Here is a 288358-nt window from a genome sequence, read left to right as displayed (position 1 = left end):
TTGCAAGTTAAAAGAATTTTTTTAATAAGAATAATAAATAAATAAATAAATAATAATCTATACTTATTGAAAATCATCAATAACTATAGAGAATAATATTCTCTATAGTTATTGATGATTCTCTATAATAACTAAGAGACAATTTATAAGAAGAATCATCAAATCTTCAACTTTCGTTTTTGCTAAATTTGTTGCAGTGCAATTAAAAGAATTTTTTTTAATAAGAATAATCTATAGTTATTATTATTTTATATGAAGATGCAATCTTAGAAAAATACAACTTAAGAAAAACCGTTGAATCAATCGTTAAATTGTCAGTCCGGCGTCTCGCCCATTTATTTCGAACACGTATCTTTGCGAAGAATGTTGAAGATACCGTTCACTTTTTTATTGCCGAATGTTACTATATTCGTACCGTTTAACATTTGTGCGTAACCCACATATAATTGCGGTGTAATTTCTTACGCGGCTGGAAGCAGTGTGTGTTTATCGACGCCGTGGTTTACGAGACGTCGTTAAAAACGCTGTTGAAATCCACTTCCTAGTCTCACGTAAGTGTGCCCTAAAATGTACACGTGCTGAAGAGCGGTCTCTCCTTGCAAAAAAAAAAAAATGGACCCGCGAAATATGTAAATACGTCCTCGCAAACAATTGCTGAGAATAAACTCGTCGTGAAATCGATGCGACGACGCATTTACAGAAATTAACCGCAAGAGAGCAAAACCGGCGATATTCAGAATAAAAGCTATGCTCGCGAAAAATCATTATGCGTGTATAAATAATTACAAATTCGCGAAAAATATTCCACAATTGATTTACAGTTAATTTTTCCCCCCCGCGACAAAGGTAGTCGCAATTTATTAAATTCTAATTAAAGAGGAATAAACGGTTCCACTGTAAACTCCACTTATATAAAAACAGTTTTTAATATTCGTCGCCGATTGAGAATGCCGATATATTTAATAGCAGAACGACGGCGAACGACGGCGATGCGAACGAAAGGAGTTCAAATGTTCTTCGATAGAGAATAGCTCTGTGAAATTGAACTCGGGGCCATTAACTCGAGGATCGTTACCGCGCGATGCGTATTTGTCGTCGTTGTACGTAGCTCGGTGAAAAGTTGATGTTCGTGCAAACACGCCGGGCTCGTAACGAACGCGCGTACAAGCACGACCGAAGTATTTTCATCTCCGACAGAACCGTATAATTTCAAGTCCGTTAACCAAATCGTATCCGTGAGCCAAACAACTGCACAGGTGTGTTATCCGTTTCATTTTACTACTTCGCTGCTACTTGACGCGGCGGCCATCGGTAGCAAGGTAAATATGTTTTCTCTCTCTCTCCCTCCCTCCCTCCCTCCCTCCCTCCCTCTCTCTCTCTCTCTCTCTCTCTCTCTCTCTCTCTCTCTCTCTCTCTCTCTCTCTCTCTCTCTCTCTCTCTCTCTCTCTCTCTCTCTCTCTCTCTCTCTCACACTAAAAAAAAAGACAAAAAGGAGGAAAAAAATAACGGAGCGCGCGTTTCTGACTTTTACGTCATCTCGGAACAGCCGGTGCATTCCGGATAATCGTGATAATTCGTCGTTTTCACATCGTTAGGAGTCGCACGTTCGGCCGAGCTGCTCCGCTCCGCGCGTAATCCCAGCTAATTATGAATAATATAATTAGGCGGGGGGGGATTCCCATGGTTTCCCTTTTGTGAGATCGACGATGAAGCGGATGAGCGAGCGACCGACGAAACGACCGACTCACCGCAGCCGCGAGGGGAATCGAGTGTCGGCCAAGAGCGATTGAAATAATGGCCTGTGTGAAATTTCGAATCATGTCAGCCAGGGACATGTAATCGTGATGTAATTCTTAAGTGTGATACCGCATGATTGTTACTGTAGACACCTATTCAGAGCATTGACGTGCAATCGTCGCTTTGCTCTAGAATTTTAATGTGGACGTCCGGAAGTTACAGGCCGATTTCTCTTCTTTCATGCATTCGCGACAATGAAAAAAATAATTTCTTTTTTTAAATTATGAGAATATCTTAATACAGAAATTTTATCTCGGTGTAATAATTTTATTTAATTATGTTTTAGCAAAATCTCAATAATAATTTCTCGACTGTATGTAATATTTGCTTATGCTGTGTGTAATATTTGTTTTCTCTGCAAATATAGCCTTTTCTTGAATTAACGATTTTAAAACCTAGAGTTTTTCGCTCGTTTGAAAAAATTAAAACTTATTATTTAAAAAGAACAAAAAAATAAACTGATTAATTAATACTTATATTAGATTTGTTGATCAATAGTAGCAAATAATTATGAAAGATATTTTTAAATATATTAAAATATTTTTGCTGCATATATTTCATAATATAATTAGAATTTTCTTGATTATTTCTTTGCCAAAAGAAGTCTGATTACTTTTATGCAATTTCGATAATAACAATATATTTTGATGATATTAAATAAATTCTCAAAGTTTCTATTTTCTTCAAATTTAATATAGCATAAAATTCACGAGTATAATATAGAATTAAGTCGCAATAATGTTCAGAAAGAAAGTTTTGTATCTAGAGAAAAAGATCTTTTCCTCGCAATCTGAATTTTTCGCAACGCAAATCGCTTTTATCGCTCAGCTCCGAAGCTATCTGAGAATCGCTCGTAAATTCATTCTTTGATAATAGCGTTATCCAGGATCTTAAAATATCAACGAACGCGGCGCGTACTCGCGCACTCGTGGAAAAAGGAATTCTCGCGCGACGATGATGGTGATCGTACGGATTCCTTTCGCCGGTCTCACCTGATAGCCGATGATCCGACGTACCGATCTATTCAATCCGCAGGAATCCGCTGAATCATTATCGTCGATTTCCCTCCCCGATGGATATCTCTTACTCCGTCTCCCTTGGAGGACGCGACGTCGCGACGTCGCGATATTCAGTGACGTACGATCCTTCTTTTCTTCTCCTTCTTTTTTTCCAGTCGAGGGTACGATCGCGAGAGCGCGACGGCAACGAGTGCCAGCGGATCTCGCCCGATCCCACTCGATCGAACGATCACGGAGAACTGAACTGAACGCCGTACGCGAGCTCCTCGACGCTTCTCTCGTCGCCACGCAGAACCGTGACAAGCCCGATCGGCGCCCTCGACCGAGCCCCTTCGTCTTGATTTTTGATCTCGATTCTTTTTTTTAATTTTCCTCTTGCGCCAGAGATCCGCTTGGATACCTTGGTCCTGCCTTCGCCTGCCATATCACGTAAAAATACGATAATTATAATTCATAATAATAATAAATATTAAGGGAAACCGATTTATTCCCAGCGTGGCAAATTATTGGAACAAAATTTATAAAAAACCCGAAAATCGATCTCTATTGCTGAGTTTGATCCTCGCAAATAAAAACCTTTGCGAAAAGATCGGAAGTGTCTGTTATGAATGTTTTTTTTTTTAAATATATGATAAGCACGTTGCTTGCGTGAAAGAGATAAGGCTTTTAAATACTTGGAAGTTTTCACAGATGATTTCCATTGCAAAGGCACGTTCGTTGTAAACATGATGGAACAAAACTGTACATATTACATAAAACATAGAAGAAGCAAATGATATTTGTATTTGGAGAGAAATTAGACACTGGAAAAGTGATTTCTTGATTGGAAATCATGATATGAAGCATGATATCATTAGCTCATTTACCAAACTGTTTTATATTAAAAGAAATAATTTCAAATTTTTATAACAGAAAATTATTTTATTAAATAATTAATATGTAAAAATAAAAAAAAATAATTAAGAATTCTATAGTTTCAGTCAAAGTAATAATTTTTACAACACTTAAAACAATATCTCTGATTTAATTTAAATCATTTTATAAAAAAAATAAAAATATAAAATATTCTATGAAATCTACGTGCAAATAAAAGTTAAATGGACAAATAATAAGAATAATAAATATATCATAGATGCTACAAGAACATTTTCAAGAGATCTGAGAAATTGATATTGAGGCGTGATTTATAATTATAAAATAAATAATCGATTAATAGGATAAGCGATAGGTAGCAGATTCAACCTGCGTTTAGATCGCGAAATCACAAATAATAGGAACTACTTCCTATTATTTGTGAAAATAATTATGGAAAAGCAGAATGCTGATTGGCTGTACGTCACTTTTTAGCACAGTCACGTGCTGCACGCAAGAGCCAATAATAAGATTTGTTCACATTGCTCGTACTCCCTAGATTTCTTACCTAAGGCGAGACATATGCGAATGTTGGAGAAAGAAAGAACGAGGAGCGCGAGTGCAGAAAGTGCAAGTAACACAACAAACTTACGGCTTGTTCTTTTTAGCTGAACTTCTCGCACGGTTCATCTTTTCTCTTCTTTTCTACAACACAGAAAGGAAAAAGAGGAAAGATAGACTATGTAAGAGTTCAGCTAAAAAGAAACAGACTTCTGGCCGTTCGGTGCAGCTCGGTGACGATCTAGTAAATAGATCGCATCATTCGATTGGTACACACATATCAACACCAGAGAACTCTTCCGTGCCCTGCTCCCCGCAATGCAGAAATGCCGCAATATGAATCCTGCATTATTACTTAATTTTTGTGTGCCATAGGCTGCGTTTCGATATTCACTGCCAGTACTGAAAATCTACAGTTCATGTTACGTATACTGTAGATTTTCAGTACTGGCAATATATATCGAAGCTACATCAAACGTACCGAGTGAGTTATGTTATTGGCTGCGTTCCGATATTCATTGCCAAACTATATAATCCATGTAACATATATTATAGATTTACTAGCAGTAAATATCGGAACGCAGCCTTTAGGCCTGTTCTACAATGCGTCGTGTGTCGGTGTCGTGAGAACGGACCAATCATAGACGAATGTGGAGAATACTTGATTGTGATTGGCCCATTCTTACGGCCACGCACTGACACACGACGCATCGTAGAACAGGCCTCATACATACTGTCAGCGATAGTCATCCGAATCACATGTCTTCGAAGGAAGTTACCTTATTTGTTCTACATAGACCACGTGTTTATACAAGTTAGAAACAACTCAAAGGAACGGATATTTGTAGCAGTAAATATCGGAAATATCGGAAATATCGGAACGCAGCTGGTACTACTGAAAATCTATAACCTTTGTTAACGGTTAATATCTATAAGAGAGTAGAAGAAATCGTGTGTGAGATTTTTCGGAATTTTGTAATTAATGTGGGTACACAGTATATGAAATGTAATAAGAACCGCACATCTTCGCTATGTCTCGAATAACCGATGCAAAAGAAGTGATCCTGACCAGCGACACCACCGGAGAGAATTGGAGTGCCGCTGTATGGGATCCTCGGAACGGTTCTCTGTTGTCCGTGTATAAAAATGCGACGGCACTTGGGCATCGCAGCCTTCAGCTTTTGAGCGACGGTTACGTGCTAGGCGCGAGTGCTACGAGACCCTTTATACACATCTGGCCGTTGAACAATCCGTCACCCTTGCCTCATGTTCGATTGACCACACCGGGTAAAGTAAGCGCTTTAACTTGTACACCGAATGGCTCGTACATAATTGTTTCTGCGAGCGAAAAACTGTTTATCTGGCAGACATGCAATGGGAGATTAATGGCCAATCTGACAAAACATTATCAAACTGTCAATTGCCTAGCCGTCACAAAGGACGGTTCACTGTTTGCCAGTGCTGGCGAAGATGGCCTGGTATTGGTATGGTCACTTTACAGTGCGTTGAATGATAACAATTGTTCTCCCGTTCACACCTTCAACAATCACAATCTACCAGTCAAAGATTTATATTTTAGTCACGGTGGCGCTCGTGCGAGATTATATACGGCCTCGTTGGATCGAACCGCAAACGTCTACGAGCTTGGTAGTGGAGACCTTCTGCTGTCATTAGTGTTCAACGTACCGCTTACGGCGATCGCCGTCAGTATCCGCGAGAGCGATCTTTTTGTGGGCTGTACGACCGGTGAGATATTTCAATGTAACCTACACGAGCCGCCACGTGGGATTGAAAGGCACGTAACTATGGGGAAAAATGCGGACGAGGACAGCGCCATATTCCGAGCACACAAATCGAACGTGACCGCTTTGTCGGTATCCATGGATTGCCATAGACTGCTGTCCGGCTCTACCGATAATATGGTTCATATTTGGGACATTATTAGCCGACAAGTGCTGAAAACACTTGAGCATAAGGGACCGATCACCGCAGCGTTCTTTGCGAGAGGATTTGAGAATTTTCGTGCTCCTGTTCTCAAACCACGCTTACGAGTACATAATCTACAGACGATATCGGAAAAGGATGGCGAAAAGGGCGTTGTTGAAGTCGTTTCTAGAGGACGAAATGCGACAGATATTTTGAACTTTGAATACTACGTAAAAAATAATAGCGAATCTGATGGATTATGTGAGGTACCGAGAGAGTTGGAGAATACGCAAAGAGAGATTATGAAATTAAAAAAGATCAATGCTGCCATGTATCAATACCATGTTACACACTTGTTAAATGATATAATTGATGACGAATAAATTACATTACATATATAATATATTGCTTTTATTATTCGGTAAAATAAGATGTGTTTTTACAGTAAATAGTCTTGTTCACAGAGAAAAGAAAGAAAGAAAGATTGAAATTTTAAAATTTATATATGTTATCTAGAGAATATAGGTAATGTGCAGGATGTTCATAAAATGTTCTGAGATAGTTCGATATTTCGTAAGTATATATTTTGGAGAAAAATGTTTTAAATAAAAATAGTAGCGTTTCAAGACACTTGCTGATGATTATGATTGATTCATTTACAAATAATGTCATCATTGTCCATATTTTTTTATATATATTTATATAATATATTAATTAGTAATATAGCCTTCTCGAAACTCAACCTTTGAAACATTTTTTTCAAAAAGGTATACTTGGAAATATCCAGCTGTCTAGGAATATTACAGGCACTCCGTATATTGACATATCAAAAAATACAATAATAATAACTGCGTTTATTATTCGGTAAAATAAGATGTGTTTTTACAGTGTTTGATTCCGTAACACTATTTCAAAATGAAGACTAATATAAATAATAACATGCTCTATGAGCTTAGCATTCTAAGGAATTATCTTAGATATTATTATTCTAATTCTTTATGTTCTGTATTAAATAAAGGATTTATTGATATGATGAAGTAATTTTGTTTTTCGATATTCTTTTTAACGCTAAATTATTTTTTTTCTATTTTTGTTGTAATATAAGAAGTTATCAGCTAGTGAAAAATGGCTGGTATATTCTTATCTTATGTATGTACATTAATAGAAATCTTGGAGAAGTTCAATATCTGTACCACTTTCTTTACTCAAAATAAATTCATTAAATATATAATTTTTATGTCTGTATTTGTACCTTCTATTCATATTCGTATACAGGAGATACACGTGTATAATTAATTAAATGGTAAACTGACGCTAAACGTTAGATACGATCTTTATCGACGCTCCTTTATATTTAAATGAACCGTTATGTGCATACAAATGAAACACTCACTAACAGTATATTGTGTTTGTCCGCGAATAAATTAAACTACGAGGCAGAAATATTTATTTGCACATTGTCTCTTTAGACGAAACGATAAGGCACTGGTTTATTTAATTTTCATCTCTTTACATCCGGCCATTTATAAATTTGAATCAATTGCGCCACGCTTTTATTAATTCTTTTAAAGAAGATATTTATTGGGAAAATAAAACCTATGAACGACACTAACAATCATGTGAAACTGTAGTTAAGATTCTTCAGAGTAATATTGAAATCGTGACATCATAGGCGAGAAATGACACGGAAAAATTTATTGCACTAATTTTGCAAAATAAAGAGATATTTGAACAAAATAACACCTGATATGGCTTTAAGACATTTGTGAAGATGGGCGGCTGCTATTCTTTCTCTTCCTAATAATAAATAAATATTTGTAAAAAGCACGTGCAATGTAGCCTATGTCGAGTTCTTACTCTTTTGGGTTTTGTGTGTGTGTGTGTGTGTGTGTGTGTGTGTGTGTGTGTGTGTGTGCGCGCGCGCGCGCGCGCGCGCGTGCACGTATATGTAACGAAACAAATTTAATTATTCATGATTTGTTTAAAATTATGGAATCTTCTTTTTTGGAAAGGATAAATTGACTTTGCTATCGTTGAAATATTTTCATTCATTTTTAAAGAACTGTCTTCCTGATTCCTTCGAGAGTTAGATATATCCGCCGATCGGACGAAAACGATGTGCAGGAATAACAAAAAAAAAAAAAAAAAAACCTTGCGAGAACATTCACACACGTTAGAGAGATTATCCTCAATGGAGGCTCGCACTTCGTTGTTTGGGAAAACGTGCCGAGAAAATGTCACGCACAGTAATGCATCATAATCTGTCGCACCATAATCACATCACGTGTATATAAATCTATTTATTATCCTACATCATCTCGTAATGCGTCCTCCTTTTACACTTACCTCGGTATCAACCGAATTATTACAATATCCGATAATTGAAGCCGCACGCGGCATTCTAGCTGGAACATTCAAAATTACACCCAATAACCAATATTTTTTTTTTTTTTTATAAATAGGGTTTTCTAACCCTAAGGGTCATGTGATATATATCGAAATCGAAACCGTGTCGTGAAAATTAATAATATATGTTTTCATACTACCACGCATTAAATAGTAACTGCTATGTGTAGGACATATAGGGAAAGTTTTCAAAGATTAGAAATGTTGAAAATACTATACGATAAGACAAAGAAAGAGATTTTACTTTAAGAAATTAATTCTTATGAAAAAAATAACTTAGTTTCTCGCATGAAAATGTCCTTGCAATGGAATATATTTTAATTTAATCTATCGCGTATGAAACTAATCGAGATGATTATTGTAATAGATAAATGTCATAATGAATAATAACATAATTTTTCAAATAAAATTAGGATTTATATGTGATAAGATTGAAGTTATATTATAATTACTAGAAAGATTTTGCCGATATTACTTTGCTAATACTATCTTTAATTGACATCAATAATATTATGTAGATAAACAATTCATTAATATAAGAATTTCTTGACTTTAATCAGTTCATTATTTATCATTAACAATCTAACTATCATCTATCATTAATCAATATCTTTGTAACATATTTGTAATACCTTGTAATTGTATAAGTATAATAATAAATATTAGAATAATAAGTATAGTTAGCGCGCTGTCGGTAAAGAAAAAATTTTTTCCGTCTTATAAAAATTTGGCTCAAATAAAAAAAAAAAATTACTAACTTTTCTCACTTTGAAATTAAGTTGTAAAATTGATGAGATTGGAGATAATATTGATTCTTACTTTGAGAAAAACTAATAGTGCGTTATGCAGATCGCAAAGAATAAATTTGTTTCGCAAGTAGGGATGAGGCATGAGTCGGGGGAGGGTGGAACTGTGGGGCGGCAAATGGGAGTAGCGCAAGGTATAAATCGGACGTCACGACTAACAGGAGACATTCAGTCTCGGTGCGATTCTAAGCGTCACATCTATCTTAGAATTTTGATTATTAACATCATAGAAATGCAGGACAACCGATTTTTCATCTTCGTGGTCTTTCTGGCATTTTCTACATCTCTCAATCGTAAGTTAATATCGCTTTTAATTTTTAATTCATTGTAAAATGTATTCTTTCTTGCTCTTTAATCGTAAACGGCTGATTTCGCTAATCTGCTTTAACCTTAATCAAACCTAATCTACAGAAATTGGATTTGTTATATAAAAATTTTCAAGTCTTATTTGCTATTATCAAAAATATTGAGAGGTATTTTCATATAATTTTTCAGTAAATTAATAATTAATTATTAATCGGTTATTTTCGTGTGTTCAATTATATATAATTAAAAACTAGAATGGTTTTATTAAATTAAAGGTCGGGTTATAATTAAACCATAAAATTAATTTATTTGTGTGCTCTGAACGTTATATATCTATCATAATTTAAATCGTAATTCAAAGTATACATAGAATCGCGACATTAAAGCGTCAGATTATTCATTAAAAATAGTCAATGTCATAGAAATTATTAATGAAATGAATGACAACATGAAAATTCAAATCTAATATTAAAAATTATATTTGTTATCCTCTTGCGACTACTACGTTAGTTAATTCATTCTTACTGAGGTCAAACAATAACTTGGATGCGACAGTTCTTAACGAGAACGAACTAAAAATGAAATGGGACAGGGAATTAAAGTGCAAAAAAGCAACAGTGAAAGAAAAAGTATTATACTGAATTCCCACAGGAAATCGTTGCGCGTCTTCTGTGTATTAACGAATAAAATTGTTAGAGATTATGATGTTCGACTTTTCATGGAAAAACGTCGACATTGTTGTTGTATTTATTTTGCAGTTGCCAGATGCTCGGTCGGCAAACACTACGAATCTACAAGAGGCAAGAAATTCGCATGAATTTCGCAAATTTTCATAACTTTTGTGTTTTATATAACTAATTTTTCATTATTTCATTCATGTTTTATAAGTATCATATAAATACATACACAAATAATCCAATTTCTTAATCAAAATGATAATTTTTGCTCCTTTACGTTTTGTTTAATTTTTAAATTCTTATGGCACTTGAGCGCGTTGCCGAATGCATATTTGATTTTTTTTTTTTAACTTTCACGAACGCTCAATTATATTTTTATTTAAATAAATTAATATAAATTTCTGCTTTTAAATTTTTAATAAAGCATGTAGATATTTATTTTTTAAATATTGTTGTATGTCATTTATGCATCCAAAAATTTTAAAATTTTTAATAATTTTTTTAAATGTAAAATTTTATAGTCAGTATAAATAATTATATTTATTATTAAATATTTTATAAGGCATAGATGTGTGTAATACACAAACACACAAAATATTTGACTTTATTTTTATACATTAACTATGAATCTATTTAACAAAATAATCATTACATATATAATCTGTCAAACATAATAATTTGTATATATAATTTGCATTTTTAAATATATAGATTAAAATATATAGCTTAAAAAAGAAATTATTATAAATAGATTATAAAGACTAAAATTCTGCCTATTTATTACATTCCATAATAATAATTTGCATTACAAAGTTATCTTTTTATTTTTTACACATTATTGTATTTGTATTTGTATAATTATATTTAATTGAATGTTGTACATTAGACAAGCACTTGGATATCTAATCACACAAGTTAATGCAACACAAAGCAATAACAAAATATTATTTCGCAACTATTTCGAAGAGAATATAGTATGAAATAATTTTTAAATGTGACGTTCTAATAAATCATTGTCTCACTTCACGTTACAGAGGGCCAAAAATTGAAGATCAATGATAGACGATCTGCTGGATTGGTGCCGTATCCAAGAATCGGTCGAAATTCGGAAATAGCAGGTTTCCCTAGATCAGAACGTACTTTTGGAATAGTAAACACGCCCCGAGTCGGACGATCCGATGTGACAAATCTGGGCAATTTAAATCGTTTTCACGATTCACCAACTGACGCCGATATTGATTTCTATACTATACACGATACGATGGAGCGTGATATTCTCTCAGATCTTGATTACGAAGGTGTGGGAAGCTTTATAAAAATAATCTCGCTTGTCTTGTAAAACATATTAAATTTTAAAGCATCATAAGTATAAGTATTCTTTAATAGCTAGAAATATATAAACAAACATGATAAAAATTTATAAGAATAATAACTTTAATAATATTATTAACGGAAAATGTTTTTGAGTAATTGGAAATTTGACAACACAGTTGTTGTAAAATATCTGTAATTTGTAAACGTTAGATAGAGCCCAGATGTTAGCGTGCAATAAATGTTTAATGCATTTAAGATCGATATGCGATGCTCTGTTGTTATAATTAAAGTAGCTTTTATCACATTGAATAAAATTTATTGAGGAGACACGAGCGTGAATGTTTCGTGTGCATTTGTGTGGAACAGTGCAACATTATGTGGCACGCAAATTTTAATCGATCTGGACAACCCCGGGATCTCGTTTGTTGTTTTTAAATAAATACAACACGATAGAACTTGTATAGACATTTATCATGCGCTTTTATCACGTATGAGTATTCGTTTGTTAATTATACTCTTTTATACAGAGTACGCGGATGCGGATAGACCTATAGCATTTAAGTATGCTGACAAAATTCAAAAAGATAATTCTTGGTTGATGCCCGATCATGTACACGGATACAAGGATCTTCGTTTGCCGCAAAAAATCGACTCCCGTCGATCGTATTACTCTATTTTACGAGGTACGAATGAAAAGTTATATCCTTTTTATTTCATCAGAAATTGTTAGATACTGGTTACCAAGAACATTAATTAATTAGAGATTGCGATTTATTAATGTAATTAAAATTTAAAATATAATTCGAAATTTATAAAAATAATCTATTCTTTTTTGTTAAAAGTAAAGTATTGAAAATATTGTGATTATTTGAATTCTATATGATATTGAGAATGCATATTGTTCGGTGAAGAGTGCTAACGAAGAGTTGCTACATTTGCGACAGTGAACATCGACATCTTTAAATGTTGCAGAAGTATCGATTATGTTATTTTCGCTATATATTAAATATTCTCTCGGAATACTTGTCGCGAATGTTGAACAGATATCGACTGTCATCCACGACGTCATATTCATTCTTTGACATTATGTAAATCGCTTTCTTATGAAAAAAAAAAAAAAAACGTGTCGTATGAGCGTCACTGCTTCATTAATCCTTAAATGCGAATAATTTAAGATAATCCACGTGCGACTTTCTCCCCAGTAATATGATTGATCTCTTTCCAGGTTCTCGAAATACTCAAGGTCAAGGAGGATACACTCCAAGATTAGGTCGTGAGAATGAACATGATACTGCGAATTTTCTGTAACTTCTGTAACTCCATCTTTAAACATACATCTCGCGAAATTGTATGTTGATTCAAGACAAAGAAGAAATTTACTGTCAAAATCATCATCGAAAACATGATGTGTGGTGCTTTCAATCGTTTTCCCTATTTGAATAGGCGACTTACCCTATTCTTGCACTTTGTACGCAAGTTATGCAATACAATACATAATCTGCACTTAAATACTTCAGTTTATAACCTTATACATAATCCTCTTGTCTTTTATTATTATGAACTGGCATTTCGAGCTGATGAAGCAACCCGAAATTTCAAACTGATTTAATATCTTAATCTCTATCTTATCTAGATTCAAAATACTCGATTTAATTTGGATGTTTGTTTTTATATGAAAATAATGGAGAGTAGAAATAAAAGTTCAATTTACATCATGCCAAACTAAGTGGTGATCTGTTTTATATATATATATATTCAATATATATATATATATATATATATATATATATATATTGAAAAACTAAATAAAGAAGATATATTCTGCTTCCTTATTAAATTAATTATTTGATTTGACACATAACGATATACAAATAGGCTTTGTCGCTAATAATAATTAAAATTTCATACAAGATTTTTAACAAATAATACAGAAAACTGTGGCCAATTTGTAGGTAAAATCTTACAGGAAAAGAACAATCCTCGTAGCTTACGTTTTATTGTTAGCGTATAAATTGGATACAGAGAAACAATGCCATATTATTCCAATTTTCATCAATCAATCTCCGTTGATTTCTTCGGAAACATGCGATTTATATATCGATGAATATTACAATCGAATTCGACTGAACATAACATGATATTATCGTACATCATTTTCTCATAAAGTGTGCGCAACGAATGTAATAAGACAATACACAAACAGTGACTCGATGTATGTAAAATTCAATGATTTTATTAATTGACAAAGTGTTTATAATGAATATTTTCGTGATTATAACGCATCAGCGTGCGCACTATTCACACCAGTCCAAGTCGCGAGTATACACAAATGTGTGGTGTAGTAACAAATATGTACACATGTAGAGCATACGTAACAAACTAGTGATACACTTTGGAGAATGGAAGGGAAGATAATGAGTTGCGTTTCGTTCACTCGCACTAGTTAAAGGTCCGTTTTGTTTTGAAGAAATGTCAAGTATGTACAAACCATCTCACCTCTGATTAATCTTTTAGCAGAAGAGACTAGAGGAGACTTACGTAAAATCAAAAAGGTTTCTCACACGCACACGTCGATCATTTACATGCACGCATTGTGGGCGCGAGCGGCCGCGGGCAGCTGGCCGAACAAGCGGACAAGGTAAACAGACAAGCATAGACAGACAGATATTCGATAGGTCAGACAATCGTGGCCGATATCAATCCCTCGATCGAATGCTCCGTACATTACTCTCGGTGACACGCTGGTGTCGATATGACAAGAAAACGATTTTCTCTCTGGGTCCTGTCTCCACGTTCGTCGAATATGCTGAATAACAAAGGGAAGAACCACGTTGATTTTTTTGAACTGTATCCACGTGAGATGTGTCTAATTGTGATTACGTTTTTCTCGTCGTTTCCCAAGGAATATCCGGCTGTTTATTCACCGATAACTATTTATTTATGCGATTTGCAAAGTGACCTCCAGAAATGGGTGCTTTCCATTTAATATTAAGCTTAACATTGTTAGTAATGAGTTGAAAGATGAAAAAGATAGACATACGTTACAAAAATAAAACATTTTTCTATCTTTCGTGATATAAACCTTTGTAAACAATCACAAAACGAGAATGAAAGCAAAGAATCTGAGAACGATAATGTTATCTTTGTTATTATCATCATGGCTATTGTTATTAACAATTTGCCAATAATTGCAGTAACAAATTATCTTTATTTATCTATTAAAAAAATTCTATTTATTAATTTATAAATTATATACAAAATAAATATCAGGTGTAGAGTATAGTTTGAATATAATTGCAAGTAGAAATATATTAAAATAAAATTGATAGATAAATTAATTCACTTCTATTTATATTAATTAATTTACATTAATTATATCGTTATTACAAAAGTTAATTACTTTTTCTGGTTTTTAAATTATTCGAGACATTTTACTTCGTAAAAAATATTATAATAATTTCCATTGTGCATGATATTGCACTTTCTATTTATTGTATTAAATTTAATTCAAATCGAAATAAATATCATTACAAATTATCGAAACAGAAAGCACTCATTGTACATCAACACTGATCATTTTTTGCAAATTGTTTACATAATTCTTCTCAATGTATAATAAAATCATATAGATATATGTTACATTCATATTCATTATATCTTTCTAAAAACAATACAAAAGTTAAAACAATACAGAAGATAATTTAAAAAATACTAAAAACGTTTCTATGAAACATATTTACATATTTTAAACAATACATATTTTAAACATTCAAATTATATGTATTTGATTATTGATCAAATCAATAATTAAACTAAAGGTAATATAAAGTTACATTACCTTTTATATGACAAATAGGTTTGTGCGAATCGAATCTATTCATCATATACGATATATAATACAATGCGACATTTTATAAAACTTTTAATTGCTGAAAGATTATGTAACTTATCGTTACAAACAAATAATATTTAAAAAATTTTTATTTCATGTCAATCTAAAGTTGTGATCAATATTTTGAGTTGAAATTGTAAAATTTTTCATGTCCACGATGACTCATGCATTAATGTTGGAATAAAAAAGTTCAACCAATGCACGATTCTAATTTGACATTACTGTCGCAATTGACATCATACTGTCACATCGCGACAGTTGTCGATACGCGATACGGAAAGATGATTCGACAAGTCCTTGAAAGTCCACCGAGGTGCGTATACGGATCATTTATTCAAAATAAGTGCATGCGTTCTCGAAAAGTCGATCTGTGAGTGATTAACGACACGGTCAATATTACTGCGATCTAATTGTTATCATCAATGATAACAGCCGCCGACCGATAACGGACGCTCCGTAGTACAACTGGGGTACAAACGTTATTAGCGGAATATTATCTCGATCGCGTGACAATACGCGTGGAATCACATGGAAGAGGACCGCGCGTAAAAATTGTTTTAGAGGGAAACAAACTCGTGTGGCGGTTGAATGATCCGTGGCGGTGGCGGAGGTGATAGTCGCAAGTCCATATCCGTCAATGAAAACGCGGAACTGCCGTTTGCCGTAATGCGCGGTCCCATATTGTCGTAAGGTGAGCCGGCGGCGACATCGGCGGAGCGTAACGCTCGACGTGGTAGCGTGGCGAAACTAGAAACGCTGATCGGCGTCGCCGATGGCAAAGCCGCAGTCTTACTATTGGCTGACACGACGGCCGCGGCGCCGCTGACCGCGTGGACGGGGATGTCGAGGAGGTCCGGATAGCAACGCTCCGATGATGTGTCCTGCGGCAGCGACACGGAGATGAAAATGTTGCCGAAAATTCCAGCCGGCAGCACACCGCTGGTAAATTCTGGTGGTGGGGGCGGAAATATGCTGGCAGCAGTCGCGACGGTACACGGAATCGTGCGAATGGCGTTCACCGAACTATCCGCAGGTCGTAGTCGCTCGACGGTGACCGCAGCTGCAGCCATAGGATCGCAAATCGAGCTGCGCTCGGCTAATTCGAGATCACCGGTGCTACACGCCTCGCCGAGGCTGCCATGACCGCTACCACGATCATTGCTGTTACCAGGCGTCGTGGTGGTAGTCACAGATAAATCTAATAGTTTTTTTTCCTGATCGCCGAAGCTACCACTGCTCTGTAGCTTTACCTTCTCGCGTTTACCATGCCGTCGGCTTCCGCCGCATAAACAGAGAATCAGCAGTACAGCCGAAATGGAAGCACACGCGGCGGCCGCGCCGCCGCCAGCCAGGCTCACCCAGAGTAACCAATTATCGCTTTGCGAGAGAGTTGGAGCCGTGTAGACGCGAGGTATCGCCACGCTGACTGTGTCTCGCGCGAGACCGGCAATGTTCTTAGCAAAACAAGCGTATTCGCCAGTGTCGCTGTCGCTGGCATTATAAACGGTCAAGTTGCTCCATCGATCCGCGACGGTTCTGGATGACACAGATTTACCATTGGAAGATATATCGACTTCGGACGTTGCATAAACGACGAGAGTTCCCATGTAGGGTTCGGTTGATTTAGTAGCGTTAATCGGGCCGCCATTCAGCTGCCACCAAACTTCCGGTTCGGGATCGCCGCTCGCTCGACATGCTAAACTGAGATTGCCATTACTCTCTTCCTGTATACTGCTCGCTAGAACAAACACTTCCGGCTCGCAGGCGAATTCTATGGGTTTCACTTCTTCCCATCTACGGCCTTCCAGTCTCGGTGGACCCGAACAAATTTGTGGTACGGAATACAGCTTGCTGGGCACATCAGGGATAAGCCACGTGCGAAACTCTCGCAATCTGCAGTCACATTTCCATCGATTGCCATCCAATGTTAAAGTTTTCAATCGAGATAAACCGGAAATCACCGAGGCCTCCAGATATTCCAATTGATTAGAGTCCAGTTTTAGGAATTCCAAGCCGGTCAATCGAGCGAAAGCTTGTCCGTGTACCTCGGTCAAGGAACAACGCTGCAGCTCTAAATTCCGCAGATGTTGCAACACAGGAAACTGTAGATTACGCAAAATACCCAGCGGATTCCCACTGAGTATCAAAATGCGCAACCGCTCGTTCCCGAAAAACGTGTCTGGTTCCAAGGTTGTCACGTGATTGTCCGACAAATCGATTTCAATAAGTATTCTCATATCTTTGAAAGAATCCGCATGGATCTTATAGATGCCGGCGTTACGCAGAAAGACCCGCTGCAAATTTACTAAGCCAGCCAGTTTGAATATTTCCGCCTGCAGAGCGGGTATCTTGTTGCCGGACAGGTCGAGCACTTGCATATCCGGATCGAGAGAAGCTGGCAGTGACGTCAGACCGGCATCCGGACATAGAGCGGATTTCTTGCCAGAAGTCCATTTGCATCGGCACATCGCGGGACAGTCGGTCCAGTCTGGAAAGGCGGCCGCCCGTGATAGCAAGGCGAAACACCCTGTCAAAAGGAAGAGGGCGAGTAATATGCGCCCTCCTAGAGGGTGAGGCCTTGTCACTAACATAACACTGTCCTTTTATCGATGTCTACCCGATGTCTGCTCGTCCCCGATCCTCTTCTCGCCTCAAGGCGAGAACAGGCAGTTGGCTCCACCGTAACAGAGTGATGGCGACGATCACGATGATACTTCTCCTTTTCACTGATGAGCTGTGAAACAAAGGCCTCGCGTTAGCATATCGCTTTGTGATCGGTTGTTTGTATAGTCGATATTTCGCAATTGTCACAACATCCCATCGATGATTCGCGCTCGCATCGCGATAAATTTATCGTCGTTGGCTCACATTGCTTCAGACAAATTGAAACATAAAAAAGAGAGATGAGTACGATCTACTGTTATACCGGGTTAAAATAGGAATTTAATATAGAAGAATAGGACGTCAGCAATACAAAAGATATCACATATGAAAGAAGAAATATTACATTGTTGTAATAACAAATAGCTCACGGCAGATTAGAGAAGAATCTTTTCGAGTTGGGAAAAAAATTAATACGAAACGATCCTTGATTTCTACATACAAAGATTATGTATGTATGAAAAGTTCGTGACTAATAATTAAACATGGATAACATGATGGAACGTGTGGAAACGTTATCGTGGAAACATTGCAAATAGATCAAAAGAGAGAAAATAGAATCATAAATGATTAATTTCTGTCTTACTCGAGCGTCTTGTTTCTGGTCGTCTAAGCGTGCCGTCTGCGACACCGAATGAGACCGTCATGTTCGCGTGGATCTTTTCATCGTTTCTTTCAGGAATATTCATTTTGCAGAACAATTCTTCAGATTCTGTCGCACCAGCAGCATTGTCAGCGAATTCTTTTTTTCTTCTCGATCAAGCTGATCTCAATTAAGTTAACGCTATAAACGCACAGAGTTCAAGCGCTAGCCAATTTCTTTTATAACTGCTGCCTCAGCTTAATCTAGAAAAGGATCATAAAACTTATATAAATTACTTATAATAATTCTTACTGTTTAATCGGCGTTACTGGAACACGTACTTACTTATGCGCAAAGTATTACAACTTCGTTTGAATTCGTAATGACGACTGCCCGACGTTGTACAATATATACTTCATATAAGTAGAATCTAAATAAAAAAGAGAGCGTATGACAAACTATCGATCAATATGAGTCTTGAATCCCGCTTCAATGCTCCTGTAATCGGCATATTAATCAACAGCAGTATATGCCTGTCTCGCCATATTAATTGCTGAATCCGCTAATGGTGCTACTAACAATTCCCTCTCCCTGTCCTCGTGTCGGCGTGCGACGTAATCCACACCAGGCGGCTTACTACACTTATCATAAATTAATCGCAAAGAAGCTTGATGGTATCACGATTAGCTCTTTCAACACGAGCTTGCGAGTTGCGGCGAGGAATAGGTCGGTGTCACACCTTCCTGGTTTTTGCAGGCGCAGAATATAACACGGCGGTCGCGGCGTAATTGAGTTGAGCGAAAGTTACTCCTCGAATTGGCGGCGGGCAGCAGCGGCACTTCCAGTTTACCAAAGTCTGCCTAGCTTGTAATCATCATCACAGTGCTGTGCCGCGAGAATTAGCAACGTTGATCAGCGATGTCAAAGTTTGCTATTCAACTGGTATCTTTTCAATTACTCTTTCGTCTTCTATCTTTTTCTTTTCTCTTTCGATGTTGGTCGATCTTGGACTGGGCTGACTACGATATTGGTCGGCCATCAACCATAAGCTTTTCATCAATTTATCTCATATATATATATACGTAAACTGATCTCGTGAGCTCGAATTAGTGCTGAATTATAATTCAGCGGGAAAAAGATTCCCGCGAATGCATTTAACCAATCGCGGGATCGCTTGCAGTCTCTCATCGACCTTAAAGACGAGCGTATACCGTTTCACGCTTTCGGAATTCCATCGACTCCATGTCGCGCAGTCGTTTTGCCTACATCTTTCCGTTCCTCGACCCAAGCAATTCCTCGCAAACTTTCGCCGACTGCGACTCTCACGATCACGTATGTAAGAGATTAAATTGAAACAAAACTAACTTTCGTGAATGCGATTGTTTTCAGCGTTGAAATTTTTCTGAGAATAACAAAAGAAAACGCTTGATTGTTTCTTTTTTTCTTCGAGACAAATTACGATGCGTTCCTCCTGTCGTTATATGCACTTCCGAGTTTCACCTGAGCTTCACCACGCGTTCTCTCTGTCCTGTGAATTCTACGTGTTCTCTCTCTCTCTCTCTCTCTCTCTCTCTCACAAGAAGACACCCCCTACCTGCACCTGCACGAGGTTGTCGATTAACATCGATGTCCTCCAATGTTTTTTTTTTCCTCCTCGCCGATCAATCAATCTCCATATCAACGGAACCTCGATGACGACGAGCATTCCCACAAATCGCTTTGGTCAAATTCGATCTTTGCCACACTGCCGAAGGACCGAGATTGCGCGGAAATTGTTCCATCATCGAAGTAACTCATTCCTCGCATCTGGCCGCGAGTGAACAGCCTTGAATCTGCTGTGGAGGGAGGACACACACACTCCGGACGACGGATCGGATGACCACAAACGGCGCGTCGGCACCCAAATCCAGGCCGGGTGCTTTGACACCGCGTCACTCTCCTTTCGTCGTTCGACGATCGGCCGCGGAGAGCCGCAGATTTGCCGCAGCGGTCACCGACACACAACGGATCTGTATCCGCGTACCTGTCTTTCTCTCGCGCACGCGGCGCCCTCTTCTCTGCGCTCTCTGTTCTCCGCCCCCGCGTTAATCCTTTTCTCTCCACAAAAACCTTCCCACTTCGCGTTTTCTCTTTCTCTTTCCTTTTCTCTTTCTTAATCTCTTTCTTTTCCCCTCTTGCCCCCTCGGTACACCCCACTGTGTCCCGTTCACCCTTTCCGGTTTCCTAGTCGCATAATCGTCGTCTGCGAGCAGCACCGTCGAATTCTGGATAACAATTCAATGATAATAATATATCTCCACTCGTACACTCAACTTTCTTTCCACTTGCTTCTTTAAACATTTCTTTGAGTTTCCCTTTCTGTTTTCTTTCTTTGGTAGACTTTGGTTTTTCCCGCGAGAAAAGGATTCACTTGAGAGGATTATGCCGCATATCCCAGCGAGGGTCGATCACAGCAAGGATACGAGGCGATAGAGGCGCAACAACGCGGAGTCCGCTAGAAGCTAATAATGGTCTGAGTGGTCTATGGGCGCAGCTACTTCGTTCAAGGGAGATCGATTTTCTCTTTGAACACTCGTGATGTTAAGGCTATATCGTTTGATCGTTGAGCTGGGATTAACCGGGTTCCGCCTGCGGATTCTGCGTTATCAACAAGACACACTCGCAATACTCACCAGTTCAAGTTTTTGCAGCAAACTTTGACTTTAATCTAATCTATCTCAGTAGCATCGCTACTTTGTGCGACTTTGTTTAGATAACAAAATCCGTAAGAGGAATAAGGAGAATCGATAACCGGACAGGACGGAAACTGGTTCTAATCGACGAGGGAACTCGATCATTTTCACAATTTGTTCTGCGCTTCCGAGCTTTTTATCACAAAACTGCCGGGATGTCACGATGGATAGTCGTAGTTTAGATGATAGATCTTGTATTGAGAATAAAAAGAATCGATTCCTTCACAAAACGAGGATTGCTAATAGGTGGAGAAAGAATCGTACGAAGCGGTCGGGAAATATCTCATTTTTTACGTTTTTTTAAGCTTTTATTACAAGAATATAGTATAAACTTTTGCTCGCAATAGCGCTCTCCGTTGCGCGTGAATTTTTATACATATAATTGTATCTCTCAAACCCTCGCGCGCACACAGGCCACGATAGTCATAGCTTTTTTCGATAGTTTACCGATATATATATATATATGTATATATATATAATAATAGATCTTACGATTAGCTTATCTTGTCTAACTTGTGATCTATAGGTATATTTGGTTTTTTCTTCTGGTTTAATTGGAAACATACTTGGCAATTCACGTCTAATAAGTACAACGAAGCATTTTTTTTTTAAATCTTGATTTCAACGTGGGCATCGTCGGTCGTTTTCTTCGCGCATTCTAATTTGCCGTAATTTTTTTGTGACCCGGCGTCACCCGCCTGTAATTGATATGTCAATTTTTTCTTACAGCGAAATTCCAGCTCATTCCGGGAAAAAGCGTAGTTACTGCGAATATCGACCTCATGGTAGTGCTAGGTATTATTTCCAGCTATTGGCTGAAAAATCAGACAATAAAATTAAATTTTAATCTAATCAGAGAAAATTATACTTTCATACGCATAAGTCATAATAATTTCATAAGATTACAATGACAATCTAATAAAGAGTTATCGCAAGTCCAAAATAAATGTGAGATAATTTTCAAAATTTTACAATTATCAGTATTTACAATTAAAATACGTTCGTTAATTATCAGAATCATTTTATCAGAATGTCAGAACTTCCGATTGATTTTTTCTTACCTTTGTAATATATGTCCCTGTTCATCGTCGGACAATTTTTCGGACCCTAAACATATATGAAAATTAGCGTGGTTATTTTTGTAATGGAGAAAATACACTTTGAGAAATACACTGCTTTCAAAGTGTACCTGAACGTTAAAATCAATGTTAGTCCGAACAGGACGATGATGTAAAGGTTGCGGTGGTCTAAAGTTATTCGCAAGTGGCGCATTTGGTTGCTTTTCGTCTCCTTGCATCAATTGTCTCAGGGCATGTAGCTGCAAAAATTATAAAAATAAAAATTACAAAATGTAATTTTTATGTAACATCAAGTTTAATGCTTGATGTTATTTTTTTATAAGGTACTGGTTTATGTTATAAGGTAAATAAAATAATTACTAGATAATTTAGATTTAAAAGGCTAACATAATCTTTTAATTATTCATATAAAGAAGTATAAAATGTTAAAAAATATTTAAATTTATGATCTTGAATGAGCTCAATCAGCATACAAATATTATGCTAAAATGAAAATCATCATCAATTTGAGTCAACTTTTGTTATTAAATAATGTGATATAAAGTTTAAATGATTTTATCGCCTCGTTGAATGCGATCGATATCATTAATAATTCCATTTACAATTCTGATGAGACAGCTAATTTAAATACGTGATCGATTATCATAAATATTATTATATGAGTATGAGGTTGCTTTATACATCAAAAAAACAAATATTTGCTGCCTATTAAAGTTATCATAAGAAAATTATTATAAGATTTCACAATAAAACTTCAATCAAACTCAATTCTCAACTCGATTAATAAAGTCAGCTATCTTATTATGTTGAGAAAAACCAGATAGCTACTTAAATTATGAATTATATTTGCTAATAAATATATTTCGCTAATAAATATATACATAAGAACCAAATTGCGTAAAGCATTACATTTTAAACATTTCCATTTTATTATCCCATAGAGAATTTATCTTTTAAATCGAGATGTTTGTTTTCTTTTTTATTTTATATTTAAAAGAAACAAACGAGTAGATATAAGATAGTTTTTACGCGGATAAAAATGTAAAACTTGTTAAGCATGATTTATAATAGAATTCTCTTCAAAATACGAGCTCAGCAAGTATCTCATTTCTACCCTTATTTCGCAATATTTTTATTATACGAAGCTACTCGCAAAGCACGGTTGACGTTCCTTGATGGTTCAAAGATTCCGTTTCCTCCTCTTAATGATCAGAATCGTATAATTGAGTGGGGCCTCTGTACTTGACGCGCGTGAACGCTCGAGTGCAAACGCATGTGTATGCATTTCATAAAATGCGGCAGCGGCGATACTTGCCTGCTGCTTGGTAATGTATATAGGCTTGTTGAGGATGATCCATGTGGTGGTCTCGTGACACGCCGGCATCGTAGTGGAGCCGTCGTACGTCATGTAGTGCTTCGTGTCCGGCAGAAGTTCGCGCACCCCGAAACGTTTAATTTCCATGGCCTGCCCTGTACAATTCATATGATCGATAACGTCAACTTGATTCACGTATACGTATGCATACTTGGTGTACGCGTGCTACTCGATTGCTACGGATTGCATCGTGATATACATAGTTGATATATACATTTATTGTTACGTATCGCTAAAGTTATCACGCATATTGCTCGATTATATTTACATACGTCACTCGCGTTCCCTTAAAGAATGACGATAATGATCGAGTTATCTTCTTCCTAGCAAAAAGCTGGCGACAATACCCTGCGCTAAGTTTTTAAAAGTTACAACATACACCACCGTCAAACTTTACAAGATAGATCAATCTTGCAACTTTTTCATTCAAATTTAATTCAAACAGTATTCTTATCTAGATATAAATTCATTAAAAAAATAAATATGTTTTGCTATAAATTTCATCAATTTTCATCAATTTTTACAGTAATTATTAATTTGTGAGCAAAAATTCTTAATGCATCTTATCAAAATGTTATTTGGATTATGTACACCGCAGCACAGCATTGCTGTAAAAAGTGATTATTTTTTCCTCCGTTGTAGTTGTGAAGAAGAGAAAATAAAATATAGTATTATAATTCATTCGATATGTTAATCATGACTAATATAGACACTCTCCGAGAATTTTTAAACTCGCACGACTAAAATTCATCAGGTAAACTCAAATTATTACTCATATTTTCGCCGAATTGATCGTTACTCTATCACATCGTACCGTTATCCTGAATTTGGATTTACGTTGGAATTTCTCACCTCCATATTTGATTTTATCCAGCTGCTGCGTGAATGTTCTCAGCTCTGGGTTTGAGAGATCGCCCACCTAGAAAAGGAGACCAAGAGAGTCTATGACGTCTTTCTTATTTCAATCTTTATATTTGATGTGTGATAAATATCGTTGACGAGGGAAAGTAATTGGGCATGTACCTGCAAAAGAAGTGATACTGCCACGATCCCCTGCGCTCTATGCAGGGCATCCGAAAAGTTGTTGTACAGCTGCGAGTTGAAGCCAAATATCTGGAGCTATACGAGAACAAAAAGAATGCTTTGAATGCATGTTTAAGATTAAATATTTTTTTTTCTTCCTTTTTTAATAAAATCCGATCTCTATACCTAACCGCATCAACGAGAATTTAATTTAAAACATAATTGCCACAAAGCTTCAAAGCGAAAAGTTGAAAAATTGAAAAGACCGCGAAGAAAATGGTCGGAATGGTTGAAATATTTTGTTTTTACGTTTGCCTTTATTGTTTCTCATACCTCGGCAGGGAATGCATGCCCGTCGACGGTGTGCTCGCTGCCGATACGATCGTCCGCGCCGAAGTGCAGATGAATCTCGTGAAACTGATAACGATAACTGAGCGGACCACCGGAAATGTTGACGGGATGACGAGTATCATTCTCCACGGCGAACACAACGCTATGGCCAGTATTTGCCAATACACCGTTGATTCTGTGCTTGTCTAGATGAAGTGGTTGTAAATTTGGGTCGAAAAGCAGTTGAGTAGGCTCGAGATTAACCGGTGATTGTCTTCGACCTTTGTTACAGAGCCACCATTCTGGGTTAATAAGACCCCAGAAGGCAGGACCTTGGAATACGATTGAGAGATATTTTTACGAGCCACTAGACGTTAGTAGTGTTATTATAAGAAGGATCATAACGATAAGATCGATTGTAAAACGATCGATTCGAATTGCTTACCAGAAATACCATCGTACGTCCACCATTCTTCCCAACTAACGGGTGTCGATTCTGCAAATGTTTTGTTATTAACGAGCGATGTAATCTCAATGGAAAATCCGATAATTTAGTATAACTTTATGAAGACTGAATAAATGCAATTGTTTCTTGCCGAGAAAAGACAAAGGGCTTCTTGTAATAAATCGAATCACATTAGATAAATATATCGGAATTGGTAATCGCGTCTAATAATATATTATTACCCATCCATTGGATAATTAATTATGATCCTGGAGTGCAAAATAATTTTATTATGCTGAATTTCTTATAGAAAAATTTAATAACTTAACAATTTAAATATATAAATTTGATGAAACTCATCGAAATTAACATACCTTGTCAAATAAATTGTGTTAAAATAAATATTTTCTACATTAAAAATATTTTTTTTTAATTTATATAATACCGTTTAACAAAGAAAAAAAATTATTTTTTCGTATGAAATCATAAGAGACCAATATAACATATAAATTTTGTATATTTTGCATATTTGGAAGATTATGTAAAAAAAATATAAATAATGTTCGCAATAGGTATGTATGGATATGCAAACCTTTTATCAAAATGACAACAAATACTCCCCAGATACCCAGGAAGACGGAACTGAAAGGGGCCATTCCTAGCGCTGCACAGTCTTCGTCAATTGAACATCATTCGATTCGTTTCTACAAACATAGAAAAAAAGAAGAACCGATTGATTCTCGGGCTGAGTTCGAAAGTGTTCGCATGTCGCGTATGCTCTCACGTGCCTCTCCGAGGTCCGTAGAGCTCGCGACTTTTGCCCTCTCGAATAATTTTAACAGCCTGAATCATCCACGAGAGACTCGCCGAGGCCGTTAACTTTCGAACGAGAGAAACTTGGCGATTCCACGATAACATAATTGATCTGTCACCTGCACCGCCCTTCCAGAAAAAGAAAATCCGCAAACTGCCGTCGTCGTCGAGTTTTAATCTAATCGCTTGGCGTCACGCGACGCGACGACTTCGACGCCGGCGAACATCAACATTGAATTTGCATCCCCGACACTCGTTCCGAGTAAGAGAGAGTTATCACGTTGCATGATAACGCTCTCAAGTAACTTTTAGTTCGCGCAAATTTTCACATATTATAACGTGCCGTTACAATAAATGATCGAAACCAAATCAGTCATTTGCCGTTTTTTTTTCGAAAAGAAAAAGCTCTCTCTCTCTCTCTCTCTCTCTCTCTCTCCCTCTCTCTCTCCTTTTCCTTCCTTCATGCGGAATCCAAGTGCAACAAAAGAAGTGCAAGTGAGATGCAAGTCCGAGAAAATACAGGCAAAAAAGAAACAAAATCCGCAGTCATTGTTGTCCGGCGTCGCTTAAACGGGGGCGGGGTCCTCTCCTCACTCGATCCCCACTCTGGTCCACTCTGGAGTCCACTTCACCCCCGGGTTCCTCCGCGGCACTCGAGCCGGTGTATTCTTAGGTCAGGAAAAACTTGAGAGTGCGGCTTGCTTCGATCGATCGATCGGATCTCCACACGTCCACGTAGAAAAGAAAAGGAAGAGTGCGGAGTCTCACCAGATAGAAATGGGGGAGAGGGGAAGGGCAGAGAGGAGAGAGAGGAAGGGGGAGAGAGAGAGAGAGAGAGAGAGAGAGAAAATGTACATACTCTCCATATATTGTGAATTTCAAAGGGTGGTCACTCTTCATCGTTGCCGCGTCAGCCGTGCGTTTTTTTTCTCTTCTTCTTCTCTCTTTCTCTGTCTGTCTGTCTTTCTCTCTCTCTCTCTCTCTCGCTTGAACTCCGTCGATGTCTTTTCAAAATAGATACTTTTATCGCGCATTGAAGCTTGCATCAAATATCTCGAGTTTTCGCGCTTATCGATCGATTTTACACATAGCCCTTCATCCTGCTTTAGTTGCCTATCAACCGATCCAAACGGACTTTCTCCCAAAACGTCAGAAGTTTCTTCACTAAATTTTCACGAAAATCTTATGAAAAACGCGGAAAACATAAATACAATAAAAAAAAGTAACGATTATTCATTCAAATTATATTAATAAAACCTAAACCGGCGTTAGTAATAAATTGATTTTTTTCATAAATTAAACAAATAATATTCTATTACATTATCATCATATGCATAATATAAATAAAGAGAATTAAATTAATTTAGGTTAAAGATAACTTTTGCGTCAATAAAATCAATTCTCTCTAATCACGATTGCATCGCTATTATTTAACACTTCTTTAAATCAGTGGCAAGTTGTTCAAATTTTTAAACTAAACTAAAATTAAACTGAAATACTTCCAAATTGACGAAGAAAAATTTAATACTATGTTTTAAATTTAGCTTATTTGTGTCAAATAAATAACTCAGTATTTAGAGAAACGTCAGCGACATTAAAAAAAATAAGTTACAGATATAATTTTGCTCTAATTTAAAACAGTCATATAATTGTCGTAATTGTCAATTGATATTAATGTTAAAATTAATAGAAAAGTAATTTAAGTTTTGATAAAAATGTTTAATACTTATTATTATTACTTTTATTATTTTAATTATTTTATTATTTTCTGCAATACATATCTAAAGGACATTGACAATTACATTTAGTATATCATATTAACATATTTTTTTATGCAGCTTTAAGCTTGAAATATCTTTGTTTAATCTAATAATTAATTATTTATTCTAAAGAATATTTTATGTATTGTTTTATCGCTTAAAAATAAAATGTATGTATGGATTTGTACATGTGAGTGAGTGAGAGAATGTGTGTGTGTGTGTGTGTGTGTGTGTGTGTGTGTGTGTGTGTGTGTGTGTGTGTGTGTATGTATGTTTTTAGATTAAATATTGTTTAATGATTAAACATGATTGAGTGAATTTGTGGATTCCGTTGGAAAATATGCGTATAAAAATTGCGTATAAAAATTTTAGTCAATTTATTACATTACGAAAATGCAAACGTTCATCTCTAATTACTTCGTTCTAAGTCAGTGGCCAAATTCAAATTCGTATCATCGTCAATCGTGTCAAACGATATGCTATCGTCGATGAGCTTCTCCAATATTGTAAGGAACAAATATACATATCTTATTTACACAGAAGTAAAATATGAATTATTGTCTTCCTTTTCTTACCGCAATCAATCGTCTTCTTCATATCATTCGCTTTTATTCATCTTTTGCTCTTTCGATCTTTTTCTTCGATTGTCTGCTTCTGGTAAATCACGATTCTTTTATACTTTAATCGATTTACACTTATTTTCGCGTTTACATCGCGTTTCCTTCACATATCTGTTTCCCGCTTCCTCATATTCCGTTTCTATTTCATAATCGCTTCTCCTTACGCTTCAATCGTTTGCCACCTCATACCATAGATTGTTTTCCTTCTTATATCGTCTGCGACGTCGCGCACAGTCACGCGACAAAGACACATCTTGACATTATCCTGTTAAAAGTAACTAAACCAATGCCGAGTCTACCGTTTGATACGGAGGCGAACTATGGCGCTACTGATTGAGGATGATTGAGAATTAGAGAGAGACAGAGAAGGAAGAGAGGGCGAGAGGAGGAAGAGATAAAGGAGAAGAAAAGAGAAGAGAAAAAAGAGGAAGGAAGGAAAAGGGGGAGAGAGAGAGAGAGAGAGAGAGAGAGAGAGAGAGAGAGAAAGAGAGACTACGAGTACACGCAGGTGCGACAGGGGCAGAAGCGCGCGCGAATCGATCGCAGGCCCGCGACGCGAAACGCCGCGACGCGGCGACGAACGGACGGAACGGCCGAAAATTCGCGTGACGAGAACGCGAAATGGAGCGTTCGCGCGCGGCGTCTCCCCTGCGGAAATCAATAAGCGACGATCGCGGGGAGAGCGTGCTCCTCCGCGACGATTTCCCGGTCGCGTCGACGAGTCGACTCGGCGAGCGCGAGCCGGCGAATTCTATCACATTCCGGGAGCAAAAAGAGAGAAGACCCCCCCCCCCTCCCCCCTCCCCGACCCCCGCGATGTCTCACTCTTAAGGGGATCATTAAGGGGATACTGACCGTGGACGACGAAAAGGACGACGTCTTTTTTTTCCTCCTCCTCCTCCTTCCCCGCCGGCGCACCACCTCTTCGACGAGCGATTTTGCCGTCGACCGCGGCCACGATAACGCGCGCCACGCAGCCGGTGCTCCCTTCGAGGATGATACCGCCGGAGGACGATGCCGCCGAGCGCGTCGCAGCAGGTTCGCGGCTGTCTCCCCCCCCCCCCCCCGGCGACGACCGAGAAGCTTTCCGCGGGGGATGCTCCTTTTATATTTAATACTTGATGCTCTTCTTCACTCGCTCTTGTATTCCTTCTCTTCCTCTTCTTATCTACCGCGATTTTTCTCGTTTTCCCGAATCACAAAATAATTTCGTTAAAAAGCGCACGGCGGCGAAGGAACGATGAAGGAGGAACGACTGCCCTACGAGGCGACTGTATACGTCTCTCCTCGCACGTCCTCACACCCCCTTACACCCCTTACACCCCCTCTCTCGTTTAATCCTTTTCTCTTTCCCTCGCACACCAGATACCCCGGGCGTCTTTCTTTCACCCTCGACGATATCGTGGCGCACGCGCCAGGTGTGTCCTTTCTCTCTGCCCTCCGCGTGCGCGCGCTCGCTTCTCTTCGTTCTCTCTCTCTCTCTCTCTCTCTCTCTCTCTCTCTCTCTCTCTCTCTCTCTGTCCGCCCTCTCCTCTGTCTTCTCTCTTCTCTTTCCCTGCTTCTTCACTCTCTCGCGCGCGCGCGCGCGCGATCTATTTCGTATTCGTTGCGCCTCCTGCGCATCCCGCTGAGCTCGCTCGCTACGTTCGCGTTTGTTCGGCCGCTGCATCAACGCGTCCGGACATGGAGGACGAAACTCTCGCAGGCTCGCGAGCTCGCACGCTCGTTCCCGCACGCTCATCCCGGTTCAGCTGTCGTCGTCACTGTCGAAACGTCTGCGCACTCGAGCGTCGTTGACGCGAGTTATGACAAGAGGAAGTACACTACGGGAAGTACAAGGGGAAAAAGGAACATCCGGAGATGACTCTTCTCCATCCTCCTCCCTCCCCCTCTCTCTCGTTACGAAAGGAATCCCACGCGAGCCCATGCTCGAATTACGACGAATTGACCTATTTGTCTCAAAGGGATGGGTCGTGCTCCCTTCGGTTAGAAGGCGAACCTACCTTCCGCGAGAAGCATCCGGAATTGTAAGCCGGATAAGGGCGCAATGTCGTAGAGTGCGATCTCGAAGCCGCTCTCCGCAATTTCCCTTCCTTTTGTATGCAAGCGACGGCGCTCGGTCGCTTGAGGGTAGAGGGATCGAGGGTCGGAAAATCTTGGAGAGCATATCCCTCTCTCTCTCTCTCTCTCCTGCCTTCACCCTTCGTTCCTTCCTCGTCATCGGATTCGCGTTTCTTTTCTTCTCAGGACTTGCCGCGCGTAACCAGAGCGCGCTATTATATCGGGCGTTCGGTCGGTCGATCCCGGGGTTGTTCCCGCTTTCCGGAGAAGTATGCCAGGAATTTATAGAATCCATCGGAGATATCGGCAAACTGATCTCTGGTCCCGTCTGGATATTTTTTGAAACCACCACAAACGCAGATGTACGATTTTGAATGGCTATTTAAATTATAATTATCGCGCTGCAGAAATTGTATTAATCAGCATAGCTTTATTAATAATGGTTCTATGTATTAACATGTTATATTGTACAATTGTATCTGTATGGCCAGTATATATATATATATATATATATATATATATATATATATATATATATGAAGGAAAAACATTAAGATGTACGTAAATGTGCATTATATATTATTACTGTAAAAATGAATATATATTTGACAATATATCGATAAGCCAGCATAAATGATAAAGTTCGTTTTTAATAAATTTCTAATACAATCGCCGGAATCTAATTTTTGTTTCTGTAAATTTTGTACCGCTTCCAGAATAAGACTCTTATATTTAATTTCACGTTCCAAGAATACTCACTGGGAATCTCATTGAAGCGCTTCTATTTCTGTAAATTTCCTTGCATCTTCCCGATCAAGAGGAGCCTCCTGCTTGGCGGAAGCGTAGGTGGCATTGCCTAGGATTAATCCTGTCATCGACATTGGGTCCGCGAAACTTTACGGCGGCGACTTCCGGCTTCGCCGTGAGTGTATCGATAGACACATCGGGGCAAAATTACGCTCGGGGATCCTCTGGCGTTGGCATTTCGAGGTCATTGGGCGCCCCCGCTAGGATCTCTGGCGCGCGGATACACCGAAAAGCCCCTGACTGGTCGACTCTACGCAGAGGCGCTTATCGATTTTCAAAGCGACGTTGCCCCCCCCCCCCCCCGCAAACGCCGCTCTCCGGCAGATCGTCGACGACGTCGACGACGTCGTCGTCGTCGTCGTCGTCGTCGTCGTCGTCATCGTCGTCAACAATGTTCTTCATGGTCTTATTGTTGTATGAGAAATGGAAGGGCCTTTGGACAATCGTACCGAATCAATGAGACGCACATTCGAACGTTATGATGCACTTTTGCGATTGCATTTGATTGTACGCTTGTTTTATTAGATTCGCTATGAGACTTGTGTCCAAGTCTCGCATCGACACAACGGCGACGGAGGCGGCTGTGATGAATGACGACGATTATGGGTTACCGATATTGCAGACTTTGCTCGTTGCGCGCGAACCGGGATGCTCATGGATATGCAAAAATGTAAAAAAAAAAAACGCTTCTCCAAACAACGTCGGCGAGGCTGTTTAATCGGCGGTCGTGTCATCCTGGTATGAGTAAACTAGTTTTCCCCTTTCGGGAACTCGTTCAAGAGACGCCATCAGATTCGAAAGCCTATGGTCATCGGACAAATTCAGGGCGGTGTTTTTTGGTCGATGTCTGATAGTCTAACGGCGAGAGGTGGTGTAAAAAAGGAGACTGCGCAGGAAAGGTGTGTCGAGAAAAAAAAATTTATAAAACTATTACAAAGCGGAAATGAATGTTGGAACAGAAAAAAATTATGCGAGCGTTTGGTGTGTGTGTGTGTGTGTGTGTGTGTGTGTGTGTGGGGGGGGGAGGTGGGGGGGGGTGTAAAAAAAGATTGTATCTCATATCTTTTCAAATAAAATTTTTTAAATGAAATAATTAATTAAAGAAATGTGAAATGAAAAATGAATGCTTGCCTTGAAAACTATAGGCATTTATATATACAGATACAAGTATATGTTTTAAAGTTTCTTAGTATTTATTACAGCCGGTGCCTTAGCTTGGTCCGACTAACGCGAGAGTGTTCTACTTACACGAGAGATAACGGTTCATCATTGCGAAAACGTATAGAGGCAATTAGCCGTGTCACATGACATTATGTTCTGTCAAAACTTTGGGTAGCTTTAGAAGCGTTATTAACGTCTACAACGTTTTCATATCGTACATTTCACGAGCATTCTAAAATGCCATTATATGATTACTCAATCCGAAAATACGTGAGTTTAAATTGGTGATTACCTCGCAAATTTCGTAAGTAAAATTAGGCAATTTATGCATCCACACAAAGAGGACGGTAAATATCTCGGAGCTTTCAACTCTTTAAATGATCGTTTGAGCGCGTAATTGCTGTAACTGGATGCTACAAGCATGACGCTGGCGCGCTTATGAATAGTAATTCGTGCATTATTATTAGCTTTGACTGCGACGATCTAATTATTATCAATTTCCGATATCGTACTTATTAGTAGTCACCCAGCGCAGCACTCCAAATATGAATTTCATAGATGAATGAAACAAAAAGCGGATAAAGGGAAGGTGACAACCTCAGCGTGAAAATAATTCATTATACTTCTTCTTAAACCAGAATTATATAGACAATCTTTCATGATATAAATCTTTCAAATCATGTAAAATTAAATGTATCTTTATTTCGCTGATTGTTATAAAAAATTATTTCTACTTACACTTTGAAAATTTTATAAAAAATTTCGTAAAAAAAAAATGAAATTAAAATATATTACTATAATCAAAATAATAGATTAATGAAAAATATATTTATTTTTTTCTGAAGCTTTCATATCTTTTCTACTTTAGTATTAAAATTATACTTTATAGTTTTAATATTATTATATAAATAATATATTTTCGGACTAATGTGACTAAATTAAGACAAAACGATAATAACACACATATTCTTTTGTAAAATAGAAAGATTAATATTTTATGTTGTATAAGCATTATATTTTCTTTCTTCTGCTATTAAATTAGAAATTGATGTTTTTTTTTTCTATTCTCTACTCGGATACTTGGATAGCTCGTCTCGTTAATCGAAATAATGTCCGGAAAATTAAGTATCCAAAATTTTAAATATCTTGATATTTGCCAGTAGACAATATGACTTCAAAAAATATTTACAAAGAAAATTTCATAACAACTATAAATAAGTAAAAAATTATTATCTGTTTTAACAATAATCAAGCCAATATATGTTTTCAAAACAATCAAATCATAGATTAATCGGCGAACATGGTTTATTAGTGTCGAATAATTTTTTTTCGTTGAATATATAAATTCAAGGCAAATTATATTATTTATTATATATTATCTGTTTTAAGTCACATACACTTTTACAAAATGTGATAAAAAATTTGTGATATTTATCGCAGAAAATTAAAATATCAAACAAATCTGACAAATTATAACGTATCTCGAAATTTTTCTAATATATTTGCTAAAAAGTCCATCGTCAAAATTGAGCAGATTTTGAGATATTTTGAAGTAATTTACAAAGATGTAGTATATATATATATATATATATATATATATATATATATATAATAATTTGCATTTTAAATTTAGTTAAGTCCAGTTATTATAAAAGATATGTGCTAAATTTACATGTAGACATGTCAAACATTCAACACAAAAATTTGAACCAATAGATTTAACACTATTTCAGATATCTGTTTGTACATAAATCTGTTTGTGTAGACATTTTATGTTTACAAAAAGAAATCAAACCCAGATTTTGATTTAAAGTAATCGGAAGTGAATTACTTTACTTTGAGTTACCTCGTTGAATCCTGTTTTCTGATCTTATTTATTTTAACTTTGAAGAGAACATCCGTGATACATACGGCATATCGTATGATGCAATGTCCCTTTATAATTTTCTCTTCAATTATATAAATCTACTCTTCTAGGAGGGTCGCTTGAAAAGACTTACGCGGTTGCCCGTTTTACGGATGATGCGCGCCGAAGTAGAGACACGAGCCTAACTTGCGAAAGAATGCAAGTGTCGGAAGCGAAATGCGGCACGATATAATGGTGCACCAGACAAATGTCGATGTGGGAGCAACAAGTGCCGAGAGGGCCGTCTACTTCTGACAATGAACAGGAAATCTGGCTCTGTACGGATACGTGTGCGAGTAGGAGGTTCTAGAATCGTGCGCTGGTCACAAGGAGGCATTGCAGCCACAATTAGCGATCACGCAAATATATTATTATTCAGAATCTCGTTTCATTCAGCGACAGCTCTGCTCTATATGGCGTCCTCAACACCGACATATATTGCCCAGTGACGAAACCGTCACGGAGCACGAGAACGCTTTGTTGTACAAGAAATGTAATAGTAGAGCAGTAATAGAATTAAATCAATTATCCCGGACAAGCCTTCGCGGAACAAGTCTTCACAGACATACGCTTTGAAAGTGGGGAGAGAAGAGAAAACTGATATAAAAATGAATGATGAAATAACGCGATTCAGTAATGTAACACGAAGGAGGATCCGAAAGATATCCAATGTTTGAAAAATAATCGGATAGGTTTTTCGTGAAATGTGCTTGTTTATGAAAAATGTGTTTATCGATTTCGAGAAGAAAATAAATAAAAGTATAAATTAGAAATATTTATGATCCTGCAAAAATATAAATCAATTCAAGGAACAATTAAACAAATGCAATTAAAAGATTAATTTTTCACCTCGAGTGATGATGTTAACTTACAATTATATCGATCGATTTTTATTTATTAATAAATAAAAACAAACAAATGATATATTAATGGTTTAATACATGTATATTTATATTACTTTTAACTTGTAATTGATGTTTTATATGTATATACATACATATATGTATATATAAATTAAGAATAATTATCAATAGTTTATGAGATATTTTATATTTTTTCCTGGCATATAATATTTCTGACATAGAATATAAAATATCTCGTAAACTTTTTATTTTTTATATCCATTTTTTATAACCATATCTTAACTTTTAGCAAAAAAGCAAAAAAATAAGACAAATCAATAAGTACAGAGAAGGAATATAGTTGTTTTTAAAGAAAAACATACGAGTATACTTGTCGATTGTTAATATAATAAAATATAACCTTTTTTCAATCAACTATGTATCTTCTTTATTTCACTTGATTTATTTTATTATTCTGTCCATAAAAGTACGATTATTAGCAAATAAATCGTTTATGAGATATTTTATATTTTACATATCAGAATATGCCAGAATATATAAAATATTTTGTAACTATCGAGTATTTGATAATCGTACCGCACTCTTATATTTAAAATGACTAAAGGTATCGTATTACGTAACAAAAATATATGATCCCACTTAAAAAAATAAAAAAACCTCAACAATTCATTTGCAAATAAAACCACCTTAATCATATAATTCTCTCGAAAGCTTACATCTTTGTTTTGAAACATTTTTCCGAAAATGTTTTACTTTCAGGATGCTCGATTCTTTATTCATTTTAAAATACACTGAAACAGTCTTGTATATAAATATATAAGCATCAATTAAATGTATGAGCTTTCGTGCGATGGCGAAATATTATAAACTGTGTAACGTAACATAATAATTGATAATTGATAATTGATAATTGAAAAAATAAGTGGCGGATAAGGGTAGTATTAACGACGCGACACGTCACGCAGCGGGAAAATAAACGATATATTAATCCTACAAATCTATACGCTTATCTACTTCTTTGATCATCTTTTTACAGTTCACACGCGATATAGTCATTAAAATAGAATTCGATATATATCGCTGTGTCATTATTATACTGCTCGGATATATCGCATACCTCTTAACTCGTTTTATATTCGTGACAATGTAATTTAAAAATCGAACAGGTACTCTATGTGGGCCGTGGATGCGAGATATCGTTCAGAAATCGTAAGAGAAAATGTTAAACAACAAAGCAACAAGATTTTGTTCAAATTTATACGCTGGTTACATAGATGTGAGCGGCAAGCGGAAAAACGTATAAACGTATAAAAAACGTATAAGCAATAAACGTTTGTTTATGGAAATAACTTTTAATTAATTAGTGACGGCAATAAATATATTTAAAAATAAATTAAGTCCTGAGACTTAAGTATACAATAGCACATTAAACAGTAGGTATCATTTTATTCCATTAATAGTTGAAAAGAATCAATTATATTTTTGTTAAAGTGTATCAGTGAATAATATTTTTTATCTCGCGTTTATAAAATATATAATTATAAACATTATATTATTATTCTAGTCCAATGTCAACATGATAATTTTCTTGATATAACAGTGATATGGATATAATGATTTCTTGATATTATGAAATGTTAACGAAACCGTTAATGAAATTGTGCATTACAAGTTTGGCAACAGATATGTGATTATTTTATAAAGAACACATATTTACTTGAGCATGTTAATTGATATTGATGTTATCATCAAATGTATGTATCAAATTATGTTATTATGTACAATTTTGACATGCCATAATAAGGATATCATAAAATAATATAATACGAATGATATAGTCATACTTTATTCTATTATATGTACTAACTTTAGCGTATTTATACGCTACAAAGGTCTTAATAATTGATTGCCAAAAGTTATAACTTCAAAATAATATTAAAAATAATTAAATTTTCCTTAGGTAGGTCCAGTTGTTAGTTATAATGATAACACTGTAATGAAATCATAACTGCGTGAAAAAAATAATATATTTATGATAAATCTTAGTTTCATAGAAATAGTTATCTACAAACTTTAAAGAACTTCATAAAATTTTAAGATTTAAGAATAATTGGCCGATGTATTGAAAATGTGGATGTTATCTAATATTTTTTGAAAATTCGAAAATAGAATTTGGTCGTTAACGAACTTTCAATCGGCATCGATTTTTAACTAATTCATGATTAGGCGGGCATCTGATAGGAGCAGTTATGATTTGCCGAGATTCCGTTCCATTCCACTCCGGTTCCAAGGTCAGTGACAAAATCCTCTCAGGTTTGGTGGTCGAATGTTGGTGGAATAGGGAGTCAATTCCGGGCTTCACGATATCCTTGATTGTCTGCCCGATGTTGTTCAATGTGTTTCCGATATCATTCAAGACAGAACGCTTCGCTCGAAGGCTGCTGGCTTCTGTGGCGCACGTCAAAGCGACGAGCGGCAAAAGCACGTACAGAAAATGTTGGAAGAAATAAAATCTCATTTCTGTATGTCTTTCCCTGAAGGTGTGGAAAACTGCCACCTTAAACAACGACACGTTCAATATGTTATTGTGAAATATTTCCAATACGGTATTACGTTGGAAAAATCTGTTGTCTAATATCATGTTATTTATTCACGCTTTTTAAACTCTTGCAAATATTTTATATATTATTGTAATTAAGGACTGCTAAAGACTTTCGACGTTCCAGCGACGTTAAAACAATAATCATCTTTCTTTCAGATTACTTTCGAGTTTTTACAATCAAGAAAAGTAACACGATAGTTTTTTTTATCTCTATGTTATATAAGTATCTATGCACATAAATGTTCTTATAGCAGTAGATAAAATTAAATAACTGTAATATGATTAATTGTAACGTTTCGTAACGTCAATTTATTTATTTCAAATATCTTAATGTTCGTATAGAATAATAAGATTTAATAACTAATAACTCACGTGAATATACGAAAATAGAAGATAATACGATATATATCGCAAAAGTAATAAGATTAATATAATATATTATGTTACATTAATAAAACATGTAAAATATAAATAAATATAAGTAAAATATATAATAACGTATTCAAATAAAATATATTAAATTTGACAATTAAATTTTCTACATTGTAAAAATTTATTATCGAAATTTTAGAGAAGTATACACTAATAAAACAACTAATGGAATAACTCGTAATATCTATAAATGATCTAAAGTTGCAAAATTGGAAAATTTTTTATTTTACTTGGAGAAGATTTCAGACGAAATAAAACAAAATATATAAATAGAAAATGTGTAGTGTGCTGTTTTCTTTTGTCTTTCGTTTCGCCAGTTGCGTTTGAAAGTGATGCGCAATCGCGAGTAGAAGGTTACGTGTCGCGGAAAACGATGAATGGGTTGTCAGAAATGAGTTGTTCGGATCACGCTGGTGTGGAAGGTTCTTATCGTGAGAAATGAAGTAAAATACGAGCCTGTTCAGAAACATTTATGTGCACGTGCTCAATAATGCTTTCTCGCTCCTGTCTACGTCTAGTAGTCACGCGATTGCTTTCATCTCGTTTCGTTTCGCCACGGGTATGCATACGTAATGCATACTATATATTTTTTTCTACACGGTAATCGAATGCATACTGTAATGAATTGTAATGAATTTACAATCTCAAATCATATTAAGTTTTTCAAATTATTACAGCATCATCATCATCTAAAGCACGCGAATCATCCTTTCGTCTTTTCGTAAACAGATTTCAAGTCGTTTCGAAAAAGCCTCAAAGCCTTGATGAATGAATCGATAAATATGATGCTGATGAAATTTTATTATACTTTTTAAACACATCTTTTAATTATAAATACTTTTTAGTTTCTCTCAGGCATTACAAAGTTCTAAAATCAAATAATAAAATTTGAATGATAAAGTGTATTATTCGTACACAAATATTTGGTCAAACAATTTGGTAAAATCGAATTTGCACATAAACATGTTGAACAATATATAGAACACGAAATATTAATAAAAAAGCGCAATATCAATCTTATCAATCTTATATTATGCAGAAAAACAAATATGAAACTTGGCTGGAATATCATTAAATTATCCGCTTCAAATTTATCCGCATGGTTTGTAGAAAGTTATGAAATGTAATCGATACTTTTGCATTTTCTGAAAGACTTTATGATTATTCATTTATTTCCTGTCTTTGTTACTCGATATCGACAAGTAATCTAAAAGCAATGAGTATTACCATGAAAAATTTTTCACTTTGTTCCGACCAATTTACTTTTTCAATCATGTTACAGCGATAGTAATTACAGCATAGCAAGATGTCGATCAAGCTTTACGTGCCGAGTATTTCAGGGAAAAAGATTGTCATCGAAACCATTCTTTGACAAATCTGTAGTTAACTCATTCTTGATCTTCTATAATTTTAATTGACTATAATTTAGCAGATAATCTTTAAAACAAATTTTATAAATTTGTTTTATAATTTTATAATTTTATAAATTTTATAAGCTTCAAAAATAATAATGGTAAACTTGAATTTTAAAATAAACTAGCATATAAGTATAATTCAATCTTTTGGTGAGATCCAAAATTTATCATTAGCTTGAATTGATGGAGAAAAAAATAAATAAATAGATCGATAGATCTTTCTTGCAAATGGAAATAATTAATTAAATTTACGCTAAGAAAAATTGATTAATCAAAAAATATAACAAAAAATGCCCATTCTTATTCCCATTTCTTCAGAAGTCGGTAGTCTCAGATACACGAAAGCGTTAGATAAAATGAAGATAAGAAAGTTGAAAGAGAAAATGTACGCGAAAAAGGGATTCCCTACCTGGTTTATGTTTTTGCACTTTGTATGCCAAGGATGTTTTATATCTTGATGATACCTAGCTGTAAAATCTTGTAGTGCCCGCTCACAATATAATAAACTCACTTCCAGAACGAATAACGAACGTTATTCACAGGGGACACAGTCGTGGCGAAGGCTTTCTTTGAGCAACGACGAGACATAAATGCAAGAGCTTTCCCATCCAAGTCTCATTCCTCCTCTCGTTCCTCTCCCTTGCCGAGGAGAGAATGTATCGTTTTTTTTAACAGGCGGGTCAAAGGGGCGTCATTTTATCTAAGCGCATACGAATCTGTGACGCGATAGACGCTATCACACTTTTGCTCTCGTTTTCACGTTTTAACGTTTTCATTATCGTTCTGAATTCCTCGTTATTAATTTGCCTGGTAAATCCATTTTGCTATTTTGTTCTTGATTCTCCACGATAGATATGAGTTTATTACGTTATGTAAATAAAGCTTGGGAAGTCCCCACGAGTGCTCTTTCCATACATAGATTCCTTAATCGATTTGAAGTCAATATTGCAAACAGAAATGCTGACTAATCAAAACTCTCTTACGCTAATCTCTCTTACTTGATAGAATAAACAAGAAGAAAATGTTATTGCATAAATTTTATTATTTTTTTATACATTATCTTTTTTTTTTATTCTCACACAAATTCACAATTGCCAATTAACTCTGATGAAAATTATTAAAATAAATTTTACATTAAAAAAATCGTTTGTAAATTGATTGAAAGATCTATCTAAACGAAGCAAAAATCGAACATTTTTAAAAAATGTTATTTTTTTCCTGGGTGGTTATATTTCATATTAAAACACACTTTTCTTAAAAAAAAATCTACGTATAAAAAAATTTAAGTTATTGACTGTATTGGTCAAAGAATTTAGGCCGCTCGTTAAACTGGGTTACTTAAGCGACGTATACTCAGACACTCAGTTTTTATTGTTGGATATCTCTCTCGTTTTTTGCCTATAGTCGTGTAATCTGACACGACTACAGATCTCACGAGTATTACAAAATCCATGTACACGAACAACTTGTACCCGCATATTGAAAAGCAACTAAAGCCGTGCAGATAACTACACGTCGGTAATAACCATGTTACACTAACCATAGTGTAACACGCGTATCGGGTTTTTTGTAAATGTATATTTACAAAACTTCCGATATCATACATCAAAATCCGTATGAACTTTCGTAAAAAAGTATTTTGTTGTAGAGCGATAAAGACCATTTGTGATAACGACAATCAAGTGCTATTTATGTAAAATATTATAGCATTGTAAATAACTTACGTGATACATGTCACTTACACACACACACACACACACACACACACACACACACACACACACACACACACACACACACACACACACTCGAATTGATCATAAAAGTAGCAGTACTTGATTGACGTAACGATTGAGTTTTAAATATAATTGTGGGACATAAGAATATAACGGAAAAAGTACCGACAACGTTTCGAGTTGTCTTAGAATTGACACAATGGGCTTATTAATAAAATGTTGTTCAAATATTGTTTATGTTAAAGCAATAACACAGTAAAGTCATTTGTATTCGTCATCAAAAGAAGGACTCGCATCGATGAATATTGCGTCGCAAAATTCCGCGCTACGAACGAAGATCCGATAAATAATTCGAGTTCAGTCTTCCGTGGAAATTTCTTAAAATGTTTTCGTAAACGTTTTGACGCGCAAAATATATTTGTGCAAAATATATTATTTTTTTCTGCAGATGACTCATCATGCGCGGAATAAATAACAAGTTACTTCGCTCTAACTCGCGATTACTTATGTGTGCTAATAATTGTAAAAGAATTGTACATAAAATATTTCGAGATGGCTTCTCCATCGTCAAAGCGGAAACGGAAATCTTGCGCTTGCAGCACCGTTAGAGATTGCGTTTCCCCGCAAAATTAAAATTTGCAGTTTTGCTACAACAAATATTGCTTCGAAACTGCAAGTATGCTAGGAGAGTCTGGTCTTTATGGTCGTCCAACCGCAAGATAATTTCTTATAGCGCGCTCGAGAGCGAGAAATTTAATTGCTCAAGTTTGCTGCTTCATAACTTTTGTATCTTGGTACGTTTCAAGCATTGCATGAAAATATTTCGTCGCGCTCAAAATTTACAGGTTGCAGTTGCGACAAGTTCCGCACCGATTCTTTTCACACAGAGTAGTGAAGTACTTGGAATTTTTGAGTCATTAATGAAAACTCTATTAATGTGTACGCTTTATTTTTTATTTCTACTAATATTGAGTATCAACCTGTCGCGCTTTACACTTCCAAGTAATCTAAATACAATTACATTTTAAATAATACATTATAAGTTTATATAATAAGATCTTCTGAGACAAAAACTTATTATTTATAAAAATTTAACTGCTTATGGCAAATGATTTCATCAGCAATTTTACTTAGGTATTAGAGTAAACAATCGTAAATAATCTAATTTGTTTTCTGAAAGTTTACAGTGAGATTAAGTCATCAAGAGATTAAGTTGCCGTGATGATAGATGAACTTAATTAACGTTAATCTTAATTTAATCGGCCACGTTTCCGCCGTGTTTCATAATTATGTATACGTGATAATGGCCTTAAATTACGAGACAACAAATCAGATTGTTTAAGCATGCAATTTTCATATTCAATATTTGCACATATCGATCCGCGCACTTGGCGGTCATTTATATCGTTCGCATGCACGCCAATGCAACTTCCGAAAAAAGGAAGGAAATTGCATTCACCGAATGACAACGTGGAAAGTTTAATTCTTCGCTTGGTGCTTTCATTAAGTTCTCAAATAATTTACATTCACGCGCTCGTAAGTCGTTAGTATAATTTATGCACTTTTTATGCCGTAACGGTCACCGTAGCAAATATTTCATCCATGTTGATCGTTGCTCAGAAACAGTTGCTAAAAACTGTACGGTGCGAACGTGACTTTTTTAATTTAGAAGAGAGCAGACATTATTACTGATTATAATTTTTGCATTGTGCTTTTTACATTGGCGCTACGCTAATTCTTCCGATTATATATTTCATTTACAAGGTGTAAAAATAAATATATTTAGTTAAATTTCTGAAATATTTTTATCAACGGAATTTTGCAGAACAGAAATGTATACGTTGTACAATTCTTTCTCTTCCTGTCCTATTACACGAGTTAGTTTTAACATCGCGAAATTATGACAGCGTCAAGCGAGAAATTTGCGCCTGTAGTTGCACGCGAAAAATTTGCCGAGGCAATTATCGTCGAGGTTTTATTTCCGTTAACAAAGTTTTTTATCATCGTCGACGATCGCGCATCTACACGCAGTGGGATTTAACGCTTTTAATATATTCACGCGTGACTCTGATTCATCTTTACGCAGTGGGAATACAGAGAGTGATTTATAAAACGAACGATATAACGCGTGCGATAAATTTGATTTTCTTCTCGGTAAAATCCGCATGAAAAAAAAAATTCCAGACAGTTAATCAGCGCCAGAGTTAATTAGCGCGTGATTAATTAATCGTATCTCAAGGTATCGAATCGACCAATCTCTTAGGAGTTTGCCGAGTTCCTTGGTTTGGAACTTTGGATTAATTAACCTTTTGAAGATGTAACGGGCAAATTACGAAAATGATCTCAGTGGGCTTAAATGCTTACGCGCGAACAACCGCAACAATCACAATCGGCTCTTTAACTCATTGTTAGACGCACTCGCGAGATCGGTGAACTATCAATTAATCGTACTCATACAATATATTTTTGACGTGTAGAATGTGTCGAACCTATGTTCCCATTTTCAACTTGTCACTTCATTTTAATTAACGCAGGAAGGATTCGATCGATTATGACATAGAGAAACATGTGCGTTTTCCAACACGTGGAAATTGCAGGTGCGCGTTTATCGATAGCGAAACTATGCGAGATAAATTCGAATATTTTATTTATACAAATTTATCCACTATCGTCATATTTCCGACTGATAGTAATACCTGTTACTTGTTTAGACCACAGAAAGTATGGATAAACAATCTTGAAATGAAATGTATGTTTAAAAAAAAATATTATTTATCAATCTTGCAATTTTTTAGATTTTAGTTTTCATTATTTGGCTTTACAACAAATATATAAATATTTTTATATAAATGTATTACTATTTATATCTCCGTTTTTTTTTTTTTTCAAAATTTACCAATAGAGTTTCTCAACTGTTTGATCCACTGAGCTATATCTAAATTAGAATATGGTAGATGTCATTTAAAGTGTCTTAAATCATTTGACCATAATAAATAATCTTTTCTCATCATCATTATATGATTTGATGTGTACAAAATTATTTCTTCAGAAGAACTGAAATGACATCAAGATTAACGTTCCTAATTAGTTTTGGTACGAAAGTTTACTTTATTCGGTTTAAAAAATGATCTATTTTATATAAGTACACTTTTCCTATCAGTGAACAAATCATTTAATATATATGTCTTTTGATTATTTGTATATTCAAAAAATGTCAAATGAAATATCAAAATAAAAAAGATATACTAACAAAAAGAAAATAAAAGAAAGAAAAACATAAATTAACATGTTTTACAAAATAATTGTAGCCTTCGACTTTTTTCAAGTATTTGAGGATATTATATGTTCAAACTAGATTAATAATTTAACAACTCTTGCAATGTCGATAGGTTAAAAGAATATCCGTACATTAATTGCTTGGCATCTGCTTTACTGCGATAATGTAACCATTTTGCGTAAAATTATTTTACAACCGCGTATATTTACGTATAAAAGCTGATCAAAATTGTCATATTACGACGTATATTATCATAGAAAATCTTAATTAACTATCTCACAAACATTATTGAATTTTTTCCTACTTGTCTGAAGTTTGTAACGACAGTAAAAACTATTAAGCAAAATTTGTTTCAACAATGTCTTATTTATTTTAAAAAAGCGAAAACATTTTTAGAAGAAGAAGAGATTTTTTTTTTAAGATAACAATCAAATATAACGTCTGTGTACGGGTTTACTTTACGCAAAAATTTTAATTTTATTTTAGTCTATCGCCGACACGATCGATACGACGTTGCATGCGATTAGGAAATTTTCGTGAAATTAAATTTCCGCGAGAATGAACGTAGTTTAGGGGCGCTTCGATATAGGTATACACAGGTAATGTATCGCGCGAGAAGAGGGATAATAATCTCGCTATGCGTGTCGTGTTCAGGATTGCAAGTATATATATATATATATATATATATATATATATATATATATATTATATATGTATATAATAAATGCACGTATGCGTGCGCGTAGGTAGATGAGTAAACAATCAATTGAGCGAACTTAAGCGAACAACGTATCTATAATTGTAAACTGAAAGCAACGACGCAAATTGGGACTAAGATAATGTCACGAATGCGATGTCATTGTCTGATGAGACTTCCTCTTGCGTATTCGCGCATTCGCGTGTGTGTCACTTTGGACATAACCACAGGCGTGTATGTATGTATGTATGTATGTATGTATGTATGTATATATATATACACATATATATATATATATATATACACATACATACATACACGCTCACGCACACACACACACACACAAACGCAGGCCGCACACGTGGCACGATGGTACATATATATGCGGTATACGTATGATTTGCCGGAATCGGCTTTGCGGTCGACCAGCGAATATATCACTGCAGCTTTTGTAGCTTTGATTCTGATCGCCGCGACGAGAGAATTGAGGGTCAGCGGTGCACCACCCGACTATTTTTGTACCGTAGATATCTATCCGAAATGAAGCCTCTGCATTGGCTTTCGCGCTGTTCCGCTTGCGACCACTGCTAACGGCACCCTCTTTCGAAAATTGGCACTTGGAGCGAAAATATATCAAGGAGGATTTGAAGCTTTTAATGGCATGGATTTTTATAGCGCGCCCTCCTGACATATAAATCGTTGCTTCTTATTATTTTTATGAATAGAAATAAAAAGAATTAAAGGAGCTTAAGGATTATTACGCAGTCTATCAATTTTAAATATGTTAATTGAGAGAACAATTTAAAAAGTAATATATGTATAATAATAATAATAATAATAATAATACTAATATGAATCTAATGTTGCATCGAGGAATAAGTGGAGTAGCCTGAATAAGCAGAGAATCATCAACCTAACCTGTAGCAAGAAAAGTGAAATGACATAATCCGTTATTCTTGGAAATTGCAGAAAAACTGTGAACTACCTGATGGACTTCTCTCGTTCCCATTTTAAAGCCACGTGGATTTGCATTTAAGTCAGTTGATACGGCCGCACGTATCGAAACCTCGGAAATCCTCGTTAAGCTATTAAGCGAGACGCGATCTTTTCCTTATTCATTGGCAGAGGCAAGCAATGAAAAATAAAGTTTGCCTCCCAATTATATTAGCGCCAAACGTAAAAGTGTTTTGCGTTTTAATACACGTAAACGTTTTAGTTTCTCGAGAGAGAGAGAGATTTCAAGCCGATCTCTCAAGTAACTTTACCGCATTATCAAATCTAATTGCAGTGATTGAATTAACAGAGTTAAATTAACGAGAAATTAAACAACGAGAAGCCTTATCTCCAGCCCCGCGCGTTATAAACAGAGACGTAAACATGTCTCATGATCGTCTTCTTTGGACGGGTGAGAGTCATTGATCCATCTTATCTCTGCGCGATCCCATTGTGTCTGACGCTTTAACGAGTGCCGATGGGACCCGTAAGCAGCCGAGAGCGCAAGAAAGAAGGGTTGAAAGAAGCAACGGCGCCGGCATCGGTTGGGGGGGAGGGGAGGGGGGGGAGAGAGGGTTGGAGATAGAAGGCTAACACGTAAGGTGGAACGGTCGTCGGGTAAAGGGGGGGGGGGCTCTCTCTTTTCACGGCCGGTATTAAAGCCATCCCCGCGTAACTGGCACCGAAGAGTCCCCCGGGGAACGCCACGGCATTCGCCGCGGCTCCCGGAGGATTTAAAGAATGGAAAAGCTTGCGTACCTTCGCGTAGACGCCAGACGCCCTCCCTATCGCGAGAGCATGAGCGGGACGAGTTAAGGAGAACAGAGCTCTTGGTGCGCGCGAGCGACGAAGTAGCGTGTAGTCGTGCGAATAAATAAAAATAACGTCGCTCCCTGCGAGAGACGGGTGGTAAATGAGCCGTTCCTCCGTGGATCATTTGTCACCGCGCCCTAAGAGCGCCGGGCGCGCTGATATTACTGTTGCGAGCCGAGGGTGTCATTATGCGACGATGGTCGGTCGATCATCAGGCATGCGGCGTTTATGCGGACGTTAATTGTCGCTATTATTTCCCGTTGCTGTACTACACACCGCGCAATTACGCCGCGCGACCCTCCGAAAACGCCAGGTTTCACGTGAAATGAAAAACTCAATGCTCAAAAACCTCGAAGCTTCTTACGATGGCACCTTGCACACATTTGTATGCGATATCTTGCATATTATATGTTGCGACGACAAATTTATTTGCATTCAGTTTAACATTTCTAGAGATACATCACGCGCGCATCCGCAAATTCAGAATTGTCATCCGTCATAATAATTCCTGATTATCGTAATTACATTGTAATTGACGTTCATGACTGGAACGCTCTGATGGACAATTTATCAATTCAACCCATTAGTGGTAATTTTAGTTCACGGACATTATAGTTTTATCCATTTCTCGAAAATGTTATTGACAGGTGGTAAACCGAATAATAACTATACAGCGACATTTATTGATTATAAATCATACTTATCAGACGATAGAGGTACGCATAATTTATGAAATAACATAAATGTGATATAACTCTTTAATGAAAAATACAACTTGCACCTGCACAAAAAATTTTAAACTTGGCACTTTGAAATTAAAATATTTTCTGCATTTTAGAGGAACCCGAGAGTATTTTTGTGTGTATAATTATTATACAATACATATTTCATGATATTCATCTTAGATTTTTAAATCTTTAAAATCGCAAAACACAAATTTGACCAAATATGCATTTGCATATCGTAGATTTGATTATCGCGATTTTATTTTGCAAAGGCGAATTAAAAGTTTACGCGGTATAACGGTATGGTTTATGATGCGCCATGCGGCGGAAAACAAGGCGAGATATATTAGCGTTGCGGAGTTTTTTCCCATATGACTTGTAACTTTAACGCGAGAGCGACTTGGAATTTTCGAGATACAGCGGAATACAGGCAAACTGCATGAAATATATGACGGAATGCCATTAAAAGAGCTAATGAGTATATACGCCGTATTACGCATTTCTGTTTTAAGCGGACGTACTGCCGGGATTTGACGTTTCGCCTTTCTCGTTTACCACGAGATTCGTGCTGTAGTTGTCTTTGCGTTTCGCCCCATGAATACCCACCCGTGAATACGGTGAGCCACTTTCGTGATTCTGCACAGTAGGAAAAAGTATCCTTTTCTACAGCATCCTTTTTCGTGAAAAATTCAAGTACGCGTGTTGTATGAATTTTTTAAATCTAGTAGAAATGTAGTATTATTTTTACTTCTTATCAGCAACGTACAGCTCAATACAAGTCAAAAACTTTGGTGCCATACTCGAGACTATACAACAATATATGAAGGATAAAATTTTGACGTTTTATTATATCTTTATTAAATGGGGCGATTCTTTTTTTCAATTGAATGTTATAAATAAAGTAAAGAAAGAAATACTCTTATCTTCCGAATCTTTTGGGAAAAGGAAACATTGGAGGAAATTGAAGGAACAATGGAAATAAATAAGGATTATTTCACGTAATGCATTAACACTGATAATAAGGTGAATCGGAAAATTAATAAGATTGAAAAATCGACGTAGTAATGTCGCGTCGACGATTATCGACCTCTCATATATTGGAGAGAAAAAAAAAAACCAGGATTCCTCCAAATCGAGTGTCCGATACGCGGTCCATCTCCGAAAGAGCGTTACGAGAAGGCTTACGGAATGACAAAGAAGGGGAGACGTTATCGTTCACAGGCACGCTTGCCTTTTTCGCGCCCCTCGTCCCGGTGAGTACTTTCATTTTTGCGCCTTTGGCAAAGTCTCTCGACGCAAAAGCGGCTGTAGCGGCCTCTCGTCTCTCTCTCTCTCTCTCTCTCTCTCTCTTTGTGAATGCGTGTCGAAGAAAGGAGTCGAGAATGGTCGGTAAGTGGCAAAGAGATCGGAAGGAGAAAGAAAGTTGTGGGCTAAAGCGAAAAAGAGGGCAAAGAAAGCGACGTTGAAAGGGGTGATTGTTCGAGGGGTGTGACTCAGGGTCCGACCAACATCGGAGAAAACGGTTCAGTGGAAATAGTAAGCGAGCTGCCCGTCAGATAGACGTATGTACAGATAAATCGACAAGGGTAACACGATGACGGCAACTTGATATATACCGCGATGTCACATCACGATAACGGTATTTCAAAGATATTCATATATTTTTAATTATAATTAACGTATCGTGTTTATATATCGCACAAGCGGCACTTTATTCTTATTGTCACGTCGACATTCACATAATTAATTTTTAATTTATTATCTTTTGCATGTTACAACATGTATTTTATATATAAAATGGAATTACGAGCAACGGATATTTGCAGATGTGTACAAATCTACCGAAAAGATTTTAATCGACTCGAGGTGAATTTTTCCATACTAATTGAGTAATAAAAGTATTAACGAATAAAATTGATTTCGCATTTCCGTCAAATTTTTTTTTCTTTTGCGCGTTACGAAAAAATAGCGTGGATATTTTACGCCGGTATCGAGAAGCTTTTGACGGAAAGGGCAGAAACGAGAGGAGTCGAATGAGCGGGAACGCTCTCTTGCAAAGAGACGCAATATCCTTTGGAGAGGAAGGGTCATTCGAATCGGGGGGAGGGGGGGGAGTGGACAAATAGAAGGAAAGAAATGCGGGAGAAGAAACGAGAGAGATCACGCGAGCTTGGCGCGTTCGCGATCGTTACGCCCCGAAAGCACGTCTCGCGCACAAAACTCTCTCCTCGCACCGGTAATACAGATGCCGCTTAATAATTTCTGCGAAAGTTAACCCGCGCGCTGTGTTTTTTTTAAATTCCCACAAGTATTTCAACGGCGGCGAGTTATTGCCGCGACAAGAGCAAATGGCACGCGGACGTGCCGCGCCGACGCTCGACTCGTTTGTGGCGAGACGTTAAGACTTAACGCGGAAAATTCCCCCCGGAGAGAGACGGCGACGGTACTAAAGTGGAACATGATCGCGCTTAGGGATATCGGGTTTCCGTGGACGTTGCGAGAATAATGAACGATTCATCGAGAATTACACATGTACGTATCTGCGTTAAAAACTTTATTCAGCCTCCCGTTTATAGATACTCCGATTCAACTATCATCTTTCGTTTGGCTAATAAAATTGGATACGTTTAGAATAATTCCCGACAATTCTTTAGTCAAAAATTTTTTTTAAGTTTTGTTTTAAGTTTTTTACGTAGATTCGTGAATTCGACGAAAATTCGACGAAAGAACCAGAAATCTTATTTATATAGATAAATCTATATAAATAAAATTCCAAAGATAGGATACTAATATCATAGAGAGATGTTTGCGTTTATAAATTCGTAGACTGACTTGAGACATTGATATTTCTCATGCTCTTTGAAACTCTTGATTCTCAGATGTTTCGTTTTTTATGTGCGCGCGCGCGCGCGCGTGTGTGTGTGTGTGTGTGTGTGTGTGTGTGTGTGTGTGCGCGCGATGTCATGATATGATATTGTCCCAAATCCTATTATTTAATTTCGAGTGTATAATAAATTTTTGGATTTAGAGATTCCAGAATTTCCCATGTCTCTATACATTCTACTTTCTGAATTTACAAATTTAGAAACTTGGTTCACAGTTCACGGATTTTAAAATTCGTAATAATCTTTGAATCCATCGAATTTATGGAATTTATGGAACAGTTACATAGATATATGTTATCTCTCAATGTACAGTGTCATTACATATATGAAACGTCTCTCTCAAAGTTTTGTATCCCTAAATTTATAACTGTCCCATTCAGAGACGAAACGAATTTGCAAGCATTTAAAACTAGAGATTCTTTGATTCACAGAAGTTGCAAAGTCTACTTACGCTTAAATTTACAAATCCGAAAATTTATTATGCGCTCGCGCATCCCTTGTGGTCGTTGATCCTCTGATATATCGAGGTTAGACACATTGTTTCGCAAAGCGATCTTTACACGGATTATGTTTAATACTTGGCGATATGTGCTCATAGTGCGCGCGTTTACTATCAAATATCGCTCGCAAATATCGTCATCGTAGACAAAACGAGTTCTAGAACTTTCTAGATAGTGTCATTACCAACGAGTTTTAAGAGGAATATCAGGAATTTCCATCGTCGTTTCTGCCAATTGTATCGAGTTATCCTCTAATCCTCATGATTGTGTTGCCAAACGACGGAACGCATGTGTTATTCAGTGATCGCCTAAGCAATTAAGCTCGGGCACGGACGTTTCCAAATTGAGTTCGTGTTCAGTCGTTCGTGTTATAACGCTCAGCCTGGACATTAGTTATATCCTCGAAAAGGGTTTCGCGCGATTCGCGAATATCAATTATTCCTCAAGCTTTAAAGGGAATACATTTTGCCGACCTGTAAATGCGCGGCTCGCTTTTTACGTTTCTCATTTTTCCCATTATATTTTATGAAAATAATTCTACGCACACTTTGAGAAACGCGCTTTTTTATTAAATATTCCATTTCATTTAAATTTTTATAAATATACTTTATAATATATTTATTTTTACATTTTTATCGACAAAAAGATCTAACTATCTAATCTACAAAATATTGTTGTCATAACATATTGTTCATTACATTGATAAATAAGGCAAAAAGTCAAAATCTATTGGAAAATAAATAACGTAAAAATAAACTTTAGGATTATTTGAAACTGAAATTACAAGAAAATATGAAACAAATTTTTGAAACAAATATTTATGACAACATTTGTATATAGAAATATTAAAGACGTATAAGAAATATTACACGCGTATTCCTTCGATTTGAAAGAAACGATGAGATATGCATGATAAATTACGCCTGATAAATTACAAGATACAAGACTTTGAAGCTTGCTTCTCAGACTCCACAGGGGAGTCTGCTGGTTCATAACCACTTAAGGCTAGTTGCCCTTTCGCGAAAGGGTGCGGATCAGGTTGCATTTTGCGTTTTGGCGGCAACATATCGCGCCGTGGGACGGATGTGGCAGATATCTGTGCCTTCCGCATTTCCCCTTTGACTCCGTTTCCCTCAAATCTGAAACGAGCTTTCAACTCAACATTAGCAAGTCTTATGTCCTAATGCTCGATACTCCATTCCGGATCTCGCGAAAGCAAATCGGAGAATATGCAAAATAATTAATAATTATTTAATTACTCACTCAGCGTAAATAAAATCGTCATTTGTCGTCTATTATTGTAGATCCGCGATGTACTTTTCCAAAAAAATTTCCAAAAAAAAGTAGAGAAGCTTCCAAAAATTCCGTAAATATTTTAAACAGCTCTGACAAAAATGCTATGTGCTACACAAATGTTAAAATTTGTGTTCATATAAATTTATGACATTTTTCTTAAATGTAATTTTTTGGTTGCCGAAGAAAGCGAGAGTTCATCGTTCATCGCTTGGAATAAAAGGATGTAAATTCGAAAAGAAAAGATACACATGCACATACGCACGCACGCACACACATATATATAATTTTCCTCGCGGTAATGTTTTCTTCGCGAACATCTTGAAAAGCGCTCGAGACTCTTCGCTTCGATTCCCCCTTGTCGGAAACGCGCTAACGATAAAAGGGATAGAAAATTCGTCGGATGTATCGCGAAGAATATTTAAGTAATAAGATGATCTCGTTTCCGGTGGCGTGTCGGTGGCCGCAGTGTAGTTGCCGATGTCGATCGAACACGCCCCGAATGCGAATGTAAGCGAAACGAAATTGCAGCAGCTGGGGCTGTTCTCCCTCCCTTCCACACTACCCCTCCTCCCCCCCTCTCTCTCTTTCTCTCCTCCCTCTTTCGGATAGAAAGAGGATCCAACCATCGAGGTCGTTGATTAGATAGATGAAGAGCAGCTCGACCGAACGCGGTAATGCGAGCAAAAGAGGAGGGTTGCGGAAACAAAATTTTTCGTCCGATACAGTTCGAAACAGTCGAGAAACTGTTTGTTGTATCGGTGGTCCGTGGGGGGTGTGTACGCGACTTCCTTTTCCCCGCACGTACCTCATTTTTATTTCGACTCCCTAATAAAAGCGCGGACTCGATCTAATTTCGTTTGAAGCAATTTGTTCCTCCTGGGCCACTTTATTCGTTCCGCAAAATCATGTCCGTTTTTTTTTTCTTTTTCTTTATCTACCTCTCACTCTGGTTATTATATAACCAGTCTGCGGATATATAACGGAACGCACTTCAGACAGAGTTTGTTGAAAAAGACTCAAATCCCCAAGATGGAGAAGAAGATTTTGGAGAAACGGTACTCCTCGTACAGAGGAAGGGACGATATAATTTTCAAGAAGAGAGCTGAACATCGCGGTACATCGTCGTCGCCTATTTTAGATGGACTTCCGAGTATGGTCCGAGAGATGGTATCAATGGGAAAATTCCACAAGTGCGGTGGAACTGTTGTTTCGGCGCCCGAGATCTGGCAACCGAGATTTTTGCCGAGAGTAACAGTCGTCGCGCCAGTCACGAGAGAACTCACGAGAGAAGAATAAGAAGGAGAAGAAGAAGCATAGGAACGGAGCGGGTACGTCACGGTAATGGTACCGGAAACTACACTTACCCGGGAGTTCCGGCGCGCTTTGAGCCTTCCTGAGCTCTCGGGTTTCGGCGCACTCCAGCTTCGGCTTCTTATAGTTCGCGCTAACGGCCATTCGCCGCTCCCCGCTATATCCGAAATCCATGAATCCATGAACTGTCGTGAGTCCCGGCATCGCAAAAGTCGGAAAGCGAATTCCTTACGGAAATTGGAAGGGGCGTATTTATTGCTGCTTAGCGATTGATGCCGGAACATCGCTTCCCTCGCTTGAAACTTCCGAGAACAGTCGCAAATGTGGAAATTTCAGATATTTATCGTTACCCGAGCACGATTTTAATGCGTTTCTTATTCCACTATTTTTTTTTTTTTTTTTTATCATTTACCTATATCTACCCGCGATACATAAATTGCTGTTTTTACGTCAAGTGCTTTCATCTATTTGTGATTCGAGACTACTTTCGTTTGTCTTTAATTCAATCATCTTAATGATCGTCTTTCCTCGCTTGTATTATTTCGTAGCTTGATTAAAAAACATATTAAAATAATTCGCACAATGTTTATTCTCTACAATGTTTATTTATACAAAACAGTTTGTACGGAATGTTAGTTCTTTAACGAAGTGATATATACGCTACATTCGCGCGACAGAACGTTATCTATTTCGCGTTAGGTTCGCGTTAGAAATATAACATTTCATAAACCTTTCTCATTTTAAACTTTTTTACTTTTGAAAATTGTTAATACACAAAATATAAAATGTGCATATTATTGCCTCGATTCTAAGATCTAAATTTGTGTGGGCAACTCGGCGTAAAATAATTCCGCGATAATATTGGCCCCTCGCGAGAAAGGATCACAAGTTTTGCCAAATAGTCCGTAATTGAGAGAACGAGCACGATTTCCGTTACACTCCGTATATATATCGATCGGTATTTGTGCGTGCCAGGTTTCTATCGGATTAATAGCTTCTTAATTTTCTCGCGCGCAAATCGGAAGATTTACAGCGTCGGTTCCCTATAGATACCGGGCATGCAAGCGTTGCGCGCTCTCTGCGATATTGGTTCAGCTCGGTCGCTTTAAACGAACGAACCGTTAATGCACTCTGACCTGGTATTGGACGAGCCATTGTGCAATGGGGGAGCGTGTAAATAATTTCTACCCATCTACCTCCGCGCTCGCAATACGTACGGGCCGTTTCAACGGGGAGATTTTAAGGGAGCAATTTATAAATTCTCTCCGTGGAACTTTTGTCAAGCGAAATGGTAAAATAATTAGAAACAATTGCCGGAATATAACATACGCGGAACGACGCGTATGACGTGTTGCGATGCGATCGCGTCAATGATTAATTGACAATGATTTGCGTCTAATTCACTGGCGTGGCGATTAATTTTGTCGGCACGGCAGTTTTGCAATTGCTACGTGTTGCTTACGATAATCGGGATTATCTCTTTACTCGCCTGTAAACTTTTGTAAATGTGATGTAATTCATTTTTTTTTTTTATTCGAAATTATTGTTATATTTATATTAGGGAATATCAACGATCATTCCGATTACGGATTATACATAATTCCTGATTTTGAGAGAAAAATAGAAACAATATTACAAATATTTTTAATAATTTTTAAACCAGCTGTTCTTCTGTAGATAGATTTTATATATTTTAAATAAATAAATAAATCAAGCAATATAAAAAATATATGAAATTATTATAGTTTATATTATATTCTAAATTCGCCAAAAATTAGATTGAATAGGATTTTTTGTTCAATTGTATCACAGTTTTAGTTGATGTATGATTTTAACACTTATGGAATAGGAAACAGCAATATTCAAAATCAAGATTTTCAATTTATATTATTAATTATATTATTAATTATTAATCGATTACCGTATATTACATACATACGTTTGGAATTAAAGATAATGCTGCGACTTGTGTAGTCAAGTGGATTATTATTGGCAATAATTTTAGCTTTCTTAAATGAATTATGATATCACAATTTTTAATACGAGTGTCAATTTTGTTTTAATGTTACGAGAAAATCCATTGCAAAAATAAAATAGTGCTCTTCGATAATTCTATAAATATAACTAACATTTTCCCATTTATATCTGTGTAATATATAATGTGTATATCTGTGTAGATATAACTGTGTAGATATAATACGTATATCTGTGTATATAATTTCTTATGCAAATATCTCAAAATACACTTCTAATTTCTTTCATCCTTCATTCTTTACAAAATTTTTCAATGTATAATGAATTGATAAATATTAATAAATATCAATGTTTAAAGTAAGCTAGATTTAAATAAGCTAGAAAATAATCTAGATTGGAAATAGTCAAAGTAATAAAAAATTAAAACGTGCATATTAAAACATATTCTGAATTTGATATGACTTTTATATAATAGATATCATATTAAAAATTCCATATTAAAAATTACCGAGACAGCCATGATTTGATGCCATGATCCTATGATTTAAATAACGCAAAAGCAGTAAAAATTAATTTAAGCTACTATTTTCTTACGCGATCGATTAGCTTACATGCTAAATGACAATGAGATGCACATTAAAGTCTCGAATATCCTACTTAAGCGTTGAAAGATTGAATCATTATGTTATGTCGTCTTGTTCAGAGTGCGCAAAGTCGTGTCTCAACGAAGACATGTCACGAAGTCACAGCGGAAGTCAAATTTCGTAATTTTGCACAAGGGCCGAAATTTACGTTGTCAGCGGCACGAAGCACTTGGGCTACAAATTTATGGGTCGGGTTCTTCAAACAAGACATACGTAGAGCACGATTCCTCGTCCGTTTCTAAGCGTGGGAGTAAAATTAATTAAGCAGTCAAGGACAAACTATCTGCTAGACATATCCAGGGATGTGAACCCAGCCGCCCAATTTTCAGTCGAGGCATATTGCGCTTCCCCTCCACCCCCCCCCCTCTCTCTCTCTCTCTCTCTCCTCTCCCTCTTTCTCTGTCTTCCCCATCTCGCTCTCAATTTCTCTCTACCTCTGTTCCCCGGCCTTCCATCCTTTGTCATTTTCCCTTTCTCGTCGCGGGATTATTCAAATGTCGTCTTGTCGCGTATCATCCTCGAGAATACTTTCCAAATTGTCTATTAGTGTCCCGTCAGTACTATCCTACCCTTTTACCGCATATATTTTACTTTTATTGCTCCAATTCAAGGGATTCGGTGAGTTGTGTAAAGACATTTGGTAGGGGTTAGTTATTGAGTTCTTTGAAAGTCGATTGGCCTCACCGCTGCCGTGGAATCGCGCTGTCTTCGGAACTGAGCTTTAATTGAGACATAAGTCGGGTGAAAATGTTACGATCTGCAGAAATCTTTTCGCGAGGTGATATAGGAAAATTAAGATACTCGACACAGTTATCTTGTAACAAGCAACGTCAATTCTATTAAGAAAATCGCAAATACGCTAAAACGTACAACGTAAAATAAACGTTACTACCGTTTAATAATAATTTCAATTTTGCGAATTTTATCAAAAAAGTCATCAAAACGTCATTAAGAAAAAATTCTTTTTTTTCGAGATTCCTTACTAAATTCATTTTGCAAAGTGAATCAGGGAAGCCACTCCTATGGCTTACTACTTTCCTGTTTCACCTATTCCGACGACTCTGTTGTTTGCTATGCATCCTTTCATTTGCATTAGCCTGCCTTAGGATAAAACTAGAATTTCCCTCTATTTATCATTCCGGTTGGAGATTCGCGTTGTAACGCGCTGTTGACCGTCGCTCTTCTTGTCATAATTTTGCAAAATTTCCACAGACACATCGTGATCGCACAGAGTTCTTTTACGTGAGTCTGTAATCTTATTCCATGAAATATAAAAATTTGTAATGTTTATTAATATATATTTAATATATACATATATTTGAAATTTCTATATATGTGTCTTATTATATATAACTTTAAAATAAGAAATAAATCGTACATGCATTTTAGGTTTTAAATAATATGTCAGAACGACGATCATTGTTTTGATTACTCGAAATTTTGATAAAAATAATTTACGCGTGAACGAATAATATCGGCTATGAAAAATAACGATTATAAAACTACCTGTTTTTTTATTGTTAAAAATTAACAGCGAAATAAATTTGTTGCCAGCTATATCAAATTTTTTATTCCTTTAAAGGAAAATATGTTTTTTTTTTTACAACAATCAACAAAATAAAGCAAAAAAATATTAAAACGCTTACTCATGAAATTCTATACATAACGTAAAAGTTTCATATTTCTATTTTTATAAAATATACATTTTATGTAATTATCATACTTGAAATTATTAATTATTATTGCAATATTATTAATATTACGGCAAGATATTATACTTACTATTAATAATATAAAATAACATATGATATATTTAAAAAAAATGTAACAAAGTCTATATACAGTGTATAGCTGTACGCGGCAATATTCGTGTAATCTCTCGGAGTAAATAGAATTGAAATAAATAGAGCTGATTATACTAAATGAGAAAGTACTTTATTAATTTGCAATTTTTGCAATAATTAATAAGTTATATTGATTTATAAAGATTTGTGAATAACCGTGTGAAAGGACAGTTCAGTGTTACGCACACTCACATTCGCTAAGCGCGCCGCAAGATGTTTGGAGATGTGACTTATAAATAATAAAGTATCCGTTTCTAAAGTACACACTTTTTCAAACATCTTGCCTAGAAATTTGTAAAGCTGCGCTATTGTTCACATTGCGGACTCACACACTCATTTCCGAATCGTTATAAATTAAAAACTTTATTAATTATTTCAAAGTTCGCAAAATGACACAGGACTTTTCTACTTGGATTAATCTACGTCACTTATCCACAAAAAGGTGATATGTCTATTATCTATATTATCTTTCATGGATATATACATAATGTGAATGTCTATATACATAAGGACACACTGTATACATAAGGAGTCTTACATGAACGTGCTTACATGAACGTACTTTTAACCCCAGACATTTTTTATTAACGTATTATATAACATTCACACAGCTTGATAAAATATCAATACGTACAATACAATTTGATAAAATTTATTATAAGCCTTTTTTACGAAATATGAGCAATTTGCTCTTATCAAAGACAAAATTATTAATAACGTATTTGCATGATGTCGTCTCAGCACGCATGATAGCAAGTCAAAGCACGCAACAATGGAATATCGTTTTCAGCAGTTACAAGTACAAGAGAAACTCCTCTAATAACGGCATCCTCTTCGCAACTATCGTCATTAATTGCGTTGCTTGTTGCTCTTACGTTAAACATTCCTGCGGGAGTGCATGCATTAAACCCGCTGGCGTTTCTTGTGCCATCATTAGCAGCGCCTATCATAAACGTCGCGTACCTCGCATTGTTTTCAAGATACGTACGAGAGACGTCCGGACATTAACGTATGATAATTAATAGAATGTTATGTCGCGAGATTGGACGTGCAAGAAATTTTCTCGTCTATAAGTTTCTACATACGCGCTGCGCCGTGCACTCCAGTATTATTATTCCAGCATCCGAATTTTCGATCGTTCTTATTGTTTTCGCCGCATCAATCTATACTATATTCCCTTTTGCACTGCAAAGTAAGAGGAAAGAATCCTCTTTTCTCTCTTCTCGATAAGATGTAATCAATAATATATCAGACGTTATTATATATTATAAGCGATTCTACTTGCTTCAAAGAGAACGAGGCTCTTATATTCCTTAGATGCTTCCAACTATTGTCAGCCGAAGGTTGTTGGGATCAATTTTGTATGGAATAGACAAAGTATGAAATTTATTACACGCAGTAAAAAAAAAAACAACTAAAAATCCTTTCAAGATTACAATTTAAAAATATTAAAAAATCATATAGATTAGACGTCCGGATGAGACGTACACTTGTACCTTTTTACAAAACGAGTACGAGTATATTGTTTTTTTGATATCGTCGCGATAGGACCATCCTCGATAAACCTCGATAAACGTAGCGTAGAATCGTTAGATGGAAGTACAAGAGAGACGGAGAGACAGTTTGTTCCATGATGATAACGCTCGAGAAATCCGGCGGTTCCCAATCAACCATCAGCTCGTCTACTCGAGCGTGCCGTGACCAACATTCAGCCCCCTTGTAAGTGAAAATCGAGAACACCTCGGCGATTCCCCAAGCGAGTTTCTCGAGCGACTTCCAAGTCCTCTCCCCTCGCGGCCATCTTCTTCCCCATATCTTTCTCTTCTCCGCCCTACTCTACCCATCTCTCGCAGTGCATCCCTTTACGCTCGTACTCATCCTCCGCCCCTGACGTGCAGCACCGCGACGGTACCGTCGCAGTTGCGGCGGCCTCATCTCAACCTTCTCTCCTCTTCGACTGCCAACCCTTCCCCGATCCTTTATCCCTTTCCAACTCTCTCTCTCGATGAACGGTTTCCGCAGACATCGTCCGCACGGTCTGGGGCCGTTCCTCTTCCTTTCTCCCTCTTTCCCATTTTCACTCTGTCTCTCTTGTACTTCCTTCGATCTTGGGATCTATCTATCTTTCCGCTTACCCCTGTGCTCCTCGGTGCTCCGAGGGGGTTGGCCGACTGGCTGGCTGCTCGCCTGACTGCTTGCCCGACTGCAAATCCTACGGTCTCCCCGCTTCTTCCTCTTCTCCTTATCCCTCTTTGTTCCTCTACCTTGGGGGGGGAATCTCTGTCTCTTTTATACCTCCTTAGATCTCCCTTCCTCCGCTTCTTTCTCTTTCTCGTTTTGGTTCCCTCTTGCTCCATAGTTCGTGCCTGTAGCGCGCGCACCGGATATAATACGATTCGAAATTAAACTTCCGTGGCACGCGCGGCATCCGAATAACGCGAGCGGCTGCCTAAAACAGTAAAGATATTACGTATTATTACGATGCTCGGCTACGGGTACCGTCGTGGCGGTGTTGGGTTTATGGTGGAAAACATGCGCAAAACATAGGATATCTTTAGAGTGAAACGCGTATGTTGCGCTATAGAATGACCGCGACGAACGGAAAATCTCTCCTCTCTGAAATGTCTTTTTCGACAACGCAGTAAAGGCGCGTTGAAAATCTTTAAATTTGATCTTGAAAAGTAATCGAAACAACTACAACTTAAAATTTTTCGGCCAAATTAATTTTCTACATAACGCTTTGTGTATTCAAAAGAGGATCTCTTCGATATTTCATTGAATAAATATTTTGAATTATCTACTTCAAGCACATTTCAAAGGACTGCAAGTAAAAGTTTAGAACCAGAAAGTTTAGAAACAGATAATTTCTAAAGCAAATTTTTAATAGTGTAAACTGTTAAAATTTTAATATCGATGTTATTTTCATGTGATAAACTAAAAATTAAAAATCAACTTTAATATTATTTTTCAATAAAGAAGTAAAAAATTACAATTAATAAAAGTGGGCAAAAATGAGAATTAGCACGAAAGTGGGTGTAAAGTTTAAAATTATAAAAGTCATTATTAAGTTATCATTAACAAAATACTTAATTTTGATTATTTTTTTTGAGCCATTTTTAATTGATAACAACAGCAAGTTTGTCTTCCGCTTTCATAAGTTTCGAGCGATAAGGATCAATCTGTGTTAATAAAAAAAGAATGTCGCAGAGGATCTAAAAGATGCCAATCAAAACTAGACGATTACAATCTTTTAACGTGACAACGGAAACAACTATAGGGATCTGAGGAACCGATTTTTTACAAAAAAGTCTACGCAACAATAACGTTTTACAATTTTAAACTTATTACCGCGCTAATTCTTTTATTTTCCCGCATTTTTCATTAATCATATTTTATTCCGTGAGAAAATCCTTGTTTCATTATTTATTAAAAGTAGTTTCCAACTTTGGTTTACCAAGAGTCCTAGAAATTCGCGTCGATTGGCGTTTCCCGATCCTACGCGTCAATCTACAAATGGCAGTTTGACGCGTGATCGATAATCGCGGCCGAGTAGCCCAGATTCCAAACTCATTAGCTGTAAAAAAAAAAAGAGAAGCGAATCTATACTCGAAACTCGTCGCGGCTCGTGACTTGCGCCGAACGCATCGCGCTACGAACGAACGTCAGTTATTTGTTATTTAATAGGGTCAAATCCCTCATTAATCAACGACCAACAAGCGCAACGTGCTTCGGTGCTATTAATTTGTTCCCATTCGGAACATTACCTACTGAAGCCGCGGTGATTTAAATATCCACGATACAAATGCATTCGCGACGAGGAGAAAAGGGGGTTGGAAGTTGGAACATTGACGGCCAACCGATGAATATTTTGCAAATAAAAAAGACATTTAAAAATAGACATTTCGCCTAATAATGAGTATACAAATATAATTACCAATCAACTCATAATCATGTCGAGAATGCGTGAAGAGATGTAATTGCGAGGAAGTAGATAATATTCGAAGGTTAGCATCTTAAAGCCAAAAAGAGACGTAAAATATAAGAACCTAACGATACAAGTTTGAAAATATAAACTATTAATTCGACGATGAAATTATTGACTCATTCGTCATTTTTTTTTACTTTCACTCAGGAAAAGAAAGAGAAAATTCATTTTATAAATAACGCAGGGACTTAGTTATGACTCCAAGCGATAATACACAACATGCATAGGATACATAATATTTTCAGATAAAGTGAAAACTGAATCGCTCCAAGAGTTAATTCACGGCCATTGCAGAGACAGGCGTCAAACGATTCTCATATATGGCCCTCTCGTCTTGAACCAAGGATTGCACCTTCACTTCTCTATGTATTTACAGTACATTTCAAAAGTAATAGTTCCCGAAATATTGTGCAAATTACACCGGCCATAATAACGTTTGCTATTGACTTTAGGTAATAGCTTTTTATTTCGAGAATTCAATCTTTCTGTTAACTTTTTATGGACTTGTGTGAATGTTATATCACTTTACTAATGTATTCGCAATCTTATCAAAATTTATTCACAAAAGAAACATTACATCATCTGTATAAGTTATAATTATCATTACGTATAATCTATTATCTCATCATGTTAGTATAAAGTGCAATTTATTTATACAGAATGTTTATAAAATTATACACACAATCTATTGAAATTATTACTTTTAGACATGTGTATTATTCCGTTTGGACTTTAGATATAAATAATCTTTTAAATATATATTATATCTCTTATTTAAAGATTTCTTGTAGCGGCAAATGTGTAGAGCCCTGTAGGGAGTTTCGTGCATCCCTATGAAACCGCGCGAAGCGAATCTCTCCTCCTTTTCCGACCAACATCAGCGCGGCGTTAACCTCCTCCTCCTCCTCCTCCTCCTTGGGCCGACATTATTCTGTTTTAACGGAATTACTCCAAATTGTGCGTATATATCATAGTTATGCTATTGCGGTTGGTTATATTGTGCGCTAAGCGACCTCGGGATGGTACGGGTTGGGCGGGTGCCTGCGTTAGCAGAGGTAGCAATTCGTAGGGGTAGGATAGGGTAGTGGTAAAGCCACCTCGCGTGTATACTACGGACAGTCAAACCATAGGAGTAATAGAGGGAAATGGGAGATAAGAAATCTGCGGGGGTGTGACGCTTTATAACTTTCACTTTTTCTCATTTTGCGGCCGGTAATTGTTTTAATCCGGGCCCCCTCGATCCTTCTTCCCTTCGCCAACTCGCCGACTTGCCCCTCCGACTATCCGTTGCCTCTCACAAAAGAGAAATAGAGGTCTTTCCGTGCGCGGGAAAGGATGGAGAAGAGCCTCGATAATTCCAAAAGGAAAGGTTCGGCGAAGATATTACGTGTTATTTAAACGAAAAAATAAAAAAAAAAAACCGGATTACGGGAGATGAGTTACCGACTGGCTTGGGTTAATTATATTTGTGAGCGCGCGTGTAGCAAAAATTGTCAGCGGCGGAAGCGTGCGAACGTAAGGAATGGGTCGCGGATGCGCGTAATTATGGTCGAGAATAGTTGGAAGCGCGCGAGACTAGAAGGAGAAAAGAAATAATAATACGTAATAATATTTCCCTCGATTTGCCGATGCGTTTTTTATACTATTAGAACAGTACAAAATAGCGCGCTTCGCGCGCGCCATTTATTTTTTAATATTATATATTTTATATTTTATATTAAATATTATATATTATATATTTTTATATAAAATATTTACATCACATATTATATAATCTTGCTATTAAAATCTCACATAATATTAGTTACATAACGTTACTATATCCGAATTTTCATTTCCAAAATTTAATATTTATTCCTGACATTTCCTTCGCGTGTGAAGCCCAAAAGGAAAGATGTATACCTTACATATAATTTTGTTATAAACGTTGAAATCTTTATGTTTGAGATAGCGCGATACAATAGCGCGCGGCCTTGGTACTTTGTTTACAATCGACCGGATATTGTATACGCGCGCGCAACGCGTTATCATTCAACCACCGACACTCGTGCGGGCAGGTTGGTGTTACGTATATCGCTCCGCCGCATTTTCACATTTTCTTTTCGAAACGAAATCGCGACGACGAATTCTAAATGATGTTCCGAATATCTCACGATGCATGTTATAATAAACGTTGGTACGCCCGCGCAGTTATGAGTTTGTCGGATTTATACGTACATATCATCAAAAGATGACCTGTTTTATTTGAATATTCCGGGCGGCGGGAACTGACTCGTATTCACTAATCAATAACGCTTATCTTTTGAAGCATAGTGATAATTTATTTTTGTAAAACGATATTGTAACGACGGGTATTGCCTTAACATGACGGAAGGGCTGCGTATTCTGAAGGGCTTTCTTTAATAATGATCTAATTCGAGTATCTTCGAATATAAATTCTCCTGAAATGATGCTTCTCTGCTTTGACATTCTCACCGATTTAAGTGCAATTTACATTTTGTAATATGTATAGTTAGTTTATTGTATCAATTTATTATAACAAAATATATAATATATATATATGTATCTCAAGTAAATTGTAACGAATCTATTAAAAATTCGTTGGACGCTCATGCGCCATAAATATCATTTTATTTGTACTATTCATATTCACGTCCAAGGAAACTAAAACAATGTTTCCAGCGCACAAGCGTCCAAACAAATGCATTCTAAATGAAAGAGCAAATGCAATGACAATAGAAATTTAGAAAGTAAAATATAACGATTATATTATTTAATCATTATCGAAAGATGTTATAACGCTTCGTAGAAATTAAATTTGATTTGTAATACGTATTGAATTTCGTCTCGCCAAACTGTTGTTGTTTTAGTTAAGAGTTTACGTGCCGCGGCTGGTACGTCATGTGTTTACGAGTGCTCCGTGCGTTATCAATATCTCACCGGTGTTCGTAGGGGTAGGTCGCGGTACGCATCGTATTTCTTCGCATTTTTTCAATGTTAAATGATACCAAATCGTGTTATATCTTATGAATGTAACAGTAAATGCTTTTTAACGCGCGTAATTAACGACTCGTAAGCATATCGAATGACGGATCTCTAACAAAGTATGTACATATTTAACGTGATTTATTCCTTTGATATTTATAAATTTTTATAAACGATAACCCCCCTCCAATGGGTACGGCCTTGACGTGGCAGAGGGGCTCAGTATTCCGAGGGATTCCTTTGGGTTCCCCAACGGAATCCCAAAGACGAAGAAGCTAACAGTATCCGTTGCATCATTATTAGTAACATTAATATTAACATTAGGTAATATTATTGTTATTAATAATGTACTAACACAGCATAGCCACGAAGTCGTTCAATGGCTCTTACGTGTCATCAAATTAATCGGTCAGTTGTTTTAATCGACCGTCATTTTTCCGCCGCCGATTATTCAAGTGAATGAACGAACTGCAGCCAGTTCGTCGCGCCGCATGTCTGCTTCGGGGAGTGCCGTACAAGTGACCGGACTGAAAGACTTTTATTTAAAATTAATCCGCGGGCGATTATAATAATTCGCGAGTGTTTTTCGCGAGTGTCCTGTGCTGCGAGGACATCTGGAGAGGAGGAGGAGGCCTAGGAGAGGCATCGAGCATCGGCGGAGCAACCTTGCGGTAAATATACATTTTCTTTCTCAACATAAAATTAATTAACAGTTTCACATTTATTTGGATTAATAAATTTCGATAATTTAAAATTTATAGTTTTTCTTTTTTTTTTCGGGAAAGAAAAACAGTTTAAAATATTATACGCCTTTATTTCTATAAAGATTTTTATTGAAAATTATTTTATTATTTTAATAAATATTTAATCGAAAAACAAATATGTAAATTCAATATAAAAACTATTTTGTAAAATATCTATTATTTAGAACACTGTTATAATTTGTTCTGTTTCTGTGTTACAGAATCATCGTAGCTACGTGGCAGATTCACTCCGCTGTTGCGCATCGGATCGGTGAGTGATACAATTTTTTTAATGGGGTTACAAATCTGTGAAACTTCTGAGATTATTTTATTATATATTTATATTTATAAAAGTAGTGCAGGATTGGATCTTCACAGATTCGTTGCCCTAGAAGGAATAGACTTAAACAGTTTGGATATATATATATATATATTCCAGATTTATTTTTTAAATGCATGAATAGTATTTTCGCAATAAAATAAAATTAATAATAAACTTTAATGTAGCATATTAGAAACGAAATAATGTAAATTTTACAAAATTTTATTGCTAACTTAAAGTTTATTATTAATTTTATTTTATATTTGCGAAAATACTATTCGTGGATTTAAAAATTACGAAAATGCATAGTTGGATACTTTAAAGTGACGCGTGGCACATTCGATACGATATACGCTTGGAAAAAAGTCGGCAATATATTTTCCGCTTTTCCGTTTCGAAGTAAAGGCGGGTCAGAAACATAAATCAGAAGCTCGATTGCAAGGTTGCCGGAAATCCAACAAGTGATTTTATTACGAAGACGAGTCTCTTTCTCATGTTACCTCCGGTATCACCGGAACTCTTCTTCCTTGCGATATCGACTATTCTCCCGAAATGCAAGGCGGAGAATGCCGAGCTAGAAATTTTTTTTATGCGCTTTAAGAAATGTCGCGCCTCGCTGCGATATTTGCGCAACGGCTCCAAGGGCGCTGACTCTCTTTCGAGACTTATTAGCTCGGCAAATAAGCAGCGCGTTCGTACTTTATTTGTATTATTCCGACGGTAAACTCGCGAGACGTTCAGATTATGCTCGATGCAGCAAAGGATGAAAAATGGAAGATACTTATAATTCAAAGGAAAGTCTTGTTTGCACAATTGTAAATGGAATTTGTTCGGAAATGAAGATTGCAGACACAAGCGACACCGAAACTTCCAAACCTAAATTACTTTGTGAAATATATCAAAATTATCGGCGGTGAAAGTTTGTTTTTTGTAATGTACATAATTGTGTTATGTCGTGAAAGTAAAATTAATAAAGTGTGAAAAGTATGCGTCGAATCATTCATGAATTATATTTCAAGAGATTCAATCAAATTTTATTGGGCTCCCTTTTTTTTCTCGGGGAAAAAAAAAAAAAGATATCTAAATGGTCAGATCTTGAATTTTGTTAAATTTCCGGAATCTCGAGGACGGACGATCCGAAAAGCATGCCCGAGGGTGGTATCCGAAAAGAAGGATAAAGTACGGCTTACTTACGGTATTATATAAGAAGCGGATGGAACACTCGCACAGAGACGAAAGAGGTAATAAGCCTGCCGTCAGGGACAACTGCGTTCCCGCGGCGGTCTATTAATGCAGCGCGAGTTAAGAACGGGAGTGGGGGAGGATCGATATATAAATACCGCGAAGGGACGACGAGGCCGAGAGGAGGGAGGGGGAGGGGGCGTTTAGCAAATTAAAAGTTAATGTAGTATACAAGGGATTCTGTCGCGAAATTAATTCATGAAGCAAGTTGCGCCACAACCGGCACGGTCAATCCGCCCGCCACGCCACTTCTCCGTCTTTCCTTCCGCTCGTTTTCCTCACCTTCCTTCTCCGTCCCTTGTCCTATCTCCTTTATCGGTCTTTCTACCGATCTTGCGACCGCACGCCACGCTTGTTACAAACTTAAATTGTTCCACATCGAAAGTTAACGCGCTCATTCTTCCCGTGGGACACCCGGGTCGCCGGCCGCCGACACCCGCAAAGACTTTCCAGTATCCCGCATCTCGACAGTGTATTCGCGACCTTGCTACGAAAGCTCGAGGAGCGAGCTTTTCTCGGACTCCGTTCGCCATTTGGATATTTCGGATTTTTATCAGAATTCAAACAACAGAGACCTTCGTTTCCGAACAATTCATGAAATTTGTCGTCGTTGTTAGCTGGAGATTTTCTAATTTTCTTTCAGATTGGTTTAATGTTAATCGGTTCTCGGAGGATTCATTGGATAGAAGCAACAATTAGGGCAAATTCCAAATAAATTATAAAATTAAATATACTTTCTTCAAATTCAATTGTATATTTCTCTCTCTCTCTCTCTCTCTCTTTCTAAAACAATTGCTTAATTGCTAATCTTCATTTTACATACTTTTTATCCTTTACAAATAAAGAATAGCGAGTAAGCGTATTCGATATTAGAAAATCATAAAAAAAAAAAAAAATACATTTTGAAAAGCACAGCTTAATTTGCTCGCTTAATTTATAATTATTAGTCAGATTTATAGTTTCTTTCGTACGCAGCACTTCCAAACAAAATTCTTTGATACGCATTTAGATGGACGAAATAAAGAGACGCGAGTATGTAAGCTGGTATAGATAATCTCGCATTTAACAACGTAAAGTTGAACGCGAAGTTTATTTATCGGATGAGAAACGGCCGACTATCTTTGTTGTGGGGTGCAGCAATATCTGCCACTGACAAGTTTAAATCGTAGCATCGCTCGTCGTATACGTGTACGGACATAGGCTGTGCGCACACCGTGTATATTATATGCATGATATTACAGGAAGCTGATGCGCGTATAGGGTGCTCCTAGCCAATCCACTTCAAGTTACACGTTACACGTTAAATAAGAGTGATATCCAGCGGTTTTCAATCGTTAAACATAAAATTCAATAAATTATTTGCTTTATAAACGATTTGCATTACCACATTTACACACATTTCATAATAAAATTTTAATTTTACTTTAACTTGAACGGATAAGAATAATAACAAAAAAAAAAGGTGTGCATTTTGTTTACTTATTTAATTTGAAAATAAACAAATTTGTTTTCATTAAATAAGATAAGCGATCGTGCACGTATTTGTAAGTGGAAGGAAGCATGGTTGGTCGGACACACCCAGTAGAAGAGGTATATCCGGCTCGCCGCAATATCGCGGCGGATGCTGCCAGGAAGGGAAAGCCCTCTGTTGATAATTGCGCTTTGCTTTTGACGTCTGACGACTGGTTCCCTTCTCTCGCGGATACGCGCGATCGTCCGGGGACCGCGGATTAACAAATCGATTTCGCTGCGAGTGTATTAATTATGGGCGAGGTAATAATCTCTTGCCTCCCCAGTCAAACGGTGTAACACTTGGGCGCTGTCGTTACACCGACATCGGTAAAAATACCCGTTTAAAGTCATTGATTTATTTTGATTTAAAGAAAGATCGTCGATTAGCACGCGCGCGAATTTCCCTTAATCCCGGGGGAAATTAATCTGTATCCATTGGAAAGCAACCATCATCGTTCTCGCAAATGTGCGCGTTTTTGATTCTCCACGCGAGTACACATAATCGTGGGCTGTATCTAATGCGTATTAATACGTTTGAATAAAGCGAGACTGCTTAATATACCGCGGCGGATGCGCTTTAATCGCGATGGACATATACGACCACCGGTTTTATCATGGGTGTTATCTGCACTCGACTTTACGGGCACATCGCACGGTGCTGCTCGTGATAGACTCACCGACTCAGCTTATAATTCCCCATGACGTCTGTGATATTATAGTGTGAAACGCAGCGATGCGTGATGTATAGGTCTGATGGCCGATTATACGATGTATAAAAGTTAATTCCCATAATTTATTTTGGGCATACGTTTCGAACGATACTGTTATACCGATGATAGTACCATGGAACATATCCAAAAATCTGACTCCGTCGCTCGACATTTGACACGTTAATCTCGATTCGACGATACGATAAATGTAGTTTCCACCCGATGATAAATCATGAATTTAATTTTATCCACTAGTATATTTAATAAAATTATCCATTTGACAAGATTCTATCTATACAAATCGATATATTTCATTTCATATCATTTTCCTGTCGAGAAGAATCTATTCAAAATGCTCAAATGTCAAGTATATGAATCTCGGAGGTATCTCGGAAGATCGTGTCAAGGTTTTACCACGGCGACAGCATAGCTTCATGAAGAAAAAGTACAAGTGTTGAACATAGGAGGATACGCGTTCGTTCTTCGGATCGTATAACGTCCTTCCGTGTCCGATAAGAAGAGAGGCACGGTATATCAAGCCCGGGTGGCTCCTCGATAATCCCACAGGGCGCTGTAAAGAAACGATGAGGCGAGTATCGCCCTCCCTCCCCCCCCCTCTCTCTCTCTCTCTCGAGAGAGAGAGAGAGAGTTGTGTCCCGACTCAACTTTCCCGAGAGGAGGATGGCACACGAGGAGAGGCGCTCGGTCGTTTATTAATAAACGCAAAGAGGGTAAAAGAAAAACTTGAAAAGAGCAATTGGTGGGTGAATCAAGATTGTGCAGGTTGAAAAGGAGGTTGACGCGCGCGACTACTTAAAGGGAAGTAGGTTACATATATATATATATATATGCCGCTCTCAAGAATGTCATGCTATTTTAGAATCTTTTTTAATGTTGTGTATAATATTTTACAAGTAGAATATTTTATAAGGAAATTTTACTTGGGTAAAAGAGTACAGTTTTGCGTTTTGCAAGAATATTTTGTACATATTATCCGTTTATCGTTTAGATCTTTTCTCCATTATTTAAGAGACAACAATACTTTTGCCACAAATAATTTGCGCAAAAATATTAATTACATTATCATGTCTCTCGAAAGCAAACAATAGTTTCCAATAGTTTCAATTGATCAAAATATGTTATATACTTTCTTAAAGATTAAATTACGCCTTACATTAAATTAATTAAATGAAATCAGAGTGAAATAGAGCGACAAGCATTGTGAGAGCAGTTAATGAAGCATCTTAAAAGTAAGGCTGTGCTATTAATTCTGGAAATGCGAGCTGGATGAAGTTCATTTATCGACTCGTGGAAACTTTGATTCTCGCGGTTTTCACTAGAACGCGTACTGCGCGGTGCTTTATTTGATTGATGTCGAATCTAAATAAGAATCTCATATCACTTGCATCTCCGATCTTTTATATTTTTACGAATAAATGTAATAATAAAAGTTCGATATCACAGAATACAATTAATCTAAAATGTTTTCATGGATTAGCCAGAAGACAATTAACAAGTAAAAAAATTTTTTTATTAACAAGTAACCAAATTGTTAGACCTAAAACATTGCAATGAATGCCTATTACCTATTATCTGAAAAGAATGACTAAAGTCTATTAAACATTCATATAAAGAATATTACGAGAAAAGTTGAAGCTAATTTAACTGGAGGCGGCGGCGGATGTTCTGTTGAGCGATTTAGTATTTTAAGTTCCTTTTAACTGCATTCTTCCGTGACGTCAGTTGCATCTTTTTTTGTAACATAATTATTAATAAACTTGTTAAGGCGGAAATGTGCGTGGATGACGCGACGTTCGAGTATGGCTGGTCATGACGGGAATAGCAAACTGTAATTATTTAATGGAACAATACGAACGATCGCCCCGTTTCTTCGAGGTATTATAGTCAAGCTTAAGAAGGCTTTTAAAGTCGCGTCTAAACGGCAGCAGATATACCGAATAGTAGATAATACCAAGGAAAGTATTTAGGAAGGCTTTTATATGAACAACGGTAGTTTAATTGCAGCGCATTTGCACTAAAATGTTTCTGGAAATTTCATTGATGGAGACAAGCGCAAGCGCTTGATTATTTACGCATTTAATTATTTATACTGATAAAAGCCGGAAACGTTATAATAATAATGCCAAATGTACTTCATTTAGATTTCTATAAGCGGAAATTATTAAAATAGTATACAATTTTCTATTCTCTTTTAATAAACAATTGTTTTTTATGTTGGAATTTTGTTGGAAGTTTTTATCGTAAATTAATGAATCATATTGAATCTGCTATTATTTTATATCGATGTAAATCAATTTCTCGGCCCCCCCCCCTCCTCTCTCTCTCTCCTAAATGTATCTTTTTAGATTTTTATTTGCATAATATATGCGAATTAATTACCTCAATATGCATATTATAGCATAACAGTATGTAATTATTACTGCAATAATTCATTACTGCAATTTCACTCTTATGCAAGTGGAATATTTAATATGACAATAACCGCATTTTGACTTTCACTGTTCAGATAGAATTTATATTGTTGTCGATAGAGAATTTGAAAGAATTATACACATGTATTTGTAATTTAAAATGAATAAAAAATATTGATATGGAAAATATGCACGTGAGAATAATCGAATAATGTACAAAAGATGATTTCATTTTATTTCATCCTCTTCAATAAAGACGAGTAAAAGACAGACAAGTAAAAAGTGAAACGATACGTTTCCGATATCAATATGTGTAAAAATTATTTAAACGACACATTATAACACGTGTTAATTTTAAGATGCCTTCATTTGAATTCAACCGAATTTATGTAATGCAGAAAACAGCATTGATCGCGTTGTTGCAAAAATTGACAATTAAAAATGATGCCGAAATAATCAATAATAAATAAAATGTGATAATTAAACTGTTGTAGCTTATGCCATTGTAAAATATATTTTAGAAAATCAGTATTTTTGATATACGAAAATTAAACCACGCTTAGTTTCTTGCCGTTATAACACGTTTTCCATTCTGGAATTATTTAGTTATCCATGCTTAATGCAAAAAGGAAAAATAATACTGTGATAGATACAATATAGATTCATAAATGGCAATACTTGAACTAGACTTTGAATCGAAATGTAGATCACACAAACATTGAGAATACTTATCCTTTGGATATAACTCCGAGCTAAAGGACTCTCAGAGGAAGATGCGCATACCGGGATTAATAAATGAAGCCGACGAAAAGAAGCGCGTGACGACGACTCGGCGGGATGTGACGGGTTGGAGAGGGGGGGGGGGGGGTCGGGCGGCAGTGACGAAGGGGGTGGCGCGTGACGCGCGACTCAAGGAAGTCGCTGGATATATACATGCGCCGATCGTTCGCCTCTTTAACAATTCGCGGCGCGTCCGCGTTAACAGCATTACGACAACAAGCCGGAGTTGTAGAAACTTATAACGAGAAAATAATGAACCCGGTTCACCGAGTCTGCTTGGAATGCGAGCCGGGATGCCGCTCACCTCCTCCCTCACGCAGACGGTAAAATCCCCCTTAACCCCCGCACTCGTTTCGCCCACTATCACTTTGCCTTCCTTTTCAATCCGTCTCCGTCTCTGTCTCTCCTCGATCTCGTCATCCCTCCTCGTCTCGTCTCTTTTTTTTTTTTGTGTTGCTCCGATGCCTTTGGCTTCTCTCGGCGGCTCGGTGGATCATAGCGAGCATGTTTTGCAAGACGGAAAGCCGATGATGAATAGAAAAGTGCGGTTCTGTTTTCTGTTTTTTTTCAAGTTTTTGGGAATCCGAATTTGCAAAATATCCTCCTGCATTAATGTATACTTTTATTGATGTTACGTAAGGAATAAAATTTGTATCACTTGGTATTATTTCGAAAGAGAAAAAAAATCAGGATTTTAAGTTACATAGTTGATTATATATCGTCAGGTTAACAAAATAAATACTCAAACAATATAAAATTTCAATTATAGCACTAAATTTAATAATACTAAAAAAAAGTTATGATGTGTAATATTTCGGTTTGTAAACATAGATCTATATAGACATGGTTTTGCAACTACTTTATAAATTGTTGCAAATGTTGCAATTACCGACAACAAACGTGTACAAACTATCCTCTACGTTATCTATCTATAGGGCTTTGCTCTTGTTGCACTTTCGCAAAATTCTTCCATCTTCCATCATCAAATGTTGTTTAAATTTTCTTTTTCCGAACCCTCTTTTACATTCCGCCGTTTTACGCCTTCTCTTCCTCTACTTGCGCAGCTAATTTTTCTCAGTCACACCCCTAATTTTTTTTCTCTTCCTAACCTTCGGTTGTTGCTCCTCTTAACGTTTCTTCCCCTTTGCGGCATATTTCTTTCTGTCGGTCTCGCGGAACCGACTATGCTTTTCGATCACACAAAATTACCAGTTTCAAGAGCCACTTTGCGCGACGCGTCGTTTTACCTGCGCGACATATTCACGATGTAGTTGCAGCTGGCGGAGACAACTATAATCTTTGGCCACGTCGAACAACGTACGGCCCTTCGACGTACTCGATACTCGGCAAATGTTACCTCGGCTTTTTGCTCCCCCATCACCGCTCCTCTTTCAATCCGCCATTGTTTTCCGCGAGTGTTTCGCACGTTTGCGCTTTTCGCGTGCGTGGTTATCTGGAATGCATCCCGTGTCCCGAAGCATTGCGGATCGCCGTTTGTCGTGATATTTTTGTTTACGCTGGCAAGTTGGACAATTCCATGCGTTATGCTCTTTGAAGTCTTTGTTTTTCCAAACTCTCTTCGTTTTGTAATCTTTTATCTTTGACTGTGTGAAGTTTTTATTTTTTTCCAATAGTTTCATTGTTTCACGAAGGACAAGGATTTCGTAAAATGGATATTGAAATCTGTGAATCAGTTTGTAGAACTTTTCTTATAAAAATTTTAAGTTAAATAATCAGAAATTATTCAACGGAGTGGCTCTTGGTTGAAAGTGAACGAAGCGTTGCAGGTGATGCGCTAAAAAGCAATTAATCTTCAATTTGCATGTAATGCAGTAAAATATCATTACCTTTATTAGTATTAATAAATTAATATAAATGATCGTTAATAAACATATTCTCAATATGGAAAATTTAAATTGATTGAAAATTTAAATTATACATATTGCCTTCGAGCCCTTTAAGATCAGCTGATTTTCTTTAGAAATTTTCCTTAGAAAGTGACAGAAACGCGAGATATCATTTTTTTTTTCAAATGACATTTAAAAAACTGTTATTTTCAAAAATTAACCATACCGAAGAGGATCCTTTTTAACGATGATTGGAATTCTTTTCGACGATGGCGCATCGTTGGAAACGAAACTCACCGAAAATCACCGAAAAGTCTCTCGTGTTCGCGCAGAACCGCGCAGGTTCCAAAAAGTTTACTCGGAGCAGCCAGCTGGGAAAGGACAGAATATCTCCACATCGGAAAGTTTGCTCCAAGTATCCCTCGCGCGCGATGTAGTTCCGGCCGGTTTTGTTTCCGTCCTCTCTAGCTCTCTAAGCCTTCCCTTCCATTTCCGCGTGCTTTGATCCTGGTGAAAGTTCCGCGCAAGATGCGCGCGCGAGCGCGTATCTCAGGGGACCAAGTCGATGAGATACTTAACTTTTACCGCGCCGCCGAGCAGAGAGAGGTGAGAAAAGCAATTTTGCGTCACCGTAGTGACGTCCTGCAAATTGCGGCGATTTATTTCGCGACGAGCAACACCTCATCGCGTCGTCGGGAGGAGGAGCGTGGAATTTTCCTTACGTTTCATCACGTCGATGTCCGTACCGTACATTAATCAATTAACATTAATCACTGTTTCTACAGCGATATTGCCATCGCGTTGCAACAATACCGTTTCGTTACACTATTTATTTCAACAGAGAGAAAGATTATATAAAAAGATACTCGCGCAGATATTTTCGCGTGAATTAGGCTTGACTTTTTTCGTGAAAGTCAATTGCCTGCCTTAGCATCGTATCGTATTAATTATTTCAACAATTTTTCGCTTCTCCTATTTTATTTTTACCATAATGTTTATTTATTACACTTATTTTTTTATCGACCAGTTGAGCGCGAGGTAACCGGATAAATTTAGTGAAGCGCGATTATATAAAAAGCTCAGCATTCCTTTCGTATCGTATATTACTTTGTACAGCCGGTATTATTCTTTATAATTGCGCGCGGAGCAATTTATCGCGTTTAAATAACATTACCTTAATAGCCAGCGCGCGCAAGGCCAGCTCTGTTGCGGACATTAAAGTAGATCGCGGTGCGAAATGCGTTTTCGCATTTAGTTCGGCAAGAGACGACAATGATCGATAAACGCGCCACGCAAAATATATTTATCCTGATCGCGTTCTCGTATATTTTCATACGAATGCAATCTCACGGAGAAGACATTAACGGCGGTGACGTCTCGCGAGCGTTTCTCTCTTTCGATCGTTCAATCTCCCGACACATTCTCTCGCTCTCGGTTTACTTCCTGTATCACAAATGTGTGTACGGGAATGTATCGTCATTCTTGCCGTGTTACCAATTTCTTTTTACTAATGTGAAATCGAAATTTTTACCTAACGAAATTCTTGCAACACGCGCGCGCGCGCGCGCGCGCGCGTGTGTGTGTGTGTGTGTGTGTGTGTGTGTGTGTGTGTGTGAAGAATGGCTTGGTACGCTCGGGATAGCTTGTATAATCTCGATTATTTTATGCATATACTTGTTCCAAGTATGCGTCCTGCATATTTGTATGAAGGAACATGAGAAAATTATATATCGAACATAAATTGCCATATACCATGTTAGAACGTCTTCGGATAGCTTCATAATTCCATCCTGTAGGACGGAAAATTCTTTAGATGCTTTTTTATCACTGTCCCCTGCACATTCCGAAATAATCCTCTTTTTAATATCACCGCAATATAAGCCTGTGTATGTGTGTGAGCGGTGTGTGTATATACGTGTATATGTGTGTAAGCACGCGCGCGATTTTTTGTAATCAAATCACGCCAATAAACATGGATTTTGATATAAGAAACCACTCACGAAAATCCATAAAACCATACCAAGCCATGTACTACTATACGGTGTAAAAAATATATCAAATAAATGTATATAATTAATAGACAGGCTCGCAATCTGTATCACTTTATATACGTATTTATAAACTTACAGATGTATTTATAAATGTATGACTGTTATATTACGTTTATATGAATGAGCGTTTATCAAAAATCGTTTGAAAAACATTTAGCTATTATAATTTTTTAACACGTGTACTATTATATGGTATAAAAATTATTTATTTCTTATCTTCATCACTCTGTGTGTGTGTGTGTGTGTGTGTGTGTGTGTGTGTGTGTGTTTATATATATATATATATATATATATCAGTGAGTGTTTATCGGGGCGGTACAGCATATTATAAGACACTAGAGTTATTTTATCTTCTAAACCCATCTCTTAATCGTTAGGAAAAATAGTTTTCGTACTCGTATTCAAACTACTTAAAATTCTCGCCATGTTTGAAATCTTTTGAATTTACGCATTGCTGAATCTCCCTTGTCGGCAGTATTGTAAGCGTTTGCAACTACCTGTTTTAGATGCTTGAAGCAGATTCATCCGAGAAGCGCGGAATAAATGACTCTTTCTCCCTCCCTCAATCTTGCTTTCATTCGCTCTCCTTCCCCCTTTCCTCTTTCTTTTTCTTTCAACGGAATATTTGAATTTCGCAGATTCCATGTTACCGATGCACGACGCTCTCCGGAGGAAAGGAGAGCGGACGCATGTCGAACGGGGGGACAGTATTTGTATTGGACGCGCGAGCGTGCAGGCGAATCGAGCCGAGGAATTTCTTCGGGGAATCTTCAGGGCCCGGACGTGGCGAAGACACAGGAGACTGATGTCTCGTGCCGTCGTCGCCCCCCCCCCCCTCTCTCTCTCTCTCTCTCTCTCTCGTCGCTCTCGTCTCGTGTCCTGGCGATAAGATGCCAATGGGAGGAAGGACGAAGCAGAACGATGGAGGAGGGAAGAACGCGAGGGGAACGATGTGGTCGTAGCCGGGAGCTAGGAAAGAGGAGAGAGGAGGGGGGGGGGTTACAGGATGTTAAAGGAAGTAAGGACGCTGTAGGTATCCGGAATGGATTACGGAATCAGATGGGATAGCGGTCCGGAAAGCCCTCTCTCTCTATCCGAGCACGACACCTCATCATTCCACCACGTTCGCCCGTGTGACAGAGGAAGGGCAGCACAGGGGGTTTGGTATCCTTCGACACACACACCGCGCGCGTCGATTCTCCCCCGAGGCATGCACGGTGATTTAAGTCAGTGTTTACGCTTTCGTGTTTTCCGCGTACCTACCAACCAGTACCTACACAACATCCCGGTTGCTTGGCCCCCCCCGGTCGTACAGAGTTCTCGCGTCGGAATCCCTATTCCTGGCACCGTTGATTCTGTGACGTTGTATCACCCGAATCTAGATCCAAGACATGCCCGATAAAGCTTCCGCCACCTTGCGCTCGCATTTCTTAGGAAAATGCGAATATTTAATGTTATCGATAGTGAGTAGATTCGCAAATAATTTACTAAAATAAAGGAAAAGATATACATATGTATGTATATACGTATATACGTAATGTCTTATGATTAATGATCTGTATTAAATGTTAAATAAAATAAAATTTTGCAAAAAACGACATTACTTATGGGAGCCCTAATATATATATATATATATATACATGATGTTGAATATGACAAAGGAATCTTTCTTACAATTAAGAATATATACTTTGACTTATACAAGAACATCCATTTCTATATAAAATTTCTATATACTTGTTTATTGATTCATATGTTACTTAATAATTCCATTTCGTGTCTTTTGTTCCTATCAGCAACTTTGTGTAAAACATTCTTGTACAACCGGAAAAGCATGTCAGACTGTAAAATATCAACCTACTTTATTAACTCGATTTCGATATCGGCAGCAATTGACAAACGTCAGTTCAGCGCACGTTATTTTTAAAGAAGCGATAATATCGATTAAATATTTCTGCGATGTGAATGCGGTGTATACTAATAGCAAGTTGAATGAGTTGACAATTTACATGTTATATTATATCGCATTTTCATTTTTCTTAATTTTCTTTCTAATAATCTCTCTGATAACAGTCACAATCGCAAATTTTTGTTGTAATAATAAAATTATAAGTTTCACGAATCTTTAAAAAAACGAGTTGAGCGAGTATGATAAGAATAAAACGCACTAAAAACGTAGCATGGTTACTAAATTCAAAAGTTATGATATTATGGGAAATCGATATATACAATATTTCTGTGTAAAGAAAAAAAGTTGTAATAGTGACTTTTTATAAGTATACGATAATGCTCGAGCTTGTGATATTATCGTATTGTATTTAATTATTTATAAAAATGCTCTTTTCACGCTTAATCGAGTACAGCGCCAGAGAGAGAGAGAGAGAGAGAGAGAGAGAGAGAGAGAGAGAAGCGTCGAAGACTAGCTCGTCCTCTCTCTTGGCTTTCCTCGTGTGTTGAGTGTATGTACCGATTCTTGGTAGCGTCACGTCGCGCCCCATCCCAAGAAACTTTCAAAGTTTTAATCCAAGTTGCAACATACTGGGGTGCCAATACGAGGGAATGCGAAAAGTCGCACGACGGGAAGGGAGAAGATGCATTTTATTATTAATCTTGCGACCAATTCTGTTTGCCGAAGCGAATATAAGTTCTCTCCGTTAATTAAAAAGATCGAACAGTCATTAACAATTTGCAGTCTCTAATTTTAATCTACATCTATCGATGCAGATGTCGAGAGGTAGATCTAATTATTTTTATTCCATCATGTTTATTAAACATCTCAATATTGTTCCCGTAAATATTCAATTTACGGGATTTACAATTTCCTGATGTAAATAAAAGAGAAAGAATGGCATAAGCTAACTAAATACAAATTTAAAGAACAAAAAAGAAAATAGATGTAATTATTAATCGTAGAATCGACAGATGTAATTTTATTATATTTCCGCCGTAATTTTATTATATTTTAGTATAAATCGAAAAAGTTTGCTGATACAACTTTCATATCTGACATTCTTACGAAACGTTTATCAAGTTTAAAAAAAAATCATAAAAAATGAGAAAACTGTAGAACTGTAGAGAAACAAGAAAAGTTATCGTTTAAATTAATAAAAAGATTAATTGAAAGATGAGATGACATAGAGTAAAAAAGTAGCGCGAAGAGAATGAAACGAAGAGGGAAGTGACGATTCTTCCAAGATGACAAAACACGTCTAAATATCGGATATGCGATATTTTGTTCGCTATACTACATAATGACGCTACATAATAAAATTATCACGCTGTTAATACTCGGCGCGGCCGGTGGTTAAGGTAAATTTAATGATTTTCGTTATTGGCTCCGACACCGTAAAGCTATCCTCGCACATCTGTTGCCGACATCGATTTTAATATCGTTCCGCGAGCCGCGCCGGCACGCCGGCACGCCGCCGCGTCGGCATGATCGTACCTTTGCCGACTTGGTTTCAGGCCGCCCCAGCCGCGCGAAATCGACTTTTCCGCGGCTATGCTGTCGTCTCGGTACAAAACTCTCTCGTCTTAATTTTACTCCCCTCTATTACGTATCTTACGATGAATATTTCATCAACAATTTCTTTATTAATTGTGTAAAAGAAGAGATTATATATATATATATATATATATATATATATATATATATATATATATATATATTAGAATATTTTACGCAGGATGTCGAAGAATTAATTACGTCGCTCGTATGTCGATAGAGCGGACTGCTTAACTGAGCAGAAAAGTCCTCTATAATTTTGCGATTTTCATAATATTTAAAGAGAAGTTAATGTCGAAAGATCGCCGAATGAGTATGTATGTATATGATACGCTCATCGATAAATACAAATAGGCAACGTTATGCGTGTTCGCGGTTCTTCGAGGTGTGTAAGAATGAGAAGTATGATTTACAAATGATAGAATCTGTTTGTGCAATGTATTGCATCTTTGAACATCTCAGCACCTCCGAGCAACCATAAAACCATTAGGTTATCTCTTTGCATGTAGAAAAAAAAAAATAAATTAAAAGCAAACATCACTAATCGTCTGCCTTTTAATAGTTTAAAAATTGTTATCCACGTGCAGATTTGTCCTCTACCAAATCGAGAATCGATCCAACACATTCGCACATTTTTAATATGTCTCGATAATTTTCCCGACAAATGTGGTGTCCGAGAGGTGGAAGGGCCTCTCCAGGTAATAAATATAGAGATGCAAATGTTAGGGTCCAACTTATTCGCCAGCCCATAAGCAATCATCCTCGGTAGTTTCTTTAGTCAGTCAGAGGAGGTGCTCCGCTTGTTACTATCCTCGACGAGTTTCAAGAAACGGCAAGGCCCCCCTCGGCTTGAGTTACCGAGATTGCCGAAGTTCGACCCTTCTTCGTCGTCGTGCACTCCAACCGACTTCATCGTCGCCCCGCCCCCCCCCCCCCTCAAATTCGACTTTTCAATTTGATATTCGCGAATCGCACCGATCCTCTCGCTTCCGTTCCCAAACCCCGGCCGGCGGGCTTTCTCCCAAGGTAGCGCCTAAATCACCCGGCTCGCTTGAGGAACCTGATCCCGGAGTTACGTACAAAGACGTAGGTGTTATATCAAAGTCGGAATTGACGACTACGACGCGGGAGAGTGAGGGAGAGGGGGAGGGAGAGGGAGATACGCGTACGTTAGGATGTGCATGGCAAAGGATCTAATGTGTCCTCTTTCGGAGCGGAAATGAAAAGAAAAGGTTGTAGAGGAAAGGAGGAGTGAGAAAGCGAAAGGAGAGTTCGAGATGTGAGCGAAATGTCCTTAGGGGATCGAGGGGATCTTCCTAGAATGTCTTCGGCCCCCGTTCCCCATCTCTCGACTTATGCTTTTTATGGGCTCAACTTTTTGAAGGATGTGCAAACGACGCAAATTGAACGCGCAGTTAGACGTTAACGGACGGTTTCCCGCTGAATATATATGCAGGCGGGCGTGCGCCCGATTTTTCTTGCGCGTTGTTTCGCGCCCGGGCGTGGAAGATCCGCGCGCGCGGAACGGAACGGAACGGAACGGAACGGAACGTCGCGTTGAATGTGGAATGATCTCGAGTCGCAGTTATTTATCCTGTCGAGCGCGAGGGTCATTCGTCAAATGGCCCAATTAATTATTTATTTAGGGATTTAGGTTAAGACTTTTATTGTTGCGCGTGATGTGCAAGTCAATCGGTCTAACGGTTGGTATTTTCGTTGGTATTTTTATTATTTTAATATTCATTAATGTATTGGAAACGCAACGGGATAATAGCATTACTCGGTGGACTCGGGCTCTCGGTTGTTTAATAATTTTCCTCTTCGAATCGTCATCTAAAATAATAAATTCAAGATAAATTATCGCTTATATCGCTTATACCACGTGTCGTGACAGCTCAAAGTTAAGAGATAAGATTCGATTTAATCGAAACCCGATTTAATCGAAAAAGAAAAATTATTAGACACTCAAGATTCCGTCTTCCATCCAACGAGCAGTGCTATCTATTATTCCGTTTTTTTTTTTTTTTTTTTGAAATTTATATCGAGTTATTACATTGATTACATTGTTTAAAAAGTATTTATAATACGTATAATTTCAGTAAGATTTAACGCACAAGATATTTCATAATAAAACCTTACGCGAGGGGGATATTAAGGCGAGACAAAAAGCTCGATCAGATCCGTTTCACGTTGACGATAACTTTTCAGTAAAGGATTAATGATGCGTTGTGAGCGCTTGTATCGAGATAACATGCTTGTTTGTAGACTACGCGCTATAAATTTGCGGGCTGGCAGTCAGATAAATGATACTATACCCAAGGCGGCTAGAAGGACCCCTGTGGGGGGGGAATCTTCATCGCGCCGTGAAACTTGTACGATGCAGTATCTGAGTTGCGCGCCGCGCTCTCATATCAACATCGATTTTTAACAAAAAGCAGCGGATATATCGCCGCCTGCGAAATTACAATTTAAATTGGAAACGGACGTCGCAAAATCTGCTCGTATAAGTTAATATTCGTGGGAATTGAATGACGAAGTGAGATCACATAAAAATCTGTGCGCTATTGATTAAACATTGTCCGAGAATTAAAATGAAGATTATACAGAAAAGAGAAGACATATTGAAAGAGATATTGAAAGTAAGATTGGGTAAAAACTGTATACGTAGAAGAAATGCCATATTATTACTCTTCGATATATGGCAGTGGTAAATGTTATATATTTTTTTTTTTAAAGTTAAATAGAGAATAACTCCATCCAAATCAACTTCACTTTATTTTTATAACGTCCAAAATTAAATTTCCTGCAATGTTTCTTAATAACGTTACAAGTCGTTGAAGCTAATGGGATTGAAGCTAATCGAGGAGAAAGGTCGCTCTGCTTTGTACGAGGTGAGATCATTGTCTTGCAAGCTGACATTTCTTGAACGAATTGCCGCGCGTCTAACATTTATTATCTATAACGACCGACGTCCGACGTCGTGGCTAAAGTTTGCACTTTTATTAAGCAGCCGTCTTTCACAAGAAAACTCTAATTAGCTGCTTTGCCCTGTACATTTTTCACACATTTATTCTCGTACTTTCACATATAGATGGCGTCACGTGAAATGTGAAAAAGCTGCATGTCAATGACATTGTTTCAAAGAAAAAAAATATATATTCTTTGAGTTTTATATATATATATATATATATATATATATATATATATATATATAGAGTGCAAGTTTCGAAGTAGAATGAATTATTTTGAAAGATATTTTCCATTTTATGTACTCAGTATCATTACGGCAACTGTCTTCCTTTCTGTCTCTCTCTTTAACCGATTTAATACAAATAAATAATTTACTATCATTTGTATAAATAGATTTATCATATTTCTGCAATGCGCAGGAAATATTGTGATTAAAAAGAGTACAGAGGAAAACGTAATATTACGGACCGTGTAGGTACCACGATCACTTGAGATATCTCCTATATTATTAAGTGACGAATTCTAACAATTATTTGTTTAGTAGCTTCTCCTGTACTAATCATACATCCATCAAGATATTGGTCTACTTCGATTTAAATCACACATTTGATTTTTATCACACATTGCATTTTAAAGGAATTACTTTAGACAAGCGCGTAAACGCTTGCCGCGGCCTCAGTCGTCGCCCCAACGCATGCAAAGAGTTGCGAGACATTTCTCTGAAAGTCGAAACGAGATGTGCCAGGGCCGTTATCGAACAACGTGAAATATCGGGAACAGCGTTAGCAGACTCACCGCGAAACGGCGCTTCGGCGAGTTGAAGACGTTTGTTGGCTCGTTTCTATCTCGTAACAACCGGCAAGAGTTTGAACGCGCCGTGTGTGCCGCATCCCTTCAGTTGGCAGCCAATATTGGTCTACACGTATACGTATATTCGTATGTACATTCGTATGTACCCCCCATTCGGGGATGGCACGCACACTCGGGCAGCGACCTGCGCGCGCCACACACTCTCATCGATAGACTACGCACACGACGACGACATATCGCAACCCTGCCGAAATACTGGTGTCGTGGCGCCGAACAGCAGCGGAAATGCGCGATATTCGCGCTTTGTATTGTTCTCAACGCGTTTTCATATATCGCGCGTTTTACGAGTTTACGTACCAATGATATAGAATTTCGTCATAAACGAATTCTCTCGATTGCGTTTTACGCGTCCTGTCGCGATCTTGCGAGGGGTTGAAGTTATTTTACTTAAACCTATTATTACCTTTGTTATTTCACTCGTCTTATTATTATTTTGTTGAAATATATATATATATATATATATATATATATATATATATAAAATGGTATAATTCTTTGGTTCGTTATATTCTTAAATTTTATTGTCTTGCGTTGATGTAAAACAAAGCGGATGCGCATCGGGATATCACCTACTGTCGCTGGCGCGTGTTATCAGGAAACGCACGCCGGGACGCACACATTCATCGCCTAGTAATATCGTCGTTTATCCCAACACAAACATACACCGCACGAAATGCAAAGCGCACGCTTTGTATTGTTTTGACGTGTTGTTTCGCGGGAATGCGTGCTGGGATACACCCCGTTGCAATGGAGATTCAGTTAAGCCAAGTGGATTGGGAAAAAGGGTCATTGCGACGATAATTGTATCTTTAACGGCGACACACACACACACACACACACACACACACACACGCGCGCGCGCATCATTTAATAATAATATTTGTCTTTTGATGTACATCAAGTTTTTGTATGTCAGTTTGATTTTGAGACTTTATACAATTTAAAATTTACAATAAAATTCGCGACAGAATAATGCAATTGTATAATACTATATAATATTATATACAAATATAATAACAACAATGTTACATTGTGTTTTACTGATAATTTTAAATTGGCGCCAATTTTTTGTATCAAATCTTTTGTACTAAGAATTTTCTATATGTACAACGCGTGTAATTGACATCCGTTTTTACCCCCCCCTTTTTTTTTTAAAGTTAAATTTTGATATTGTACTTATCACCCATCAGCAAAGAACAAATCAAGGGGAGTCATTGACGGACGACGTAAGATAATTTCGTTTAATAATCCTCACGAGCGAGATTGGAAGCGCATTCGAACGCAATAAATGGAACGTTTTGGTCGCAATATGCTTCGGGGAACAAGCGTAACGTATGCATGACATTCATCGAAGCCGCTTGACACCCTTCTATTGTAGATGCACCTGTATACGCCGATCGAAAAATTGCTTACACAAAACTCGATAAAGCTTAATTGCTGCCTTTTTTTCATGCGTTGTTTATGTCTGGTTAATTAATTTTAAAAATGAAAAAAATTTCAATGAGATATCCTTTGATTTATATCTTTTTCAAATTTTCAATATAATTATGTATATACAATTTAATAATTTGAAATTCTCTGCCAGAGAAAAGATAAATTATATATATTATGCAGTTTTTTTTAGCCACACATTCCACGCTTTGTTCATACGGAACAAACAAGGGATTCCTAATCGCATCTTTCTGTTCCGGTGTATTAGGTAAATCCTTATACTAGTAATCACACCACCACTCTGGTGTGTTCGCTAAATCCACCTCCAACATGGGCTGAATCCCATTTCTGAAATCTGTAGGAGATAGAAAAATTAACGGAACCGATCGGGCTCGAATTCAGGGTCTTTTATTACTCATGATATTTATTGTTGGTTTGTATGACCTTATCGATAATTATTTATATTCCCAGTCTCCTCCTAATTGACTCCCTTATGATCTTTTATCTCTTACGTAAGTTGAAGAGTTTAATAATATTTTACAAGAATGTGCATTGATACTCATGTTAACATTAATAATTAATATCTATAATAAACAAGATGCATAAATGTCCATGATTTATATTTGACTGTGTTTTCAAGTTATTATTTTAAAATTTCACTGTCAAAGAAAAGTCTTTTTTGAAGGCACCAAATATCCCTTTCTCCGTAAAGTTCTCAAGCGTTGCGGCGCGTCTTGTTATTTGCGTAGCCGCATTTACATTCCGCAACCGTAAAGGACAACTAAGAGAAGTGCGAGTTAAACAACTTGCCAAGATCTGTCGGACCACCGCGAATTTACCTAACTCATCGGTTTGCCTGTTTCGTCAAGATCTATTAATCTTGTTCGGAACAATTTTATTAGTCTCTCACGCAGAATACGAGATGGAACAGGTGACGGTGAGAGCAATGGGAGGTACTTTTTACTTCCCCCCTCCGCCCCCACCCCCACCCCTCCACCCCCCTCCTAGAGGAAGCACCTAATCGCCCATTGGAAAAATTTCAGCAGACACATCTGATGAAGACTTTCTGATGTGGTCCTCTCACCGACAATATATATACTATATATCTTCTTCCCCGTTTTTCTGCTTTTCTTCATGCCCTCCTACTACTGAATATTCCTCCGTAATCGAAATGCATATATACATGAGGTTGAATGCTGTTGATGTGAGCATGCGCCAGTTGATGAAAAAAGAAATGGCTCGCAAAGGCTCGACGTAAGGATGAGAAGGAAAGAAGAAGAGTACAGTGAATGATAAGAGAAAGGGCCAATAAAATGTCGCAATGTGAAGATAAAGGATAATTTAACGGGCCTCATTGAAATGCAGAAATATCGTAGCCAGTATATTAACTTGAATGAATATTTTACAATTTCTTTAACGTTTAAGGAAGAAAAACTAAGTTTTATGAATTGACCGATGTAGAGAATGAACGACGTACTAAATGTGTTATATCACATATGATCCGTTTATTTTATAAAAATCGTATTGAAAACTAATCTAACTATCGTGTAAGGGCGATGGATCATTTTTTTTAATTAATACCGATAATTATGCAGATTAAGTTAAAGTGAAACGTCATTTGGAATTACAAGCAGCTAAATTGTAATTTTAAGTAATCGGGAAATACATAAAATTGAATTTCTTTGGCATGCGTCTTTCTAAACCTTAAAATTAAATGACAGCTTTGGCTAAATGGTAACTTTGACTTTTTTTTCTTCTCGCGTTTTTTTTCAATTCCTCCCGACATATCTTAAACAGATGGATGATGAAATTTTCACGATATGAAACGCACACACGTATGCGTTGATGAAAAGGGGACGAGAAACTCGGAGGGAACCGACAAACGCCCCGAAAAGGTCGCGTGAAGATCCAAAAGGATAGAAACGAACGATGCGCGCATTTCCGGGGATTTCTAGGGAGGAAAGACAAGGAGAAACGATGCGGAGGAAAAGAGGATGAATGAAAAGGCGATATGTCATGCGACTCGACGTGTGTTCGGCGGGACGAACAAATTTCCATTAGCCGGTTCAACTTTCTACGGTGACCTGGGAAAACCGGGTGACCACTGCCAATCAGCACGATCCTGTTTTCAAACCGCGCAACAGGAAAAAAACATTAGCAGGCCGCCTTTAACGCCGTACATCTCTGCTGACGTTCTCCGCCGGATGTTTCCGGCGGTTTATCTGAACGTTATTACGAATTGTTACGGATGAATTGCGTTCTGCCCGCGGCTGCAGATATACTGCGCTCGGGTAATTCGAGAGATGCCGCTCGCGACGACGTTAAATAGACATTTTAGACGGAAAGTTGTTCTAAATAATAAAGACTTTGAGGGAAGTATGCGGATGTTAAGCGTCTCTCAAGATTTTCGATAATAAATATCCGGCGTATTATAGATCCAAGATCTTTTACCGCAAGGCAAGGATTCTTGATTTCAATTATATTATATCGCGTATTTTTCCTATAATGCAAAATATATGCCAGCGAGTCTTGTTTCAGTCTACGATCCGCAAAGTGGCAAGCAAGGAAATCAGCAACAAAACACATTCCGTCCCGCGGGCTTTAGAAACCGGAGCGATTCAATTTTCGGGACGTGTGTGTGCTTACGGTAAAATTGGTTTACGCTGCGGAGAATAAAACCCGCGTATGTTTTGTCCGTGAGCTTAACTGCTATTTTAGCCATCTCTAAAATCATTGTTTTTCATCAGTTCCTGACAGAAGCGAATTTTTCTACTCTGACTCTCTCTCTCTCTCTCTCTCTCTCTTTCTCTCTTTCACAATATCGTTTTTGTTATTTTATATTAACATGTACTCTTACGTGTGTAAGATTTACGTTACGATAGCTGTAATTATTGTATTGCCACATTAACAAGAGCTAATGATTGTTATTAATTAGATCGTCGAAATAACATTGTATTTTGAGTTATGAAAATCATTTTATACCTCACAATCTTTATAAATTTACCGTTCTGAAATTTGTTGTTTTAGTCGCTCATCAGAAAGTTTCCATTTTCCTCTTTCCGCATAGTAGTAATAAGCAACGAACCGCACGGATAAACCACAATGTGGCAATATAATAATTACAGCTCATCGATTACTTTACCTAACTTAACAACAAGCTGACACGTACATTATAGACTAATGATACTAATCGAACTACTCATGTAGAAATAATCGTGTTTCCCAAACACAATTGTTGACTCGAGTCTTGCAAATGTATTTATATCGTTTAAACAATATTCGTCACATTGCAAACGTATGGTTAAACAAACTTTCCTAATTAATGTTACTAAGGTATATACCGCCGCGTGTTTTACTATTAATTATCAGTTTCAGAGACGAGAAACAAAGTCAAGCGACTAATACGAATACGAAAGCGACTATACGAATAAATGATTTACACGTGCGTGCACGTGTAAATGTGTGTGCGCGTGTGCGTGTGTGAGAATATGCATGTAGTTTTAATTATTAAAAAACTATGATGAGAAATATCGATATAAATTTGTATCCCATTTAAAATTAAACAAAAATTGTCCTTTTCTTTCCTATTTTCTATTTCTATTTATATTCGCCTCTTCAAAATGATTCAATTTTTCAGTACAGAGTTTATGCTTCAAAATTAATAATAATATCCTAGTATCGGGAAAAAATAATTGGTATTTTTCCTCTTCGTATTTTCCGTCTTCGTCGCCATAACAATAACAATCGAGAGAAAACGCTATATACGCTATATGTGCGCGAGACACTCTCTCTTACGGCTTCCTCGCACGCCTTTCTGGATCGCCTCGAAACCGAGCGGTGCGATTCAATTGTGGACGCGGGCGAAATTGTTCCGCTACTGTTACGCAACAACGGGAAACATGCATATCACATGCGTATGCAGAAACGATTTATCTGCCGGGGCTTAGTCGTTATTTCAACATCGTCGCCGCCACACAAAATTACATTAACATAAACACGACCGCAGCCGTATGCATCAAAAAGTATAGCACCCCGTGGCGCCGTGCCTGTGGAGGGCACAGGGGCTGGCTTGCTTCCCTCCTAATCAATATATCCGCTCGAAATTTCGGTACTCGAATCGATAGCCCAATCGAAGCCCTTTTGTCGAGTCGAGCACGGATGCTTATGTCCAAGCTGTTTCTATGCCCATCGCTCGACATCGTCATTACTTCGTGAAAATATTGCCGAGCGGTCTTGTAAGAAATACATTTTTTTTTGTAAATAATTAAATACAATTATAGATACCTTAAGAACAATATAATCATATGCGGGTAGAGATATCGATTTTAGGTGAATAAATCAAATATACATAGATACATAGATAACTTTTGAAATGTGTTCAAATACATTTTTAAATACAAACTTTTTCAGATATTTAATTTAACGATCGTATGTTTAGGATCATCTTAAATATAGTTTTGAGATATTATTATTATTATTAGCCAATCAGATGGCTGTACCGATATCTTTAGATACTTAAGATGGATCTAAAAGAACGGATTATGAATATACGGATCATACATATAGAAATATTAGGAAGTACAATATTTTTATTCGCATATGTGTTATTAGAATAGATTTGCCAATGAAAATTCAAAACGGAAGGTTTTGAAGAAAAAAGCATCTTGAAGAAACATTCATTGAAGGAATTCTTTTAAAATTCCATGTATCTATATATCTAAAATGTTTTAATATAAATAACATACAGGTACACAAAGCATACAGATTCATAGGCTTTGTGTATCTAAAAAATATTTGAATAATATACAACTAGATATTTTATATCACCGTTGACAAGTATATTTTCCTTGCGGTAACGTCATATACGCGTAATATCTCATCTCTATCACAAATCTAATCGACAAAGATCAGAATTGTAAACTTTCTCCACGATTGTCACGTCATTTTCAGATTTTTGGGATTATCGTTTCTGAAATATAGAAGAAAGAATTTTCTATGGATTTGATCTCGATTTCTTTCCAAGTGCGCTTGAAGCGATATCTCACGGGAAAATATCAATGCCATCACTGACTGGCTGGCTGGCTGGCTGGCTGGCTGGCTGGTTGCCTTTTATCTCGGCCGATTGTCCTTTTATTTATAGCCGCGGGCTTGTCTCGTTTGTATATCCCACGACGATCAGCATCGTCACGCATGCATTCCGTCACGAGAGAGAAGCGGCGGAATATCGGAAAGTGATTTTGAAAGATTCGTTTGCGTCGAAGTGGCATAACACCCGACACCGTTTCCGAGCAAAATTGTTCAAAATAATCGTCGCGACGAATACTTTGTTTCGCCCTTTGAGAATTGTCGATTGATTGGAATTAGTAGTTATAGTCGAGAACTAACCAATTGAATCTTTTTTTTTTTTGTTAAATTTCTACTGAAATCACGCTGAAACTTTGCGTACATCTTGCAAAATACAATAAATAATTCGTACATATGAAAATGTTTGAAAATTGATTAGACACGCTGTTAACGGTATCGCGCATTATTCTTGTTAGTATAATTAGCTGTGCTAACGAAAATTAAGTAGCTTAATTAGAGAATAAGAATAATGAAATTTTAATATAATTTAGCACAAGAACCTTTTGTACCGTAAGGAGTTGCAATATTTATTTATTTATTTATTTATTTACTTATGTTACATTTGCGAAGTCGATAGTTGATGGAATAAAGAAAGATAAAGGAACAAGTGTAATATGCATGGGAGCTATTCGCGCGTTATCAAGCATATGAAACTCGAAAATGAGATTGCCTGCGAACACACATCGACTCGATGTACCAGGCTTAAACTGTTATTCAAATATTCCCAGAGCAAAGCGAGCAGTTGCGAGCGATCCGTAACTTTGATGTTGCTGAAAATGTTGCGACGAGCTCATAATTGTAACTATTAGAAACGTGGTATGTCATGGCTAACTAACACATTTGTAACTAATTTACTTACCATGCGAGAGCATTTCTGACTTGGCATGCTCAGGCATTTATTACGAATCGGGAATGCCGAATATGCTCGCGTGAGGAACTTTCGTCCGATTCGATCCGCGACGCAAACACAACATTCGCTTATAAATATTAATAAAACAAAACATGTTCAACGCGATGAAAATATATTCATATACGGAGGATGTGAACAAAATTGTATTCAACACACAGTAGAAACATAAATTGATGGGTGGTTTTTGATAAAGTATTTCGGTAAGGGACTTGAATTAATTATTATAAACTGGATATACTTTGGAGCGAGACAAGAAAGCGTGGAAAAGGGAAAAAAAAGAGAAATATTCTAATAATCAAGAACATATATCATGAATATCTCGAAATTAAATATCAAGACTCCAAGAGCGTATAAAGGATTAAAAAACTATTTTCATTTTTTATCTTGGATGCGTGTGTGTGTGTGTGTGTGTGTGTGTGTGTGTGTGTGTGTGTAATATGTATAGATAATAATTTATAACAAATTTTTAAAAAATTGAATAATTTTAGAACTGAGATATAATTTTAAAATTTATAAATCTATCAATCATACAAGAAAATTTTTACATTTCATGATCTATAAGTTTGATACTGTAATTTGGAAAAAAATATTTCAAGTTATATAACATTGATTTATAATGTAAAATCCTATTATATTACTTATACTATTATTTATTTACTATTATTTTTTTCATATCATTTGGAATTTTATTATTGCTCCTCCTGCTGCCTCCACAACATATTTTTGGATGATTTCCAAAATTCAACACATTTAAAAGATTTACTCGTTTTGCTATGAATCACATATCTTGATCTAGTAATCCCTGAGATTAACTGTCTGTAACACTTTTTACGTGTACATACACACCCACATCCATGTGCACGCCCGCCTGCACACACTCATGAAAGGGGAAGAAATGGGGAGAGGAAAATTTAGGAAAGGAAAAACGGGGGGGGGGGGAGAGAGAGAGAGAGAGAGATTTATGTGGAAGCATATCTATGTATGATGACGTAAATACTGTTAAAATCTAGAAAGATTGCGATATACATTTTTTATAGAATTGCAATAGCTAAAGTGTTGGTATTAAACAAAATTGGAAAGATTAAAGTTATTCACGGTAAGTTTAAAATCTACTGAAAGAGCTTGCTAATATTTTTAATGCAATGAGATTTGCAAAGGCAAAAGTTCGCAAAAGCGGAAATACGGCCGCGTCACGGGATGGAACACGGGGACGCTCTTAATTATTCCGTTCGGGATGACGCGTTATGCTGCATTAAGCATTCAAAATTCGGCTAGTTGCGCCTTTTTGAAACGACCCGCCTTGAAATACAACCGGTTGACAGAGAGAAATAGAAATGATCCGATTTGAAAGAGTAAAAAGGAACGCATTATGCTCGCCGGGACGTGCGGGACGTTGAGGAAAAATCCGTCCGAAAATCGGAAGCTGCTACTTTAACCACATCCCGCGGCTATTTGCATCTCATTTCGGACGTTATATCACTTTCATTAACGAAGTGGAATAGTAGATTTCTGGGCTCACGTGTTGTGAACGCAAATTTCGCACAAATGCGCAGCGCGACAAAAACTTGAGCAATGCGCGATTGTACCAAGTTTTCGGCCTGCTTTCCTTGCCATGGTGCAAAATCTACAGAAATGGAAATTGCAAACGGCGATCAAAAGAAAGGCAAAAAGATGCGTATTTCGTTCGAGGAGATTTATACCGCAAATAAAATTGAATTTTAGTTTGGATAAAAAAAAGTGAGATTTTCTTGATATCGAATATAGTCAAGTATTGTATAATCATTGATACGTTTAAAATAATCTAAATTGCTTCATTATTGATCAAGTCGAATTCGTGGCGCTTTATCATTTCCAGCAAGACTACAAACGAATGAATATTTTACTCTAATTGACAGAAAACTATTAATTATGATATTAACTTGTTAATGTGCAAGATACGACAAATGTTAGTATTTTATTTTATTCATGATTTCTTAATTTAGTCGAATATCAATTTTTTTCATATATTAAAATATGTACCTTCATGTATATAATTAATATAAAATATTAAAATTTAATTAAAATCTTCAATCCTTTAAGCTATTAAAAGTGATTAAAGAGAATCGATTTTTATTTGAAAAATTTTCTCTTTCGATTATTTATAAAAAATATTTTTGTCTCTTTACAATATGTTTAACAAAATTTTTGGGAATCGATATAGTAAAAAAAAAAAAAAATCTTTGTTCCTCTGAGAAAATTCCAAATATCGAAATGTGTCGAGTATTAAAAACTTTAAGCGACAAAATTTTTCTTAAACTTTCTATCAGTTTTTCTTTTTTTTTTTTCAATCGTGCAGACGCTTTTATTGTTTGAAACGTTCAAGATGAAAAGTCGTCTCGTGATCTCGAACACTGCAGCCTTAAAAAAAGATTGGCATGGAATTGACGGTGAGGCGTGTAATAAGGACGGTGTATCGGCACTCGCAACAAGTAATCGAATCAGAATCACAGTGGCCGATAGAAACATTATTGACGCCGTCAGCGCCAACGAGAATTAGGCTTAAGATGCCTCCAGGAGGAGAACACTTGCTTTAGCGAGAGAAACGCGAGAGGATCCTCGAGATCTTACGGTCCCCAGAGTGTGTCCCCGTTCTCAGCGGAGCTCTAGATCGAACGACGGATAACATTTGAGTTTTCGAAGACCATCAAACGCGAACGCGGGGGAGACAAGGCCGAAGGTCGTGGGTTAAGTAAGTGGTTAAGAGGATGGCGACGCGCTGCTGGGGTAATGGAATAAAAACACTTGACACGCGCACACACAGACCCACACATACACACACATACACACCGATATTACTACCTTCGACCCGAGTAAGAGGGGCAAAGAAGTGAATACTTCTTCTTCGCTCTCTTTTTCCTCGGACCGCCGAAAGGAGGAGGACGCATGCTTCGGAGTTTTGTCGGTAAACACTCATGTCTCTGGTCATGTCTTCGAGAAACGCAGTGCGAAATTATTTTGCGATCAGCAGCGTTGAAATATTCTTTATTAATATCGCCATGCTGTATGATTTGTGTGTTGTTTCACGTTTTTACTTAAATATCACTCTTCAAAATATTACTGTTGGCTGTACACTTTCTTCGGATACGTAAAAGTGAAAAGACGAAGCACCCCTCTCTCTCTCTCTCTCTCTCTCTCTCTGTCTCTTTGCTTCAGAATATATTCCAATAATATACCCAATAATATATATCCAATAATATATACCAATATTTTATGACATATTTTGTAAACATCAAATATTTTATATTGTAAAAATTTGGATTACAAATATGAAATATTTCATATAATGCTACTTTTAATAGTTTATAAAAAAATTATTGCAATAAACAATTATTAAATAATTGTTAAAAGTTCTTTTTATGCTTTGATTTTTTTTAGTATGACAGTAAAATTTTTTACATCAACAACACACGTTAATACATTTATATTACAAGGAACGTACATGACTTTCCTCAAATGTGTGTTATTTTTCTATTTTTCTTGCGGGAAAGCTTTCCTCATAGATATTTAATGATTACCTTATCATATATAAAATAATATGTTACATTTTCTCCCGGTTACAGCTTCACTTCTAGAATAAATATCATATCAATGCACTGCTGTAGATTAGACTAAAGAATTAACGTAACATATACTTGAATTCAATTACGCGTTTGAAATGGAGGAGATATGAATTTTTTTTAATATTAAAAAGGGTGTACGTCGTAATCTCTGCTCAATCAACAAAGTCGATTATGTTCGCGTTTTAATCTATATTGAACAGGTTTAGACCGGAATTTTCGTTAATGATGCCACTGATATGATATATGCGTAAAGAGTTATATGTATGCGTACGCATTCGTAGCCCCTTTTTGTACATGTGCGATTGCTTTAGACATAGTGTATATATGCCTGGGATCGCAATTAATTCGTATAGGATTGCGTGTTACTCTCGATGGATATTCATTGCTAATGTTACTAATGACGCTTGTTTTGTACGTCTAGAACACGAAATAATAATAATTGAATACACAGGTGTAGTTCGCTGAAAGTAGTATAGGTACAGTAATTTGTCTTCATAAATTATTGCGAGATTTTTTTTTTTTATATTATGTCGTTTCACACAATTGTCTTTTTCTCATGCTACATCGGTTGAAAAAAATCAGAGCGATAAAAGATCGTAATATACATTTACTAGTTACGACTGGGAGTATAAAGTCAGTCAGGATGCGAAGTTTCAATAATGCAAAACTCCAAAGGGAGAAACTAAACTACTGCAGGACATTTCTCAACTCCTTTCATTATTTTAGGGCAATCTCCTTGCAACTACGAAAATGTATTTAGCAACACGGAAAACTTTACGAGTTGATAAAAATTCATTTCAATTTCAGAAGATGAATGTATTCTCTCATTGTTTCTTGAATTATTTTTGTGTGTGGAAATACAGATTTTACATACCATATATATCGTTACGTCCGCGGCGATCACTGAACGCGTATTCACTCGCGTTCCGCTAGGAAGCCGCGTTCGGCAATAAGCAACGTCGTTTAATAAAATACGTAGGCTTTCAAACTAATCAACACCAACAATTTGGCGGACACACGCCACGAGTCACCGCGCCGTATTTTTAAACAAAACAATCGTTGCTCCGGAGAGCGCTTCACTTCTACTTCAAAAGAAGATTTGCGCGGGCATAACAATATATATATATATATATATATATATATATCATATAAAAATTAAGTAGAATTATTTTCTTACAATTTTTCAAAGATGCGTCATCAATCAGAGATGCTAAAAGTATGTTGTAATTTGAGATAAGAAGGATAAGTAAAGATATATTCTGCCTTTAAATATTTTTGAGATGTGAACTTCTTTTCATCGCTGCAAGTGAATTTGCCCGTTCACAGAAATACCAGAAGTAAAACATTGAGGAGAGCGGAATGATTTATTTTTATGGAAATACATGCATGTGCATAAAAGATTTTCGTAACATACGTTTCGCGGAAGGAATATTCATTTGTGAAACTCAGGTGTTTTACGCGTCACGTATCATCGCGAAAATTAATTGGGTGTAGATATGTATATTTGCGGGGGAGTGTGAAATTTTTATTCGTCCGCAATCAGATCGGTCATGCTATGAATATCGCATGAATTCAATTCCGTATTGCATTATCTTGTTACGCGAATAGAATTTGACCGCACGAAAAGTAGCGGCACTTTATTTCAATATTAAATGTGTTTCCGATGTCCCGTACCTTTAATTATTAAATTTATGCGAGAAACTGTAATAGCACCGGCGAGAACAAAAGGAAGGTGCGAGTGGGGAATAACAAGAGAAAGAGAGGCGCCATTAAAAATTCTGAATAAACATGAAGGCGCGGAGGAATTCTTTGCCATGGACACAATATAACTCTACATGCATTAGTGCAAATGACGCGTAATTTGCGAATAGCGTCATTTTTTTTCAACATGCTTGCAGTTTTTTAAATAAATTATGCTATATCGATCTACCTCGCTCTTGCGTATTCGTCCGATAAATTCTTTCAATTTAATATCTATATCTTTCACACAGCGGGTTTCTACATAATGAAAAAAACTAAGATTTCAGTTTTACTAAATTATTTCATATTGGAGAGAAATGAGAAGAGTTCCTTTTTATGTAAAAATAAAATTGAAACATTTAACTAAACTTTTGTTCGCCTTATTGGAAAAGTCTGACTTTGTCTGACACTGTCTGCTCTTTTCTACTTCTCCTGTCAGGGTTGCCTGGCTCTACCTGCCTTTTTCTACTTGCCCTGCTGCAACATCTGACTTTGTCTCTCTCTTATTATACTTTTAACGCTCTAGTGCGTGGCTAAAAATTAATCAAAGTTTATTCATCTTTAATCAATATTTATATAGGAGTTTTCAAATTTTTAAATAAAACGAAACCTTGAATATTTTCACCAATGAGAGATGAGCTCTCTAATAGCAGGTTTCTATTAGAAAATAAAGTCTCGCTTCAAAGTTGGCGATATTCTAACCGTGGGTCTCGGGTTCCACCTTGTTCACCAGCTCGCCTGCGACCACGACCACGGCAAGCTCTTCAGCGTCGTGGTCGACTTGAGACGACGCTGCTGGCGTCCACCGGGGATCAAACCCTTGTACACTCGCTCGCAAGGTGGGGATTCGGTATTTCACGTGGAGGCGGAGCGACGTCGCGCATCGGGATGCCGAACCGACGCGAGGGCGTCCAACCCCCGAGACGCCTGGTGGGGAGCCGTGGAGGACGCAGTCCCCGACGGATCACCGAGACGGTGCAACGCGTTCCGTCGGCTCCGCTCGGTACCCGGACGAGTCCTTTGCCACGTGACTCTTGTCAGGAGTCGCACAGATTCGCAGGCAAGTCACAGTCGGACGGCGATCCATTTCCGCGACGACGTCTCAGGGAAGCTTCACAGAATTTTCGATAAAATCTTTTCAAAATCTTCCAAATATATATATATATATATTCCTCTTTTGAAAGTCGCATTTCGGTTGATTCTCAAAATTCGAATTTTACAACAAGATCGCGGGGATCGCGGCAAGGTGAATTATGACAAGGTGAAAAAACTATTGGGTTCCGTAAGGTTTAACCATTCGGTGCCGAGATTCTCGAGTGTATTCTCTGAAGAATTTATAATTGGCATTTGCGCGATCGCAGTTGGACAAACACGTGATCCCTACGTGAGGGGTGGCACCCTCCGCGTCGTCGTGAATAGTGCTGAAAGGTGATGAACGTGTTTTCCAAGGCCGTTAAAAGCGGTCCGTGATGTTTAGCTGCTACGAGAGATTTTAGGTGTACGGATTATCGGGGATAGATTACGTCCTCTGATAAGGTAAGCCCTTCAATTTACGTTCATGACTATTGCTTTTGTTTATACTTTCTACAATACTTTTATGTTTTCGTTGTTTGTTAAGCTAGAAAATTGTTGCAAAATTGTTGCTTGTGGATCACGTAATTTTTTTACCGATAATAATATCGTTGTCACTTGTTTTTAAATATCGTTTGTTCTCCATAAGAATATTTTATAAAATATTTAGTTTAAGTTGTCAGTACTTTTCAGGCCTACATTTTTTTTAAATAAGATTGATACAAATTTTAAAGAAAAATGCATTGTTTACAATACAAAAGGTAGATACATACAGAAAGGATACAGATTACTTTTGGTTTTACAGTATCTTATATTTGATTGTACATTTGTGTGTGTGAATTTTTTATATATACTATATTCTGTCGGTTTTCCCATTACGTTCTAATCAATACTCGATCTTGCAACCTAACATTTTAAAATAATGTAATTATAAACTTACATTATCAAGTTGATAAATAATTTAATATTTCTAGCGTCCATGTCGAAAAGTAGATTTAAATTCTGACTGGTGTGTGATATTTTGCACATCTTCTTATAACAGTTTTTTTTATAAAATTATAAGATATGCTTGTGAGAAATTGAATTGTTTATCAATGTAATAATATATGATTTCAGTTTTAACTGATATTTTCCAAACCAAATATTGATCGACATGCAATTAAAAGAATATATAAAAAATTTATGTACGTATAAATAAACGTATAATCTCGTCAACTGACCAATAAAATTCTTATTCTTATATTCTGAAATTATTTTCAATTTGTATATGTGCGATATTTGGATTTTCATCATTAAATGATAAGGCTTGGATCAAAATTCTGAACTAACAAAATAAATTTCATCCAAAATAGATTAGAAAATTAAATTTTCTCGTCTTCTCTTACGTGCAGCTTTCGAATGATGAATACCTTTCGCCATTTAAGCTACGTGTTATTTTTGATCTATTTGGTCTCTGCTGATTGCTAAAGTAGAATTTAAATTGATTGAGCAACTTTGTTCAACTGAAATAATATTCAACTGATCTGATTAAAAATTTTCAATTGAGCGATAACAATTATAAAGCATGTTATATGACAAAAAGTTACCATTGTTATCGCTATTGTTAATTCATCTTATATGCTCGCTAAAAGAGATATACATTTGGAGTAGATATTTTGCATTGCAACGCGAAAATGACTTGGCAAACATCATTTGGCAATCAAAATTATCGACATTTCTATATCTTTCTAAGTAAACGCGTAAACAGATGAGATGTCACGGAGACAATAATTTTCTTCAATCCAATTTTCTTGTACAACTCTCGTGATATGAATATGTACATATCTGATATGTCTGTATCTAGAAAAAAAATGTGGTATCCAACCACGAAATTAATTCCTCACAGAATTTGCGACGGTGCTGTCTCAAAGCGCGATCCGTGAACAATTATCTGCTGCGTTTTTTTTTTTCAAACGGCAGCTGCCGCGAGTTCCTTCTTTTTCTCTCTTGTAAACGTTTTATGCTTGCGATATTCATGGCCCGCGGCGAGAGATCGTAAAATGTAACTGTTTCGCAGATATACCTGTCCTCCATCGCTACTTTCCTTCGCTTGAAAACGACGGAAATAGCGCGACGGGTTTACGCGATATCGCATTTATTTCTGCTTTCGCTTTCTGTTCTTCCGAGACACGCCCTCGTGAAAATTTCGCCGCTGCGTTCATTAAAAAAAAACGGACAGATTTCATAATATAACGTTACGTTATCATAATGTAACGTTAATTAGAGACGTGAATCCCGATTTTATACCATACTCTTTTATTAACAGATTGATTACTGTTCAATATTTAATATCTGTCTCGCTTCGTGATGTGCCTTTAGATACACAATTTTAAAATTTTACAAAAATTTGACATTATTTCATAAAAATAATAATAAGAGTGAAAATTAAAATGCCGGGACAAAAGGCGGTATCAAATTTCGGCAAACAAAAGGTTCATAATTAATATAGTAAAAATAAAGAGGTTTTTATCAAAACAATTTTTTTCAAGAGTGACAATAATTAAGATATAGATAAAGACAATAAGTAATAAAAAAGACATTTTTCAGTTATCATTAATGTAAACTGTTATCTCTTTACCGATATTATGTCAATTGATTAAATCCTATTTATTCTCTCTTCGTATAAGTTTTCGGTTAGACAAATGGGCAGATGCGAGGACGCATAAATTATAACAAAATATACTATAAATGTTTTGTATATTCTTATAAGGATATATATATATGATAGATAAATGAATAACTTTTAAATCAATTTAAAATGAGATAAGAGATAGCGAAGACTTGACAAGTTCGAATTATACGCGGCAAGTTTAATTACTTTTAAATAAGCGCGTATATTTTCCTCATATTTTCCTACGGTGTAACACGCGCGAAATAGAAAGAGGAAAGTAATCATTCGAGTTATCCCGCCGTAAGATTCGCGTTTTCCAATAATTATGAGGCAAGTCAACCTGCCACAAGCCATTTTCGTCATTTAAATATTAATTCGTTGTTTTTCACGCGGGAAAGAACGCTTCCTTTCCGCGATTGACTCTGCGGACTGACATCGTCCGAGTTATCAGCGTAGCGTCATTGAATTTTTAACGAATTTTAAACATGCTTGTTTTTCCTACTTCCTTTCTTCCGGACGAGTTGGCGATAACGGATATAATTCCCTTGCTTTTGTTACGATCTCTCATTTTTTGTATATGTATAATTTACACATGTCTATCAACATTACTTTTCAGAAGAAACTTTATTGTATTTTAAATATTACGTTAATTTTTCCGAGGATGTAAAATAATATCGTGTGTGATATAAAATTTATCATAATCCAGCTGACTTAAAATTTGTTTGTTTATCACAAAATCTTTATAATTTTCTTTCGAAATATATTTCGAAAAGGCGTATGTTTTTGACATGTAATATGTTTGCGAGCGGTAAGAGTAGTTAGCGGTGTCGCCTTAAAAGTTGCCTTAAAATTCCGACGTTTCAACAAATTTTATATTTCCGTTGTCGAAATGCAAGGTGTGAAATTATTGTTCGCGTTTAAAATTTTATTCCGCGCGATGGAAACAGTATAAGTCGCGCGCGATTTTTTCGTTCGTTTAATTCAAACTATTGGGAATACCAATCAACGTCAAGTCCGGACGGAACGGTGCGTCAGATCAGAAAGGTCTAAAGAAACGGTTGTGAGGAGCACGATATATGTCCAATTGCGTAAATCCTGCTCCGCTCTAAAAGAGGAACGAAATTAGCATTGACTAACTTAAATTACTTATGAGAAAGCGGGGGACGGGCGCGCGCCCCCCCCCCACCCCATCTACACCCTCTTATATATGGGAAACTTCATAGTTGAATTAACTTGTACGGCAAAGTAAGTTACAGCACATGACGCATCCATTTTCCTGCGAGCTTTTTTCCTCTTATCTCACTCCTCTCATCTTCGCGGTTTAAGCGCGATTCGCCAGCCAGTCACGCCGCCGTCGCTCTCGCATCAGCCACGCGCTTTATAAGATTTATGCGGAAATGACATTACACGAGAGTGTGTTACACGAGACTAAAGGGGAACTGCGCTTGTCGAGCGGTTAATAGCCGGGGCGATAGGTATTTGCGTGCGTGTACATAATTTATAAGCGTATTAATTCATCTACTTTCTCTCTCTCTCTCTCTCTCTCTCTCTCTCTCTCTCTCTCTCTCTCCCTCTCCCTCTAAATCACTGTTTCTTAATTTTCTGCCTATATATCTGGTTTACGTTTTCATTTCAACACAGTTTAACATGTACTGATCAGATTAGTTTTATATTACATCCGAATCGCACGACTTTAGAAAGGAAATTAACGTCGCATTCATTTTTGATCAACGCGTCTAGCCATCTTTTTCCTCCAATCAATTTTGTAAAACGAATCGATATTTTCGTATCATCTTTTGCGACATCATTATTTTTCTTGTGAATTGAAATCAATCACCTTCACAATTCAATTTTTTCATTTTTTTTTTTTTACGAAGGCTCACGTTGAGAAATCTATTTTTTTATGGCTCATTTGATATTTTTACGAGCCGAGGATTTTTTTCCCGATCAAAATACTCAGCAGTCAACACACGTGGTTGCTATTTCGGGTTTAAGGTCGGCAGCAATGTACTCTGTTGAAGTTGTATTGCCGGTTCAATCTTTGTACCGTAAATATAGATTAGTTTAAGCGGGACGTGGGATCGATCGCTCGTAGCTGAGCTAATAGGTTTTCAGTCGGAGGGAAGGTCTACTAAAGTCTCTGCTAGAGTCCGCTTAATTAACCGCACCAGCTATTTTCTCTTCTATCGTTTCTTCCAATCGAGTGAGAGAGTGTGCGATATAATTAAGGAAACGATGCATCTCGCCAAGATCGAAACGATTGGAAACGACGATAAAGTTTGATATTTTGATGAAATAGAAGTCTTTTAGAGGTATAAATAACCTTGTTGTTGTTGTAACTCGCATTGTTACATAAAGTATGCACTTTTAATTTATTAAAATATCAATTTAGTAATAGAAAAATAGTTTCATATAATAAAAGTAATTTCATATAATAAAAATTACGAGAGAGAGAGAGAGAGAGAGAGAGAGAGAGAGAGAGAGAGACTATGTGATTTTTATATCATTTTGCATTGTTACATTTTAATTAAAGATGAAGAATATTTGAGTAATCATAATATAATGTGAATATTGTGACATAAGATTATTACAAAATATGAACAAATATATTTTAGATATTATATTTTGGATATAGATTTTATATTTTATGAATCGAGCTACAAACATAAATTAGTAACCATTGAACACTTGTTAGCTAGAATTCGTGAATCGCACTCAAATGTAAAATATCGAATTTTCTATTCGATCACTTCGTTCATTTTACAGATTTACTTTAATCAATTTTTACATTGATTTATTTCTACAAATTCATTAATGTATAATATCATAATATTTATTTTTATTGTACAATTGTACACATGTGACAATTTTAATTTCTCATTTACTAAACTTGATGCTGCTGTATCATAACGTGATTCATTCAAGTAAAATGTAAGTAAATTTAAGCGCGCTATTTTTTTCTTTTCTTCTTTTTTATATATATATATATATATATATATATATATATATATATATTTTATCAAAGCGGGTACAATAAAAAATTCTGAACGCGTGCAAAATTGGAGCGGTGAACACACATAGATCTTTGCGGAGATCTCAAAATTCAACTATTTATGATGCACCTTATGCATGCCTCGTTCGCCCGAAATGACGGATTTGCGACTCCCGGTTTTACTTCGCCTCGCTTTCAAGTATCGCTTAACTTTCTGCTCATGTGGGTCATGTAAGTACCGAATAGAGGAAGGTATCGATACACGTATGCACACGCGTGTACGTATGAACAGGTATGTATGTGTGTGTGTGTGTGTGTGTGTGTGTGTGTGTGTGTGTGTGTGTGTGTGATATATATGCGCTTACATTTAAGGGCACCGCTTTAGCCGGAGAAGGAGCGGAATGCGACTACCGGTCGGGAAAAAGAAAGGACATGAGGGAGGAGAGAAGAAGGAGAGCAGTCGAGAGAGCGAATCGTTTTAAACTACCATCCACTTCACATTCCCGATTTCAGTTAGAGGCTTGTTTATTTCCTTTTTGGGCTTTCCGAGGACTTGCATTATACGCTCGTGCGCCACCAGAATGCAGTGCGCAACGAGAAGGGGGTGGGAAGAGATGAGGGAGGAAAGACGTGGAGAGAGGGAAAGGGGGGGAGAGAGAGAGAGAGAGAGAGAGAGAGAGAGAGAGAGAGAGGGGGAGAGAAGAGAATCGTGAGAGTGGACTATCAGTGAACTATCGAGCAACATCTCGCTGTTCGCTGCTCGCTGCCGCCTCCTCTTATTTGCTTCCTTCCCGTCCATTAAGAATCTTGACAATCGATTCGGCATTTTCGGCATTTTATCCTTCATCCCGATTTATTTGATTTTTTTTCAAGTCTTTGCCGGGAAACTGAATTATTTCTAACATTTTCTAGCTCTTTGAAGACAGACGAATAGCACAATGACATGGGCCGTGGTTTTTCTAATTTCAGCAATTCAAACTTACGATATATTATTTCTCCTTTTTCCATTGGAAACTTTAAATTAATTGCTATTACCCAAGAATAACTAGGTCAAGATAAATTTGTACCATGGAAAAAAAAGGTTTGTAAAATGTTTAACGAATTTTTTTTTTTTTTTACTTACACTTTTTTTACTTTTAATACACTGTCTTGTAGTCTTGTTTCCCTTTATGATATACGGGTGATAATAATAATAAACCGTGGTGTTAAGTAGCTAAACTTGAAATGATAAAAAAATAAACCGATGAAGAATGCATGGCCAACGATGACAACGATCGTTGACGCAGTCGACTTTCAGGCGCAATTAACGTTTTAATTCCCCTCGTCCTGCACAATAGACGTTGACGTTGTTTCACATTGCGGCAACAGTTTAATAAACGCGGCATTGTTCAGCTCACGGTTACGAGGCTGTTGAAAAATTTCGATTATTTCGCGCCGGGGCGTTGTCGGGGCGTTATGACAAAAACCGCAATTATCGATATATCGCGTGGCGACCGGCCACCGTGTCGCATCGCGTTGCATGTAAAAATTGGACGCATCAGCCATTGAAGGCGAAGGGCGTTAAAGTGATTTATGCTCTCTTCTCGGTTCATATTGTTGCTCCTATCGCCCTCGTTGCCGCGCGCGTACATGGATATCCGGAATTTATTAGCTTGACAACCGCAGCAGCTCACGCTTCAGCAACAAAGAGGGTATCGTTCACCTGCTGTAAATTTGTGACAATTACGTTACAACGAGGTCTATCCGTTCAGGTGGATCGTCAGAATATAATTTCTCGATGCACATCACGTCAATTCAAATCTTGTTAACTCGAAACTTGATCGAAAGAAACGCAAAATTGTTTTATGTTTTTCAACGTTTTTACTTCTTCTGCTTTTTTTTTTTTTTTCTTACTAAACATTATTTTCAGAGCTTTTTAATAATAACCCATAATGCTTAGACACGAAATGACGTTAAATACACTAGACTAGTGTTAGTGTGACATTTTTATAATGAAAATGAATATAATGTTCGCTCTTCAACTTAGAAACTTAAACAAAAAAAAAAAAAAAAAAAACGCTCAACTAGAAATTTAAAAAACGACCTCGTACAACCTCGAACGAAAAAAGTAATATTTCGATTTGTTGAAACATTAGCAAAGATCTGTTCTGCAAAAGCGTTATAATATAACATAAAAAGTTCAACCTTTAAAAAAAAAAAAATTCATAGTTTTACGCACATTTATTTATAACAGTTCATTAAATAGCATCAAGTAGAGAAATAATCGAATTTCTGCATGCCAAGGAAAGAGAGACGAGGGGTCGCCGTAAACTTTTTATATATCGGGGTTTATAGGGTAACTCCGAGAATACTCGACCCAATCTCGCTGGAATTAGGAAGTCCCTTACATAATGCAATATCCGCGATCTGTGGCATCTTACGCGTACACTCTACCGCTATATCGGAAGAAGAATGACGAGCCAAGAGCGGGAGAATGGAAGAACAGCGCAGCGCGAGGGCGAAATAGCAAAATCGTTTGGCACGCGATCTTCTCGTAATTCTGCACGCCAACGCTCCGAACACGCTTCTTCTTCGTCTATGTCCGACGTGTTACACGTGTTACACGCCGCTGCCACGCGAACGGAGGGTGGAGATGCACTCCTCTTCTCTACGGCCTTCAGCGCGGGCATCGCGCGCGTCACACGCGAAGCCTAATTGATCAGTGGATCGTTAACACGCGCTCGCTCTCTCCTTCTCTCTCTCTCTCTCTCTCTCTCTCTCTCTCTCTCTCTTTCTCACATCGTCTCTATCTTGATTTTCTCCTCTCTCTCATCTTCTATCTCGATTTCCTCCTTTCTCTCCCCTTCCCCTTTTCTCTGTTCCTCTGCCCCTCCCCCCCCCCTCTCTCTTTTGCCGGCATCTCGGATGGATTGATTATTTGCAAAAGCGCGATCGATGCACGCGCACGGCATGACTCAAGCGAACATTCCTAACTCCGAGTTCTCTGTGTGTCTTAGTCGTGAACGTTGTTCCATTCTAAACTGAAATTTTAGCTCATTTTTGACCAACGTGACAAAAATACTTTTATATTTTCACATAATGTCACTTTGCAAAGAAAAAGTTTAGAATAATTTAATTATTAATTTTTCTCTTGTCATTTATTTTTATATAATTAAAAATATATTTTATATAAATATACATATACAGGATATCTATGTAATTACTGGTATATAATGCGTAAAAAATAAAGCTATTGTGTAAATCTCTTTGCATATGTGTGTGTGCGTGCGTGCGTGTGCGTGTGTGTGTAATAAATTTTGTTTTTAATAATAAATTTTATTTTTGAAACCTTATTATATTTCGAAATCTAGAGCAGCATCAAGTTTTCTGCAGTTTTATTACATTTTTTGTCTTCAATTCTTTATAAATATATACATACTGAAATATTATACAGATACATCATAACTGTAACTAAATTTAGTGTGTATAATATTGTATTTAAATGTGTTAAAATGTCACATGTTTAAAAAAATTTAGTGTTTAAGAACATGGAGTTAGATTAGATAGAATCAGAAGATTTAAATAACCTATTATATTTATAGTTATATATCTTTTTATTAATTTTTCCAATCGCATTGAAATATATTTTATCATGAGTATATATACTTCATGAGTTAAAAAATTTTTTATTTTTGAGATTTTTATTATATTTCCTATTTTTACTTATCACACATATACTTTTTATATCAATTCGCGTTTTGCTTAAAATTATAATATTTCTCATGTCCTCTTTATTTTATTTAACTTGAAGTAACTTTGTAGAACAGTTCTTTATTATTTAGATAATTATTAATATTTACAATACTTTTTTCTGATTATAATATTATATAACAATTATATAACAATTTTTACTCAATTAAATACAGTTTTTCCAATAATTTATATTCTACAACATTTATTTCAATTAAATATAGTTTTTCAATTAAAATAAAATATCACGCGTGTAAAATAATTTTTTGCAACAATCAAAGTAATATTATTTTGTGAAACATATTTTTTATATTAAAATAACTTTTATATAACAATTTCTCATATATTCATTGCGCGTGCACATGAGCATTTTTCAAAATGGTACCTTTTTTTAAAAAGATAATATTTGATAATTTATAAAATACGATGATTAGAGAAAGACATCCGATTGTAGCTGACGAATCTCTATAATTATACAAAAGTCTGCGGCCAATGGAAAAGATATTACTTAACTTATGAGTCAGATGTTGCTTGTTCTCTTTCCGCAACTTTCCGCGTCTCAGCCTCAAAATCGCAAGATCTTTCATTCGATCCTTCACATTATCTTTAACCATATAAATCCATGCCGTTATATATGATTGACTGTTTCACAACTTCAAACTTTCCCGGAGTTGCTGTCTTTTGCGCTTTTGTGTCAAAGACCTCAGACGATTTATATTCGCCGTTACTACGGCTATCGATACAATTGCGAGACTATAATGTGATATTTGAGGGCATCAAATGCATCTTTCTCCATCAAAATTCACGAATGAACAAAGGAAGTGCGGAGTAAAACTTAATATATACATGATATCTATTTTTCTAGAATCGCGCGCATGATCATTTCATTTCATCAAATTAACTTTTAGAGAATGACTGCAATCGCTGAAAATATTAACGTAAAAATTCGGAATATAATAAAAAAAAAAATAACTTTAAATTTTTCCTATAAATTTTATAATCAATGTTACGTTAGTTTAAGTTTTTTAATGGACAGGTTTCCAGCAAGCTAGAATTCGAAAAGATCGCAAAACAAATAAAGATCTAAATAATGATCTAAAACATATATTTGTATTAATTTTAAAATGCGTGATTAAAATCAAGTACTTTCCTTATGTATCTCTTGTATTAAATTTTAACAAATTTTACAATTGATTAAAACTTGCTACCTCTTCTCCAATCTAATATTGAAAGAATTGGATACCTTATACTTGTTGTTGTCATGTAATAGTAATAAATAAATTATTTTAAAAGCACTTGAAAATTTTATATAAAAATTCTAGTAGTTTAACATCGCACTTTTATTTCAATTTTTGCAATATGCTTTTTGCTAAATCTCTTAAAAAATTCATATGGTGTGATTTATCCGAGATACCGAAGCGTTTTAAAGCCATGAAAATACACAAAATATATAAAATAACACATGTGTAATTTTACTTAAAATATGTAATCATTTGCTTTTGTTTATTTAAAAGACTTATTATTTAAATATTTTCTTTAGAATATACATTATTTGAGAAATTGAATTGAAGGAGAAAGCAAATCGAAAAAGAAATATATTAGACACCATGATTTTATTTTACACTTTATATATATTACGTTGTTATACTATTATAATATAATGGTATAAATTAATATGAAGTATACATACACACGCATTATATATATATATAGTGCGTGTATATGTATACTTCATACAATTATGTATATGTAGTATATTAATTTATACCATTATAATTATATATATATATATATATATATATATATATATATATACATATTATGCAAAATGAAAATAGAAATATATAAGAAATACATAAATAGAAAGGTTATTTGTGATTGATTGGATGGACGAATAAACTTGCATATGCAAACACTTACTTAGGATGGCGGCGCCTTTTTCGAACCCGGGCCACTGATTTATTTACGCGTATCGCACGATCCCGCGAAATTGAATCGCGCACGCGTCCGCTGTACCGTGATGCGATGGGATTCGGGTAATATCCCGGTATCCCGAGGTATCAGTAGAGGGGTATTGTTGTTATTCGGATGTAATTTACTCGTGTGGCCGAGCTTGAAAGTTACGGTGGTGCATTGACATTGTCACCGTATATTGCGTCGGAATGCAAATACACACGCTTTGTTTTTTTGTTATTTCACAATTTGATTTAAAAATCGCATATTATGTTAAACGCGAGTCTGTCTTATATTTGTACGTTTCGAAAATACACTTGTTATCACAGGCGATGTTGACAACATTGGCATCTAGTTTCCAATGATAGAGATAGAGTTTGGAGGGATTGCAATATAAACAGAGGTCTAAATGATACGATTTGAAATAAAACACATCATGCTTATATTAAGCATTTGAAAATTTATTAAAATGAAGGAATACTCTTCCCTTATACGTTTCCCTACCCTTCCCGTTTCTGTTTTTACACACACACACACACACACACACACACACACACACACACACACACACACACACACACACTTTATATATTGTTTAACGCGAATTATACACAACATTTGTTTAACCTTGAATGTTACGCGTTTTAATTTATTTAACTCTAAAACATGTTAGCATGAAATATATGTTTTTTTCACTTTTAAAGAAATTTTGCCCCAAAGAGCCTAATAACAATTCCATTTATTTATTTATCTCTTACAAACTTATGATATTTATAAAACAGACTTTAATTTTATATTACAAAATATTAGATTGTACCAGAGATACATTTTTTTTCGAAATTTTATAAAATTCATAATCCCTCTCTCTCTCTCTCTCTTTCTCTCTCTCTCTCTCTCTCTCCTCCTCTCTTTGAAGAAATAAATATCTTCTTCTTTTTCATATCAGAGGTTCAATTTCCACAAAACAATCATCAATAAATTCGGAAGCATCCCTAAGCATCCATAGATCTCATTAGTTTCAAACAATTGTTATTCTACTTTGAAATTTAACTTGCATGCGAATCCGAGAACGAGAATTCGTGTCTGTCTTGTCTAATCTTTGTCGTCTCAGCTTTATCTTTTCTTTCTCACCGATACCTAATTTCGCGGTAGCCGCCCCTGACGGTGAAACCAAGCAGCCTTCCCCTGTGATGGCTTCCTAAACTTTAGACATTATTCCCGAGATTATTCCCCAGCTCAATCTCTAAGCAACTGCTTACAAAGAGACACAACAGAAAACATGTACATCGCAAAGTGAACGATTTTTTAGCAGTACAAAACCCCCTTTACGACGACGAATATCTTATAATATGGAGGAAATTATCAGCAAGTATTATTTCTTTCTTATTTATATTTTTAATATTTTAATATTCAATTGTGATTTTTGTTTTTATTACATAGTTACGTCTCATTGCTAAAATTTCAATAGCAAATAAAATTACTCTCGTAAAATAATAAAAACTCTATATAGAAATAACATGACATATGTACCTGATATTTTATAACGATACGTATAACGCCAATGCCAATATCAAGATATTACATAAATATCATATAATATCGCAATGCTGTTACAAATTACTCATTTTACATATAGATTTGCATGTCCGCAACAACCGACAATAGATTCGAGAAGATACAACACTTGATAAAAGATGAAGAAATCTGAAAATTGTTCCTATTTCACAAAAGTTGAATGGATTAAATATCAGTATAAAAGAAAAATAATTAGGTAGTATTAATAAAATTAAATGCAATTTTTTATTGCAATGCAACAACAAATATAAAATCAAGGAGAATTATAATTATATAAAACAATATTAGAAGAGAAATCGATATTCTACCCTTTGTTTAATGTTAATCGGAAAGTTTAAGCCAAAGGATAAACGAAAGTAATACACACACCACAGACCACCCCTCCTCCCCCCCCCTCCACACACCTACACCCTCACTCACTCACCCACACCCTCACACACTCACCCCCCCCCACATACACACACACACACTTGCGTCCCACTTACAGACGTGTCAAATGCTCTTCCAGTTGGAAATTCATTTAAAATGCGACAGCAAATATTATAAGAACCTCATTACTATGGTACCGCCGCATAATATTGTGTGTACACACATGCACAGTCGCGTACTCGTTCATCAAACCCCGTGCCTGATGATAAATGGACGTCTAATCCGCCGCTGATAAATGGCAATGAAAGAAAAAAAAAGAAAAAAAAAAAACGAAAATTCTCCCGATCATGCGGTCAGATTTAAATTTACGATTCGACAGATTTAAATTTACCATGAGACTATTTTCTCTCGTTGCGGTAGAAAAACGTTTTCTCTCGTTGCGTCGCGTCGACGCGATTCGCGTCTCGTCGCGTTGCGTTGCGTTGCATCTCGTCACACGATGTTGCCGACTTGGCGCGGAAAATTGCTTCGAATAAATATTGTATGAATGTGCGCGAACGTGACGTAACGAAATTTTGGAAAATTGCGTACCCAATTTTACGATCAATGTCGCGGCAGGGGATCGCGAGGGATGATCGCGAGAGGGGAAAATCGTTTTTATTTTACCAACAGTTGTCCGTTTCGATTTGCACACAGAATGCATCGCGCCTCGATATTACGATATGACATTCCGTTGCATTATACTGTATGTATTTGCATTTGAAAATGTTCATTGCGAACGTGGACATTAAATATTTTTGCAAGAATTTACGCAAGAGAAACAAATAGATATATCGCTGGCTGGAAATAAACAGTTTGGGCCGCACTATAACTTCTCGTATATTGTGGCGTTTATTTAAAATTGTTATTTATTTAAAATATCAAGTGGGAATATTCTGTTAAAAAGTTTTCCCCGTTTCCACAAGTAATTTATTGTTTTATTAATACAATATAATAGGTACGCAATATTCCATTTGCATGGTTTAATAAATTTCAATACGCAATGGGAAAAAAAAAAATCTCTTAACGTACATACTGAAATTTGATACATATTTTATTCGTCATTCCATTAGTACTGTGAATTAATTAGGGGATATACGCTTTCGTGTCAAAATGCTTGTTACACTTTAATGATCATTAATAACATTAATTAATGTATGTCGATGGAAGTAGACACAACAATAGGAAGTAGAAATGTAGATTCTATCAATTCAATTTTCAGATTGTAGAATGAGAAAACGCGGAAAGAGAGGTGTGACAGAGAGACAAATATGAAACTATTATTCGGTATTGCGATAATAAAATGAAGTAAAAATACACTATACTCGATCCGCGAGATCGGTCGTCGGGAATTACCTTCGTTTGTTGCTGCAACGCAACAAACCAGCCGTCTATTTCGGTACACAGCAAGTCAGCAGTTACTTCTCCCTTTCCTCCCCTACCCTCCCTACCCAACCCGCGACCGCGCGTTAATGTATATTTATGTATTAAACAGGCATTATTTATACGACCGATGAATATGCATTGTTTGGTGGCAGTGGCGAGGTGTCGAGTGCAGACCCGTCGCTATCACTGCCTCATCAATCACATACAGTCCCACCGGCTCACCCTGTGCTCATCCCTGCTACCCCTTATCATCGTTCTGTACCCACATTCCCCGTTTCTCCGCTCTCATCACCCCTCTCTTCAAGAGGCCCCACCGTAGCTCATCCCTCGGAGCTCTTCTCTCTCCCTCATCGCGTTACCCCGTCCCCCCGCCCCCACCTCTCGCTCGACTGTGCGATCCACCCCCTGCTATTTTCCCTCTCGCCAGCCGGCAATTGACATTAATTCACGTAATTTTTTTCCCGGGCGTCCACATGTCGCAGCGTTACAACGGTATCTTCGACCAGGCGTGCCCGATGTGACGTGCGATATATGTATGTACGTGAAAATATGGTCGCGGATATGGGAAAGGGAGAGGGAGGGCAAATGAAACGAACAAGGCAGAAGCATCGAATCGCCAAATGGTCATTCGTGGTCACTACGCGGCGATATTCGAAATGTTAATCGAACGAATCAATCAAGGAACGAATCGGAATGGCACTACACGCGCAGCACTTTTCGCGTTTTACAAGAAACGAAATAGGATTTCTTGCAAGTCCCTTTTCGGGGAAGATTCGAAAATTGCAAGACTCAGACCGTTTGATTACGTCGCAAGAGACTGGTATCGCGAAAAGATGTAAAAAAAAAGAAAAACGACGGAATTAGAAATCATCGAGCCTCTTAGGATTTTGCAGATATTTCGGTGTATAGTAAATATAATCAATTAAAAATAAGTTTCCATATATTTTTATTCTATTTATATTTTCACATCTTTTTTACATATTTACAATTATTAAATAAATATTTGAGTATTGCTTTTGGAAAATATCCTACTTGAATATATATGTGTATGAATTTATTCTTATTCTTCTCCGCTAAATTATATTCTGAATAAATCTTTAATTATATTCTGAATAAATCTTTAATATAAAAAGAATATTTTGCCATCATATTTTATTTAGTTCTGTTTTCGTCTTTTTTTAATAAGTCTACATCCTTTAAAAATAATCGGCATAATGCATCTATCTTTTATTTTCATCACATTAAAAAGGCATATAAACTGTCTATGTATTTTACAATGGCCGCATTCGCTAAATCATATTAGGACATGTTATTATTATTATTACAACAAAATTATATTTTGTATATGATGCGTGAGCGCAGAAAAAAATTGGCAACGCAAATAATAGATTCTGAAACTAATTTAGAGAAATCAAATCAACTTAGTATGTAAAAATTATTACAAAAATAACACAAATTAAATGGTGAGTGTATTTAAAAAAAAATATTATATGAGAAATATAAGTAGTTTTCGAAATATTTTCATATTTTTTAATCATAAAATAAATAATAAGCAACAGAGATATTAGAGATTAATATTTACCAATTACGTAATACCGCTATTTGAAATTGAGCGATATTATTCGACAAAAATTCGTCGATAATTACCGCATGAGAATGTCTACTAAGATTCGCTTTATTTTCGGATATGTTCGTCGATTCGAATTACAAGTCTACAAGTTTATATATAAGTTTTCCTATAAGATTTTCGCTCGTTCTTTCGGTAACCATCGTCTCTTATTCTCATCTTCAAGTGGTTTACTTTATTCTGTATGCTACAAATTTTTCTGATGTCGCGTCCCAAATTATCAATATTTTCACGATGAAAGTTTGACTTCCACTATGCACACCTACTTGTTCACCATAAAATCCCTTTTATATCTCGCTATATAATTTTACGAATCTCCACGGGAAGAGAGAGAGAGAGAGAGAGAGAGAGAGAACGCAGATCGATATATGAACACGCAATATCGACAGATATGTTTGTAGATGCCGACCCTGAAATGTGGTTACATTTGGATAATGTAAGTTGATACAGTTTAATAATAGATGATATATATATATATCTCTCTCTCTCTCGTTTTAACATTAATAAATAAATTATATGACTTGTCCACCGGTGGAAAAGCAACATGAGTGTGTACGCGCGCATACACACATATACATATTATACATGGACGAATATCTTATAATATTTTACTGTACATCATGTTGTTATTATTTTAATTCTTTACTGCATTTTGATCTCTTAGTAACGTTCATTATCTTGATGAATCGAAAGACCATTTGGTTTAATCTTTTTATGAGAAATTAAATGTTGTTAGGTTAAAAAAAAATAATATGAATTATATAAAACTGTGTACGCATAGCACGTTTGCGAAATGTCGAGAAAGAAACTCAGGGCCATATAAAGATGATTGAACATATTGCGCAAACATGAATTTGTAATTCTTGTAACAAAGGAACGGTTTAGTGAGGTAACTAGCCGTTTCGTTAAAATAAAAATATTTGACATCGCGGCGTTTGCAGCAACGGACATTTACTTTGAAACACAGCCACACAGCCGTTTGTGGCGCATTTTTTTTTTTTCTTTGTGCCCTACACACAACATCGTAGCCGTGTTGCAGCCCGCGATATTGTACGTTTAGACTTTACAAAAAAGAAAAAAAAAAAAAAAATTATGATCAACCTATACGCAAACTCGGTCGAAAAGTGTGTCGGCCGCGTCCGATTAAACTGCGAATCGTAAAGAATTAACTGTTCGCACTCTCCGCGCGAATAGATTATGCTTTACAAAATACTGGAAAGCGCCTGGAAAAAGTTTAAACTAATTCAACTTTTTCATTTGCAACTTTTACGCGCCACATCGGCCATCATCTGTTCGCTCAGCAACAATTGTTGTGAGGAACTTCTGTAAGATAGTTTATCGCATAGCTACAATTTAGAATGTGGCATCTAAACATAATATACACATATGAGAAGAGGGATGTTTTTATTCAGAAACTAAACGGGCATTTTAACACAAAGTTTTATTTTTTGCGAATTAAGATGTCAATACACGAGCAAGCAGCTCTTCTAACAATTAATCCTTAATTAATTGTAATTATTTGTCAAGAGTAAGCAAACATTGAAATAAAAGCTTAAAAATTTGATTTGTTGTTGCATGTTCTAACAAAGTATAAGTAAAGCATCGAAGAGGTACGAAGAAAACGTAGCATGGCAATTTCGCGTATTTTTCGCGGCTACTTAAAAGTTTCGTGATGTGATGTACTTTCTCACGAGTCTGGCCACCGGTTTAATCCTTTCGCGGGGGGAGAAGTGCACTTTCAAGGAAAAAAACCTTTTTTACACTGCAAGTTTTCTGATACTACGTTGATAAAGCAATCGTTATATTTTCCTTTTCACTTGATTGTATATACTTGTATACATAGTTTCTAAACAACTACTAAAAGAAATAGTTGTTACATTTTTACTTTGTGTAAAATCAGATTGTTTAAAAATGATTTCTCTAATTTTATGGATATTTGAGGCGAGAAAACGAGAAGCAGAGAGGGAGGAAGGGAGGGAGGGAGGGAAGGAGGGAGGGAGAGAGAGAGAGAGAATTTAGTATTAATATATTGTTATAAAAATGGATTAATTAATGAGATCAATGAAACACATTATCACATTAATCTTGATGTCACATCGGAAATAATAATTTTATGACAAGCAAATCGCTTATCAATTTGTTGATTCGTTTTAAAAAATTTAGATGATAAAATAAATATCTCTTTATGTAAGTGCGCAAAATATGTATCATAGATGTATACTAAGAAAAATGTCTGGTTGAAAATGGATAAACCAGAAGATTCTGATTATATCAATCAGAATTTCGGTTATCTCAACTAAAATCTTAATATATATGAGCAGAAAAAATTCTGATTTGTCCATTTTCAACCAATGAATTCGATCAAATATTTTTCTTAGTGTACAAAAGTGGAGTTTGCTAGTTTTGAAGAACATAAAGTTATAAAAATTGGAATATAAAGATAATAAAATTTCATTTTGCATACTTTTTATATCTTCTATATTTTTCGCTCTTTCATAAATCATTTCGAGGAAGGTTTATTATGGTATATCAACGAATTTGTAATCCTCCTGGCATATTTCCAATATTTACCTAATTGTATTTTCTTAATCAAGAAATAAAAATACTATTTATCTCCAATGGCAAAAAATAGTCACATATCTGATCAAATGAGATGATTTCGAGAGTTTTAAATTAAATTTTATTAGATTTTGTAAAAGTAAAGAATATTGAAACACGCATGTCCGTGCGCGTAAAAATATTTTTCTATAATTATGTATTAATTATTATCAAATCGACTTTATGTCATAAAAGGATAAAAGTCGAAAAATTCTTCTTTATTCACTCTTATTTTTATATAGCAATGTAATAAGATAATGTATATATAAATATATGTATATGTGATATGATATGATATGATATAAATGTGCATATATTTTCCCAGACTTTTCTCGTTTATCATTTTACAATCTGTTTAAATTCAGAAATTATGTAATATTGAAAATGATAAAATAATAAACTAATATTGACATCTTTTTTCATTCAAAATTCACATGTTTGTATCGACAAGAATATCAAAGATATTACTTTTAATCGCGATATCGCGTAAATTTTTCAGTTTATCTGAGCAATCAGACGTCATTATATTACGATAGATTTTAAAAGGTCTCGATGTCCGAGTTACTCCGCTGTGTTTTCTAATATTCATCGGGCAGGTGAAACGATTCGCGAAAGCCAATCCGCTTTATAAAAGGCGGGTTATTTCGTAACCGCGCGAAATATGCCGGGAGGGGGGGAGGGGGGGGGAGGGGGGTGGAGTGAAAGCCTCCTTGTACTCGGTATTTCTATTTTTCTATTACTTTCTCGGCCGCCTTTTCGTTGTTGTTTCTTTCGGCGGTATTCCCCTTATTGTCTTCCCGCGCGTTTGCCCCTTTCTCGTAACTTTCCTTAAACTCATCACGTCCGCCCTCCGCTTCCTTTGTTTCTTTTCCATCGAGGTGCGTCCGTCCGCGTCCCGACCCGACGTTACCGTTTTACCTTTTCCTAGCTGTTACAGCGTTTTCTTCCGCTCATCTCGGCAAATGGCTTCACCCTTATTCTTTCTCTATCTTTCCTTCCCGGCCAATGTGTTTCTTTCTCCTTCCCAATTCCTCGGGACCTCTCCCCCCCCCCCCCAAGACATTTTCCCCATCTTCGCTACTACTTTCCCCTTTGGTGTTTACACATTGCTGGAACATTTATGCGGCCTGCACCGTTGGGCACATCCTGTGGGACAAATGGACGAGTGCTCTCGACCACATTTCCAATTTTCCACGCGGCTGCCGGGAGATCGGAAGAGGATCGCTACTAATCGCTCACTGTCCGCTACAACTCAAGCTGCCAGATCGCACGCGGGAGTGTCAGTTGTCCGTCGATCGATTCAACATTTCTTCGGCGGTCGATACTAATTTGTTCGTTGCTTCTGCTATTTGTTCGCGGCAATCGACGTGCGGCAGATATCGAACTGGTCCGCATCGTGCGGAGCACGATATCAGATAGATCCGTAGCCTACATCTTGCAGCACACAAATGATACAAAGATTACAGGGATTAAGTTGTGTAGTATAAAGTAGTATAGAGAAATTAATAATTTCTGTAATTCTGCATTTTCTAAATTATTACATTCAGACGATTCGATAGACGGGAATGAATTATTGAGAGGCAGAAAATTTGAATGTAAAGTCAGCATATGTCAGATGAGATACGTCTATACGTCCATTTTTAAAAGGACTTTAATTCTAGAAATTCCTGGCCCAAATTTTGCGAAAATTGCGCATCACAAATAGCAAATCGTGTCGCTCGTGAATCATCATCGCGTTTTGCATAAGCATAGCAACGGCGAAATTTTTCATTGATTTTCAAAAAATACGCAGAATTCATTCCGGTTAAAATATCCGGCGTGGAACGCGACGTACGCGGCCGTAAAACACTGCGATATAGCAACGAACGCGGATCAGGAGGTTTCATGTGACCACTTTGGCTTTCCCGTGCATAGTAAACACGAAGGGGTGGATGGGATCGAAACCCATCACTCACTGTCCACAACAATCCGAGCGGGACGCGTACATCAGTTATCACTGGCCCCTTCTTCGGCACGGACGCAAATTTGAGTGCAATACATATTCCAACTGACGAATGGTGTTTAAGATTTTGAAACGGTATATACTACGCGCTTACAGTAAAATTTCGATCGGACGATGCTCCTTTGACAAAAGCAATACATACAAAAGTATAAAATATACTTATTATTTTCATATTCACCTTAGCTATGTATCCTCCCAGAGTAATTTTAATTAACACGCATAATTTAATTTGCACGCGACAAAAGAGTTTGTGCAAAAATACTTGCTCATAACTAAGCTTTACAACGCGAAACAATGCGGATAACGCCAATTTCTCCAAAGTAAACGATTTAACAGATAATTATAAATAATCAATTTGGTTTCTTCCGTGACTTTGATTAGCTTTTCGAGATTCTAGACCGCCCAAGTAAATCAAAGACATGCGCAAACAACACGGAAAACTAGAAACTGAATCGAGTCAGTGAATAGTCAATATAATCGAACGTTCAACATCTGTCCATGTCAAGAGAAAACGGAGGCTGCTGCTTCGTCGAACCGAAATCGTATCCAGTTTTACCAGTCTCAGTGTAGTATCCCTGCCGCATCTCTCTTTCCCAAAGTCGGCCGCCGCGCCGCAAGGATATCACAACATCTTCTCCAACTGTCTCAGTTATATCGTTGAACCTTCTCTCTTAAGCGAAAGAGAAGGAGACATAGTTTGCGCTTATGTCGCGGAAGTGGCATAAGGTTGCGCTGTCGTCAAGCGGAGGCACATTCAATTATCCCGAGCCCGGCGGCGTGATGCGACCGTGGATGGTGCAATCTCAAAGTATGAAGATTAAATGCAACAACAACAACAACAGCAGCAGCAGCAGCAGCAACAGCAACAACAACAACAATGACAATGACTGCGATGGCGACGCATGGCAGAATAGCGTTTGCAACCCCGGGATTCGGTCGGCTTTTATTGTCGGAGATAACAATGGAGAGGCCATGCAGATGCCCGCCGCTCATAAAGCCTCCCACACCCACACCCCCCTCTTTTTTAACCTGGCGTCGCTTCGGCCTCCCGTCGAGGTGTTCGAATTTTTCCTCTTTACGCCCGAGGGCTGCGTCCGTCTCTCCCTACGCGCGCGCGTACCCGCCGCCCTTTTCCACCGTTCTCCCTTTTATTGGCATGCCGGAATGTTTGCATTGAGAGACCGGCAGAGTGGCTAGCCGGCACAGTCCGTATGTCGGTTTCATGAATTTCATTTGTAGCGACAAGACGCGTATATATTCACGCCGGGCACGCCGGCAATTTGGCTGGATTTTTATAGATGGAAGGGGGTTATTTCCTTTTCACTCTTTTAGAAGCGAATCGTGCCTCGGTATGCTGACCGAAACTCTCTTGAGAGATTCAAGAGAGAAGAAGAAGAAGAAGAAGAAGAAAGATAATTGGCCGCGCTTTTCACGATGCGTTTAATATATAAATAAATGAACTTGACGAGTTAATAGCTTTTGTTATTTATAATCATAATAGCTTAATAATAGTGATAGTTAAAGATAAAAATACAAATATTAAATTACTATACAGAAAATGAACAAGACACTTCAATACTTATGAAACTTACAATCAAACTTACAATCAAACAATCATGATATCTATTTATTTTACTATCTTTACATAATAAAAAAATTATAGCGTTTAACGCTCAACTTCTCTTTCATTGAGTATTCCTTATTCATTATCCATGATATGAATGGGTGACAGTCGTAATTGTATCTGATTGTCTCTAAATCGCAGATATAGAATGTAAATAGATCGATATCTTCATTATTACTGTTTGAATATGATCTGTCTTCTTCCATCGATTTTTACTAGTCAATGAATCATTTAACTGTAATAAGAGCTGAGATAAAATTCATTCTGAATCGAATACAATATTTGGAGTTTGCTTAAATTGATATCATCAATAACAAATTGGACAAAGTTAATGAAATTAGATTATTTGCATTAATTGACGCGATCACGCGACTATAAAATTTATTTTGTTTCAATCTATTAAAATTTTCACCTGTATGTAAATTGATTAAATTGATTGAAATTTTTAGAACTTGAAATTTATAGATAAAATTTGATAAAAAAAATTTCCCTAAAATTTTTCTTTTTGGGAATATGAAACTCTTAAATTGTTAAAAATTTTTATAGATTTATTAGAAAGTTACAGTTTGAAATCTTTATATAGATCATCAAATTGGATAATTTTTGAATTTGCGATTGTTCGCCTGTAACGTTTAATTCTTTAAATCGAGAGTGACGTTTTTATGGTTCTAAGATAGAATGGAACTATTTCGTCAGTTTCAATTTTAAAAATATAAAAATTCACAGAAAAATTATAATAAATAATGCGTCTTTTTAGTAATTCTTACAATTACGTTACATAAACACGGTTGCTTTTGAAAAATATACGCATGATCTTCACATATACAATATAAATTATTTATATTCTACATTTTTATATTAACATAAATATTATCATTACCCCGAGCGAAAAAGCTCTACTCTAAGTTTTTCAAGTCTTCGGAAATTCGGATTCTTTGGTATCTTTAAATCATAAAATCGTTGTGAAAGATTTTTCACGGACACACAAATATTATTGATAAATATTATTGAAATATTATTGATCGAAGAATACATCATACTGATGTTGGGCGTTAGACGAGGCAACTCGTCTTTTCTTTAACTTACAAAAGAAAAAGGAGTGTTCATTTATATAAAAACATCCTATATATAAATTTTAATTTATATTAAATAAACTGTTAATTAATACAAACAATAAAATATTGTTATTTTCATATCCATTTGTAAATTAATTCTATTTCCATTCTGTACATATCTTTCATATATTCGGTGAAATTGAGAAACTATGCTCTTGTGCAAAGAAATGTTTTTTATTCTTTTTTTACACCATGTCGCTTGACGTACGATGACAGCAAAATTCAATTGCAGGAGAATAGTACAAACGACTTCGGGAATGTTCAATGACTAACTGTAAACAAATAAGTCTTAAAATAATAAACTTTTTAAATGTGGTTGTGTGTATGCAACCGATATTGACCGATAAATTTTGGTTCAATAACAACTGTTATGTTATGTTTTGATAGCTTCGAATATTTTTCCCTATTTTTCTAAAACAAACAACGTTCCACACAAAAACCGATAAAAAATACTCCGGCTATATTTAAGCCTGTGAGAAATCTTTCCGATCAACAACGTGGAACGATATAATGCAAATATATTCATTATTCTCATATGCTTGTTTTCGCACATTATCGAGATTCGATGGTACGTAGAAAAATTGCAGAAATTCGATAGGTTCCCCCTCCCTGCCCCCCCTCCCTCTCTCTGCTCCTCCCCTTTTGATTAATTAATACGCTATGAATGAAGGTAACTCAAACTTAATTAATCGTTGGTTAATCGTGAGAGTTAACTAATTAAAACTAAGCATTGAAAGTTATCGCGCGATATTGGACGAGACACGAAAATCCGGATCTCGTCGGTGTTACTTCGAGCGGACTGCGCGTTAATTTTCATCACACGGCTCGTTTTCCCACGGATCTTCTCTCTTTCGTTCACAAAATTTTCATTCGGTTTTCGCAAAAATCCAGAGGACAGATTCGAACGTCGATCGAAGAGAACTGTAGTAGCAAGACCATTTCACATATGATGAAAGTTTTCGTGATACGAACGTTTTCCGTGAAAATAAAAAAAAAAAAAAATGGATAATGTATTGGTAGAAATTTTGCCGATGAGAGAGAGAGAAGAGTGAAGGCAGAAGAAGTGGAAGAGAAAGAAAGGCCTAACGTGGAGGTGATACGTGGAATGTTAATATAAACCCGTGTTTCCACTTTCTCCTTCCTTTATTCTCTTTCTCTGTCTCTCGATCGTTTTACCTCCACCTTTACCTTCAATTCGTTCTCTCTCTCTCTCTCTCTCTCTCTCTCTCCTTCATTTTGCTCTCGTATCTCCGTTCTCTTCTTCTTCTGAAACCTGGACTCTTTCTCTTCTTTTCACGACGTCGTACCGCCGCGCGGCCCCGTATTACTCGAGCTATGTAAATGAATTTCGTTTAATTATCTGGGAGAGGTCGCGCACTGAGAACGAGAACGGCGGAAACGTGGGGATACGAGGGTTAACTCCCAAGAGAGGGTGACGTCGCTTTCGCTATACAGTTAAAGACGGCTCCTGAATTCACTGCTACGGCACTTTGCCAGCTTTAGAGAATTTCTCAAGTCTTTCCCCCTCTCGCGCGATGTCTCTTTCTTTCTCTCTCTCTCTCTCTCTCTCTCTCTCTCTCTCTCTCTCTCTCTCTCTCTCTCTCTCTCTCTCTCTCTTTCTCGTTTTCTTCCACACCTCCTTTGTCCATCTCTTTTCTCCTTCCTTCCTTCATTTCTCTCCTCGCATATAAACGGTCCCTTTCTCTTTGCCGCCCTGTTCTATTTATTTCTCGTTGTCTCGCGCGACTCCGTGGCATGGTTATTACACTGGTTTTGTCTTCTAATCGCGCTAAGGTCGGTCTCTTACTGAAGACGTCAGTTAATTCGTTGTCTTAGGCAAGCATAATAATGAATTGTGCCAGCACTGATTCACGACACATCAAATTTGCAACGCGAATAGCGAATGGTGAACGAGTGAAAGCGTTGATTCATCAAATGGATAAAAGCTCGAAAATAAAATTTTTATTAAAACATTTATCTGTATTAGAAACGAGGAATTTATATATACCTCATCCATGTAATTCTAAAGTTATTTCCTGATTATTGAGAGTCTAGATTCCAGATCCAGAAAAGCGGTAAGAATCGATCCTTGGAACATGTTCAAGTTTGTATCGCTTGAGCTACAGCTAAAATGAATCTTCTAATCCGTACCGATTTCTTGCTTCATTTTTATATCTATTGGAATTGCATCGCATGCTTAACATTGTTGGCGATTCGACGATATTGTTTTTACTATTTGGTATGCATCGATGAATAACCCTTTGGGGATAGAAATTTAATGGATAACATCGCGTACCTGACTCGCATATTTTTCTTGCAGCCCTTCCCAAACATTCGATATCATCAGATATCTCACCCACGATTTTCCCAACTTTGTATATAGGAAAATATTTTTAAAAATATATATAATATTGTCTGTATGAAAATAAGAAAATCTTCTCTATGTAAAATCAGGAACAATGTGTTTTTTGTACTATTCGTTATAGTAAAAGAAACGTATTAAAGATACGCATTATTAAAATGAAACAGAGCAGAAGTTTTTAGTCATTAAGTAAACATAACGTGTAATATAAGATATAATTATACTTTTTGACTCATTTTTAAATTTTCTGACATCAAGCTATCTTTCTTGAGCACGAGCAAACTTAAAAAGTTTATTAAAGTACGTAAAGATCTCTCTCATAAACTACTTTCAAAAAGAAAAAGATTAAAAAAAAAAAATAAAAAAAAAATGAATCAAAATTATATGTTATACTATATTATGTTTATTTAACTGAACTTTGTTTCGTTTTTTAATATAAAAACAACACACCTCTTATCGCACGGAATCCATTTCTTTTATTGTATTGTTATTAATATTGTGGAGTCATGCAATTTTCAATTCCACGTGAAAAGACACGTCGTCATCGGCGATAATTAAAAGTAGGCTTCAGTTAAATCGTGGATGGCTTGAAGAAAATAACAAATTTAAATTCAAACAAATTAAAGATAACAACGACACACAACGTGGAGTGGACGACGAAGAATAGAAATGTGGGAAGTACTCGAGAAAACGCGGAAACACGCCGATTCAATCGGCGCCACGCGATCCGCGTGGAACGTAGAATAAGAATATAACGGCGAATTAAAGTTCGGCCCGGAACTATGCGGGTATTGGATCCCAACTACCGCGAAAGTCCCGGTTTTTTTTCCACGTCCTTGTCTTCCCTATTACAACCCCGAATTCCAGAGTCCTCCTTGTCTGATCGGGTTTCAACGACGCGGCAGCGGTCGAGCGCGCGAGCGACGTTAGTTAAGATTAAGTTAAAGTTGGATGAACTTTGGCCCGAGCCGAGAAACTATGCATAAGCGGTTATATTATCGCCAGATTTTGCGCTCCGCGCAACAATATAATGTGAATTTAAGGGAGATCTTATCACCGCCGTTCCTATAACCGTACGGATTTAATATTAATGTAAGACGACGCGCTCCACCGCGGGCGCTTGGGACGTAATTCTTCATTCGAAATTGAACAGCTTTTCACGTTAGAAAAAGCATCTATCGCTGAAAGTAAAATATTTACGATGTGTTATTATCGTTGTCATTATTGTTGTCACTTCTATAACATTAATAATAACAGTTTTCATTATTATTATTATTATTATTATTATTATTATTATTATTACTACTACTATTTAGACAATAAGGGGAACTCATCGCCGTGTCATCCCAATAAATTTGCTGCAGTTTATTTAAATTTACGGGCAATATTTTGTTCAAGAAGACTAAAAGAGACTTTGAATTTTTCCGAAATTCTTACAAAACAAAAAGAGGAATAATAAAAAATTCGCTTTTTCTTAATCCTAATTATTAAACTGTCGCATGTTTTATTATTATATTATGTTTCTTAAATTTTAAAAACTTAACTTTTCTTTCTCTGATTGTGTTGAGAAAATAAGCTACAATTCTACTATTTAATAAAATGTTAATAATACTTTTAAAATTGTTTGATGGTACATATGACAAATTGAAAATTCTATCAGTTAAACAAATTATGATTCCTACCTTCTAATAATGTAGATAATGTAGATAGCTAATGTAGTAGTTGTTTTATTATGTTACTCTTGATTTAGTAATTTTTTTTAGCTATTTGAATATTATCGAAAGTAAAGACAATTTATCATTGTTGTTGTACAGTGAACGATATACAGAGATATTTGTATATGACTGTTTCTGACTTATTTATTAAAAATGTTTTTATAAAAAGCAATTTCATTATGTATAACAATTTTATTAATTGTATTTAGGCGTTAAATTCTCTTTTAGTTGCGTTTTTATAAATAATTTCCGGTAAAATTAATAATAATTATATAATTTAACCATAATCTTTCGCTTTCTTCCTTCATTGCCTTTGTGACCCATTTTGCTCGAATAATGCAAGACTGATATTATTTGTTCTTTGAAGACCATAATTGGGAAGCGTAGTCTGTCTTAATACAAACAAAAGAGCTCCGCGAAAGTAACCGTATTTATTGTCTTAGAAATTAAATTTCTTGATTGTACATGTACCTTTTATGCGTCAAATAATACAAGTTTATTTTGTTATTGTTTATTATGAAAATATTTTAATTTTTATATTCCTTTAATTAAAATAATTTAAAGAAAATTAATGTGTGGAAAGAATAGTGTATATAATCTATTATTCCTGGTTAATAAATTACTAATGGTTAATTAATTGTGATGTTTACTTTCTAAACATATAATGTTTTTTTTTTTTTTTAGAAAGATAAATATTCTTATAAATACTTGTTAGACTCTAAAAAAATTTCTACTACAAAATACTAAATTTTTTTAAATACTTGGTTGACTAAAGTTTTTTTTTTCGTTCTGTTGTAAAGGTGGCGGAATGTTAATTTTTTTCTCAGTAAATAAAAACTGAAGCAAACCACACGAACGATTCGCATGTGCTTTCGACATGGGATAGAGATCAGGAAGAGAAGCTTTCAAGCTCGTTCTCTCTCTCGCGCAGTAATTTTTTTAAATCGAACTTCTCGACGGCAATGGAGGCAATGGAGGTTGACGGCGATATCTCGTCTGGCATTCTCAGGCGAAATTCGGAAAAAGTGGCGGCGATGTTGCGAAAGATGGAAAATGGCCGCATCGATAGCGCATCGCTCTCTGTTTCTCTTTCTCCTTTCATCCTCCTTGTACATAGGTACGTCTCCCAATATATGTGTACGCCACTAGTCTGTCTTCCTTCTTCGCTATTTCTCCTTGCCATTCTGTTTCACATCCTTCTGCGAAAGTGTGCTTCCAACTTCATCTCCTCTCTACTTCAATTTGACGCACGCACACACACACACACACACACACACACACACACACACACACACACACACACACACGCGCGCGCGTTATAAAATGCTCGTATGCTCGTTATAGTTCGCCACGTAGGCGTGTGGAGTGAGGAATTTAATTTAGAACTTGATTTATATTTTAGCGGGCCATAAAATGGGGAAATAATTTGTCCCCTGAACGCATATGAGATGGGCTTCCTTCTCTGCACTACTATGCAGAGGGTTTCGTACGTATCAACCGTCTCTCCTCTTTCTTCCCTCGCCCCACCCCCTGCATCCTATCCGTACATTAAACCCACTATGGTTCGCCTTCTGCCGAAAGGTCGCGGAGTCGACGGGCACATACATTACGTCCAAATGCCAAGCCTTCCTTCCTTCCTGGCAATGCACATGGGGGATGATCCCACTCTTACTAAGGGTCGGCGTTAATCTTGAAAATCTTTTGTGCGAGGCTCTTTACGTTGGTCTCTTCTTTAAAGATCAAAGTAAGACAGGCACGATTAGAAAATAAAAACTGAAAACGATTGTTATGCAAATATTTAAATGCTTGAAAAAGCGAGCCCAAAGATATAGAATAATACTAAAAACTTTTTTTTTTTTTTTAATAAATCCTACACTCAACTGTATTGTCATGAATTACAAATTAATTATATTTATATATTAATATGAAAATATATATTTATATAATAATATATGCGTGAAAATTTATATAATATAAAATACATATACGCGAAACGAAATCCTAAATATAATAATTTTTGTAAAAAAAAAATATATGTAAACAATTGCAAAAGATTGTACTTCCCAATTCCCTTTATTTTTAAAGAGATTTCAAACTTTTACGATCTGTGACCTTTTCCGCGATCGTTGATTTATCGTGAATAGAAAATGCTCTTCTCGTATCAAAGCCACGATCTTTGACATCAGAGACCGTGTCGAAAGAGGAACAGTCATTACCGCGACGTCGTAATCAAGGATGAAGACGGACTTTAACGGCAAAGTAAGGAAGAGAAGTCCCGGGAGATATTTACGACTCGGGGAGAAAGAGAGAGAGAGAGAGAGAGAGAGAGAGAGAGAGAGAGAGAGAGAGAGAAGGGGGGAGAGAGGAGGGGAAAGAGGTGAGACGCGAGTTTAAACGTGTATAAGATGGGCTGAGGCAATCTCCTCTCATCCTCGATATCGCCGAGACTGAGGGATTCATTAAGGTTGGATGGAGGTGTTAATATAGTGAACATTGTCGTTGGGATTCCCGCGCGTCACTTTGCTTCTAGATAGGGATACAAGTCACCGGGAACGATAGAGACGAAGGAGGGCGCACGGCGGATGGGGCGAGGGCGAGAATACTGCGAGGAAAACAGGAGCGCGAAAGCGTAAACGTACTGAACTGTGGATGGGATGGGATGAGATGGGATGGGACAATCGCGAGGCACGCGAGCGAATCCATGAAGCTAAATTTACGCGGGATCCGCCGCGGAAGACGAAACTATTAGCTACGATTTAGATTCGCGTGCGACTCGACGGCGTCGCTGGCCGCGTATATTTTAACGCTGCCGCCTATATCGTCTGGCATAATTCTCAAAGTTAAGGAGAACGACGAATGAAATGTTGAGATTGCCAAAGTGAAGTCCTGAGTTTCTGTATCAACAAGTTAAACAGCGCATTTGCGTAATCTACATTTAAAGTATCCGTACTATTATTTTTTATGTTTAAAGAGAATATTGAATCGGCAAAAAAAAAAAATGTTAGCTATTTTTGATGTAAGACGAGAAAGAGAGAGATGGAACTAATATTGTTCTATCTAAAAAATATTAAATTTTGTCAAAATCTTTGAGCTCTTAAAACTTTTTATAGACAATATAAAAACATCATTAAACCACTTTTTCCATTATGTAGAAACGTAATTGCAATCGCAATTGTCCTGTTATATAGTCTATTTGCTTGATGTCGAACTTGCGCAAATTTTGCATTTTTGAATCATTAGTGTAAGCCTAAATTGGATACTCTTATCGAAGTAATTTTATATTTCACGAACAAAATGCATAAATAAAACACGAAATGGAGTAATTGCAATTCGAAAGTTACTGACTTTGCGATTGTATAAATATACAACTATGTCGACTAGTTTAGAAACACTCGTTATAACTTGCATAGAATTTTTGCGTTATCGTGCAATTTATCCAATTTTTTTTGTTCTTTACATAGAAATTAACAATCAAGCATTGAATGCATCTAACAAAGGAGCACTACAATTTGTTGTGTCTATATCATATAATCTTCCTTAAGTAATGCAATCCTTTGGAGTGCTATGAATATGCAGGTGAAATTATAGCGCTCACGTGATTTCCTACAGCATCCTATGTAAGTTAATTTTCATATTTACTTGATTCAATTGCGACTAAAATTTTATTCATGGTTGCTTTTGCCAGGCATTAGCTCGCATGACATTTTTGTTTGATTTTATTTTCTAAGAAAAATCAATCGACAAAAAGTTCTTAATTTTTATATATTATATATTGATAACATTAATATTAAGCTACACTTTTTATCAATATTAAATTTTTTTTAATTTAAATTTTATCAATCTTAACCGCAAAAAATTATTATTTTTATAGATTTTTTTTTTTTAAAGGAAAATTCGATACTTGATGCGATCGCAAAGAACATTGTCAAATTTCGGCAATTCATTAGCTGCGATGGGGCTACATTTACGTCATTTTGAGCCACGTAATTCTTTTTAGAATGCATTAGTTACCGGCGCGATTCCACTTATGAAGCATTGAACGAGTCGGCCCGTTAATGGCGTGTGATCAAAGAATATTGAACGTCGATTTCGATTCGTTGAGAGTGGCTCGCCGGGAGAGTGCTCTGGAAATTTCACGTTAGTTAGACGTAAACGAGCCGTTTTCCTCATTCCTCTGATCCAATCTTGCGCTCTTGTTCTGCGAGCGGCAGTTATTTGTGAAAGAAGAAAAGGGCTACTCGGCTATTCTCACGCTCATCTGAAGTTTTTAATCGGGTTCGTTAACCTCAGTTATATCGCCTGGTCGAACGAGTAAATTTTCATAAAATACTGTGGATTCTTTCCAATTAATCTTACAATATTATCAGAAAAAGGATTACATGAGTTTTAGTTTTATTTATAGAGAGAATTTCAAAAAAAAAAAAAAAAAAAAAAGAAAAAAAAAAGAAAAAAGATAAAATAAATATTATTTATAATAATATAAATAAATACTGGTTTAAATCTAGTTTAATATTAAGGTGAGAATTCGATTGGACTTAATAATTATGATTGTTACGAGCATTTTTCCCAATATTTTAATATTGGAAAAAATAATTGAAAGTAATTTCAATTATATGACAAGAAAAAATAGCACATAATATTTTTGTTACTGTTAACTGTGCATTTCATCAAAGAGCAACTCAAGATCAACATCATTCCCGAAGTCACGTGAGCGGTCCCGTAATCAGCGGAAGACCTCGTCTCACGTCCAACGTCAATGTTTGTGAACATCAGACAAAGTCTTAACTGCGAGCAATTTCATCGAAATAGTTGGCCGATCCTAATTCTGTCAGATCAATTTAGTAACGGATCCCTAACTCGCACGAAGAGCAAGACACGATAATTCGATTATGATGTCTCTCATCTAAAAACTGGATACGTGAGTTCGAATCATATCGATAACGTTATACTAGTGATTGGTTTATGTTTATTTTGGTATGGTAAAACGTTTTTTCGTATATAGAAGTATAGAAGTAAGGCAAGTTCACCAGTTGTGAGATGATGGGATTCTTCGCGTTACAATTTTAAAGCGATGGATCCGGACTTTCTTGGCTTTATCTCAAGACCACGAGGTCACGAGGCACAACGGCAAAATCCTGAAGAAAAACAACCCTACCTCTAGTCGGAAACCGCATTCAAAAATCTCCCAAATCCTTCAGCTCGCCTAAGGAAACATCCGTGGCTTAGTGGAGATCTACCGTCAACCTCGTTTACGCGACAAATTCTACGTTGAAAAGACATACACAAGCGCGCGCGCGCACGCGTTTTGTGTGTGTGTGTGTGTGTGTGTGTGTGTGTGTGTGTGTGTGTGCGTGCGTGCGCGCGCGCGCGCGCGATGTAAATCTGTAAGAAAATTAACCAATTATGATTGATTATTCTCTGTGTCGTCGAAGAATAATCATAAGTAAACCGATCACTTTTTTTACGATTTAATTTACAATTACAATTAAAATTTACAATAAAAACCTTACAACAGACTTGTTCAGTGGACATTCTTTGCTCGTGGACTAAAAGAATAGACGATATGGTGATTATATGGCGAAGTATGGTGTGTCCTTTTTTATTTTCTCTCTGTCTTCTTCAACAAAATGATGGAGAGATGGAAGCATTTAACATTTCGCAAACAGAATGTTGAACAGGTCTGTTTTAAAAGAAGGAAGATCTGTTCTCAAAAATTGCTATTTTTGGAAATTTTTTAAATATTGATATTATATTATTAACAATTCACTATAATTGTGATAATGTTAGCTCATATTAAACTCATATTAACTGAATTTATGTATTTTAATTTTTTTAGGACAAAAGGAAATCGGATTTTATTTATATTGAAGGTTTCATGATTTGAATATGTTCTGTTTCGATGTATATTACAAAAAGAGCTTTGCTAATTATTTTCGAACGTTAAATATTTTTAATTAATAAACTTAATTTTAACTTTAAACTTTGATCTAATCTTAATCACATTAAATTAAATTATATAAAATATATTATGATATTCATTAGCGATACGAAGTCGTGTGCCAATGCATTAAGATAGAGATGACAATCAATATCGCGGAAAAAAGTAACAATGAATTAAATCGATTTAATACACTTCTTTATGAAAAGAGGTAACAATGAATTTTAATAGATTTAATATTTTTGCTATCAACTAGATTTCTATATACGAATTAAACTGGGGATTTTGATTATTCCTTAATAGGAGATAAAAATAAAATTATGTGTCATGTTATTTGACTATACGTATGTACGTATGTACGTGTGTGTGTGTGTGTGTGTGTGTGTGTGTGTGTGTGTGTGTGTGTGTGTGTGTGTGTGTGTGTGTGTGTGTGTAAAAAATACATAATCTTAAAACTTTTAGCATTGAGTATTTAGTATTTGTAGTAATTTTTTTTTAAATCAATAATAGTGATTTTAAATACAATTTAACTAAATAGAATAATAACGTAAATTGATATATGCAGCCATAAAGTTGATAATTATTAATAACATATTGTAAATTATTTGTGCATATTCTCAATTTTGTTATTAAGAGTATTAGACTCTTAATCTTTATTTTAAGAAAATGAAAATTACAAATTTAAATAAGATATAAGCAAGTTGTAAAGATGATCATTATAACATAAAAAAGAAATTAATAATACATTTTATACACAATTTTTATCACTTTTTTATTTTTATTTACTCCTAGAATTATAAAATAACTTAATTCAATTAATACCTTTACAACGATATGTTAGATATACATTTTGTTCTATTTTTCTAATATCTAAAATCTAAATATTGTTTTTAAAAATCTTCAGTAAGCAGTTAAATGTTTAAAAAATTAGTTATTACTTTAATAACTTTTTGCAACTTTTTTGTAAATATTCATAAGAAATAATATTAAATAATTATTCTAATAATTTTTCAAGTAGGAAACTAAACTACTTAGTAAATTGAAACTAAATATACACATTCGTATATGCTTAATATCTATTTTCTGAATAAATTTTGTTAATTTGTTATTTTTATATTCTTACAATCAATAAAACTTTAATAGAATTAATTACTATTTATAAGTTTTATAAAGTTCAGGTTTATCAGCTTGTAAATGAAGTGTATATATGCATACGATGGACATGGCGACGAATCAAGGAAAGAAAGAAAGTCGCCGAAAACGGATTACGTGTGACAAAGACTGGGATAAGTCTTTAGACACGGAGCTGGGTATAAAGGCGTCGTGTGTCACCGACATGCAACAAGTTGCCTCCAACAGAGTCACCCCCGTGTCTCACCACCCCGCGAACGGCGAGCTACCCCGCATTAAATCATTTTTAAACGTCCTCACGATCGCCGTCCGACTTTTATTCGGCCCGATACAAATCCCGAAGTTTGACGTGCGATAAATTTCTTCTTCGTCGGATTTTCTCCTCGAGAAATAAAATCCAACTATCAATCCTGGCCGCATATATCGTATTTTTCGTTCTTAGAATATTAATGTCGAACCTATTACGTTCGATAGCTCTGAAATATTAAAGAGAAAGAAACCTTGTGTCTGAATGTACGTTTTTTTATCAGCAGCATCAGATACAAGATTTCTCGACGGGATGATATCTGTATAAAGTATCTCGTTTTAATTGGCCCAGATAAATATCTCGAAAAATATGGAAAATACAGAAAGATGTTTCGGACAAAAGTTGTAATGCTTCGAGAGGGCCACATAATTGATTCGTTCATAGACGAAACTACCGTCGAGAATTTCTCAGGCATCATTTTTTAAAATATTCATACACTTTTTGATACACGATATGGTTCTTTTGATTACCTTGTCTTTCTGGATATAAAGATACAGTCATCAAAAAAGTAAATAATTTACGAGAAATTTTATACCTTATTTTGACATATTTTGATAAAATATTTCATAAACTTCACTTTTTGATAACTGTACCTTAATATTTTTAAAGTGCATAAAGTAATGAGACAAACAATTTATATAAGAAATGTGGTTATTAAAAAAAAAATGTATTTGCATATTGCTAATTACATAATTTTTATTTAAACAGCCATGTACAGCCTTATCTATATCAATTGATTTCTGTCATTATTCTATATATATAAATATTAAGGTATGATTATCAAAAAGTGAATAAGTTATGAGATATTTTATATTTTGTGTATATGTAGAATAAAGTATAAAATATCTCGTAAACTATTGATTTTTTGGATGACATATTTTAATACTTTTATTTCCAAAATAATTAAAGAAATTATATCACACGTGACAAAAAATACATAACATAAATCTATTTAAAAAAATAGCTATTATAAAAAATATTGAGGACACTCTTCGGCGAAAATTAATATCAATCGAGCGGCCTCCCCGAAATTCTACAACTTTTATCTGAAATGCTTTTCTATATCTTCCATAGTTTTTGAGATACTTGCCCAGCCAATTTAAAACAGGACGTCATCGTATGTATATCGTGCATTTTACACGAATTGTGTACATTGTATATAAAAAAATATTTTTCAATTGTTTTATATACATTTATAAATTATATATATTATAAATATACATACATGAAACGCAATTGAAACAAAAGACTTTTTATGATTATTTCACAACACAGGCAGTGTTCTTGAAAACTTGAAAACGAAATGAATAAATTGATAATTCACATGTAATCTCTGTGTGTAATATTTAATTATAATTTGTTTAAATTTTCATAATCAGAAATTTATTTAATTTACGGCTACCAGAGATATGTTCAAGACTTGTCTGTTCTATCAGAAATGAAAAAAAAAAAAAAAAAAAAAAAAAAAAAAAAATAATTTTAAAGCTATAGAATCGAGGAAATGATACAGTTTGAAAATTCTTTCCCCTTGTTCTTCGTTGAGAAGAACCTTGTGGTACCAAATTTGGATACACTTGGTGGAAGGTGCTCTTTGGAAGTTTATCTCGTATCAGTAACACAGCTAGAAGTATGCGGAGAATTCCAGCGGGTCAGGTCAGCCCGGTCGTTAGGGTTGGCCTTCCCCGAGTTCACCCTGAGAGCATGTATCAAACTGAACAGCTCTGCATTTAATAACGGTCGGAGCTTGCTGTCAAGTCAAAACCGCTGTTTAGAGCAACCATTCGATTGATTGATTGATTGATCGATTGCTTGCAACGGTAACTGACCCCACTGTTATACACAAACGCGCAAACGTTCTCTCACCTGTATTCTACGCGCTATTTAACTCTGCGTTATTATGCCTAAAATTGTACGCTTTCTTGTTCAGAACGAACAAGTTATCACGTAATATGTTCGAAATTACAATTCTACTTCTAATTAAATAAAACTTGTTTATTCCTTGTATTTCTATAGAGATATTTATAAAAATTCTTTTTGAAATCAAAATATTTTTACATCTGCCTAAAATAATAACGCAATACTTCTGCGTTTTATAAAAGAAAAATTTTTGGCGTTTTTTTTTTTTTTTTTTAATTTATGCGTTACTATGCGTTTTGATATTAGAGAGTGTATTTTTGATTGTTGCGCTGCATCTCTTAAGAAATTTCTCTGAAGCAAACATATTCATTTCCAAATCATTAAAAATTTCAAAATTACATTATTTATTTAAATAAAATATATTTTTGATTTAACTTTATTTAACTTTGATTTATCTTTTAATTAAACATTATTATTTCCAAGTAATTTTGCACTGCAACCCTTAAAGGACTTCTCTCTAAATCAATAATATACGATATATCTATGCATTTTTATTAAATCAAAATTAAGTTAAATATAGGAGCGCATGATTTATAAATTCATTGTATTTAATTGACTTAATAATTTCTTAGTTTAATGATTTTTTTTCATTTTAAAGAAATTATGTCTCTAGTGACAATCTAATATGAAAACTGACATTATCTAGATAGAAAATATTTTCTCAATAGATAAGGACTTCCTATTTATGCTAATAAATGCGTGAAAAAGCGTGAAAAAGAATATTTTTAAGTGAAAGATGTTAAAAGTTATATCTATGATTTTTCGTATTTTTTATGAAAATAAAAAAGTCGCGCTCAGGAATTTTATAAAATCGTAAATCCGCGAAATTGCAACAAAGGTAAACTTTATCGAAATTTAAAAGGGATATTCTTAGAAAGAGGCTAAACCAGCTCTTTGTTTCTTTTTTTTTCTCTTGTTTTTTTTTTTTAACAAAATAGATTTTACGCGATTTTTCATTCACTTTTTTTCATTTTTTTTCTGTTACGTGAATAATTTGGAAATGGTATCGTGAACCAAGATCACGCGGTGCGCTTAATGCGGCAATGGAGGCGGAAGAGGTTGCGATGGGAGACGATACTCGATGTAATCCTCGGTGCACACATGTGCATACAACAGGCTCGCTGCAACTGGGCTATGGGGTTACGCCGGCGACGCGTGCGGGCGTCCTTACCAGCGATAAATCAGCGGTGTGCTCGTGAAATTGAGCACGCGTGCAATCTCCCGTGTAAACACGTTAGCAGTTCATAACGTCGCGAGATCCACGGAAGCGATCAAACGCTCGGCGTTTTCCTCTCGCGTACATACACGAAAGGCGGATGGGGTAGAACACCGGATTACGTCTTCCTGATATTAACCCTGCATTGTGAGGAACCCTCACGAATTGCGCCCTACTACATTGTTGTCCCCCTCCCCCCCCCATCGCGCGAGAGACACGGTTGATTAATAAAATATGAGGCGCGCCGCTATAGAGAGCTCTTTCTCTCTGTTGCGGATTTTAAAGTCTCTCTTTATGGCATAAGTAAGTGTAATCATTGCTAAATAAGACGCGATAAGTGCCAAAAAATTTCGTTTTATTTATTTCGATAATTTCAACAATTCAATAATTCTCTCCTCAAGAATTTTCTTCCTCTAATAACTTAAATCGCCGATATTGATTATTTATTTGCTATATATCAAGACTATTTAAAAGAGAAAAATTTGAATAGATAAAGACGAAGTATATTTTTTGAACACGATTTAGAAATATTTTGATTTACAAATGCCTTAATATCATTGAGTATTGTGAGTTTCACTTTAAATAATAATTGATCCGTCCATTTAACTTAACAATTATTTACGACAATAAATAAAATAAAAGCAAAAAGAGGAGTGGCTTTAAAATCACGATGGTAATAAAATAGAATGATATTTCATTACATACGTACTGTATCTGCGTATACGCGTTCGTGTGAACACTGTTAAAATAACATTTTAGGAAATTCACAACATAGGTGCTACAAACCTACCTTTTTTTTTTTTTAGAAATGTATATACAGAATACCCTGTCTCCTTTTATTTCGTAAATTAAAGCAGATAGATTGAACACACGTAATATCAAATTAAATGACTTCAAACTGAATTTCTATTGTAGAAACAGCGATGAGTTAGTCTTAACTTTTTAAAAAAAATTTAAAGAAGAATAAGCTGAGAGACCTCTTTATTGCGTCATAACGCCCGTGCAGTCGTACATATCACACTCGCGATTGCCTCGTAGATTTCCGGAACGCACGTACACGTCAAACGAGTCATTGTGCTGCTATGAACCGACCGGGATAAGTTGAAGAGAAAGAGAGAGAAAAATGAATATGAGAAAGAGAGGGAGGAGGGAGGGGAGGGAGGGAGGGAGGGAGGGAGGGATGCGAGATTGGGGACGTGGAATTGTCGGACGAGGGTGTTGCGGCGAGTGGCGGAGGCACATAGAGGGTTAATGCATCAACATCAAAGTGGCTTGCCGGTACAATTATTGCATTCAACGCACTAGCCGCCACCGCCCGATGTGCTGTGGTGAACACTCATACAGAGATAAAACGCATATACGGTCCATATATGCGTTGTCGCGTATACGGACCGTGTCCTGAAAGTCCAGCGGGCGAAAGAGAGAGGAGAAGGGGAATATACAGAGAGAGAGAGAGAGAGAGAGAGAGAGAGAGAGAGAGAGAGAGAAGGGGGGGAAGGGTATATTACATTCTTCCGCATTTAACTAGACGGACATTAATTTGAAAAAGTAGGCGACTGTGTTGCACCATACCATTCTGCACCATGCGGCCGTGGTTTAGAATCTCATATCCTCGGATGCGCGGTATGCGGATTTTTTTACGCGAACGTTCAGCCGCGACTTATGCGCTTTTGACGCACACGATTTTCCTTTCCCCCCCCCCCCCCCACTTGTTTTTCCATTCGTTACTTCCCGCTTGCTACGCGGCGGCAATGCGTTGCGTTTTTGCATCGTCTCACTGCACGCGAATGCGCGTATCCTCGAGGGATTTAAGATTTCCGCGCGCGTTGTTTCTCCGCGAGAATCCACTTTGGTGGCTTAAGCTGAAGCTGGGAGGGGGGGGGGGGAGGAGGAGAGGGTATTAACGACAAAATCGCAGCGAGCTCTAATTGGATCTGTATAAGAGCAAACTTGTGTATAATTACACAAATATAGATATATATCTCAAAAAGTATCTTGCAGTATTATCTAAAATAATTAAATTTAATTTGAAAATCAATCTATATCTCTGAATATACAATCGCAAAAATTTAAGATTTTATGTGATTATTTTGTGTGTGATCATTTAATTAAGAATGCGCATGACTGTCGCGGAAAACGTTTAACTTCAACGAATTTAACAAATTGTAACAAGTGAATTATCTGTTAAAGTAAATTATGTTTTCATTAGTAAATTATTTGCTTTTTGATACTTTCCGAATGTGCCGAATCTCTCATTTTATTCTCGGTTTCTTATCATATTTTCTTATTACGTTTTCTTAGAGCAATCGCGCAATCACGTGGGAAAACGTAGTCAATTGCGTGCGAATTTTTATAAATATAATAATTATATGAGTTGTGTGTAAATCAATAATTGATAACAGACTAATACACATGTAAATGTAATCCGCTTTTAAATTAATACAATATTAAAGTATAATATACGATACTTTTGTGGAATGTATATTATACTATCAAAAATTACTATCATAAATTACTAGCTTAAATTATATCTAACTTCATCAATAGAAAATTTTATCTATCACAAATTGTCAACGAGTATTTTTTCCAAAATATTTATCTTAATTTTTGTATTTATTTGGACCTACTTTTACTCATCTGTCTATGATTAAATAAAAGTATCGTGTTCTTTCCCTTGGAATGCGATGCAAGTAAGCCGCAGGATTTAAACCGAGCAATAATAAAAGTTGATGGAACGATATGGCAAATCGTGAAAGGCTGTCTGTTATTCACTAATTTTAACCGGTTTTCATCAGCTACGTTACGATTGTACCATTCACCTTATGCCCCCTTTACCCTTTCCCCCATTTTTTACGCGATATTATTCCTCTCTGTCGATCGAACAGAACTCAGAACGTCAAGAGGCTTGTCATTCTCGAAAAGTAATTGCGCTGGGAAATGCTAAAGCGTGAAAATTGCACGTTTTACCCCTCCCTCCCCCCTCCCTCCTCACCCCTCCCTTACGTCCTTCCCCTTTCCAACTGCTGTCTCACGGGGGCGCATGTTTGCCGCTTCGCGCGAACGCGTGTAACGCGTATTCCACGTTGGACACGCGTGCTAAAACTGCCGAGCGTGACGTGGTTACGGGACGAGCATGGACGAGCATGGACGAGCATGGACGAGCATGGACGAGCATGGACGAGCACACGGAGAAAGAATGGATAGAGACCGCGCGGCGGTTATGTGCGGTTATGGCTGCGCGAGAGATAAAAGCGGATAACGTATATTCAGAGGAATCACCTCGACGGCGGATACCAGCACCGGTGAATAATACCGGATATATTCCTCAATATAGCACCACCGTTTTCGATTCAATTCGGTGAATCGCCGTGTGTGACGATCAAGAGGGAAAAGGAGAGAGAGAGAGAGAGAGTCCAACGTGACGTAAAATCTATCTAACCTTATAGCGTGCGAATCGATCTTTTTTTTACACCTTGGAATCTTTTGAGGAAAACGACGGTATCACTTTCGAGCGACTTTCCGTCATCGTACCTTTAATTTTTAATTAATAATCTTTATCTCCGATGAAGAGAAATTTCCTTTTCTTTAATACATTTAATTTCTCCCGATTGATAAACACTTGACATTGATTGATCGCATTGATCGCGACACAACCGCATTGCACAAATAACATCGGTCGATTATGTTTGGAAATTGGAAATATATAAATTTTATGCGAAAAGAATGAAATCGCGTCTATTGGAAAATTGTGAATTTTTGACGAGACGCGCGATTATGTCAGTCGGTTTCCTAAAAATTTTGCAACTCCTCTCCGCGGAAAAGCATTGAGATTCCCAAGAGATAATTTCCGGCAATAAATTTCCTCGGTACACAAGTTTGAGATAATATTTTTCGGATTGAGAGTCTGCTCTCGTGGATAGTCGAAGAGTGTTCTCTCGCCAAGATATCTCGTACATCCTCCCCTCCTCCTCCTCCGTGAGGAGGAAGAACGCGCAAATTTGCTGGATGGACAGAAAATATCATAATCCAGTGTTGCGGCTACGGTTTTCTGTTCACCGATCGAAAAAGCCGAGTCGCGCGTGTGAATATCTACGCGCGTATGAACGCGCATAGGTTTCCTTCCAGAACGGTCCACCAGAAACGAGCTCCGTCCTGCCTCGCCCCGCTCGTTTAACCCAGTAAGCACTCGGTGTCCTCCTCGCTAATAGGATTATCCGGACTCGCGAAGTTTCCTCCCGGAAACGGAATGACTGCGGTGGATGTAAACGCCGGCGAAATTTGCGGCGACGGATCTGGAGCTGCTGCCGCTGCTGCTCTTCTGCTCGTCGCTCAGGAAAACCAGGATATTTCGATTTGCTCTCTAACGTAAAGACAACGCCGGAATTGCTGGACAACAACGAGCGGATGTTCGTTAAGTGAGCGCATTTCGCTCGTAACATTCATCATGCATCAAATGTGGGATGTACCTCAAATACATCCGATTCATAATTTCCGACGATAAATTTCCTCGGTACACAAGTTTGAGATAATATTTTTCGGATTGAGACTCTGCTCTCGCGGATAGTGTTCGAAGAGTGTTCTCTCGCCAAGATATCTCGTACATCCTCCTCATCCTCCTCCTCCTCCTCCTCCGTGAGGAGGAAGAACGCGCAAATTTGGCTGGATTACACAGAAAATATCATAATCCAGATTCCTGAGACTCAGAATTTTTTGTTAGAATTGTTACAAATCGACCTTTCCACGAAAAGTGAAGGTTAGGTATGTAATTCCGACTTCGACCTTCGTGGGTTTTGGTAGCAGAAATGCGCGGGAATTGGCGCCGAAACTATCCGACGTTGGTTCGTAACGTTCGTCGGTGCCCACTGTCTCTGTAATGCGACCACTTACGACGAACGTGCAGCCGGCAGCTATGCAGTTTAATACTTGCGAGTGTTTCTTGCAGCGACGGAATACCGCGCATACTATGTTCCCTTCCCTCCCCTGTGCCTCTCTTTCTCCGGTGCCGGTTATTCCATTTCGCTAGAATAAACCAAGGAAGGGTGGAATTTTCTTCGCGGTAACTGCGAATCGACTTACACGTTGTTGGAGTAAGAATACGATTTAGCTGTGCATAAAGGCGGTAAGAAAAACATTTAATTCGCTTTCTTAACGGCGCGTCCCGATTCACCGCGATGCGCGGAATTGTTGTGACTTCTGTTCCCTTCTGTGAGGAGGGAATGAATTTCAACAAGTTTCAAGAAAAGGCATTTACAAAATTTACAAATTAATTAAAAGTGTTACAGAAATGTATTCCTCGAATGTATTTGAAGGAACGTGGAGAGAGAGAGAGAGAGAGAGAGAGAGAGAACATTATCCAGAATGCAAAAATTATTAAAATATGTCTTATGATATCGCGACATCTTTGTGTTATTTTAAATTTGTCACATCTAGCAGAAGTTCTCAAAGAAAAATAAGGGAAAAAAAAAAAGGGAAGGATTACAGAGGAGCGGCGATTGCAGCAAGGAGTGGTTTCTCTACGTGCGACATGGTCTAATTATCGGTCTGACTCTGGCCAGCGCGTTCGATCGAACGTGGAAACAGTCACTCACTGCGAACTGACAAAGACGACATTCGGATCTTGAGATCACAAGTACTCATGGAAGAGAGAAATCCGTGCAAACTCTCACTCAGATAGTCTCGCAAACTCCGTCGGAACATTACGTCGTGCATGTGTCTGTGTGTCTGTGTGTGTGAGTGATGATGTAATTGTTCACCAGCATACACCATTCCAAATATAGTATTATTCAAAAAATACACTATTCCATCTTGTATTTGCATAATTCGGATTGTACCGAGAGTAGTTTAAACAAATATAATTTATATATTGTAATATACGTGGTATAATCTACTCGCACACACACACACACACACACCATTATATTATGATGAATTTTATCAGCAAAACGTGAATTTATCGTAAGCTCTCTCTCTCTCTCATGCATTAGAGATAACCTTGTATATTTAGTATTAAATACCATTATTTCATATAATAGTCCACGAATTTATCTCCGAGTATTTTTAATGTAATCTAAATTAAAAGTACTCAAATTTAAGTACTTATGATGACGAAATAGATAGCAATATGGGATATTCTTCGATTCTTCGAAATGAAACAAAGACGATAAAACAATTATGAGAAATACATTTATCTACAATTTTTCGTATATTATCGTAGTCCTGATAACGTGACGTTAAATTCACTTTTACTTCACTGTGAATATCACGCTTTCTCGGCCACCATTGTTGAACAGTGCTGTACGTACGTACGGCTTCAACTCGCTCGAGTAGCCATTATATGGGGTTCTAAGCATTCTGATTCTGCTGACCATTGCAATTCTGCGGCCTCCACCATGCGCCAGTACGAGAAAACCACCCACCCTTCGAAGTTACGTGGTTCGCCTTTAAACCATCCCATTCTCACGTTCGTTCCTTCCCGCGACTCTTCCTCGCGCTTACTCTCATTTAGCGACTTTCCAACTCTTCGTCTGCTGGTTCGATCTCTCGTTTGCTTTCTTCATCGACCGCGCGCGGAACTCGTTAGCAGTGCCTTCGATTTCACTACATATCCACCGATTCGGCTGTTTCCGCCGTAAGAGGAAACGTGTACGGAATAATCCTCTAAGAGCAAAATGGCAGTGTTTCCGAGTTGAAGAATTGGAAGGAATTTAGCAAGTAAATTTATGCGACAACCAAGTAACAACTGATATAACTATATATAATCATTACAATGTTACGTAACAAACTTTCACCGCGCTACAATATCATATATTAAACTCTGTACGAAAATAATTATTCCATTCAACTAACTAGAAATGTAGTCAAATAACAACATCAAATAATGTTATCAAAATAATCGTGTAGGATGCTTAAGCATGATCATAATACTGCGAAAAGTTTTGATTTTATTTTCGTAATTAATTTAAGCGTCCTTTATTTTTTCATTCATTAACAATTCATTAATTATTTTATTCATCAACAAACGTTACAATTAAATTATAAGGCATTATAACAAGAGAAAAGAGAAATTCCACATATGCAAGGAGTTATAAGTTCTGCTTGTTTAATATTCTTATAATATTCTTATAATATTCTTATAATAGAATTGTTCTATGTGATACGTCTAACATACAGAAACCATAGGTCTTTTCAAGAAATGACCAGAAATTCTTTAGCCAAGATTTTCTTATAGCCAGTATATTTTCGAACAAGTATATTTTTCCATTTACTATAACATCAGCCTCAAACTCCAAATAAAATTCACGTATAAAATTACTTACGTATACATTAATTTTATTATTAAAACTTTTGTATTTACATTTTCTTATTTCTTTTTTATTATATTTGATTTGTTACGCGTGTCCTATTTGTTCTCTCATGAAATGAAACGTGATTTATAGTTATTTGTTGTCTCAAGAATCCAATAAAGTGTTAAATATCCGGTAATCCATTGCTGTTTAATTTTCCAGAATTGCCAAGAACGCGAATATTGCGATAATATGAAGAAGATTTGATTATGCAATTGAGTAATAAGAAACAAAATATGTTCCGTTATATAATATTGCATTATGTATATATGATGCAAACATTGTTGATAGTAATAAACAATATAACTTACTTTTACAAATATTAATAGCATCCCCCCCTCTCTCTCTCTCTCTCTCTCTCTGGGAGGGGGGGGGGGTGAGTGAGTAAACGAGTGAGTAAGAGAGAGAGAGAGAGGAGGGGGAAATATTAGTATTTGTAGAAAATAATATCGTTCACAAACTACGAACAAACGATGCTTGGTAAACATGCCCGGAATTTTAAACAAGAATCTTCTTGCTCCCGCGGTTAAGGCAGAATGTAAATCCGACGTAGCCGAGCTTGCGGATTATAATTTTCATTCCACGGCACGCGAACAGGAATTTGTACGGGGTGATAGTTAAACTTACGTAAGAATTGCATCTACCAATTACCTTCCTCATTCCCCTGTTCCTCGCCTATTTATCATACCGGTCTTTCCCGGGGGATAAATTTTTATAGCATTGAAAGTTTCCACGGTGATTCTCGATTAAAACGCTTCGTTAAATAATTTCGCCATTTCCAAGATACCGCAATTGTCGAATTAATAAGAGAGGAACTTTTTAAAATGTCTCAGACGTGACTGAATGAAAATTCGGTATAATAATGGTAATTTCAAGATTTTAAACCCTTTCATATACGTAATTTCTTTCTTATTTATCAGTATAAATACACATTTAAGAGAAATGAGTGATTTTATCATTAAGATTGTGAATGTATAGGAGAAATAATAAAATAAACTTGAATGAAAGATATATTTGAACCACCTCTTAAATATCTTCTTCAATGATAAGAAATTCCAGTATTTCATACTTTTTAAATTTTATCATTTCGCGACATGAATCTAGATAGTAAAACGGAAAAATTATATTAAGAAATTTTATATATATAATTTCTAGATTTCTAATTTTTTAAAAGAAAATTATTATTTAATTAAGGTTTGCTATTTAAAACGTAAGGTTTTATTTTATATTACATATAAAATTTATATTTACGCATGTATAAGAAAAAAAATACAAAAATATAACATCTGATATATAATACAAATTAAATCCAACTCAAAAGTTCTAGGACAGAAAATAAACTTTGCATTCTTTGTAATGTTGATTACATATCTAAGTTATTTTCTTTTCTAAATAAAATGAGTAAGAAGTAAATAAAAAGAAGCATATGTCTTTATTATAAAGAAGAATTAATAAAAAAATAGATAATTATATTTATTAGTAATTTTAAATTTTTTATATAATCTTTTTCTATAATCTTTATCTTTCCGTTTCTTTTCACGTATAATCGAAGTCACGTGACTACATCCGTTTCAAATTTTTGTAAGTTCGAAATGAAAGTCTTTCTATTTTCATCGTTACTTATCAAAATCAGACAAAGAGAATTAATGTTTTAATTTAAAACAGTTACATCAACAAAAGTAGCCAAAAATATTTGCGTCAAGAAAAAGGTTACATTCAAATGGGATAAACGAAGGATACATTCCAAAAGTCGGTGAAAATTCGTAAAACCATCCCAATAGAATACGCTGAGTCGTATCGAGAATGTCTCGAATTTTCATGTAATGTTCGGATTTTCTTTGATCGAAATAAATATCGAAATACAAGAACTTCTAAATAGAAATATTTTGTTTTAAAATTTATTTAAAGTAAACATTTAATATATTATTATATTATAATTATTATTTACTTATAATTAACGATATTATTGTTATTATTTTTATCATTTTTTATTTGTTTTCAATTGTTCTCAAAAATCAAAAATGAAAATAAAAATGTTCCCAATAAGTGCCAGTAAACTTTTGAGATAGTTCAAGATCTCAAAAAGTCATCCAAGTGTCTCGCATAAAGTCAGATTTTTATCGTTTAACCGTTGGTAGTAGCACGATTCCGGAAACATCACGCGGTAAGAGCCAACCAGACAAAATCGAATTCTATCGAGTTGGAAAAGTATATCGGCGACGAGGAAACCAACTCGAAACTTTCGCAAAGTCTTCCCTTGTCTCTCGTTCCCTCCATTCAAGTTCCGCAATTGTCGCCGGACTCATCCCACTCGTAAAGTTTCTCGGCCACGACTTTGCGGTCGTGCTGCGAAAAATATCAGCGGGGATTAGTTAACGCCGTTGCGACAACTCCAACTGCAACAAGTAGTTATGCCTTGTCGCCAACTTACATACGTAGCACGGAAAATATTAGTTAAGGGAACTAAAAGTGTTGCTCATGTTGCTTGAATTTTATACTTATCTTTACCTAATTTTCTTTTTTAAATTGAATAAATGTACGAAAACCAACTTTCAGCAAAATGATATTCATCATACCATCATATGGAAGATAAAAAATACTTTTACAAAATTATTGGTGTGTGTGTATATGTGTATGTCACATATGTGAAATATACATAGCTAAAGTCCGTTTTCAAACATTAACATATAATCATTTTAGTAGTCATAATTCAATTTCCTTTTGTCCAATTGATACAAAATTGGTGATAAAATATAGAAAACGTAATTATCGTGTGAATCTCGATAAAAGATAGCTCGATAAAGATTAATAAAATAATGCATTATTTATTAACAAAATTAATTTTTTTTCTGTCTTCAGATTTAAAAGATTAATAGATAATTCAAAGTAATAAAAAAATTAATAATTAGAATGAAAAAGTTTCACAAAGTTATCTAAAGTTCAAATAATAATCAAATATATGTTAACAATAATGCTTTTAAATTTCAAGTCAATATAATGCTTAATTGTTGAGATATCATTTGCAAAAATTTGAAAATGCAAGTTTTGAAAAAAAAAACTTCTTTAATGATAACGAATTTAATGTTATTTTTTTATTGTTATTTTGAATCATATTTTGAATCTATTTATGACACAATTTTTTTATATTCAATATTTAGTTTTTCAATCAATATTCATAATTCGTTGTTATATTTAAGATTGTTTTAAGATAAATCAATTACAAAACTGCATTAGCATAAGAATAGATTTTACGAAAACCAATCTGAATAAAGAAAAAATTAGGACGTAAAGAAATATAAAATAAATTTGGCAATAATTTATGAATTTAATGGAAATCAAAATCATTTTATTTATATTTTTTTGTGGTATTGTGAATTTAAGATAAAATATTTTGTTTTTTTATTAATACCTTAAACAAAAAATATTAAAAAATTAAATTTTTTATGTAATCTGATTTTAATATTATTTCACTAATTTTATTTTAAAAAAATCATGTAAAAAGTATCGAATCTTCCTTTTTAATAATAACAACTTACTTTTCAGAATCGGTAACTAATACAATAATTAATTACTTTTTTGACTCGGTAATGAATAACGCTGAAAGCGTTACTTTAAATAGTAACTTTCCTAACTTTAAATAAGGATTATTGTAAATTATAACGAGAAAAAGATTGGAAAATCTTCAAAACTAAATGTTTCCACTTTCTAACGTTAAATGTGAAAAATTATTTAATGTTGACTACTTGTTTCATTGATTATTTGATTTTATTAAATAATAAAATTCCTCCTACTTCTAAAAACTAAACGTTTCTAAATCTATATTCAAGTGAACTTTTAATGTTTGGTTGGTGAGTATATGTCTGTAGAAATTTGGCACTTATTAATTTGCAGCCTGTATATATATTTGACGTATCCTGAAATATTGTTATCTAGAGAGTAAAATGGAATTTCGATATTGTCTCGAGAACATTTTTTTTTATTCTTTTCCATGCGTGTATTGAACGTGTATGCATGTCATGTGCATATGTTGAATTTTTCAGTGTTATCTCAAGATGTATGCACCACAGCCCTTTTATTATTAGCAGGAATAAACTTTAATTCCCTTTTTAAAAATTTTAAATGTAGAGAACATATAAGATAAAAATATTTTTTAACATTTCAATAAATATTAAATTTATTTGAATAAAGTAAAAATGTATTAAATTATTATGTTTTTTTATATATCTCAATAAGAAGTAATATTTTAATAAAAATCGAATATATTTGCTTCCTATTTTATTTTATTCAAAAATTTTATTTTAAAAAAACAAAAAGAGAAAGAAAAAGAGAAATGTTAAAATCGTTTTCGTGTATAACGTTATTCTCAAATCCTGGTGCTTGTGACCGCAGGAATTTTTAAACAGATGTACACCAAAATAATTTTTATGAGTACAATATTCGTGCGCAATGAATCTCATTTGAAAAATGTAAAAAAAAAATTTAAAATTTTAGTGTTGAATTAATGATATATGTTATCTATATTGCATTATCTATCATAATTTAAATTGTTTAGCAAAGATATATCACAAAAAAATAATAATAAATCTTTTGACATTTATATTGTCGCACGATCAAAGATCTCGAAATAGCGCGGATTAGTCCGGCCGATTTTGAGAACGAATCGAATTCGAGTGGGGTTTGACAAGAAAAGGGACTCCCCTTCACATATTTATTCCGTAGAAATCTCTTATTCCTCGCCCCGTATTGCGGAAAGTCGCGGCGGCACGAAGAATGTCAGATGCAGAGACGGTATTCTAACTGCGACGCATGTGCGAAAGAAAAAGAAAGAGACGAAAGAGAAGAAGGACGAACAACAACGAAGACAACGGAAGTTTCTTTAAGCGGGTAGCGGTTTTGCGGCAAAAAGCTGTATTGTAAAATTGAAAGTAAGCAACGTGGAAACTTTTCTGCGGACGATGAATTTCGAATTTAGCTGCCAAAGAGTCCACTTTTACACAACAACAATAAATACATTCAGATCAACGTTCGAGAAAGTAATTTTCCTTTAATTAGTAAGTGTAGAAAAAAAATAATATATCAGCATTTTGATAGGATTCATACAATATGATCGGAAAATCGCGGAGTGTTTTCCTACTCTATTTACGTTCCAATATTTTTCTATATATTTTACTCGTACGAGGATTACCCGAAATGTTTTATTGCCACGGCCTGAAAGCAAACTGATGTTTTTCATTTTGCAGTATCGAACAATTTATTATCATTTGTTATTTTTCAACGTGATATATAGTTATATGTTATATTTCATTCGTGCAAGAGCAATAAAAGTGTTTTCTTGATAATTATATTCATGTCTGCCTTTCCTTTCGTAATAAATTTATGTAGATGTAAAAGAAGAACGTTCTTCCGCGTCTCAATCAACTATCGCTACGTCACACAAGTCTAAATAAAAAGTAAAAAGTTTACTAATTTTTATTGTCATGCGTATTTATACGTGGATTCTCTCGTTTTGATGAAGTTATTTAAGATAATAAATAGATTTTTTTTTTTTTCTTATATGTCGAAAACTCTCATCCTATTTAGATGCGGCGCGGAACGTACGTCACGCCGGAATGTGAGAATTTGTAATGCGCGGTTTACACGGGTTACACGGGTTGTTGACGCGTCGTCCATCGGACATCGTCAACCAGTTACTCCCGCGGGACGAGCTCACGCAAGATCTCCCAGTGAAACCTGGAGCACACGTGCTCCCCTCGCGGTTGTCCAAGCAATCTTTCGCAATCTCTCTCTGGCAATCATCATTACGCTCGTTACATTTAGCCACCCGCAAGACACGCGAAGGATACGACACATGCGGAGCATTCTTGAGACAATGCCGAAATTCCATCTTACCCATCGTCTGCGACAAACACCTTGGCAGAAACCCTCTGCCCTTCTTCTCGATAGCCCCCGAGGCGGCTGCTCGACGCTACCTCGCTAGAAAAACGTCAATTTTCGAACGTGACAGTTTTCCGATTTACCAAGTAGGGTGGGGGGGAGGGGGGGGCTTGCGCGCTAAACGGTTTTCGCGGGGACGGAAATCGAGTGCTCGCGCGACACTTCGTTCCGTCCTCGCGGATGGACGGAACCGGACGGTCTCGGTGTGAACTGTCGCGTTAGGGACAGTTGGTCTTGCTTTTTAGAAGATGAAAGATCGCGCCCATTTATAGTACCGATAAAAAGATAAGATCTCAACATCGTTCTTTTCTCGAACGGTAAAGTAAGTCTCGAGCGGAGAGACACCCAATTTAACTTGTAATAACCAGTTACCTGTTATAATATAGATAGTACAGAATAAACGTAACAATATATATATATATATATATATATATATATATATATATATTATATTACAAAAGAAGTGTTGTGAAATATGAACGTACATTTATTATTATAATCGTGAATTAACAATCGTGTAGCGTTTCCTTTCGTCTTCTCACATTCCGACTTTACTTTCTCATTGTTGAACAACTACTTCTTTCATATTATATTTCTAGCACAACACATATACACGTACACATATTTTGTAACATTAATAAAAAAAACAACATTAATAAAAAAAAATGTGAATGTTTCTATTATATTCCTTTTAAGATAAACTTTTCAAATTTTTTATTTAAAATAAAGCTTTTGCATAGATTTCGTGTTAAGAAGAAAGAACTGTATTTGTACAAGCGAATGAAAGAATACACGTACGTAGAATATCGCAGATGCTCTTTAATCTAATTAACATCTTAACTATTCCTTAATACCCTATTTAATTCTGTAATTTTAATTTTCACTTGTATACAACCAATCTGACAAAAACGTACATTTATTTTTAATACATATTATTGTATCGTTAGAAAAAAAACTTTTTACTATTTTCCTTGGATTATTAAATTGATTAGATATTAGATTAGATTATTAAAATATAAATAAATTTTACGTTCAATAATTGATTACGATCAGTTACGGCTTATAGACATAGACATTTTAATTTTAAATTTTGTTAGTTTTGTCTAAAATGATTAAAATGTAAATCTTTTTTAAGATTTTAATAGATTAATATCTGCTTCAAACTTAATACGTTTATGGTTGATGTAACTATTTGTTATATTATTATATGAAAATCGTACAGTTAATTGTTGATTATATGATCATACGTGTATATACATTATATTCCCACCAATTTATTTATTTTCTATGACGCGCAAGATGCGACGTGATTTATTTCGTTCATGTAACGCGGCATGTTTTTCTTTTTTTTTCTTTTTTTTCTTCTCCCCCTCCCCCCCCCCCCCCATTGGATAAGTTCTCGTGATCTTTAAGCGAGGACCGAATCACTTTTTCACACTTATTGCCTTATCGAACTTGGAATGTTTTTGGCTGAGGAATGTAAATCAGCGGAGCTTAACTTAGATGAACCCTGTCGTCCAAGGAAAAGAGGTATAGAGAAAGGGGGTAAGAGGAGGGACGTAAGATGGAGTAGAGGATCGTGGGAGAGAGTCAGAAGTTTTGGATTACCAAGTGCAACGCCTCCTCCTTAGAATCCAAATGTTGTGGACGGGTTAGTTTGACTTTCAATGGATTGCCAATCGCGATTGCAAACGCGGCTCGCCGTTGGAATACGACGATGGCACGTGCGCGGCTCGATAACCGGATACAAAATACGGTCAGCGTTAGCTACTATCTAATTGGATCAATTTTCGGATAAATTACAAACGTCGTTCATTGAAATGTTTCATCGGATGCGTAATGGATGCTTCAACAACGCCGTTGAAGCGTTGCATTACGTGTTGGATTGACACATTGTTTCGTTGATAGAAATGTATAAAAGTTGTTTGCTAGTTGCAAACAATATATTTAAGGTAAATCAATGTTTTTTTTTTTAATTTTTATTATTAATTATTTTAATCAAATTAATAATTAATTTTTGTAAACTTTATTCCGCAATTTATTCCGCAATTTTTTCAGGGAAAAAAAAAAATATTATAAAATAAAAATTGTATTTCGTGTCAAAAGTGACGTAAGTTAAAACAGAACGTGATGCTCCAGAGTTGAGAAAGCTCGCGGTTATATCTGGGCTTATGCTGTTATTAAGGAAGAAAGGGCACGCAAGAAGCCACGTATTCACAACTACAAAGCATCGCAACGTATGCCCGTCCATCCTGCGGGATATCTCGGTACGATTTTCCGTCGGGATACGAAGAGGAGTTTGAAGGTTCCTCTCGGTTTTCCCGGCTCCGACAGGTTACGTCCTGCATCACAATACTTCTCCAATTTCCTGAGCAGAAGTTACGGGACACGTTCCATCATGACGTCACGGGAACAAAGCCCTTTCTCTCTCTCTCCGCCATCTCGCTCGCTTTTCGTTCCCGTAAGTCCTCAAGACCATTCCCCTTGTATAGCTGGGAGGTTGCTCCTTTCGTTCCTCCTTACACCCTTACACCCTTGCAGAACGAGAAGATGGTAGTGGGGATAAATAACTATTCGAGGTAAACTAAGTTTGCGTGTGCCGCGCCGACGAGAGGACCGTCTAAGGATCGCAAACGGCGACGGTGACTTTCGTTTGACGCTGTTCGATCGTTAACCGTGGAAACTCGATTTGTCTTGCTTTCAGGACATCTGCCAAGTTACCGCCACGATGGATTCGGATATGCAAAAATAATGGGTAAGTCGGCGACTCATTATGCTCTCGATATGGCGCGAGAATATGGATTATCAAAAGGAAAAAGAAACTTTACGTGGCGTCGCGCGCGCTCGTTACAAAGCGAAAAAGGAAAGGTGTGTGGAGTTCGAAATATCAGTCACGATATCAGATATCATCAATTCCCAAATAGGGAATTAAGTCACAAGATAGTAAATCGCAAGATATGTTTTTAGATCTAAGTATTCTTTGAGCTTACAGTTTTAGGAGCTATAAAAGCATATGTTGTTGTTAGATACAGTTTGAAGTGCTAAGTTTATTAGTTTTCAAGACGTTTTGAAAAAGTATCAGAAATAAAACAGAATCCACCCTTGGATACATCCTGCCTGACAAAATATCCTTTAGAACGCCAGGGGAACGTTCATGTATTATTAGAGTTTAACAATTTATTGATCATTGTAGAAATTTGTAAATTTTAATTTTTCGTCAATAAAACTTTAAAGTTTAAAATATTATATTAGAAAGTAGGCTCAGAAAGTGAGCGTGTAAGATTATTTTTTTTTATAAATATTAAATGAATTAAAATCGGAGGATACATGCCATGCCAAAATTACGGTAATTACGAAAAGTAACTTTTTTTTCATGTCGCACGTTAAAATTCAATTTAATAATATGGCGTATTTCGCACTCGAAAAATTCTAGAGTTCACGATAAAAGAGTGTTTGTATCTAACAGACGGCCAATTCAATTGGCCGACTACGCTGCGCGGAATGCTGTGCCAAGTTTTCTTAAAGTCTACTTACATGCGGCAAAAGTGCAATCAGCAATGATCGCTAATGCGTCCTTACGGCCGATGCACGGTGGTTACGTGTCGTCTAAATGGAATTTGCAATTATCCACCTCCGGCAGGATCCCGGACCTAGTATCAAGATTCCTGATACCGTTCATGGGCCGAGACGGCCCTTTGGTTTGCTCCATCCAACTTAGGAAAACCGCTCGTAAGATGCTTGCGGTTACGTCGCTGATAAAGGAATGGACGGCCGAGCTAGAAGTGGAAAGGCAGCACATGATCGAATGTTACAAGCGAGTTTTTAAAAGCAATACTGCCATATCATTTTCATAAATGATATCACAATATATTGTACGTTTTATTATAAATTTTATTATTTATTTATTTTAATCCAAATCTCTCGACGACATCAGACATGTAGGCGGTATCTGTATCAAACAATTCGCGTGACGATACGTTACTGTGTTGTGAAATAATTCCGTGAAAGAAGATTCATCCCGGAAAGGATTAAGACCACCGGAGGCAAACATCGCACTTAATGAAGCAGCTACACGACGACGCTTGGTCTTTGTCTTGGCGAATGTGGCGGCACGCATTCGCTGGCTGCGCACAAATTTATTAATATTAGACGACAACGGAAGGAGAAGGGACGCATTATGTTGTATCGTCGCATGTACAGTAATAACGACGGGACTCGCCGCTGCGGGGCGAGGTGGGGGAGAAGGGGCGACGAGGAGAGAGAACGTCGGCGGCGATGAGAGGGAGGCTAACTGCCGGGCGTGGACTATGCGCGCCACGTGTAATTAGCAATGTTCCGGGGTGTAGGGACTCGACTTTAATGGAGCGCGTCACATTAACCCCGGCATTTGCACGTCAGGCACGAAGATCGAGTGGAGTCGCGCGCGCGCGCGCACGTGGGTATGCCCTTCCCTGATAACGAACGAAACCGAGAGATCTTTCGTCGACCATTGTACGAGAAATTATACACAAGAATCACCGTGTCGAGCAAATAGCGAAAGAGCACTCATCTTTAACGAAATAAATATTGAAGAGAAGAAATTCCATAATAATTTGGATCGTGGTTAATGCACGAGGCACGTAATAACGATGCCCAGCTGATTTGAAAACTACACTCTATATACGGTAGATCGAGACTTGCGCTGAATATTGCGTTTAGATTTATATTTAAAATTGCGTGTATTGCACGTAACGGGTAAATTCTTAATCTTATAAATGTTCAGGTTGTTATTATCGTGAAAAAGACAATTGTAGGAAACCTTGGCGATTACGGAAAACGGATGTGAAATTTGCAAAAACCGCGCGGATAAAAATGCAATAATGCTGCGGGTCTCTTTCCGAGCACAAACAGAAACGCAAAAGAAAAACAAAGACAGAAAAGGGCGGGTGCGCATAGTGCATTTGGTTGCAACGTTGCATTGCGAAGTTATACGGTGTAAGAGCCGAGTTATATTACCTGGCCTGAGGGGGGTCTAACGCATTCAATTTGCGCAAGTATTTCTCGCTACTTTCCCCGATATTCGACGACGTGGGGGACACGACGCCGCCATTTCTCCGTAGCAATAAAACTCAGTTTTATTATTGATAGTCCGGTACTCTCAAGGTACCATTCTCCTTTTTCCAGGAAATGGTATCCTAGCCGCCTGCACAACGAGCGATTTTAACACGATGATTCGTTTGCTTGTGAGACGGCATTGTGATACGTATCCGAAACGTATGAATAGAATCGTATCAAATTATTGGGATAGGACAATGCCATTTTTCCCGTGCGCTTAATTTAATATCCCTAATTAAATCCCTTAATTAAATATCAAGTCGCAGCATTTTGCTTTATTTGTCGCAGACAATTTGCAAATCTGAAATAAATCTCAGGCCGAGTGAAAATAAGAAAAGCAGAATTGCAATAATTGATTGACGTTAATATGCGTTTTAAAAATTCTTAAATGAAAAAAAAAAAAAAAAGAAAAAAATGGAATCTCATCACGTAAAATATTATTTCGTGTATTTTGTATATATTTCTCACATTCGCAATCTTATAAAATCTTAGCACAATAAATCGTACGGTGATCTATAATTATGATTTCACATTTCTCCATCGCGAGGACCACTACCATCTTCAGAATGAGTAACAAAGAAAGAAAAAAAAAAACAAAACACCGAAACGCAATTCTTGTAAAGGCGGCAATTAAAAAAAATATTACAAGAGACCCTCGCCTAGAATCGCAATGCGCCTTGCGATTCTCCAACCGGTTCTGCGCAAAATAAATATGCTAATTTCGGTCATAAAATTTCCGGCGGCGAAATTCCGCTGAATTCATTTGCGGACTTTTCCGCGAAGAGTGTACGTTATACTGTACTTCCTCCCTCTCGCGCAAAGCTGCGTCACGAAGTGTGATATATTAGGGTGCTTTTACACAAAGAGCGAATTACGTTTGCGCTTATGCAACATAGACGTTTCAGGCTGATCATAATCTTTATGAATGTGGCGGATTATCACTTGGCAAGAGCATATTTCAACTTATAAATTGTATCGCGGTTGTTCAGTCAGAATCAGCAAATTGGAAGAAAATGCCGATTGAAAAAAAAAAAAAAAATATATCGGAAAACGTAATTGAATTTAATTGATCAGAATAAATAAATTTTGAAATCGGTTAACGTTAAACCTACATTCAAACGAATCAAGTTATATTTGAAGGAAATACAATGGACACCGTGGACAAATTAATAATAGATTTTTACTTTTTCTTGGCTATTTTTACCTTTAATTCACGACACGTGTATAATTAAGAAAAATAAAGACAAAATTTTTAACTCCCTTCCTTTAACGAACGGTTAAAGAAAACATTTGGCCGTTCAATGAAGATTCTTTCGACTATTCTGTATTCGACGCGACGTAATCGTGCATCTCGCTTACTGTAAATACGCGTGGAAATTGTAGGAAACGATTAAGTAGCATTTCGAGAGACCGAGTTAGCTAACTCCATTAGTATTCAAGGGACATGCTTTGTGTGGTGTCTCCTAATTTAATAGCATCCACCGTTTAGCTGGAAACCACGACCTCTTGCGCTGGTTATGATAATAGAACGAAAAGGAATTCGAATGTGCACATTCATGCACGTGTGATATATGATTAGTTATTTCAGTATCGATAAGCAGCTATAATATATCGTGTCACGATATCAGTCCCAATTCGTGTTGGCACAGATGCGACGCTATACAACAAACTATATAATCAACAATCACGTATTAAAATGTCAATATCGTCAACATGTATATATATATATATATATATATATTTTAATAACATCGATGTATTGATATAAAAAATTAATATGCAGACATATATATATATATATATATAACTTTGCGATAATAAACAAATATGAATAAGTTTACAAATATGTTAACCTCAAAATAATCCCGCCAAGTTACATAGTCACAGTTATTAAATATCTTAACCATTGTGAAACGATAACGATGTGAAAAATCCTACTTTTTTTTTTTTAAATGCCTCGCATATTTTCGTTTCATAGGAAGAGATAACGTATTTCAGATTTTCCGCTTCTTACCACCCTCTTCCTACCACCACTTGCGCATCTACGCGAAGAGATAAGCCCGGAGAAAAAAGTCACGTTCGCGCGGTTTATCCGATTTTCTCCTTTGTACCGCCGGCGTGTCACCGCCGATTCCGCCGACAAAGGAAAGCGAGTAAGGGCACGAAGGGGCAAAAAGCTGTCTCTTCACCAGCATCCCCCTTTCACCAACACTTTCGGAGCAGCGCGGCCGCGTCGTGTTAAACGCTTCCGGTCTCCCTTCGTGCGATCGGCCAAGATTCGCCGAGCTCGACAGATATTTTAATGGAAGTTCGAACTCGACTTAAGATATTTTGCCCGAGTGGTGCGAGGCCGCCGAAGTGTTCATAATGAGATGTTAATGGAGTAGCCGAGGAAAAAAAGTCTGTCACTCGTCACGTCACGGTATCGACAGGTCTCTCCCTCTCTTCCCCGGGATCCCCCTTCGGACCCTTCCCCCTCTTCGTCTCTTCTCCCTCGATACTTCTTGGCTTCTGCTTCTTCCTTACGTCGTCGGAACGGCAAGCATTTTCACTCTCCTGCGTGTCCTTCGATCGGGAAGGGGAGGGGGGAGGGAGGGGGCGAAAGGGGAAGCTTATAATCCATTTTGTCTACCGCAGACTTTGTGCAAATGAACTTTGCTTAAAAAAACCCTTTTCTAGGGTAGAACCGGCTAACCGGTTCGGTCGACAAGTAATCCTGCATCGAGAATGAAATCCTGTCAGCGAACTTACGGCGAGAGCGGAAGGAGGAAGGGCGCGTGGGCTAATATTTTTTGATCCTAATAAGGATAGATGACAGCCGCTAAGAGTACAAAGTCCCTCGTCATTTTTCAAGCAATTATCGGTTCTGTTCGTTACTTCGGCTATGCTATGGGATATTTCATATCTAATGACAATGATTTGTGCGATAAGGCGACATGGGGTAACGAGCGAGTTGCCAGTGTCAATTAATTCTGCGTTAAATCTTTCAGGACAGAATTTCATCCTATATCCAATTTCCAAAAGAAAGATCATCTCAATTATATTAAATGAAAGTTGAGTTTAGCTAGACAAGTGTCAAAATTGCTTTTAGAATAAATAGGCATATTATTTATAATATGCCTATAATATTATTTAAGGACATTTAATGTAATGAGACGACGATGTAACAGAGACAAATCGACACATGATCTACCTTTTTTTTTAGCCTTAGTCCAGCAAAGAATCCGATACGGATTAAGGAACAAATTCAGTATAATAGATGAATCGAAAATAGCAAAAATTGCAAAATAGCAGAGCATAAAGATACGGAGCAAAAATTATGAAACACGTCCGTTCTACTTAATGGTCCACACAGGACGATCTGCACATGATCTGTGAACGGTAGTCAAATCAAATCAAAATCGTTCTGTTTCAGACTTAAAATAAATGTCAACAGATTGACTTGAGCGAAAGTCTCGACTTGACAACGATGCTTTTTATATATTAGAAAAAAATGGGAAAATGCTCGTTGTATCGCTTTAGATTGATATCGCTGAGGTCAAGGCAAGTTTATGAAATATTCTCATGCTTTCTGTCAGGACAAAGTTTAGATATATTGAATTTGTACGATGGTCGCATAACCGAGAGACGTGAGAAATAAAACAAATTGTATACAGGGAAATATATTCGATGTGGACGGTGCGCGCGATACAAGTTTCGTAGTTGTGAATATCTTCGGCGAATATTTAATAACCCGTGGGATACGCTGTCTAACTTATAAATACGAAATAACACCCTGGCAAGGGACACGATAAGAACGCGCTATCATTTTGGGTTTTAGCCAACTTTCTGTTCAATATACATGTTTTTGTCAATCCTGCTTGCGCGATAAACATTTGCTCATAAACAGGAAGAAGTCAGTGTTAAAACAAGACTACGACGAGTCTCATATTTTAATAATATAGAAAAATGTATTTTAAAATTGCGCACGCACGCACGCACGCACGCACGCACGCACGCACGCACGCACAAAGCATATAGAGTCCGTCAAAAATCTGAATACAGTTGAATATCTTGTGAACAGTGCAGTTTGGATAAAAAAGTTCTAGATAAAACTCAGATTAAAATACGATTGTTAAAAACAATTCTCGATATAAATACAATTAAAAAATTAGAGCAATTGAGAATCCACGCGATAAAAAGTGCGCCAATATACTTCTAGAAATTTATCAACATAAAAATTCACCAAACGAACCTTTTCATCTTTTTTTTTTTTTTTTTTTTTTTTTTTTTTTTTTTTTTTTTTTTTTTTTTTTTTTTTGACAAAAGTTTAGACAACATTTCGAGAACGTTATATAATTATAATGTTGATTTATTTATTGATGGTGCCACCGTCGAGATTTTTTATGATTGATTTGACATTTTTTTAAACGAGATCAGATATTTTAGGAACTAGGAACAGTTTACGAAATATTTTATAATGTATATGGAAATGTGCCAGTATAAAGTATAAAATATCTCATAAACTATTGATATTTTGATAATTGTATTTTAATACAGATCCTGAATAATCAGAAGAATCACATTATATATAACAAAAAATACATGATTTTGTTTAAAAAATGAAAAATGTCAACAACATCTGCAAATGAATCAATATTATATTCATGTGGGTTTCTTGAAATCCATATTCAAATACAGGGTATAAAAAGTTAACTACATTACACAAACAGAAATATCTTTGTGACATCAATCGAAATAAATGATTTTATTACACACAAGTTCACACACGGACATCAAGGGATCAATATGTATTCTCGAATATTGATCGATACATTCTGTAAAATTGGCACAATTCTTCTATCTTAACAAAATATGTAATAACTGCAATCTTGACAGGTTCTTAAACGTCTAATAATTCATTTATTATATTCTCTTATTTAAATACATTTTCGGTTTATTACATCGAATTGAATTCTTTATTCTTTATGTCTTCCGGTTGAGACATCCTTGTCTCACTACATATTTCACTCTTGTCACTATTGCAATAAATATCACTACATGCTTCAGTGGCTGAATTGGTAAGAAATAAAGACACCTACCTGGTACGGATAGTCGGGAGGTCCCATATTTGAACCCTGACTGAAGTGATATTTTTCGATAGCTAATCCAGTATATAGAAGTTTGTGTTCATGCAATTCTTTAGATTGCGTTATTAAAAATGGGACTCCTCTTCTCTTTGTGGTTTTTTTTTTTTTTTTTTAATATATATATACACACTTTTCACAATCGAAAGGAACTGTTTCGAGCACGTGGGCGACGAGGTACGAGGAGAAGACGTCTCGTCGATCCGGCGCGAAGTCGTTTCATCCTGACAAACTCGTAAAAGCGAGACTGAGAACCATAAACTCGTCCTGAACGAGGGAAGATCGGACGGGGTCGCTGAATATTCACGAATTCGCAAAGCAACGACCTACACGTCGTACTACATCGGGATAGCCTGCGCGTGTGTGCGTGCATGTCTTACATATTTCGTATCCACATAGACCTTCTTTCGATGCTTCTTCTGTTGCGAGCGGAGCTGAACTTCGCCAGAAGTATGCCAGAACTCTCGGGGACACCCAAGTTCAAGAGAGAAATAACGTTTCGAATTTAATCATTTTTTTTCATTCATATTTTCTTTTGATCCCACACCGCCTTTGCCTTGAGACTCTCGACTGTGCTACAGAGTCGATTAATGTATTCTGCTACATATGTTTGCCACTAAGACGGAATAATATTTCTGAACATTATATGTATGGTGACATGGCGATGATACACCATACATGGGTAAGAGTATGAGTATTTAAAATGGTTACTATTCAAGTAGACATTAAAATTTCAGCAAGTTTATATTTGGAAAATAGAAGGCTGCTTTATTTTCGGAGAAATTAAAGATCAATATTTTGAAATTCAATCATTTTTATATAAATTGTATAAAAATTTTTATATAAAATTGTACACTTTTGATAAAAAAAAAAAAAAAAATTGAAAAATTAGACAACGCGTAACGTATATTATATTTGAAAGAATCGCTTTTTTCATTTAAGATTAAAAGAAGAATTGGAGAGATAAAAATGTTTAAAACTTTGGGATTTAAAACAGTTTACATAAATCATTTCCAGATTCAATATTCCGTGAAGTGATAAAAAAAATATTAAGCGATAACGAAATTTTTCTTTTGAAATATAGATAAGAAAATTATAAAACAAATGGAAATCAAATTTAGATAATTGGTATTTTTCGGATATTTTGCGCATATATCACGTTGCTCGTCATTCACGCGCTCATCAAGATGGCGAGTCCGACATCCATTCAAGGAACTGTTTTTCATCCTCTCTTGGACTCGAGCTGGTATTTATCTCACATCCATTATCACACTTCCGTCCGGGCCCGCCAATTAATCACGAAAAGGAAATAAGATTTACCAACAGTCGTAGCTGAAAAATAATTATCTCAACCGTATTATCTCGCACGCCAGCCTTTATCACAAACCGCCCTTTGCTTATCCTGTTATTTATGCACGTAACATCCCTGCGTATGCACCGTTTATCGGCACGACATCACCTTTCCTTCAGCCCCCCCCCTTTTAAATCGTGTGTCTTATGTTGGCAATTACAAGAAGGTAAAATCGGAAGAATAAAAAATTATTTTTATCATGAAGGATAAAATGTTTAAATGTTCGTTTTATATTAAAAAACAAAAAAAAAAAGGTTATAATTCTTGGCTCCCACTTTATTTTTTGGTTGGAAAATTTCTCCTCGGGACAAAATATAAATGAGTAAAAGTTGCAAAACGATCATTATTTTGTTTTGTTTAGTTGTAAGTAAAACCAAGCAGATTGCAAATCTGAAGCATCGATAAGGTAACGTGTGATATGCAATATACGAATGCGAAATGCAAATTACCGATTAACCCTATATTATAGTTATTTTTTGCACGTTTAACTTACGATATGCAACAAAGTTGAATGAAATTCGTCACGCTATATAGTTGCTATTCTTGAAATTGGTACAGTTTGACTTCACATCGTCAATGACGAAGTATTACATTGCGCCGGTTCCGTATTTCACATTTTATCCCACCGTCCAATTTCATCCCCGACATGTCTCCTTCTCCGAAACTACTGTTTGCTTTAAACTTATAAGTTATCGCTAATTGAATTGCACGTTCGTTAACATATTATTCTTCGCGCGGTGATAAAACGGAAAACAAGCGGACGACACTCGGATATTACAGTTCGATTAATGCATGACGTTAAACGGTCAATAATCGACAGAAAACAGATGTTTGTGAAATGCGCGGAGAGATGTGGTTGGATATTCTTGAAAAAAAAAAAAAAAAAAAAAAATGTAACTAACTCGAAAAAAAGTATATGTAAAATATTTGTTAATAAGATTGATAATTTTATGGAAACTTTGAAATTAAAATACTGAAAATAATACATCTTTGTGTCGTAAGACATTTTAGTAATATTTCGCAACGCGCCTAAATTTATTGATACTCAACATTCTTCTCTGATTTGTTAACACTAAACAATGGCTAGATCATTATATAAAACGCTATTTCGTTGTCAACGTATCATCATAAAGTTATATTTTGATCATTACTTTCATAGATATATATATATATATATATATATATATATATATATATATATATATACACTATATATTGAAAGTGAAGCATTGCTTATGGCACTTGTGTCTGATTGCGATCTTAATCAAGTTATTAATGTATGATTATGGGCCGATTGACAATAATCTGAGCCGTGCTCTGATTATTTTATAGCGCTCGAAGAACGGATTTTCCAAGCGGAATATCATCATTAACGGTTTATCGCCGCTTAACAACATATGCATAATGAATCGGAAGTGAATCGTGAATCGCGACACACAACACCCATGCGTATTACACAGAACATGTGTGGCATGTGGGTTTTATAAAATCTAGCTACAACAAGCTGTAACGTCGGTATATCCGGTTCACGGTATGCGTAAAGTCAGAAAATAATGGACGGCGGACACGCATGATTAATTTCTGCCACGGTGACAGAAATCGTCTAAAGCGGAAATGCATTTAGGGAGCAATTTATACGCCGAATATATACGTGACACGTACTTACATAAACGTGACAAACGCGCTATTTGCATTCCACCCCGCTTTCGTTCCCGTAAATTCTGCAGGCGCCCGTGATAATTTATAAATCCGCGGAAATAACTTATTTTAACTGACGGCGTGCTCGTCAAAATTGTAACAACGATGTAATTAAATTTATCGCGACATTTATTACCTTGTAAAACGTTGATCCATAAATAATATCCTCATAATAATATAGCTTCCGTAGAGATACAACAAGATATATCTGAATCTCAATTTAATTTGTGGCGACTGCATTATATGCAATGCTACCTATACGATACGAATTTTCATTCGGAAACAATTTTGTAAGGCTTAGAAGATGTGTGTGTGTGTGTGTGTGTGTGTGTGTGTGTGTGTGTGTGTGTGTAAGATGTATATGCATGTATGTACATACATACAGATACGTACAGAATACACGGACGAGTAGCAAAAACATAAACATACTGATGACAATTAATTTGATGTAATATATTTACGTAATTTAATATATTTTAATACGGTATAATATACATTACGAGTATTTTTAATTTAGCATGCCACTTCTGACCGGCGATAAATTGCAAACCTGTAAATATAATTTAAAGATAAAAAGATAAAAGCAAACCAGAAACAATATAATTTCGATTATAATAATTACGTATCAGATGCTGCTATTAAGTATCGTTTTATATTTTAGCAAATCTTTTTATCTTTCTTTTCTCAAGACAGATTTAATTTTCTTCCGTTAAAATTGAAAATTGAATTATTTTATTGGAATAAAAAAGATATTGACTGCAGTTGAGTAGTAGCTATTTATCTTAATAATATTAAATTAATTTTTCCATACCGTTATTTAATTAGCGTAATTTTTCCACTTTCACGCCTCTCTAATTATATATATAATGTTTCTTCAAAAGAAATAAGAGTTCTGATTGCAACCTGATTGAATGTGTGATATAAAATACTTAATTATTTTTGAGAAAAAGAAATGTGCGGATTGTATTAATAAACGAATTTTTATATATATATATATATATAAAAATTCGCTTATAATCCGCATTTCTTTTTCTCTTATATATATATATATATACATATATATATATATATATATATATATGTAAATATGATGAATGTAAATATACGTGTTCAAAATGTCAAAATACATTGAGCAGCGAAATTAACGATATTTCGCTCTTGGAAAGTTGGTTGTGATATAATCGATGAACCTCACCAAGCGAAATGATACGCTCAACCGGGGAACGTGAACGCCACGCTGTTGTTCGATCTCGAGATGCAAAGATGCAACACGCCAACGAACCCGAAAGTTCGCTCGCTGGAAACGAACGATAAAGCACCATGGCGATCGTTCCAGTAGTGAACAGTAGTGACGGGGTCTTGATAATGCTGCCCGATCAAGTAAATAATCAAACCAACATTATTGTTTCAGGCATGCTGTGCGTCAGAATACCGGAAACGGAGGTCCGCGCAGAAGATGGGGGGGTTAAGTAGAGGGGGTTAAGTAAAGGGAACGGACCTGGCTGTCATCGACGACAGACGATTCCCGCGGCTCCTTTCTTTTTTATCGCAGTGCACAATGCTCTGCCACCGCGCCCTTGTCATTCTCTTCGCTGTCAACGTACCAATCGGTGAGTGACTTCATTTTTGTCTCCAAGAAATGATCTTTCAATGTAATTCGATGGAATTTTTAAGGTAACCAATTATTAAGGTAACCAATGCGAGTATAATGTTAGATTAGAATTTTCTCTGAGAAATATATGAGTACGTCATTTACATTTTGAATTACAATTTCAAATTGCTATTAAGTATACAAAATGTTCCATCATAAGTGACAATTTCTTTTTAAAAGTTGAAGAAGATTATAATGAAGATTTAAGTTAAATAGTACAAATTAATTCTATTGTGAACACGAAAATTAGAAAGTTGAAAATCGCGAAACTGGAGATGAAAAGATAGAGAAGAATGGTTTAAGGCGTTTCACTTGAGATCGTGTTTGTTATATGAAATAAAACTACATGAAATAAATCTATAAATATTTATAAGAATATGCAATAACATGAATGACGTATGAATATGTATATGTTATGTAATTATTTTGAATATATTTTTATTTATATTTCGTGTTAATGTTATTTTATTAAATAAAAGAATTTACAAATATATAAAATGTTTTATAATAATATAAAACATTCGAAAATTTATTTCAGAACGCGAAAAAAATGCAATTCAGGAAATGAAAATAAATTCAGATAAATTTCATCGTTCAATTTATCGTCCGGAAGTATTAGATATATTTAATATAATAATTAAATAATGTGTTGAATTTAATGTTTATTAATGTTTATTACGATCAATCTTTTTTAATTTAACAGCTAAAAAGAGATGGTCATTTAATATAATAGAATAACTTGTGAAATTTGCAAGAAAAAAAAAAAAAAAAAATAAATCGATATCAATGTGAGATTTATTTGCAAAATATTTTATAGATATAAATAAGATATTCTATTTTTCAGGTTTCTAATTAAATTTAAATTAACATTTAAATTAACATCTCCAGATTTTAAAAAAGTAATTGTTGTAGAAGAAAATGTGTCTAATCTTCACAACACTTTGAATCACTTATTTCGCAGAATAAAGTATAAAAAATAGTTTTTAATTTTCAAAAAATATCATTGCGTTCGCAAATGCATTTATTATCGAGCATTCGATACGACTAAGTAAATTGAGGGGCACATGCATGATTTGAGCCGCAAGTCTGTCTGTCACATATATCATTCCCGGTCCATTACATCGGCTACGCTTATTGCGATTGACGCGGGAGTCGATACATTGCGAAAGATGTCCAATACGAAATCTGTTGTGCCCGACAACGAGCAATAACGCAGATGCACAACGGGGGGGGGGGGGGGGGGCACAATGCCAACGATGTTCCATATATGTGGTCCGCAAAATAAATAAAGTGTAGTTCGAGTATGCCACTTCGCAGCGGAAACGCGACGCCATCCACCGTGGAGCTGTCAGATTCTTGCCCGAATGTTTATCCGATAGCAGTAAATAGAGAGGAAGTGATTGCGTTTTTTTTTTTTTTGCAAATATTTCATCCCCGTGCTGCGTCACGATTTATTGCATACGGAGAAACTATTCTACTTTACTATATTACATCTAAATATATATATATATATATATATATATATATATATATATATCGCCAATCGTTTATCACAAACCATTTGCTGATCTTCTCTTTTTACAACATAGCAAATAGAATTTTTTTACTAATTGATAAAAACAATTATGTATCATCTTTGTATATTATACAAGATAAGAAGCAGAAATGTATATTGTTGAAATTTTGTATACTGTTTTTGTAAAAACGCGTTATTAAAAATATGTCAACTTTATCTTTCAGGTTAAATTGAATATTATATGTTGTTTTTTTAAGCGTTTTATAATAAGAAGGAATAATTTATTGTTTACGATTGTATTTTTGTATAACGGAAACGAATTCACACTTTATTGTTTCATTTTGGATATATAGATATTCTGGAACTATTGCCTGCTCCTCTTTAAAGATCAGTGATAAAAGCTTAATAGCTTGTGCACCGTCATGTAATTGCTCTTTCCTTTTCTCGTGATTGATGTATCGATTAACTGCTCGAACAATCGACTCGATGCAATAAATTCGATTTAACCTCAGCCGTACTCGATCTTGACATAATTCCACCAATAGGTACCGTGTACTATACCACAGATAACCATCGATTATTCTATTGAGCCAATGAAATATTAAGTGATACTTGTATAAAATATATATGTATATATGTATATATGACGTCACTATGCTCTTGCGAGGGCTAAAGACCGAGAAAGAGGATGTGTGTGTGTGTGTGTGTGTGTGTGTGTGTGTCTGTGTGTGTGTGTGTGTGTGTGTTTTGATAAACGAATTTATATATATGAGAGTATTCAGCAACAGATAAAAGAAAATTTTAGAAATAATTTTAGATGATAAAATAAGAAAATCAACAATAACAAAATTGAAGACTTGGTTTCTTAATTATAAATATTCGCGCAAAAAGTGCTCGAAGCATGGCAATTCGGTTTATAGCAAGCGTAAGCAAGAATAAAACAATGAGCGCATATAGGTATAATCGCTGTTTCAAATTTAAAAATTTTTTAAGCATAAGAATTAAAGAATTTAATACTGAATTTATTACATGTATGATAAAATTATTTTTTTATTTTTAAAGTTGCATTTTGAAAAAAAAAAAAAAAAAAAAATAGAGGAAATATAGAGTTTGGTACGAATATTGCAAATGTACGTTAAGGTACGTACACATAAAACGAACATACCTAAGAATACGAATATTTACTCTTTAAGTACAAAAAATGTATGTACTATTGTGAATGTGAATAGAACAGCAATGCTCAATTCATTATTTGGATCGATTTGTGTTTTCCAATTTTATTTAATAAAAATTCAAGTAATCTTTGAAGATTTTATAAAAATTTTAGAATTATCTTATACATTCTTTCTTTAAATCAAGTCGTATGTAATACAGATGAAGAGATCATCTCCTCCTCTCTCCTTTAATGTAATAATATCATTCACCCTCATCTTTCTTATCTTTTTTTTTTAATTATTAATTATAATAAAACTCACACTTACAGTAATTATCGCATCATTCAATATTTTTTACATTTATTGTATAACAATTGCTGCCCCCCTCCCCCCCAAATTTTGATTGAACCTAATTGAATATGAATGTTTGATTTGAACGCAAAAAGAAACAAACAAATACAAAATGTTCAAATATTCATGTTCATTGTTTTTTTCATTATTCGTTCGTTATATGTGTACCCACCTTTATATAAACGTGCGCAAACACTATATCTCGAGTGTTGCCAGCATCCAAAGTGCGTCAGAAACGCTGCGGGCCTGGTCGCTGTCTCTGATGTTTATTGGTACTGGGGAGTATCCACTACACATACTAAAATTAATGATAGCTTATTTAGATTATAGTCTGCGAACGTTAGTTAGTTTCCAGTAATCTATCGCAACCTGCTCACACCTCTTAAGCAAGACTTTCAAGTCGTTGAACAAACTAAAAGTGTAAAATTAATAAATCAGCTATTAATAATATACAATTTTAATTTATGAGAACAGTTCAAATATCACACATCAATAATTCGTTTCTCAAATTGCAAAATAATAAAAAATTAGGACATGTAGTTCAAAAAAAAAGATATATATATATATATATATATATATATATATATATACATATACACACACACCAAAATAATAACAGAGATATCAATATTAATATTGCGAGGAAAGCATCTTGTATGAATTTATCTTGAACTTTTCGTAGCACAGAAAAGATCCTGAAACATCTACAAAACCCTGTAATCATATCTTTTTTTTGAACTACATGTCCTAATAAACATATATATATATATCTCAACACTTGCGCGCAATGTAAAGAAAAGGAATTGAAAAGATGGACTGATGGCGGAGCTATAGGATTGCGCGATTTGCGATCGACGTCCCCTATAATCCGTCCTGTGCAACGCCGACGACGTCCGATGCAGATGCAACGGAGGATCGGTGCCAAATACGTTATACGGGCCACGGGAAATGGGCATGTAGATCCCAGATATGGCGCGTCCTCTAGTACTGCGGCATAGGTTGCCACGGTCTGGTCAACTTCTGGCTCTGATGTTTATTCGGCGCGAGTGGAAGCGCCGACTGCGCTTGTCGTTCGAATTAATTTACCGCTTGCGGGCCTCTGGTCTCTTCACTGATATATATATATATATATATATACACATAGATAAATAGGTAGATACATAGATAGATAGGTATATAGAGATGTGAAGAAAGATAAATATATATATATATATATATATATATATATATATGCGCGGTGTGTGTGTGTGTGTGTGTGTGTGCGTGTGCAGGGGGGAGATAGATAGAGTTACGACACATCGCTTGATCTTATTTTGATAGAAATCATATGAAATGTACATATATCAACTTTAACCTGTAAATTAGAATGTTTTATATCAAAGTTTTTAGTTGCTGTTTTCAGCCAAGTTCAAGTTCAAGTAGCGCGATAGTGCTACAAATTTTCGAAACGTTAACATAACAGAGATATATATTGCAGCTAGATAATTTTATTTAATTTTTGCATAAATAGTTTCATCTAGTCTAGTCTAGTTTGAACATTACGAACTTGAGCGTTTTCATATATATATAAAGATGCACCATCCAACGTGTCTACGATCGATGTAGGATTGACATGGTATCTCCAGTAGAGATTTGACTCGGTGAATCGAACGAACGGCTACTGACTAAGAAAGGGAGGAAAGAGAGAAAAAGAAACGGAGGTTTTGTCCCTCGGATAACCGGATAAGATTGTTTGTCTATACTGCGGATCACTGGTCAGCTTTGCCGATTGTTCCACAAGGTACCGCTTCGCTTTTCCACTCACTAATGTCCCTTATCGGACAAACAACGACCTTTCCGGTCAAATTGGTCGGTCCGACTCGGATTCGAATGAAACGCGATTAATCGATCACCTCCTTTCGCGAGAATGTATTCGCCAATCCTCCAATGGTTGGTATAGCGATAAACGGATAACCACGACCCAAAACCCAATTGAGTTTCGCCTCGATACAGGATCGCTGCGTACATCGTCTTCGATTTGCAGAGAAAAAAAAACAATGTAAAAGAGACAAAAAGAGAAAAAGACAGGGCGAGAAAAGGATATGTTCATTACGTGTTAGTTCGTTAAATCGATTTCTCTCCATCCGATTCTCGTTTTTTTTTTTCAAAGTTTAATCTACGAACTTATTTGTATGTCTTGCCGAAATAAGTTTATGACGTAGTACTTACAACTTTTAAAAATAGACAATTCATCGATAATTTAGCTAAAAAAAAATAGTTTTTCTTTTTTGTATTAAAAATATCTAAATTCATTCCTTTTTTAAAAAGATATTCTGATCTGATAGAACTTTAATATATTTTTTGTACTTTTTTTTTTTTAGAGTCTCGAAAATATCTGTAATATATTAGATATACGAATTCAAAAAAAATATCAAAGACAAAAACAGAGCGCATAGTCATAAATTAAAACGTTTAGCGCTCATAAAGCATTTGCACAATATTATATATAAGACAAGATTTAAGTGACATTTAACATTTTTTTGTAAAATAGAATAGAATTTATTCACACATTACACTTCGACACGAAAAGCTAAGAAGGGGATATGATTTACAATTTTTTACTTACACTCCGCTATACATCCATCCATTTATCTTAAAGTCAAATTTTCAATAAATAATTTCTGAAACTATTATAATCTTTGGTTCTCTTTGCGTTCTATTTACATCTAATCCTTATTCATATTTATATACATATATATACATAGATATACATTTTACTATCATTATAAAATATAACTTTACCTGCATTATATTTTTATTTTTTATTTTTTATTTTTATTCCACCTTACTCTCGCTTCCTTTTCTCTCTCTTTTTTTCTTTTTCTCAACGCTCCCTCTTTTTCTTTATATAATTTTTAAAAATTGTCCTTTCTTATTATTTAATTTCTCCTATAATCTATTCAATCAATTTTCATCATATCTTTCAATTTTTCCTTTATTATACTATATATGTATATATAAAATACTATTATACTATAAATTATTAAATATCCTGTATTAATTATTAAATATAAGATATTTGATAAATAAAATCCCAATATTCTTTCATTCATAGATTCTGTGATATATTCTAGGATATCTTATACAAAAATATCGAGACTAGTAATTTTTTAATAGGAAGTAATAAAAATTGAAATCGGTTTATTGAAGATTCGCGAACTCAGGCATAATACATTGTATAATAATGAAAGTACCTATATATATATATATTTATTCAATGTTAAGATATATACATAATTATGCATATAATTATAAATAAAACTATTTTTAAGTTTTTAAATATTTTTTTTATTTTGTCTTAATTACTCGTGATTATATGCTTTATTATACGTAAGAATTAATATCAGCATAATATTACAAAATATTAATTAAACTATTAAAACTATCAAATAAATATCATAAGCAAGCAAAATAAATATAATGAATATAAATGAATCAATGTACAGGAGCGTCTTCAATAGTATACGAAATAACATACATAAATACGCGAATTTTCTGCAAATAGATTGGTTAATTTTGAATAATTTTCATCTATTACAGTCTACATATTTTTTGCATAAAGGCTTTTGCCTTGGAATATCCTTCAGACTCTATTAATAAAAGAACTTCCGGTAATTTTATCTTGTGTGTGTGTGTGTGTGTGTGTGTGTGTGTGTGTGTGTGTGTGTGTGTATAGTCCATAATATTTCTAATATTTATTTAGCACATTTTTTTTTAAAGATGCACACTTTTTTCAAAAAATATCCAGCTGTTCCGAAACATTACAGACATTCCGTATGTGTGCGTATATGCAAACATATGCGTATATTTTTCAATGTTTTCAGCTAGAATATGTCCTTAAACTTTATTATTTTTTGTTTGTGTTAAATTCTTTTTACGTACACTCATTTTTCAGTAAAATAATATGTTTCATCGTATCATAAATATCTTTTAAATGAAGAAAATGTCTCGTTGAATTTTAAAAACTTATAGCCTTATATACATTTATAAAAATTATAAAATATATATGCATAATGCTTATGTCAAAGCACGATTCCAAATGTTTCTGTACATGCTTTTAGGACAATTGTACTTTAGGACAGTTTCTAATTTTATTGCCGTTAAGGAGGACACGTAGTAGCAAAAGAAAGCAAGGTTTAACGCATTTAATCCTTTCTAAACGACGAAGGCCTTTGAAAAACTGCAGCTGCGTATTTCAAAGAACGGAAAAGTACCACTTCCTTTAATTACTCTGCTTGTGTGAGGTTCTAGGAAGAGAAATCTACCTGAAAATCATTATGCTACTTCAAAGCTACTCCGCATTACTAAACGGCGTTTAATTGCAAAGTGAATAAATTATTCGATTCAGCTCATCCAATCTTATTGCACTTAATTATATCTGCTAGAAATTTTATATGTAAAAATAATCCACTTTTCAAAATAAGTAGATAATTATTTTTGAATTTATGTTCAATGTTGCGCATCGCAGTGAATATTTTATACACCCAATTGTATATGCGATGTTTTCATTTCGATGTTTCAACCTTCATTTTTTTAACGATATGTGCCGAAGAGACGTATTTTAATTCAAATGCAATTAATTGCTTTCAACCAATCTGAAAGTGATTTTCGTCGGGAAGAATTCCATGAAACACTATCTTTCTTCGTTCTCTTAAATTCAGACATTAAATACATTAGCCTGGCAACTGAATTACAAACTAAAATTTTCTCAAGAGTTAAGAGTCTATGTGAAATTAATTAACTTCTACTGAAGGAGTGAAGCTTCTAATTATCAAACTAATTTTTTAAAGAATTCGTAATCGAGCTTTCCGTAATCGACGGAAGTTTCGCTGAAATAAAAAGTTAACTTGAAAAATTTAGAAAAAACTTTTTGCGACAACGAGCAACATAACATATGTGTAAACATGTGTATAACATGTAAAAACATAAACTAGCTTTATTACATAAACGAGGTGTTTGATTGCGTCTCGTATTTGGCTATGGCCCACAAGTTTACTCGTATTGTGACAACGTAGTGCATACAGTACGAGGATGTTGCACAAATTCACACGAACGGTTGACCTCGTAGAAGTTTATCCCTATACCCGGTAGTGGTATTCCATTAACTTCTGTCAACGCCAAGCACCACAAGCTCTTCGCCCGTGTCCTGAATACGGCAATAAGCTAAAATCAACCGTTTAGGCCTGCAATAAGATTCCGGTCTATTCGGGCATTTTTAAAAGACAGCAAATCTGCACAACTAAAAACTGCTTTTCCTACTGTAATTTCTTTACGATTACAAAATTAAAGCTGAAATAAATGTTTTCAATTATATAGATAGTTTTAATTTTTTTTATTTTACCGTTAATAATAAAATAAGTAAGTGGCTTGAAAAAATGTATCGATTTTATCTATATATATATATATATATATATATATATGATATCGTTATATATTGTTTATGCATTATCTCAGTATAATTTTATTCCATTTTATATTAGATGATGTAGTAAAAAATACAGAAAGCAGTAAATTTTTTGTAGTTTATCCAGAGAATTTTTTTTCGATCTGACATGAATTATAAAGTTTTGTTTACGTAAAACTCGTGTAACTCGTAGTTGACGTGTATCGATGGGAAATGATATTTTCTTCGGTATTTATTCCTTTTCACTATTAATGAAATTGCTCATGTTAAAGAACCATAGATACTTCATGTATCTGCGTTTCTTTTTGGGATATAGGAGTATTGGAGCGTACGAATATGCCTGTACACGTGTGCATATCAGAGTGTGAGTGTCCGTGATGGGATATCGGGGCTTCGATTTGATTGTATTGCATTGCGGGAGCGCGTAGCTGGGTCGCGTCGCATTCTGTCGCGTCGCTCGTGGCAAGATTCGAAAGTAGATCGGGAAACGGCGGAATAGACGTGCAACAGACAGGCGAGGTAATACATACAATCTCCCTTATTGTCTGGCATTGAGTTACCATCGATAGAGGATCGGAAGAGAGGGAGGACAGAATCGAGAGAGACAAAAAGAGGGGAAGCAAAAATCACCCTCTAGGATTAAAAGAGAAAGAGAGAGAGAGAGAGAGAGAGAGAGAGAGAGAGAGAGAGAGAACTAAAGTAGGAAAAGACGATGGAAGACAGGGGCTCCCGGACATGAACCCTGAGGAGCTTTGAAAAGCGTGGCAGAGCCACCGGAAGTCTTATAAACAATCCCAGAAGTGCCGGCAGTCCAAGACCGAACTATCCCCGATCTCGCGCAAAGAGGATCAATGGAGAATGGAATGCGTGTAAATAACGGAGCGGTGTTAGATGTATATGTGCGTGTGTGCGTGTGTGTGTGTGTGTGTGTGTTGGGTGAGAGGTCGAGCATCCGCGTTTGCGCTCACATAAACACACACCCTACTGCACACAAACCGCGAGACGCGAAAACTACACGGGATTGCATCTCTCCGTGAAAACGAGACTGGCCAGTAACATTTCTCCCGACGAAGTGCTCGCGTTAGTCCGGTGAAATCTGAGACTCGCGAAAAACTCGGGGGGAGGGGGGGAGGTTGTATTATTGGCTTAGTTTTCGAGATAGTTAGATGGACACGTGTGAAAGAACCGTGTTGATGAGAGAGAGTTACGCTCTGTCACGCGTTTTTATTCCGCTTTCCCTTTACCGGTGTAGCTTCTGCCGTTGTCGTTGTTTCGCTTGATTATGAACATTCGTATTTAATATATCATAAAATAATCCGATAAAATAACAACTGCTTGTCTATATATATAACGTGAATTGTGAGACTATGAAGGGTGAAAATTGGTTATAATTAAAATGAAACATTTAACGGAATAAAATTGAAAACGAAAGGAAACGTGGAGGAATTAATATAAAAAAGATAAAAAAAAGGAATACAATTTATGTGAGTTTTCAAATTTCTGAACAATCTGCTATTCGCAACGCTGCTATATTTCTTATACATCTTTCATTTTAGGATATACACGCGTAGGATATACATACATCCTCCGTTTCGATTTTCGATCGAGTTTCTACTCGATCCCATGGCTCGAGCTACGCGAAACGCTCCATTCGTCCACATCGATCTCGGGGGAGGGGGGGAGAGCTGTGGGCTGATATCGATCGGCCACGGCGTGGCGCACAGAAAATCGACGACAAAAGCGGCAACCTGTTCGCTCGACCTCGATCAATGGAAAATATAACGCGGTCCGTGGCGCGAGGATATCCCGTTCGGAAAATCCTTTTTAGAATCGCGTCCGTCCGCCATTGCTATGTATGACGACGCACAGACAGCTTGTCGGCATACCCATCTTGCATTATGCATTCCGTCATAATGCAACCCTCCGGGGGCAGGGAACGGAGGGGAAAGACAGGGTGGCGGCGTTCGGAAGGGTGCAAGCGCCAGATTCGCGAAGATTCCTTTTGCCTGTTTTGCGCAATGTCCTCGCATGCACCGCACGACGATTTCACGGCGGTGAATCCTGCGCGCGGCGCGTATATATCTGTTTAACACATAATCCTGGTTCCGTATACTTATATACCTATAATATATATACCTATTATATATACTTGGCATTGCGTTCACGTGCGATCGGAGAAACCGTTTCCACCTCGCTCGTTTTCCGATTATGAAATTATATCACGCCCCTTGAGGAATCGGCGCCACGCGATTAAAGGCAGAATCCCCGGAACTGCTGCTATTTGGGGAAGTGAATTCTATCGATCGTTTCTGCTTTTCATCGGATCGATCGCATCCACTTGTTTGGAATAATTTCAACTGTTACGGGGGAAGTGTCTTGAGAATCGCATACAATTTTTCTGGAATTTTGTGGGCGAAAAAGAGAGCGGGGATTAAAAGCGAGCAATCGTCGTTCCCGTATTGAGAAATTAATTAAGAGTAATTAATTAAGTTTTTTATTTCGTCGACTTGACAAAAGAAAATGTCGTGTCAAATAATGCGAAGGAACGATTATTACTTTTCACTAACCGAGTTTTCTCCATAAAATCTGAAGTAACACGATTCTCTTTCACGCGTTGTTAAATGCAGTTTCACGAGTCACCTTATTCGTTTCCTTTTATCTTGGCTTAAACAAGAACGCAAACGATGGTCCGTGCGGAGACTTAAATGATTCTCCCACGCTGTATTTAGACGGATAAGGGATCTCATCGGAGGAAAATGAGCGCCTCTCTCAAGAAAATGAAACATAATTCTGTCGAGTAAAAAAAAATAATGGAATAATAACGGAAAATCATCGCGCCTTTGATGAGAATTTTATTACATTACGAAAGAAACAGTTTTCTTGCTCGACGCTTCACACATTCGAGTTCTTTAACATCGTTTCTATTAAAATTAACCAATCACCACCATTTTTTATTTACTCGCGGTTTTATTTGCTGTTGCGATTAAATGATGCATTTTTGCATAGAATTAAAGAGTTTTTTTCTTTAGAAAAATTTAAAAAACAAGAAGATAGTGTTAAGAAAATTACATTAACGGTTTCAATCATAAGTAAAATTTTATTTATTGTCTATTAGCTTAATTCGTTATTAAATTTATATACCACTTGATAACTTTATTAAGATTTAAATAGAGACATGAGAAACTCGGAGAAAGTAGAGCAATTATGTATCTCTTTATTCGCGCTTAGTTAGTTTACGTGCGCAGCTATAAACTCGCTAACGTGCCGAAATTTAAGACAACGTTTAAGAAACTTTTGGAGCAGTAGAGTAACTTGGAGCATCTATTATTATGCGAGAACAATACCAACAACACGATTCATCAACGGATTTTAAAAGTTGTAATGTTTGCAAGAATTATGAAAGAATTTGCAAAACCATAGATAGACTAGGTGGGTGACCCGGACACAAAAATGCGAGTTTTGCAATCGCGATACATATTTTTCCAGTGTCAAATATTCAAAATAAAAGAAACCCACGCGAATTTTTTTTATAAAGAGAGATTGTATATTGTAGATGTCATTTTATTTAATTAAATTAAATTGCACGCACGTGCCGATTTACGGCACGACCTGTTGCAACTCGTACTTGCGATTTCGTAATCTGAAATCTTTCAAAATATTGTCACGTTATGCGAGCTCAATTTTATTGATTTGTATTCTCTGTTGTGTATACTTCTACTTTTAAAAGCAGATTTGTCATCGCGCTCGGCTATATTTTTCCCCGACACGATCAGGAATCGCCGAAGCCAAACCGAAATGAAGCTGCGTAAAACGGCGAATACGCAAATATTGCGTTACACGGAAAAATACCCCGCGGAGATGCGTTAAAGCCGAAACAGGGAAAAAAAAAAAAAGAAAAAAAAAGATATTTCCCGCGACAGCCACACGATCCCACGGCGGCATCTCGCTTTAAACCGATACGAACCTGCGCTCGTGGAAACTGCGAAACGGAATCAATGGAGACCGCGTTGTGCGAAACGTCATGCGAAATTCTCAAAACGGAAGCTCGATTCCACACAACGAGGAAAACAACCGACCGCAAACATTGAAATTTCGACCGTTTCCCATTCGTAGACGTGCTTTTTCAGCGATTAGAAATAAAACTGTGCGCGAGCCTGCAAAAATTTCGCGAAAAAAACATGCGAACCATATTTGTCTGATACTTGATGATGAACACTCATGTTCTACATAGTTTCAACCATTATTGTACGATAAACTCTCCTCGTGGGCGCGCGATATATATACATCGAGGTAAGTCAGTAAAACTTTGAATGCACCGGGTGTATAGAAATTATTTCTCTCAACAGTCGCGAACAGCAGTCAGGACTTCGAGGACTCTCATCAACGACGACGTTATTACCATCATTTACGGAATAATACTCGATATATCGCGGCGACATGTGCGGGATCCGGGAACTCTTGCTGAATTTAACAAGATACATAGACTCCCGGTATGATATTGTCTTTCGGAAAATAACGGAAGAGAGACAAAGAGAAAAGGGAAGCGTGCACGTGTGTACACGCGAGCCGAGGATCTCCGGCTCGCGGGCGAGCTCGCGTGGAATAACTGAAAGAGCGATTCTGTGGCAGAGCCACGGTGTGTGTAACGTATGTAACGTATGTAACGCAATATGCGCGGTGTCGTCTGTGCCGGGCCATTTGTCCGGGCACGAGCGCGCCCCGCGCGGTGTGGCGAGCTCGACGCATTCGACGCGAGTCGCGCTATCAAAAGAGCGCGGACGGAGCTCTGCACCGGCGTTGATAACGCTCGCCGCCGCCGTTCATATTTTACGCCGCGCTCATCAATAATTCATGCCGTGAATAATGCGCCACTGTTTCGCGTTACTTTATACCCAGCTCTCCTCTCTCTCTCTCTCTCTCTCTGTCACTCTTCCTTCCTTCCTTCTCCGTCTCTCGTCCAGCATGGGTGCGAGAGTACCCCGAGTGTCTTGGGGAGGGGGGAGAGGGAGGGGGAGGGCGAAAGGTCGTGTGTCTCTTGGTACTTGTGCACCGTATCCGTTCGGGATATTCTTTATTTTTCAAAACGGTTTTTATCCACCGAAACAGGGAGACCGCGCTTCGGGAGTCCCGCTCCCAAGCAAGAAGCTGTAGAGCTCTGTGTGTGGTCAACTTTTTTACTTCGACTCATTCTCAAGGGAGATTTCCTCGGGAAACGGAAAATGAAGTCGGAGCGATGGAGGAAGGCGTATCGTATTCATCTTTAGCTTCTGATAAACCCTTTACTACCCTTCGTTCGCTCTTTTAACTCTCATTTTTCTCGAAAACAAATTTACAATGATAAAATACATAATATTAAAGTGATATTCCGAAAATGTTTATAGAATATTAATTTAGTTTATTTTAGTTTCATATTAGCTCAGTTTGGAATGACAATTGTATAATATAGGCCACGCGAAAATGTTTTCATCCTTGAAAAATTAATTTCATTCAAAGTAGTTTTCAGGTATTATCCAATTTGTTAAAAAGATATGTTTCACAATTTTTTACGTTTAATATAATTTGTCAATTTAATTGTCTTCACATTATTAACCACCTTTTACGTACAGACGAATTTAATAATTACGGCGATTTAAAAAAAATTTAAATCTCTTTCACCGAAGCATCCGCTTATTTTTACATACATCTACCACTTTTCGTATCTTTATATTGTCGAAAGAGAAACAATTGGGGAAAAAAAAAAAAAAAAAAAAAAAACACATTGTGTGTCATTGTTATTACTACTTAGGTATTTCCCCGTCCTAGCGGAAACGCAGTCCCTTCGCAAAGACAATATTCATTCCGGCACATTTCACCCTCCTGTTCTCTCGCATGAGCCGTGCATGCACGCGGTTTGCTTTAACCTTTGCAATAACGCTCACTTCTGGTCATGTCATCGTTTCCGTACCGTGAAAAATGGCGGTACCGTATTTTACCTTAACTGCATTCTCCCGTTTTCCGGAACGATCACGTTTCTCGGGACATTTCTTTCGGTTCACTTTGTAAAAATGGAGACACGTATGTAAACTCCTTTGTCCTTGTTTCTCTCCTTCTCTCTAAAACCGTAAATATTTCGTGCTCCGTTTATAATATTGGTCCTACATAATCTTACGTTAGTCTCCAAATTCACTTTTCACAAAAAAAAAAGGCATGTTAAATTGACACTGCGATGTATTCAAGTTTATTACCGCGTGTACCTTTCGATGTTGATTAAAGCTCTCATCGCGCTTACTTTGTGAGTGGCTATTATTGTGGGAATAGCACAATTTTGACAGTTTATATGTTTGTAATACATGCAATACATGTAATACATGTAATACATGTTATATACGTAATTCTATCTTCGTGGATAAAGAAAGTTATAAGTTAGGAGAAGATGTCTTATTTTGTATTTTCTTAAGGGTATTTTACGACCGATTAAATATTGAAGATGTATGATAATGTAAGTAATTTTTTCACGACAGCTTCTTCACGACAATTGCATAACTAAAATAGGCAATATATATATATATATATATATATCTAGTTGCAATACAAATTAATAATAGAATTTATTTTAGATTTGATTGAAAAATATGTGATATAAGAAAATAAATAGCGCGAAATGCGCATCTGCAGTGTTTAGAAAATTTTAAGGTATATTATTAGATATAGATATACATAATTGCAATAATTATAAAAACATTGAATTTTTTTTATTTCATATTTGAATTTTTTCTGATAAAAAATGTTTATTTAAATAAGATCTAATTCGAATTTCGACTCGAATTTCATTAAAATCTTTCAGGAGTATACTTCTAAAATATCAATCTTTCGAAAAATGTAAAAAAAGATTAGTTTTTTTAAAAATGTTACTGTAGCACATTCCTTTAAATTTTAAAGACATATTCCAGTTTTGTCATTAACATTCTTTTCTCAATAAAATTGTCTAGTGTAATTTCAACCAACTAAATGTTGAATTAATATTCGCTATTTCTACAAAGAATTATTAATTATTTTTAACAATAAATACTTTCGCCCTCACTTTACTCTTCTTTAATTTTTTAATAATAATAAAGAATATACATCTATAAAATATCTTTAAAATATCACAGGTTTCTAAAAATAAATGTATTTCCTTTCGCATCGAGACATTTCCTACAGAATATCAATGAGAACAATTTCTAGTAACATATTCGTCATCTGCTACTCCATGGGACTGATTTAAATTTTCAGATCGATGAATAATGGATTTATGATTTATCCGCTTGTTACGTAATGCAAAAGAAATGTACTTATCCTATCGTGCCGTATCATTCCCATTTATCTCTCATTCCATGCTTTGAATTTTTTGAGATAGTTCCAACAAGATAATGTAAGAAATAAAACTTATCTGTCATGTTAAATTTATAAGAGGAGAACTATCTTAGAACGCTAATTATAATAGATTGTTTCTCAATCTACAATATATTTTTATTTCATGATCACTGCTATTTTTACGTTACTCGTTTCGTAAACATGTTAATTATTAACATTCAAATAAAACTGAAATTTAAAAATTTAAACTTACACTTTATTTCGTGCATCTTAAAAGTTGTAAAATTAATTTCGCATTTTGTATTTGAAATAAAAAGTCATATTATGTTTTTTTTTTTTTTTTTAATTCTTTCGATTCTACAATATTTTATAATGATAAATTTTAATAATATGTTGAAAAAAGCAATTGTTTTTTGCCCATCAAATACGTAAATTTTTAGCAACGAGCTTATCGACCAAAAATCCGGGGGCTCGAGGATAGTTGCTTAACTTCACCTGATCGCTTCTCGCATACTCTATCCTCTTTATGTTTCTCTAAAACCTCTCAAGCTGTCTTCGTGGAAGACGTTTCCGGAAATCCTTACTGCGATGTCTGGTTCGCGTATTGGTCCGCAGAGAGAGAGAGAGAGAGAGAGACAGAGAGAGACAGAGAGAGAGAGAGAGAGAAAGAGAGAGAGGGGGGGAGGGGTGAGCTCGGCTCCTCGATACGACAACTCGATGTTCCGTGTCAAATTAGCGAAAAAATAGTGGCATTTTGTCCCGCGGGAGAAACCGCTTCGCGCAACACGCTGCAATCGTGTAAGGGACGGTGGGATTTAAAAGATATCCTGCAGCGTCTCCCGGCTCCCCGTAATTCAAGTTCATATATTGGACGATTCCCTGTCGTAGATCAATGCGACGGATTCCCTGCGGGGGATGTATCCTTGCCAACTTGTTCCGCAACACCCCCGGATACGGATCGTACGAAAAAATTAGATCGCGAAAGTTTCCTCGGCCAATCGGATGAACGTAATTTAATATCATTTTTTTTAATTTGCGACGTTAAAATTATTATTATTATTATTATTATTATTATCATCTTTGTTTTATTAAGTCTTATTAATTTTTCAAACAACAATTCCTTAATTTGACTAGCTTGCAATCAAAAGAGAGATAATGCGAGATAACAATATTTCAATGTGATCCATTTCCTCCTTTCTCTTTGCCTATTTACTGTGCGATTGTTGGTGCAACTTGCTTGGCGATTGTCTACAAGAAATTTTTATGAAAATAATTTTCGAATTTGTATATTAGCGCATGTTTCTATGGCATTTCAAAAATATATGTTATAACTTATTTTGTACTTTTCTTAAGTTAAAATTTTTACTTTTTTACGAGCAAGTTTTTTTATCTGAATCAAAAGAAATTATACCTTGCCGAATCGTTATCCTCAAAAGAACGGAGAAAGCGGATGCAAGATGGCAGAGGAAAATTTTATTTGTCAGGCTAATTGCGACAGAATTAGATTGATATCTACCTTAATGCGTAGCATTTAGAGGATTAGCTTTGATCTTTGTTCTGTATTATGTAATCATAAACCCATTGCGTAAATTTCGCATTTTTGCATTCAAAGCAAGTATATAACCGGTGCAAGTGTGTGGATCCGAATCGATTTGCAAAGAGGACTTTAAAACATTGAAAAGATTCGTCTTTGTTATCCGATCGGTAGGAAAATATCAACTCGCTATTGAGAACGAGAGAGAGAGAGAGAGAGAGAGAGAGAGAGAGAAGTGCAGACTGAAACACACACGCATGTGTGACACGCAGTGTCCCAAAAGGGGAAAATTTCATATCGCTTGCTATGCTTCGCTTGAGAATATATCGTCGTTTGGTAAGAAGCGCATTTCGACTTCGCTTCTTCCCTAACTCGATATATCGAGAAGCGCGAGACGTTATTTCGAATTTTAAGAACTCACCGATCGGTCTGGTTGAGGGAATGCTGAAAAATCGAAAGAAGAGATGAGGAGAGGAGGAGGAGAGGGAGATACAAAAACGGGATGTCATAAATGAGATGAGTATAGTATATAATTTATTGAGGATCGTAAACATAAGTATGATCATTAATTTATTTCGTACTTAATCAGTTTAGATAGCTTTAACATTTTTTTCTATCACACTTTTATATTTTTTGCTCATTTATTATATCATTATTTAATTCTCTTGTGTTGTTATATATTGTCATCTATAATCTAATGTCTAATAAATTAATGATGGTTAAAGATGGTTACGTATCTATATTCTGTGTACTAGAATGTTTTTGGAACTCAATTTTTCAAACGCTCATTTTATAAAAAAATTAATTATGTCAAAATATGCAAAAGAAATGTTCTAAGAATTGTACTATTCGCTAGAAGACACCTTCTAGTATTTATATTTCCAAAGTTTTATTTTTAGCTTAAGAAATGCAGTCTGAACACAAAGTGACATGTTTGTATCGGCAACTTTTTTAAAATAATGTTCAGTTAACAAAAGAGAGTTAGCACAAAATAAAGATTAATATAGATAAAATAAGATACAAGAAACGAGAGAGATGTCAAAAAATTTCAGTCTGAAATCTCAATTCAGACGATTTAGATTAGATTTATAAGGCACTTGCGCGCTCTAGAAAAAAAAAAATAATTTTACAAATATCTCAAAAAATCTTACAGCAGATTGTTTTTGAGCTTTTCCGATTCGTTTGCAAATGTATTCCAGAGGTAAGAAGCACTTGATTTTGCCTGTGTACCAAAGCAACTCGTCGCTAACAAGGAAGGTATCGAAAACCGCGAAGACCTCATCAGCATCTTCGACGTAGAAAGAAAATCACAACGAGAATAGAAAACAACGAAAGGAAGCGATACGAAAAGTGCGCGGTTCTTGGGAGGACAGGAGAAAGGATTACAGGCAAAAGAAGATAATGACAGAACTCTGGCAGACAGAAAAATACATGGAAATAACGATTGGATCGAGTGAATATACGTTATTGGAAGAAAAATCTTATTGGAATATAGCTCTGACATGGCGACGTTGCATCCAAATTAAGATTGCTTCGTTAAATAAGAATTAATTAAATTTAATTGTGAAACTCGTTCGAGTGGTTACTTATCTTTAAATTTATTATATTAAAGTTTATCAAAATTATCATTATTATTATTAGGCATTTCGATGTTAATAAATATAATATTTCACTGACTGCTGACACATTCAATATTGTCAATTTAAATAGAATGAAAAATATTTACTTGTCTAATTAAAAATATAAACTTTTTTCCATACATAGTAAGTATACAATAATGTAATAATAAATTTCGATATTATTACGATATTATTATTTCGATATTATTCGATATTATTATCGTTATGACGACATTTACGAATGCTATAATATTTTGATCGTTTATTAATTAATTTGCAGAAGCACGTTTTTATTTTTAAGCAATTCCATATTGGAGATGCATCCAATGAAATTTACAGTTGCAGTTTCTACGCACGATCGAGTTTTATAACCCCTATTGCCATCTTTCGTTTCTTCTGAAACCTCTTTTCTCTTTCTATTTTTCCTTTAAAAGTTGTACGCAGAGAAATCTCTTTAATGCTTTGCCTCGTCTTTGCTGCGCCGGTTACGTCTTTACGGTTATTTTTCTTTATGAGCGATCAAAGTAAATCGTGGATGGCGAAGCAGCAAGAAAGAGAGAAAGAGAGGAATTAAAGAAGGTGGCGACTAGGGGAAAAAAGAAGGATAAAACAAAGTAAAGGAAGAGGTTGAGGAAAAACGGGAATGATGAGTGAAAAAGAGCGAGAGACATAAAAAGCGAGCGCGGAAAAGCGGATTCGAAAGATGCGGAAAACGGCAAATGAGAGGAAAAAATAAAAGGAAAAGGTCGAGGAAAGGGTAGAGTTGTGAAAGATGTGACTGAGGACGTTAAGGAAAAAGAAAAAAAAATGAAAGAGGATCAAAAGATAAAGGAAAACCAAACTCGAAAACGAGCGAAAGAGAGAAAAACGAGTGACACGCAGGAACGTAAAGAAAGCGCGAATATAAAAAAAAAAAAAAAAACAGAAACAGAAATAGTCGAATGTTCAGCTCGATAACAAAAAAAGGAATATTGGAGGATCGCGAGAAACATGTTGCAATATAAAGTGAGGAAAAAAAGAAAATTGGAAAGAGGAAACGAGCAAGATCGCTACTATTCGTGAAAACGTACGTAAGGGCAAGAATTTCGAATGGCGCGAGGAATCCTCATGGAAACGAAATCGAAGACGTAAGATAGAAAAAGAAAAAGGAAGAAAGAAAGAAGTGTAAAGGGCAGAGGCGAAGGACAGAGAGAGGAGAGTAACGCGAGATTCGGTCAGACGACAGCCTCGACGATATATATATATCCAGAGACCCAAAAATTCGCGAGTGATAAAGATTCGTAGCAAAGACGGTGTTTGGGAACAGAATTTAGAAGCCACTATATTTACACTCGATCAAAGAGTGTATCGGACCTTTCTTTCGTCGCGTCCCACCGTTGAATTACGCGGAATAAGTATGGTATGAAATATATACGTATATATGGGAAAACCGAGGGGACATCGCGCGACTTCCGATTGCCTTCTCCGGCTGCCATCTAATCTCCGAACCTACTCTGATTCGAGTAGTCCTCTACGAGGACATTCCCGTGAGACGCACGTAAGCATCCGTCCGCAATTGCTTACTCGACGTGAGCTTAGCCTGTTAATCGAACACACACACACACACACACACACACACACACACACACACACACACACACACACACACACACACACACACACGTCCGATAAAATCAACTCGCCAAATGTATCGGTTAAGTACCAGGGTAAGTATCGCTAAGCATCGATAGAGTAGCGTAAGTTTGCCCTAAGTTTGCGATATTACTCCCTTTCAGCTTGTCTAAAAAGTTTGATGATGATAAAGTCTAAAATTTTACTCTTCAATATGTCATATACAACTGTGGAAAAGAGATATCGGACGTGGATTTCTTATCCCTTCCTTCTTATCTCGTTACCCGTGAAAAACACCACTGTGGTTTTAGTTTTCCAGCAATTTCACAACAATAGCTAAATATAAATTCTAAAATTTTACCCTTTTTAATCATCTACAAATGCATATATGTGTTTATATTGTGTAAGTTGTAGCTGCATATGAATATCTTTTTATTTTTGTACTTATTCTATTCCATATTTTTTATATTCATATATCCATATTTTGTAAAATATTTTTTGTATAATATCATCGTATACTTTTAACTATATATATACTTTTAATATTTTATTGTAATTTAAAATTAAAAATAAACATAAAAATTAAACATCGTCTAATCGTTTACAGTTAAAATTTGTGCGATAAAATGATAATGATGAATATAAAATGTAATGAGATGATAGATGAACTATTTTCTATTTTTGCATTTTACTAACAATAAATTCATAAACTGTTCTATTATTTTAATTTTTTTTACTTAGACAATAAAGTCGATTTGCGTAATAAGATTTAATGTGCACTTTGACTGATACTGTCATTTTCTAATGATCCGTAAATTAATATAAAACGCAATTCAAATGCGATAAGAAAAATATGATTTTATAATAATATCGGATAAAAAAGTATGTAAAATTAAACACTGCTCCGAAATGATCAGATAATTGAACAGTTCGAATATCAAATCTTTGAATGAAAGATATGTTTGAACAGTTTCAATCGTTTAAATTCACTTCAAATTAATATGACATACGCGCATACAGATATCAAATGAAAGACACGATCCTATTGTAAAATTGATCATAGATATGTGCGGAATTTTTCTTTCATCTAGATGTATCTGCAATCAATCTCATGATAAAACCATGTCTCGCCTTTGATATTTCTACATACGCGTGGAATTAAGAAAAGAAAAAAAAAAAAAACTGCTCTTTATTTCCAATGCATACTATGCAATGTTTTCATATTCTTTATAATGTGCAAACTGCACTCAAATTTCAAACATAATAAATTGATATTATAGCCCGATCACTGCATAAATTCGAACTTAACGCTCATTCTTTTAGCTTCAAGCTTAGTCGAGCAGATCGAACAGATAATATATATTTGAATTTTCTATTCCTATAATATAAAAGTTTCACTTTTGTGAGACAAATATAAAATTACTATAATTTTTGTAGACGAAATGCAAAATTACAGAATTTGTTGAAAATTTACAAATCAACGTGCTTATTTGGAAAATTGGAAAGATTGGACGCTCGAAAGGGAAAAAAGACTACGCAAAATATAAAATACACAACTGTGGGAATTGCTGGGAGAACAGCCGGCATTCTGCTCTCCTTAACTGGCTATACATAACTTATGTTTGCGGCGTTATATCTCTCAAGCGGGCGTTCCGGGTTTGGTGGTACATCGTATAATTTCATCTTGCGTGCCGACGTGTTGGGGAAGAAACACGTGTAGGCGAGCGCTTAGACGCGGCGGGAATCTGACGTAAAATGAATGTAAGAGTACAGGAGAGATTTCCGCACGAGTTCCGCTGCACACATAAATTCTCTCTTTTTCAAAATTATTAATAAATACGTATTTTGATCATATTACACAAAAACAGTTGTACAAAATAAATAATTCGATGTAGAGATAACGTAATTCAATTGTTTAGCGCGAAAGTGTAACGCCTAGTTTCTAAGAATTTAGAAAAAGATAAAGAGCAAGTTAAATATAGATTAAAGTAAATCTATGTTGGTGGAAATGAGCAGAAGTCGCATAGCAAAGTATGGAAAGAGATCGGTTGCTAACATTTAATTTCAATACGTAACGTCTTGAACAATGTTGTGGTCTTTTTCAATGTGTGGAGGAGATTTGTATGAATAAGCGCGAAACGATTGAAAATTATATTCGAAATACGAGGGATGCCGCTCCCCCCCTCCTGGGGAAAACAGAGGAGTTTGTTTTCCATCGAATTTCCGCTGTCGAGACTGATTCCTCGGTGGGCCACGTTTCGTCCGACCGGACATCCTTGAAAAGGAAACGAACGTTCACGTAATTTCAATGACCATTCGTCGCGCTCGATCGCTAATTTTAGTTGCGCAAGAAATTTCTTCGTCTCTCGGGCACACCTTGACACATTGCTCACGTGCTCAAAAGGAAAGGGGAACAGGAGAAAATTTCTCGAAGAAATTAAGCCCAAGTAAATTTTAAATCGAGAATTTTGTAATTGATAAATCACAGCTCGTTCGAAATCATTTTGAGAAAAAAGAAACGTCTTAAATTCTGTCGTGATACGCGATCTATCTAAATATTTACATAAATCAAGATAGAAATTGTGTAATCTTTAAAATGTTATTCTTGCAATCGTTAGTAACTACTCGCAAAGCGTTGATAAATATCAGATCTTTCATAATTATTCAAAATTTGTGGAGAAGGTATGTTCAAACGTTATAAATCAATAAACATTGATATAAACAATATAGTTATAATAAATGTTTTTTATGCTGTATAATGATGTACGTTAACAAATTTCAACAAATAATTATTTTCAAACATGTTTAATACACATTTATCAGTATGATATATGCCCAATAAACATGGATTGGTATAAGAAACATATATAAAAACTCATATGATGAAAGATCCATATGGAATCATGATGATAGAAACTTTCTCAAAAAGATAAAGAATAGTGTCAAATTTACACTACTTGCTCCTTGTTTTTATTCCAATACAAAAAAAAATTATTTTATTAAGAAATTTCCAAATCAGAGAATAAACCATTTTAGCATTTGTACAAAAGATCAAAAGGTGGCGCCAATTTGTGATTTTAGTAAAAAAAAATTATTATAAACTTGTATTTATATATGTGAAAAATAAGAAGAAAAATCTTATAAAAAAATTAAAAGATTTTATCCATCCAAAACTAATATACACTCGTAGTTATAAGTAAAAAAATTTAATACAAAGAATATATTTGTTTATAGAGTATACTTCATTATATTTGTGTTTATATAAAAAAATCTTATTTATAAAATAATATTTTGAATAACATTGAAATTAAATTGTATAAAAGATTTAAAAAACTAATGCCACTTGAAATTGTCAATGAAATCTAATGTATTATTACGCTGAAACTATAAAAAAATCTGATGTGTTGAGTGATATAATTGTAACAATACTTCATTAAATTATTATTTTTTTATATTCCTTGTACGCACATACGCATGCACACGTATGCAACGTGAAATAAATATTACTAACGCGTCCCATACATAACGCAAATGCGTTTAAACACATGCAACGCAGAATATATACCAATGTCATAGCATATATATATATATATATATATATATATATATATATTCTGTAAATATATATATATATATTCTGTAAATATATATATATATATATATTCTGTAAATTACGTGCTCACACACACACACACACACACACACACACACACACACGCGCGCGCGCGCGCGCTCATATGACATATACATTGACAGACAGGATGATGGATAAGAGAAAGAGAGACAGAGACATATCTCTTGATTAAAGAAAGCTACTCCTTGGTATCAGAATTCAGAAAATCATCATTGGACCCTTGTTCGATGACGATGTGGATATTTCGTAAATTTTACATATTTGGACTTTGCATTGCGATATCTCTGTTTGTATAACTTGGTACAACTATCACTCTTACTATATAATTTGATTCTCAGCCGCATCGATTGAACCTATTAGATTAGAACTCAATCGATTCGATCGTTGCTGAGATTCGGGAATCTAGGCCAGGTTCATCTCGCGTATAAATAAATAAATAGCCATAGACGTTTCGTTGTTCCACACGAATTTCGCTGCAGCAATGAAATACGATCTCAGAACATGTTAGAATGAGATTCCTGTACTATCCATATTAATTAGATAAACGTATATAATTAATGAATATATATATATATATATATATATATATATATATATATAAAATGATATAAGGTGTAAACGTGTCCATCGTAATACGTTTTTCCACTGTATAGTGTATATAATTTTATAAATATTATTTATACCACGTTTCTTATATCATTTATTGGATAATTAAGATATATTCATTGGTTGGCATTTTTTCCATCGTGATCGATGTTAATCTTTTTTATCGCCGAGCGACTGTTAACTCTTTCATGCAAATACCATTTATATCCATTGAAATTCGATAAACATAATTTTCTCGACGCGAACGATCGGAATGGCGCATAAAATAGTCGTGATAAAACATCGTGGTACATTAAACCTGTAACGAAATATCACCGGACAATCAATGCGATCGGTGCGACGGCAATTAACTTTTACGTATTGATACAGGTTCGCGGTGCTTATTTTAACAAATATTCCTCGGGCGGTCGCTTTTGCACCTATGCAGATTCATTTGAAATCGCGTCGAGGAAAAAAAGGTGAGAGGAGACCACGGTAAAGCAAAATGATGAGAGATAATCGATTCGCCGATCGGCGGAGATATAAAATAAATTGTGTAAATATTAGCTCCCGCAAGTGGTTATGGAAAATATTTTTAATCGTCTCGAGAAACGAAGAAAAACGAAGTCGGCCGGCCATCGAACATTTCGTTCTGCGAATATTGATATTCTTCGCTTTCACCATCCTAGGAAAACACTCGTACACATTTGTTGAGAAAATATAGCAATCGCGAAATTGTTAATACCGTGTAGTACTGTCGAACTTGTGAACATTACATTAGGTGAAAAAGTATTTCCAATTTTACTGTATAAAAACGTTAAGTTTTTTGCACGTATGTATGTCAGTCAGACATCAGGGAGACAAAGAAAGAATAGAAAGAGAAATGCACAATAAATTATTATTGAATATTAACAAGCATATGAAATCAACTTGAAAATTTAATAAATTGTTTGAAAAGTATCTTTTAATGACAATATTATGAAATCAATAATCAACAATGAAGAAAACATGATCAATGAAAAATATAAATAAGCATGAAAGTATAAAAGTGCAATTTCTAGTGAAAAACTGTTGCAAGATTTTCATTCACGTTGTTTGTTGTTTTTTTGTTGTTTGTTTCATTCATGTTGTACATTTGTACATGTATACCTACCTACCTACATACATATATACATACGTACATACACATATAGATTATATACATAAACGTATGTGTGCCTATATGCCTGTGATGTACGCTCATGTATGTACTTTTGTGTGTGTGTGTGTGTGTGTGTGTGTGTGTGTGTTATACATGATATATATATATATATATATATATATATATATATATATATTTGCGCATGTAGATGTTATCGCTTTTGATTAATTTAATTTGACTCGGTAGCAATATTTATGCATCAAAACTCGATTATATTGATCTGAACTTGTTTTAAACGAGATATGACTTGTCGATGTAATGAATCGTGTGAATCCATTTAAATTCGTCAGTTCGTTTGAATTCAAATAAATAGGCGAACACAATAATATCGCAAATTAATATTAATCGTTCATCCGCGACCGTCGTTTAAGCCTTTCTGCATGGATTTGTTACACGCGATGATTTTATTTATGATTGAATTCATGATATAATAACAGATTATAAAAGAACATCGCATTCATCAAAAGCGTAAATAACGTAAAAAGTAAAATGAAAAGAATTATCAAATATTTATTTTGAAAACGAAATATTCATTTTTCTGATACAAATCGTGTAATCCTGTGTAATCTCTTTGAAAATAAAAATTAAATATATATAAATTCGATATTCTTCGATAATCTGACTTAGATTATCAAAATTGGTAAATCAAATTACTTCATTTTCTTCGTCGTTTCTTGAAATTTCTCTTGTTGAAATGCAATCCTGATACCGAGCGATATTCTCTCGTGAGTTTACGTCATTAAAGTCTCGCTCATTAATTAACAACAGCCAAATTTACGACTCTACTCCCGTTCGCGATTGGACGAGTCTGCTTTCCTGGAGGGAGGGGGAAGGGGAGGGGGGAGGAGGAGGAAGAGGAGGAGGGTCACGGCAGTAGCGGGGCAGTAGTGGCATTCACGGGAGAGCAATCGCGTGAGGGTAACGTGAGCAAGGCGATGGCGAAGAGAGAAGAGAAGTGTAGAAACGTTTGAAGAAGGATCGGAGCCCATCGGAGTGATAGTGTTGGCGGCGATAGTCCGGAATCCCCGTGGGAGACGTCGAATAACACGTTACGTGCTCACGACTCCTTATACCCGGGGAACACCCTCCTCTTGACCCTTCCACGAGCAAACCGTTCTATCTACTCTCGCTCGACGTTTCTCCGCGCGTTTATACGACGGCCAGTCGATGGTCGGTCGTGGACATTTCTACTTCCACTTCTCACGCTTCTGTCGCTTCCGGTGACAATTATTATATTTCCGCAAACCGGTGATTAGGATAACTCAACTATCCATCACGGATGATCGGTTAATTTTATATTGTCCTCCTAAAAGTATCTTTACGGCGGCTTTTGCTATTTCGCAAGATTATTATTTTGAACACTTTTATTTTTATATTTTACTTCTTTTGGTATATCTATATTTTTGGTATAACGGACACACACACACACACACGCGCGCATTAACAGTATTCAATTTCTTTTCTTCTGTCTATATCTTTTGTCCCTAGTCTCTGTCTTTAATAAAATTTTAATATCTTTTGATAACTTAGATTAAAAATGATCTTAAGATAATTTGATTGATGATCATTAATGAGTCGATTGATTAAATAATTTAAATATACCAAATGTTTTAATAAACAAATTATAACTTAGAACACATTAATGAATAAAATCAGATAAGAAGAGACATAGCATCGGACATGTAATCGATGTAATGGACAATGTAACGGAGAATTAATTATAACAACAAATAAAGAAAAAGTACGCCAGTCATCGGGCCCCGTGGGGAATTGAAAACGTGTTTGATCGAAGAGATATTCCGTAGAATATAAAGGGCCCGATGGCAAACAACAAAAAGCGACAATCACAACGACCCACATGTAACAATATAACGTTTTTACTCCCTTTTGGAGTGTAACCGGGTAACGGTTAACACACGCTTACAGATCGTTCTACACTCCCTGTTTCTCGTCTACGATTCCCGTTCTCTATCAGATTTTTCATTCGCGTCACGTGCACGCTATCCAGGTTGAAAAGTTTTATCCGCGCTTTTAGCGACGATCGCGGACAGATTTAAAGGCGGCAGCGGCGGCGAACATGGTGACGAGGTATTTTCAATTCGGACGACTTCACATTCGGAGTCTGGCGTTGCATCGCATCGCGCCGCGCCGCGCCGCGCCGCTTGGACGGACAAAGGGTCCAGGAACAGTTGATTGGTTGTTCCGTCTTTCTTGTCAGAATCGCGATACCGCGTGACAGATCCGACCAACCAATCTGTTTCCAAATGTACAGCGCAACGCAACGGTTTCCAACATGTTTTCCACATTGCAAAAGCGCGGGGCGCAATACGGTGGAGTTTAAAGGCATTCGTTTGCTCTTGGTTTTTTTTTTCTTCGTCTGTCTCTTTCTGTCCTGTCCGTTCTCTTTGTTCTGTGCCGCCTTTATATTTTCTTTTCGCACTCTCTCTCTCTCTCTCTCTCTCTCTCTCTCTCTCTCTCTCTCTCTCTCTCTCTCACCTTTTATTCAGATTTTCCTACTCCTACTTTGCCCTCGGCAACAGCTCATTTTATTATCACCACGTTAAAAAGCGTTTTGCCCACGTAAGCTTATATAATTGGACGACAGGAGATTCGCGCAGCCAGATTAAATTTTAATCCCACCCCCATCGGTGGATTTCCAAAATTCCATCGTATCGTGGCCACCATTATTTTATTCTTGCATACAAAATCTTTGGTGAGATTATACTTAAAAATATATTTTACGTTTTCGCCCGTGTTGAATACTAAACCGCGCAAGCCTCGTTATCACCAACGCGTGAGAAAAATCATTTTCAAAAGTGTAACACACACACACACACACACACACACACACACACACACACACACACACACACACACACACAGAAAAGAATTTTCGCATTTACAAGTATTATACTCTCGTATATGAAAAACTTACGAGTTTCATATGTTTTAAGTGAAATGTCTGTCATTTTATCAGAATAGGTAAAATCTCTCAAAAGTATGTCATTCTAAAATAGATTCTGCTTTGTACTCCTACTCTCGAGCATTAATTCCTTTTTTTCATAGCGACACACTCCAAATCACGTTGTATCGATCGCTCTCGTCCCGTTTTACATTTATTTGCCCGTATCAAACATCGCTCGTGAAATCAAAACGTCGAAAAAGACTATTGCTGTAAATGACACTCGGAAATTAACCAAGCGCAGTCCCATTCTATTGCTCGTTAAATTAGCAACTTCAATAAATATCGCAGCTAACGGATTCTCTCTTGCCTCGCCGCTTCAAATAATATCTCTGCCTCATCTGCTATCAAATAATAAAAGCGATTGCTCTTCGAGAGTCATAAATTAATTCTCGTATGAATCACTGTGCATTCATTCACAGACGATTGCGGAAGCGCAACGATAATTTAAACATTTTATAAACTTCTGTCACGATAATACGTATATCAAGAATGCTTTGATTATATTGCAATGTTGCGAAATAATATAAAGTCAAGTTCATAATTTGTAGGAGATGAAAAAATAAACGGAACCAATTAGACTCGAACAAAGAATCCTTCATCATTTACACGATACTTGTTTGACAACTCCTCTTCTTCTGATTATTTATATTGCCAATATTCTGCTAATATTTAATTAAACTTTCTTTCTTTCAATTCGGCTATCCTGACATCACATTATTCAAATTAAGAGATTTTTAATCTCACCTTTTCGCTCTGATGTATTAGGTAAATTTCCACACTATTAATCACTATTAATCACATCACTCTGGTACATCGGTTAGATCTCCTCCAACGACATAACATAGGCTGAACTTCATTTCTGAAAATAGAATATAAGAAACGGAAAAATTAGCACAATCGATAAAGCTCGAACGAGATCCTTCGTTTTTTACACCCGTTATTTAGTCTGCATGACCGTGACGGTTTCTCTCCCATAACTATTTATATCCTCATCACCTATTAATATATCTAATTGATTTTTTATAGTTTTTTATTTCTTACAGATAATAACAATAGTGAAAGGTCAAGGCCGATTGCTGAACGTGCAATCGAGAATGTTCATGATTAATCTTTATGATTAAAGAATAAGAAATAAAAGTTAAAAAATGATAAATCGAAAGTTTCGAACTGCACAGAGTCTTGTCATCAACAGTACTAAGGAATTAGATAATGTAAAAGTGTAAAATGTAATCAGGTTTAAAAATAAATTTAAGTACATGATAATACGATAAACGAGAAATTCTACTCAAAGATATTAGAAATGGAATAAAAGATCATATCTAAGTTGAAGATTTCGAACAATAAAGATATTACTTAAAATAATAAACAAATAATTATATTAAAAATAGGTGATAGATTAAATCTGAGTCTATTTTATATTTTTACATTATCTAATTTTCAATACAGTTGATGAGTTGAGGTTCTATGCAGAAATTTTCGATTTATTATTTTTTCAATTATTAATTTTTATATTTTGATATTTAATAAAGTTTATTATAAACGTTAACACTCGTGATTACTCGTTTCCTTAATTTTTTAATAATGTTACGAAACTTTTCAATGTCTTTTCGCTTTTAGACATTAGACATTTATAAAATGCATGTTTACAAATTTTTATACCATAACTTTTTTGTGATTTTAAAAGAAATCAATGTAAGATGTAGCATCACACATTTTTTCGCGCAAATGTAGTGTTACAAAACAGTGATTGTAATAAATTTTATAATTACTCTGGATTATAATACTAGGAATTATTCGTATTTACGGACTTATAAACGCTGTATTAATATTTCATCACGTAAACTTATAAAACTCTTATATTTCCAGCGGTAAAAAACTTCCACTTCAATTAAAATTCCATTAAAGAATGAGAATAAATTTCACCGCGTTATTTCGACGAACATTTACACAAGAAAACCGTGTGTTTGTTAACACGCGTCTGTCTCGCTATAATGCAAGGAGGCTTCAATTTAAGGCCGTGGTCGAGAGAAACGAAGCACAGTATACATTCCAAGAAACAGGTCGGACACAATCAAATAGAATGGAGCTCGCAACCCAGTTACTTTATCTTCTTCATTCTTGTTCGTCTTATTAACAACAAACTCTGTCTAAGTTCACTGTCCCCAGTTGGGAAGTTGCAATGTTAAATTGCAAACGCAGATTATTCGTAAGCGTTGCATCTTGAAGCTGTTATATTTAAACGTTTCGTGACTTTTTAATCAATTCTCTTTCGTTAATTTTGTCAAATTAACTCGATCACAAAGTTATACAAAAACAGAAACTTGCGATTTTTAAAGAGATGTACACAAGAAAAGTAGTGTTTTAGCCTAGTTTAATAATTATGTGTTGATATATTTTTCAAATTATACACGCACTTGTTCTTCTTAATTAAAAATTAAAAAATAAAAAAACGTAATTGTATTGTATAAAATATTGACATGTAAAAATTTTATATAAATATATTAAATTAGATCAAAATTAACGTATCGTAGCAAATTAAAAGGATTCGTAAGACTTTGGACCAAAAATGTAATCTCACATGACATGTTTCCATTAGTAAGTCACGCAACATTTTACAAAATGGATACCGAATGTGAAGCTCGAGTGCACGAGAAATCGTCCGAAGAAACAAAAAGCTTTATTTCACGGGGCGGCGGCACGAAAAGGTTAATGCGAACACACACCTCGAGCCTCGAGGTCCGATCGCAAGAAGCTAAGCGAGAGTATGTAGCAATAAAAGCGGAGGGTTAATTCTCGGTTAAGACGACGATGCTAAATGTAGCTCGATGAACGACTCATTTGTTCCGACTTTCCTTTCGGTTGACAAGAGTACGTCATCTCGTGCAGTTAGAGCTGATCGATCATAGGGCTAGCCGGATATATAATTATATAATAGTTAACAGCCGATAATAACTGTGTAATAAAAATTTGCAACCATTGATTATCATTTCATAAAAATATACATTAAATAGTGTAGTTTTTCAACTAAAAGTTGAATTTCATATTTACAATAAAAAGATGACTGCAATAATATTTTACAAATAGTTTATGAAATCAAGAAACCATTTCGATTCGATATATTTAAATAAATCCTTGAAAATTTTAATGTTTTAATTTGTAATCGCTTTAATATGTAACAATCTTATAATAAGTAATAAAATTGGTAACTAAAATAATACCTTCGTAATAATTCATTTCGTATTTAATTATATAAATGAAAAGTGGAAACTATTTATGGTAATCGGATTAATTTATGATATAGGTAATTGACAGAAACATGGTCTACTATTAAAAATATCTCGCCAGTTACGGATTGAAGGTAGTTTACAGTGTTGCACAAATTTCCATTAAACAGCGGCGCTTGGACCGGACATTTTGATCCAGAGCCGATGTTAAATTCGACCAAAAGAGAGAGTCGACAAAACCAGCTCTGCCCCGCCTCTACCCTCTCTGTCTTAATTGCGAAAATACACCGCGCTTAAACCCCCCGATAGCAAGAAATCTAGAGGCGAAAACAACGCGGCAATAAACGCGAGGGCGCATTCTCGACTGCAACGGCTGTAACTCACCGCTTGAATTTGTCTTCCTCTTTTCGACCTGCCGCGAGAGAAAGTTTGGAATAAATTTGTCCTCGGCAAAACAATGGCCAAAATAATAGCTTTTAAATTATAAGAATTTAAAGTTTAACTCGCGGGCTTTTCACGCTACTCGAATGATTGCCGAAAACGACAACATCGCTCTTGATCCCGAGCCTCTCGACAAGGCCCGAGCGAGACGCGGGCGAGACTGAGAATCCGCGGATCCGCGTTCGGGGGCCCCGCTTCTTTCCAGGGGGGGGGGGGGGCGAGCGCGAAACGACACCAATGAGACACGGTCATACGATCCCGAGCTGCCAATCAACGTCTTTTTAGAAAAAGACCGTTCGTACCTCTTTGTTTTTCCAAACGGGAACAAGAATATTCAGGTTCAGATCTGTCCGCGCGCGACTCGAGCGGCTCGCCAACGATATCGACAAAAAAAAAAAAAAACTGCCTACAAACTTACGAAATTTTTTCCTGTTTGTTTTATTTAATATGAGCATTTCGCGAAAGTGAAAGTTTGAAATTAGATTACTAATATGTAGCCGTAGCGAGCACGCATCTTTGGTAGAACAGAAATCTTGTGAAAGCTATTCGAGGTGGTCTTGAATTGGCGCGATTAGCCAGATTGGAATCTATACCATGGTGAACACCATGGCGTCTCGGAGAGTGATCGAGTGCGCGCTCATAAGAGAACCGACATTAACCCCGAAAAAGAGATCTTTACGACTTCTAAGTGTCGATCCACAATAGGTGATTTAAGCTTTAAGAAGTAAGAAATTGACCAATTATAATCGAATATGAAAAGAATAATCGATTGATTGGTCAATTTCTTACGACGTAAAGATTAAATACTTATTGTGGACCGACACTAAGGCATTCTACGCCGTCCATTATTCCACGAGTTTCCACGGTTGTGCCGCAAATAATTATGTTAACAATTACGTGCCTGCTCTACACTGTAACTTATCTGAATTGATTAGGATTGTAATTATATTCGTTCTCGGGTTTCCGCGACGAATAATGGCGAGAGGGTGGGGGGAGGGGGGGAGTGATAAGGAAAAAAGAGAAAAAGCAAATGATTGTGTAATAATTTTTCTAAATGGCCACGAAGTGTATATATATATATATATATATATATATATATATATATATATATATATATTTGTGTATCTTGTAATATGAATGTGAGAATTGCGCTTGAAGGAGACACCAATGAATCGCGGTGATCTTTGTTCAAATAAGGTTTCCTTTCAAACAAATGCACGTATCATAAAAATTCAAATGTTAGTATTACCAGTGCTTCACAATGTATCGCGAACGTACACTTCATCCTCGACAGAATTGCATTCTATCATGGGATCTTAAAGGGCGGATGTTTTTACATATATACGGACGGATAATATCAACGTCGGCATGAGAGCCGCGTAAAGAATTCCCCGTCGTTCACGCTTCGCGATTTCGCTCCCTCGTCGGTAGAGGAAGTTCCGCTCGCATTGTAGCAGGTGAAAATCGTTCATTGATTTGAGAGATACGAAGAGATTTCTACTAGACTAGAGAAAACAGATAGAGAGAGAGAGAGAGAGAGAGAGGAAAAGACTCCCGAGATAAGATTGGTGAGATGCCACGTAAGATATTCCGTACGAGAGACACGAGTCCGAGCGAGTTTCTTATCCGCCGCGTCGCAGAATGAGAAAGAAATCTTTAAAGCGCACTTTGATTCATAGGCGACCGCCGCGGCAGTGAGGGACAGAACGTGACCTGGCATTAAGTGCCCCATAAAATATTGCGCTCATGTAAATACCCTCGTAAAATTCAGCGGGCAATGTGGCGGCGGGGAGGGAGGGGGGGGGGGTGTGGCAGCGGCTTCTCTCGACTCGCGCTCGTGCCACATTGTTGGCACATCACTCTGCGATATTCTAGATGCTCACCTCCTCTCTTGGCCGCTGTGTATCTCCCTACCCGAGTCTCTCTACAAATTTAAATTCAATACGCGATCCTTTCTTCTCGCACCTGTCGGCTAAGTGGGATTCTTATATAAAGAATTGGGCGAAAAAGATAAAATATCTTCTCTGAGAAAGTGAAGCTTGAACTAGGATCCAATTTGAAATTTCACGCGCTCAAATTTCGGCGTGAAAAGAACTTTCTTTGAGAAATTCGTCGTGAATATATAGTAAGAAACAAAATCTGGGCTAGGAGATAAAAAAAATCATAAGAATGTCAAGAATGTCAAGATCAAAATCAAAATGAGAATCGTTTAGCTAGAACAGAAACGGGCATACATACATACATATTTGTATGATAAACTTATTTTTACCTATTAATGTGCGACAAATCGACAAATCATACCACATTGCATACATATAATCAATGATATAATGTAAACTCCTAACAAATAATATAATTTGTCTTATTTTATTCAAAAATCTGTATGTAAAGATTAATATCAATGAACAGCTGGTATCGCACGTATCAGAAAGAAGTTATTAGATGGTAGGGACTTTAATCGAGTACGCCAAACATAATTCAGTTCGTGTTACGAAGCGATGCTGCGTGTCGCGATATTCGATGTTAGTATTACGAACGCTATAAACTCAGTCGATTCGCTACACAATTCTTTTTCCCGTCGTAAAAGAGCTCGGAATACTGCTTTCTCCAGCCTCGTAGAACGTAATAATTCTCGGCTCGCCTCAGCCGTATCATACATGATGAAAACAACATAAAACAACATAGCGTCAGACGAAATTATTATAATAAATTAAAGAAAATGTGCCCGAAATTAATTGCAAAAGTTTGCGAAGAGGCAACAGCCAGATACAAAATCATATTATCTGAATCATAATCAAGCAAGTACACATTAAGCTTTTTAATCATAATAATACGTTCTTATTTCACCTTATTTATTACATGTATTACTTACTGTAATCTCTCTGTAATTCCAACAAGATTTTATTCTAATTTATATTTTGCAAAAATCTTTTACGTATGTAAGAATGTGTTTTAGTATATTCACATTAAACCGCACTGAAATCAAATTTATGATTAATTTAGCGGTCGGTAGTCGCAGTCGGTAAATTCTCGGCACGTGTATTAAATACGCGTACTCAAGAGACTCTGTCACTCCATCTTTTTCTTTGCATAAATATACAGAACTATTTCTTATGATAGCTAAATGTAAAACATCGAAATACATATATTTCTATATTTTCATAATTATGGTAGGTCACATTTTTAATTTAATTAAGAGACAATTGATTAAACATTTACTTAGATAGAAGAAAACCAAGAAGGCTACGTATTACAGCCTGATTTAAATCCAGACCCGTATTACTTTTCTTCGATATATCGATATATTAATATCTGTATTTCATAAAATATTCCATCAAGTACATATTACAAAATCATTCCTCATTTAATCCAATATAAATCTGGATATATCTTGGTTATTATAATATTATATATAATTATTATAATTTGGTGATTAAAATTTGAATCTAAATTTGAAGATTTTAAATTTAACTTTTCTGGAACGCCTTGTACGATCGATTTGTCAATGGCACTCGGTTACTGAACTTTTTGGTGGCACACTTTGCAAGATACATTTGTTATAATACTCAAAACTTTTACTTGCACCGTACGCTCGTAGACTTAACTAAATGGATTATTGCACGGCCGCTATCGATCAAAATTCTATATAGAATTTATAGAAAAATCTCATACTTTCCTTTAATTACAAATTTCTTAATGAATAACTTTATCCTTACAAAGTTATACTTGCGAGCTAATTTTTATCACTTATTATTTATGATTAATTTTTTAATTTATAGCATAAAATATCTCATCGAATTTATTAGATTAACAAGTTTGACATAAAATTATATAAAGATTAACTTTACGAGACGAAACACAAGTCTAGGAAAATTTGTAGAGAAAATAAAACTTTTTGATAAATTCCGTACATCCTCATATCTGTCACGTCGCACAATTTTGACACATAAGTGTGCCTCGCACGCAAACGTCATCCATTCTCGTCGGATACATGAAACTTCTGGCGTGCAAATGTTTTTCGTATGTCAGTATTGTATTTATAATAGCATGAATCCGGAAGAAGATCGCGATTCTTAACTTTATGAGATATGTGGATCGACAAATAAAATAGTTAAAATATTATAAACACATGACACAGAATCAACTAAGGACAAACTTTTTCGGAGGTCTCCCTTTTTCTTCGTCAGATTCAATCATAATTCAATCGGAATGTTTTAAGTTATAAATTTTTGTCGCGATGCCTCGATACGTCATAGTCGCCGTCATCGACACTTGCAACGGACAAGATCGTGAAACGTGTGCAAATTGCGAACACATGCTCTCTTCGTGAGTTTACAGGAAAAATTTTTGTCGGGAAACTTCTTAATTGAGTAGGAATATGCTGCGCGATGCACTTCGTACTCTTTGCATTTTTCCGGCCTCGCATTTTCCATACTTCGCATTTTCCGCGAAAGTGCAGCGCGAATAGTTGGAAGCTCGTAACTCCATGAGATGCATTTTCGTCACGGATATAGTAAACCGATGTATCGCAAGATGGAAATTATGAGTTTCAGAAGAGAATCAATCATAAACAGTGATTTTAAATAAAAAGTATTATTATTTATTATATAATATATTATATAATAATACATAGTTAATATATAATATAATGTATTAATATATAATATATGATGTGTAATTAATGTGTGTGTGTGTGTGTGTGTGTGTGTGTGTGTGTGTGTGTGTGTGTGTGTGTGTGTGTGTGTGTGTGTGTGTGTGTGTGTTTATCTAGATGTTCCTTCATCATCTCTCGGCTCGAAGACTGTTTAGAAACGCTGTAATTGCGCAATAAAAGTGCTGACAGAATATAAACAAAAATTTGCATTTGGTTGCACGAGTTGTTGTTGCTTTATGCGTGATAGAAGACAAACGAACATTACACGCTCGAGACTTTGCACTGCGCTTCATAGGACGATAGCACGATGGTTTTATTGTAAAGGTAGAGAGATTAAGTGGCATTACTTTACACTGTCCTTTGTAGACGAAGACAATTTATGCAGGGCCGTTGCTCCGCATAAAGTGCAAGCGTTTCGGCACAGCACTCCTTTTACTAATCTAATTACTTTACGTATACAGGGTGACCGATTATAATCTTTTCATGTGATTATCTTTTGAACCATTCATTATTTGTTGTTTCGAAAAAATGTTTCAAGTATAACTTACTCTATTTCGAGAGGGACGTCTTCTATGATGGATGACACACACATTTTTTTCTACGTAAAAATTTCTTTGAGATTTTAATGTCAAAATAGAAGCAAAATTTAATTTTCAATTTTTTAATACATAATGATACAGTTGTAGATTAAACAATATCAAAGAAAAACGATTTGTTTAAGGTCTCGAAGTAGGTGTAAAAATTGTAATTAAAATTGTCATTAAAATTGATGATAGAAAAAAAATTTCAATTCGGGATTTATATTAATTATTTGTGAATTATTATGTATTATTACGATATATTAAAATGGTTAATACATTATGACTTTGCGTTACTTGAATTACTTATTCCCACGATTCGTATGATACTTTGCATTTTCATTCATAAATAAATTATATTTAAATCTAAAACGCGAAGATTTAAATTTAAATATTAATAAGAACATAATTATTGTGAACAATAATTTATTATTTTCATTCTTTATCGTTCTCTGCAAATAAATAATAGCAAATGAATAATAGCAAAATATAAAATATATGCTGCAATAAGTAATCGTTTCATATCGCTTTGATTTGTTTAAAGCCGTTAATTGTAAGAATTAATCAACTGCGTATTTTATTAATAAACAATTGTTTGTTAGAAATAAGTGATTTAAAGCACACAACACGTCTTGCATTGCGAAAAACAAGTGCCGTATATTGATCAATTATCATGAAGTATTTGATAGAAAATAAGTTTTAAAAAAGTCATTAATCACTGATATATAACAGTTGTATTTCTTATAGTACTTACATATTAATTGTCAATTATGCTAAAATTAAAAAATACAGAATGAAAAGCAAAATTTGTTAATAATTAATCTGTCATTACACGTAAGAAACTAAATTTTTTTACGTATAATTCGAGAATTATTGTTGACTCTCCAATGTCCTTTATATCAAAATTTTTTATTCTTAACTTAATTTTCGATATACATTATTAAAGTCTTTTTTTTATATTTATAACATTGTATAATCGTTTTCTCATAGTTTCTTGTAGTAATATTTTAATAAACTTTATATTTTGCACTTGTATTAATATAAAAATGAAAAAAAAAAAGAAATAATTGAAGGTAGAATTCTACTTTCTTCAATTTAGCAGGCTGCCGACATATTTAACACGAACAGAAATATTGCCATATATTTTACAAATATGCCGAGTTACGTGGTGCTTATGTATGTACGTCAGTCTTCAAATATCCTCGTAAAATTCAGTCGACAAAATTGCGCTCTTCGCAGCGCATTGCGATATGCCCTACATCTTCGTCACACTGCAACCATAAAATTCACCCTCTTCTCTTTCTTCCTGAAGGACAAGCTATTCTCCTTAAAACGCAGCACCTGACGTTATTGCAATTGCGACAAATTACACAGCGTGCGTAACCAATTATATTAGCGTCACAACAGTGGCGTCATAAATGTAGCTCGCGATATAAACTATTTCGTTTTATCACACAGCTTTCGCCGGTTTTCAACGTCCATGGAAACAAACAACATCTGTTGGCATTTCGGTGACGATCCATCGTTTTACGTGCAGCGTGAAATAGATTAATCACATTTTTTTTTTTTTGTTTTAAACATCAATTCATGATTTGTAATTACACACGATTGCGGACAATAATCAAAAAGTGACGCTTTCAACGGATCAACTTTTTAAATAAGAGACATAGCTCTGTAAAGTAATGAATACGCGATACTTATTTGATTACTGGTAACTTATAAATTATTATCAGGCTAATAAAAATTGATGTAACTCTCTTTTATATTGTGTCATGAAGGGAAGATAATTTCATCGTAAGATATTGTAGAACATTGTAAAGATGTCGGAGCATTTCGAAAGTGCAGTCAGATCACAGAACCATTTTTAGTCGTGTCTGTCACTGCGAATATGTTAGATAAAATCGATCAGCGGCTTTCATAAGACACGTTTTTCCCACCTTCCATTTGGCCTCATAAAATTCACATAACCGAGTTACATTAGATGATACTAGCTATTATTGCTACCTACTAGCACTGCTACTACCGCAGCCGTGAATTTAAATTCAATACGCGGAGGTTCTCCTTGCGGTAGAGATGGGCGAACTTTCCTCGTAAGTCAGTTTCTTTGTATCGTTCACCAGGCAGGAGCATTATATTGAATCTTTCTTTATCTCAAAGTTACCCCTTCCGCATTGCAATTGCAATTATATAACGGCCATATGTTATATGTTATATTATATGTAGCGTGTTCTAATTTTTTTTTTTTTTTTGTTTTTGCAAAATTTTTACAAAGACTGCAGGCATTTCACAAAATGAAAAAATATTAAAGAATTATTATATAATCACTGCTAGATGTTACAACTCTAGTTTTTGTTACTTATAAAGCTTTATTTTTTTTTTTCTTTTTTTTTTAAACAAATAAAACTATATAGAGAATCTTTTTATATTGATCGGTTTGCAAGATATATATCCCATTTATTGAAAGTATAGTTATTGAATCGCACGCGAAATGCTACGATGAAAAAGTGCAAATTCGTTCAAAGATCAGTGCTAAAAGTAACAGGGATTCAGTTTCCAATATTAAATCCTGCTATAGCAACGATTGTCCGCTATGCACCGACCACGACGAGAAAAAATATAATCGATAGAACCACCATCCCACATGGCTTATCAATTTTCTGTATTGCTTTCGCTATTGTCGGCATTCGGAAATTCTCAAATCTTACAATACATGATTGTTATACCCTTTTCTTAGCGAGTAAAATATATTTCACGCTCTAAAATGTACTTGTATATTTAAATTTCCACTATACTAATGTAATAAAATTTTCAAAATCTATATAAAAATAAGTGTACATAGAGAATTTATATGTTTGCATTTGTTAATGTCAATTATTTGTAATAGCGTGCAATTAATATTCAATGTCACGTTGTTTTTACAGTGAATAATAGAAAAGTTCTTTAGGTCATACATTGTGAAGTAACAGCAAAATAAAAATGTAGGATGAGAAATATTTCAAAAAAAAAAAAAAAAAAAAAAAAAAAAAAAGAAGGGAAGAATGACATACTATTTCACGCAAAACGAACGACATTTCCGGCAATTTCACCGTATCGTTTATTCGCAAAATATAGGTTTCGAGATAAAGTTCGCCGGAAAACTATTTCACATGCGACAGGTGTTAATTCCGCGTTGATTACTTTTACATCGTAAACCGGCTAAATGTTGCCGATTCGGGTCGTTACAGCCTGTGAAATACATAGACCGCAATAGGATCCCATTAATGAACTATTTATATTCCACAAATTAATTTAGTGCCGCCGTTGAACATGTTAACAGTGATTTATATCATAAACCGTACATAGAGAGAAATGCTTGATCTCTTAAAGCACTTTTAAAGGAATCATTGTTAATGTCAGTATTGTATCTATTTATTTCTTTCACCATCACACTATTTTTACATTATTAATAATGTTACAAGTTATGTTACGACATTGTTACATTAATTAAGTCACACACAATAATTTACACGCTAAATAGAAGTAAACTATTATTCAAAAAAAATTTTTTTTCGTTTAGAGACAGCTTGAAAATATGAGAAAATTCCCTAGAAAGTTCCGTCACTAGCCCGTTCATTATTTTTGAGCGTTTCACGAAAAATCCACCGGTACTTAAGCATTCGCGCATAGTACACGATAGTTTCTGTTATGAGATAGCTGTATGGATGCTCCATAACGCCAAACTTTCTACAAAGACCCGTTTTTTTCCATGAATATATAACGCGACATAAAATATCTCGCGTATCCGGTGCGTACCGTGGCACAAGCCTCGGGATATTTTCACGAAACTACTGTGACTTTCTGATTTACTCAACCAAAAATTGACTGAACGATCTTGGCAATATTCATAGTGATATTCAAAATATGAAATACAAGCGCCTTTTTGGGGTTTTTTATTTTTTTTTTTAAATGTATAATTATATTAAATATTTGCCCCCTCACAATTTCCAATTAGTTTAATACTTTATTTGGAGTATAGCTTAGAAATACGTACGTACGTTTATAACTTGCAAATATTAAAAATAATATTATTTGTTTAAATTTCTCTCTCTCTCTCTCTCTCTCTCTCTCTCTCTCTCTCTCTCTCTCTCTCTCTCTCTCTCTCTCTCTCTCTATACTTACCTACCTATCTATCTATCCATTAAAGCTTTTAACAATACAGTGGAAAGAAGCGGAAAATCGCATCCAATTTTAACGCGTGACTTTGTTGTCTGTTTCAGTGACGGGGCTAGAACCAGACTTCGCTTACCCGCTGGAGAACGTAACGATCCCGCAGGGTCGAGACGCTACCTTCACCTGTGTGGTGAACAACCTTGGTGGATACCGGGTGAGTCCTTCCTCCTCCGTGAGCGGAGATCACTCTGGCAGCGTCAAGGCCCGGGTAACTATTTTACCATTAACCTGTGTCCGCCTGTAATGGACTACTACCTTATCTACTACTACCTACTACTACTAACTCTACTGTCACTGCTACTACTACTACTGCACCACCTATATGCGCGCGTGCCTGCACCTCACAGCACTGCATTTAACTGCACTACCGCCAGCTATGAAAAAAATTACACACATACATATGTATATATATATATATATATATATATATATATATACATATATATACATATATACATACATATATATATTTATATATGACATATATACATACATATATATATATTTATATATGACATATATATATATATATATATATATATATATATATATATACACACACAGTATATATATATATATATATATATATATATATATATATGTGTATGTGTGTCACAGCCGCCAGAGCAATCACTATCACCAACTATCTCTCTAAATATGACATCCATTTGCATCTATCAGTATACAAGTACAGCCCAACTACGACACGGCAACTGAAGTTTCATAGTATTTTCACATTCTTCCTGTCTCGTTCTCTTCGTTTCCCATCGGGAAAATGCTGACAATTCATATTAAAAAAGGGAGAGAGGCAAAGAGAAAGAAACGAAGAGAGAGGGAAGAGAGAAGGGAAGGGATGGAAGAAAGAAAGAGGAAGGAAGGGGGGGGGGGGAGAAAAAAAAAGGGGGGGAACTTTTCCATTCCAATTTACTTGCAAAAATGACTGATGATGTTTTCGCGCGTTTTCGAAAGAATGCGACGTATCGTTATCTGCCATTATAGCCCATAGTTACACATTATACACGCATTATTACTAAACCTAAGACGCGCTATAATAATGATTTTTCGGGTTTTTATTCACGTCGCATCTTCGTGGATTACGTATCACGAATTGCCACAACTGAGATATCTGTAGCTATATTCATTATGATACGTATGATACGTACGCTCATGTTTTAAGTTATCGTCTTAATTACTAACTTCCAACTTCTTCAAGAAAGCAATGTAACATTATATTCCTCTCGAATATCCTAAAGCGATTTGAAACGCAAAATAGATGGAGCATTTATCAAGATCGATATTATCAATATTAACGCGTCGCGGAGCTAGGATGGAATTTATTTGAATCGATCGATCGATCTCTACCTTTGTCCCTTCTCTGAAAAGAATTCGAATTGCGATAGAATGAATGGACACAAAAAACCGATTCATCGTTGCAGCTATTGTTTTTTTGACAATGCCTTTCGGGTACATTGCCCATCCCTATTTTCCATGTGGAGTTATGCTTTCCAGAAGACCGCGTCCGATATTACTGGCATAATAATTTCTTCGATTTCTCGCTGTGAACGTCCAAGATCACAAGATCACAAGCGTTGCGAGTTGATTTTATTAAGGTATATGTATATTAAATTATTTATTATTACTTAGACTTTGAATTAATAAGTTTATGGAGGACATGAATATTTAAATTGATCTCACCTGTTTAATCCTCTGTCGGGCGACAACCAAGAAACTTTAAAAAAATTCATAATTTATTCTCGTAAAAGTAACTACATATAAAACATGTTTTCAATTAACACGCTTATTAATTTTATTAAGTAAAGTAAAGTTCTCTTCTACGCTGAAGGCAAGAAATAATTGAATACATATAATTTTATAAATTCTGAATCTTCAAATATAGAAAAATTACTATTACAAGAAAGTTTTGAACTTGAACGATAAAATTTTTTTTTTTTATTCAAACAGCAATTCTTCTAAAAAAATACGCAAATATGCAAATTTCTTATATTCGAATGCTTCAAATTTCAATTCAATTTTATAAGTAATTTTAATATTCTTATCTTCTACGATTTATAATTTTTCACTCGTAATTTTACAACGAATTAAATTAAAAAAAAAAAAAAAAAAAAATGCTATTTCTATTTTTTTCGAAATCTCCTAGAATGCTTGGAGCCACATAATTGCATAAAGTTCCGTTTGTATACTTTCCGGTAATAGCACAATCACACAGCAATGGAAGGAAGATTGATCAAGATCGTGCTGTTATGTAGCGAAATTGATTTCGCGCGAGAACATATCGTTGATGTGGTGTATTAAGCACTTTACGGCTCCACTTGTTGAACCGATAAGCCTTTCCAATAGCCAAGGTTTCCTTTCTCCCATATCCCATATAGAAGACCTCTTGCCAGGAAAAGAAATTTTGGCCGTGCCGTGCGCGCGACCATCGCGTAGGTTTTAATTAAAGTTGGCACTGTCAGAGTTTATAACTTGTTGGAAAATGCGCTTGCTCGCGTTTCAACTTCTTTCCTCATAGTCGGCAATCCTCTGCACGAGAGTTTATGTTCCTTCCTAATAAGAATCATCACGGTTTTATTATTTTTTCTTTCTTTCTTTTTTTTTTTTTTACTTATCTATATGCTTAAACAGATAGAGATCTAAGAGTTAAAAGAAAAATTTTGTTTTGATCATTTTTGTAAATCTTGAATAAAAATGTTATAAAAAAAAAATATTTTATTATAGTGATTCTAATTATTCATTTCATAAAAGTAATAAAGTTTTTTTACATTACACAGTTTAATAAATAAATCAAAGTCTTCGGCAATTATTCGCAGTTTTAATTTTATTTTAATTCAACGCAATCGAACTTTTGTTCATTTGCAATTTAAAAATATATCAGAAATATAACGAAGAATATAACGAAATTTTGAAAAGAATTTTGACAATTAATTGTAAGAAATACACGTTTTGTGCCCATGTTGGTTTTACAATACAACGAATCATGCATAATGATAAAATTTACGATATACAACATTTACATATGATATACATTTACATTATGTCGCAATCGAATAACAACTATTACATCGCTGATTCAATTGATTAATTTATAGCTCTTGATTTCGATCATTCAGAGAATTATTCCGCATTCATCAATCACATAAAGCAGTTGATAAATATAAATATTTATACTATAAATATTATTTCATCATCGTCGAACTAATATTTTTCATATTTTCATATTTGGCAAGACGCGTATCTAGAATTAATGAAAAACCTTTCTTTCCCATTTCTAAATAACTTACAACTATTTTGCGGAACAAAGGAACATTGGAAAGTGATTAATAAATTTTGAATTAAATTTCATTATTTATTGACTTAAATGGAAACTGACGGGATAATGATGTTTAAATTAGCAATTAAACACGTACGTTGCTTATAATGTGAATGTCCTATGCTCTACGCGAGTCTCGCAAATTGCCCAGTGCGAGTTCAAGCCTACAGCAAAGATATTCAGAAATAATCAATAAAATAAATATTCAGCTTTATCGCTTGTTTTAAGATTTAAGCTTCGATGCTTAATCGCAGTTCTGTTGGAAAATCGAGATAGCTCAACGATTATCCTAGGCAATAGAATCTACTTTTGCTTTGAATCTATCTTTGACTTTGATACAACAAATACAAAAGTATATCGTAAAAACTAAAATTTTTTACACAATGAACTTGTGCAACTTGCGAATTCGAATTTTATCATGTCCTGTAATTATGTTAAATTGTACAGCATTTTTATTTAATGGCGATTTTAACGATATACATGATTTATCTTAATATACTTTCTTTTATATTACTTTCTAATATTACTTTCTTTTAATATACATACTTCGTACAGAGAGAAATAGGTTCTGTTGTCTCGGTAGATAACATAATATACTTGGAAATTTGGAGAGAGAGAAAGAGAGAAAGAGAGATGTTTAAAAAGAAAGATATTTTAAAATAAAATAATAATGGGCATGAAACAATAACAGATTACAAAGCCAATAATTACAAACTTTCAGCGTAATTATTTCCACAGTCTGAAGCACACAAGCCAAACAAGCACAAATGTTATCTTATGCAATTTTAAGATTATTTTCCAGTTCTCTGTACTTACGTGTTAAAGATGTTCAATACTTTTATCTAATATTATTTTCATCATTACGCTGTCAACGCTGGAAAAAAATGTGCCGTTTAAAAAAAATACTGTAATATAAATTTATTGTGATATAAATTTTGATTAAAAAAAACGTAAATTTGCAAATATCGAGCAAATACGAAATATCTCATTCCAAGCAAAAATTACACGGACGACATACAATTTCCATTCCAAGTATTTGAGAATGTGTCATAACTCTTTACCCGACATAATGAGTGTGTCCTTCTTCTTCTTCGAGAGTTATCGATTGATCGTATTATCGCACCAATCTCTCGAAATCGGACATCGACATGACAAAATAGTTTTATGCCTTTCTCCTTATATGATACGAAAACATTCAGGTCCACATCGGCTTATCCACGCAGAATGCACAATTTTCCATTTGCACATGTGTCTGTTTACATAATGCATAAAACGCACTTGAGATTTGAATGTTCGTGCGAAATGAAATATGATGCCAGCTGCATTGGGGAAGGATTGAGATGCACATTGTTTCGGACGTGTTATGCGCCCTGAGTAATTGCCGAGTCGAAGGAGCGAAGTATCGTGCTGGATACGTTGGATTGTTCTTAGCGTGTCACTGAATTCCTGTCTATATGCGAGAGGCATGCCAATGATGCATGAATATATGATAACGGAGAGTAACATAAGGTTGCATGAGCATGTTTTTAACAGTAAGCACTAACTCTAGACAGCTAAAACGAGTTACGTATTATCTTAAGATTAGAATTATAGATCGATGATGAATTTAGGTCGTATTCAGGTTTTAGCGGCGGCGATAAATATTAGCAGTTTAGTTAAAGAAATTTCTAAGGAAACTTTTCTCCTTCCGCTCTGATTAACTTTTGTCCACGTGTTATATACGAATGTCTCGCATATGTATACAAGATGTATTATCAGATCAACAAAGTTAAGCGTAATAAAAGTAATAAGAAAATAAGAACGTGAGAGGCCAAAGGTTCGGATATCTAAGTATTTAATCGAACGATTTTTTTTCTCCGGATATTTTATTGCCGAATGCGCAATCTCGTTTACGTTGTTGGTTGTGTAGCTCTGAGGGCGAGTTAAAAATAGAGTTAAGTCCAATGCTCCAATGGAATAAACGAGCCCGAAACAAATGTGAAAGAGCGGCTTGCCTCGGAGCGGAGGAGATCATTGTCGGTATCATTGTCGCGTGTGCCGTTCGAAGCAACCGACGGCACTTCACTTGCCATTCGTTCGCGTTCGTTTGCTTGGTCTGGCTCCAGCTTTTTAGTTTTACTCAACGCGCTCCCTTACACGAAATGTGAACGAGGTCAGCGTGTTTTATTCGTATCACCCGGTACATTTAGGGAGCACACGCCAGAGCGAGTAATCTCGTCCGAAACGTGCGTGTCACGCGGATCGGTTAATCGTTCGAATTCCGCGCACGCGGCTACGCGGATGAGTGCGTTTCGCTGTACTGTCGAGCGTACCATGCCGTGCCGTGCCGTGCCGTGTCGTGCCGTTCCGTGCCGTGCCGTGCCGTGCCGTTCCGTGCCGTGCCGTGTCGCGCCGCGACGTCGAGCGTCGCGTTCTGCCATGAAATTTAACATTTAAGCGCCACTAACGTACGCTCTCGAACGCTGCGCTCAAATTTTACGCATCTTCACTATGAAATAAGTGATGGGAAATAAACAATTACTTTTTTTTTTTTTTTGAATGTATGCGTGCGCCGTAACGCGCGTTAAACGCACGCCCTCACGCACAGTAACGTTTCCATACAACGCGTTTCACACAACTACGACGACATTTATTTTTGCAATTTTTATGTACTTTCTTTGAAAAACAATTATGCGTTTTTCTTATATATATATATATATTCATAGACATTGCAATTACTTTGATTTTCATGCATCATGTTATCAAGATCGTGATCCTAACAGTTAAAAGATTTTTGCTCTTTGTTTATTAAAAAGTTATTAATAATAATGTTTATAAGTAATTGTTTATAAAAAAATTATTAGTAAAATAGACTATACAAATGTATATTGAATAATATTTTATATTGATTATGAATTCTAGTTGAATTCTAGTTGTTTCTTTATTTAAACAAGTACTTGAGTAGTTGAGCTGAGAAGAGGGAAAATGTATGATTGTATAAATAATTTTCTTCGTCATACGATAACTCATGTATGAAAAATAGGTTGTATATATCTCATTACAACCTGAAATAGTTATGTATATACGTAATTGAAACACACAAAATGATAGAATTTATTTGAATTTTATATTTAATTGAAAAATATATGGTGCCAAAAAATAGCGCGTACGCACCGTGTGTCTGGTGTGGCCTAATACAAATAAATCGCATAGAAGTACAAATTGTTGTTTGGTCTTTAATTTTTTTGACACTATTATTAAAATATAATAAAATTTCATTTAAAGAAACATGTTAAAAAATTGAAAACTAACTTTCGAGAAAAATTATCTTTCCGTTATGATATTTCCTTCGAACTGAGCAACTTTCATTATTGTTACTTTTTTTGCATTTTCGCACACAACAAAGATATTTATCTTTTTTGTTTTAGATATTCTTTTCTACACACACACATATACACAACATATACACATGTGCATACATATAACACATATACATATATCTATATAAGAGTATTTCATAATTAACGGTATATCACTCGTGTGCAGGCAGAGCATATTAAATTAAACAAAATAATCTTCGTGCGAGTCAGCGAATCGATATGAGAATACCTGAAATTATCGAATTTCAAAAATGATTGGATTAAATTCTTAATAAATTTAATCGACAGCTTGGGCTCGAATTACATAAAAAAAATTTCTTAAGCTTTCTTTCTTTTTTCTTTTACAGGCTGAGCTGTAATGATGTAAAGTTGAAATGTATAGAGGATTCCTCACGTTTCTTGCGAAAAACGTTTCCATTTCGATTTGCTTGAATTTGTGGTAGTATGTTGTAATTTTTGCAGTCTTGATTAAAAATTTCAATTCTAAGAACTTTACCGACTAGTTTCTGAGTATGCACATAATATATATGTGAGCGTCCATGGATACTACGTATGTATGTGTGTGTGTACGTACATGCAAGCACACAAGTGCAAATTCACGTAAAAACGAAACATACGAATGAATCTTATGAAGGAGACTTTAAAATATTTTTAACTCAGAAATTACATACATAGTCGTAACAAGGATTCTGAGAATTAAGATTTTTAATCATTTACTGCAAGAATTACAACATGTCACAAATTGACTAAAAATATTTTTTTTATAAGAATCGTGCGGGGTCCTTTCTTATCAAGAAACGCCATGATCGTCGTCTTTATCGTTTTCGACTTGTATGGTTGTTTTTGCATCTTACATGACTTTAATGATGATGAACAACTTTCGATTTTCTGATTAAACGTATACGTGCATACTCATACTTTTCACACCTACCCACTTCAAGATCTCACATGTTTTATACTTTTATACCTCCACATTTTCACTTCCTACACACGCAATTTCACACATTTATCCTCTTACATAATCATGTATCTTCGCAACTATACAGTATTTGTTTATAACGCATCATTTATATCTTCATACATATTACTACTACACGTCTAATAACTATGAGCATAACGCTGAGCTATCCTTTTGTACAAATGTTCACTCATTCGTAGAGTGAGTACAAATAATAATAATAATAATTTTTTTAATTATCGCGAAAATTGCGAAGTGGTATAAGACTTTTCTATTTGGTATCATCCGCTCTACCTGCTCACAAGAGATAATATGGTTATTACCATGTATGTGTATGTGTACGTGTACGTGCCCGCGCGCACGTTACAAATCCAATGGCTCCTACTATTACACATTTGCACACCTGCACCTCTACTTTATGTCTATACAATTTCACACATTAATTTTTTTCATTCGGTCATATATTTCCATATCTACATATTTATATCTACATATTCAACATCCTACATCTTCATATGCCTTCACATTTGCGATTTTTTTACACGTTTACACATGTCTGTAAACCTCCGCACCTTTTATACGCTCGGGTAATTTCACATATTTATTCTTTTACGCAATCGTGCATCTTCGCACCTACACACTCATACTTCCGTACGCTCACATATTCGCTGTCTTATATTTTTACGATTATTTTTTTGCATATATACGCGCTCTTGTACGTTCACACAAATTAACACTCCTACTTTACTCTTTCATACTTTTTCATTTATTTCCGCATCTACACGCTTATATTATACCTTCACCCGTACACACATCTATTTGTCCCACATTTTTATATGTACTTTCATACACAAGCACTTAGAGATTGCTTTATCAAACTTAATTATATGTATTTTTGAATAATATATAATTTAATTATCCTCTTACTAAAAAAAGAGGATATGATGTCAGTCAAAAAAAATTACCAATTTCTACTTGTTACTGTTACTTTTTTTACTGTTAGAAAAATTACATGCTGCTATTTCATATATCCACCAAAAAAATGTGCTGAAAATATGTGAGTTCTGACAAATGTAACGAAAAAAATACTATTTTCTAAAAGTTAAAATATATGAAAATGGGGAAGAAGAAAGACAAGAAAAAGAAAGAAAAAAGATTATCAAATAGAAACGTCAGAAAATAATACTTTAACATCTTCAATCCCAACTGTGAAACTCGTGATGTTGTAAGGAAGGCATAGAAGGCAAGAGGATGGCTCCGATCAAGTTATCCAACGGGTGCATCGGGATGGTGGACAAGAAGGAGGAGAGCTGAGAGAACTTTTTTAATTGGCGAATTTATCCATTTATATTTCACGCCACTTAAAAAAGGAACAGCCGTACTTCGGCGGGTGAAAGTCGAGAAAATAAAAAAACTTAGGGACGAGCTGTGCGCTATATAAATAGATATAGACGGCATTGGAAAGCCATGAAGAAATAAAATGCAAAAGGTGAGAAGAGATGAAGAGTTAGGTAAGCCGAGGAGGGGGGGGGTTTTTGAAGAGGTGCGGAGGAGAAATGGCGGGAAATAAACGAAGTGTGGTAGACTGGACCGAGGCTCCCGATCCTACAATGCGCCACAATAGAGCGCCGATGGTTTTGCATATGAAAGAGGACCGAGAATGGAGAGAACGTGGAACCAAAAGCCCGGGAGAAGGGATAGGTGTATATAACGCGATATATTATATTGGACTAGAAAGGTTACCTATCCCCCTAACCCCCTTGCCCCCCTTCATCCCCGAGTCTCTTTATGTCTATCTATCCGTCTGTTCCGTTACCGCCGGGTTCCTTTGCGGTTCCTCCGCTTGCCTCCTTAAAGGACCACTAAGATCTAGAGAAGGAAGGGGAGAAAGATCGTAAGCCCGACCCGGTGCCCAGGGAGGAAACTGCATTAGATAAAGAGGACGTTTTCGCGTTAAGATAGAGGTTCGTTTTTATTCGAGGCACGGCATGCCTTTTAAGATCTCGATCGTCTTCCTATCTTCTTTCCTGCTTTAAATTCTCTGCCTCTTTCATTGTGCTGCAAATTGACTATCCGTTCCTGCTTGAAGAAGACATGCGTGCGACGCTGCGTATTCCAAAGAAGGCAAGGGAAAACGACAGTTTTCATCTTGGCATACAGGATTTCCCTTTTTAGAAACGTTAGCAAGATCGCGGGAGTTCCCTCGGTTTTCGAGTTTCAGATTTTTCGGCGATGTATTGTGTCGACTTCGAGTTGCTATCATAGTTGCTCCCGCGACATTATCCGGCTTACGTTGCTATGGATACAATTCTTTCACTTCTGAAGACGATATCGCATATTCACAAGATCCCTGTTACACAGTTTTGCAAAAAAAAAATTTTCGTAAAAGAATCATTTTCTAATCATTTTTATTTAGCAATAATTAAGAGATGATTTTCTTCTATTTTTATATATTATGTTGAAATTTCTAAATTATCACCATACAGTCCAAATGTAATAAGCTTCATAAACTTTTAAGTTTCATAAATTTAATTTTTTATTTCTTACACTTCATTTATTCATAAAATGTATTTTTATATCAAAGAACTATGTTTTTATTTTCAAAGAACTATTTTAAGATGTAGAATAGAGACAGGTAACATGAAATATTAAAAATTTTTAAATTAATACTACTCTAAATGTATATTAATATTTGTAATTTACGGACTCTTAATTTTTATAGGACTCTTAAGAAAATCATGTTAGTTATAATATATTTGATTAATAAAAGTCTTCAAAAATTAATTTTCCAATTTTACTGTTAACAAAAATAAAAATAAAAAATAAAAGTAATGAAAATGAGAGTCTGAAAAGTGGATGTAAAATGATTACTGTCAAATTTTAAAAATAGTAAGAAATAAAAATATAATAAATAAAATGCAAACTTGCTTATTTATATAAACTAAATCAAAATAAAAAAATATCGAATAAAAAAATTATGATTTATATCTTTGCTGTGCAACGATAGTGTATAGAAAATAAAATTACATTATCATACATAAACAATAAAAGACAAACTTAGATCATTAAATTGTTATATAAAATAAACGTTATCTAAGAAAGTCGACAATCACACCAGGTCCGCCGTGCATTACGACACAATTTACAACAACTTTTAATGTTTATCACTGAAGTGCAGTTGCTTTGATTAGAAAATAAGTGTTTTTGTTCCATTACTAATAGTCTATTCTGTATTACCTGTCTTTACGCTACATTCCTCCGTATGCAAAAAAAAAAAAAAACGTTGCTAATCCCTTCTCTCTTCTTGCTTTTCCTTCTTCATTCTGCCGACTCACAACAATTAATCATCAGCGAAATGAATTGATGGCAACAGGGCATAAATGTTTGAGTGCCACGAGCATCTGTCGCGGCGACTTTCCCGTTTCTCCTCTCTTTCCGAGATGGTGTCGCGCTACCCCTTCCCCCCCTCCCCCCTCGGAAACGTCGCAGGGCGACACCGAGAGGGAGAATATCGGTCGCGTTTATAATACTCTAACGTAATATATTATAAGTAGAGGCACTTACAGGGCCGTCACTACCAAACTCGCACTCTGTCGCATCCCAACCGTCCCCGTAACCATCTCTCCCTTCGTCTCCCCCCCCCCCCACGTCTGCTCTCTATACTCCGCTTCCGCGGGTTATCGATAAGAACCGCGGAACTCTTTTGTCGGTTGATAGATAGCCTTTCAGAGCGCTGCGAGGTCAGATATTCGACATGGTACCGGTTCAATTTCATGCCAATAATATCTGTGCAAAGAGAGGCGAACAGGACGGAGGAACGGGGAAGGGAAAAAGGATGAATATTCGCGATACAACACACTGCAGTTTCCTCTTTCAGAATTCAGAAACTTCAACTAGAACGTAAGGCGAAATGACGATTAATATGAGCTACCCAGTTCGGAATTGCATTTCCCCACCCCTTTCACTATTCCCAGCCTCTCTCTATTCTCTCCCTCTTTCTATTCTTTTTTTTTTCATTGATTTTAATCCGTAAAAAAAAAAGTGGGTTTAATTAATGGCGTATATCAGGCGGCTTGGAGAGCGAACTGTAATAACCGGTGAGAGTTCAATTTAATGTTGTTGACGAAGGATCACGGGGCGAAAGTGTGGTAACCCACATTTGGAACGGTCACGATAGTCACTCCAAAAGTAATAATAAGTTACATTCACGAAAGCATCAAGAACGTGTAATAAATTGTACCAATCCACAGGAAGATCACAGGTAAAAATATGTTTGTTTGACCGACGTTTTTATTTTCTATCCTATTTACTATTTTTTATAATTTCAATACAAAGCTCGCGTTCGAGTTTTTGTTGATGTAAACATAATGACTTCACATCCTGTGAGAGTAGAGTACCTGAACTTTGGTGCTAAACCGTCATCTCTTGTGGCTTTACTTTTCTGTATTTTTCTAGAAAGTTACGTTTCTATGGGGGTTATCTTGTTCTTGCTCGCGGAATCCTTCATATTTACACAGTGGCAGACCGTCGCGGCGCAGTACGGTACAGTTTTCCTGTCCGAGGAATATGGCGGAAGAGCCGTAGCCAGAGCCTTTGCCATAAAGAGAAGATTCTTTCGTGGAATATACCAGGCTTTTGATGCCTGCCTTCGAGGCGATATATACGAATATTTCATTCATTCGCGAATAGAAAGCGTCCCGTATTCCATAACTCTCTTCTGCGCAAAGTCTCGCGGACGTTATCGTAATCGAGTTCACATTTGAATCGCGACGGGAAGCTTAAGATTGTACTTCCGAATATTTCAGGATCTAACTGACGTAGAAGAGAAAGAAAACCGGGAAAGAACGGTAGGAAAGTGCTTTAGGTTAGCAGGAAGTTCGAGTCTTCCTTCGTCACATCAATGTACGTGGCGATTTTTCAATTTTGCCTAATAATTAATTCTCTCGATACCTACGTAATATATCATACTAAATACCATTTATGCTCATTAAGCCTCAGGTTTTAATTTTAATTACATCAAAAGATATAAATAAAATAATTTAGGTAATTTTAGTACCAAATCTAGTGTCGAAAGAATTAATTCAGGGATAAGAATTTTGCGAAAAATTGTAAAAACAATCTAATTTAGTAAGCATTTTAAATGAAATGATCTCTTGAGGTAGACTCTGGTTTAGGAATCGTTAATCAACAGTGTACGTAATAGCGATAATATTAGATAGGCTTTGGAAAGGCGAAAACAGTTTTGAATCACTTTTTAAGAAATGGGTTTGTGAGATCAGGTGGCGTGGATAAAAGCAGACACCAAGGCGATTCTAGCGATTCATGAGCACGTGATTACGAACAACGCTCGCCTATCGGTGACTCACAGCGACTACAATACGTGGACGTTGAATATTCGCAGTGCACGCCGGGAAGATCGTGGGATTTATATGTGTCAGGTCAACACGGATCCTATGAAGAGTCAGGTAACGTAAATATAACCCTTTCCTATAAAAATGCCCTTTAAAAAACTAATTTATCTTACGTGAAAAATATTTCCATGTAGACGGATCTTTTTTTTTTTTTTTTTTTTTTTTTTTAATTATACTATAAATGAACAGAAGTATAAGATTAATGAAATATAAAATATAAATAAAACAATTAAGAATTATCATTATGCGAAATTATCGAGCGAATGGGAAATTTTCCGTAATACAAAAATTCTCTCAAGTTCATTGATATATAATTGCGACCTCAGTTGATTTTCCACTTCAATACGGTTGGTGATTTCGTTGTGTATTCCGTAACACTCCATATTCCTTCCTCGCTATACATTTGCATATATATATATATATATATATATATATATATATATATACAGCTCTGCTATAATTTATCTCCGCCGTATTCGCAGAGCGCATTTTTGGAGGTAGTAATACCGCCAGATATCATCTCGGAGGAGACCTCGAATGACATGATGGTTCCCGAGGGAGGTGCCGCGAAGCTGGTGTGCAAAGCGCGCGGTTATCCCAAGCCTGACATCGTGTGGAAGCGAGAAGACGGCGCCGAAATCATTTCGCGAGCCGGCGTCTCTGGTGGCAAAACAAAAAGTAAGGACTCCAAGTTTTATTTCGTGCCAGTCAATCTCGTTTTTCTCTTGGGAGCGATACGCTCCGGGCGTATTGCTACGGTACCAAACAGCTTTCTTCGGTTGCGAGACTGTCGGCGCAATTAAAATTGATCCCATCGGGATAGTAATCCGCAACCTGTGAGGATCAGAATTTAATCGACAGTCGTTGTTTCATATCACCTGGCGTATATATAAAATCAGTATAGAAAATTATTTTACAAGAGATCGTTTCTCTCGTGATGTGTGTAGTCCTAAAAAAAAAAATTTTAATTTATAATTCAAAAAAGAAACAAACATTTAAACATATACCGAAAATATATCTTTCTTTATTATATTATATATGTATAAATAATTCCAATTTAGAGCTCTGTGAGCTCCTATTTTCTTAAGTTCGTAACTGTAATTTTAATGAAACAAAACTATCTCGATCAAAGGACAAATTCAATTTGATAACTTAAATAATGACAAAGTTTCCATATGGAAACGTTTTTATGCATCTATGCATAAGTTTAAATTAAGCATCTGTTAAATTGCTCGGATGAAATTAATGTTGCGTATACTTTGATTATGTAACGAGCTAATCTCTGAGACTGCCCGTCTTCGCATCTTGCAATATTGCAGTACCCAGTGCAGAAGGCGAAACGCTGACTTTGTCGAAAGTAACGAGGGGCGAGATGGGCGCCTACCTGTGCATCGCCAGCAACGGAGTACCTCCGTCAGTCAGCAAACGAATGATGTTGCACGTACACTGTAAGTACATATATCTGCTATTTTGCTCGAACATTTCCGTCCTCTATGCCACAAAGGATATTTTGAATGACCTTTCTTTTCGCTTAGTTATCACAGAGTTATCACACTATCATTTTCACTTCAGCAATCATTTCAGATTGTCAATTGGTGGTGGCAACTTAAGACACTTAATTATTCATATTAGTAATTAGTAATATGAATAGAAAATAAACAGTATGTAAACTTTTTACAAAAGATAAAGATTTATTTCATCTTACATGATTTATAGAGATAATGATTATAATTTCGAGGCTTAGTAATAATTTATAGCATTCCTATAAGTTCTATAAGAAGTTTTATAATCTATCATTTCTATAAGTTTTTATTGATACTAAATTGATAATAATCGATTTTACTCACCACAGATATTCGTAAGAAATTGAGTAAATGCGTAAAGGAATGCATCAAGATTCAAATTTTTTTAGTGACCATATAGTGGTCTATGGTTTCTCGTGTACCAAGACGTTTTCTCGAACAATGGTCCAGAAAATCCGCGGATTCCTGACAGTAACCTTATCCGTGTGAGATGCTATTCGGTAAAATGAGAGAAGTATCTCGAAAAAAGTACAATGCGCTATGGCAATGACGAAGAAAAGCATCGCTTATACGATAGCCATCGTCACCTTTCCTTGCATAATGTTACTGTAACAAAGATGAGAAAGAGGAAGAGAGGAAAAGAAGAGGGAAAAGGGAAAGGGGGGGGAGGGAGGGAGGGAGAGAGAGAGAGAGAGAGAGAGAGAGAGAGAGAGAGAGAGAGAGAGAGAGAGAGAGAAAACTCTCCTCCTTTATAAAAGCCGAGACAGAGACCAACAAGGAGCGGAATAGAAAAGGAAGGAAGAAAAAGACCGAAGGTAAAATACTGCTTAAATAACAGCGCGTAATAGCGAAGAGGATGAAGTAGAGATTTCACGGAGGTGAGGTGCCAGGAAGGAGCCTGAGGTAATAAAATTACACCCGAGACGATGGTATAACACATCCACGTTTATCTCCTCTGCCTCTTTCGAAGGTTTAGCGAGAAGACAGCGTGCGCGATAAGATTCTGTTCAAATTGCGCGAAAATGAGGGTGGATGAAGACGCGCACGTCGAACAAATATTGTAAACTCGACTTTCCGTCAATTTTATTATAAAATTAACCTGATGATTTGTCTCTCATAAAAACAAAAAAAAAAATGAACCATAAAATTTCAAATTGCAATTTAATAAACCTTTCAATTTTATACAACTTGTTGCAAAATAAAATCCAAATTTCAACAGTAAATAAAGACAACAATAGACCTACTTTTTAATTAAATTTTTTGTACTTGTTCACCATTTTCTCTTTCTTCTCTTAATGTGAATAAAGACAGAAAAAGTTAACTAAACGGTACAAAAAGTTAATTAAAAAAAAGTGATCTAATGTGATAAAGAAAGCATATATATAATTATGCAGGATGTTTTATTTTAATATATTACCCTCAAAATTTTATTTATTTTTAATTTTAAAGAAAAGTGTTTCATATTAAAATTGTAGGACTTTGATCATCTGATGACGATATTGAATCATTTACGGATAACGCTACTGTCGAGATTTTTTTTACGGTCACTATTTTTTTAAACGGAATATATCTTTTATTACATAATATTTTATTTATATAAGATTCTTCTAAGCATTAAAATATTTCATTTGTAATCTCATACTTTTTTGTCCAGAATAACTAGAGGAATCGTATTATATCTTTTACATATATTATATAGTTTTATGGATTTCTTACATCAATCTATATTTATTGTATGATGTTATTTAAAAAAATAGCGATAAATTGACTGGCACCATCTATGAACGAATCAATATTGTAATCATGTAGTTCCCCCGGAATCCTAAATCTTTTTATAAAATATATTTTTTTTTAAATAGAAAATAAAATTTTGAAAGCTGACTTTTGGAGGTCATATTAAAAAATGGGACGTCCTAGTAAGTAAAGTTAAAGCAATTATTTGAGCAATATAATATAAATCAACAATTATTAATTAAGGAAATAAAAACTGAGGAGGTCACGAAATATTGGATTTTAAGTATTTTTTACACAAAAAACCCGATTCTAAGATAAATTCTCGTATATCAAAAGATTGTACGTTCATTAAAGGAGGCATAATAGTGAAAAAGAAGTAAGCTTCATGGTGGTAGAAAACGTGATGTGACGACAGCGAGTTAAGCGGTTACGACCGACCCGACTGTATCTTACAATTAGAAACTGGAGAAGAGGTAATTTCTCGTGTGAAATTAGACGTACCTGTGAACGTGCGTACAGTTCTCTGTTTCACAATTTCGCATCTAACCTCGGGTACTATAACAAAATTACACAATAAATTGATTTTTATCAAAACATGCTGTGGACGAATCTATATCTATGAGTTATTGCTGAAAAAAATAGGATACAATCTTTAAAAAGTTTCGTCGGGAATCGTTTTGTTTATATAGCTTTTAATGTATTTTTCGTCATAAAAGTCGAAAACTGTCATCATAATCACACTTTTAAGGGAAGGAATCGAATTACTTTATAAAACGTGAATTTTTATCATTGCAACTATTATTCAACTTAAGAAAAAACACATTATAATGTTAATATATGGTGTATCATAAATAGTTAATACAACAAACTTGACGGACTTTCCCCAAGTAAAATTGTACTCGCGACTCACGTTCGCTCATCATTGGCATCCACGTGACGGTAGAATAAAAGTCTCGTCTTAGTTAAAGACTTGGAGAGAAGAGAGAGAGAGAGAGAGAGAGAGAGACCAAGCCTTGATCTAATCATCGCAAGATATGACAAGCTGAACTTTATTCAGAAACTTTAAACATCCCACCGTCAGCTCCGGTTTTAACTTAGTTCCAACGTTTTAACTTCTCCGTTACATCTCTCTCGCGACTTCCTTTCTCCCCCCCTCCCCTCCCCCCCCCCCGTTCGCAACTTTTCCACGGAACTCGGACGCGTAATTACGTGTTAGATAAATATGATTGTACACGAGGAGATGGGACAGGGACTGAAAAGCAACGCGACAAACGCCGCATCGTGCGCGATTCCAGTAATGCGAAAAATACACGAGACACAGCCGACACGTTGGTTTCGTGTTGGTTTTGGTTACTTGGTTTTGTGTTGGTTTTGGTTGGTTTGGTTTTTGACACGGTCTTACCGCTGCTTCTCGACAAGGGACACCGTTACTCCAGCAGTAGTATATGTGGAGTGAAACGTCATAAAAAAAAGGGATCGAGCGTTATCTTTATCACTACAGGAGTACCGTAGGTCTCCGCGCGTCCAAAACGAGATAAGAGATCATGTCCTTTCGAGGAGAGAAAGAAAGAGAGAGTAATAAAGAGGGGTTGGAGGGGGAGGGGGGAGGGGGTCAGCTAGCTAACGTACAGTCCAGGTCGTTGTTAGACCTGAGACAAAATAATAGGCCTTCCTAATGGTTTATACGTTGACTTATTACGTCGTTCTATTGCTATCGCATTCTAAAAAGACCTACAAGTATTATTACGATTATTACTATTTCGGAATTAAAGGCTGATGTGCAATCCGTTACAAACAATAAGATATTGTTTATCATGATTGCAAGATATTATTACTTATTATTTGTAATTATGTACACCTACTTCTTTATAATTAATCGTTTGTTTAAGTAAGTAACTCGCATATGCTTCTTATGTGCCTATTGATGATAAAATTCTCTGTAACAAGTAATTTTTATTATTCATTGAAATAGACAATACAATATAATAAATAATAAATTAAGTATTATTATTGGATAATCTGTCTCTCTCTCTCTCTCTCTCTCTCTCTCTCTGTCTTAAAGTCAATTTATATTGTATTAGATACATATATATTAATGTTAAAATTTCTAATAGTCATAAAACATGATACTGATAGGAATCTTTTCCAAAATTTACTTTCAATAACTTCTTAATTATACGATTAGAAAAACTTAAGAAATAAGTACGAAAGTATAAACTCTGATAAAATATTGACTCAAATTAAAACGTAGATCAGTTCTGCATCAGCAATTCTTTAGTTCTTCAGTTCTCGAATATAAGTTAAAAATAAGTCGAATATTATAAAAAAAAACTATTACTGTAAGATTTGTGTGGAATAAATTTCTTTATTATGAACGGATAAATATCTTATGTGTTACAACGTTTTTCTTCAAAAGAATAAACAGATATTATCTTGTGAGCTTGAGAGTAAGCAATACAAAATAATAATAAATATTGTTTTTAAAGAATTGTTCAACTTATCTGTGAGAATTGATAAAGGAATTATTTATCTAGAGGGTATTTGACACGGTACTGAGAATCGCACGCTGTTAATGCATTAAATTATTACACCGCATTAAGCTGTTACACCACATTAGATCAGAGTATAAACGCGACGAATGTAATTTTGCGATCATATTAAGTGCCTCGAGCTCGTTGAACTTAATTAGCGGAGGCGATGGAAGAAATTAGCCTATATCGCTTATTTATATGTAACCTCGCAATTGTGCTTTACGATCGGCTCTCTATTTCAGTCTTTCGCTTTAGATCGATCAACTGTCCATTTTGTCGCACAGATATCGCATCCACAACTTATTTGATTGATGTTCGACAAATTCATTTTAGCATCGCTATATTTATTGGCGATATCATATGGTGAACTCTTATCATGTAACATACCGTTATGCAGTTACTGCATAAATGTGTAAAATACAAGATGTTTCATATTCGTAAAAATATTCTTTGCTAAAAATATTTAAGTCTATCTGACGGATAAATTTATTAACATAAACGAAAATACGAATAGAAAGGAGAAAGTGTCCAATCAAGTTAACTTTTTCTATGGAGAATTTAATTTGACTTTTTATAAAATCAAAAATTTAGAAGAGTTTATCAATATCTTATTAAAAGAAAGTTCGATTGATCTAAGAATAGTTATTTTTGTCAATGATTTCGACGAAAACTTTTTCGACGAAAAAATGAAATTCATAATAGTTTCGTTTATTGAAAATTTGTATTTATCTTTTGTTCGAAAATTTCAAATTCCAATCTATGCAGGAACACGCTATATCCATATATGTTGAGATATGTTATATGTTGAAATTTGTTGAGATATAAAAATCATTTATATTATAAGCTCAAATTTAGTAAGAACTTTTACTAATAATAGATGTGAGTTTGATAGATTACAAGTACTTATTTTATAAATTTATCTAATGCAAAACACACACACCAATATATATATATATATATGTGTGTGTGTGTATGTGTGTGTGTGTGTGTGTGTGTGTGTGTGTGTGTGTGTGTGTGTGTGTGTGTGTGTGTGTGTGTGTGTATGTATTAAATTATATATATTAATCTATTTCATATGAATATATATATATATATATTCAAGGGTGGAAAATTATTTTTTTAAACAATAACAATTCGTTATCACTACAAAAAAAAAATGATTCGTTACTTTTTTCGTTACTTTTTTAATGCTAAAATGAAATCAGATTAAATAAAAAATTTACTTTTATAATTTTTTGTAGCAAATAACAATAAAACTTTTTTATAATCACTAGTCAAACGATCTATTTATCAATAAACTGATGATATGCGGAATAAGCGGCGATGATTTGCATCCCGTGCAATTGCTTGATATCGAAAATGTCGCAGCATATTTGCATATTTCGTCGAGTTCACAGGCTCGTTCACAATTAAGAGTAATGTCGGGCAATCTCTGTTTTGTTGTCCAGGTAAACGCGTCACCTATTGTCACATATCGAGCTAAACGTTACACGAAGAATTCCCAGCGCGAATATTCATCACCATCACACTACTATGCATGCCGTAAAATCGGTATTGAAAATTTTTGGATAAATTGAAAGTTTGCGCATAAATCTGTTGAAAAAAATCACACATTGGATTTGCGAGACGTGTTCGGTAAATCAAAACAATTAAAACTGTCTCTTTCTCTCTTGCTACGGTACAGAAGGGATTCATAAATCAATTGTCGCGATACAACGCACGGCTGTACTTACAATGGAGGCGAAAACGTGATTCAATTTGGCGCATAATTGTTCGCCGAGAAGATTGCCGAGGATTCACTCGTTCATTTTGATAATTCGTCTTGTACTTTCCGACTCGTTCGCGTTTTTACAACATAATCAACGACGTACATCATAATTACCAATTATTCGTATGGTCTCTCTTCCAATTATTATTACGATGATTCATATCTGGATTTTCTGTTAAATGAAAGTTTAGTTAGTATGTTAAGTTGATGTATGAATTATGAATTATGAATATATGTTCATTGTTGGCACTGGTATAAGGTCACACAGCATCCCGCGCAAATCTGCACAATTAATCTCTTAATTTGTTTGTTCTTATTATAAAGATTATTCTTATTGCCTTTATTTATTCTACTTGCAAAAATCGGACTTGTAAAAAATAATTTCATGCACATACACATACTTCTTAATTATTCAAATGGTAAATCTGTACATTTGGTATTATTATGAAATTTACATTTGATGAGAGATAGCCAATCAATAAATACGATAGCCACCGTTTTACCATCGTAAAATTTCGAAGAAACGCTTCAAATCACGTTATTGCAAAAGTAACATTTTATTTAAAAAGTAATTAATCGATAAAGCAGATTTTTTTTCTCTTCGATGTATGAAATCTATACGTATCAGAATTATTTGATTTTTATCCGAGAATGTTGAGGTACCTGAGTTACGGTTACGTACCGCCAAACATCCTGCGTATTCCCTTTTCTCATATAAAAGGGTCTTCTTGGAGTTGCTAGGATCTTTGGTGTGCACAAGCTTGGCATGAGCACATATATTTCCCAAGCGACGCTTGAAAAGAGTCGATCCAAAGATCCTCCAGGAAAAAAGGGCTAGTTTATCTCGCGCCATCTTAATTTTTCCGTTACCATGTTACATAATATTGTCATTAAGTATTCTGCCCACTCGATATCACTGATGTAATATTTACTACTACAAATGGCCAAGGTACGGTTCATTTTATGAGGTATTATCTTTTAACGATGAGAATCGTTAAAGCTTATAATGGCATTAATTAAATTTCATTATGGATACAAATATCCATTTATATTTGTCATATTTTTATGTATGTTGTGTCCATTTATCGTTTAGGATTAACTCAGATATTAACATATTAACAAAACAATATCGAGAGATGGATAGTGTCTCATTGCTAAATTTACGCGTAACGATGATGTAAAACAAGTCTGAGATGCCTGATAGTTATCTTTACGCAAAACTCTGAAATAAATTATTTCACAACTTATCGTAGTAATAATTGCACCGATTATATTCTGATTAGGCTCAATCGATAATAATTTAAATTACATAACGTAGTTTTTCTTTTTGTAAAAAAAATCATTATTTTCGTAAGTAATACAATAGATCATTTGAGATGTAAAGAAGATATGCCTTAAAAACACACATATGCCTTAAGAAAATTATGTAACTTGCAATATGTAATTACATTTTTTTGAAACATGATTATATGTTTTTCCTTTACACAATTGATTTATCTCATTACTATATTTAACATTTTATATTTACAATTAATTTTTTACATAAATTATATTATAGCGATTTAAATTCGTTGTTGAATCCAAAATATATACATTACATAACTGTTAAAATAATAATTTTGTTAAATTCAACGTATCTCAACTTAATTACTTAATGTATATGTTCTTTTTATTCTACTTGTTTATAATTTACTGAGCAATGACTCAGTATAATTAAGTCAAAACTTTATTAATAGCAATGGCAAGATTGTGCCATGAAATACGATATTTATAATGTGCAAAGAAATTTCTCTTGTGCATAACATCTCAATAAAGAAATGGGAGAATTCAACTGGCTACTAGCCGTTTTTCCTGGAAGCAGAATTTCAGAATTGGTGGGGGGTTAAGTAGCCGCTGTAAAACGCACTGTAAGCGTTTTGTGACGACACGACGTTTGGCCGAGCTTTGGCCGAAAGAAGAAGTGCTCGGCGTGGTCGCCTGTTAAAATGTAAGCAGCTCACGAAAAGCTGCTTACGATACTCGAAATGAAAAGCAGCGCAACGCTGCCATGAAGTGGAGACAGAAAGCGAGCGAGAGAGAGAAAGATAGAGAAGGGGGTGGGATGGGGCGGGGGGAGTGGGGAGGGGGGGAGGGGTGGAGAAAGGAAGAGATAGAAAATGCGTCCTTTCCGCTCGCTCGCTAAATGACAATCTGTCAGCGTGTTTCATTAGCGTGAGGTGCTCACGTAGCTCGCTAATGACGCACCCGCACAAAGAGAGACCACACTGTAACTACTGAGGTAAGGCGATTGAATTGTGCAAATGGTACAATGCACCATCGTTGTTTCCCTATCTCGAGATCTTCGCTTTGAAAGAAATCAGAAAAATATCCTTTGTGGCGTCAGCGACGCGATGACGTTCAATTAGAGAAATTAGTTTGTGGAGAACCGCGCGCGCAGATGCGTCGCCGATGTTACGTCGTTGTTTCTGTTAGCACGATCGCGTCTGATCGAATCGTTATGGTTTACAGTTCATCCGATGGTCCAGGTACCGAACCAGCTGGTCGGGGCTCCGATCGGAACTAACGTCACATTGATCTGCCTCGTGGAGGCATCACCCAAGGCCATTAATTATTGGACTCGAGACTCAGGTAATGGAACGGTGCAATTAGCGCGTAATTCTTGCCACTCGATCTCGATTTGAATGTTAAAACTTCAAAACAATTGAAAGATTTCAAATTATCCTGAAAAATTTTAAAATACAAAATAATTTAAAATATTTAAATAATTTAAGTAATTTAAAATATTTTATACAGTTGGAAGATTTATTCGTATTTTATTCAGAAACGGAAAATATCTTTTGATATCTATCTCGAAATTATCTCGATTAATAGAAATACTTATTATAACTTTAACTTAATTTTTTTTTATACAACTTATTTCTTACGTTTCAATTTCTAAAATTGAATTGAGTGTGTGTGTGTGTGTGTGTATTTTTTTTTCAGACGAAATGATAATCAGTAACAGCAAATACACAATGTCCGAGCAGAAGACATCGGTATATAGCGTGCAGATGCGATTGGTGATTATGAACTTGCAGAAACACGATTTGGGTGGCTACAAATGCATCTCGAAGAACTCTATCGGCGATGCTGAGGGGAACATCCGGCTTTACGGTAAGTTTCCGCGGTTAACGCGTCGACGAAAACAGGTCGTAAAGTCTCTCTAGTAAGGTAGGGCTTCCAGAAAGTCTCGGGAAAACTTTGTCAGACGCAAACGACCTCGTATCATCGTAAAATCTCTTCGAAAGTTAATGCATTTATTATATATATTTATTATATATTTTTTAAAAAATTACTAGTTAATCCGAAAATAGACTAGACATAGAAAAAAAAAAAAAAAACATGCCAAATCTTATTAGATGGATCAAATATTTAGAATTTTACTTTAAAATATTTGAATATTGAAAACAAAGTGTGAATGCAGGAATTTAAGGGTGAAAAAGTGCTACAATATTAAATCCTTAATTAATAAAATTTAATTGATGGAAAAGGATATATTGGACTTGAGCATTGCACTGATATAGATGTACATTCATTCTAATTCCTTATCATCTTCCAAAAGACTTCCAAAAAGGAAAGTGCTTTTCTGGAGCTTTGAAACAACGTCGGATATATCAGAAGCGTGTATCTGAAGGGTGGTCGCAGTTTGTACGTGTTTCCAACGGCAAGAAAGTACGGCGTATCATTACGACATCGTCGTTTCCATTACACGCGCGATTTAATACGTCGCAATCTTACAAGAACGATCAACGGCAATGAATGCCTCGCGCATTATGCAACACGACATTATTTTTCTTGTCACTTGGTAACGATGTCGCTGTGTAAAAAATGGCGAGCATTTAGGTTTAAGAATATAGAATTAAAGAACGGATATTTTTGTTTTGTCATTAACAGATTTAATCGTATTTTTAATTTTTAATTCTTTCTTCTACTATTTTTTATTCGTTACTTAGTGCGAATTGTAAAGAATGAAAAGAAGAATGAGGAAAAAAAAAAAAGCAAAAAATGATAAAACTAAAACCATAAAATGAAAATCTGGGGACAGAAATATTTTATATGCACCTATATAATATTTCTGACGCTGATGATTTTCTTCGTTTTGTAATCTCAAGAATTTATCTCGAAGAAACCGCATGACTGTCATTATAAGAATATCGGTATTTGTGAAATTAAGTTTCCTCTCGAGTTTTACTTTATTTGAGATGTTAAAAGGACCGACGTATAGAAGACGCGGATCGGAATTTTTATAGTTTCTTAGGCACGTAACCATTTCTCCATCGTAACCATAAGTTATTTCATGACGCAGATAATACTGTGCCTTCCTATAAAATATTTATAGAATTCGCTGTGTAACTGCAAAATATCATCGATCGCCTATGTACGTCGAAATATGAAATATTCAAATCAGTAATCTTCGAAATCTTTGCGATATCAGTTATAACGTGATCATAATCCGCTTTCTCTTCTCCGATAGCATCTTCTTTTAACATTTTTTAAAACGTTTAAACTATTCTATAATATTCTATAGAACTATTCTATAATATTCTATATTAATAACACGCTTACAAAAAAATTAATATATATATATATATATATATATATATATATATATATATATATGAAATAATGATTATAATATATAATTGTTATTAGCATGCACAAAACAAGATATAATTTATTAAATTTTTATCTACATTATTCATTTCTCATTTATTTTATATTTTTGTTACTAAATATTTCTTATATTAAGCTATATTAAGTAATAATATGGCAAATATTAATAAAATACGATTTAGGCGATCGATACATATTCAACAACTTTCCGCTACGTCGCGTTGACGAAATGACGTTACGGTCATCACAAAAAGTCGTCATGAATATTGTCCTATAATTTCTCGTTTTGATTGAACATTACGATCCATTTACAGCGCATATGCAGGTATCTCTTTTATCAAAATTATAAAAAAAAGGCAAATTTTTCATGGACAACACAACTTGACATCATCCTTTCACTAGTGTACCATAAGCTACAAATGCATCTATAACTTTTCACTCACTTCACTCGGAGTATGTTCTTATTTTTTTCACAGTTTATCGGATTCTGTCATCACATAATTTCACATTATCACATAATTTTTCACTTTATGGCACGAAAGAAAATTCAACAAAATTGCGAATTTTTACAGCGCTCTTGGCGCGAAATAACGATCAAGTACAATCAAGTCATTTTACGTATTTTCTGCAATTTTTGATCCACAGCTGAATCGCTTACAACATAATCATTGAATAGCAAAAAAGTAAAGCAAATGCGATTTCGAGTACGTCTTTAAAATTATTTGACCTCAATTAATCAATAAAATCAATTACACGAAATCTTGTAAAATAAAAATTTCATTTTTCAGAATAATGACAGTTTAATTTAGCAGTAACATTAAGGGAAATGCTATTTCAATAATATTATTTAACGACATACGCTCGATTTAATCGTCATTCGTCATTCTTGGATTACATATGACAATAGAAAATTGGTATAATATACTTAATAAATGCGACAAATCATTTCATTATGTTCGATGCTTTTAAATAAATGACGAAATGGGTATTGATCGAAATCCGAGTAACCGTCATAATATTGTAATACAACATAGTACATACTCAGGATTATTTCTGTTGCTGACATTTATTTTGATTATTCACGAAGGACATGATACATAATGCTGCCTTCACTTATACATTTTACTATTTTATGACCTTTTTTAATAAATAATTTAGTGCACACTTGTTATTTTTACTGCTTAATATTTTTTTAAACATATTGCAAAACTTTATATATATATATATATATATATATATATATTCAAAATGGCAAAATAAATAATATCATAAATAAATAATATATGTTTTTCCTTCTTATGAAATTTCTTTATAAAATGCAATTTTTACGATAACTTGCCTAAAAATTACCAATAAGAGTTATTACGTTATCATACAGTACAATATCATAATCCTGAGTTGCGTACATAAGCGTTATCGCAACGTAAATTTTCAGTGTCGCATTAGAAACTAAATTTCAAACAAGTTATCGACGAGAAAAGCACTTAAAATTATAGATTTACACGCGACGATGAAATTCGTATTTGTATCCCATGCTACCTAGAACACTCAACACAAGTTATCAAAAACATAAGGGAGATCAAAACGCAAAACGGAAAGCCACGTTACGTTATTATTATTAGAATCACGAGGAAATAATTTTTGTATATGGTGTACACCAAAAAATTTACTTTTGTCACAAATTTTCAGTAATATGATCTAAGGATAAGTCCAATGTTTTAGTTCACCTCTTCATCGTAACAAGAATAATAATAACATGCGAGATAGAGCCAAGCTCGATACCTTTCATCATATCTTGTAGCAAATCGCACAAGAGAATTACATAGTCGTTTAGATAAGTTAATTCGTTAGCTATTTTTTGTTATTTTATTACAAAGATTGTAATTACGGTCTTCGCATGATTAAAAAGAAATTACGGAAAAAACGTAAACATAAAAGATATTATCTTTTCATTACAAAATAGGGGAATAAGGGAAATTTTTCAAGAAATATTACCGCTGACATAAATAAGTGACGAAAAATTGTTAACAAACTGTTCGAATCGGGAACGCCGCTTATATTTCCAATAATGGCTTTTTCTAAATCAGGCGGTATGAGTTGCCGCCCGTTTGTCGAAAAAGTGGCGGCGAAACAATAGCGAAGATCGTCCGGGCATCACATCGCCGGGTTAAAAGACCGTGAAACAATATCTGACATGACCACCCCCTTCCCCCTCCCCCCTCCCCCTCCCTCTCCCCGTTATCTCTCTCTTCTTGCTCTTCGTCATCTCGGTTTCCGCGTACCCCTGTGTGTTTCGTATTAGTTATCGTTTATATCAGCCGGCTAGACAAAACGCGCCGCCCGGAATTGGGTGAGCCATCTGTTGCCAGACATGATCGATAAAAGTCTGCCAAGTGTTATCAGTGCTAAACTGCTATTTCGACGGGCTGCCGCACCCTCTCTTCCACTTGTACCACTTCTTCTTACAGTACTTCTTCTATCCACCGCAACCTGTCTCTTCGCAGCAGCTGTATACGAGGTGTCGCCGGTTTACCGAGACAAATTTTTACCCCCGAGAAAGAATTCTGCGATCGCTATACGAAGTTGACTTTCGCCGAACAAAAAAAAAAAAAAAGAAAAAGAAAAAATATGTTGGATGGATATAATTGTGAAAATCATTTATGCTACATACGAGTACAAAAGTTGCCGCGAGTTTCGAATTTAAATATGAATATTTTCGACGCGAGGCAAAGATAAAATTTTTGCATTAGAGAGAATTTACATTATATCCGATTTAAATTCATTAGCAATATTGCTGAGTGAAGCTTAACCGAGCAAAAGGAAAATTAGGATGGAAACTGCGCCTCGCTGCACGGCTCGAGCGCCCCGTAATGAGTAAGTAGCAAAATGGCTAGCAGAGAGCACACCTAATTCAATATCATTGAAACACGATCTTGTCAATTAGCTCTGTGATTTTGGTATTTAGTAGCTTCGTCGAAGCTATATAATCAATATAGGAGTTAGAAATTCTAACGTTACGCGGATTTGATTACACTAATATAATTTCGCTCAGATAACAGGACATCTAATGTTTAACATTTAATCAAATATATTTTTTAATTAAAATGTAAGTCAGTTATGTTAAAATTAAATATTAAAATGCTAAGAATTGATGTTATAAAATATATATATATATATATCATTTTTTACAATAGAAAATATAAAATGATATTGGGAAAGTATCTAGAAAGAGCGATTTAATGTGAAAACAATAATTGTGAAACTTTCAATTATGGTTGGATAGATAAGATCGCATTGCAAGAATTATGTCATAGCTCTATTAAATTAACATAGAAAATTAGCTAAATCAGATATGTTCTAAAGACGAGCAAATCGTATCAATTAATTCCCCAACGTGCGAGAGATAACGGTTCGTATCGTGTTGTATTCCCTCCCTTTCCTCTCTATAACATTGCGTTTTCCGCTATCACGTATCGACTTGCTCATCATTCACTCGTTGAATTTCAATGGAACGTGTCGTGGATATTAAGCATCGCTGAAAAATACGCGAGTAATGTCAAGAAAAGGATGAATTCAGGGGAAGTTCGTGTTATAAATACTGAAAAAATATCTCCCATCTCTCAAAAGAGAATTTTTGAAAGTAAAGAAGTTTTTGAATAAGCAATTGAGTCGATTCGTTTCCCATTGCACGCAACAATGGCACCCCCCCCCCTCCCCCCAAAATTGCGCAAAATTTCGAAAAAGAATTCTCACTTCACTTTTATTCCCCTCACGTGTGTTGAAACGACGTCGAGCGTAAAAATGTCGCGCGATACTCTCCATCAAGGTTCTGTAAATGCCGAAAAAAAAAAAATGATATCTCACACCGACTACTAGCTGACCGTAGTTGAAATAATGTTTCGGCACGATCGTGCCTTGAATCCAATAAAACAAAGAAACTGCAAGCTTAATGTTCTCATTGCACGTGCGTAACGCAAATATCGACAATGTCACACTGACTCGACAACTTGTTGTAAGCGACTGTTTCCTCACGTTCATTTAATTCTCTTTCTGAGAATTACGACTCGTTTAATGTAGATACTAAAAGTAAGAATGAAAAAGGTAAGAATGACTCTGGGAAAATACTCGAACGAGTTTCAAGTTCCGAGTTGCTTTTCAAATAACTTGGACCTTCGCAAATTTTTTTAGACTATATTGTAAGAGATAGAGAAAGTACCGAAAGGAGATCAATTAAATATTAATAGAAGGTTGGGAATACGAATAGTTCATCACAGTTACAGCGGAATAAGTGTCTCGGGTCGAAAACTACGAATGATCTACCGTCGGCCTCCGGTCGGCCCTGTTAATTTCTCCACAATATCTTCCACAATATTATTTCCAGAATTTGAACAATTTTGTTGTTGATTTAATCTGATTGAATTTGACACAATTCATTGGCGATTCTTCCGTCATCCTTATCATGTTATAGATATGGAACTGCCTAAGCATCCGAAAAAGAGCGGCGACCGACGACCGGAGGATCCCGCGGGCGAGTCAATCGGTGATCGCGATCACAGGCTGAATCACGCGCATCAAGGTTCATTAAGGGAAACAGGATCGACCCTGGAACCGGCCCTCGACGCGGATGACAATTCGGCGTCTACCACATCGAGAGAGAATACACCGCCCGCGACGATCGGCATTACCCTGATCGTGCTGCACCACTTGTTCGCTTCGACGTAAGATAGACCGTAACCCGTAAATCTGTTCTTAAAACGCAAATTACGTTTTTGCCACAAGCTCGATTCTCGAACTTGGGGAGATTGCGAGATAACGACTCGAAAATAGCATCCATCGCCTCGCGTTCTCGGCGATCCACGACATTGATCGCTGAATATCGATATCGATATCACATCATTGATATTGATGGAACATTAGTCGCGTTATTTTATATATATATAGAAGCCATTACTGTGCGCCACATTGATGAACGGTGTGTTTGAAAAAAATGTAGAAAAGCTTGTTAAAACTTTGAAATAAAATTCCTTGCTAAAAATCAAAAGTAAATTGGTGATGAATATTTTGACTGTTATTTAAATTTTTTTACGTGATAATTTTTTATTGTCCAATTTTCTTCAAAATGTATAAATAATTGTTTCAATTTATTAAAATTTATTTTATTTATAACGTTTATTATATTTATAAAAATATTAGACAGATTACATATGTGGCTTTCGGTATCTCTATCAATGTCAGCTCTACGCAGTAATTAAACAGTCCACTGTCAGCTCGCATTTCGAAGAAAACGCATTTCGTAAAATTCAAATATGATTTGTGAAAATAAATGCTAATAAAACTGTCCACATAAAAATAATAGAAACTTGAGCTTAAGGAACATCTAATTAACAAGTATATGTTAAATTAAATCGTACATAGTATAACGTGTGTCGCGTAGACGGAACAAATCGATTGCGTATGGAAATGAAATATGGATGATTTTTATAAAAAATATATTTTTAGTAAAGAGTATTTGAGATGATCTCCTTATATCTTAGAAATATATTTATATAAAATATATTTTCTATTCTGAAGTCTGTTGTTTAACTTTTGGCAATAACTTGCTTAAAAATAAATTTATTTCTCTTTTTAAATAAAACCACCTATGATTTATTGATCTAAATATCGTTAATTTTTTTATCGAATAAATAATATGCATTTAAAGAAATGTTATTCAAAAATTTCGTTTTCAAAGAATTTATATTGTTATTCATTCATATGATTAAGATCGATACTATCTACCTTATAGAGACGCGCACGCGTAATCGCGATTTCTTTTCATATAAAGGCTGTTCATATTTCGTAGGGCACCAATTCAATATGATCGCTCTTCCGCCTCAGTGCCTATGTAAATTAACAGTCTAGCGAATACCGAACGAAATGTTAACGACGAAGATCGAAGATCGTGAAATTTTGTTCGTGCCACCATCGCGAGTTACGGTTAGCCCGATTATTCGTCTATGCGGCTTAACGAGATATCTCGTTAGTTGCCGCATCTCCGCGCGCTGCACCACCAAACGACATAATTATTAAATTGCCAGTCTTCTTTTTTATCTTGCATCCGAAACGTCGTCAGATCGTGGGTGAGACGGTTTTACACGGAATCGATTACGCGAACGTCATTCACATGGTAGTGGTGACGCGACGCGACGCGGAGAGGAAGCGCTTCCGCGAAACGACTGTCGCAGCAGAGATCTCGCATATTTAATTAATGTGTAAATTTTCGTCAAGCGACTTCACATGATTGGTTATGATTGTGTGAAAGCAGTTGTTGTAGCATCGACATCTCCAGAGTTTCGAAAATTCTAGATTAAGGAAAGAGAAAGACCGAGCATACGGATATATCGTCCGAGTAGAGAAAATAACTGCTCGTTTATATTTCCCTTCTTTTGAATAGAAATTCTATATATAGGACTCTACTCCAGAATAATATTTTGAGTTGTGTGTTAGATATAACATTAGCATATTTAAAAATGATAAGGTGTAAATCATAAGTTATAATAAAACATGATTTAATAATAAAGTAATATTAATTTATATCTCTCATCACAACTTGGGAGAAATTTTAACTGTTTTTAATAATTTTTCATTTCAAGCAGAATTTAATGATTCGATCGATCTTTATACTAGAGACATCCTTTCATTTGACACAAACGTTAATTTTGTTTTCGGTTTGTTCACTTTAATGTTAAAATATAATGTACATTAATTTGAACCCGCATTGATCCAATCTACCAAAATCTATCAAAGCGAGAAGGGTTTTCCATTTTTATGCCACGAGAGTTTCATAAGAAATTGATGAAAAAATATCGATATAGGTGTCAAGAGAAAGGTAAAAAATAAAACTTTTTTAGATAAAACAATATTCTGTAAATAACTGTAGATATCCCGTCACTATGTGTAAAGAAAATGGCGGAATTAATCAGCAGCGCTACATTGGTTTTGCCTCTCTTCTTAATCTGGAATTTTAACAAAATTAATTTTGTATAATTACGATAATACGAAATATTAGATCTTTCGTATTGGATCTTTCGTATTCCATTCGCGTGTGCAGAGACACATGTGAGTTTGCAATTTGAAGCGTATATTTCATGTTCCTGAAAAATTCAATTTTACATTAAATTGCATTTATTGCTTTGAACATCTAAAAGGGATTAGACAAAAGGACGTTTTTGCGAAATTTTATGCATGTTTTATGCTATATTTATAATTTTAACTTCTCTATACATGTATGTATATTAAGACATCATTGGACTATGAAGAAAGAGTATCGCTTTTTTTATCTTTCTTTTTGTAGTATCTACCTATATTACTTGGGTTCAATGTTTTTCTGGAAAAAAAAAAAAAAAAAAAAAACATCAGCTCGTATGAGAAAACGGTAATTGAAGTTTTTTTCATTAACATATTTATACCGCGTGAGCAATCATATGAAATTTATTGGCAGTTTCGTTATATGACTATGCTGATTGATTTGTATGATAGAGATGCCTCTCTAATCAACATTTAAACATTACTCAAACAGATACGTCATATTAATTTCTTTAATATGCAGCTCATATGTTTCATGTACGTGATCTTATTCTTGGTTTATTCTAATATAAAAATGTAATGCATTGATTTATTTATTTAATTAATCCGCATTGATCTAGAATGTGTCAAGCAAAAGGCTTTCCATTTATTTCAGCTTTCATTTTATATCACGATAAAAATTTCAGAAGAAATTGATAAAGAAGATAAAGAAATATCAATATATGCTTCAAAGAAAGATAGAAAATAAAATCTTTTTTAACTAAAACAACACAATAAAACAATCATAAATAATCATTGTCGATCAATCACTGTCGAATTTTTGCTTATTGAAATTCCAATAATTTTCGAATTATAAATATTTGATTGATATCACAAAAATTCTTTGCGTTACAAAGTATAAAGTAATAGCAGTAAATAACACCTTACTATCACTTTATATTGACATGTTAATAAATATTGAAATTTTGAAACTTTTATTTCTCCAAAATCTATAAATTGCATAAAAGGACTGCTAGAAAATGACTCATATAGTTATTAAGTTTAAATAATTTAAATATATTATTACTAACTGTATGATATTAATTTTGCTTTCACGTTTTTTTAACTGAATTTTTCATTTATCTCATATTTAATATTACTGATTCATTAGTAATATTATTGTATAATTCGTACGTGTAAATTTTTGAGAAAAGTGTGATCCGTCGAAAACGCGATGGCTAGGTAAACGATTTTTGATACGTAATTTTGGCGCTAAACAACAAAACGTGCAGATGAAAAAAGTAACAGATAATTACTTCTACGAAGTAAGAAAAACGTGCCAAATGTTCGCCTTCCATATTCGTTGTTTATTTTAACAAAAATTCATCACTTTATTCAAGATCACTTTATTCTAAACGTTCCAAGGGTCCATATCGCTTTTTTCAAATTCTATTTTTAAATATTTATATTATTATTATTCCATTTAGGCGGCTTTTCTATAAATGGCATCAAGCGTTGATTTCGCTCGTTTTGAATTTGCAACGCTTATAGAATTCTCAAATCTTGGAAATGTTTATGTAAAAAACGATAAAACACGACATAAAGGAACGATCTATCCATCTTTCTGTATAAATGTATATATGCTTTTTAATTAATATTGATTAATCTATTAATAGTTAAATCTCAAGTTATTCTTATTTGTCAAGTAGATTAAGAGCCTATAACTTTACTGTAAATTATGGCACAAAAGGCTACTCTCTAGAGAGAACTTTAGAGTCTTATTTTTCAGTTTTAACATAAGGCCTTTACATAAAAATCGTCCATCTAATGGGACAATGAATACTGCCGGTAGACAAAAGATGCGAAACTTTGTAATGACAACACTTTTGCTACCGTTCGTTATGACGGCGCTGTCAATTACGTTATCCCGTAGTCGTTAAAATGGACGGTTAACATGTACGGAGGTTAAATATTTTATACTTGTAAAGTATGAGAGAAGAGAATAATGCATGATCTGTCTGCGTATAAAAGTAACTCTTTTTCGCAGAGATATGATAATATATAATAAGATAAAATGGCAATTGACTCATTACTCACTTCTTTACGTGATATTAAATCAAATATTGTATATATATACTGTTACATCATCAATTGTCATAATAAATATAATAAATATAATATAATTATTTTGAAAATATGCACTGTAATAATATAAATTACCGCTTAATTTTTTTCTTTTAATATATCTAGAAAGATATATCTTCTTCTCTTTTTTTGTTCTGTATTTATTAATCAGTGGTATGTTTCGTATGTGTGTACAAAATGAATAGAGTATATTAATAAAATCATGAATTATTAGAATGAAACGCATAATATTAATTATACAGCAGCCAGATTAAATTGTTCTCTTGATAAAAAAGTTCTGCTTGATATATTTATAAAAATCATATAACGTAGCAGCTAACTCACATTTTACTACTTATATTATAAACTTAATTTATCTTCTTTATTTGTTTCACAGTTAAACAAACTAACTGAATGAATTTGAGCTCATGAACACGCGACTATCAGAGAATTGTGCTATTAAAGCTTGAGAGGCTAATTTCTGTACGGCTATCATAGTATCGATCGCCACAAGTCGAGAAGTGTTATCATGTCGTGACACTGGAAACTATTAGTGTCATACTGTTCTGTATGGGATCATGAATATATTTCATATTTAATGTCACGTGGAAATGGGTCGAAGCATCAGTTGCCATCAAAGCAACACACGATTGTTTAGTTATTTACTCGCAATTGGGCCTCGTTATAGTCACAATAAGTAGATGTGTATGCTTTTTGTTTTGAATGAGTGTGTATGTATGCGTGCACATACATGTGAGAAAAAAAAAAACGTTGTAATATCAAATCATTATAAATGAAAAACGGGGAAACATTTATGTGTAGATTGTATAAATTTATTGGGATAAGATTTAACACACACACACACACACACACACACACACACACACACACACACACACACACACACACACACACACACACACACACACACAAACACACAACAAATAAACAGAATTGTTAATCGTCGATGTATTGATATACATATTGTATATACATACACAACTAAACACTCGTATGTATTTATTTATGTATGTATATGGAATATATAAAAGTGTTAAATATATATATATATATATATTAACACTTTTGAATCGAATTTTGCGTGTTACAACAGAAAATGCGAATCTTTGTAGCACAAAATTATCAAGTTTTATTCGTTGATCATTGTTGATTATCGTTTAGAATGTTGTTATAGTTGCTAATGCTTTTCAAAGAGAAATCAGTTATTCGTCATCCTGTAAATTATTCTTATCACGACACAAGACAAATAAATAAAATCATATAATGCTATGTAATGCAATATATCTATCATTCGATAGTGGAGAGAAGCGTAAAACCGCTTCTTTTTCAGTTTTCAATTTGTAATTTTTAAGGCAAACTACAAGCAATGCATGAATGGAAAACTGTGAAATTTATTCAATTTTATATTTTCAGATATACGTTAGATGCTAAATCTAAAATATCTTTAACACGCAGTTTAATTCGACAAATTCGGAAGTTGAAAAGAAGGTGCAAAAATTCTCTTCATTCGCTATGTTATTATAATATAGTAAATCTTTATATAGCGAAATTAGACAGATTTCGATTCATGCATTTTTACACGTGATTACAGATAATGAAATATATATATGGTATATAAAAAAGATACGAGGGAAATTGTTCCATTTTTTTATCAAAATGTTTCAGCAATACGATCAGCATTAAGACAACGCAAGGAATGACGTAGGCGTTACAATTACATATCATTTAATGATTCGAGCATAGTTTCGTGATATTTTACTTACATATCGGCAAATCTTCGTGAGCTTTGATCTCGTTCTCGTAGATTTCTTGCTCGAATTCATCCCGACGAGCATCCCACGTAGGAGAATATGTAAAAATACCGATATATTCAACGCCTTTACTCAAGCTGTTAAAAATAAAATCGGACGGAGCTAAGTATCCTGGATAGTATCGATACTCGATATATTCTTGCAAATGTCTATATATATATATATATCGATACTTTTAAGCGGCCCTACCGCTTCATATCGCTCCGAGACAGTCCATATTGTCATATCTGAAACACAATGTGAAAAGGTGCTTTTAGTATTGATTAAAATCGAGGCGGTACGGAGAGCTTGTGCGTATTCCGATTTCCTTCGAGACACGATTGCGCTAAAGATTCTTTTCAAAGACAAGAAAATTTAAGTGGCGATTCAAAAAGGACAGCTAGAGGAAGGCTTTTTAAGAGGGACACCGCTGTCCTCATACGAGTGGCCTGACCTTAATGTACATTTTGCACTATGTATACACAGATATACAAAGAAGAATGGCGACACCTATCCCTTTCACGATTTACCCCTCTATTGTGAATACTGCCGTCTTCGACCTTCAGCCCTCCTTCCCCGACATCCTTCCCAAATTCATATCTTCCTCAAAAATGAAAAATGTTTAGTAATACCGGCGCCTCGCACCTGTACAATAATTTCACGCGCGTGCATATACTATATAAATATAATGATATACATATGATTAATGATATGCGTACGATACCTGTGCATCGATGTAATTAATTATATACTGTCTCTTTACCCCCCTGTAATATCCCAAGTATAAAACGCAACTTGTACCAAACCAAACCACGATTTATCGAAATATTGTCGCCTAGAAGAAAGATATGTGTGTGTGTATACACACCACACACCACACACCACACACACACACACACACACACACACACACGCACGCACGCACGCGCACACACAAACACACACACACACACACACACACACACACACACAGACAGACAGACGAATAAAGAAATGATTAATGTATATCGTCATCCTTATTTTACATATTAACTATCAATTGCCAGTAATTCGTCTTAAATTTGCCAAGGGAAAGTGAAGATTATTACTTTTAATAATTTGATTATTTTTTATGTACATATTTCACTTAATAAATGAATTAATTGTACGGCAATATATGTGTTCAGCATCATATATTCTATTCTGTTTAATATTTGCTCTCAACTTTCTTTCAATTTTTTTATCATCAATATCATTCAATTTAAGAAATCTTTGATTCACGAATTAAGCCCTATTCATTTTTCTTAAACGTATCCAGTTTAATTCATCCTCTACAATTAATTAACGTTAATAACATATTATAAAACACGAATTCTCTCGTTCTTCCGGATATTAAAATCAAGTAAGACACGGGTAATATCTTCCGTGATCAAATTCGTGGAATTAATATCTCTTTATCCTGTTTATTCTTTGATTAATTCTTTTTGAGTCGTACATTTATTTATTTTAATTAACATTTTATTGTTTTTATGAAACTTGCGACTTGGATCAATATCAACAAACGAATTAGTATCTCACGCGAGGCTGTTCCACGGAAGATATTGATAGAAGTAATCGATATCCTACGTGAGAGAGAAGCAACGGTATTACTATGTCATTACAAGCACTAGGCAATATGTTCATTACGTTATCGTTGATTACATGACGTTAATCGTGTAGGGAATAAATAATCTGTAGTCGTCAAGGGATCCATTTACCAGTCGATCAAAATTCTGCAGCACGTGGACGCGTACGGACATATGCCGATGCAGTCGCCATATAAAGTGTATCTACCACGCAATACGATTATGACTGATAATTATTCGATTTAATGAGCTACTAGAGACACCAAAATATGCATTGCAGTACATTCTCAATTCTGTAGATACCGTGTTATTATCGTAAATTATCTTAAAAGATAAAATAGTATCTAAAGTTGAATGGAAAAACTATTCTACAATAAAATTTAGTGAATGAGAAAGAGAGTCTATATAGTTATTTATAATATTATTATAAATTAATTTAGAAATTATTAAGAAAATTAATGTTGGAAAAATTTATGAAATAAAATTTCGTAGGAAAAAAAAGACTGATGAGAGATCAAAATTATTATGGGGAAATTAAAATGTAATTTAAATTTTAATATTAAAATAATTCGTAATAAATATAAACAACAAAGTGTAGTGATTACTTTTCCAAGGTGAGAAAAGATAATTTTGACAATTTTAACGTGGATAACGTAAGTTAGATATTTTCGGGATAATACCTAATATAATTACCGTGTCACATATAGTCATATATAATATATATCGTAATATCTAAAACGAGGTAAACATATGATCAGAAATTATTGTCTGAGATTTAATAGATATTTCGTAATAAATATTTCCGTCTTTGTGGTAAAATTATGAAACATTTATAATATGAATCCTAAATAGAAATCTATTATTTGATTATCTAATATCTAAGTATTTAATATCGAATAAGATTGCTATCGTTTTAAAAGTAGAGAAGAAAAAGGGATAAAATACCATTTTGTTTTTCTTAAAGTAACTCATTAGATATTAATATGATATAATTTATATGGACACAAGTTTGTTGAGCATAAATTTCAAACATCCTACAGATAGAAGTTTATTGGATGTATAGAACGAACCTAATTTACATTTTACTGAAGAGGAACAAGAAGGATACGTTTGTAAGATAAGAGGGGAATCATGACATACTATCAACTAATGTCATAAAAGTAATTTCTGTTATAAAAACAACTAATGACATAAATGTTATTTTTCATTTATAAAAAAAAAATCACAAATTGATGATTTCTTTGTAAATTTTATATACTAATAAGCCACAAAAAAACAAATAGGTTTTATAAAATATATTTCTACTTGAAAAAAAATTTTTTTAAATAATTTCTTCTCGACTTAAAACATAATTTTTCAAAAATAATTTCTTTGCTGTACTAATAAGTATTGTGCAACGTGCGAGAAATGATGGGACTTCTCGAGACTCGCGACGTTCGCGACGCTCACAATGCAAGTGACCCATGACCCTTTCCCGTACGTAATATAACTTTATATCGGATTTATACACGCATTAAATTCAATTACATCATTTGGAAGCCGCATTCAAGGCTTTTAAGCTAGATTAAAATTACAAAATTAATACCTAACATATTTCTCAAAGTAATTACGTAAAGAATATACATCTATAAAAATTTCTGCAAAACTGAAATTTAGCTTTTATAAAAAACATAGTGAATAATAATAATCAGTAACTGTCCTACAGTGTCTAAATAGATTGTAATGAAGTAATTTTAACGATTGCCTCTAAAACTTCAACGCAAATTATATAAAATATCACGGTACCTCTCACTATCATCTATCTCACGACCTCCTTCTCTCTTTTAATTAATCTATATAAAATTAGATGTATCTCTACATATTTTTTATTAGGACTGTTAAGCATGATATTTAGAAATGTTTAATGATTTGATTGCTCGTTATAATGTAATTAAATTATAACAGTGCATAGAATGTTGCTGATTATAAAAATAGGTAATGGTCTTTTCTTATCATAATACACATTAATGTACTGGAATTTTTAATTGTATAAACAATTTATATCACACAGATGCTAATATTAACTCGCGTACGCATACTCCAGCGTATTCAATTTCGATCGGGATTACAATTTCGAATACGACTCTCGTAATTGCGCAGACTAATTAATGACTATTATGAGAATTAATTGGAACGTGACTCGATGTTGCATATTTTGATGCAAACGATTACGCGTTAACAAATCTCTAAAAATTAATATTTCTTCTGTATAAATGAAAAAAATATCTTCATAAGAAACAAAATGTTATAATGTTGGAATCAACACTCGTTATATTTGATTGTTACAAATTTGTTATTTGCTTTACGTAGTTTTTAACCAATTGATATAGAATTGCCTCATATATAAGATGTTTTATTTTAAATGATACAGTCAATTATTTTGAAAATAAAGCATTTTCAAAGAAGAAAACGTTTTCAAAACAAAACTATAGGATTTTAAAGAGGCTATACGATTATAATATCGATTCATTTCATAAATAAAGTTACTGTCGCGATCTCTATGGTTGTCATTTTTTTAAATACAAGCATATATTTTTTATTCTTTACCGGCTATATCGACTTATGTATTAATCATACGTATCAAAATAATTGAATTTATAAGTAAAATTGTCGATAAAAAAAAATCAAGAATATGACTATAATAAAATGGCCAATATGACTATAATAAAATGGCCAATAAAATAAATAAATCAAAATATTATTATTTTTATTCTGGCTTATGAATTGATATAATTTGAAAATGAAAGGTACGAATGAGTGATGCAAGGCGGGGAGGGGGAGGGGGGAGGGGGGAGGGGGGCGCACGTCGCTCGTTACGTTCGAGTGAGCTTTCGAGCTTAGCGCGCAATGACCAAGTAAATTGCAGGTACAGCTTATCTACCCTCGGCCCCTCGATGATTATTCAATTTAATGAGCTATTGTAGACGCCCTCTGGAACGTGACGTTTACACCGCAACCGGTTTCCGGGTGCCGCAAACGATCGCAAACGGTCAACTCGCTCAACGCGAGTTCGCGAATCGCGCTCCTCTCCTCCGTTCCTGTCGATCCTATTTCTCGCTTCTGGGAACACAGAACACAGAATACGTAGAAGCGAGAAATCCGCGTGCATATGTGCGCCAAACGCTCATGCGCAACGCTCGCTCGGATTTCTGCGACAGAACGTGGCGTGACGGACGTGTAGCTGGAATTTCGATAGAATGCGCATTGTGAACTTATTGATAATTAGCCGACACTTCGAAGTGAATTAATCCGGAATGGCGGAAAGCGACGTGCCAGTCTACTACACGGCCAGTCATTAATTAAGGAGGACGAGTACTCCGTGGGAAACGATAAATCTGCTCGGTGTGCATGTGCGTGAAATACAACAACTTACGCCTCTCGCGCAAAAATTTTGCACAAAACTCTCTCAAATTTGTAGCTTACTTTTTAGTTTCTTGAAACTTCTGAAATATCTTGATAATAAGTTTTCCTAAGCTAATTGTAAGTTATTATTTAAGCGAGACCTACTACAAATTAATTGAACAACAAAGTTTCGTTTATCTTACGTTTTTGACTTGCGTCCCGCCTTGGTCTGTAAAATCCTTTAAGCTTTGATATTAAATACTTCGCCAATTAAACTGTTCTATAAATTCTTGCTAAGAGGACGTCCACCCTCCATTCCTCTGTTCTCTATTTTATTAAAAAAAAAATATCTTCTTATGCTATCCTCGAATTTTTGTTTTTAAAATATTTGAAAAATAGAAGATTTTTTAAGTACTTTGATTCATCGAAATACGCGTAATTGAAAAAAAAAAGAATAATGCTCCACTAAAAAAATAATCTAACACGAGAATATATCATCTACGTAAACTATTAACTGTGTATAATTTTATGTTTGACATCGTTCGGTTCGACGCAATAATTTTTTTACAAAATCCCGATTAGATTCCAGATTGGAGAAATTAAAAGTATATATATTCAGACAGCCGACGAGACACGGATGATCTTTCTAGAAATCGCCCCCCTTCGGATATATACTGATCTTGTTCTGAGGCGAGTCACGAACTGGTCGAATGGGCTATAGTTCGGATTCTACCGAAAAGTCGGCGGAAAAAGGGTTTCCCTCGTTAATCCAGATCAGCGACGAAACGTTGGGGAGGATGACTATGGCCATAGTATAAAGTCCGAGTGTGGATAGTAAAGCAAATGCTAGAAGAAAAAACTAAGGAGGGAGGGTTCCTTTTCGAACGTGGCGGAGAAGCGAAGGGCAGGGACGGGAGAGCAGATTGGAGGATTGGTAAAGCGGCGAAGGGGAAGGGCGGCGACGGGCGGCTGATATTGTAAGTGGTTGCGAATCCTTTATAACTGAGAGAGAAACTCTCGCTGGTTGAGCGAAGCGAGCTTGGAATTTTTGATGTAGTAGCGGGCAGATATGAATATCGGAAAGTTTCCAAAGGAATTCCATAGGGTCGCGAAGCGTATGGAAGTTGCGACAAGATCGAGAGAGAGGGGGGGGGGGGGGCGGAGAGCGAGAAGGAAGCAAACGCTCAGGGCAGAGATGATGCTGCATACGCCGCTGCCCGTAGAACGCTACGGCAACTTTGAGAAATTGCTGAGAAACCGATAAACTTTGAGGGGACAAGCAACAATTCGAACGGATACACGGATACACTCGTATCAAAGCGATGCCGCGCGTGCATCGCTTCTGAATTTTGATCGCCGAGATGGAGTTGTACCATAGATTTCTACATAGACTGATTTCTAATTAGACTGATAACTTCGATTATTTCACATGAGACAGAAAGAGATAAAACTAAAGCCGTGTTGCTTAATGGTCATATGTATATATATATATATATATATATGTGTGTGTGTGTGCATTTTGTCTGCAAAGAAATGATCTAAGCGTACGTGAGAAGTGTTACGTTAGTCATACAATAAGAGAAATTATTACATACAAATATCTCTGACAAGACAGCACAAAAGATTTTAATTTAATGTTATAAGGATGTTTCAATGTCTGTTCAGTTGTCATATCGTCACATTTGTAATATCTCTGTGACTACTCTCTCAAAATCCTATCCCTTTAAAATCCTATCTGCCGAGCGATACCATTATCTCATTGTTTAAAAATTTATCCCTTATTATTTGTTTATTACATTAGAGCATTTGGCACACGTTCTTCTCGGTATTTATTCGATTACTGCGATAAATATTATCACATGCCTCAATGATCGAAGGATATGATGATACGCCCGAATAGCAGATCTTTCCGGGCAAATCTTTCTGGATCATCCGCTATCACAAAAGCTATTAGCTAGTTCGATTCCTGGCTGATAGTTTTCGCAATAAAAATTTCATACAAAGGGGAGGATTGGAAACGGAGATATAATCGATTTTTGAATTTGATTATCGATTTAAGAATATAGTTTTTGAGCTGCTGCGTTGAAAGTTGTTAATAGTAACGACATGTAATTCATGATGAAAGAAATTGTTCTGAATTTATATACAATATATATATAATATATATTATAAAATTCATATATTCCATTTTTGTTCTTCTTCTTTATTCCCTAATGGATTTCCGACCTAAAGTGGGTCTCAGTTTAAATGGATAACTGAATTTGTCTTCCTTGGGGAAGAGGAGAATCTTTGTTTCTTCTTACATTCTAAGATCAATGAACAATGACCGTTCTTCGTTCATTCAACTCACGTGAAAAATTCACAAATATAAAGTCCAGAGACAAGTAATCGGGGCACAGAACACCCAAAGTAAACCAGTATACTTAAGGAAAAAAACTCTAGCCAAAGATCTGACTCATTTATACTGCATTATATTTAAAATAAAACAACCTAATTTAAAATTTTTTAAATTTAATTTTAAAAATAGAAAAAATTTTAATTTTAGCTATTTAGATGTTAATATTCGCATAACATGGCTTAACTATAAAGGAAAATAAAATTGTTCAAGCTGTATAGTAGAATGTAACAATTTCTCTTTATCAATTGAAAAAAATTATTATTATATCCAAAAAATTTAAATCTTGAAACATCATAAAGGCATTCAGAAGAATCTAAGATTCCTATTTTGAATAGAAAAGCATTTGCATAATCTGTAATAATTCTTGTAAGGAAATATAAATCAGCTCTTTTGAAGTTAACATTCTTTATAAGAGATAATGTAGATGTTGGATAATTCCTTCATGTAATATTTTCCAGTTTGAATGTATCAATGAATAGGTCTTATCTTTATATTATCTAATTTTTATAGATAAAAAAATAAATGGAATTTACTCAAAGTTTATCTTGTTCTCATTAATTTCTAATCGAAAAATTGCTACCTTCTTTGCAACAATATTCGCTAATTTATTGTCCATAATATCTCAGTGAGCAGGATATCAAGTAAAAAGTATATTGATACCTAGAAATTCAGCCATTAATAATCTATTCTTTATATTTTTAATAAAAAAATAATTTATGTTTAGAAGATTCTCGTGTGCCCAATGTTACGGTATAATTAAGAGAATCGGAGCAAAGATTATTAAGATGATTCTGGAAAAACGAGCGAATTACAATAGGAACGCGTTTCGCACATCAAACATACATACATACATACATACATTCACATATATACATATGTATGTACAATAAAAAATTTTATAAATAAATATATGCGCAATAAAAAATTTTATAAATAAATGTATGCACAATAAAAAATTTTTATTTAGCATAATATGCTAAATAAAAAAGCATAATATGCATTTTTGTTATTCATATTAAAATGAATACACAAAAATACACAAAACACAATACACAATTGTCACGCTTTTTTTTAAATGCACATTGAAATATATCACTCGTGAAATATCGATGCGCTTTCAAAGACTTGAACTGAAGATATATGTTTTTCAGAACGCCTAAAGCCATCTATCAAAAACCATACGGACTTCTTGGCCACTCCAATATATTGCTGCCATCATGAAATTTATTGATACAAAAGAGTGTTTAAATGATAATTTGTTGATTACTTTGAAAATAAAGAATCTTTTTCCTCGCTATTTGATGAGGGAAGATTGATCAAGCGGCTATAGAAGTGACGGTATTTATCTTTTGAATTTTAATCTTAATCGCCTGAAGAATTCCCAACGTTACCCATGTAATCGAATATCCATTTATTCAAATTTATTAAGATAAGAATATTTTGGCATCCAAACTGCGTTTATATTTAAATTTTTTCATTGCAATAATTTTCTTATTTAATCATTATTTTGCAAATGATTCCATGCGAGAAAATGTATTATCGTTCTCATAGATGTATTAGACACTTTCCAAATACTTTATCGGTATATTGAGGAAGTTTCCCCTAAGGAATCCCCTAAGGATGTAATCAACTCTTATCGATTGTATTCATGCGCGTATCGATGGAATAAAGGAAAACTTTGACGCCGTCAATTATGCGTGTAAGCTGGTATTGTTTTAAGCATATTCCTGCAAAGTCAGTTCTTGCCAAACGTTGTTAAACTTAACACGAACGCTAATGACCAGCGGCAAAACTACGAGAAGTTAGAAAATATATTTAATTCTTTATTTCTGCCTTTTCACAAAATTAATGATATAATTTCTGAAATGTGAATTTAATAGTAAATATAATCAAAACAATCTAATCGAGACAGTCAGGATGATATTGATAAAATAAGAGATGGAAAAACATAATTTATCTTTTCTAAATAAATATATATTAAATTATATTAAAATATAATAAAATCCATTGAATGTAATTAAAAATATATTTAAAAATATGATATACCTGATAATATTAATGTTATTATGTAAGCAATATAAAAATATGCGCATCTGAATCAATAAATTTCTCGTCAGGTAAATATGTTCTGTAAGGAGGACCTCCAATATAGATCGAAGACATAGTTCAATGTCCTGTGTATTCCAAGCCGAGCAAGAGGCCGTGTCTATCGATATCATTGTAAATGGATATCCATAGAGATGATCGCATCAAAGATGACCCGGACACGAAGTAATTTTCCGGAATTCAAGCTGACGTACAGGCAGCTCTGAGAGCAAGAATGATTCCTTTAAAGGTACACAATCCAATTCCAAAATCTATTGCACGGAATTAATTGACGTTGAAATTGAGGGCAATAACAAATATATACGTTGAATATGAAGTTAATGCCGTTTATATCGACAGGTATAATTTTTCCGCACGTGACACGAGAATAAATTCTTCTTTGATAGAGAAAGCATTTTTGTACAAAAATAGAAAATCTAAATCTCCTTATGTAGTTACGTATGATTAAAATATATAAAATATAAATCTAAGTATGTTTGTAAAGAAATTCTCTTTTACAAACTCCGTCATCTACTCGTTCAACTTATCTATTTAGTAAAAGTAAATTTTTAATATTTTTGTCGTAAGTATATTTCTATTTTTCTTCAAACTAAAATTTTCCATATCTGTACGCGTGACAAGATAGTAAGAAAATATTTTTTTGAAATTGAGTTAAAAGTTACCTTATTATCTATCTTTATTAATTAATTTTATTAAAAATATGTGAAAAGTTTTCATCAAAAAGTTAAATAAATTTTGCAAATTTTTCCATTATTTTAACATTCCGTTACTTTAACGATCTTGCTTGTTTCATAAAACGGATTATATCACTCATCGTTATAAACTTGAGCATCGGACATTGTATGATACACAGCGCGATGACGTAACCGCGCACATGTGTAATTCCATGTGACGTCGATGCTCAGTATGGAATAATGCTGGTTTAATATTTCGTGTTTCCGCTTTCTCTCGCACGGCCAGCGTTCTGATTACGTTCGTAAAACTTTTTACGTCTTACATTATCTAACGGTAATAAAGAAACTGTGTACTTTACGTAGTGGCACATTCAATTGCATCGGCGATAAAAATTTCAGCTGCAACGCAGCTTTTATGATACTTGGAAATATTTGGATAAGCGCATTCGGTCATTTATATATAATAATGTTAAATGGAATATACGTTGAAATGATAAAAAAAAAAAAAAAAAAAAAAGAAAAATTAAATAAAAGCAAGATAAATTATTTAATACCATAATGCCGTATATACTTATACGCGTATAATGAGAAACAGTACAGGCACGTTCATTTATATGATCGAAACGAAAAAATGATTTCTTAAAAATGTTTCTCGCTACGACTATCAAGACGAGACTTACAATTAGTTCAGATAAAGGATATTACATTACATTGATTACACGGGGATTACATTTATTCCGGTGTATGTAAGGTAATGTAACCACGAGAGACATTTATCACGGTCGTCGTGATTCTTTTTTAATACTTACTTCGTATCCGTGATCCGCGATCCGTTTCCGTAAATAACGCTAAGCGCAAAATTCGATATTTATCGGCATGGCAAGGTGCGCTGCAGATATTACTACGGTAAGGCACGGGCACGGCGTACGTACCACTCGAAGAGACGAGAGTCTCTAGGTAAGGTAAAGAGGTACGAAGCAAGCTTCGCGCTCTATCGCGAATCTTACCGCGCGTGTAAACACACATAAAGCGTAAGGTGTAGTAACTATACCGGCGTTATGACATACCTTAAGACCTCACCCCTCATAGTAAAGGATAATAATGTCTCGTGTAACTTTACTTTTACACTCTGACTGCGTTTTGAATTGTCTGCTTTTTGAGACACCAAGTATCTACTTACCAACGTCGCCCAATTAAGGGGGAAAAAAAAAAAAAAAAGAAAATTTTTTTTTTTTATTAATGTCAGCTAATCGAGCAACATCAGGTAAAATATTGTATATCTTCTTGGCAATTTACTTAACGCAAACTTGAGATAATTTTGTTTATCCGCAATATCTGATACACGTCTCGTATATACACTTGAAATAGCTTTCGATCAATCGGTTCGTCATGCTAAACGCACGCATCCTACGCGTTGTGATGCATCATCGTGATAGGAAAGGCGGCGCTCGCTGATTACAGTGGCATTTCGAATTTCTGATTGGAGGAGAGGTAGAGGCGCGATAGTAGGATTACATATTATGCAAATATGTTTGCGCTGCCTCACTTTCTGAAATAATGTCGTTGGTCAGCCTAGTGGCCGAGTGCCGATAGCGTTATTATATTATTTCGCTAATGTTATTGCTGTGTGTTATGTGGGCGGAGCCCAATTAATATAATGCGGACCGGGCGGATCGCTGTCTGATTATCGGATTTGCATGGGCCTTTGATGCGGCATCCAGCCTCGAAATCGATCGCTCGATGAAATAAAATTGATTAATATCGTTGTCCTGGCTTGAGTTCACCGAGTTACTCAGGTTTCGTATACACACACACATATATGTGACAAAAGATGCATCTGGCATTGCATGGCAGAAATGTGACATTTAGCGCATCATCATGTCATCATGCGTCATCTAACGTGAGAAAAATAACGCGGATGAAGCACAGTTAACATCACCGAACTTTCGTCGTTTTATTTTTTACAGATATATGTCAGAAATTCAAAGATAACACACACCATTGCTGTAATATTTTGTTAGTATTGATGCATTGATGCATTTTATTCGTATGTAAATTCTTAAATCAATTCAACGTACCGTTTTCGAGAAAAATGTTATAAAATATACATATTCATTAGACACGTACATTGATCTTTTATAGGATATCTCTAACATCAACAAGAATGAGAAAAGAGATATTATTAATATAAATTAGAATTTTTAACGAATAAATAGACTATATAAGTTTAAACTTTTTCGAGAAATAGTCATTTGACTATTAACAAAGCGTGCTATCACACATCATAATTCAAGGAAAATGCCTAATCATCCAGAACGCCAAGTTAAACAAATCGTATTGAACACACTGAATTTTGAACGATTCGCAAACTTCAAAAAGAAATGTTTCTACAATTTGGACTTATAGGCTGGCACAAAAAAATCCACGCCAGAAGTTTGTTCCAGAATGAAGCAAGAAAATATTCCGCATTCCGTAAGATTTTCGCCGCGATGACGACGGCACAAACTTGAATGATCGAACGTGTGAATGTCGAACTTTGAATTATCTTGAGTTGCTGATGAATGCTGTTCATTGTGTGTCCGGAATGCGTTTACTCACACGCACAGATCTCTCCGGATGATATTAAATATTTGATCAATATCCTGATCGCACGGCGTATTTGCCACGTCGTTGCAGTTCGCCTGCGATCGGTTATCCGATTACTTTGCAATCGGTTTTATCCGCAAATGGAATTGAAGATCGCCGCGGCAAGTCGGCGATTAAAAGCTCGTCCGTTCGAAACGTATTAAAGTTTGCAAACCTATAAGCGCTCTATCGGTTGTCTTTAAATTAACAAGTCGGTGTTGATAAAAAAAAAACGCCAGTTGCGCGTTTTGTTAGCACGATGTTTTATTTTATTACATGTTTTAATCGTCCTATATAGGACGATTGGCTATCTTAATTCTAATTAGACGCAGTCTTGTACCGTTCTTTCTGCTTCACATTCATTTTTTTGTTCAACAGAAAGTCGAAGCTCTATCCGTAATTAAATTAAACCTCTTCGTTGTAACATAATTTAATAAAACTATCTATTGACACACCCCGTGTGAATAGAAAGACATGGTGTACATACAACTATGAAACAATCCATCCGTTAAATTGGTCCGTTAAATCGATAATCTCTTATTATTTATCACGAAATTAAAATCATCTTTACATAAATTTCAAACACCATCCATCAAGTATGGAAGAAGTAGTAGTTCAAGGCAAATTCTTAACAGCAAGCTTACGTTCATTAATAATGGTAAATCTTAAAATGGTATATATTTAAAGAAATAACTTGCCAAACGGCATCACGGAAATTTCGACGGAAATCTCTCATCTTTTGCTGCCTCAGGTCCTCTTCCTTAATTCAGAGTCGTCACGTGACTCGCGATTAGCATTTCGCGGTGTCCACAGCGGCGCGCGACCGTTCGCTCGCCTCTTGTCGCTTATAATCCTCCTCTTACTTATTCATGGCAAAACGAGATATCCGCCGAGTACAGCGACGTAGACGATTGCGATGTCGCTGTTGAAATCGGAGTGCGACAAGTAGCCGGGAAGAGAATGAGTTAGTGGGAGGAGCGACAGAGATAAACCTACACTGCGGATGGATGTGTGCGGATTTTAATTATTTCCACGAGATGAGATTTCGCCACGGCGACTAGCATTGAGCGTTAGCATGGTGTAAATTCCGGGATCCCGGGCTAATCGGCATAATTCCACGGAATCCGTAATGGACTTTGGGAATGGGCACCGGGTAGGATATTGGACCGGAAACGTCCACCCTGCCAACAACCAATTCCCTTTCGACGAGGCCGTTTTATCGGATATTTGTGTGCATGATATTTATGTAGTAACAACAAGTAAGCTTTACCAAAAATTTTATATTCGCAGATCAAGAAAAAAAACACTGTATTAATTTCAAATTTAGTTTATTCGGTAATCTGAATTCAGAATAGAATAATTATGTATATAATCTTTAATTTATTTTGACGTTATTAGAAATTTAAACTGCTAATATAAAGATTTAATTTTTAACATGTACCGTGTAAAAGATTTATTTAATACTTATAAAGATTTTAAGACAATCCTGATTCTTTATCTTTTTTGTTATCTTTCTATTTCCATCCCGTCACTTTTTCTCCTTTCGCCCTTTTGATATGGACGTAAATGTGTGTGTGTGGCACGTACGAGCCACCCTCGTCTCTATTTGTTCCACACGGTAAATTAGATCTTCCCACTGTCTGCTGACCAAAGAGCTGTAAAGAGCTTAATGCAATAGATTCGCCGACTATCCAGAAAATCTGACCAAGCGCGATCGAGTTTCGACCATTATATCTCACCGCAGATGCGAACTCTTTCATATGTCGTAAATCTCTCGGCGCGTATTGGCGAAATTATACCAGGTATTTGCGCACTCAACATGATTTATTTTTTTGTACGAAAGTGTAGAAAAAAGACTAGGAGGGAGAAAGACGATTGAACAAAGTCTCCCTAACAAAATCGATTGCTCTATACTGTCAATCAACCTGCTTTATAAATTAAAAAAAGAATAATTATCTATTTTGACTTCATTCATCGATAGGATAATAAAAATAAAAGATAAAAATATTTGATTCTAATTTTATGTTATATTCCTTATTTTTATGAAAAATCATAAAAATCATCGTTAATCGATGAATTATGGTACATCGGTACGTTATAATATAATACAAGCGGTTTCCTTATTTATCCACTAAGCCGATCAATATATCTCTTACTTCTTTTCTTAATTATTGATTGATTATTTGCGAAAATTGTAAAATATAAATATATTGTATATTTATATTATTAATATTTCCACCAAATTTTATTCCATTGTTATATTATCATTTTTTAATAATATTATATGTGACCTTATTACGTCTTATGGAAGATGATATTAATAAATTTTTGTAGAAACATCCTTTGAATTAAAGTTGATTATTGTTGTTTTTCCATTAATTGGTTCTTTCGTTATTTTATGGATATAAAGATTGCTTGATATTTTGATACTTTACATATCTATTATATACGTATATATGTTTTTACGTAACTATAGAATATAATTGATTAAATAATTTGATTAAAGATATATATATAATGTTATGTAAATAATTTCCTTCATATTATACGACGTATTATACTCATAATACAAAGTAGATGTTTACGTATATAGTTGCGAAATAAATAGATAGAATTTATGTAAATTTTATTATATTTTATTGAAAAATATATGATGCCAGAAAAGAAATAACGTATGCACATTTACACACATGTCGTTTACACTAGCGAATATTCTAATATTCATTAAAATTAAAATATTAATTACAAATCTATTTGAGATATGTTCAAAAATCTGATAAAACATCAGATTTGAATAGATCGATGCCTATATCTCAAATGTCCCATTAACTATATGCACGATTACAACGGATTACATGCACGATTCATAGAGAGGGAGAGCGATATTCCGCGAATAATTCGATGTCACATTACTACCATTCCACCTGCGCGTCTCTCGTCGTTGAATTGCTACAGGCAGGTAACAGATGGCCTGTGCTCCAAGTTATTTTACATATATATATATATATATATATATATATATATATATATATATATAATCATTAGCAAAATATGTTACCAGTGTGGTCAAAAAATACAACAATAGATTTAATTAAAAAAATCTATTTATAGATCTAGATTTTTATAATAAATTTTAAAATCCCGCTACAAATATTTTTTTTATAATATTAAATAAAATAAATTTACCAATAAATAAACATCTATAACGAGAGATTTTGTTTTTTTTTATTATACAGGGTGTCCCGCGAGACTTTGGTCACCGTTCGTAAAAAAAATAGATGGGGCCGAGATGAACGTAAACGTCCCATATCATTTTGTGATATACGCAATAATAATCGAGACGTTAATTAATAAAGCGCGTGATAAGATACTCCCGCCCGGCGATCATTGTTGATAGGCGCGTGAGGAATTGTTTATTTCAAACATTAATAGCTATGTACGCACGAACCGCTTGAAGTAAACAATTTCTCACGCGCCTATCAACAATGATCGCCGGGGCGGGAGCATCTTATCATGCGCTTGCTTTTGCCGGGCTAGTACGGTGATTTTTAACAATTAATATCTCAATCATTATCACGAATATCACAAAATGGTATGAGATACTTTTATCTTCATCTCGGTCCCGTATATTTTTTTTAGCGAGCGATGGCAAAAGTCTCGCGGGACACTCTGTATAACAGCACGTATATGCAAGCGAGTCATTTCCAAACGAACAGACAAATGCATCGTGGAGAAGAAGCATGAGAGAGAAAGACGGAGACTTGGACAAGCTTCCGACTTGGACAGTTCGACCGATCGTGTTCAATGCTAATGAAATTCCGCCGGTCGTTTTCATAGATTGCGCAGTCGGCCGAAGTAATTCCCGATTTGGCAAATGCGCGAATATCAATGAATATAGTTGCTACCGGGGACTGTCGGAATAAATGATAAAACCTGCATCAAAAAAAACAATATATGCAAAACAAAAAATAAAATGGGATATCAATTAGCTCATTTAATCTTAATAAAATTTTCGAAATATTTCTTAAAAATATTTGTCCATAATTGCAGACAATGATATTCCGAATGTGTTTTTTTTTACAAAATCGGGCTTTCTGACTTACTTTTATTAGAAAATAATTATTTATAAAACATTTTTTTTCTTTTTTTACAATTTTTCTGAGATCTCGTCCATCGTCGATGAAAAGAAAACGGAAGATAATCAGCACAAAGTAACACGCGCACGGCTGAATTTTATGAGATTTTGAATGAAAAGGATCCAAAAGATGAAATTATTTCAGAAGAGTATAGAATTTCCATGGAATTTCCCATAGAAACATAATTCTGATAACTTGAGCTTGCTCGCGGTGATGTCGTGAAAATTGCGGGAGTTAATGAAAGAGATTGATGATATATATATGTACTCGAGGTCAATGGAGAAGTGCAGAGAGTGCAATTCGATCGACAATCGAGTCGAACTTTTAACTGGATAAATGAAAGGGACTGACGGAAAGAAATCGTAGGATTTAATAAACATTCCCGGATGGTAATCGGCCGCCGGCAGTAGCCGGGTCTCTGTGTTCCTCGAACGGTTTTCCTGGCAAACTCAGATTCCAGGGTAGATTAAACCCGCCGGAGATATGCCGCCGTCGTCGTCGATAAGTGGCTTTAACTTTCAGAAGCTGTTCATAGTTCAGTGCGTACGTAATGAAGATTCGCAAGAAAGTCGAGGTGGGAGCGAAATCACGGAAGACGAAGTCACGCGACGCGTTCGAGGATAATAAAAGTTTCTCTCCGGCAACGAGAGATTTGATCAATTGCATATATTATATGAACTTATTAATTTGTACTTTTCCCATATGTAACTAACGCAAAAAAAGATTACGTAGTAATAATGTAGTAAAAATAAAAGAATGATTCTGCCGAAAGACTGACTATTATGTTTGCGACAATCTCATTACATAGATATATAAATTTATGTGACCTGATAAAAAACTAATGATTAATTGCCGAATAAGTTCCTTAAAGTTCAGTTTAATTATCAGTTTGTCACTCATTTTCTCGACGCAATCAGTTTTATAGCTGCAAGATTGGTTAATGCTGCTAGCAATGCTGCTAGAAGACGAAATATTTTAACATAATTATTCATTGTGTCAAATGTTCAAAGATAAATTTGAGCAATCTTGTATTCTATTCATTACTCGCTATCTGACATCTTCTCCTAGGCAAAGTGGAACGTTAATATATATTTTTTTTATATTAATTTTTTACAAAATATCAATATAGAAGAAAAATACATCAATAATGTGTTAGTCGTTTTCTACAAAACTTGGATAATAAGTTCCAGAACTTCCATTCATAAATAAATTTTTAACAATTGCCTATTGCCATTTATTGAAATTTACGTACGTTTTCGATTAAATTAAAACGATTATCAACAAATCGATTATCGCGATAGGCGTTACGTTCGCCCTTTACGTCAAGCCATTTGACATTGCAACAGAGAGCTATTAGCCACGACACCGTACATGATTTCGACAATCTTGGATCCGTTCGCCTTCCTCTTGTAAAGGCCTTTGTAGACCAATCATGTATCCTATGACGTGAAACTACAAACGGATAGAGAGAGAGAGAGAGAGAGAGAGAGAGAGAGAGAGAGAGAGAGAGAGAGAGAAAAGGGGAGAGAAATAGCGATGTGGCATGCAATAATTGTTGTATGCGTATATGCGTATACCCGTGTCAGATGTTTATACAGTTACACGAGTCGAAATGACAAACACACGACGGGTCTTTGATATGTTCTCTGTTACAGCAAAATATATCCCCTTTATGCACACGTAGATATGAGCGATATACGTCGGTTAGCGAAACGATAATGAGAAACCTTGTCTTGTAAAATTAATCAACCGTAAAAAAAAAAAACACACAATTATTATAAACGTCATTTATTAATATGCAATTGAAATTTGAAATAACAATATCCGTTGTTTTTTCCGCTGTTCATCTTTTTTTTATTGTTGTCATTTTCTTGATTAAACGATTATATAAAAATTTAAAGACACAGACTCTATTTGCAACTGAAGGATATGTAAAATATTTGATATATTCATATATATAGATCCTCCTGTGGAAATTATTTGATGTATCGAGTGTGGGAGTTGAGAATGTAAAATAGTAAATCTATATTTATATAGAGATATATTTTGCAAAGCATCGCTGACTTCCTCGAATTCGGTTTTGTATTTGAAATTCAAATTACGCACGTTATCAAATTTGTTGATCGTATTTGTATAGCTTATCGAACTTCAATTATAAAAATATTTGATCATAAATCTATGATATAATAGCACGGGGAAGAATTTCCGTTTCATTACAATATCTCTGAAATATCGTTTGACAAATTTTTCGACGTCGAACAACAGCGAATATAGCAACGAATACAAATCGCGATTCATATAAAATAAACTGAAAGCAATTTTTATCGGCCGCGTAATCGATAGTCCCTCACTCGCTTGCACTGAGTACTTAATCCCTTAAACGATAGCAATGAATTGCGATAAATTTCCCTTTACATACAAAGTTATTAATTTAATTTATATATTTTATATAGAGCGATATATATTCTTTATTTATATTAAATTAATGATTTAAATAGTGGAATATAAGTGGCAAATATTCGATAAGGTAAGAATTTTAGACGCTAATAATCTCATTTTAATTTTTCGAATTTACACACACTGTGTGTGTGTGTGTGTGTGTGTGTGTGTGTGTGTGTGTGTGTGTGTGTAAATTCAAGATAATTACTTGTGTTCCCAACGTGCAGTTATTTTTAACGGATTTGCTCAAAAATAGAGCTAAATTTTCTCTTTCATAAATCAATAATTAAATATTGATTATATTCCTTTCGCCACAGAAAATTTTATATTGAATTTTTTGTATTGTATTTAAATGTTATGTTAAAATACGTTATATATGTTGTTTTATATATAATGTTATTAATAACATGTTATATTAAATAATGTTATATTAAATAATATGTTATATTAATGTTAATATAACATGTTATATTAAATAATATGATAATAATACACAAAATGTGTATATTAACTTCTAAAAGGGTTAATTTTCTCATATAATTGTAATTACCCTCCCATTAACAACATCGGAAAAAATAAATCACATTTCTTACAGAGATAAAAATGCAACAACGTAGCACAATTATTCGTTTAACATACAACACCTATATTGTCAGTAGTGTAATTCAATAGTTAATTAAATAAAAAAAAGTTACTTCAATGATATTTTTAATCAAGATATAATAGCGATGATAAAAACAACATGAAAGTCTTCATTTTATTTATACATTTCTTCTTTAAAAAGGGAATTCAAATTGATATTAATTTTTTTCTATATGTTGAAACACACAAGAGATTCGCAAAAACTTATTAAGTTATTAAGTTAATTCGTTAAATGTTATTTACATGGCCGTACAATAAGGTACAATCGGACGAATGATATACAATCAGTGTCGATGTAAAATCTGCTTACGTCACTCGACATCGTGGCAAACGATCCTCGGCGTTTTCCCATAAGCAAATACGCGTTTGTGTATAATTCACCACCGGCCGCATGAAGCTACGTTTCAGATAGATCCATATTCCATTTGTATTCGGCATTACGCGCGCATAGATCGCACGGGAAATCGCTATTTCCGGCAATATCATATCCGTCACGCGGCCGACGAAAACGTCGAACCATTGCGGCATCCGCCGTCCGCGCTCGCGAATTTCGCGCGATTGTGCGCGTCGCCAAACGTAAAACGTAAAAACACCTGGTCCGGTCACAAGAGAAACATAGAAAAACGGAAGACAAAAAAAGTGACCAATAACCATCCTGCAATCTTTTTGCGGTTGAAATCGATATGTCATTTTGCGATCGACGATGCACGAGTGTCGGGCAGTGTCGATCCCGTAACGCAAACCACACCGTACGTATAGAAGATATTTTTCGATTCGCGCTACATTTCCGCACTACATTTTGTAATTTTGATAAAAATTCTTATTTTTTTTTTTTTTTTTTTTGTATCATAAAGATGTGGACTAATTTATTCTCAGCGATTAATATTAATTATGTAAGCATATTATTGCCGTTTTTAATCAAATTTTATACGCCGATTTTATCCTTCTTCTTTTAGTAACATTAATAAATATATTGTAATTGATACGTCTTAGCTGATCGATTTCGGAAATTAGTATATCGAAATTCACGGATACTCGGACATAGAATGCTAGGATTTTGGGATTAAAGAAATATCATATATGGAGATTATGTCATAATTAATATACGTATTCTTTTACTTACTGTATACAACATTTACAATTATCTATGGAGGAGCGAGTTATCGGCAATTCGTATGGTAATATTTGGAATTGTAACGCGAAATAATTATATGTATAATAAGTATCGTATACTCGCACTTTGTACGATGTACACCTATATAAGTACATGCGTGACAAATAATAAGTTCACAGAGAGAAATTGCATAACTTACATATGTGCGCTGAGACCACGATGATACTTGGCGCGAACCATTAATGTATCTCTTGATGACGACAATAATCCTTACTTAGACAAATAAAATTTGTTAAATAAACCAGCAATGGACAAATAAAATTTGTTAAATTTTAATAAATTCCATATATATGTAAAAGTTAAGTTAAGTTAATTATTCTTGATTAATTTAACTCTTAAAGAAAAGAAATAGAACATCTCTTAATCGGATTTCACCCTTTTATTAAACGTATTATGGACATATTCCTTCATTATTAAACATACAAGCGATTTCTTGAAGCGAGACGCGATAAGTAGTTAGAAACTTACAGGCGTTAAGGGAACCAGATTTCGCACTCTGACACTACATCCTTCGATAATACTTCGAGAATATGCAAGCGCGACAATTTACGCAAAACGGATGAAATATACGAACGACCGATGCGGCACGTCGAATTTCAAACGTCAATCGTTCAAGTCAACACGGCGAACATTTTGAAAGACGGACATTTGAAAGACCACATTGATTTCTATGATCCTGGCTTTGATACTTCATCATTTCAAACGCACACAGCACAGCACTGATTTCGTCTTTTCAACGACATAAAGCGCGACGCGGTCGCGCACGCTTAAGCCTCGATCGGTCGATTACAAAAGCATCAAAGATACGTCGACAAGTCTTTGACGATAATCCGCGAATTCATTGGACCGTGATTAGCTTTCATTAGCGCATACATCGCGATCGATGTCATCCCATATTGTAACTCCATATTGTGTCGCGCTGATCAATTTCCAATGTAGCTTGATTATACTCGCATTAGCGAGAAATTTAGAACAGGCAGAACGCCTGTTCTTTTATGGACAAAAATAGTTCGGGGCTTACCAATGCATAAATTATAATATCAGAATATTATTGCACGGCGTGGTTAAAGGGAATGGGACAAAAGAAAAATAAGATATATAGGATCCATCAAAGAGAGATGGAAGTTTCTCGCGTAATATTGGAATTAGCGAAAGTTGTAATTCCCCAGACTTATCGGGGCAACATTATTCATGAATTATGCAGACAATCTTGTAAAGGCTCTAACTATGTAGCGGACGAGTAATTTTAAGTTTTAACGGGGTTGCGCCATGCTACACTTAGATGGAATAAAGAATGCATGGATTACGTTTCAAACGGAATTCGTACTTCCGGAGACTACGATTAAAAGTTTCTACAATGCAAAACCTAGTTTATTAACATTTCTATGCTGACCATAATTTTTGTTTCTTCTTTTTCTTTAAAAAAAAAAAAAAAAAAAAAAAAATTATATTTTTTTTGGTAACGTGCGACTTAAGAGAGATGAATCCTATAAGAATTTATATTGGATTTCAAATCCTTCATTTTTTGTGGGGTACATAAAACTTTTTTACATTGTCTATGTGAAGTGTTTGCAATAATAACTGCAATTTCTATATATCGCACAATCTTTAGAAGTACGCTGCTGATTAAAAAATACGTCATTGCATATTGCAAATCCCCATTTTTTTAAGCAACTACACACACGCACACACACACACACACACACAAACATACATAATTTCATAAATCGCGGATTATCTTTGCGCCAATAAAACAGATTAAACTCAATAGAAAAGTTCTATTGAATTCTATTTTCGAATTTTTATAATAATTTATAAAAAATTAATTAATAAAAGCTCACGAATGAGCGTGCATCCACACGAAAGGATCGTCCAGCGCATTTACGCGCATTCACAGTTCAATAGATGCAGGATGTCTGATTCGAAATGGTATAAATGCTTGTGTGTAGATGGAGCAGAAAAGTAAAGCAGAAAAATTCTGTAATGCAATTTTCATTTTGCAATTTTTTTCGTAATTAGTAACGAGCAATTATTAATTCAAAATCTCGAAATAAGCGCATATCTGCCCGACTGCCCCACTGACGAATAACAAGCATACAGCGAGATGTGACCGTTCAACGTTACATGCGACAAATTTTACATAAAATTTAATAATAAATTTAATATCTTTTTGTCGACAACATTTGTAGAAAGCAAACTCTTGTTTTTAACAGACTTGATTAAGTAGAGGCATCTAATAAGGCCGAATGGCCATTTAAGTGGCATTATTGAATGACTGTGAAAAAATACTTATTCTAAAAAATTAATATATATTTTGTTATTAAGAAAGAGATAAAACTTTCAAAATTGTCGTCATTTTTGTCTCTTTGACGCCATTTTTTCTCAAAATTGTGATAATCAATTTTTGCCAATGGATTTGCATTCAGCAGGAAAAAGTACGTCGAAAGTGATTATTCACACTCGTGTTGCAAAGCGATGTTCCACAGTTTAAGATAATCAGACTACCTTTATAGTACCTGATCATTTTAATTGTCGTAACCACCAATGGATTTGATTCCATTATAACGTACCGTTGGACTCGTCTCGATAAGAAGAATCGAATGAAACCATTAATTCACAGTTCCATTTTCAGTCAGTTTTTGATATATTCTTTTCAAAGAACGATGAGTGCATGAAACTTGATGTCTTTATCTTGTTGATGATCTTTTTATCTTGTTTCTAAAAGATATTTTTGTATTATATTTTGTATTATATTTGTATTATAATTTTGTATTATATTTCATTTTAGTAATATTAATAAATATTTAAGAAGATAATATTATATAAATATACGAAACATCTTTTTTAGTAAGATTAATAGGTATACCATAACTTCAGTAATTAATAATATTTCTTTTGAATTAATGCGATCTCATAAACAACTTCCGAAAATTGTATTTTTTGTATATTATTGAATTTATCATAAAATATTTATTGAATATTCTATCTAATTCTGTTGTATTTTAATCTTTTCATATATTTATACTTTGTTTTTATGTACGCAAATATATAATTCGTAAAATATGTCAACAAGAAAACCAAAGTGCATTCGAAATGAAAGAAAATATAAACAAAAGGTTTTTTTAAATTAATTTCAGTTCTCCATATGAATTTCGTAGAATATATGATAAATGTAATATGTTAAAATATCAATCAAATATTCATGAGAATTTCAAGTTGACGAATCACAAGATGACGATATTATGAATATTTTAATAAAGAATTCACGTGTAGTTCACTGCTGATATCTATATGTAAATTTTAATTGACGATTAATTTCAGTAACAGTATCTAATTACCAATATAATAAGTAATTACGCATGTGGTAATAGTTAGTAACACAGATAATTAATGGTATAACAAATAATTATTACGGAAATAATTAACAGTGCGTATTATCATGTGAAGAAGTAGGATATTTATTCATCTGAACAAATTAAATTCTCTCTTATGGAGAAAGAAACATTATTACGTAGCGTACATATAATGGAACATGTTATATACAGTTGACTTTTTACAAACAAATTTAATTAAATTGAACTAAGAATTAAAAGAAAGAAATATAGATAGAAAAAAATGAGAAAATATGAAAGAAACATTTCTTTGAAACAATTCTAATGTCGCTAATAATTAATATGTCATATGTTTCGTGATATCTTATGAGATATAATTTTAATTTTTATTCTGCAATAATGTTACAAAGTGGTTACAACTTTGCCACATATTTATTCGTATTTATCACACATTTATTTTTACTCGCACGAGCTCTTCCCGTACACGTACGTCTTGTTAGTAGAGTTAGTTCGTGCTGGTTTTCTGTGGCTCCATTTATTTCTCTCTTTTCCTTCGAGAAGCTCGAGCTTATTCGCGTCTCAGATTATTCGGAAGCGAGATGTAACGGCTACTCATCGACGTGAAGTGCGATTCATCCGCCGCCGTGATGCCTTTCAGAGGAAAAAAGACGAGAGATGAGCCGTACTTTCCCGATCTTTCATTTCTTCTCAGTACTCCGATACTTTTCTGTTTTCGTTCAGCTACTCCGTTCTCATTCTTGTGGGGGCGAGCAATTCAATCTTATCCTATTTTCCTATTCTTTCTTCTTCCTTTTTCTTCCTTGTGGGTGTCGATATCTCTATCTCCCAGCAGCACCGAGACAAAATCACTTCCACTTCCGGTTCGATACTTTCAGATATATTATTACCGTTACTGTGCCACCAAGAAGAACGCGTAGTACATGTCGAGTGTATCAAAATTCAATTTACTCGATACGAAAATAAAACAAATATAGCATGCGCCAATCTGTTTCGCTTCTTCATAAAATTTAAAATCATCTCACAGCTTAACGTCATTTCTTTCACTTTTTTTTTCATTAGTCCTCTCTGCTAAATACTAATTTGCCAGGCAAAGAAATCAATTTATGCAATTATAATTCTGTTAAACAATTTTTACTAAAGAACAATTAATTGTTAAATCAATTATGTTAGACAATATATGAATAGAGTTGTTTCAACTAAAGCAAAATAAATTACTTACTACATTCTATGAAATAATTTAATGCAATGAACACTAACCCATTAGTAACTCATCAAATATTTCGTAAAGATAGGTCGCCTTTAATTGGCAACTTGTTGCTATTAACGTAGTAGTTACATATCGTTGCTATTAACGTATTTAAAGTAAAGCACTTAAAGGGAAGACATTGAACACTTTCCCTTCCTCACTTGCTATTAATTTCCAATATCGGATAATGAAGTATCAATAATGTCCTTGAACAGGGTAGTGCACCTTCAACCGATAGCTAAGGTCCGTTAAAGACGCGCTCCAACATAAATTGTCAACTAGTTTCAAACTGTCTAACGATCATACGTAATTCCATTGTACATTTCTACTTTTCTCTTCAAGATCTTTCTTACAACAATTTGAGACATCAAAACATATATATAGTGATATAGTTACAATAAAGCGAGTTTAATATAATAAAAGTTGAAAATAAAGTATCTATACATATTAGATATTTACACGATAGAAATATAGAAACAACTCTGTCAGATAAGAGGAAAGGAATTGTATATCGAGTATTTTTCAAATGGTACTCTGTATCTGTGATTATTGGCGAGATACTGCTTTAAATTTCTTGCCCGTAAAATTGAATTGTCTTCAATTGCGCCGCGTTTTCCACAGGTAAAGAAAATATAATCGTAAACTTAATTTCGTAAACTTAGATTAAGATGCGGAAGAACGACAGCTCAGAACAAGACGGGAGAATAGGAGAAAGAAGGGGGTGACGTACGAGTGATTCAGACTCATCGCGAGTCTGACAAATAAATTCGATGATAAAATTTGCATATTTGTAGCGTTACTGTCTCCGCTTCTGGACTCGGGCCTCTGCCGCCCCTTTCATGTCGTATCCTACCTTCGCTATTCATTCGCCATTTCCGCCGCCGGTTTCTCCACGTCACTTCTCTTTTTCTCCCACTCTCGGCTGAACCCAGCCCGATTTCTGACCATGCGTTCTCTAACCCTTTCCACCGGATAGAGGAAGGGCCGAATTGACACGAGACAATGTATGAGCGTTCTTTTTTTTGAGAATACGTCTAAAAAAAAAAATCCCGAAATCCAAATGCGAATAATATGGGAAAAATCATCGGCCATATTAGAAAGCAGCCCGGTAGATCCTAAGGTTGTTTTTATCACAGTATAATATTATAGGTTCACTCCGTGTCAAACCTTTTATGTTTATTGTTTACGTAAGTATTTCGTTATGTTTCTCAAGATAAAGACATTATAAAGACGTGTGTAACGTATAATTAAATAATACAAAAGGGTACAATTATTATAAGTATTATAAATTTTTTTTCTAAAATTCAATTTTGTAGAATGTAAGAATCATGTCGAGTTTTTCAATGATTATTCGCCACTGCACTGCCACATTTACCAGTATTTGCTAATAAATGATGCAGCGTCAAGTTTGGTAACCTGCATGACGCAGGTATTAGGTATTTCCTGAGAAGGAAATGGACAGGAGGAGAGTGAGCGAGTGTTCTTGAGAAACAGCGTGATAAATGATCACCAAAAGCGCTGACGTTGATTCAGTTTGTATAGGCGTCCATTTAACAAGGAAGGCGCCGATCCATAGATTCTTCAGCCCTTTAACGCTTATAAGGTTAGTGCCGGGAGGATAACGATACTCGTTAATCAATGTGCTTCGCTTCATCTCCGATACCGATAGACGATGTCTATCATAGCATTGCGACAGATATGAAATTGACAGTAATCATTTTCAATCTACATTGTATTTCTAGCCGTAACATTTTCATCCCCTCCCCCCTCTTCCTTCCTCTCCCCCCCCCCCCGATAAAGAAAATTATGATCCAAGATGTCTTTTAAATTAAATAAAAAAGTTTCATCACTATAATAACGCGCAAGAAGCAAGAAAATAAAGAAACGTAGACAATATTGGACGTAAATAATTATTTAACGCGTAATTGACACGTATCATTTACAACATATTGAAACGTATATACCATTTAGATATGAACATATGACATATCGCTTCCGCATGGCAACATGACAGATGCAATATTACGTCCTGGAATTTTGGCGAATAGTAGAGGTAAATCGTTATTAGAGACAAACTGCGTTACCTTATCCTTAAGCGCTATTATAAGATATAACCCAAACTTATATTATCGTTTCACTTTATCATTTTTTTTATATGAAATTATATATGCAGCACTATTATATATGCGCACATTATAATCATCATGTAATAATAATTAAAATTCTACATATGAATGCAGATTCGACAATCAATAAAGAACTCTAAACTAATTCTTCAACTCTAAACTAAATTCTTCTTTAATTAAATATAACATCTTTGCGTACGCGTAAAAAATAGATCGAATTATTGTTAAGAAAGTAATATACTAAAAAAAGCTAATTGTCTTTGATTCATCAAGATCTTTGAGATCTCGAAGAAAGAATTTCTTTCTTTCTTCTGACGGAAATCTGTTGAACATGGTTGGAAAATTAACTTCAGTAGCAACCGACTGTTTTTTTTTAATAGTGTTAACAGTTTCGCAATTTATTAATCTTAAGTTCTCTCTCTCTCTCTCTCTCTCTTTCTTCTCTTTCCTCTTATGCTCTAAGACACTTGCGCACGTGGCATATACATATATACATACATATATATATATATATATATATATATATGGTTCGCTAATGGATATTGCTCTTACTCTTGCCCTTGCTAAAGCCAACCAACGAGGTCAGGAACTACCAAGATATAGAGCTAGAGCGACACCAGCGTTCGTTTCGAATAAATTAGAAAAGCCTGCGACCTGATTTCCCTTTTTTCCTTCAAATCACCATTTCGCTTTTCCACGAGCATGACGGAAAGTATTTGCATGACAAACGATGCGCACATTTCCGGCATCCAATTTGCTCTCAGCTCTCTCTGTTTTGCGGTTATATTCGAGCAATCTCTCTGATATCACGCGGTTATGTACTTTATTGGCCATACGGAAACAAATATATACATACGTTCGCGCATTCGACTTGTTAACAGTGTTCTCCGTTATACGACTGATTATAAGTAATTTCCACTGAAATAACTGAATCATCTTATCGTTGCAAGCATAAGGCTTTATACCAATGGCTCAATATAATGGCAGAATATATAATTTTTTGTACAAGTTACATTTCGGAAATCTATCTAAGTTACACCAATAAAATATTATTGTTTCTAATCTATAATTTTGTACTTTAATTAATGCGTATAAAAATAAATTCTCCCTTCTGTCTCCTTTTATATCGAATGCAACTCACACATCCGTAAAGAGACACAGAAGATTAAAATATACAATAAAATATATTTCCAAAATTATAGAAATTATTGCATTCGTGTCGATATTGTATACCAATACTGATTAATGATTTCTTCTGCCAGCTAAAAATTAGTAAATATCAAATAATTGTAACTTTTTTATATGCATCTTAAAAATACGGAAAGTAACGCAGAATTTTCTTTATAATAAATTGATGAAATTTGAGATAAAGTTAAATATAAAATAAGCCAGCGAGGTACGCTTCTTTCTACTAATTTATTTTCTCGGCTCATTGCTTTATATCCCGATTATGTCCTGAGTTGAGGATATTGCGATAAAGTTTTAATTATATTTTCGGCCGAAAATATACGCGTTGGACCGTAACCGATGCGAAAAAGAAAGTCCTCGCAGTTTGGTATGATTAGCTCGTTTTACGTCGCTCTTTTTGCTGTCGCTTATTTCTTAAGACGCGAAAATTAAATTTGTTCTATCATGCGGATCAATGCATATCTCATCAATGCAAGCTGTCAATATTAATTTCATGAAGTACGATCGTCAAATCTGAAAGAGAGAAATTAGATCTAAGCTTTTGTGGAATTCTGTTGAGAATATTAAAGACTCTGAGGTAAAAACTTTTTCTTTATTTTCTATTTATAACTATTTTCTATTATAACTTGCTTTATTCACGAAAAGTACATTGCTAAGCAATATCACTCTATTTTATAATTGGATACTTTATAATTGGAGAGGATAGACGAGGAAACATTAATGATTGTGCAATTATCATGATAGTAAATGAAAAATTTTGAATTCCAATTGTCTCGGTTAATTTTTTTTCTGCTATATATCTAGCAAGAAAAAAATATATAATTTTATCATGTTAAATATTTAATAATTTTTAGCATGTATTATTTTAGTTCATGTACATAATAATGACTTTTTTTAACAGTAATATTTCAAAAATAGATTACTTAGTTTGTTATACTTGATTTGTTATACTAACATAATTTAAAAAAATTAGTAAATTATATCAAATAATTGTAACTTCTTTATATGTATCTTAAATAATACGGAAAGTAACGCAGAATTTTCTTTATAATAAATTGATGAAATTTGAGATAAAGTTAAATATAAAATAATATGAAATTTTTATAGGTTTATATTATTGTAAAAAGAAAAGAAAGTTTTAGCTAGCTATTTTTCTCTTGCTAGAAGCGGAAAGAATTCCTCGTTTTTCTTTTTCTAGAATATCAATTCAAAAGTTTCGAAACGTCTGCGTTGGAGATTAACACAAATAATAGCCACTTATTGGTATCGTCGACTGTATGCCGGAGTTGACCGCTACTTTCTGCCGCGGTAGAACTTTAAAAGTATCCCGATAGAAACAAGAAAGAAGTACGAAGTCCAATCGAGCAGTTTGTTACTCAAGATCGAAACGGAAAGATCGACCGACCAAAACTTCGTCTATTGCTATACGATGCTATGCGATGTTGTATCGACCTAAATGCAAAAATCTATTTGATAAAACTTTCTACAGATACATACCGGTAACTAATTTAAAGAGAATTATAAATGTTTCGTAACTCTTCGTCATTTTTATTATTATTCACGCTAAATTGACACATGCAAAAGAATTTTCTAAAACTAAAAGAACATACGTACAGATATAATTTTAAAACAAATATTAAATTTCGTTATAACAAAATTCAATAGTTTTTTAAATCAATTTGTTATATTTGTTATATAATTTTCTATACTATTAAATTATACGTACGACGATGAATCAAATTATTTGTTAGATGAATTTTATTTATTACAAAAGATTTAATATAAAAAAACAGATTTATTATGTAAAATTTAATTATTATACTTATTGTATATATGCATTTGCATACATTGTATTTATAGTGTACGTACAAAGGATATGATAATTAATGATACAAACACTTGTATGCAGATAGAATATAAAAAATAGAAGTGATTCTTAAAAAGAAACTTACAACGATGATGATCTTACAATAAATTATAATTATCGAGATCTATTTGCAAAGAAATTATTATATATTAAATTTATTAAATTATTTTCATAATAAAAATAAATAAAAAATTATTAATGAAGAAAACATTATTTGTCTATTAAATTTTAGAATATGATAGCTATAAAATATATTACCATATAATAAAAAGCAAATCATTATAAAATTCGAGAAAAAGTAAATGTTTTGTTTCTATGGCATGGAAATTGGTGAGTCGGCGATTCAAACCCGAGTAATAACTTTCGCTATTTATTATCTACATAGCAGCAACAGGTAGTGGACTCGGTCGAAGTCCCATCGCTTCCTTCATTTCACAAATTTCTGACCATTTATTTTGCGTTGCAAAATAAATGCTTCGCAATACCAGATTGTGAAGAAAAACGAAATTTGCCGCGCACAGTCTGTCTTTCATTGTGCCGAAACATTCCCAATGTAATTCCGACATGAGGTTCAATTCTCAACGAACGAAACTTTCGAATTCCCTCGGGAGATTTCACTAACGAGTTTGGTCAAAAAAACAAAAAAAAAAACAAAAAAAAAAAACCATCTTGCTCGTAACCTTCAAATATTCATGATCGATATAACTTTCCTGAAGCATATATATATATATATATAGATGTCCAGTGGAAGTTCTATGGAGGTACTTGTGGCCGATGAACAAATAAAAGTTAAGAAATGGAAATTTGATAACCCAGTAAGATTTTAAATATAACTAGGAAGCACTTGAAATTAGCCGGAAGTTTTCCATTACTTTACTCTATTAATGATGACAATTACATCCAATTGTAAATTCTTCTCTTTGCTATAGTTTAACTTCATTATTAAATTCCTGTTTTATTCTTGATTGAATTAATTCTATCAGTCACAGTTATTCCAATTATTTATATTATGTGTTAATGACCGCGGTTACCGTTTTACGATACAATTATTTGTACATAAATTATAATTATTGTTAGTATTATTGTTTATGCAATAACATATATCAAATCAAGATTGTTATTGTTCATTAATTATATTAAGTGTCACGAATTTGAGATTAAATTTTTTTTTGTACGTTTCACGCTACATTTTTCTTAAAAATATATATGAAACTATATATGTAAGTACTTCTTCGTATACAGAATTATATATTCTTTTGGAAAATAATAAATAAATAATTGTTATTTGCTTACAATAGTTAGAAATTTTCTAACTGTTTATAAAATTGTTAATAATAAAAATTATAATAAACTTTATAAATTTAATATTATAATAATCTTTTTTCTTCTTTTGTTTCTTCTATGTTTGTTTTTTTTATGCATTAGAGAAAAATTCCAATTTTTGAAAAAGACACACACAAAGAATATCAACACAGACAAATACGGCAATAATTTTAAATCAACTTCGCTTAGATCAATAAATTAGATTGAACTTTGCTGAATATAAATATTCTGCCCATAGAGCAAAGGCTCAGTGAAAACATGCTGTCGTTCCATAGGCTTTACTAATATTCCTAAGTGCATCATCAGCCGTTTCGTGCAGTGTTGCATGAGTTCTGATATGATGCAACTCATGCCGTAACCTCTTCCCATCCTCCAATCCTTTCCTCTCTCTCTCTCTCTCTCTCTCTTGATCTTCAATTTCTCTCGCGTGAATATGGTTTTCACTTCCCATGATTACTAGACACAAAAATTGTGGCCATGGTTACAGACATAGTCTTTGAAAGAATAGTGATGTGAAGTAGTACATGTTTATCCCCTTTCTCCTTAGTCTCTTTCTCTTTTTGTTCTTCGTGTTTTTTCTATAAATCGTGAATCGATGGTAAGAAAAGAAAAAAAAAAAAATCGAGAAAAATAATAAAGTAAATCGAAAAAGGCCTAGTGTATGAAACAAAATTCGATAGGAATCTACATTTTTAAATGCATATAAATGCATATAAAAAGAATTGCTTAGTAGAATTACTTAATAGAATTGTGTCTCATTAACATTTCATCTGTTTCTTCTTCAGAAAATATCGTCAAGATTAACTTATGTTAAACTACAACTTTGTTCTGATAACTTATGTAATAGTGAAATATAAAAAAATGTATCATCATCGAGTTTATATTTCTCGCTTCAAAATGTTCAATGTTTTATAAAGAGCATAAAATTGCACAAAAAGAATATTAATAATGCTTAATAATTTTTTATACGTACACTGCGCGTTATACGTTAATTATAACAGGATTTGCAGGAATATTATTTCGATGAATTGATTTGGTTTTCTGAGAAAATTCCCAATATGTATTCCCAATGATCATCAAGAAATATATAAAATAAAAATAATTTCGTATAGTTTTGAGTGAATCCATTAACCCGGTGATGACGCAAAGGAACGAAGGACTAGAAACTAGAAGAGGGAAGCAGGTAGATTACTAGCCAAGGCTAAATGCAAGACATTTAGACTCTATATTCGCAAGATTGAGATGGCATTTAAGGATTACAGGAATTTAGCATAATATAGCAGAAGTGAGAAGAGGACAACAAGCACAGGCGTTGTCGGTGCGATGAGAGGGCGATGGATGACGGTGGGAGATGGAGTCCGCGAGAAGGAATGCGCTCGAAAAAGGGATGTAGGTATTATTCATGGATTACCTCACTTGTCTCCGCTACAATCCTCCCAAAGCCTCCATTAGAATAATTACGCTTTCTCATCTTCGCGTTTACGCGGTTGTTATCATCTACCGTTTCCTCGATCCTTTCGCTTTTTAAAAAGAAAAGCATTCGTGTTCTTAGCAATGTATTGCCACGCTTTCATACATACGCACAGTCTTTTCTCCCGCTATTCATAAAGTTTATTTTTTTGGCTTAACACGAAAATAAGTACTCACAAAAATTTTTTTATTAGAAAAATTTAAAAAAAAAATATATCAAACTCTATAATACATAACTTTCTAACTATCCAAAAATATAGTCGAATAATCTCGGGTTATAATTTTAGTTAAGGATCAAATAAATAAACAATTATTTTTAAAAGACTGACAAATTATTTTTAAATTTTGTACAGAGATTTTTTGTATCTGTATTTAGCATTACGATAAAACACTGCAACTTTTTATTGATTCTTATATATAAATAAGTACAAATCCTATTTTATCCCCTTTCCCAAAATACTTTTATTTTTGATTGTAAAAAATGCTTCAAATAAAAGTTATATAAAGTTTCAAGAAGGTCATAAAATTATAATATTGATTTACAGATAGCATCATTATCGAGATTTTCTATAATCACTTTCTTTTAATGGAATTATATATTTTTTGTTATGTAGTATAGTTTTTTTTAATTATTCTAGAGACAAAAATATTAAAATACAAATCTCAAAAAGTCAATAGTTTGTAAAGTGTTTTATTCTGGCATATATTCTGATAAATATCTTGTAAATTATTAATTTTTGATAACAATATCTCAATATTTTTATGTCTAGAATAGTGAGAAATCAAAGGTATAAAAAAATTATACAGTTATTAATATGCGACATTCTTTTAAGACTACTTACTTTTTCTATACTATCCAGACAGCATAAAAAAGATATTTGACGAATATCCATAAGATGTCCTTTAAGGATATTGGAATATCCAAAAACCATCTGTCTTATGGCTTCAGATATTCAGCGGACGTCCATAATGTATCTGTTTATGAAATTGATGGACATACTTTAATCTCTGACATAATTCGCTAGATATTATGGATGGATGTTAAATGAATATGATAAAATGGAAATTTTAATTTATTTATATTAAAAAGATGAAAACAAAGTAAAATATATATATATATTTTTTAAAATAATACCTTTAATGGGAAAAAAATCTTATAATTAATGCTATAAGCAGGTTAATTAATCACGGCATATAAAAATCTTGTCAACGCTCAATTAACAAAAAACTGATACTCCTAGAAAATGGCCGCGGTTTCCAAACGGCGCCAACACATGCTTGGATTAACAAAAAAAAAAAAACAATGCTAACAGAGAAGAAAACTCGCACCATGTGAAACTAACTAGCAAGACAGCCAACATCGCTGCCAGCAGCGCTGCCATCAGTCAGTCATCAGTTTTAAAAGCCTATAAAAGAGAAAGAAGATCTAAAGCTGCGTCTTGATTGGTTTTCAAAATGAGCCGGCACGCAGGAAAAATAACACCGGATTTATCACAAAAATATCAACCAACAGACCAGCCAACAGCGTAGCCAGCAGGCTGTACAATTTCCAGTGTAGTAGTCAGCAAAATAGCCAGCATAGAAGCAAACAGTCAAAAAAAGCACCGTGTGCCGCTATGTGACACGAATTATATATATTTTCAGTATTGTGAATATCGGAACACAGCTTATATTTTAACTATTATTATTACACTAATGTAATATATTACAGTAATGAATTTAGTACAACCTTTTTTTGTAGTGAAACTTCAGCTATGTTCCAAAATTTGCTGTCAACACAACTAATGTATAGTATGGTAGTAAACTATAGATTGTCAGTACTAGCAGTAAATTTTTGAACAGTCTTTGACCATGGCTCAACTATCGTCTGTCTTAACATAACCTTGACACGTTTCTTGAATGCGATAGTAAACAAGTGAAACAATTTTATCAATCTATTTCCTTAATTAGGTATCTATAATTTAAAAAAAATATTTTATATTTATAGGAATGATAATTTCACGCTTACTCAATTGCAATTACAATTATGATTCATACAATAATTAGATTCTTTCAGAAGTCAACATTTGATCACTGTAATGTTACAATGTGTTGTAAAACGATTATTTTATTGAATTTATTCTTATGTTTGAATTCTTTATGTTGCTTTATTCGAGAAAAAATCCATGGCACGATTTTCTTTGCATTACAGAATATTCCACAATGTCTGAGAATACGAACGAAACAGTAGTTGAGAAAGAAATCGCCGTTGAAGACCCAAATGCTGTTTCAGAAGAGGATAAGCAGTTCTTAATGGAATATGTTCTGGAAGCAGAACAGAGACTTACGACGAAAGAAGAAATTCGTGCAGCTAATCTAAATCCCACAAGACCTCCAGATGCATCATTCAGTAAACTTGACTCAAGTCTAAAAAGAAATACTACATTTGTCAAGAAACTGAAAAATTTCAGTGTGACCCAACTCGACACAGTTTTAAAAGATATGGCAAATTTAAATCTGACCAAATATATAAGTGAAGTTGCCACTGCTCTAGTAGATGCCAAAATAAAGATGACTGATGTTGCACCCGCTATTAGAGTATGCAGTTTCCTCCATCAAACATATGCTGAGTTTTCTACTCATTTTTTTGAAAATTGGCAAAGAGTATTATCACTGAAGGTTGGCGACAAAATCACAAATCCCAGCAAATTGAGAGTAGATCTTCGATTTTATGCAGAGCTGATAAATGCTGGGATATTTACACATAAACAAGGCTTACCTCTACTTGGCTCGATATTGACCATGTTGATCAATATGGATAAGGAGGAACATAATAATGCTAGTATAATATTAAGTTTCTGTCGACACTGTGGCGAAGATTATGCTGGCCTTGTGCCTAAAAGAGTGCGAGAACTGTCTGAAAAATTAAATGTTTCAATTCCAAAAAGTAAATTGTTGTCTTCAGACAAACAACAAAATGTTAAGTTACTGCTGCGTGATTATTATAATTCAATGTGTAAGCACTTGCTAAAGGAACATAAAGAACTGCAAGCATTTGAAAAGCAGAATCGCAAAATACTGCAAACTAGAGGAGAATTGAGTTTGGAACGAAAAGAAAAGTTAGAAACTCTACAAGTCTCTTATGAACGTTTATTAAATAGCGTACAAAGTTTTTCTGATACATTAGACGAACCAATGCCCGAGCTTCCAGTGGATAATGAAATTAAAGCAGAAACGGAAGAAATGCTAAAGATGATAAATGAGGGAGAAGATAATACTACATTAGAGGATATGTGGGGTGATGAAGAAACAAGACGTTTTTATGAAGTGTTACCAGATTTGACCGTCTTCCTACCGGGTTCATATTTAAAAGATACCTCAAAGGATACTTCAAAAACAGATATAGCGATAACGGAGGATGCTCTTGATGAAGAAATAGTTTTTGATGAATTAGAAGACACTGAGAAGATTGAAGAACCACCAGAGGTGGAAATAGAAGAGCCACAGGTGTCTAACACGAGCAACAAGATACTGTTGGATGCTTTTCTGACACACCTACCAAACTGTGTGAATCGCGAAATGATTGACAATGCCGCAGTAAACTTTTTGATAAATCTTAATACGAAACACAACAAGAAAAAATTGGTAAAGGCTCTTTTCGGCGTTTCTAGAATTCGTCAGGATCTACTACCTTTTTATTCTCGTTTAGCAGCTATTCTCTATTTGGTGATGCCTGAGATTGGCAATGACTTGTGTCAAATGCTAAAACAAGATTTTAAGTATCATGTACGCAAGAAGGATCAAATAAACATCGAATCAAAAATAAAAGTAGTTCGTTACATCGGTGAACTTGTTAAATTCAAACTTTATTCTAAAATAGAGGCATTGTACTGTTTGAAAGTTCTATTGCATGACTTTACACATCATCATATTGAAATGGCTTGCAACTTGCTTGAGATTTGTGGCCGATATCTTTTCTGTTCGCCAGATTCTCATCAAAGAACTAAGGTTTACCTGGAGCAGATGATGCGTAAAAAGGCTGTTACCGCGCTCGATTCACGCTATGTCACGATCATTGAAAACGCGTACTATTTTGTGAACCCACCTGAATCAACTGGCGGCGTCATGAAAAAAGACAGACCACCTGTACACGAATTTATTAGAAAACTATTATATCAGGACCTTTCTAAAACAAATACAGATAAGGTGCTTAAATGGATGCGTAAACTTGATTGGGAGGATGAAAATGTATCATCTTATGCTATAAAATGTCTCACTGCAGCTTACAACGTCAAATATCCTAATATCCGATGCGTGGGAAGCTTATTAGCTGGCTTAGTAGCTCATTATGAGACTATCGGGCCTCAAGTAGTCGATGGTGTACTTGAAGACATACGATTATGTATGGAAATCAATCTGCCCAAATTCAATCAACGGCGCATTGCCATGGTCAAGTATTTGGGCGAGCTGTATAACTACCGAATGGTGGAGAGTGGCGACATTTTTCGTACTTTATATTTGCTCATCACATTCGGGATTAGTGTAGACCATTCATTACCGAGCGTGCTCGATCCACCTGATCACCTCTTTCGTATTCGCCTGGTGTGCACATTACTGGAGACATGCGGCCAGTACTTTAGTGGCGGATCTAGCAAAAAAAAGCTTGACTATTTTCTTGTATTCTTTCAGAACTACTTTTGGTTCAAGTACACAGACCCGATTTGGACATCTGAGAATCCGTTTCCTGTCGGAATAGATTACATGTATCGCGATACATTAACGATGCTACGACCCAAAATGCAATTGTTTCAGAGTTACAAGGAAGCGCAATGTGCTGTGGAAGAATTGCGCAATACTCTATATCCGACTTTAGGTAATCCTCCCATTGATGACACTGTGGAAGGCGACAACGACATGAGCGTTATTATGGAAGGCGACGAAGAAGCAGCGATAATCGGAAATGGTAGTGGAGACGCAAAAGGTATTGCCGAGCTGCATTTTGAAGAATCTGAAGATTGTTCAGAGGCGCAGTCAGAAGAGGAATGGATAGCCGATGTGGAACGGGATGATGCTATGGGTACTCAGGAAAACACTCAGGGTGATCGATCTCAGAGTCTGTCAGCGGATGGTGCCACTGAAGGCGTAATCATGGATGTGACTGAGGAATTAAATGCAGCTTTACCAGCTGGACCACGACGCGTGAGCTGTCCAGAAGACGATGATTTCTTGTCAGCGTTAGATAAAATGGTTTCAGACAACATACAAGATCGCATGCGAGATTCGGTAAAACCACAACAAGTTGATATTTCTGTACCATTGCATGTGAAGAGTACAAAAAAGACATACGAACAGCTACAAGAGAGACCGACTGATAATAACACAGTAGATTTTGTGTTAATGCTGAGGAAGGGTAACAAACAACAATACAAAAATCTTGCAGTACCAGTATCATCCGAGTTGGCTATGAATCTTAGGAATCGCGAACAGGAACAGAAGGAGGAGAAAGAGCGCGTAAAACGTCTAACTTTGAACATTACTGAGCGGCAAGAAGAGGAAGATTATCAAGAGACTATGAATCAAAGCACGAGACCGGTTACTGTAAATTTGAATAGAGAACGGCGACAAAAATATAATCATCCTAAAGGGGCGCCTGATGCCGACCTCATTTTTGGACCAAAGAAAATTCGATAAGTTTGATTAATAACTCTTAAAGCTGAACGATTATATTCCATTGGAAAATTAATGATGCATCTGTGAAATTCAACTTACATTTTGGACTCGTCTACTCAACTCCCATAATTAAGTAACTTTGATTATAGTTTTACCACTTTTTATTATATTTTCAAAGTTTTTTTTTTTTTTTTATGACAAAAGTGGTATATTGAATGTATCAGAACTTGGACAATACAAATGTATCATATGTATAGATGAGATGTAAGTTAGTGCATTTAAACGAATCAGAGGTAGATTATAAGACTGATACAGTAAACTCTCATTAAAAAAGAGTAATTAACTTCGATATATATTATTCAAATTTTTCCTTGATCGATATGTAAAAAAATCAATATGTGGAATATTACAACGCACTGCCGATTTTTTTATTAAGGGCAGAGTTTATTGTATCATATAAATAAACTCTTAATGCAAGTAGATATGATATATAGCAATTGATATATTATTTATTATACACATTTGATTGAAGAATTTATGTATCATGAATGTTATCACTAAACATTTTTACACAGATTTATATCAATTATTATTTTATGATTTTCAACAAAAGCTGTGTTGTGATATAATATATCAATTTGTATACATGATGATATTTTTGACACTATTTCATATTATATTTGAAAATGTCCTTTTTTTTTCTCTATAGAAATCACTCATATAGAATATATAAATGAAGTGAAATTTGCAGACTGCATCAAACTTCCTATTGAAAGAGCAAAACGAATAAAAAACTCAACATTGATGTACAATTATTTATTTTTATCTAAGAAATTATCGTCATGTACAAAATGAATATAAATAAATGTTTTAGGTGCTTAAACATTTGATGGCTCCGCAATAAGTTTTATAATAATGATATTTACGTATATCTACCGAAATACATGAAATTGATAAACATATAAATTAACACTAAATGCGTATCATTACTTCTTACGGATCTTCTTCCGCATCTTCAAATTGACCCGCTTCGATATCCATAGCTTCTTCTACCTCTACTGTATGAGTGGTTTCCATTTGCTCTGTTAATGTTAAAAATCTTTATAATAATGAACAATAAGAATCTTTTCTGTCAATCAATAAAAATCTTGGCTGTCTAATATATTTTATATATATATATATATATATATATATATATATATATATATATATATATATATAAAAATTCAAGATAAACGTTTATGATTATTCACGTATCGTTATTTTTAATGAACTTATATAGCAACGTAGCGATTCAAAGCTAGAGCTAAATTTTCCGCTTTAATTGATATTTCTAGTGTAAATATGATATCAAGATTAATCCTTTTCTTCATAAAAAATTATCGCGAAAAATCTGTCAGGATTTGAATCTGGAACTTTTCAACTATCTGTATCGGATATACCAATTCAATTCACTAAAGCATGTAATAATATTTATCGCAATAATCAGATATGTAGTGATAAGGACATCATTTTTCAACCAATGTAAAAAATAAACCACTCAATGGGATAGGCCGAAAATAGTAGATAATAATGGACAATATTTGGCAAGAAGAATCATAGGAATCTAATACTTTCTTTTTTGAATTTACATATAATAAATTTATATGATACATATTCAAATGTTATTATTCACAAATAAATATTATAAAATTATATGTATGTATGTGTATATCACATACATACACACACACACACACACATACACACACAATTACAGAATATATATTCAAATTTATATACATTCAAAAATTAAAACAGATTATTTAGTCGATTCTTTTTTGTTGAGTATTACCCATTATTATCTATTATTTAAACACATTTTTGTTATATTATTTGAAGAGCTGAATGTTCAACATATCAAATTCAAATTAATTTATACAATCCATTTGACAAAATTGTGAGCAGAAAGCATAAAAAAATTAAGCTTAAATATAAATAAAAGATATAGATGTTACCTGTCGGTAAAATACAAGGTGCGTCTCCAGCGCCTACTTCTTCATCATATTCACCTTCATAGTCTTCTTCGGCATCTTCATAGATATCCTCTTTGGTTAAAAGAATTTTTAATCACTGTGATTAATGGGAAATAAAATCATTATTTCATTTAATTACTCACCGTCTGAAAAGCTATCCTGTGGATCAGGATGAAGTGCCTGACATGCATTCATTGCTTGAAACATTAATTCTAAATTATTTGTATTATCTGGTGCAAATTGCATTTCTGTAATTGGAGCATTTGCATCATCATCTTCATTTTCTGAACCATTTTCAGATGATAACGGTAATGCCATATCTGCATAAATAAAAATATATAAGGATACTAAACTTATCAGAGAAATTTTTAAATAACAATATTAATATAAATTTGAACATAAATTATAATTAATCAAGGAGGAGTCTATAGGATTAAATAATTTTTATCAATTATTAAGTATTTTTATTTTGAATGATGTACCTGGCAAATCTACTTTAGCATCAACCATAATGTATAAACATTGTCTCGGATAAACTTGTTCATCTCGTGCAATAGCATGCAATGAAATATGAGGATATTCAAGTGAAAATCCTTGTTGTGTATCATTATCCATCCAAGAAAGTACACTGCCAATAAGAGAACGTATAATTAGATCACATAGATTATTAAATTTTGAATAATATATTCAAAATATATCGTTCAAAATATTAAACTAATAAAAATAGCTTTACTACCTCTCTGTAATATAGAATGTGCCCTTTCCTACTTCTCTATCATTAATATACACCGTAGTGTTTGGTTCTTCATGGCGTATTCCTTCTTGTGGTGGCAGAAAACTACTAAGCACCACCATGTTTCAATCTATAAATATTCAGACACTACTTAATAAAAGTGAAAATGTAATTGTTTGAGCAACATTGTGTAACAACAGTGCAATAATATATCAAAGTTGGCGGAATTACGAATTTTTGCTATCTTCCCGTCGGGCATTTACAAACGTCACATATAGCAAATAAAACGGAATACTTAAGTATTTTAAGTACCGATATAATATAATCTAAAAATAATATAGTCCAGCTAAACGATAATATTCCGGTGAAATAACACATAGTCCAGAGTAGTCGACATAACCCTCGATACAAACGTAAATTCTCTTTACGCACATAAGTACGTAAAGGGGAAAATGAATGTATGCTGAAACAAATACTCGGATACCGGTGTCGCACTGTTCTCAGGGCTTTCTAACCAAACAATAGGAACTTACCGCTCTCTCGTTTATGCTATAACGAGACGAACGTACGAAACAAGCCGAACGCGAACGTTCGGAGATAAGGTAAAGTCTCTTGCAACGCACGTAAAAGTGTGCCTCCGATTATTTGTACCCACCGTTGTCAGGACAAACGAAATCACAAACGAATACGACACCACTTTTCCGAAGTTGCCTACGAAGTTGACGTGTGTCAAGGATGGCAAAGAGTAGCCCTGAGTGGAATCACGCCAAATATTTACGAACGTGAACTACGTAGCTAACACGTAGCTACGAAACTACTCGGTAGATAATATGGTGGGTCCTTATTTTCTGGTTGTGTTCCGTACTGTGTCCATAATTTTTTTTTTAGTTTTATCCTGTGCTATATTCTATTCCATTATTAAAAATCCTTAATTTAACAAATATGCTACATAAATAATTATACAGTTTATAATTACCTCATCATCTCAAATATAGATAAAATTAGACTCGTTTGACGCGTTTTCATAAAACGAAACGAAGGAATGATAATAATGTGTATCGCAAATATTTATATTATTTATTTTTATTTCTAAAACTTTAAGCAAATACACGCAACATATTTAAAATTATTTGCAAATTATGTGTAATAAATTTCACCGTGTTATTCTTGCTTATGACGTCACGATTCCAATATGACTGCGGCGATTAGTCAGGAGTCTTAAGAAAGATTTTAATAACAATAAGTATTTACAAGTTTAATTGTAACAATAGAATATTATTAGTATAGTATACGAAATTTTATAAAAACAATTTACGATATTATAATATTATATGATTATTTTAACATGGCACTCAATATATTAATGGATTTTACAAATCAAAATAATAAATAAATATACAACTGATCCATCCTGATTTTTTTGTTTTATTATAAAATATATGTATTAATAACAGGATGTTTTATATTATTGATATGTTTATATTTTATCCGAACACACATATTTATACAATATATATTGCCGTCATTTGTAAATGCATTTTGAAATGCAATTAAATTAAATTGTTGATCTTAAATTGTTGGTTACTTTGATTCGCATTAAAAGTATTAAAAAGTTGAACAATTTCGATAACATTAATTTAATCTTTCTAATAAGACCACTGAATAGAAATATTTACTTTCCTCCCCTTCAAAGACAAGAATGAAGTTTTGTGATAGAGTGAAAAATTATTTATATAAGAACTTTTAAATCATCACGATATATAATTTTGATTTTTAAATTTCACTTCAATTCTTAAACAGCACTTAAACTGCTATAATTTTAAAGGAAAAAATTAAAGAAAGTGAAAATACATTTGCCATTTTATATGTTATGTATTCATATTTTGAAACTCTTAAAAAATATATACATTTCAGTTTTCCCCTCTATTTTTTAGGAACTATCTCATATATTCTAACACAAGAGAAACCTTTATTTTAAAAAAAAATTAAAATGCGACAAAAGTTATTTTATAAACATTAAATATTCTATTTTGGTTGTGCGAGCTCATAAAGTACTTTTATTTCAATTTTTTTTTTATTTCCTTTCCAACAGGTTTCCTAGAATAGATCTTACGGTAGAATATACAAATTTGTCCACTTAGTATCTGTGAGGGCGATAAAGAAAAACTCCACAATTAAACAATATTTTGATTTTGACATATATTAACATACAAAATTTGTATTTAGAACTTCTTTTATGTGTAAATTAAAATATATATATAATGACATTGATATGTAGAAATAGAGATATAACTTATACAGATATGATACATGTTGCATGTCAATATATATATATATACAGATTCTCTTATTAGTACTGATACAATGTTTGCATGCAGATAGAGGGGATTAAATTAAACAGAAAAGCCCTTTATTGTTTTGCGACTTTTGTAATTTTCGCAATGAGAAATTGTGAATTAAAAATCGCCAAAAAAAAAGGGCATTTATCCATTTGGCTAAAATGTAAACTCACTAACAAGATATGGTCGTCGTCATTATGCGCATTCGCACTAGAAGCGCGGTATGGAAAATATTATATAAGGTAATATCCTCCAAACGAATATTCTATCATTTGTAGATCACACTTCTAAACGTTTGGCCGCGCTTCTAGCAATCGCGAACATCATATTTTGTCGCGCACTAGCATTTGTCAAATTGAATTGAACTGATACAGGCTCATTCGGC

The 288358-nt window shown here is 34.9% G+C and overlaps 9 protein-coding genes and 2 long non-coding RNA genes across 25 annotated transcripts in view; 4 read left to right on the top strand and 7 right to left on the bottom strand.

Annotated features, from left to right (window-relative positions):
• The window catches only part of LOC105423806 (uncharacterized), a 21617-nt gene extending 18510 nt beyond the window's left edge, over positions 1-3107 (bottom strand). Inside the window, exon 1 of the mRNA XM_011633719.2 lies at positions 2790-3107. The gene's annotated coding sequence lies outside the window, so the exon portion shown is untranslated. The remainder of the gene's footprint in view (positions 1-2789) is intronic.
• Positions 3108-4938: 1831 nt separating this feature from the next.
• On the top strand, positions 4939-7386 carry LOC105423810 (WD repeat-containing protein 18). Its single transcript, XM_011633725.3, has one exon. It carries the CDS (start codon positions 5261-5263, stop codon positions 6536-6538), a length of 1278 nt encoding a protein of 425 aa, XP_011632027.2. The 5' UTR covers positions 4939-5260; the 3' UTR covers positions 6539-7386.
• A 2114-nt stretch (positions 7387-9500) lies between these two features.
• LOC105423811 (CAPA peptides) lies at positions 9501-13173 on the top strand. 2 transcript variants are annotated; one of them, XM_011633726.2, is made up of 5 exons: positions 9502-9660; positions 10432-10473; positions 11385-11648; positions 12192-12347; positions 12890-13173. In XM_011633726.2, the coding sequence occupies exons 1-5, from the start codon at positions 9600-9602 to the stop codon at positions 12970-12972; spliced, it is 606 nt and encodes a 201-aa protein (XP_011632028.2). In that variant the 5' UTR covers positions 9502-9599; the 3' UTR covers positions 12973-13173. The 2 variants fall into 2 exon arrangements, with proteins under 2 accessions (XP_011632029.2, XP_011632028.2); XM_011633727.2 differs by lacking the exon at positions 10432-10473 and having other exon boundaries at positions 9501-9660.
• Positions 13174-13643: 470 nt separating this feature from the next.
• Positions 13644-21670, bottom strand: LOC105423814 (uncharacterized). The gene is made up of 3 exons (XM_011633732.3): positions 19146-21670; positions 18804-19063; positions 13644-18290 (listed from the first exon to the last, which is right to left on the bottom strand). The coding sequence occupies exon 3, from the start codon at positions 18145-18147 to the stop codon at positions 16114-16116; it is 2034 nt and encodes a 677-aa protein (XP_011632034.2). The 5' UTR covers positions 18148-18290; positions 18804-19063; positions 19146-21670; the 3' UTR covers positions 13644-16113.
• Positions 21671-21818: 148 nt separating this feature from the next.
• CARPB (Carbonic anhydrase-related protein B) lies at positions 21819-61195 on the bottom strand. Of its 6 annotated transcripts, XM_089073932.1 has the most exons (11): positions 29833-30273; positions 28933-29242; positions 26377-26488; positions 25785-25835; positions 25343-25671; positions 25010-25105; positions 24839-24905; positions 23927-24081; positions 22722-22850; positions 22594-22639; positions 21819-22347 (listed from the first exon to the last, which is right to left on the bottom strand). In XM_089073932.1, the coding sequence occupies exons 3-11, from the start codon at positions 26438-26440 to the stop codon at positions 22331-22333; spliced, it is 954 nt and encodes a 317-aa protein (XP_088930058.1). In that variant the 5' UTR covers positions 26441-26488; positions 28933-29242; positions 29833-30273; the 3' UTR covers positions 21819-22330. The 6 variants fall into 6 exon arrangements, with proteins under 6 accessions (XP_088930058.1, XP_088930059.1, XP_088930061.1 ...); XM_089073933.1 differs by lacking the exons at positions 28933-29242; positions 29833-30273 and adding an exon at positions 61055-61195; XM_089073935.1 differs by lacking the exon at positions 26377-26488 and having other exon boundaries at positions 29833-30274.
• A 37423-nt stretch (positions 61196-98618) lies between these two features.
• Positions 98619-242614, top strand: LOC105431474 (lachesin). 2 transcript variants are annotated; one of them, XM_089073930.1, is made up of 9 exons: positions 98619-99213; positions 164951-165149; positions 207289-207395; positions 220166-220351; positions 220780-220975; positions 221617-221745; positions 230362-230481; positions 230836-231006; positions 236975-242614. In XM_089073930.1, exons 2-9 carry the CDS (start codon positions 165098-165100, stop codon positions 237226-237228), a joined length of 1215 nt encoding a protein of 404 aa, XP_088930056.1. In that variant the 5' UTR covers positions 98619-99213; positions 164951-165097; the 3' UTR covers positions 237229-242614. The 2 variants fall into 2 exon arrangements, with proteins under 2 accessions (XP_088930056.1, XP_088930055.1); XM_089073929.1 differs by having other exon boundaries at positions 98620-99213; positions 207289-207449.
• On the bottom strand, positions 127150-197979 carry LOC112552382 (uncharacterized). The gene is made up of 4 exons (XR_016138619.1): positions 197744-197979; positions 194880-194994; positions 153805-154046; positions 127150-128214 (listed from the first exon to the last, which is right to left on the bottom strand). It is a non-coding gene; the product is annotated as an uncharacterized LOC112552382 (long non-coding RNA).
• A 30013-nt stretch (positions 242615-272627) lies between the features above and the next one.
• On the bottom strand, positions 272628-278912 carry LOC148937107 (uncharacterized). Of its 4 annotated transcripts, none has more exons than XR_016138637.1 (4): positions 278373-278912; positions 278080-278212; positions 277179-277365; positions 272628-276223 (listed from the first exon to the last, which is right to left on the bottom strand). It is a non-coding gene; the product is annotated as an uncharacterized LOC148937107 (long non-coding RNA). The 4 variants fall into 4 exon arrangements; XR_016138635.1 differs by having other exon boundaries at positions 272628-276933; positions 277179-277287; XR_016138636.1 differs by having other exon boundaries at positions 272628-276345; positions 277179-277287.
• A 136-nt stretch (positions 278913-279048) lies between these two features.
• Upf2 (UPF2 regulator of nonsense mediated mRNA decay) lies at positions 279049-284061 on the top strand. Its single transcript, XM_011645680.3, has 2 exons — positions 279049-279187; positions 279429-284061. Exon 2 carries the CDS (start codon positions 279440-279442, stop codon positions 282905-282907), a length of 3468 nt encoding a protein of 1155 aa, XP_011643982.1. The 5' UTR covers positions 279049-279187; positions 279429-279439; the 3' UTR covers positions 282908-284061.
• Positions 283688-286415, bottom strand: icln (chloride nucleotide-sensitive channel icln). Of its 2 annotated transcripts, none has more exons than XM_011645682.3 (6): positions 286290-286415; positions 285638-285764; positions 285384-285529; positions 285045-285221; positions 284884-284973; positions 283688-283968 (listed from the first exon to the last, which is right to left on the bottom strand). In XM_011645682.3, exons 2-6 carry the CDS (start codon positions 285754-285756, stop codon positions 283880-283882), a joined length of 621 nt encoding a protein of 206 aa, XP_011643984.1. In that variant the 5' UTR covers positions 285757-285764; positions 286290-286415; the 3' UTR covers positions 283688-283879. The 2 variants fall into 2 exon arrangements, with proteins under 2 accessions (XP_011643984.1, XP_011643983.1); XM_011645681.3 differs by having other exon boundaries at positions 286168-286395.
• A 286-nt stretch (positions 286416-286701) lies between these two features.
• The window catches only part of 5-HT7 (5-hydroxytryptamine receptor 7), a 45679-nt gene continuing 44022 nt past the window's right edge, over positions 286702-288358 (bottom strand). For all 4 annotated transcript variants that reach the window (XM_089073991.1, XM_089073990.1, XM_089073992.1 and 1 more), the window contains one exon: positions 286702-288358. This exon is cut by the window's right edge and continues 1802 nt beyond it. The gene's annotated coding sequence lies outside the window, so the exon portion shown is untranslated.

The sequence above is a fragment of the Pogonomyrmex barbatus genome, unplaced genomic scaffold, assembly GCF_055798465.1.
Source record: "Pogonomyrmex barbatus isolate J1 unplaced genomic scaffold, ASM5579846v1 scaffold16, whole genome shotgun sequence".
NCBI classification, from domain to species: domain Eukaryota; kingdom Metazoa; phylum Arthropoda; class Insecta; order Hymenoptera; family Formicidae; genus Pogonomyrmex; species Pogonomyrmex barbatus.
Note: the sequence above shows the minus strand (reverse complement) of the source record. Positions and strands in the feature narration are given on the sequence as shown.

Coding starts and splice junctions, on each gene's coding strand:
- LOC105423814 (XM_011633732.3), bottom strand. CDS start 18,147: ATGTTAGTGACAAGGCCTCACCCTCTAGGAGGGCGCATATTACTCGCC.
- icln (XM_011645682.3), bottom strand. CDS start 285,756: ATGGTGGTGCTTAGTAGTTTTCTGCCACCACAAGAAGGAATACGCCAT. Junction 285,530..285,637: donor ACATTCTATATTACAGAGAG/GTAGTAAAGCTA, acceptor TCTTATTGGCAG/TGTACTTTCTTGGATGGATA. Junction 283,969..284,883: donor ACCTTGTATTTTACCGACAG/GTAACATCTATA, acceptor TAACATTAACAG/AGCAAATGGAAACCACTCAT.
- LOC105423810 (XM_011633725.3), top strand. CDS start 5,261: ATGTCTCGAATAACCGATGCAAAAGAAGTGATCCTGACCAGCGACACC.
- CARPB (XM_089073933.1), bottom strand. CDS start 26,440: ATGGCCCCTTTCAGTTCCGTCTTCCTGGGTATCTGGGGAGTATTTGTT. Junction 22,851..23,926: donor TATACATTACCAAGCAGCAG/GCAAGTATCGCC, acceptor TAATTTTTGCAG/CTACATGCCCTGAGACAATT. Junction 22,640..22,721: donor ACATTGATTTTAACGTTCAG/GTACACTTTGAA, acceptor ATATATGTTTAG/GGTCCGAAAAATTGTCCGAC.
- Upf2 (XM_011645680.3), top strand. CDS start 279,440: ATGTCTGAGAATACGAACGAAACAGTAGTTGAGAAAGAAATCGCCGTT.
- LOC105431474 (XM_089073929.1), top strand. CDS start 165,098: ATGCTCTGCCACCGCGCCCTTGTCATTCTCTTCGCTGTCAACGTACCA. Junction 220,352..220,779: donor CGGATCCTATGAAGAGTCAG/GTAACGTAAATA, acceptor CCGTATTCGCAG/AGCGCATTTTTGGAGGTAGT. Junction 221,746..230,361: donor AATGATGTTGCACGTACACT/GTAAGTACATAT, acceptor TATGGTTTACAG/TTCATCCGATGGTCCAGGTA.
- LOC105423811 (XM_011633726.2), top strand. CDS start 9,600: ATGCAGGACAACCGATTTTTCATCTTCGTGGTCTTTCTGGCATTTTCT. Junction 10,474..11,384: donor ACACTACGAATCTACAAGAG/GCAAGAAATTCG, acceptor TTCACGTTACAG/AGGGCCAAAAATTGAAGATC. Junction 11,649..12,191: donor CTCAGATCTTGATTACGAAG/GTGTGGGAAGCT, acceptor TCTTTTATACAG/AGTACGCGGATGCGGATAGA.